Here is a 262,507-nt window from a genome sequence, read left to right as displayed (position 1 = left end):
TAGTATTTGAGAAATCTGAAAAACTGATGAAAATAATGGCCCTCTTTTCATACAGCTTTTACATCTTCACATGAAGCCAGCATATAAGATGAGTTAAAACTGGAATCAGAAGATCAGATCAGAAGGAGGAATATTATCATGTAAGAACCTCAATATAAAGTGCATCCCTTACCTAGAGGCAAACTGTGAAGCAGGTGCATGGAAGCCCAGATGGAGAGCATGGCTCATGAAGCAACGGTGCTGAACAAAAGTTGCAAGAGAGAGCTAGAAATGCAAGCAAGTTACTTATACACATAAAAGGATTCCTTTTGCCTGGGTTCTGTCCTCGCTCTCCCGTCTTCAATTTTTCCAGGCATATATCCCATTAATAGCTTTATTCCTGTGCTACAGCTGACATTTGCCATCTTCTCTTTGTCTGTCAGTCATTAAATATAAGCTTGTTTTATTGTTATCTCAAGGGAAAGAACTGGCAGGATATTCATTGTGTTGGAGGAAAGAAAATGGAAAAACCCACTTGCGTTTTGATTTTGGAGCTGAGTGACAGCCATGTTGTCCCTTAATGAATGTGTTCTCTTCCCAAAGTTTCTTCCCAAGGTTCACCAGTGGCACCGTGTGTGGGTGCTGGAGACTTGCTGGAGGTTGAAATGAGTTATTTTCTAAGTAGGTAACTCTGGAGATCTTGCAGCTTTAATGTCAGCGCTACCAAACCTCCCTAGCTGGGTGCTTATGTCAGAGGAGTTGCATAGGATCAGCAGTTCTGGATTGCATCAAATATTTGTCTAGCCCAGTGTTTTGTCTCTGGCAATGGCCAGGAGCAATATGTGAACTTGTGTAAGGAAAAGGCAAGTGTGTAGCAACCATTCCCCATGTTCTCCTAGCTCCCAGCAGTGTGCAGCTCTGGATCCATGACAGTACCTAGGAAGGATGGAAAGTCAGTGTAGGTTTGGTGTGTGGAAGAGATCCTACACCAAGGTGCCTGCTCTCTGCTTTGATCAATGAGACACTCTCCTGCACAGGATCAAATGGAAATTGGAAATTTCCCATAAAGCTGTTTCAAGTTAGGTGCTTTGCAGTTAACTTGCATGGGATGGGCTCTTGAAAAAGGGAAGGAAGGAAAAAAGGGGAAAGGGGAAAGTCTTTTATGTGCTGTTGCTTGGACAGTGCTGTCCTCCAGGTAGGTAGGAACTTGCACAGAACCTGTTTGCTAATGCTAAATCTTGAATCTCTACGTTCCAATTTGTTTTGTAAACAGTTGCCAGAAATGTAATGAGAGGAACTGTAAGTTACTAAAAATACTACTGCCCCCATATTCTATTATTATTCATTCTTCTAGATTCTGCTTTCTACTGAAGCAAAATAAAGCTCCTGTAATGGGAAGCAGTGTTATTCCAAGTGGGCACCAGTACAAGAGAATGGGGTTTCTCTTCTCTGCACTACTAGCTGTCAGTATTGCACAACATATCAAAAAGCTCCTAGATAGCCAAAAATATTTCTTGTTGCTTGTTTTGAGCAGCAAGCATATTTCTGAGATCCTGGAGACTGCCTCTGCAAAGCTGTGTCTTGCTTAATGCAGATTAGGTACTTGATGTATGTCATTTTAATGCCTATTGTGTTAGTCTCATGGCTTCCTAAGTTACCATTCCACCTACTTTTTATCATGGAGTTCTTATCACAATTATCCTCAAAGGTCATGGTGTTGCCACTGAGTATGAGGACTGTGATGCAGTTATTTTGCTGGTGATGATGCAGGTTTGCCAGAGCCATTGCCTTAGCTGATAACAAGACTCACTCATGGCAGTTGAGGCCAAATGACAGATTTAGGTAATGAGGAGGGACAGGGTGGCTGGGAGCAGGTGCACGGGCTGACAGCCAATGTCAGGGAAAAGTCATCCTGGCAAACTGCTAAGTGACCACACCGTTTTCACTGGGCTTCATTGCCTGTCACTAGGAGTTAGAGGAAGGAAGAGCAAGGACGTTGCCAAAAGTCATCTGAAATGAAGTTTAATGGAAGTAAGTTTTTCACCATTTATCTACAGTCTGCAGCTCTCTGTTACTTCAGTCACACCATATATTGTATGAATCAGGATAATGGTTTGGCATTTCCCCAGTGTAGATGGCTCCTGTGGCCCCTGAGGCCAGTTGTGCTTGTTATCCTAACAAGTTTTTTCTGTTTCAAATTTACTGAGTGTTCAGACCCATAAGCAGGAGGTCAGTGTCACTGCTGAAACTTTCCAAGGGCAAATGTGGCTCAAGGCACTGCCTGGCCTTGGGTCAGCCTTTCATTTTAGTGCCTAGGCTGTCTGGAAAGACAGCAGTGAACTCTACCTTAAAAAGTGAGAAACCCACTCTTCTGGGAGGCTCAAAACTCCCCGAATCCATTTGGTGCTGATCCCAGGGGTTTCACAGTCTTGTGTGTATAGCACATGTGTGTAAGTATCTGGAGTAGCACATTGAACTGCCATTTCTTTATGCCTTTTTTTTTTTTTTTTTTTTTTTTTTTTTTTTTTTTTTTTTTTTTTTCCTTTCTTTTTTTTCTTTTGAGACTGGCTGACCCCCTTGACCTGAATTTCTCTTAGGAGAGAGAACTTAGGAACATGGCTCACAGTATTCTCTGACTGTCCTTAAGCTCTCGCTAGTACCTAGCTGGGCTGTATCAATGGTGGCAAGGTGAGATTCAGAGTAGAAAGGGATTTCATCATCTGGGGACTAGGTGAGGGGACAGGAAAGCCCCATCCCTGCCCATCAGCTTTAGCTGCAGCCACCACTTTATCTCTAAAACCACTTCCAATGTCTGGCACAAAAGGACTGTATGATTCACTCATCTGCATTGTGCATATCAGCCAGTGCTCGTGCTAATGGTAACATAATGACATAAAAACTAATAGCTCATCCAGAAGAATTAAATTGTTCTATTTTTCTTTTTGAATGCATTGCTGCTTTGCTTATGAGCATTAGACCAATTCAATCCTGGCCTGAAATATTTTATCTGGACATATTATCCTACAACTGTAAAGCTTCCTTCTTGACCCCACATGGGCAAAAATTAATTAGCATGTTTGCATAAACAGAAGACAGCAAACTGTAGTGTCAGTTTAGATAGGAATTAGCAAATCCTAATTCTGCATTTCTGGGCTGGTTTCCTGATTATGGGCAAAGATCTGTTAAATTTGTTTAGCAATTGCCAGCTGTGATTTGAGGCATACTTTCTGAACAGAGATGCAAAAAATATCATTGCCCAGTAATGAAGTACAACATCACCTTTGGGATAAAGTCCTTCAAATGTTTAATAGGCCACTTTTGCAGATTAATGCTATTTGCAAGGGATAATAAGCCCTGTTTGAAACTTATTATGCAAAAATGAAAATCCACACTCCATTTAACTCAAATTCCTACTGCATGTTCAGTGAGGAGAAAAATCAATACGAAAGAAGAAAATGACCCTCATTTTGTACCCCTCTTCTGGGGAGCTTGACCAGGCATTGCTGACCCTGCTGAGAGCTGAGAAAACCCCCTGGCTTTCCTGCCCTGTGCAGAGCATGAAGTCAGGCGGGCTGCGCCGGGAAGGTTTGCGAGCAACATCAGCCTCCAGAAGGTGAAGTGGTGCAGGGAGAGCACTTCCATGGGGCACGAGAGGAGACCACAGCTGCCCTGAGGCCAAAGGTAAGCAGCAAAGATGGCCAGTGGAGGGGGGCCATGGTGGGACTTGGAGGGTCAGGGCAGTCAGCCTGCTCCAGCCCAGCCCCTGGGGAGGGGCCAGTGCCCAAGGCAGCGTGAAGAGAGGAGGAGAATAATTTGACAGCAGTATTATTAAAGAGGTGGTGTCACTAGTGCAAAACTTGTCAATCTGTTGCAAGTAGGAGGTGTGGAGGGAGAAGGTGAATTTCTGCCTTTTAAAGGCAGAAAGGACCCTTTTGATGCTCTTCCATGGCCTCTTACAGGAACCAAGACACATCTGCAGTATTAGAGCAGATAGGATTTCCATGTCTGACAGAAACAGTCCTAGATCTCATCCTCTGTCCCTGATGCTAATTACCTTCCCTGTTAAAAAAATTCTGTTTTCTTTGGCTAACTGCACAATTTCTAATTGATTGTTCCAAAACCAGCATTGGTGTAGGACTATGTTGTGTGTTTGTCTGCTAAGTGACACACCACATTATATTAGCTACCAGCTTGCCCTGAAAAGGTGAGCATCTTTCAAATGTCCTCTTTAATAGGTGAAGCAGACTATGCTCCTCTGAGTGCTGTACATGAGCATCCTCTCAAAAGCTCAGCTCATTCCCAGTTGAGTTTTTCAACATGGATTTTTCAGCACAGCACTGAAACCAGGGTGCCACATGCCTGCCAGTACCCAGAGTGCTGGCTCTGCACAGGGGCTGTGCTGTGGCCATGGAGTAAAAAAGGGAGATGGCATTAGCTTTCCCTCCTTTTGGGGACCCCTAGGTTTCCCTTCCTCCTTCTCCTCACCCATGGAACACACCTGATACTTCTCCCTACCTCTACTAACCTGAGGGAGATACATGGGGACAGAGATGTGGCAGCATCTCTGCCCTAGATGGTCCTAAGTGTCTGACACAGAGACACTGATTTTAAACACAGTCTCTGCTGCACCCTACAAGAGCCAGGAGCTTTGTAAACACCTTCTAGTCCATCTGCCCAGCCTGCTGTGCAGAAGCTGTTTGCCTCTTGTGTACACCCTTGGGATGCAAGAGGTTGTCAGAGCTCAGAAGAAACGTGGGTAGACCCACCAGAAGGGTCAATTGCACATTTACCTCAGGCAATCTCAGAGCACTCAGTTTGGGCAACAGGGCTGTCTCATCAATCCTCCTGACTCTGCCTCAGGCATCAACAAGGTGCTGAGAAGAAATATGGATGTATAAATGCACCCTTGGTCAGGAGTGAAGCCCCTTGCAGGGAGGGCATTGCACAGAGAAGGAAGATGTATTTTTATTAACTTCAGGGTGCAGGTCAAAAAAAAAAAAAGTCTTACATGCACTGGAGCTGCTCCAGGGCTGTAGCATCCCCCTGTGATAGACAGTGCCCCTGTGATGCTCCTGGGGACACTCATGCTGCTGTCCCCTTGGTGCCTAGTGTGTCTAGTTGTTATTAAAATGCAACTGAGGCTGCAATTTCCTATTCGAGATGAGGCAAGAGGCTCAATTCCAAGGTACTGATGTGAGTAAGGCAATGTCCTGAATCAGGCAGCGAGGTCCCACCTCTAAACAATCCGGAACCCTGTGAGTATCCACCAAGCTACTGATAATTTTCATGGTGCAAGTATTGCTACCTCATCTTCTCACGAAGGAGGCTAATAAGAGTTGCAGGTTTTGATTTGCAAGTCATGCATTGAAACACAAACCAATCTCAATGTGAAAATTGGTTTTTTAGAAGTTTTAGTCCTGAATGCCCTTAGATGTGAGCTTGATGACTAAACAGAATAATGTAATGATTGGTGTGCAGACAGGAGACTGATGCTAAAAGCTTGAACAAAAACAGATCTCCTGGGAAAATGGTAACCCAGGACTTTCTTTCCCAGCTGCAAAATGGATGCCTGGATGAAACACCCAGAGGTGGTAGCTGGAACAGAGAAGCAGAGATTAATGGAAAGCACACAACCCTGGTTCAGCAAGACCCCCAGTAAGAAAATTTCATTGAATTCCAAGAAACAAGAGGATGTTTATGCACCAAACTGACCTAGGGGACAGCAAAAAAACCCCCTGTGTTCTGCTATTTTTCTACCTTTGTGTCGCTATCACTCTTTGCAGCCATCCTGTAATCCAGAAATATCATCCTTCTTGAGTGCAATACAGGCTTGGTTTTAAATGTTTTCAGAGATGTTACATCAGCAGCACCATGGTGTGCTAATGTTATCATGTTGCCAGCTCCATCAGGCATTCCCTGAGGTCATATGGTCAGTCTGGTATTTTAATTGCATCTCATCATTTAACCTCACATCTTGTTAGAAGTGAGATACAAAATCTGTAGAAAACCTATGTGTCAAGTGTTGCAATGAATTACCACTCCAACCTGTATTTTTGCACCTCTCTCAGAAAGAACCCAGTTTAATGATTTTATAAACCCTTCTGCTTGATAGACTATGGCTCTATCACACTTTAAATATGCAACCAGATTCTGTTTTTTCTTATATTGTATTTCTTGTATTCTTGTATTTCTGCTTCTATTTTAACAGAGATTAAAGCATTGGCACAAACAGTTTATTCAAGAATTAGAAGCCTGTATGAGACCTGGAGCTTCTCCCTCAATCTCAAGAGCCTAAATTCAACTCTCTAATGACAAAATGGTCTCTAAAGGACTATAAGGAAGCAAGACCAGGCAGTGAGATCAGAGGTGATTTTCAGTTCCTGTCTTGCTTATATTCAGTTCATATTCTCACCCTGATGCAGCAGCCACAGTGCACATTCCCATGGAAGTTGAGCAAATTTAACATAAATTTGGCCTATTTTGCATCCAAACTTCAAGGCCATGCACAAATCAGAACATTAATTGCTATTCTTCTGTGTGGTATTGTTTAGCCTCAAACCCAGCTAAGTGGATTACAGGCAGTTATTTGTGACAATTCGAGGGACAAATTCAAAACAGACTTGGGCTTCATACCAGCTGTAGGTATATATGCTGCTATTTAAGCTTCAGCAGAAAATATGTTTTTAACAGGTTTAAGTCTTACTCAGTTATCAGTCCTCTGAGAGATGCTGCTGTCAAATGGTTTAGGCTAAGCACATCCAGCATGTTTAATGGCTTCCCAGACTGGTTCTGAAGGAGATTTTTGCTAAATAATGCTCCTGCTGAAGACAGAAGACTTCATGCCCATTTACATTACAGTTTAGCCACTGGGAAATATTCCTGGGTAAAAAATGTGCACTTTAAATAACAGCTCTGTTGGTTATGTGTAAATGGGCTGTACCTTTTCAGGTATTTATATGCAATGTTTTCTATTTATTGTCACTTAATAGGATTTGTTTCTCCTGGTCTATAAAACAAGAAAACCTGGATGAGTGTTCATCTTGGGAAGGGTACAGATTGGAAGCCGTGCTTTACAAATAGTCATGGTTTCTGTGGGCAAATTTTCCCAAAAATGAGAGGATCTCTCCCAACCCAGATCTACTGATGTGCGGAAATCTTTGCAGGACTGGACTCAGGTCAGATCAGAGGAAAAAGCCCTTCAGTAGCAAGGACATCTCAATTGGAAATGGCAGTACCTTTTTTCCATATTTTACCATATTCTTTTTTGGTTTCATGCCCTGTCAGCTGCCAGACATGAGAGTCCTCCCCCATTTTATTTAATGCCACTTAAAATTTCATGGAAAGAGCAAGCAAAGTTGCTTGCTGGACCACTCTGAGGCCAGGGGGGGACACAAATTGATGCGCTGCCGAAAAGTTGTCCCTGTGCCACTGACGCATCCACACACCTGGACCAACATCCTGGTGCTGGCTGAAAAAGCTGCAGTGCCCTAAAGAAGAGTAAAATTCAAAGAAACCCAAAACAAGCAGCATCAAGCACGGAAGAGAAAATCTGTCCTGGCACCAGGGGATAACCAGGAACCTGGCCTAGCGTGAGATTCAACAGCTAAATCTTGTGTCACAAAGACATGTGACCAAGTTTTTCAACTGGAATTCTAAAAAACACTAAAGCAATTGAAACCCCATATATTACACCATCATTTCCAAACTGAAGAACCATTTCTGTGTTCACACAACCTCTTCTGTAAATTAATCTGATGTTATCTTGTAATAGTCAAGTACCTTCTCCCAGCATCCCTGTTCAAAGGCTGCTCTGGCACTTTATTTCTGAAAGTTAAATATCTTCTTTCCAAGCCAAATTCTTTCAGGGTCAGTGTGCACCTGCTTAATCTTGTAGCAGCTTTTATCTAAATGGAAATAATTCCTCTCTCTTCCTGTATTTATTGCTCTAATGTAATTCAACGTTCTCTCAGTCTGCTGTTAACACAGCTACACAAGACAGGCTATTTGATCTACCCTTCAGAAATGGAGAAACTCAACTCATGTTTCTGAGTGGCCCTTTTCACTTTTGTCTGTTTAAAATCAACTTTTTGAAAGGCAGCTGATGAGAAGTGCACACTGACAGCCCAAAGGGGCTGTTGTGGAGCCTTAGCCAGTGCCAGAACCTTCCATGACACCGTGGAAAACTTCTCACATGACACTTCCTGGATGTGCTATCATGTCTTTCCTGGCTGTGGCACTTAGCCTAAGCAGCAGTGTATGATTTTGCAGTGTAACCAGATCCTCCTCCTCCTCAGCATCCTTGAAAATATTTCAGGGCAACACGCCTTCTTCTTTGACCCCGGGTGAATTATGCCACACTTTTTTTCCCATCACATTCCACAATTTTACTAGCTCCAAGGCTACCTAATTCCTTCTATGACAGAATCCTGTCATCCATCATAAATACAGACCTTTTCTTGCACCCTAGGCATGAAGGGAGATGGGCTAATTTGTGATACCTCACATCACCTAATTTGTGATTTGTGGGCTGGTAACACCCCTACCAACTGATCTTTTTGTACTGTCCTGTTTGTCCAGGTCCTTAGGTTGTTTGTTATTCTTGAAGTACATCCCAATTTTGCAAACAAATTCTTGGGGGTCACTATGCTAAACTCTTCTGTGGAGATGAGGCTGACCAATCTGTGCTCTTTTCACAGCACTTCGCATCTGTATGCAATTGTATGTAACAGTCAGATATTTCTATGATCACATGTTCTTTTCAGTGAGCACAATGGGTTTTGCTATCTTCCAGCTTTACCCCTGCTCACTGATAAAATGTAACAAAGGAGATGAAAAATACTTGCCATGTGTGCTTGAAAGAAAAAAGGAAGTGTCTAGTGTCTTGATGGATACCAAAGGACTGGCTGTACAAGTGAAATACAAGACCTAAAATGGTTTAATCTGTTGGGTGTTTCTGCTTGATGTCCTTGCCTTTCTCCCAGTAAGAGGTGTTCACAGAGAGCCCAGATCTGCCTCTGCTCAAGTGAGCAGTGCCTTTTGTTTGCACAATTTCCAACAGGCCCCCAAGTGCTCAAGAGTTAAATGAGATTTCCTGCATATGAGAGGTGGGGAGAAGCCTGTCTCACCTTTCTTTGGCTGCGAGGAGGAATACTGGCCAGGGCCTGGGCTGGCTGGTCCTTGCCATTGCTTGGCAGGCGGGATCGCAGATGGTCCGGAAATCAAATCTCCTTCCACGCCAGCTCATCTCCCTGCCATGGCCATTAATGAAGGTGCTTATGCTGCTTTTCTCAGAAAGGTCAAACATATGCTGGCTAACAGCTCTCACCAATTCATTTCTCCCCAGTAATGTAGAGTTGCCATTTGTGGGCTTCCCTAAGTCTGCAGGCTCACCACAGAATTTGCTTACCACAGAAGACGGCTGCAGCCGTCTGTCCATGCTCATGCTGCTTTAATAATTTTTCTCCTCAGGGTTTGTTTGTTTGTTTGTCTGTTTGTTTGTTTAATCATCTCCTGCTCTGTTGTGCTGAGCTCTTTCTCAGTGCCTCACACTCCCCCACTCTGTTCCAGTGCCTGCTGTTATTCTTGGCACCCGAATCAATGCTAACTGGTGTATAATCAGCCTGTGTTTTACCGACCAGCATTTGTTCCACTGTCAGCTTCCATTTCAGCTTCTGCTCTGATGCCAGTTACTGTTCTGCTCTTGGGTGTGGAGCTCTGATTGCTCTGTGGGGTGCTGTACACCACTCTTTGGGCTTCTTCTCATCAAGTTCTTGTCTGTACCAGGGAAGCTTGTTGCCAATGTCCCACCCTCACTCCTTCCTAGTCTCTATACTTGGTCCACTTCTACTCTGTACCTTCATGTCCTGTCCTCTTGTATTTGCAGATTCATGTGATTGCAATTCTGCACAGAGTATTTCCTCATTTTAAGCCTAATATGATAAAATATTAAACACGTGGCTCTTGAGAGGCACGTGAAGACTATAAGATGACTCTTTGGGTGTTGTGGTATAGAGCTACCTAATTACATTCTGCCTGTGATAATGAAAATGCTAAAAACCTATTTTACTTGATCCCCACTCTTCTAAATCTGTATTTTATTGATCACTGGATGCATGTGTTGTGCTGAACAAATAGAAATGTAGGCACCTGGGCATTTATCCATATATTCTCCATGCTGTGTAGGACTAGATTGTGTAAATCAGACTTTGATTTTTTCAGTAAGAGGCCACAATTAAAATAAAGGAAAGGGCACAGAGAGCTGGTGAGGAAGGGCACAGTGACCAGCACATCAGCCCTGTGGTTAATGAAGCAAGAGAAATGGAATAATGCAGACAGAACTGCTGGGCTCCTGTGTCACCTGTTCTGGACTCCAGGAGTCTTTCTTCTCCAGCATCCCATAGCTGATAAGTTCCAGGCAAACCAGAAGGAGGACACAGAATATCATCATCCAGAATGTGAGAAAAACCTACTGGAGAGAGATGAGCAGCCAGGAAGGGCACCCCAGAGAGACAGAATATAAAGGGAAGCTGAATATAATTTTTTTAAAACTTTCCTCAATTTAAGAAGCAACGAGGTAAAACATCAATAACCAAACAAAAAGAATCACAATTCTTTGCTTTTTTGAAGAAGGAAGAGATAGAAGAGTGACCAGGGGATAAAATATTCTGATAAGATGCAGCAGTTAATTTAAAAATAATTAAAGATGACAGCCTGGATCCCAAGATAAGGAAAACAATGGTACAAAAAGGAATCATCAGCTCAGTAAGAGTCTGGCAGCTCTTTTGTGTGGCCTGATGTGTTTTCAAAACTAGACAATGCTGTCTGTTGGGCAAATGCCAGCAGGGAGTAAACAAAGCTGTACTTTTTTTCAACAGATAAAGTAGATATTACCTAAAAGGGTGAGTTAATATTCCTCAATAGACCAAATCCTGTCCCCAAATCATACTCAATGCTATCTTTAAGATGTTGTAATTTTCTTTTAGCTAAACATATTTGCTAACTTTACTGGATTAACATAAGTGTACAGGCACAGAGTGATCTGAAGAGCTCCTTACAGGAAAAAAAAAAAAAAAAGTGTCCTCTGGGGTTTGGGTAGCTCCACCTCTAACTGGCCTCAATGAGGCCAAGCAGCTGATGTAGGTGATGGCAATCAGTGGCTGGGTGGGGAAAGGTTGGTTTGAAGGACAAGAGCTTCTCTGTGGAGAGATTAAAACGAATATCATGAAAATGTAAGAAAAAACCCCACCTGGTTAAACAAGTCCTGGCAGCTTTAGCTGTGGAGTGAGGGCTTGCAGCAGAGAGTGATGGTGGTTCTTATCAGTGCTGGCGGGTGCAGGAGGTGTGAGCAGCCTTGCAGGCAGACTATCCAGGTCAGTGCCTCCATGTATGTTCAATGGCTCTGGCCTCGCTCCTGGAAAAAGGTAAGACCCAAGAGGGCATCTCTTGCTTGATGCACTTTTCCCCAGTTTAGGGCCAGAGCTGTGGAACACCCTGGTCTGATCCAGGGGTGCCAGGGCTGGTTGCAGATGGTGCTTGGGGTGGGTGCAGCTGAGGGTGAAGGACTGAGGGTGATGCTGGGGAGTAACTGAGACTAGAAAGGAACCACAAGGTTTTTCTGGAAGCAAGTGTAAGGTAGAAGATCGATTTTCTTTTTAGAGTCTCACAAGTGGTATTTGAAGACCTAGAGAAAAAGGCTAAACTGCCCTGAGACTAAAAGATGAGTTTCCTATCTGAGGGAAATAGCATGGCAAGGATAAAGCCCTTGTTATGAGAATAGCCAAATATATTCCTTTGATCTAGCTGGGTTTAAACCTCATTGATATGTTTATTAGCTTCCTCTTATCTGAGCCATATGCCTTCTTGCAGCTGCATTTCCCTTATCACACAGCAGAGGAAAAGACTCAAAATGCCTAAAAAGCATGTCACTCTTTCAAATGCTTCATAAAATCCCAGCTGTCACCCGTATTAGTGTCATAAATGATCACTCATCCATGTCTGTAACTGCCTTAAGTCCTCCTTGCTTTCCCCTTGATTACCCACTCCTTTCTCCTCCTTCTCCTCACCCCTGTCACCCTTCTCCTCTGACCACCTCCAGCTGAACCATCCCCTTCTGGGGATCCCTCGGGCTCTTCTTTCCTCTGTCCCTGCCCAGTTCACTAAGTGAACAGTAGCTTTAAAACCTATTGGGATGCAAAAGTGCCTTCTTGAAGAGTCTCTGGCACCTTTACAAACACAGCTGCTCCAGACATTTCACAGGAGAAGAATTTTCCCCATTGTGATGCCGAGTGGATACCAAAGAGCTGACTGCCTTTGAGTGTCAGGCATTAGAGTTGAATGCTCATAAAGTTCCAAGAAATGGAGCAACCTTCAGCAAAATGTAGGCTGTCAGAGACTGGAAGTCTGATATGTCCTTACTCTGCTTATTTGGGAGAGATTTTTGCATGGGACATCCCCCTGTGAGAAGGTGGAGGTATATGTTGGCACTTTAAAGCACACCTGTAATACTGTGACCTCTGTCTAATCTCCTCCTAAGGCTGGCACTTGGCTTAGTGTGTTTAGGCTGAGTGCAATTTCACACAGAAAATGTCTTTCCCACATGCAACAACTCAAGTGCATTTCCTGCTCGGGGGTAACCTGCAGAGTAGGACATGAGACACCATGATCCCTGTGCTGAGCCTGTGAGAAGAAGATGGACACCCAGGGCTGAGGCACAGCAGTGTCCAAAGGAGCTGGACAGCCAGGTTGAGTTTGAGCTAGTATGAAAACCTCACCCACACCGTGGCTTGTGGAGCACATGGACAGGTTCTGAGGCTCTGCGTGATCCCACAGCCCAGCAGGAGGTGGGACCTACAGCTGTGGAGGGGACACAGCACCTGAGCACCCCAGTAAACATGAGCCAAGGACAGGACCCGTCCCTTCCTTACTGTGTGAATTGTGTGTGGCTTGGCCCGAGGTGCTTGTCACAGCATTCTGACTGAGGATGTCCTCCAAGGCAAAGCACCAAGCCCAGGCTCTGGTGCTGCTCCTGGAGGACCAACAGAGGGCACAGTCAAAAAGTCCACATGGAGCAGGGGTACCCTGCATGGAAGTAGTGTTTGGGCACCTGCAGTTGCAGTTACAGGCCTCCACCTGCCTGGAGCCCTCCTCCTTGGTTTGTGTTCTTGAGGGAGGTTCATGCTCTGCCTGCATCTCACAGGCTCCAGCTGAGGGAGCTGTGGCTTGCAGGAAGCCATGGTGTTGGCAGGGCTCTTCCCTGCCCGCAAGGCTAGGATGTCCCAGGTGGCACTCACATCAAGCAATATGGCAGAGGAGTCAGGGGGGTTAGTTTAGTTTTGCTCTGTTCGGCTTTTTTTATTGTTGCACCAAACAGCTTTTGTGTGTTTGATTTGTCAAACCCACCTTCATATGAATAGATTGGGAAAAATCAAACTGCATGGCTGCAGCCTGTCAGAGCTCTTGCTTTTCAGTTTATCCTTAGCTGGCTGTCAGCTACAGACACATCTATTTTATTGGGGTTTTTTCCCACTAAAGGATTTTTTCTCTCCCTAACTTTCTTCATGGAGTAATCAGCCAAGTGATCCACTGGCTCAAGAAGAGACTGCAACCCCAGGATTTTTCTGTATTGCTAAAGTTTCATTTCTGCTCTGCTAACCAATACTTGACAGGGAATAAAGGAGGAAGAGGACAAGACACATACCAGACAGACTGATACAAGCTCTTGTTTACTTCTTTACTGAGGCAGATCCAGAAGCTGTCCAGCTTTGCCAAATCCCTCAACCTTCCCTGAGCAGTGTATTAATGAAGGAAAACAAGTGGGACAGGATACAGTCAGAACACCTGGTGTGGCTGGAGCAGAGACATCATCCTCATGGCTGTGCTCAGCCAAGGGCTGCTACAGAGGACAACATGGCAGGAGAGTGTAAATAGGCTTAGATCAGAGTTCTGCATCAACAGAGCTACTTCTAAACACTTTTCCTTGTGCTCTGTCTTCATTGAAACAAAAATAAATAACAAAGTTTGGTTAGTATTAGGAACATGGTTTAGGACCCTTGATGTTAAGGTGGTGTTTGGACCATCCTCCAACCCCATCCAGGCTGACATTTGAGTTCACCCACTTGTCCCCTCTGACAAGGGAAGGAAGCCAGATGCACACAGTGTGGTTACAACAGCAGGTTTATGGTCCTGCGCCAGGCTGTGTTGAGATAGTGCTGCATGGATGTTTGACAACTAATCACATGAGTTGTTTCACCTTGCAATCCCTTTTAACACCTTCCCTTTCACAAACAACCAACCTGCCTCTATTTAATTTTCACCCACAGGGCTCAGTTTTGTTGATTTGACCTCAATGACAGCCAATAAATCAGCACCTATCTCCTGGGGTTTCACCTAAAGGGAGTTTCCAATGCTCTCGTTTCATTTGCTGAAATGCCTGGTATTTTTTTCCAGTTCCTGTTGGATTACTACAGTCCTAGGTGTGGCTGGCCATCTGCTTTCCCTCTTCACTCCTGTGCAATGTTTGGTGCTTTTCCACACTTTTCTCCTGTTTGTTCAGCCTAAGGACTGGTCACCTGTGCACAAACCTTAACAGCTGATACTTCCTTCTAAAGACTGTGAAGTATAAACCCTTTATGGCTGTATTTAAGTTTGTTGCTTTCAAAAAATGGTGGTTTCAATTCTCTATTCTACCAAAATACTAAGGCTGAATGAAAGGAAAAAAGGCAAAATACTGAATCCTGTGAACTCTGCGTGCAGAACACCAGTCTCTTCCAAGCTGTTCAGCTGGCATGAACTGTACAGCCAGCTTCAAGGTTTCACACATTTGCAACATTCTTGGCTAAAAAATACTGCCTTCAAACCCAGACCAGACTTCATAATAAATATCTGGTGTTCACTGGAAGAAGTAATGCTTTTTCAGACACTGTCAGCTCTAAGCTTTCATCAGCTCAGCAGCTGGGCAATTTGCTTTTTATACTCTCTGTGGCCTCACTTGCTCTCTGTGCCCTGTGTTTGCTGTGGGACCAATTGTACATCACTTGACAGAGAGATCACCAGGGCTCTTGGGCAGTGGAATCCATTGCTTTGATTGTTGGTCTTGAAGTCAGCAAAAGAGAAATCACTCTCTTTGGACTTTCTGCCCATGTCTGTAGCAACCTGGAATGCTGATTTACTTCCTAATGAGTTTGGGCACAAGCACTGCACAAAGAGTTGGCAGAGCTGGGTGAGGTCCTATTGAAGCAGATGGTGGAGCAGGAGTCTTTGAAAGCTGAGCTTACAAGCTGAAGGAAGCAGGAGAGGAGAGGAAAGACACAGGATGGTACACCAAGGGAAGAAAGACTGGAAATAAGGACCATGCCAAAAGGGGCCACAAGGAAGTAAGACACAGAGAAAAGGGGCAATGATTTGAACTTTTGTGGATTATGTGGATAGAAAAGCTTTAATTCTCTATAATCTACTGTTGCCAGTGACAGCTTCTGGAAGAAAACTGCATGAATCTTGTTGCTTTTCTTCATAGGAAGATGCAATTTTGAGGGTCAAACCTTGCAAAACCCATGTTCTAAGCCTCTGTGAGAGGGAGGCGTCTGGCAATTAAGTGCTGACATCAGGCAAGAAACTGCCTTCAGGCACTGAGCTCCCACCTGAATCACCTTTGACACTGTGACAGCTCTTGGGAACAAAGAGTGGCCTCATCTTAGAATTACTGTGTCTAACCACCTAGTAAGTGTGATGTATTTGCTTCTGCAAGCCACAAACGGAACCATAAATAGAAAGTTTTGCCTGAGTACATGGGTCCTTCCCTCTGTGACACAGCCTGCTTGAGTCTCCTTCTCCCACAGCATGAGCTGCACTCAAATGTTTGTGCACAAGCCAAAGCACCTAATTTTGCTGTGTGGACAAATCCTGTGATTTATTCCCCTTATTTTCTGATATAAGACTTACAAAGGCACTCCACACTCAAACACACCACCACTAAATAGCCAGGAACTGGACTTCAAAGCTAGAGGTGGTGCCTAGGTGGGGTGGCAGGTGCTCCCTTGCACGATGCAAATACTGCAGTCCTTTGTGACTCTCACTGATAGTTTGCCTACAATACCTGAATTAGTCTGAGTATCACCATGCCCACAGCACATCTGCTGTTATAGAACTCTTATCATTATCATGTGTTACATGTTTGTGTAAAGTGACTGTTCTATAAGGAGAAATCTCACCTGTCTGAAGCTGGCCATGCCATGAATGGATGATCTGACATTTCAATTTTTCTTTGTCCTCCACCTAGAAAGGGAGAGAAAACAGAAGTCCCTCAACACCAGATTTCTGTGCCAGTAAATGTACACCTATTTTTTATGAACTCAGACATTACAGTGTGAGTGTGCAGAAAAACATAAAAGGAGCAACAGTTTTCCTTTCATGAAAAAAAAAAAACCCAGAAATAGTGTGGTCAGATGTGACAGTGAAGGTGAGATAAAACACTGAATAGCTGTGTTAAGCAAGCTCCTACTTTGTTCAGTGTACAAATGGGTCCCACAGGAGAAAGCAAAACAAAAAGCAAGTGGAAACCTGTAATTCAATACACCATTTGAAAAAATGACCTCAGCTGTAATGTTTCCTAGCATCCAGATAGTTCCACCAATATTACAGGACCATTAATGTCATAGGCTGTGTTTTATTTTACTCATAATCCAAGAAAAGGGAAGGAGAAAAGAGATTTGTGGCAGGTGTGTTCAGTAGCAGCTGTCTACAAAGGTAAATGGCTGATATGCCAGGAGATGGTCAGGGTTAAATTTATAACACTCCCCCTAGAGCTGTAGGACTGGATAATGCCTGCACTGCCAATGCCATGCAGAATGCTACACATTTGGCACGATGGGCAAAAGAAAGATTGTGTGTAAAAGTGATGCAGCTGAAGCAACAGCAAAACAGCATTTTGGAAACTGCTTTCAGTGTGGGAAATCATAGAATTTGAGTGACAGGAGTGGATCAACAGAAGGGTTAGGGGAAGAGGCATGGAGAAGCTCCTTGTAGGTCTGGTTTGTCTGTTCATCCTTTGCCTCCTCTCTACAGTCAGCATCAAACAAGGCAATCTCTCATACAACAGATTATTCTCTGCTGCCTGCAGTCTGGGGTTTGCTAATAGAATGGGGTTCTTCCTCCTGGTTTGATGACTGAGCAGAAAAGAAGAAGAAATACTTTAATCTGAAAGGAAAAGTTCAGCTTTGTGATTCTTGACAAGACTGTTTGGTATGAAAAGTAATCCTGTTGTGAGGGAAAACTTTTAATCACCCCTTTCTTTATCAAGTGTTAACAACAGATTAGTACAATTATAAATTTGATCCTTAAAGTTAGTTAAAGAATTTAAAATATATATTCAGAGTAACCATTTCTGATTAAAAAAAGGTTATTAATATAATTTTTTTTCAGTGTGTTCAAAACTAGCCACCTAATTTGACCAGAGCTCATTGATGAAGTTCTCCTGAGGCATCTTTAAACACTGGAAGGGCTATGTGAGGTATCAAACAGCAGTGGCCATCTTCATTCCTGTTGTATTGGCCCACCTGACTCAAAAAATTACTATGAGTGCTTCTTCTCTGGATGCAAATACTTCTTTTTCCTCTTTTGCAGAAAGAGCAAGGAAGCACATTAACTGAGCACGGCCACAGTCTTGAGGGGAGGTGCTATCACCAGTCTCATATCTTCTTCCAGCTTTTCATTGCACCAGTGTTAGCAGGTATCACCCAAGCCTTACCTGATCACTTTGAACACTTTGCTGTTCCTTGCCCTGCAGAGGGCAGAGGTTTGGTTCTGCATCTTTCCTGAGTGCTTTCATCCTCCACCAGGTCCTCTGTACCAGTTTGGGACCAGAGCCTTTACACCTTGACTCCCCTCAATTAGTTGAGCATACATGACATCACAACTTGCTTTCTAGGTAGATGGTTTTACTTACTCATGGAAAAAATAGTTCTGCTGTCCTCATCACTTTGGAGGGAAGGTGTGTATCCACCTTCACTTAGCCCAAGTGTTGTGCATGTTTTCTTATATAGATGGGTTTTTCTCTTCAAGTAATTGATAGGCTGAAATTTTCAGCTGCTTTTATCCTATTGATCTTCACCAGACACAAGTTACCTTTTAGTTTAAATATCAGAAGGATGATTCTTGTCAAAATGTTGCCAGGCTGCTCACTGACTGCCCAGGCCAGCACTGTCCTGGTTTCACTTCCAAAGGCCCTCTGTCCTTCTGATGCTTGGGTCAGGAACCTCAGTGCTCTTTTTCAATTTTAACATGGATTTTGCATTCTGTTTGACCTGCCAGCAGGTATTTCCATCCTTCAGTAGCAGCTAAGACACAAGCCACAATCCCCACACCTGTTTCTCATAGGTAGGCTGATCAGCCACCTTAATTTTCTTTTTCCAAGAAGAGCATGGCTCAAAGTCTATGGATATGGAAGTAACTTGGAGATCAGTGGAAGTCATATATTATCTCTGCTTGTTTTCAGTGTTACTTAATATTCATAGATGATTTGCATCTACCTAATAAGCACAAAGAAGTTCTCCTACTGGGAAAAAAAAAGATATCAAAACATGCAGGTGATGTAAAAGCCTGGAAATAAATAGCCAGAAACTGAGCTTATGGGTATATAGTGTATAAAAGTGGCATGTGAAAATAGGATTTATAAATCCCATTAGCTCTTGAGAAGTAGATCTTCTGGGGTTGCACTTTCCATAGCAAATTTCATTTTTATGTATATATATCACAAAAAGATATTTTCAAGTGCCTCCAGTGAGAAAGCAGCCTTAGGTTCAGAAGCCGCAGACCACTTTTGGTTTTTAGAAGTCTAAACTATCTCTTGAATGTCTAATGAAGATTTGGAATAAGAAACTCTGACAAACAATTTGATCTATGTAATATGTGGAAACTCATAAACCCCACTCCCACTGATACAAAAAGAAAAAAGTCATAACATGCTGGGGTATCATTTTCAATTTGCCATAAATCTGGATCTATAAATGTGTTGGGATTCCATTTTCTTTCTTTAATTGACACTCTCGAAATTGAAAGGAAAAAGGTGGGCCTTGACTGAACCACCAGCTGGAGAAAGGCAGGAGAGGTCAGCACTTTGCACAAGTGTGATGTATCTGCTGTAATTACTGACAAATAGAAGAGGAAGGGATCGAGTGATCCTGGTTCAGTGATGGGACTTCCTGCCAGGGTGTCTGCAACCATGCCCAAATCAGGGGAAGGACAGAGATGAGAAGCTCCTTTATGTGCAGAAAGGATCTGCATTGGATCCTGAAAGGGGAATTTCAGGTCACATACCATAAGGCTGTCCCTGCCAATGGCAAAATACCTGTCAAATCTCTAAATATTGCTTTTACAAATGTGGTGTTGCTACTGGCTCAGGATGACTCTGTGTCTGCTTGACAGAATTATCTCTTAAAACGTGTTTCTACTTTAAAAACTAATTTCTACAGCTGCCTATGAGCAAAGCATGATCACACTACAGTTTAGTGGAGGAGAAGAATGTGGTTCTGGAAAAAACAAGAGCTCAAGGGTAACACTCAAAAAGCAAAAGTGCTACAGGAAATTGAGTGAGGGAGTGTTATGTCACGACTCCCCGGCATGTTAATAAATATTCTTAAAATAATTATTTTGATATTTAAATATTGTAATTGTTTTAGAATGGTTATGCCTACAAGAACTTATTTAACATATTGATATCCTTATTAACACACATATATTAAATATATGTATAAATATATATGTCATTGTTATCTGTTACTTTTTATTTTTACTATATTGTACTTATTTAGAATCTAAAGCCATTTGCATAAAAGAAGCATGAACAGAGTATTTAGTCAAATACTAAGTTGACCAGTACCATTACGGACCTGTTTCATATTCTGTTAATAATATTTAATTTTTAAAAAATAACAACAACAGTCCATGATCAATATTAAAGACAAAGAGAGGGACTGAAATCTGATTAATTCATGGATTTGTATTTTGTCTCCTGAGAGAAGGGGAATCACACAGTACACTGCTCTGATGTGCACTGTAGCACTCTTCAAATACCTGTTTGCGACAATGAAGAAACTACCTGGTCCTGGACCAAAGGATGTATAAGCAGAAAAATACCACATGAGCAGAAAGAATATGCTCTTTCTGTACAGGTTAATAATATCACCACTGCAGGAGTAAAACAACTTGCTCTAGAGCTAATATTCTTTTGTACTATGCTTTGTTCAAAAGAGTTTGAGAAAAAAAATTGAAAATGGCAGGAAAAAGATATAAAATTTAGTCTGTTTGCTTGTTTCAGTTAAAGGTTAAGAGGTAATTTGATCATGGTCCACAGGTATGTGAATAAGAAAGGGATAATAATACTTAGGGAGAAAAGCTCACGCAAAAAAAGAAATCTTTGGTAGTTTAGTGATAAACTATGACATCTCTATTTCCTGAAAAACTGGGTGTCAGAGAGCTTCTGCAATTTAGCCTGTAATCTACTAATATAGATGTGAAGCAATTCTGAAATCCTCTTCTTATCTCATGATTGTTCAAAGAAATATTAAGTTGTTAAACTAATGACATCAGGAATAATGTCAACAGGAGCATCCAAGTATAAAAGTCATTTATCTCTCCAGCTTAAAGCAGAGTCTCTAAAGATTGTCCATTAATTCTTGGTCTTGTTCAAACATAAATCAGATTCATTTCTGGACTAAGCCATTCTTCTGGCTGAAGTGTTTCCCTGTACCTTCAAAACCTGCATTTCAGGGATTCATGAGAATTATTGTAGGCTAGGAGAAAGGCACAAGAAAATCTGTAAGCTTCATCAAGTGGCATTTTCAGAAATCTGTTTGGGTCATTAGGATCTCTTGTTTACCATCTCTTTTGGAGTTGTGTCCTCAAATAAACAACACACAGATGAAAATCTGGGTTTGTTTATTCTCCTGCAGGCTGGTGGCTGAAGAGAAGTCCCCAGAGACACAAGAGGCACAAGAATTCAAGCAACTGTAAAACCTATGGCTGTTAATAGAGTTCTACAAAATTGTTCCCGAAATGTACTAGTACAGATCCTAAACATGACAAGCACTTCATCTTAGTCAGATGGATGGAAAATAAATCCAAGCAACTCAAAAACTTACTGTAGGTTGTTTTCATTAAATGTAAATTGCACATCTCTGATGGGCAAGGTCTGACAGAAAGGTTTTATCTGTCATACAAACTACAGCCTCATTGAAGTATACTTTAAGATGTTTTATGCCCAAAGTTATCCTTTATACAGGTCTGCAGCAGTCAGTTTGTGACTATTTGTGGCCAGGATGATTTCTCCACCTATTTTCTGAAAGTACAGGTTATCAGACTAGTCTCTTGTGAAAGTGCTACCCGTGCATGACGCATTTGCAGTCAGATGTGTATGATCTGAGGCTAATTAAACACCTGCTCACTGTACTTCTGTTAAAAGTGACTCCCTGATGTTTCTTGCTGTCTTTCCCTTGCAATCATGTGAACTCAAAAGGAATTGGCTTTTTCTCTCTCTTTGATATCATACAATTTATATTCGTATCTTGCAGAATGATTATGTGCAGAATTGACATGCTGGCTCTGAAAATTGCACCTAACTCATGAAAGCTGCTATTGATTTTAAAATGGTGACTATTCTCACTCACTGTGATCTCTGATCAGGCTTGAATATACTCAACCTTGTCTAAATTTTCTGGGCATCTCTGCACAAGTGTTTCACTAATGGGAAGCTACAGTTATAATTTTCAAATTTTGATGAATCTGTGACCTCCCATGATATCACAGTCATTGCCTGCTGTGTTTCAGTTCTTCAGCCTCCTTTGTCCTACTCTTGCCTCTAGCATCAGCAGCTATATACACCTGTGAGAGAGCAAAATGTATTCATTTAAGCCCACCTGAATCTTGAGTCCTGAAGAGTTTTGCAGAAGAGCTCAAGTGAACACAAACTAGTTCAACATAACTGTGTGATGTCTTGTAGAGAAACCTAACCAGCAGAGTGAAGTCTGCCTGCCAGGAACCCCTGTCAAATCTTATTTTGTATCTTGTCCTTCATGACCCTGAACTGGGGTGAGGGATCAATTAAAAACCTAGTGACTTGACCAAAACCTCCTGGTAAGCCTAGCTTCCCTATCAGTTCATGGTAAAAAGACACCTCAGTACTTTAGCTTCACCTCAGGCCTATTATTTCTCTGGCAAATGTTATGCTGGAGTTGTTTCTTGAGCTGAAAATACAGTTAGTGTTGTTCTGCTGTGGCTGGCATTTCTACTCCTATGAGTTGCACTGCTGTTTCAGAGTGCAAACGTGCAGTGTTATGTTGGTTGTTGCCTTCTTGCTGGTTGAATGTTTTCTGGGGTGTTTTGGTTTTCTTTGGCCAGAAGCTTCACAGAAGTCAAAACAGCTTTTCTCACACTCCTTTCAGAGCTTGCCATGGCTTTGTTGCAGTAGCCAGCCATGTGCATACTCTCTTTGCAGTGACTGTGATCCTTTGCTTGCCAGCCCTACAAACAGCTACAAACTGTTAGCTATGGGCATTCTGTGTTTGGTACAATCAAATCCCAGGTGTGCTTGTAAAGGAATGGATGTATCCGGAAAATTCTCTCTCGTTTAGTGATAATTGGAGTTGCAGTGTCCAGTCTTGGGCATAAATTTGCTGCAGTAGGGCCCAAACATTATAATGTTACTTTCTCTTGTAATGTAGGTAACATGGGAGGTCACCCTCCAGAAATGTGGGGTAGTCCAGACAGGCTGGTGATACCTGGATGTTCAGAGAAGCAAAACTATTTCTGCAGTGAGAACTTTGGTCATACTGCAGGTCTTTTCTCTTAAGATTATCAAACATACAGCAAATAGACAACCTAGGTACTGCATGAACTTGAAATTAAAAAAAAAACAACTTATAATACATTAATTACCAGAAACACTAATTGTTAGCAACACAAAAGATATGGATACCTGATGAACTTGTACCTTCCAAAACAAAAAATATTGACAGTCAAATGTCTGTAAAGATTTCTGTAATATTATACATAAAACATTCTTCAAGAATCACATAGCTATAGGAGAAACATTTTTTTAGTGATTATTGAATTAAAGAGCATTTGAAACTGACTTTAAAATTGTAATATAATTTCTAGCTTTTGTGAACAGACTGAAGTAAAACCAATGCTGTAGCTGAAATTTCTGCTCTTCCCATGAATGAATATTGCTGATAAGTATTTCACAGGTGGTAGATTGCAGTGTGTATGGGTTTTACAGCTCTGTCCCTTTCCTAGAGCACTCTTCAGCATTGTAGACTTTGGATGGTTAGCTTAGTTTCATCAGCAGTAAACTAGTTAAGTTAGTCTTGCCTGAAACTCTTCAATGATTTGAAACAGACTGTTGTGCTACAACAAAAATATTCCATAAATCTATTGTGATTATTACAAAATAATCTCAGTATCATAATCTTGGACTCATTTTTTTTTGTATTTACAGTTCATGTTTTTGTTTAAATGAACATTGTTTTCTGAATTAAAGCAGAATGAAAATGCTCACATTAGATACTTAGATTCTTCCTCTCCATCTCTTCCTCTCTTCGCTTGTCTTTAAAATAAGATCATTGTCTCCCACTGTCTTAAAAGACCTGTTGGTCTTGGAAAGATGAAGGATTGCATTCAGGATAGCTGGAGAATGCACAGTCTCAAACAGACTTAGGGGAGAGCAGCACTAGAAAAACTTACATATGGAGGCATATTCTTTCTATGCTATTCAGGTTAAGGCTGGCCAAAAAGCTTCAAATGCAGTTTATTTTTATCCAGATGCCAGTTTGACTTACAGTTCATACAAACACACCTTCCCCACAGTGGAGACAGTGGAGACTGGCAAAGAGCTTTGTATGGAACAGGGCATCATGGAATAAAAGGCAGTATCTGATATGAGTTTTCCAGGTGAGCACGAAAGATCTAGCCTGAAAATCTATATGCAATTTGCTGTTGCACAGTCTTTCCACCCAAAGTACCATTGAAATGTAGGCTATGTTAAGGCATCTATAGGCAACACAATATTGCAATTTCACCGTCTGTCACAATGTCAAGGCTTCCTATAAGATGGTGTTTGGTTTGCAAAAGTAATACCATCTGAGTGCATGGGGTTTTTTAGCAGTACAGAGGCTACTGATGCTGCAAAAACATCTTCAGGGTGTTTTTCATTCTACTGCTGGTTCCAGGCTAGATTAGAGTTTGGAGTATTTTGGGGCAAAGCCAAATAGTTAGCAACTATAGCAGCTCCTCACAGTCATCTGAGGCTGAGGCAGTGACAGGAAAACTGTATCCTCTGCAGCATTAATCTGCTTGAGCCATGAGCTCATCCTTTCTGACTCATCTGCTGAGTACTTTCCAGTTCCTACAACAGGCACAGGAGTTGGTTTAGCAACTTGCACAACCTTGGTTCACTCTGCAAGCAGGTTGATCCCATGATCTGAAGGAGGAAGGTCCCATGCAAAGCTCTGCCTAGAAACACATGCTACCACCCACAAGAGAGTGTGCAGTAAGCACACCATGGTAAAGCTGCAAGAGGAATAGGAACTCTCTCCCTTCTTGATTTCCAAACATTTTTCTTTCCAATCCCCTGTTATACTCTGGTGTATAATAATTTTAAGTGCAACATCTCCCCTCACCATACTGAACAGCCTCTTCTACACAAGTAACTCAAAAGTTAATTAAATTGTGCTTAGTCAAAAAGTAAAATCTCACTGTCCAGGATATGCCAGTCACCTGCTTCATCTATTCTACTTCTTGTTTGGAAGACTGCAGTGTCTCCAAATTCTTGCTCCTGCTTCAGAGTACCATGAAGAAAGCAAATATAATTCATCCAGGTATAATATTCTGTGCTATAGGCAGATGATTACCATTATAGTTTTAAATATCTTTCTGTCTTTATACAGAACACATTAAACTCAAAATTATGCATTATTTTTATATGATGAAAATCAATGAAAACATGGTTCAAGTATGGGCTTATACTGGCATGAAATAACTGAATGAGTCACACAAGACTCCTTTTGATAATACAACTTTTTAAATGTTTTGCTTCACTCCATCACAGATCTTTAACTTCATCCTCCCTCAGATAATGCTATTTGAGTAAAGGGCTGTTTTCATGAAAGATCTTGTGACAAGGAAAAGTTATATTGAAATGACACCACTAACAGAAAGGCAGCATAGTCTTTTCTTTTGCATGTGATGTTTGCGATTCAAAACCCTTGAGGTGGTTATATACTTTGGAACTAGTTTGTTTCATGGCTTAAAAATCCCAGTGTTTTGCTTTCTAATACCTTAAAATAGACAGAATAATTTAACTTACTGATCCCTCAGAGGCTGATGAGTATTCAGTTAGACACAAAGCTATATCCCAACAAATTTCAAGGGAAAGTGGGCTGGGATGTCCACTATTCAGAGAGAAGCTGGGATAGCCTTCCAAGGAGTTTGTGTGACCCAACACTCAACTGGGATAGTCTTGGGAAAAAAACCCCATAACTTTTCGCAAAGTTGCAAATGGACCTGTAGAAGACAAGTGCGAGAAAGCAGGACTGTCCTGACAGAAGTAATTCAGTCTAGGCAGAAGGGAGAACACTGCATAAAAAGATGCTTGCTGCACACATCAATTCTGATTCATTCCACAGAAATGTGGAGAGACATTTTAACAGGTATTTTTAGGATTTGTCTTGGTTTGCAGACCTAACCACAGTCCAACCACTGGGAGTGTACTGGTTTTATTTCAGGCAGTAAGGAGAACTTGATGGGTAAGATAAAGATCATGTATATTGAAAAATAAATACTCTTATGAATCCTAGTAAGAGCAAGTAAGAGTATTCAAATGAAACTAAACTATTTTCTCAGCAATAAATATGATCTCTGTTTATTTCCCAGGATTTCTATCCATATCAGTGTGAACACCATATTATGAATGATCATTGAGAACCTGTCCCTCCATTTTATTACTGTAAGTGAACTTCAGGTATAGTGATGTTTCTTACATACAGAAAAATAAAAATACACACCTTCTACAATACCCTTTTTTTAGGAGGTGTGTAGTTTTCACTTGTATTACAGTTCAGCAAAAATGCTGAGACAAAATATAATTCTTTAGCTTATTTTATGGAGTCCAACAAAAAAGATGCTGAAGCTGGAAAATCTAAAGTCTTAGGACATGAAGAAACAAATGGACACTGTAGGCTTTAGCCTTCCTACCAGACTTCAACTGGTTTCAGCTTTCATGGGTTTTAATTGTTATGTACCTGGGTTCAAATACCAAAAAGGTGCATTAGAATAGACTAAAATTTTGCACATTGCCAGTTTAGAAACAAGTAGCACGCAGGGGATTTGGCATATTTGGAAGCAATAAGCAGAATCATGGCAGAAATAATATCTGTGGAGGTGATGTAAATGTGATTGTCAGCTTCTGAGCATTATCTTGAAAACTCTGTGGAGAAAAATGCCTAAAGCAAGGACAAATAGTTACAAGTTCTCTTAAAGTTATTCCCAAGACTGTAAGGCTGCAAAATCATCTCTGCAGAGCTATTTGGCTCCATGTGTAGGTGCCATGACACAGACATCTGTCATATCCACAGGTGTTCCTCCCATGAATAGAACTACTCTTTTTTTCTACTTCCCAGGTTACTTGTCTCTAAACACTGATTATGGCAATTTTTGCTTGCCCAGATTAATTCTACTGTCAGAGCACAAGTGAAAGTATTTACAGAATGCAAACTTCAGAAAGTCATGGAGTATATTGTACTTGTAGCTGCTCCTTTGCCACAGTTCACGTTCTCTCTGTGTTCAAGGATTATAAGTTTAAAACAACAGATTAGCAGTACTGAAAAGGCTAACATTCCATTACTAATGCTTATTCCCAGGTTTTATGCAACATTTTTCAAGTTGGTAAAAATGTTTGTCTATATATGTATCTGTTCAGATAAGTCAATCAACATCTTGTGATACTGAAAACTGGAGCCTAAGAGCATCTCAGTTGTGTTTGAGGAGGATATAGGATATCAGAGGATTCTGCAGCTCACTGGCAGATCTCTTAAACCCTCCTGATAAGCCACATCAGCCTTTGCTCTGTTTCAGACCCCTGTTGGAGCAGAAAGAGGCACAACAGCCCTGGAGCCACCTGGAGTGCAGCCATGAGGTCCCACAGCAGCACTCAGCACTGCCAGAGCTCTGCTGCTTTCTTTGCAGCCTGCTGCGTGTTTGTTACCTCCACCCAGGTAATGAGGAGAACTGTGTTTTCCCTGTTGACTTCTGCACATCCTGTGTAATATCTCTGTGTGTCTCTCCTTGCCTCCCACTGTCTGACAAGCTTCTGTCCCCTGTGGCCAGCACTGCACAAAATGAGCGTGTAAAAAGGACTCTTGGCCTGGTCTTACAGCTTTGAGATGCGTGGGAATACTTCTGCAGAAAGTTGCAGGCAAGACAAAACACAACCCCCTCCAATCACAGAATGATTGAGGTTGGAAGGCACCTCTGGGGATGATCCAGTCACTCTGGGGATGATCTTGTCTAGTTGAGTCTCCTGCTCAACAAGGCTTTCGCTAGAACAGGTTGCCAAGGACCATGTCCAGATTTGGAACAGTTTTTAAAACAAAGAAAGAAAGGCCAGAATAGTAGCTTCCAAGATCTTTCAGAATAGAAGGGACAGTCTACAGAACCACAGAAGTGTACCAGATCATGCTCTGCAATGACACAGAGTGTCACATAACTCAAACTCCTATATTCTGGGTAGGTAATCTGTGCTGACCCATAAACTCACCTGAAAATGGCATGGTTTAGTATGCATTCTGCCATAAAGATCTGTTTAGACAGGGAGAAAAGGCATGGAGTTCATATTTAGAAAAAATAATAGAAGAATTAAAGACTCTGTTCTCCACAAACTAATTTCAGCACAATGCAAAAACTGACTGAAATACATTGATCCTTCTGAAAGTGTAAAGGACCCCTTGCATAGAGCCAGCATGAAGGTACTACATTGTGTCATTTTTCTGTTGTCAGGAAAATGTAAAAGAACGTCCAAATGTTGCTGGAAATTCAAGCAGTTTTTCTATCACATTGGCATAAAAATACATGCTCCTAAGCATTTGTACAGAGGCACCTGCAAACAAGAAAAGCATTTCTCAAAACCTGCATCCTATAAAAAAGATACTACGTGGTATTGTGGAGCATATAGAACAGTTTAATTATGAACTGAAATGATTGTGGTTAAGAAGAAACACCTTTGCCCTCTTTCTTGTCGTGAGACGTTGCTCTCCTCTACCAAAAGGAAAGACTATTTCATCCATTCTTTTCAGCATATTTCACAGATATTCCTCCTATGCTTAGTTATTTTGGGATGGGGAGGGGCTGGTTTGGGGTGTTTGTTGGCATTATAAAATGGTAAAAATATCTTATTTTAGTAATATTAAATGTCAGTTGGTATGTACTTTAATTTTGGTTGTTCTTTATAATCTGCTTTCTGTGAAGAAAGATGTTTTAAATTCCAAACAGTGTAAGGCTCCAAAGAATTAATCCAAGGGATAAACCAACAAATTCCTCTGAAGACATTATTGTTTCTATAGAAACATTCCTCCATCCAGAACTTTACTGTGAGGTAAGAAGGGAGAATTTGCTTCATTAATCATTTTTACACTCCTGGCACAACTTGGTCGATGGGGATGATGGTAACCACAGGGCAGAGAAGCACAGAGGTAAAAGCATCTCCTGCCCTCTTCAGTAAAAACAGTCTGAGCAAGATGCAAGCTGCTGTTCACAGCTGGTGCTGAGGGGGCTTTTCCTTCAGCCACCAAGTTGTGTGTTACAGAACCTAACGCCAAAACTGTCTTACTCATCTCCTGCTAAAAGACATCTGCAATTGTGTTGTCGTAGCTTCAAGATGAAAACTGTCAGCCTGTAGCCCTTGTGAACCTGCAGTGTGGTCATGCCCCTGCCTTCTTGCATCCTCATTCCAAAAAATATTTTTTTAAAATTGATATTTCTTTAGGCAGACTTTTATTACCTGGTGGGTTGTGCTGCTGTAGGAAGTCACTGGGGCAAGTACTGTGACATGACTTTCTGAATTGAATGGACAATATTATGATGAAAGTTTTATCTAATATAGGAACACAGACAAAGACGTCACAAAATCCCAGGCTTTAAGAGAGTATGGATGCTCACCACTGCTCTCTTTTAGGTTTTAATAACATTGCACATATGCTTCCACCTTCCTTGCTATGATTTTCTCTGGAGCCATTGAAGGCCATCCTCTACATAGGCAAAATGTCCCCCAGAGCCAGAGCTGGGCTGTTATTTCCCTTTGATACCGTTTCAGTGATTTAGTTTCAAAACAACAGGTTATGAGCCAGGCTGTTGGCCAAACAGACCACAGAAAGGCAGGACGTGCCTGGGGTGGTATGGAGACTGCCAGTGGTTTAACTTCTGTCTCTCCATGGCAGTTTTCAGAAGCACACCATGCCAAGATGAACACTGATGCAGTTGGTACCCACGGCATTCCTTGCTGGGAGCAAAAGTTGCCTTGCTGAGATGACAGCCATGCTATCTGGCCACTACATTCACTTGCTTGTAGTTTGTTGGACTTAAAGTTAGGGAGGAGCTAAGACACCCAAAAACTTGCTCATTGAACTTTCCATTAAATTTCTCATGCTCCCTGCAAAGTACCAGAGAAAAGCTCACATGAAGACAGGGAAGGACCTTTATGTACAGATGCTTCCAGCTACGTTAGAAAGGAGAGGGCACTTGCAATGACCATTTCTGACCCAGGGATCTCCCAGACTTTCCAAGCAGTCGGGCCATATCCATATACTCATGACTTCATTTCAAAGACAGGCACACAGCCGCAGGTGTTGTGGGAGAGACCTGCACTGCCCTGCATGCAGTGTGCCCCCAGCCTGGCGCTGCAGGAGGCCAGGGCTCCCCACAGCCCTGCCCAGCCCAGGCACATCGCCACCCCAGTGTCACCTGTACCACGAAGGGCAGCACACTGCTCCAGGGAGGCAAGCTGAGCTGCTGGCTTCTCTCCACACTCCATGAAGAAGGTAAAATTATGTAAAGTTATGCAAAAGCTGACACAATTACAACCGCAGTTAAACTTTCTTGGAAGGCTCTTTGCAGGGTTTAATAAAGATTAAAGCAGTAGACTGCTTGAAAAACTATTGTCACAACTACAGAAGTTAATAAAGAATACCTTCTCTTCTGAGATATTTCACGAACATCAATTTAAAATGCAATTGGAAGGATGATTTAAGTTCCCTATGGATATTCAGAGAACTTTCTAAGGAGATCTGCCAGGGAGAAAACCCATTAACTTTTATATCAGACTCTCTAGGAATCTCTCCTAAATTCATTAGCATCCAAACCAGAAAGTACATGACTTTGTCTCTACTTCCTCTGAGAAGGGGTTTATTTCTAGCCCTCCACTGACTCTTAGTCCTAAAATGCCTTTAGAAACTTATGATCCTTTCTAAAAGAAGATACTGAATGTTGGGTTTCTGCCAAAGTCATAATTAATAGTCAAGCAACCAGACTGACATACTTGCCTCGTTTTTTCTGTGTTTCATAAATATATATTCTAATATGGATAATAATTTTTATTGATGACAGAAGTATAATGATTTTTAAATTAAAGAAAAAAAAAGAAAGTACTACCAAGTTATAACCGCTGAAATAATGAATATTAAAAAAACAAAAAGAGGAATACATTAATTTGCTTCATGAGTGTTTTCCTGAAAGTTCAATTTCATGCAAAGCTAAAACATGAGCTTTCTCATTTGAAATTTTTTATAGTTCTGGATTACATAGACAATTGCTACAGGGGTTTGTTTTCTTTTTCCATGCAGACAGTTATGTACTATAGTCAATATTCTTAGGCTCAGTGTTGACAAAATAAATGAACTACATTTTAAAATCTTTCCCTGTGAGGAATTTGCATCAGCCCTTTAATCACTTCACAACAATTCTTTGCACTCATTTGATTTTGCAACATTCTTAAAAAAATTAGAGTAGGTAATCACAATTCTCTATTGCAATATCAGCTCACCAGCCCACAAGGAGTTCCCCTGCCTTCTGCCCTGTATTCCTAGACACCAGATCAGCCCAGTCCCCAGTACAATTACTTTAACACCTCATAACCTGTGTGGAGGTACAACCACCCTTTCCTTTCCAGTGTAGCAGCCTGGAAAGAGTTAAAAGGAGCATGCTTCCCCCTCTTGCCCAAATTGCCTATTAGGCAGGGCTGCTCTAGAAGGAAGCTCCTCAAGACAGTCCTGGAAAGGGTGACAAATGAGAAAGGTTCATAAGAGATCTGTATTTGCGAAATGAAGAAGAGAATCCTTTGCAGGCTCATATAGGAAGGGTAAGGGATCTTATTTTGAACTAAAATTCCCCATGTCACTCATACCAACAGAAAGGAAGTCCAGAGTCCCTCTGCTGGTACAAAATTCCCACCAACCCTTGCTCTAGTATCAATCATTTGCAGTCTCTTATTTGAGGTGTGGCAGGTACCTGTGCCCCAGGCACCTGAGCAAGAGGGAGCCCTAAAAAGCCCTTACCTGGGGCTGCTGCAGGTGGCTGTGGGAAGAGGGAGATGCCTGTGCTTTGCTGGGTAGCACAGCAGGTGAAGGCTGTTGGAAGAGGTGCAGTGTGACCTCAGCTGGGAGATATCAGCTCTGAGTCCCTCTTCAGAAGCAGAGTGTCTTTGGCAGAACTGTTCTTCAGGAAGATGCCACTTGCTGACAGCTGGTGAGCACAGAATGAATAATTACTGGTGTGGGTCCTTCAGCCTGCCCCTGCATGCAATCTCTTCCTCTAATTTGGTCTAGTAGTCCAGAACAACTCCCTGCTTCCTCTCCTCCCAGAACTTGGTACTTGGTAGTACTGTAGTTCAGTGCATGGGGAACTGTGGTTGGCTTTCCCTGTTTTGCCTGTATATAATGTACAAGATAAACTTTGCCTCTTGGGATTTTAAATATCAGGAACACACTGGTGAGAGGCTGGGTGGGAAAAGAAATTACTACAGCAATTACTAGTTGAAACTAATACTTTGTTATGAATCCCTGTTTCCTACTCAATCGTATTATTGTAAGGTTCCTACACTAATTAGAATCACCATTTGAAAGTATCAAAATTTAAAATAAACAAAATAAACAATTTTTCAAGCTGCCTTTTAAATAAATATTACATTACTTGTTTTATATATATATATATATATATAATGAGGTTTGGGTTTTTTTAAAATATCATTAAGTGCAATCTTGCTTTTACCAGGGAGACTGTGTTTTGTCAGAAAGACAATTGTTCTTCTGGGAGTGTTAGGCTGTGAAATTTGTAGAAGATGCTTGCATGGATCCCTGAGACCTAAACTCACCTGCAGTGTCACAGCTTATGCTGCATAAAGCATTGTGGTTTGCTTTTTCATTTTGTCCTTCATGAAGCTCGAATAATGGTCTGGGTTACAAATAATGGCACAGATCTAGGAAAAAAGACATAATTGATTTTTGTGATGAAGAAGTAAATTGTATTATGATCACTGACATCTTTATTACTTCTCTACATTTTCCACCTAATATTTTTTTGGCATTGTGTGAATACATTTATGCAAAGTATGTTCCCATGAGCTTGCTTGAAGACTACCAAACACTCATTCTAAGCTTGTCTGGACTCTATCATTTTATATCAGTTATATCAGAAATAAAAAGGAGACGTGTTTGCCACTGAACACACCTATAAATTCACAGAGAACAAGAGTAGGCCAATGGCCAAAAACTGTGAGGGAACTGGAAAGGGAAGAGCTAAGCTTTACTTGACTGGACTGTGTAAGACACAGAGGTTCAGGACCCTCTTTTAGTCGTTAAACCTCCACTGCACAGCAGGAAGCAATGAAGTGGGATTTTGAGATAGTGTGCATAAAAGAATTGGTCTCACGAGGTTTGAGGGAGGCAACTGCCTATACTTGGGCATCAATGAATAAATATTCTTGCCTGAGTATATCTTTGGCTTCTGTTAAACTGTTTTGCTAATTTGTTTTCTTTGGCAGCCTGTCATACCACAGGCAACACGTTTGTCTTTAGAAATTTGTTCTAGAGGTGGCTAGGCTTTCTTATGTTGCACAGTCCATAGACCCAGAATGCCTGCAGATGAAGGTTTGGGTGCACAGAGTTTGTGGGTCACTGTCTGCTCTTCTGGGCAAAATGAAGATAAAGCCATCCTTGGAACTACAGCCAACTGATTCCAAGGAGAAGGGGCTTTTTTCTGCCTCCCCAGCCACCCACTCCACCTGCTACACATTTAATGAGGTGCATGCAAAACATTATTTATCAGAGATGCTCAACTCTGCTAGAAGCTGTTGTCAACATAGGTAAATTGGTATGTGCTCTCTCTTTTCTACCCAAAGAGGCGATATGGAACTGCAGAACAGGGTACATAGTAGAAATTTATATTATAATTTGCTTTTGATGTTTGTGTCAAATATTTCAGCATTGGTTTTAAGCTTGATTTAATTCCCCAAATGTGTTAACAACTAACAACCATCAAGTTTTTTTTCTAATGCAACTTATTAAGTGCACAGTATAATATACAGTAAGGATTGAATTATATGTGTATGTGATTATGTTGGCAAAAATGTATTGCAACGAACTTTTCAATTTATAGGCAGGAAATGAAGTTCTGTAATTATGTGACAACATAAAATCAGGGCAGTGAAATTGGAATCTGGTTCTTTCTTTTTCTTGGTCTACTGTCAGCAGGCATGACCTTGGCCCATTCTCCTTTCCATGTAGCTCAAAAGAGAGAATCCAGTGGTGAGAATCCAGCGTGAAACTGGTAATTTAGAGACTTCAGAAGAGTGTGTCATTGCCTAAAGCATGCAGGGTATCTTGCTCCAGAGCTGGTGAGCAACAGGGCAATGTCCCACAGTTCCTCAGGTCCCTCACTCAAACATAAGGTCTTTTAGAATATAACGCATATTTTAATCCCATTAAAGCACCCCTCAACACAGAACAGTTAAAGCTGGTTTTGGAATATGCCCTGTTTGGAAGCTCAATCATGCCATAAGATACACTTGTGAGAGGGAAAAGGACAAGCTCCACAACCTGTCCCATGCAGAGCAAGACTTCAAATTGTAAGTCACAGAGGATGAACATGTTAAACTCTGATGCTGCTAAATTGTGAAAGCATGGTTTACAAAATACAGTACTGATACCAAGATGACATGATAACGCCAGTTTAATATAATGCTTTTTATAAAACATTTGGCAGAAAGGCTACAGGAAAACCAAACTGATATTTTTTGAATAAGGGATTCATTCTTATTTTGGAAAAAAACACATTGAATAAGTATTGCACCTACAGTATAATGAGCTCTTCATAACAGTGATACTCTCTGAAGTAAACTTTAAATTAAAGGATTACAATTAGCTCTATGTTTCCACAAATACATTGTGGACCTACTGCATCTGTATGAATGCTTACTACTGAAGTGTATAACCCTCAAAACAGGAAGAGCTGTGTCTGAACACTCTCAGTAGGAATTCTGCATCAGTTTAAGTAATCTGTGGTTACTTTAGAGTTCATCTAACTGCAGAGACTGGAAGACAGAAGGAAACAAATGGAATAAAGTCTTTCCTGGTAAGGGTTGAGACAGGCTGGAGCTTCAGCTTGAAAAGGACTGCTGAAGGACAGGTTGAGCTGCCAGAGGAGCTATTCGTTGAAAAACTTGCTTCTGGGCTATGGATGGGGATTTTATGCCAAAGATCAGTTAGGCATATGCTGAGAAATACTGATAATGAATCTAGGACTTGGATTTCTCATGGAAAGTAGAGAAATCCCTGTTAATTGCTAGGAAAACCACAGCACTCAGGTCTTCATTTCAAAGTAGCCCTTTCTAAGATACTTCTAGTGACCTTTCCCCTCAGAAGCTAATGCACTTCAGACACACTTCCAACTCTACAAAAGATGTTTTATATGATCACTGAATATTAATTGACTTTTGTACAGAACTGCAGAACTTAAACATAATGGGGATCAATGCTTATTCCTACTTTTAGTTACATAATTCTTATATGAAATTTCTTTGTACTTGCATAATTGTTTTCAGTACTGTGAGAATTGAGAGTATTTGCGATCCAAGCAGTTAATCTTGATTAAGGTGGAAGGGGAAGCCACTTATCACATACATAATGCATTAACTGAGTTATAAAAGCTTTTGAATCAGTGATCTCTAGCAGGTACATTCTGTGTTAGGCTGCTGTTATGGTATGCTGCTGTGTTACGGTTTACTTGACTTAATAGGAGGAATATACTATAATAGTTTTTTAACTATCTTAACAATAAATATAAATACTCTATTTTTTATCTTCATGATCATAGGACCTATCACAAGTTGCTAGTGGAATACAAATATTCATTATGTTAACAAGAAGTAGGATATGTAGGATTTGTAATACAGAATACTAAACATTGAAGCATAGATTTTTAATGTGGGAAAATGCACACTGCATAATCTGTGCTAGTAAAAACAAACCTTCCAGGTGTTTCAAACCGTATTGCATAGGAGGGTACAGGTCTCTTGCTTACTCTAAAGTCCTTGTTTCCTCTTTGCCTGAGAGGATTGATATTCATAGAGGAAAAGCGGGACTGAGGAAATGATGTATATCTCACAAACATTGTCAGGTCATTGTTTGAGTTTTTACTTCTATCCAGAGTAAAAAGGAGACTAACATAAAGCTGGTAATAATGCTTGCTCTGGCATGTGCTCCAGGTGCTCAAGAGGTTTCTATTGTCACTGTTATGGGATCCGTTTGAGCCCATCCTCATTCTGTTTCAAAGTGTCTGGTTAAGCTGTGTTTGGTTTGGTTGGAAAATAAGCATTATTGCTGCACCTTACAGATTGCAGTATAAATGAGATCTCTTCAGTAGTTAACACTTATATGATGGAACGGCAAAATTAAGAGATTTGTGGAGCTATGAAAGCCATAAAAAAAGCTCAGTAAAGGGAATCTCTATAAATGTCTTTGAGTATTTTCCTGTGCACACTGGTTTCTCAGATTGCACTCCCTTCCATGCTTCAAGAAAAGCAAGAGGTGAAATTTCCCATTTCCTTGATATTGATTAAATAATTGGTTTTTTTCTTGCTCCTGAAGACAGATAATCTTTAGAAAAGTATTCTGAAAACCCTGTGAATCCTGTTGAATGAGTCAGAGATGAGTTATCTTCTCAATGATCTCAGAGAAATGCCTGACTTCAACTCCCAGTAATGCTATCTGTCTGGCACTGGAAATGCTTACAGGAGATGGCAACACCCTCAGCCAGGGACTTGGTTGAGGGTGTTGGGACTCCAGATAACATTAAAAGTGTGATGATGAGGTACTGAGTTCTTCCCTACATTCCTTTCCAAATGAAGGTAAATGGCTACTGCTGAATACGAAGTTCATCTTCTAAAGTAGTCCTAAATAAGCAGTAGTAGATGTACACACAAAAAGGAACTGACTTCATACTTTTGGAATATCCTGTCTTGGGAAAAGGTGAATTAGATATCTTTTATATATATATATATATAAAAATACATTATTTCTAAAAGATTCAGGTGAACACCCCATGTTCTAACTGATTAAACTTTTCCAAAAACTAAAGACCTAAACAAACAAAACTATTAATTTTTGCATAACCACAGCACAAACAATAAACACAGCACCTGCCCAAATTCTTCTCCATATTTTCAGATCTTCTATTTCATATGAAGAGTAGACAAACACTTTAATACTAGAATACAGTTTGGTTCTACTGTACTCTAACAGGGTGTTTTGATTAAAATTAACAATTAAGGTGCTAAGAATAGGTAAAACAAAGTTCTGGGTTTGTTGGTTTGAGGTTTTCTAATCAAAAAAATCATTTAGATTGGAAAATACCTCTAAGATCATTGAGTCCAATCTATGACCAAACACCACTTGCAAACCAGACCATGGCACTGTCAGTCCAGTCTTTCCATGAACACCTCCAGGGGCGGTGACTCCACCACCACCCTGGGCAGCCCATTCCAATATTTAATCACCCTTTCTATGACAAAGATTTTTTCTCATGTCCAACCTAAACCTCCCCTGGCACACCTTAAGACTAAGTCCTCATATCCTGACACTGGTTGCCCCCACCTGGGTACAGCCTCCTTTCAGGCAGTTCTGCCCCCTGAGCTCATTTTCTCCAGGCTAAACCCCTCGATCTCTCTCAGCCAGTCCTCACAGGACTTGTGCTCCAGACCCTTCACCAGCTCCAGTGCTCTTCTCTAGCAGCTCAATGTCCTTCCTGAACTGAGAAGCCCAGAACTGAATGCAGTTAACTTGTTAAGCTAATGTGCTTTGAAAATCAAAACTTGGATGCAATCTTTCTACTTGCAGATTAATGATATTTAAGTTTCCAGTTCAGGCCAGGAGTGAAAAGTTATGTGGTCCTGTTAGGAAAAAGAATTCTCTACAGGTTATGTTTTGAAAATTAGAACAATTTTTCTACTTAATGTCTCTGACATTTACTGATATTAATAAATGCCAACTATAAAAAAGCTTACATGGAGAAAGATGATATTCTGGACTGCTTGAATGGTCAAGCAAATGTTTTCAGAGGTGTTAATTGCACCATTCATCTCAATGGGATTCTGGTGCTAAGGCCAGATAGTGACAGCCTTTTTAATTTCCTCACAGCTGATCAAAGCAGGCAAGACAAGAAAAATGCTGTTAAAATTGTTTTTATAGGATCTTGATAAAAGCTCATCTAGTTGAGGCAAATGGATGGTATTTTGGAAAGTATTGCAAAGTCTGATCTGCTTTCCCTTCTGTTCAAATGCATTTTCTCCCTGTAAATGAAGAATATGCATGAGTCAGTGTCAGCCTTGACATTCTAGCCAGCAAAACAATTCTTAGAATTCAAGTAGCTCAATATTTTTCAACACCAAAATTCTTTTGTGTTGATGGCTAAGTGGAGAAATGGGGTGGGTTGGTACTGGCAGCACACCAGGTGCCTCTCACAGCTGCTCTATCACTCCCCTCCTTAGCTGGGAAGGGGGAGAAAAAAACATAATTAAAGGCTCATGGGTTGCAGTCAGGACAGGGAGGGATCACTCAATGATTACTGCAAGAGACAAAGCAGACTTCACGTGGGGAAAACAGTTTTAATTTACTACAAATCACATCAGAGTAGGATCCTGAGAAAAAACCCTGCAATCTTAAGACATGTTCCCCTCACTGCTCCCTTCTTCCCAGGCTTAATTTTATTCCTAATTTTCTCTACCTCCTTCCTCATGAGCAGCATTGAGGGACAGGGAATGGGGGCTATGGAAGACTTCATCATGTTTTCTCTGCTGCACCTTCCTCAGGGGAAGGAGTCCTCTCATTCTTCCCGATCCAGCATGGAGTCCCTCTAATGGAGGAAAGTTCTTGATGAATTTCTTCAGTGGGAGTCTTTCCAGTGGGCTGCAGTTTTTTACAAACTTCTGCAGCATGAGTTCCTCCTGGGAACTGCCAACAAACCTGCTCAATGAGAAGCACCTCCTTCCCTTCCTTCTCTGACCTTGGTGTCTGCAGGGCTGTTACTTCCACATATTCTCACTCCTCTCTCCAGCTGTAATTGCTCTTGCACAGTAACTTTCCTCTTTTTAAGTATGTTATCCCAGAGGTGTTACCATGACAGTGTTTTCATATGTCTGCCCATAGCAATCCTGAAGGGAAACTGGTGCAACTTCACTGGCCACAGAAAATAGATTATCTCTCACATTGCCTTTAGCTCTATAATCTGATCAAGGGTTGGTTCTGAAGCTCTTATTGAATTTCTGTGATGGATAAAGATGATGATTAAAGTCTTGAATATGCAAGAGAAAGAGACACTGAACTGCAGGATTCTAGAAGCTGTCGTTATTAAGCTTGTGAATATTCCTTTGATCAGAAATCTCAGCTGTACATCTCTGACTCAGAACCTCCTTGGAATCCAGGATATTCCAACAAGGCCAGTAGTTACATTTTAAGAATCTGGGCAGCAGACTCTAGTTGCTCTAGAAAATGCAAATCTAGCCACTGACTTAAAAATGTCAGAATGGAGACGATGATGCTATAAAAGCAGTGCAATTGGGAGACCTATTTTCACATCCAATGTGTGCTGGAGGATGTTCAATCTCACTTTTTTCCTAAGGTCAGGTGCCATAGCCATGTCTGAGATGTTTAGGAAGAGCAAAGCTCATTCAATCAAGCTTATTACGTTCTTTTATTCAGGTATGGTCAGAGAGCCATTAAGGGAGAGAAGTGAAAGGAGAAGAACACATCATCCTGAAGTTCTAGACTGTCTCATTAGTGATTAGGCTAATCACTAATAAATTATTAGGATTTCTTCAGGAAACAGGACAGGTGAACACAGACCTGTGTCTTGTTCCTCTTAAGTGAAAAATGTTGAAAAAGTGCTGGTGAAAGCTGCAGACAGGGTCATCAGAAAAGTGGCTGGATATAACTGACTGAAATAATAAATAAATGTGAAGTGTTGGTGAAAGGCATATGCATTCATGTTTTAAAAGCATTGTCTTAATATCAGAATGAAGGCATGAGATATTCTGCTGTTTTATGGGGTTTCATTGTTCTCAGTGTGGAGTGCTAACATAAAACTTCAGTACTTCCACAAACACTCAAGAACTCTAGAAGCCAATCTATTGTTTTACACCATCATGTCAATAAAAAAGCTCTAGTGGACTTTTACCTAGCAGTTCTGGAGGTAGTAGGTGAACAGGAGCACCAGCATGGCAAAAGACACATGACAGTCCCGGCCAGCCTGGGAATCCTAGGATTTTATTCATCTTCTGCAGTCTTTGTCTTCCTTTCTTAGAGCTTTCATCCATAATTTTTGGTTTGGTTCTTTGGTTTTCTGTTTAGAATTTACCTTTGCTTGTCCTCTTTGAACTGTTTTGTTCTCAGATGATGCTGCCTATAAAGAACTCTGTAATTAATAATCAATATGCACTGCATTCAACTTTCATGTTCACTAAGTCAAAGGCCAGCATGCACCATTATTTCCTCTCAAAAGTTTCCAAATTATGTGTTAGACTCCAATTTAAAAAAACCCCAATGAAAGCAGATGATGTCCATGTGATTAAAGTTAAAAACAGCTGTCATATTTAGGGGCAGTGGTACTTATGCTACTGCACTTTGTAGGCCATTGGGACAAACCATTTGCTTTTGGGAGATTATTCTGATCAAGCTGGGTACTGAGATGCACAAGTACACTGTTTTTTTATTCTACTCCAAAGGTCTTGCTCTTTGATTCCTGCAAGTTTTTTGTAATACTAGAGGTAAAAATTGCTCAGTTAGTAAGCTCAGAGTTTGCTTTGGCATAAGCATGGAATGGTGGCTTTTAGAATTACTGGAGATATTTGATCTGCATCTTTGTAAACTCTGTCATGTTTCTAATTTACTCTAAAAAGAGGGCTCAGTTTCTTTTGGCTTGAAGTAGAGATCAGTGCCCACAAGCAGCCCTCTTGACACACCAGCTAGGATATTAGTATGCAGGGCTTTTTCATGGCAGGGCTGTATTGTAGTTTTGTATGTATAGACATGAGAAAATCAATACACTCATTGTAATCTTCAAAGCCGTGGAAAACTACAAATGCATGAACAATGGAAAATAAAGCTACTGTTATTACAACAAGCATGCACCTGGTGGAATGAAGAGGTTTGTGTCAGTGTGGTATCGTTGATTTTCATGCTAATGCTGAATCTTGTAAATATATTTTATTAAGCTAATATTACCACATCTTAAATGAATATCTTTCATTACATGGACAAGAAGTGCTAATAAGTGAGTGTGGCAAAAAATAAATTACTTTCAAATTCTGAACCAAGCTCATTACAGCTGCATCCCCATAGAGTTACTGTTTACCATAGCGTTGGGGTGGCAGAGGGAAGAGAGGAAGGAAGACAATCATTTACAGAAGCTTCTCTAGCTTGACAATTAGAGCAGAAACTGCAGACTAGCCAGAACTAGGAGCTGCACAATTAATTACCAAGGCCTGCAAAATTTCATCTCTTCCCAGGAGACAAGTAGAGCTGAAAGTTTCCAGTTCTGTCAAGAACAGAGTCCTCACCTCTTGTTTGGTCATTCTCCATGTTCCTGGTTCACTGCTGGAGAGAACAGCCTCCAAACAAAAGCTGTGTCACCTGCCCACCACTCTGCAGCACCTGTCAGTCTCATTTTAAATGATGGTGTAGCTCAGCATCCCTACTTAATGTTGTTATGGTGACCATGGGAACCTGATGCCAAGCACTGCATCTGTCTGCTTCTCTTACTGCTAATGATCCTGCTGTGTACAACTTCAAAAGGAGCAGAACCAATGGGGTGGTCTTCAAAGCCTGGATGATCAAAGAGGCCAGCAACTACAAAACTGTCCTTCTATTAAAAAATTTATGCTTGAGTTGGATCCCAGGTAGAGGAAGGGAAGGTAGATAAATCTCTTGGTACACCTCTACAGCTAGATCTTCGCTTATTTAGCGCCTGACCGTGTTCCTGCAGAAGATGGCAAAAATGCCCCATGTGAGCAGCCTCCAGTGGGGCCCACAACTGGTACAGCAGCTTGGAAAATGAGATGAGCAATGCCATGGTCTGGAGCCAAGTGCGTGTGTGTGCAGACACACATACTTTATTGGGAAGGCACTAACTGAGGGTAAGAATATGTATATATGCACTTGCCTGGGCAGTTCCATATTACAGAATTGCACAGTTCTCAGGGGATATTTTCCTATCATCCCTTCAGCTCTTCATGCCTTTTGCTTAACACTGGCAATTGAATCTATGTAGGTAATTAACTTAAAACCAAGTAAAATCAACAGGTGCTTAGGAAAGGTCTATACCTTTCCTAATGAAATGACGTGTGGGTTTAAAAAAGAAGTTTTTAAATTCAATAAAAAATATAATTGATCAGTGAACAACATAATGGTTACTTTTTTATCCTCAGCCACAGATACATGAGAGGTCTTACCTCCTTTATATCCCAGGATCTTTCTGTAAATCAGATTAGTTGGCCTCTCCCTGACCTTTCCACTGTATATTTGCTCGTCTTGCTGGTCTGTGTCAAGCAAATACCACAACACAGATGGCACGAGGTGCAAATCGCTGCAGTAAGATGGACCTCAGGTGATAAGTGGGTGCTCATCCTGCTCATTCTAGAACAAGGTAAGAGAGGGAAGGCTGAACTTCAGAAAAAAAGGGTATGCTGACAAACGTGATCACTGGTGGGCAACTATGGGCCCTCTTGTATGATGCTCAGCTATTTTGATTCCGTATTAGTGAGTTCTCAAGGATGTGCACAATTTTTTCATCCCAAAATTTCCTTTTTCTGCTTCTGAGGAGGGTCTGGTTTTTCCTTGTTGTTGTTTACTTTTCCTTGTGATTTGGCTGCTTCTGTTTTGTCATTTTGATGACTGCCTCACTCACGTGCCTGCTTGCATTCAAGAAGTTTTGGGACAACCCTCTCAGGCACATGGTGTCATTCCTGAGCATGGTGTTGTGCAGGGCTAGGAGTGGGACTTTGATGGTCCTTGTGGGTCCTTTCCAACTCAATATATTCTTCAACTCCATGTGGTGAAATTGGAGCCATGGAAGCAGACAAGCAGTGCTCCTCCTACCAACCTCCTGCATTGCAGGCTGCATGGAAATCTCTTTTGTGTTTAATTTCTATCTTTAAAAAATATCACCAAAGAACCTTTCTGAAAGTTAGTGCTACAAGCTGCATTTCTGAAAAGTATGACACAGATAACACTGCAGCTGTGAGCTGGCTCAGAGGCCATAGAGCTGATGAGCATCCATGAGTAAAGCATAAGAATCAAGAGTAATTAAATTTTATCAGATGATAACTCTGGCAGGGGTGAAAAAAGCATTCATACTTAACCAGACAATGGGCATTCAGAAAAGGGAAAACAAGTCATTACACAAACCCTAGGATTTATTTCCTTTCAATCTTGTTTGACAACTAAAATGTAATAAAATGGAAAAAGCAAGGAGGCTGCAAATAAAGAGATAGCTATTGACTAACGCAATACAAAACATTAAATGGTATAATAGCAGCAACACTTCCCTCAAAATCTAATATTGAGCCTGTGTTTTTACTGGCGTGATTTTGACCTGGCACATGAAATAGCTGCTGCTAGTGAGCAATGGGGATTGATGTCTCTGCTGTGGAGAAGAGATGGACAAGACTGAATTCATGCTTTGACGTGTGTGTCCTCCTGCTACTTCCATAATGCTGATGGAGGCTGCAGCAAACATGCCTAAGAAAAGCACTTCATTATTTTAGGATGGAAAACTGCTGTTGGTAAATTGCATGTTTGTTGTATATCTCTTCAAAGTCATGAGCAGAGCTGAATATTTCTGCTGAGGTTTTTTTTTTTTTAATTTGGCAGTTAAAATTAGGCTTAAAAATGGCTTCTATATACTTCAGTATCTCTGCTTGCATATAATATTGTGGAATACTACACCAGGTAAAGCAGAGAACATCCACAACTACTGGAGGAGGGAGGGAAGGGAGCTGACTTGACTCTGCATTTCAGGGTGGTTTGTTGTGAACTAATGCAGCCAAAGTGAACTTGAGGCACGGAACAGCACAGTCACCTCAATAATTGCATTGTGTGGGTGGGCTTTTGTCTTGAATGGTATCATAGTAACTCACGATTCAGCAGGTGGGAGGAGAAGCCACAAATAAAGGCCCTTTTATACATGACAACAAAAGGAACAAACACAAATTTTCTCCCCAAGTGATGTCAAAAGCCAGGCTAAAATATGTTGTGATGAGAATTTGTTTTGTTTTAGTAGATAAATATATTTAAGGTTACAAGACAATAATTTTAGTAGTAGCTGAGGGTTAAAACCCTTGTTACAAATGTGTATGAGTACTGGAGGATTGCAAAATACTATCTATAGCTCAGTGTTCAGGAAGTAACAATGCCTGTGTTTTATCTGAGCTACTTTGTTTCTTTTTTAATGCTTACAAAAGTGCATTCAAGGCAATATAAAAATTCCATGTGAGATACAAAAGGTGCAAATTACATCTTCATTGCACTGTAAAGCATAAAAAGTTGCTGGTTTTCAACTTTTTAATATGTAAAACCTCAACTGCAGAAGAACAATAAAAATAATTTATTCTATTTATTTCTCTTTTTTTAGCTATTTGATACAACTAAATTTTTTACTGCTGGCAGGCATTAAAAAAATCCAGTTAGGGAGGTTTGCAATATCCTTGTTTTCTCTATTTATGACAGATTCTAAATGTCAAGGCTAACGTTTTTACTTATTTCTAAAGCCAAATACTCAGTTAAAAAATTCACAGTGACCTGAAGAAGACTGTGGGAGAGAAAGATTCTTGCAGATCCTCTGTTTAAGACAGCACTGCCATTTCCTGAAGTGCCATAGAATTCTCAAACTTTAGAAAACTTGTAATTTTTGTCTTTGGATTACTCTTTCAAGGACAGTATTTGTATTGCAAGACAGATAAGGTGAGTGTCCCTTTTCTAATGGAGATTTGTAAGCATAATGTGATCTCTTCCTTACCAACATGTATGGGTTTAGTTTGTCTTTCTCATATTTGTCACCTTGTTAATACGGCTCAATTTTTCTTAAAATTTTTCCACATTCCTCACTTTTACTTTAATAGGAATTTTGCATGGGGCAGCAAAGGAAAACCTTTATACAAGGAAAACCTTTAGGTCAAAACAGATAAAGGTAGCCTAGAAAAAGGAATATAAAAATGCACTTTAGAAGAAACATTACCAAGAGAGGAAGACAAGGTTCTATGAACTTTTAAGGGTTTTATGGGCTTAGCTTAAGCAAAAATAGAAGAAATTAATATATTTGCAATAAAATTTTCTTGCAGTCACATTTCTTTTGAAAATACAATAAAGTGATTGATCAAAAAAATCATGTCACCCTTCACATGAGAGCCTACCTGTAAGTTCGGAGGCTAGACATTGGAAGCAACTCAACTAAGCTGGTGAAGTTTCACCAGTGTGAAGTAGATTAATTGAGCTTAGAGGATAACTTTGCCATCAATTTTAATGACTTGAAACTAGCGTGCTTCTGTTGAGAAACGCAGTTGCTTGTGTCTACATAGAAAAAACTATTTCCATCTAGGTGACCAAAAGTAAAGAATATTTTAACTACCTGGGACATTCACTTTGCATATTTAAGTAAATAATCTAAGTAGTGTTCCCAAAACAGAAGGTTGAGATCTGTTTTATAGGCTGTTGTGTATCAGAATTATAATGCAATTTACTTGAAAATAAATTTTCTATAGTTATTGTGATGAATGATTTTAAACAACAGTGTTATTAATCTTGAGCTTTGTGGTGTTTTGAGAGGCATGATTAGGTACACATGCTTTTCATCCATTTGGTCTTTCTGTATTTGTTTATACAGACTGTGAGGCAATAGTTGAAGTGGTGTGGTGCATCTGTATCAATTCCTGTAAATGAAAATTTACTTTTAGACCATCCAGTGATGCTAGCATCCTTCCAGCGACCAAATAAGAGAAAAAGAACAACTAAAACACAAAACCCCTGCTAGAGGACATTGGCATTATGTGGCTTTTTCAGAACCAAGCTTTTGCATCTAGCTTTCCAGTCAGCATGCCCAGCAAAATAAAGCCTGATGCATTGAATTGCTTATGGAGAAACCATACTATTTAACATATTGTTCTGTGCAGTAAGCAGCTCTAGTATGAATGGGCAGAAGGGAAGTCTGGACAGTTCAGGACTACAGCTTTTGCAAGGTCATCTTCTCCTGACTCAACCTTTAAGAATATGATTTAAAAGCTTTCTGACTTTCTTCAGCAAATGGCCTTTGGCAGGATTAAGCTGCGCCGCTGCCAATCCGGCTCAATACCAAGCATGTTAATGAGGTGTCTTGGCCTTTTTATTAATTCTACAAGCAGGGTAGTCCATTCAGCAGTGACCGAGAAAGTTTAATCAAATAATCTCGTTGTTCCAAATTTATCACCACAATAAAAGAATCTACTAAGGAAATGCAAGATGAAAGAACTCATTTTTAATGCTATATCATTTTCCACTAAGAAGCAGTGCAGCCTTGAGGCTCACAGCAGTGTTAATGTCTGCCTCTCTGTGGGTATGCAGTGTGTAGGGGTGTTGCAATCTGCAGGAGCGACCTGCATAGAAACTGTTTGCCCCTGGTTCTTACTGTTGCTCTCACTAACACAGATTTACTTTTTCTAATGAAGCCTTTCGATTTCAAAAAACATCTGGAAAAAAAGTGTAGTGAGATATGGAGTTTATCCATGACATGATGAAATCTGTCCATTGCAGGTGACAAAAGGTGAAGAAAGGACACACTTTTGCATATTGTGGGGAGCAGTGAGGTCTGAGTTGGTGTAACAGAATAGTTACAGTAGCTTCCAAAGATTTATTCCAGGTCTGGAAAAATAAGTATGGTTAACTTACAAATAGGACTTAAAATGCACACGTGGAACTAAGTGGCTTTGCCCCACAATTTGGGATCATATGGCAAAAGCATAATCCTTTTTTCATTTTCTATGCTTCCAGATCAAAAATTCAAATGTTTCAGACACATGTGCAGCTTCAAACAGCTGTCATTAATTTTATACAGTAAAAAATGCCTGTCAAATCAGTTTCCAAGTGTTCCTTTCCCTTAAGAAATCTCTCATGCCGAGAAACCTGTGCAGTCCAAGGCGAGTGACACATTTTTTTGCATCAAAAAAATTCAACTTTAAAACACCTTCAAAACTAGAAAACAACCCATAAGTTTGTCTAAAGGGTGAGAATTATCAGGTTTTGCTTGGGGCTAGCACAACTTCCAGATACGCAACTTTATACACAACATGAATATTGTGCTCTAGTTTGCTAAAGCAACTTCCTTCCCTGACCACAAATCCAATAAAAGTTTTCTTTCAGGTTCTGTCTGGAGTCCTTAATTCTCTTCCCTATATCTTTCCCCCTCTCCCTGGTTGTTTGGCTCACTTCTCAGCAAACCTGTGGGACAGGGGTGAACTAGGAGTCCTGCATTGCTAAATGCACATAACTCGCAGTACCTCGGTTTTGTAGCCCATTATTTTCTAGCACAAATAACGTGAAATGGCAGACCATGAAGGGATATCAAGGCTTTACAGCATACCAATGGACTTTGAGATTGAAACGTCTGGCATTTCTCAGGATATGGTAAATTGGAGACGTCTGTTCTGTATTCTTTCATTCACAACTCCTACAGTCCTTTTGGGGCTCTTGCTGGAGGAAGGAAATGTTACTATTTTTCTGCTCTTTGCATTTTGGTTTTTGATTTGACCTGGGAAGAGAGGCACTGGCAGGGCTTGTATGCCACTAAGATATGATGAGTTGTCCTAATTTTTTTCTGCACTTCTCATCTAACAATGGATATCAAAACAAAAAGTAGGTCTATTTTCCATTCCAAATATAAAGGACTTCTATTTTCCACTGTGTCTGTCAAAGAAAGAAATTGAACAGCTTATATTCAACAACTTCAAAGTAGCAGATTAAAATCAGCTTTCTACAAAGCAGCATACCTCCTAGGAACTGGGACACTAACTCTGTATGGCCCTTCCTAACCATAACAGGCAGCTGCATTGTGATTTCCAGAGCTTTCCAGTTGCTTTCAGCAAGGTGTCATGACAAAAATTCTGATGCTTGTTTGGTTTTTCCATGCATTGCAGGGGGATCTGAGCAATGTGAGGGCTCATGTGAAAAATTTGCTCCCACTTGTCTTAAATTCATCTGATGGCTCTCTCAAGCACAGTGTTGGTTTCTCTACTTGAGAAAGCAAGGATGATTCTGTTTGAGGTGGCCAAGCTGAGTTTTGCTTCTCATTCAGTCTTTACTTGGCCATTCTCTGCCTCCTTTGCCAGTTTTTCTTGGTTCTATGGGTTTATTTCAACCATTTCAAGATGGTGTTAAATATTTAAAAACATGAATGCAATTAAATACCTAGGATGAACTAGAAAGTTTCTGCTTTTTTTTTTTTTTTTTTTTTTTTTTTTTTTTTTTGTTGTTGTTGTTGTTGTTGCTGATTCAAAATATTTTGAATGTGCAATGAATTATGCACAAAGTTGCATTCCCATTCAATCTGAATATGCTACAATTAGTCCCATGGATAGAACTGGAGTCATTTGGGTTACACAGCAGCATTATATTCATGTGGCTGTCAAATTTGACCCCAGCTGGAGAAAATGAATAGCTTTGCCATACAGCATTTCCATATACTATACAGGACTTTTATCATGTATATTGCATTTCTGTCTAACACCCAAAAACCCTTGGGGCAGGAACATCAGATTAATGGCTTGGGCTTATACCTCCAGTGCTAAACATAAAAATACTAAGAAGCAGGACTATGCATCAAATGCAGGACATGTGGTGAGAAGGGCATTTACTTAAGCTCTCCTTAAGGAGGGAGCTAAGTTGTCTTCTAGAGACTCAAGTCCTAAGGCTGATTTTTATGAAATGGGAAAGAAGGAACACATCAACTTCATGCTGTTGTTTATGCAGTAGTGATTGTTTTGTTGCCCAATGAAACACTGTTGCTGTCTTAGTCTAGTATGTCACAGAATATTTTAAATGTAAAACTCTTAGCTTGGGGTGGGGGTTAGTTACCTTTCTCATGAAATGAGTAGTATTTTGACGAATGTAAACTTCCATCCCAGAGAATCTTCTGGCAAGCTAGTATTGATGAGAGGTGAAAAGAAATACAGTTTAAATTATATTTTCCTTTGATATGGCATCACACTGTAGACAACACAATGCTAATATATCTTAATGGCTGTGCCTTTTAAGAGCTGAATATCAGTCAAGCATATAATTTCATGTTGTCTGGAAAAACATAGAAAAGAGTATCTAACAAGACAGAATAAGGCACCACAGTCTAGAATAATTACTTATTGTTCCCTTGCTATAGAACTCTGCCTTTTAAAAAAATACAGTTTCCTAACCCTTCTGTGTTTGAATGATTGCAGGTATTTTACTAAAGTAATAAACTTGCACTAGTAAGAGGTCTAGAAAAAGCTGTTTATAGTGGTTCCAGCTTGGTGTTGCATACCATTTTGCCCATATTTCTAAAGTAGGTATATTCTGCTTAGCAATTTTTTTCTTACAATTTGTAGAATTGCTAGAATACTACAATATTTTCTTCTCCTTTTATTCAAAATCTTAAACAGCTCTGTATATCTACAAAGTCCAAGTCATGTGGAATCCCACAGTTTATGCTTTCATGTCCAATGCCATATTGTAACATTTCAGTTTTAGTTACAGTGCTTGAACATAATTAAAATAATATACATGAGAATTTTTACTTTCATGTTTCCAGCAACTGCTATTTTTAAAGAAGAAACATCACTTCCAGCAAGGTTTGGTAGAGGTATCCTAAGAGGTAGCTCTTGGTAGATATTGTTGTTGTGTCTTACTACAATTTTGAAATGTCACCGTTATTAAATGTTTCAGTGAACTTTAAGATGTTCACTCCCATGCATTTTTTTTCTCTCTCACAGGATGCACGCTCACTTCAAGTTTGTCAGTGCTGCCACCCAAGCTGTCCAAAGTCCCTTGCATGTGTGAGAGGAGAAACACCCATCTGTCATTTCATTTACACCTTGGAATGACAGCAGCTGGGGAGGAATAAAACAGCTGAAAAAAATTTATTGAATAGAAGAATAAGATTGTTCTGGTGTATTAAAGTGGGTATGTGTGTAATAGGGTCTCTGACTTCCACAGCTACTCTCTGGTGCTATGGAAGATGGGCAGGTAAACACATCAGTGATGGAGGCACAATTTCTAGCAGGGCTGAGCCAGCCTCTGCTAGTTCACACCAGCCCATGCCAAGAGGCAGGTGAGTGCTCAGCAGGTGTCAGTCACTATTGGCTGCACAACAACATTTGGTTTGCTTCATTATTGGAACCTTTGCTGGCTCTGAGACTGTGTTTTATTTCTGGACTTATAATCATGGAGGATCTTTACAAGACATACATACCGTATTACAGGAAATTCTCAGAATAAATCCTATCCTTGTCCACCACTTACAGCCACAGAGAGCATGGACTGTGTATACCAAAAGAGGCTGGTCCAGTGATGGCCTTTGGAGGTGACTGAAACGGTTAATCCCATACATGCCTATAATCACCATTCCTGCCCTAAATGCTCTAAAGAGACTTAAATCAAGATCAGTATCCTAAGATTTAGTGAACATTGTGTTTCTATCCCCTCATCTTAACCAAAATCATCCTTGTGCCTTGATTTGTGTACCCTGCAAGGAGTTCTGTCCTTGGTGGGCAGCATCAAACATCTGCACAATTACTCTGTTTGCACTGCTAGACCTCTGCTGTTCACCTGTAGTGGATTTTGGAACTGGCTTTCTCAGCAGCAAACACTTTTCCTCTTTACAGGCTCAAAGTAAGCGTTGGAAAGGAAATAAAATTAGTGCTTTATTCAATACATGTGTATTTAAGATGATAATTAGTTTGATTTTTGCCTGCTGGATTTTTTTTTTAACACTTTCCCTTTCTGATAATGGTGCAGTGATGCTGTGGTGTTCCCTTCAATGACAGTGAAAGGTTGCATTTAACTGACCCAGCTCAATTACACATTTGATACCTCGGTGGTTTAATGTTCCAGGTAAACTGAGCTAGTGCGGTGCTGAAAGGTAACAACCTTTTCTCCTTGGACTTGACTTTCCTCCCCCCTAAATGAATATGGACACCTATATACAAAACACTCTTTGACTTCAACTATCTACGTGATCAAATTTTGCCCAATAATCTATTATCAGATTTTAATCTTATTTGTTTGTGAATGAATTCTTTGTCTAAAGTAACAGCTATGCTTACATGTTCATTTCAGCTTAACTGCATGCTTGCCACTTAAATTAGGTGGTGTGTTAAAAAAAAATTAATAAAAGTAAGGGTGAGTTGATGGAAGGCTGTGTGGCTCTGGTGCTGGTTCGGCGGCCTCACGGGAGTAACCAGGTGGGTGCCCTCGTCAGAGAGGGTCCACGGTCACTTCATAGCCGGCCCTGCTCGGGCTGTCCGGGCCGCCCCGCGCCCTTCCGAGCTCGCCGTCACCGAACAGAGGAGGGAAATGCTTCAAAGGCTTCGCTGCTCGTCCGGCCGGGCGCACCCAGGGGCTGAGGGTGCACCCAGGGGCTGAGGCGGCCCCTCAGGGTGAGGCGGCCCCGCCCGGCCCCGCCCGAGGGCCGCTGTGGGCCCGGGGGCTCCCCCTGCCGGCGGCCGGCGGGAGCGCGCGGGGTGGGGGGCGCGGAGCGCGCCCTGCCCTGCCCGGCCCCCGCCGCCGGCGCTCCGCGCTCCGCAGGCGGCGGCGGCTCGCAGGCGGCAGCGCTGGCCCGCCCGTCTCCGTCCCTCCATCCCTGCCCGCCTCTCTCCCTGCCTGCCTCTCCCGCCGGGGCCAGCGCCAGCCCGGGGACCCTCTGCCACGGGGGCGCCGCCTCCCCCGCTCGCTCCTCTCCTTCCTTTCCGCCTCTTACCTGGCCGGTGAGAGCCGCCGGCTCGCCCCGCCGGGAAGCCTGGGCGCCCCCCAGCCATCGCTGCTGCTCCCCATGGGGATCCGGGAGTTCCCCAACGGCTCCGCGCGGGGCAAAGCCGGCACGCTGTGAGTACCCGCGGGGCCGGGCGGGCGGGCGGGGGGACGGAGACACCCCACACCGCCCCACCTCACCTCACCCTGCCCGGCGGCGCCGCCCGCTCCCGGGGGTCGCTCCGGTGCAGGGCGGCGAGGAAAGTTGTGGGCGCCCTGGGCTCGGGCCGGCTCCCCTGCCGGCGGGGCTCCCGCCGCCAACTTCGCCCGGGGCCGGCGGAGGGCGGCGGCGCTGGCAGCGCGGCCCCGGGCTGACGCCCCTCTCCCGACCCGCAGCGGCATGCGGCGCTCCCCCGATGTCAGCCCCCGGCGGCTATCCGACATCAGCCCGCAGCTGCGGCAGCTCAAGTACCTGGTGGTGGACGAGGCCATTAAAGAGGACTTGAAGTGGTCCCGCTCCGTGGAAGACCTCACCAGCGCGTCCGTGGGGCTCACCTCCATCGAGGAGCGCATCCTGCGCATCACCGGCTACTACGGCTACCAGCCCTGGGCCGCCAGCTACAAACGTGAGTCCCGGGCACGGACGGGCGGGGGGTGCCAGGACGTGGGCGAGCGGAGGCAGCCCGGAACCGGCTGAGGTTCGCGGGGCCGATCGCTTGGTCGCTGGAACAAACCTCGCTCCGTGAAAGGAAGTGCTCTCACTCTCGGCGAAGAATTCTATGCCTTAGTTCTTTGGCAGTGGCTGGTTCACGAGAGCGTGGTGCTAAGAATGATGACAGCTAAATTCTGCGAAGAAAATAGGTCAAATATTTGTCTTCATGTTGCAGGCATACTTAGCAACGGTGATTACCGTGGGTTAAGAGCTGTGTAAAAGCTCCTGCACGCTCATGCACATGCCATTTGCACAAGTCATGCATTATCGGTGTGTGTTTCCATTGTTTTGGGAGTCTGTCAAATTTTCACAGCACTTGAGCTGAATGATCTGGCTTTTCCTATGTCCATTGGAACTGTTTCTTCCATATGCATACACTTGAGAAAGAAACTTCAAATGATAACGGTATGAAGAGAGGTGTAGCTGTATTCCTTCACATACACGATTTACAAAGGAAGCATTACCTGGAGTCGTTGTAATATATCAGCTAGGGTTTTTTTGTGTGTTATGTCCTATTTCTCGTCCATCTTTCATCATGTGTATGTCAATTGTATGCATTAAAAAGTTTTAGAATAGTTTACCAGTTGATTGAAGTCATAACATTATTTTGGTTGTTTTAAGGTTTTTTGTAACATCGCAAGGATTTTTGTTGATAAAAGAATTCTGCTGTAACAGAAATTGCTGCTTTGCTGGAATCACTGGCTCTGATAAAGTGTTTGTTTTCATATTGTACTTCCCTAAATATTAAGTGCAAATGTTTTGAAATATTTACTACTGGATTATCTATGTGGCAGTGTGGTTAATAATGGAGTAGAAGGATACAAGAATGCATGGCACACAGTACTAGTTTAGTTTTTCTCTGAGGGAGAGCTGCTCCTGATTGCCTGAAAATAGGACTTTACTAATAAATATTCTAATACTCTTCTGTGAGAGACTTTTTAAAATTTTTTTCTTTGATTGCAGTTATGACAGAAATATCAGATATTTTTTACTTTACTCACTAGGACTATGGTATTTCTACAAGATCGTTTCCAGTTCCTGGACTGAGGCTGTTCTGGAGAATAAAGCTTATTCAGGCCAGTTTTAAGGATCAGATCATATGTGAATGCCAGACTGAGATGGATGTTAATGATTCTATCTGACAGAGTGACTAATAGTCTAGCTGAAGTCACACTGAGCTGCTGTGGCTGAACCTTCTGAAATAATAAAGGTCATGCTGGCTCCTCAATTATAACCTATTTGTTGAAATTTATAACTCTGTCTGAAAAAGTTAATAGCGAACCTAAGCCTGCTATTCTAGTTACTTTTTTTTTCTCCTAATTTGATCTGAATAACAAAATTACATACTTGAGTTATAATGGTGGGGAATAAATATTCAAAGTGTCTGAGTTTCATAAATGTATGTCTAAAAATAATAGGTTATGTGAATTTTTTGCCAATTTAAAATCTGAGTTACTAGGATCATAGAAGGACACATAAAAGAAAAGATTCATTTCTACAGCATGGTTTAAGGAGAGCCATGCTGATCTGCATCAGCTGAAAAGCTGACTGAATAGGGTATATCATCTAAAGTGGGAAGACATCTTTGTCACAGACACTTTGAAACATCTTTGAATACTCCTTTAAGTTGGGCTGATGCCTAATTTTGGGGTATGGACTTTCCTTGTGACTTTGGAGTTAGAAAATTTATTTGGCTCAAGTACCGTGAACAAATGATTTTTGTTAAGCTGAAATTGCAACCTGGGTACTTTTTGTCATCGTGTTTTGCATCCTTGTAGACATTTGGGTGCACTATGATTATAATTATGGACTGCTCTAATAATGGACCTGCTTTGCAGAAAATAAGTCCATAATATAATCTAGATTTATTTAATCTATCTCTCTTGATGACATACTTTTTATTGTAACTAAATTGCCTGTAGGACCAGATCTACCTCTTTTGCAATGGAATGTATTCCTTTCGTACTTTATTTAGAGTGTGTATATATATGTATATATATATTTATATACATATATAGGTATATGTATGTATATATAAAATTGTTTGAGAGATTCAGAAAGCTTTTGGTTATTTGGTTGTTTTTGTTTTAGAGAAACTCCATTAGGGAAGCTACCACTGACAATCTGAGACAGTGTTACTTGACCCCAAAACTTGCTTGGAGAGCAACTTGAAACATACAGGATGCCTCAAAGTTATGTAGCAACTCCAGTATTTAATATTCTTGTAAATTAGTTGGAAAAAGAGGAGGGAGAAGTGAAAGTGTGCAAAAGACACAAACTGGTCTGGATTGGATAGAATGAGAAAGGACTTGTAACATTACCCTAGGGACACCTGTCCCAGCCTGGTGACTCGCTGAAATGTCAATAAATGTCATTCAGTTATCACGAACAGAAGCCTCACATTTCCTGAAAATGCTAAAATTACCTGCCAACTTTGACATTACATTGGCTGGTGATTTTTGGACTGTACACAGCTCAGGGAAGACCTCTGCTGTTTGACTGCACTTGCAAACCAGATTTTAGGAACTGGAATAATGTAATGTAGTTTCTGTGTGTTAGGATGCTTTCAGCAAATTTAGTGAAATACTGTAATTATGGTTATCTGCTCTCAAAAAATATTACAGGAGGCTTGGAGATGAGCAAGGAGAAAGAGTACAAGCAATCTGTAAAGAGCCTCAAGTGTTTTTGCTGTTTACCTTAAAGACGTTGAAACAAAAGTATTGGAAAGTACTGGCACATGTTGCTTAGGCAGATAGAGAGTTTTTCTTCTTAATGTGTCATAAGAGAAAAAAGGCAGACAGGGAAAGAAGCTGAAAAGCCATCAGTGAAAGACTGATAGAGAAAGAAATAATGTTAAAGAAAACATGTAATTTATTCTTGAGATTAACATTTCAAGGGATTGTAATAGCAGAGACAAGATCTAGAATTGTGAGAAAATGGGAAACATATTGGAGAGAATATTAAATTTAATTATCCAGAATTTGAATTACCCCCCCTTTTAGGTTGTGAGGAAACTTTTCATGAGGGTTTCTAGTGCTTCCCTCCATAGAATCTGCCAGCCTTTAGAAAGAGAATAGGAGTGTTCCCGAATCTAATCTGGTAGTTCTTATTTTTCTGAATTCTTTGATTTCCAGGGTAGCTAATTATGTGGTTAACTGCTCTCCAGTAGAAATCAAATATTCATATGTGTCCTGTGGGGAATATTTTGTAGAATGTGATTTGATTTTTCAAATATAAAGGCAGAGGGGAAGAAACAGATAAGATGCAGTCAGATTGTAGAATCATACTCTTTCGCAGCTACAAATGTAACAGAGCTGAACATTGTGAAATTCTCATTATCAGTAAGAGGTATGTTGACTTTGATTTTTTTTTTCTTTTATTTAGAACATAGGAATCAAAGACTTTAATAAAAAAGCCCCCAGAGTAATGCCATGAGATTTGCAAACCCCATCAACAGTCTTCCTCCTGTATGGAGATGAAGCTGTTGTTAGAGCTGTATTAGCACTGCCATTCTCTTCCATGAGGGTTATGTGAATTCTCATGATTTGTGCCTCTGGAGGAAGCCTGGGACTTCAGTTGAAGAGCAGAGGCAAGTTTGGAGGTAAACAGCCATATTTTAAGTTTCCATTTCACAGCACTGTCGGTTGGAATTAGTTTTCTAAATATTTTCCAAGTATAGTTCCCTAGGAGCTTTTCTGCACTTGAAAAATACAGGTGTCACAAAACTCTTGGACTGCCCTCCTGGTCAGTATGGAAGATTTGTCTATTTTAATGATTGTAGCAATTGGCAGGGTCCTTGTTTCCACAGGAAATGTTCACAGCTCTCACCTTTACCAAACATCCATTTTTCTGTAACTAGGTCTATTTTCTGGTGATTCAATATCACAGTGTGTCATTATGTGATTAGTATTTTAAATACATTCACGTGGGCTTGAGCCAGCTATCCCTATTTTGCAATCTTCTTCCTACAGATCACCTGCTTCTACTCCTTCTTTAAGATTAAGGTCTTTCTTTTAAAGCAGGGACTTTTGTATATCCTTAGCATGTGTTCATAAATACAGATTGTTATGGACAAATTAAGATTATATGGGCCTTGGCCTCCATCTTTTATTCACTTATATTCTTTGTGTGCTTACAGACGTTTCCCTACCTACAGAAAGAAAATTAAGAGAATGGTATGTACTTTTAACTCCACTTAGTTCTGTTTATTAGGAATTGACTGCCGTCTGTAGATCACAGCTTGTGAACATACATTTCTCAGAGACTTTGACCTTGTGAATGATTCCCGGTTGTCCCAGTGATAACTTTTAAGAGACATTATGTTCAGGTGAAAGGGAAATATAGTGTCCACTAAATGAAGTTCTCTGGCTTTGCTTCTCCCTGCTACTTTAAATCTTAATTTTCATATTTTTAATGTTTCTTCATAGGTATTTCAGCAATAACAAAACAAGCAATATAATTTTAATGCACAAAATTTCAATATAGTACTCATCCAGTGTGTAGCACATTAAGTCTTGACCTGAATGTGGAATTTAGGTGCTGACACCAATATCAGTAACATACTGGTACACTTTGGTTGAATAGCCTGAAGACTGCTCAGAAAACATAATTGTCTGAGTACGCCAATCACAGAATTATACCATAGAATGATTTGGGTAAGAAGGGACCTTAAAAGTCATCTAGTTTCAACCCCCCCTCCCATAGGCAGGGACACATTCATTGTCACACTGACATTCACTAAGGATGCAATCCTCATCCAGGTTGGCCTTGAAGACTTCCAGAGATGGGGAGCTCCTAAGTCCTCTGGGCAGGATGCTCCCAGTTATAGACTTTGATAGCCTTTAAGGGTAAGAATTTAGTGTTGGTTTTAGCTAATTAAGTGTATGAGTACTGTACCCTTATAAATATTAGCGTATCAGTTATACAGCTAAAGACCAGTGTTTCCAACTGATCCCCAGTGTTCCTCCTTGTGATTTTCTTTTCATGTGCCACTGAATGCTGAAGTTTCACAGTTGCTAAAAGAAAATCCAGTGAGGCTATGAATCAAGAGAAATTTGTGCAAATACCATTTTCATGTATTTGCATCTGAGGGAGAATTTAACTTACTTTTTGAGGTGATGTACTCCAGAAGTTCAAAGACGTAAGTTGAAGACTCTGGGGAAAGCCATTTTCAGGCCAGCTGTAAGCAATTAATTTAAACTGATTGCTTGCTTTCTAATGCATAAATACTGAATGTAATAAGTTTATAACTAATGCAAGCCTTGATGGTATAATTCATGTTGCTGTTTCTGAGGTCAAATGATTATGTGAGAATCTTACTTTTCAGGTGAAAACATGGAGTAACCTCCAGGTGTCTTGCTTGGTGCACCTATTCAAGTTTCTCTTCCCAGGGTCAATCCATAGGTCAGCACGCTATAACACCCAATCTGTAGGTCAGCACTGAAGCATAGAAGATGAATAAAAATGTGTGTTTTATATATATGTATTATTTTTTTTAATAGGCTTATGGTGTCTGAGGCCTGATTCGTTTTTTAATCAATGATCTTCAACTCTTCATTGTCAGTACGAACATCAGTAATTTATATGTTGCTAAGAAAACCTAAGAAAGCATGGGAACACCTACAGGTGACAGAAAGCAATGGTGATGAATTTCATTGCAGATTTAAAAGTACTGTAGCGTTGTTGTTTCAAATGTCAGTTGCAGTTGTCTGCTGCAAGATAAACCTACATGTGGTGATATGTGAACCAGGGATATTCCTGACTTATGTCCACATGATAGCTCACACAAAAACTTCTTAGGCAATTTCTTCATTAGGGAGTAGTCACTGTGACTGAGAAGACCTGTCCCCAGAAACAATCTCTTTAAGTATTTCAGAGACCTAATCACGAGTCTGTTTGTATCCCACATACTGCAGGATATGCTTCTCTTTTGATAGGGAACCCATTTGCTCTCGTGGGTTTCAGCTCTCTGGGTGGTCTTGCAACTGAGAATGAGCACAATCTGGCCACCTGAGGCAGGCCAGAGCCGTACAGGTACTGAATACTGAGCAGCTGCAAAGATGGCAGCTGAATATTGAAAGAAAAAGCCTTTCAGAATCTTCTTTTTCAAGACGATTCCAATAGAGAAGAAATGTGGTGGTTCTTAGGCTTTTCAAAATTGATAAGACTTTTTTGGCCAGTACTAAGATGAAAACTGGTTCCTGTTACACTATAGAGTTTAATTAATCACAAAGTTTAAGTTTTAAATTTCTTGCTGGCAAGCCAAGCAAATTCTCATTTAAACTGGTTTGCTAAACATTTTTGATTGTTTAATAAATATTTAGTAAATGGTAAATGCTTAGTAAATGTTTACTAACTTGTTTACTCAACAGTTTTAATTGTGTTGTGTTAAGTAACCATCACTTTTAACTAGGCAGATGAATAAATATTTTGTGTTTTGTATCTAGTTTTCATAGTGAAGAAACTAAAATTTACTGCCTGCAAAATGGGCCATCTTTTTTGTTTGGTTTTTTTTTGCTGTTTAAACAAAATAATTCATTGCTTTCAGTATTTTTCAGTGCAGATTTAATTACATGTCATGTTCAGCCATTTATGCAAAACAGTTCATGGGACAGCAATTAAGAGTCTGTTGATTTCCAGCATTCATTTTATACCCTTAATGAATGTTACCATTGAATGCTGCTGTGTTAGAATATAGCAGTGAAGTCTCCACCATGAAAACCTACTGCTAAACCTATCTGTACATCTTTGCAATGTCAGGACCCATGTTAACAGTTTTGAAAAGGGTTACCTGGCATTTGGGAATCCTTCCATTGAAAAACTGCATTTATTTCCTTTTTTTTTTAAAACAGAAATGTGAATATGTTCACTAATCAAGAATAATGAATTGTTGCTAAAAACACATACTACTCTGAATTGATATGGAATAATGAGGGACCAAGTTAATTTTGAAAAAATAGTTTGGAAACTATCAAGAATTATGAAAGAATACTTATTTATTTTTGGAACTATTTTTATTGCAGAACCTTCCTCAGGGTAAATTTCTGTAATAGTTCTGGAGTGCACTGTGTGATGGATATTTGCAAATTTAAATAATGGTTTCTTTAATAAAAACAATTAAACAAGGTAATATTATTGAAATCAGACTACAAAGCCCGTGTTGTCCTACTGGGATATCAGATACTGTTGTGTTACTGAAACACAAAGCCACAAAAGGACAACGACCAGCAATGCTCATTAGCTTAATTGCTAATTTTACTAGATCTAGCTCATGTCAGGGCTGTCTTCAAGGTGAGTTTTCATGCCATAATCTCTCTTCCCTGTAATGAGGTGTTTGTGTTTCATATTCCTCTTGTAAATTGCTGATAATTTCTGCCATTTACTTGAGATAAAATAAACCTCAAGAGAAAGAGATAGATTGCAACCAGGTATAGTGGCAGCTATTCCCTGCCAATGGCAGGAGCTGGCATCAGGTGATCCTTAAGGTCCCTTCCTACCCACATTGTTCTGTGATTCTATAGAAAACTTACGTCAAGGCCAGTTTTTGGCAAGCACCATCCTTTGGAACATAGGGGTATAGTTCTGTCCCTCTTGCTGTTTTGGAAGCTAAAGACATAAGACTTTCTGCTGTTGCTTGTGTATGGTGGCTGCTCTGAGAACAGTAATAAAATGAGCACTTATGTTTGTAGAAATTCATCTGCACATCATGGTTCCTGCCTAGGCAATAGCTTGCCTTCATGTGGTACATCTTATTGTAGAAACCCCTTCCCTGAGTATTTATGACTCCCTGTTTGTCTTCACTAGGCACATGTTCTTTCATCTCTCAGCATATTCTTGGGGAAAAAAAATGCTGTGATTGTGTGGAAGACCATAGAGAAATACTTTCTTTTTGAACCACTACATGAACTATTCCTAGACAGAAGGGATACAGCAGAGATATAGCTGAATTCATTTTCTTCATAATTTGAGACGTTTATTCTTCACTCAGTTCCTCTTACAAAAAAGTGCATCTGAATGGTTTCAGATACCTCTATTTCTCTCTGGATCTTGAGGCTCCATTAAGGTTATTTTTTTTCCAAATGTGCCTTATTTTCTTTCCATGAGTGTATCTGGCCAAGATAGGAGTTGGGTTGTTTCCTGAGACAAGCTCTTCCAGCAGTGTTGGAATTTAGGTGGCCTCACATTAAGAAAAATAGCAGTGACATCACATAGCTGATAGGATATCTTCATGGCTTTATGATTCTGTTGTCTCTCCTGCTCACTTTATGTAATGTTTTTTGGAAACTTTATGACTGATTTAATTAACATGCAGCCATTTATTTTGAACAAGTGAAGATGATAATCATGTTTACTTTTTCAGCTTAGATGCTAGTTACTGCTTGTGGTTTTGGTTAGCGCTTTTCATGGAATAGAAATTAATGACAGGAGCCACTGTTCCTTGTACTTCTGCTGAAAAGATTTTTTGCTGCATAGTATTTAGTGTTCTGCTGGCTTGGTAACTTCTCACTTGGGGGTCTTTCTTTGCTTCAGAAGCAAGGCATTTACAATGTAACTAAATATGTTTAGGTTTGATTACTAGAGGCTAGTTAAAGAGAAAGAATTACAAAATAATGTAAAGGTAGAAAAAGGTAGTCAAGAAACAAACCTCCTAAAGTCAGTGGAGCCATGGAAAATGTCTTTAATTAAGTTAGGAGATTTGATTACTTTCAAGTTGAGCAAGAGGAGTGAGAAAAGAGCAGAAAAGGCTTTTTACAGATTTGGCTTCCTGACACTTCTACATCATATGTTGTGACTAGAGGCCTCTGCTTTTCAGGACCTATTTTTCAGCCATTTCTTACATACATTGCAAGTGTATTCCATGGGCCTGAATTTGGGAGCTTGGGTTTCATGCACGCAAGATTATGCCCAGACAAGGTGAATTCTGGTGCATGCAGGAGTTCAAAAGTGATTTAAGTTTTTTCAATAGACATGGGAATGACAGATAGGCCTTGACTTGGAAATGAACATAAGCCCACATTCCGTTATTATTGTAGGTATATCGTGGGACTCCTACATACAGCCATGTGAATTTTCTTCAAATATAAGGGAAGTAAAGTCCTCTTTATCAGTCTGGGAAATTGCATGAGTAGGAAAGAAAACTAGGTTAACGTGAAGGAATAGAACTACTGTATGCATGGCTTCAGGGATTTCAGGAGGATATCTGACTCCTGCCTGATTTCTCCAGCTTTCCAGGTTATCTTGGGAGAATATATGAAGAATGCACAAAGACACCTTAAATGACTGCCTTCCTATGGTTGTTGGTTTGTAAGACTCATGAAGATTCTCTTAGAGGGTGCAGTGTGGAATTGAATCTCTGGTTCCAGTTCATAAAATTACTTCACAGTGTTGGGGAAGTATTAGTTGATAAACAATTTCTTTAATAAAAACCTTCTGTATTTGCTTTTCTTGTTTCAAAGACAACTTGCTTTCAAACTTTACAGCTTAGTAATGTGTAGTTTAATATCTGTAGGAAATTCCTTGTCTTTTGCAAATAGTGATTTCAAGAGGTAGAGGGCTGTATATATGTGTTCTGACTTTGCCCAGGGTGAGAAATGATTTTGTATTTTATAATATTTCTCCAAATGGAAGCAAAAATGGGAGTAAATCATAGAAGCATGGATGAGTAATTTCTTTGTAGAGAAATTCATGGACAAGAAACACGTCTTGTACTGGGAACAATACTTTGTGCCTTCTGTGGCTGTTATGTGCATAGTAAAAATTACATCTCACTGGAAATCATTCTTGCAAACAGTATTAGGCATTCTGTATTTATCCCTACCAAATGAAAAGATTTTTGCATATCATCTTTATAGGAATCTTTGCAATTAATATTACTTTAAAATGATACTCATATACCAGGGTGTTTTATCTCTGCACGTCAAATTCTTTTACAAGAATTTGTAAAAGATATCTCATGTCTATATAATGAAAATACACTGGCAGTGGTACTGAAACTACAATCTTTAGAGTAGTTTTTGTTTCGTGATGAGCTTACTGAACACGGGAAACAGAGAAATGCATCTCAGCATCAGCACAGCACTTTTTAGTGTATTATTGAGTTCTACACTGATAATAATGAGAGAATTAGAAAAGCTTTTCGGATGAATCCCTGACTCCAACCAAGCCCATGGTACTTTTCTCAGTAACTTTAGTCAAGCCAGGTTTCAGCTACCAGGCTTAAGTCTCTGAGTTTGCCTTTTAAACAGGCTTTCTGCTTTGTATGCTGAACATTTGTTCCTAAGGCAACTGCATCCAATTACACCTACCCATACATGGTCTTTATTATATGTTCCTGAGCACTACTGAGGAGCTCAATTTAAATTATAGAATAATTATTTCTTTTAATAGATGTGCAATTTTAAATTTCTTTAAACTTGGTGTTTAGTTAATATTTAATAGCTTGTCCCAACATGAGTAGAAAGCATCTACAGGAATTGAGAAGAGGCCACTCTTTCTTCCCATTGCCTAGAAAACTGACTACTAGAGCCCAGGTGCTGAAAGGAGAGTGAGCACATATACAATTGTTTACAGATTTAGGTTAGGAGTAAAGGATTGAGCCTTTTAACAGAGCATGCTATAGAAGCACCAGTGTAGGAAAAACCTCCTCAGACAGGTCTGTTACTAACAGAAAATTTTGAATTGCCCTAGGCTCAAACTCACATTTTTACTAAATAATAAAACGTTGTTCATGTCTTTCCACTTCAGATGTAGACAAACAATCTGCCTGTACTAGAGTGGGTGGCACTGAATGGGTCTGAGGCAGAAGCATTTTAAAACAGTAGAAGAGAAGTTCTAGTTCATCATTTGTATAAGCAGCAGTTTGGAAGCCAATTAGTTTTTGACAGCCCTGGCTCAGTCAGGTAAGAAATAAGAACATATAAACCCAGAACTCCTTGCAAATGGAAACAAAGGACAGTGTGCATTGGGATGGAATTAGTGGTCTTGGAGAAATTTGAAATGCTACAGGTAACAGAATGTTGTACATCCAGCTTAGGTTTTTAGTTTTGCTGCTGTTTTTTGTTAAACTGTCCCACCACAAAGCCATATGTGTGATGGAGAAACTCACTGGTAAAGTTTAAAATCTATCTAATGAAGCTGTTTGAGTTAGTGCATTAACCTCTTATCTCTTTATTTTCAAAGGCCAGAATTGTTCCATCTTCATGTTGGTAAAACTGACAGAAGCTAAGAGGAATTTTGCCTAAGTAAAACCGGTGACTAATGACATGAAGGAATACTGCAATCCTGAAGGGAATTGAGGTCTGACTCTGTAATAGGTTTGTGAAAGCTGTGCATTTTGGCAAGCTTGGACACTCTTAAACCTCCAGAGAGTCCCAGAGCATGCTCACCAAAGTATTTTTACAAACCAAATGTACTATATCACAAGGCTAGGGTTTCTTTTGCTATTAGAACTTGTTCTCCACTTTTCAAATGGAAGTGCAGAGTGACTGGATCTGGTCCCAGCTTCCAAGTGAGAGCATTTGTGTTGCAGCTATCTATTGATGTAAACATGTATAGAAAATTCCTTTGCAGCCAAGAGCATTCCCTTAGTGAACATCTAGTGAATTCTTGTTTCCTTTACTTTTCCATGCAGAAGGCAATTAGACAGTTGTTATTTTTGATCCTCCAATTATCTATAAGAAAATGATTTTTCTTTATGCTAGGTGAGAACAGCACAGGAGCAATGAAACTGCCTTTCTCTCTGAAGCAGTTCAAAGCAGGAAGGGGTAAAACAATCTCAAATGTTGAGGTAATTAGGACCTTGAAACACTTTTTTGGAGGGAGGTTTGTAGAACCTATGCAAAGCTGTGTGCCCAGTTGTAGGAATTGTACCAGAGAAATGAGAGATCAAGAGACATAAAATACCCTGCATATTTACTGTTCTAGCTGAATTACTTGCATTGTAGAACAATTGGAAGGTACAGCAAAATCAGCACCTTGCAGAAAGGTTTCTTCTGCTTGAGATGTATAGCTCTCAGTTAGTTCAGGGTTAAAATAGTTGCACTGTAATCTGCTTTGTGTAACAGCAGCTGATTTTACTAAAAGATAAGTGGTTATATAAATTTCAATTCAGTGTTGAAGCTGATGAATTTCACTGAAGGATTTCAATAACCAGCCTTGCAAGTCTTGGGTTTTTTGTTGCTGTTGATTTATTTCCCAATAGGCTGAATTATTGTTGTCTCATAAAGATGATTTCATTCGATTTTTTTTCAGTGTTCAAACTAGAGCAATTCTGAACAATTACATAATACAAATAATAATGCTCAAATAATTTTGCATTCATAAGCTTTTGGGACCAATTAATTAATGAAGTTTAAACATTATAGTAGTTATGATAAGGTAACATTTCAGGCATGTTACCTTTGAAGAAGCATTTGGACAAAACCCATATAATAATATGCATTAACTTTTGGTCAGTCCTGAAGCTGGCAGCTGGATGAGATGATCATAGTAGCTCCTGTCCAGCTGAATTTGTTCCATTTTTTCCTATTCTTCATCTTTCATAATTTTTTTATGTTAATGTTACACCATTAAAATATTAAGGACCTTATCCAGTAACCAAAATAATAGCTGAAAACACCCATGGGTGTAATTACAGCATCATGCATCTGCTTTGCAATTGAAAAATAGGTCTTAAGTGGTTTTATTCATTTAAATAATGAGGAAGCTGTATTTCATCAGGGTTACTTAGTTGCAAGGACATGTCACTGCAGCTACTTGATACATAAGGCTTATATGAGTAACTTAAACTATGCAGAAGTATGTGGCTAAAATTAGTTGTTTGTACATATTAGTTTTGAGAATGTTAATTATTTGTATTGCCCCAGGCAGTTGGTTTTAGCCAACACTGAATGTAAATTTTTTTTTTGAAAATACTAATTTAATATTCTTCACATCATAAAATATAATTTTTATTTCTCTGTGCTAAATATAGCTCTCTGGAAGATTGCATCTTTGCTCTCATATATAAATTCCAAGTCAATTTGTTTGTGAATAGACCAAATTCTTTTTGGTGCAAACATAAATAATTCCATGCACTGTCAAAATACTTGAGTTCTCTTAGTAATTTTGTCCTTTTCAACGTAATCACAGATCTATGCTTTAATTTTTTTCAACAGTGTGATCTTGTCATTTTTTCAGAATGTAATATAATCCAAAGTAATTTGCAGGAGCTGAGCAATTTAGCTTGACACAAAGGTCTGTCTACATGGAAAAATTCTTGTGACAGGGTTTCTTTGTGGTTATTTAATACAAATTAAAACCTGTATAAATTAGTGTTTTGATGGATGTTTGACTTATTTCAGAAAAATGTATTTCTCCAGGTAATAAATCTGAGTGAGCAATTAGGCATTGTTGCAACATGTTGAGAACTTCAGTCTTTGATACCTTGTTTGCAAGAAGCACCCTTTCCTTAAGCATAATCCTCTTCAAACAAAATACATCATTCATTTTATTTAAATTGGTTCTCTGTTGACTTTAATGAAGTAACGTACTAATTAAGCAGTACAAGCTTGTAGAATACAGCTTAAAATAAGCAGCTTGGAAAAGACAAGTAAAGGCAATTATCAGTTGTAAGGTTTGGGAGGAAAGAGCATTAGATTTTCACATTTCTCTCTGAAATGGAGCTATAGCAGCTCAAATGCCCTGGATCCCAAATGCAGCATGTGACAAGAAACTGTAGCTACCTTTTCCTGGTGTTTTTGTTTTGTTTGTTTGCTTGCTTTTTGTTTGTTTTGTTTTGAGGTGTTTTGTTTGTTTGGGCTTTTCTTATGTGTTCAGATTTAACACTGGGTCAGGGTTTTGGAAAGGGATTTTGTTACTCATAAGTCTTATAGACTTGTAGACTGTACAAGATTTAAGGTCTCTTCTGTAGAACACAACTCTTCTTGCTCTATATAAACACCACTTAAGGGACAGTCATCTTTAAGTAGCCACTATTAACCACACTTTATTTGCAAATGATTAGCTGCAATTTGAACAAAGAGAGGGAGAGAAATTAATCTTACCTGCTGGGAGGTATCCTGTGGGAAGATGTACTGTTGCTTTCTGTTCTCCAACCAGGTCACTCTCTTACTCAGAGTCCTCAACTTCTTTCTTTCTGCACTCTCTACCTCATTTACCACTTCAGTTATCGTTTCTCTCAACTATTTATGATTTTTTTTCCTCTGCTGTTTAGGTTTCTTATGTGTCATGGTGAGATCTCTTTCATTTCTAACAGCTGGCTGCACTTCCACTGCAGTACTGGTCGTGTATGGATAAAGATCAGACCTAAAAGAAAAGAAAATTCAGAAACTCTAACAACATTCTGGACACTGATGTGCTAAAGAAACAAAACAAAACAAAAAACTGCTAATATGTTCTGAATTTTCTGTGGGAAACCCAAAGAGATAAGGTGGCCAGTGCTAGAAAGGCAACTCAGAGCAGTTGGGGAAAAATGGCAAAGGGGGAGGCTGGTAAATAATGAGTTATACCAGTTAATTTTAACATTTAAAATGGGTGAACGTAGGTTTCTAAATAGAGATGGTGTTTCAAGTTGCTTTATGATAGGATCTGTACAACTCCTGGGTTCCAGTACAAATATTATGAATGTAAAGTAGTATCTGTGCTGCAGAGGAATATATTTCCCAATCTGTTTGTGTGTAGCCAGTCATCTCTAAAAATGAAATGTTAGTAAACTGTATTGAATCTCTCTGCCTCCTTTAAACCAGTGTTTTCTGAAGAGCTGGACAAACTGTCTGACCTTCCCTCACAGCTCCTGCAGGCGAAATGAGAAATGTCAGTTCACACAGCAAATGTCACATAAGTCACCTGAGTTCTGGTTTTGATAGTCATGATGTGCTGGGCTATCCATATGCATATATATGGCAGCTAACAAAAACGATTTTGGCTGTAACAGAGCAACAGGGATAAAATATGGAAATCCAAGGAAAACACACTGAATCAATTCACTAAGTTAAAGATTAGAAGCAAAATAAAACAAAAAGTGAAAGAGATTTTCATGGAAGTGTAAGAGTACGTGGGTGAGATGCCATATGGAGCACTGGGTTGCGGGCAGCCAAATTTGCATCTGATGTGAGGTCTGTGAAATCTTGTAAGGAAATAAATAGGATAAGAAAAACACTGGAGAATAGCAAAGGCATAGGAGAGGTCATGAAAGTTTCAAACAGGTCTGAAGAGCTAGAACTGGGAAGAAAATTAGGCTTCTCTTCTGTTGAAAGTCTCAGAAGTGTCAAGGTTTCTGGTATCTTTATACATTTGTTATATTCTTATTTAAATATATCATGAGCTCAAACATTAACACATGAACTGATTGCACCCCAAACAAGATTTGTTAAAAGGTGAGTACTAGCAGGGCTATTTTGCAATTGTACTGTTGTTTTGTGTGTAAGCAGAAAGAAAAAAGCGACTTAATCTGAAATAACAAAATGGAAAAACCCCACACTCTAATATCAGTAAAAAATTACCTTTGCATGTAGCTGTATAAATATTAAAGAGAATGTTAAGATTCCTTCAGTTTAGACATTTCCTTCTCTCTGTATTATATCCTAAGCATCCATAATGAACAAAAATAGTGGTCAGATCTTGGTTATGCTTTTTCTCCCCTAGTATTGTTTCCTGCCTTAAAAATTTGCTGTCCAGCAAACTTAACTGTTCCTGATAAGGGACAGAGAAGAGAGACAGTTTCCATGGAAAGTAGATTCCGGGGGCAATGAGGTACAATCAGGTGATCTTAGAACAAGCAGCAGGGTCTACCTGTTATTTTCTACAGACATTGTTCAGACTTGTATCAGTCCAGGATAACAGGAATAAAGGGAATGGAGTAACATTGATGTGATCTGTGCTCTACAAGTGGTTTGTACTGGGAAGTTGTCTGACAAAGGTACTCTTCCTTCCCAGATAAATTGTTCTTGGGACAGTAACACTGCAAAACACAGTTCTCTCTCCCTCTTTTGCTTGTTGGCTGAGCTTGTCCATATGCAATATTCCAGATATCCAAATCAAGATTTTAATCCTGATGTTACTGTGCTCTGTGCTTTCCACTGATTTAAATATAAATATGGTTCACACACATGCAAACCAAGTGCATGTGTGTGCAGTGTTAGTAGCCAGTGCTGTTGGGCTTTTAGTGTTACCTTGGTGAAATATGTGCCCCTGAACAGAAACAGCTAATTTTCACCAGAACAAGTGCCACAAGAGAACATTATGTAGTGATCCCCACTGACATGCTTGGACGGTTTCTTTATGTTGACTGGTTGTTCTTGCAATTCATTTCCCCCCTCCCTTTCTAATAATTTAATTTGTTCGCTTGTATAAAGCCCATTAGTTTTGCACTGAATTTATTGTCTCTATCCCAGCTATAGATTTGTTCATCTAAGGCATTTTGCAAAAGTCTTAATTAAGCCTTTTCTACAGTCGGAGCAATGAATACTGTAGTTTGACAACCAGTTATTTCAACCTGCATAGAGCACTCCTTGAGTGGTGTTCATAGAGAAATGGAAAAATTAGTAAGGGAGTTTGAAAGAAAGCCTATGTACTATGCTTTTTTCCTGGCTAGAAGAAACAAGCCAAACCTCTTAAGGGAAAAACAGAGGGAAGACATTAGGAAAAAAATTTGTGCCATTTTCCTATGACTAAGCTGTTCTGCTGAGAAGTCTGTAAGCACCCACAGTGTACTAAGATCCCTGTTTTGGGTGCTCAGTGGAATTCAGAGGCAGATTTTTTTTTTTTTTTTAAATTTAGAAATTGGAATGTGCATTGAAAATTTATTTCAAGATAATGGAAATTCTTCTGTTGTCCATGATGCATAACCTTGAGTGGGTGATGGATAAAAGTGTAATTTGAAGTAATATGAGAACACAGTTATTATGGGAAAGTTTGAATTTTTAAAATGGCTTCTTATTCAGTAAGGTTTAGGATCCACAGACAGGGTACTCTAACCAGAAAACACCACAATTACATTGCCAAGCCCCAAATCAGATGTGTTTATTCTGGGCTGGTACAGTCTTTTTAATTTAGACTTTAAAACACCTGGATATAGACCATGAGCTCTTAGAACATTTCTTTCCAGTAACTCCTGTTACTTGAGGATAGAAATACAGGAATTGCCATGGGTGCTCTAAGTTCCATCTAATTGTTACTTAGCTTTCAAGAGAAAGCAGGGTTAGGCAGGTCTGAGAAAGTATTATGAGAGAACCTGTGCAGAAAGTTGCTGTTAGTTTTTTGTGGTGGTTGTGGTTTTTTAGTTTTTGTGGATTTTGTTTTTTTTTCCCCTGACCCCTTAGAGTTAGCTGGTAAAAATAGGAGTTCACATATTTAAATTCAGGTTTTGAATGTTTTGGCAGGTGGCGTCTTCAGGTTCAGATAGCATCTTAAAATAATCTAACAGCTTGCCTAGGTACATTTAAACTGCAAAATAGAATATGTTGTGCCAGTTATGATAAATTATATGGAATAATTATCTTTGGCCATGCAAATAGCAGTGGACTTTACTGTCACTGATTTACTTCTCAAATACCTGACAAGGTAGAAGAGGACTGAAAGATAATAGCAAGCCAACATGAAATCATGTTTTGCTAAGCAGTAAAAAAACCCTAGCTACCAAAGTAACAGTGAAAAAATATCAGAACATGATGTCATCCCCCCTTATGCCATGTGTCTTAGCAAAGAAACTTGTCTGAAATGGGAACACAAACAGGTGAATGAGATAAAGGAGTATAACCTAAAATATTTCTGGGTCTTAAAAGTACAAAAAATAGCTGCACTGATGCCTAGACATTCAACACAGTTTTGGTGAGGGACAGGAAGATGAAAAAAGTAATTTTTAATTTTCAAAAGTATCATCAGAAGATAGATATATTTTCTTCTTGGTCTGTCTCTCCAATTAAATTATGTGTATTTTTTTCTGAAACCAGGAGGCCTTTACAAAAGTGTAAGTACAGTTCTGTTACAGGGGCATTCATCCCCATTAAGTAAAAAGCAAGCTGTTCACATACTTAAACTGCTGAAAAATGCAAAAGGTCTTTGAATGCAAAGCCTAAGTAAAAAATTCACTTATTCTGTTTCACAATATCATTCTTGTGAAAGTTTGACTTTGTATTTAATGGAGTTCAGATTTTCAGTTATTGTTCTGCTTTCCAATGTATTTAGCATGGTGCACCTAAACCCTGTCTCTCATCCTAGTTTTTTTTCATGTACTGGAACCCACCTCTTGAAAGTTTTTCCTACATGGTATCAAAAAAGACCTGTAAGCTGATAACAGGTATTAGTTTTGAATATTGCTCCCAGCTTGTCCAGGCATTAGGTATATTTTGTGATTTTTGCCACTGTGTTTCCTCCCCAGACCAGTTCTGTTTGTCCCTTTTATACCCTCATTTGATCCTTTTTATTTTGTACTACTGGGAGAAAAATGCTCTAAGTAATAATTCTGTTGATACTGATACTGATGGTCCCAGTTTAGCTGGATTCTGAATGTTACCATAATATAAATATTAATAAGCTATGCCCAGTGATTGTAATGCCAAGGCTTGGTGTGTTTCTTGGTGTGTGTCTGACATGGGGAAGCTGCAGCCCTGCAAACCTGTCAAATGACATACATTGTGACATGGCTGGGAAGGAGGAACTGTGTGTGGTATTCAATAAATTTAATAGGAACTAGCTCACGGAGTCAGACAAAGCATTTGGGCTCTCCTGGTTTTGCTTGAAAAAAGACATCTGTATTAGTTGCATAAATGTTTTTCTTTTCTTTAACAGAAAAAGGTAATTGAGAGGACTTTCCTGTTTATAACATCTATAAATATGAGATGAGGTGTTTGGATTTGCTGTAGAAGTTTGTTAGAAAATGACTCGAAGAGGAATGCTATTCTCTTTTCACATGTGTCCTGCAGGGTAGTTTTGGACCTTTCCATGTCTTCTTAAGTGACCTGTAATAATTGCACTGGGAGGTGGGTGACCTTAGGCTGGGGGCAGCCTGGATCTTTCAGATACATGCTGCTCCACAACTTGGATCATTTACAGGTTTTTAAAAATTTCTTTTTCACCAGTTCTGAGGTGACTAATGCATTCAGAAAGATTGCATCATGTTAATTATCAAGAAGTATTTGACAAGTTGTGTTCTTTCCCAGGGTGGAAGTGTGAAGTGCAGGAACATAAATCAAACCTTGTGCAGAACAGGCTGAGATAGGAAGTGACTAGAGACGGGATAGACAATAGTCTTATTTTGTTATAAGCAAACTAAAGTCATCTCTGAAAGTAAGTTCAGGAGGAATGGAGTGACATTCAGCACTATTCTTGGCAGTGACTTTTCTTAACACCTGGTGAGCTGACCTGTCAACAGATATGGGCAGGAAACAGTGACAACCCAGCAAGGGAAGTGAACATCTTGAATGATGGCCTCTTCCCTCTCTGGTTATTATGGCTGATAGCTCCCTCCTGCATGGTTTTTCCCATTATTTAGGATTCTTTTATGCACAGGAAAGGGAGCATACTGCACCAGGAACGAACCTCTGAGAAAATTTCTGGTTTTGATGTTGATGCTTCTGCAATATGATGACATCTGCAAGGAAGGTGTTCTCGCTTGTTCTGTCAGGCTTAACTAGTCTTTGTATGACACAGTTGAAAAGGATATTTTTCACTGAATAGTGTTCTTTTGGGGGAGGGATATGTCTGATGAAGCAATTTATAAAGTGATGAAATTATGTTTCAATTGAGAATTATTCTGATGTGGCAACAGAGGGTAGGGGATTCCAGTGGTCTGGACAAAGTGAGCAGACCTGTTTGATTAGTAACATTGTATGGTATTTTTCTCCTTTTACAACAAGGATGAGATTTGCAAAAGCCTGAATGCTGAAGGCTAGCATTTCCCATAGTTTTTTGGAGGCTGTGTATTATGCATCTCACTTGCACCTTTGGAAGTTTACTGAATAGCCTCACATTCTTAAATGAAATTAAACCATTCCTCAACTCCAGCAGAGTGGGCTTTTGTTTCAATCTTAGATTTGTTAGTGATGGACATGGTAAACTGCAGTATATATACAGATATACCAATATATAACATTATTTAAAGGGCTAGGAAAAAATCTCATAAGTAAAGCCTAATTTTGAAAATTTAGACGACTTTATACCTAAGTAAATACATTATAATCTATTCAGATAATTCCAAGTGAGTTTCTAAAAGTGATCAGTGTAACAGCTTTGTTTGCTGCTGAAGTGTTAAGAAATGCCAAAAGTGAAAGAGGTAGCAGTCCCTGGTTGTTTCACCTTTTTAATCACTGAAACAAAAATAAAATAAGTTGTCATTTAGACTTGCACCTGGAAATTCCTATCTATTGCTTTTTCTTACTTTTGTTGTTATCTGGTTGTTTAACCAGGACTGCATTTTTTGAATGGTTGAGCCCACTTTTGGTATTTGTAATCTATTCTGGAGGAGTGGAAAGAACTTTCTTTTGGTTGAATAGATCAAATGAGTAAGCTTGGAAGCTGAAGATCATATTACACATTATGATCAGAAGCTTCTTTTCTGCTTGGTGAAGATGCAATATGTGATTTTGATTTTTTTATTATTATTATTTTTAAAGGATATACTAGCTCTCTAGATTCCTCTTGAGCCTCCCTTTCTTCAGTCTAAAGAAACCCAATTCCTTCATCCTCTTCTCAAAAGGCTTGTTCTCTAGATCCTTACCCAGCTCAGGATCCTCTGAAGTAGTACAAGAATTTGTTCACAGTGTGAGCTTATTCCATCCCTTCTCATGAGTTTATATTAAACAGATTTAAGCAGAAATGAAAAATAAGCAAAGTATTGTAAGCAACCTGACTTAACATCCTTTCTCTTTAATGAGAATACCCCAACTCAGAAGTCACTGTGCTTTATTCTGTCATGATTCCACATTTTCATTATTTTTCAGTTATCCATCAAAACCTGAGCAATCTATAGTTATTTAACATGAAGAGAAACACTCTTCATATCTTTTATTTAACACCTCCTTCTAAGCATCCTTCATTCTTTGTACAGAAAGAAAGCAGACATCAGCTTTTTTAAAATTTGTTTGCTCTTTGCTGTGTTAGTAATTTTTGTAGGTTCTTGTCAGTTTCTGAAAATGTTTTCCTTTCATTCCAACTTGAGCAGGTGATTTCTTTTTTATTAGTATTGTTATTATTTTTCTTTCCTTTTGTAAGAGTAGTTCTGTAGCTTAATGTGGATAGAATTCAGTGCTGTTTTTCAGTTCAAACACCTTATTTCATTCTGGCTTTTTCTGGATCTTTGAGACCCTACTAATTTTCTTTGTTGGCTAAAGCAGCAGACTCAGAGATTGCCCTTATTTGGACACATCACTGCAATTCTTTGTGAACAGGGACAAAAGTTTGGTTTTTGTTGAAAGGAATGTTACACTTTGGATGAAATTATCTATATTTCTGGTGATTGATTAAGTATATTTAACCATGTGGCTTGTCTTCAGTTTTTCTATACTGCTTAGGTATAAATTATTACATTACTGTATTTCTTGGAAAAGAAAAAGTGCCACAGAGCAGTTGTATCTAGTAAACTTCTATAGTTTCTCATTGAATTATTTGTCATTTGTTCCCTTGGGTTGCTACGATAAATTAGCTGTAAGTAGGTTTGTATGAAATTGGTTTATTTCCTTTTAAATATTTCTGCTCTGTTGAGATATTTGGGTTTTTTTCTAACACCTCCTGTTTGACTGTCTCTGCATGTTTCCATCTTACATAAAGTATCTGTAATTTCATTTTCATTAGACTAGGTTACAAAGTCTCTTTTTAATTAACAGGGGAAGACATAATCATCTCTAATTCTGGCAGAATTTTTAAGTGACCTTTTTAATCACTGAAACAAAAATAAAATAAGCTTTCATTTAGACTTTCACCTGGAAGTTCCTATCTATTGCTTTTTCTTACTTTTCTCTTAGAATAACCTCAGTTCTTCCGTACATTTTTCCTTTAATGTCTTAAATCTTACAGCTTACTAGGTAGTTGCGTTGATGTTGTTGTTGTTGTTTTGGGGGGGGTTTATTCTGAAGTCAATGTGATATGCATAAAGCAATTTTCTTGTGGAAGCTGTCAGGTATTTGCCTAAATTAGTGCTCTTGATCCTAGTGGATCTTATGCATTATGTCCACTGTCCTTTTGCAGTCTTCTTGCTTGTCTTTCCCTCAGAACCTGCTTGGGGGTGTTGTAACCTGTAATCTCAATACATCTCTGCTGTTAGTGCTGCCAGGTGGTCTGACCTGCATGTCCAGTGCTGGATTCTAAATGACACATTTGCTGCATAGGAGTGCTGTGCACTACCACTATGCTTTCCCAGCACTGCTGTTCCTCACAAGTAATTTCAGGTTTTAATAACATTGCTTAATTGAATATTTATCAGATGCCCACGCAAACTATTGTGTAGAACTTCTGTAATTAAGTTTTAGAGCTGATGAAATCATCTGCTTCAAATAGTGTAAAGGAATTGTTTATTTTTCATAACTTAACATGCTTTTAATTGATATAAGCCAAGAGGATGTGGAGAATATTGTTCTGTGGCACAGCCAGGTTACATTATTGACAAATTGGGTTTTGCTGGAATTTTTATGATTTTTTTTGTTTATTTAGCTTTTTACTGTTTGTTTGTTTGTGGTTTGTGATTTATTTTCCTTTTTAGTCTTATTACACAGTCATTGGTACCTGTGAAGGTGATATCCTAATTAGTTAACAGAATACGATTAATGCTGTAACAGCCACAATTTTAAAAGAGCAAAAGTGTTAGCTGTTCTCTGGTTGGCATGTTACTAAAAGATTGGAAATTCTGTCTTAAAATGAATGGTATCTTTTCATTAATCTGAAGTTTATCTCAGAATCTCTCCTTAAATGAGGAGAAGAATTATTGGAGAAAGTAATATACTGCTAATACAGCTATGCATTTAACTCTACATCTCCAGAATACTGGTAGGGACAGTAAGTAATGTAAAAATACCAAAACGGTTTAGAAATATGGACAGATACAAAAGCTGAATTTGAAAAATTGCTAAGTCACAACCACACGTGTGAGAGTTTTACTTTATACAGTTCCAAAAAAATAATTTTCAACATAAATATTTGATAGAAAGAGAAAATGCCTGTGACACAGCAGTACTGAGGGGTGTCTGACAGTAGGAAAAATACCATAGACATTCATTTATAATGAGATATATATGGAAGAAAAGTGTGGCTTTTCATGCATCATCATCCCATCCTGGCAAAAAAGCAATTGAAGCAATGAGGGAATTGAACTGCATATATATTTAATTTGATTTGTGGCACCATCTCCTTGGTATATTGTCAAACTTGAGTGAACTCAGAGGGAATAATGTATTTTGTATTAGGTGGCTGGAGGGGGCCATGTTGTAAGAGAAGAACTGCAGAAATTAATACAGTATTTAGCTTGCTTAAGAAATAAAAGGGACTAAAACACAGCACATGCTTAATTTAGCATTCATGTCTCTGGAAATAGTAAGGGGACTGTTCTACTGTTTTTCCACATAGATTATCAGAATCTGCATTGCCTGAAACACACATTCAGAAGTGGATTTGATGTGCTTTCTGGCTGTGAAGCATCAGACCTTCTGAAAGAAAATGCTTGGGGAGGTGTCAGTGGAGCTGTACACCTTTGGTTTGTTAGCAGTCACCACATTTGTAATGCATCTACCAAACCTTCATTGTGCAGGAAACTGCCTTAAGGAGTTCATGTGTTCTACCAATGGCATGTTTAAAAAATAGGTCCTGCACTGTTTGCAGGCTCATAATTAAGTTGTACCTTTCTGCAGGATCTTGTAAGTTATTAAAAGGCAGTGTAAGGAGTAGAAGCTAGAAGAAATTCATATCCAGGTGTCATGGGCTGAGACAAAGCAAATGGATCAAGGACATTGAAAGCCACAGCAACTCAAATGAGTGAGTCTCCCTACACATTTGCTGCAAATTGCTAAGCTTACTTTGTTTTCCAAGTAATTTAGGTTAATTAATAATTAATTTTTACCCATAATCATGACTGATGGCATACCTCTTTGTCCTCAGGTTGACACCAGGTATTATTCTCACTGCAACATTACAGAGACTCCCAATCACTTTAGCTCACTTCCTAACAGAATATTGCTGTTTTTACTAGGCAGTCCAATTACTCTTAAATATTCAAGTATTCTGTCAAAGGTGTAATACTCTCTAATCTTGTGAGTTGCATCAGAAATCATTGCTTAGAAAAATTAAGGACATAGACAAAAACATTTATGGGGTTTTTTTGAGGTCATCTCTGTGTCTAGCAGACTGTCTCCTTTCTGAAGAAAAATTTTTTTTAATAAAATGCTTAATTTTTAGCTAAAATACATTTCTTATCAATGGCTGTAGGTTTTAATGCAATATCAGAGCTGAACTTGCAGTTATGTTTTCAAATGTCAGCTTTGCTTTAAGAGGGAATCTCTTGAGCATGATTGTAATTAGAATGAAATACAATAGTGCAGAATTCTAAGTTAAATCAAATTAAATAACGTAAAACTCACTTTTTCATGCAGTCATTTCATATGCCTATTTTTTATCTTGCTATTGTTTGGGGAAATTAGATTTTCTATTTTAAAAATTATTTGGAAATAATTTTAAGCGATATTTTACTTGAATCTTACTTCATTTGTTTCCATTTCTCCTAAAGTCAACATATCTTCCTCTGGTTAGATTTTGGTGTACTGATGTTTCATGTAGGTCAATGAGGTCACATCCTGGAATCTCTTTTCTCTTATTCCCTATATGAGATGTTTTGAAACATTTGCTTTGTCATTATCTTTTGTGGATTGTCTGAATATGACTTATTTTGCACTACAGTGGGCTTATAGGTAGAAGACCTGTCATATACTACACAACTTACCAGGGAAAATGTCAAGAAGCTTGGGTGTCCTGCATCATCTTGGAAAACTTAACAGGGAAGACGATGGTTCTTACAGTTTTGTGCTTTGATCTACTTTTTTCCCATGAACATCGGGGGTAGAATTCTCCTGGTTTTAGAGCAGCCAACACCAAGAACTATAGATGTGCAGAAAGGGGCTTTCAAAAGCACAAAATAAACACAATTTGATTAGCTGAGTGCCCAGTAGCTCTGAATGAAGCAGCCAAATGAAATCTGTACTTCTGTACCTTCCACTCACTTCTTCAAACCCGTGACTGTTGTAACTTTGCTGAGCAGTTGTGAGAGGCGTATCTCAGGCATACTATGTGCACAAGTTTTAGGTGCTGTCACCCATAGCCTCGAACCCTGTGTCAGAAATTCCACAAGACTTGGCAAGAGCTGCCAGTATGAAAACCCCTCAGCACAGTCTCATTTGCAGTGCACGTTCTTTGCTCAAACCCAGTGTCACCTCAGCTTTCAGCTGTTTCAGCTTTTGTAAAACCAAAGCTTTGCATGGGAACGGGTGAGCCATAGGTGCCTATTCTCTTCTGCTGCTGTGTGATAGGGCAGGAAGTACAGATGGAAAAAAGAGCTGGAAATAGTGAAATCGTGCACTCCCACAGCAAAATTGCCACGAAACATCTGTTAGTACTTTGACAAGTTGTGGAGGAGCTGGATCATTTACTGCATTGTTGGTGATGTTATTGATAGTGTCTGACACTGCGACTGATAATTGGTGCCATGTAGTGGTAGATGTATTCATCCACGTGGTTATTAACTGGGCTGGTTTTTTTTTCAAGAGAGACTGGGAGATACTAAACATGATGGAAATTATGCATGCCCTACAGTACCAGTAATTTTAATAAGATCTTACATCAGTAAGATATCCTTTATGTTTATTAATCTCTTGTACATGTTTTCCCAATAGAAACAGAATAAGTTAAGCATGGAGAAGAATTCAATTTATTTATCTAAGAATTCCCATTCTGCGAAGTGCCATGGTGATACAGGCTTGGTCCACATAAGGATGAAGAATAAACAGCATCTCAGTTCCCTTTCAAATGATGCCCAACCTGTGTTTTTTTCCTACTGTTGTTTCGTCTACTGTAATTTCAACCTACTACCAACTCCAGGGACATACACTACAGTGCAAAGCTTAATTATAGCCATCTGAAGAAAAGTGATGATGAATCAGCTCTTCACCAGGCTGAATATTAAAATGAGTCAAAATAAGATATTTGCAGCATTTACAGATCTAAAAGATTCTGCGGTTGCTGAGCAACCAGGAAAGAAAAATCAAACAGAGAACACTTTTCTTCAGTAGTGATGGGGAGCACTGATGCTTTTTTGTCACTGGCTGTAGTCTGAAATGGAAGACCACCTCCTTCTAATGTAGGTTTCTGCTCAGATGAACACATTCACCTCCTTCTGGACTTCTTGACCTTCACAGAAGGTCCTTAGCTAGAAGATCAATGGGCCGTAAAAGCACTTGCACAAATTGCTGGTTGTGTAGCCAGCCTTGCTAAGGAGAATGTGTGGAAGGGGAGTCATTTCTGTTCATTCAAAGGCAACTTCATTGGCCTTTGAGTCAATGCCTCTAAGCATTTAACTCGGCTATGCCTGTGCTTGCTATTTTGTCATTAGACACCTGTCAGGGTGATGAATAGTTCATCACAAACATCAAGCCTGGATTCATCTGGCTGTGACTGAAGCTCACTTTTTATTCTTCCCTCCATGGACTGCAGACCATTATTCCCTTCCCCCTTGCAGTACCTTTTCATGTCGTGTTACGGTGTTAAATCCTTGTCTCCTCTGTGTATTTTGCATCCCTTTGACCTCTGTTTGTAGGTCACTGTTGCCTGACTTCTGACAGTCTGATTCTGTCCAGGTGTCTGCTTTGTGGCTGGAAGCTCCTCCAGCTGTGGCCTTACCTGTGCTGAATGTTTGGATCTCCTTTCCCCAGTGCTGCTCAGGCTGCAGGGCTGCAGGCCTGTGTGGTATTTTAAGCAGCAGTGAAGTGTGTGCTGGTTGCTGTGCTTAGCCCACACCTCAGGTGGAGGTCCAGTTGCTGGAGGAGGCTGCAGGTGGGTCCCTCCCTGTGCCTGGAGCACCCTCCTGGCCATAGCATCGCCATAAGGGAAAGCACTTGGAGCACATCCGTACTAGATGTACCCAGTGAGTCTCCAGGCTTCTCCTCTTCAGGCATCTCAGATGCAGTATCAATGCCATGTATGGTGTCAGTAACTTCTGTTCAACTTATGATCCACAACAGCCTGCACTTCTGCTGAAATGCTGCTTATTCCATATTGGTGTTACTGGGTTTTCCCACCAGCACTCAGGACCTTGCAGTTAAGCTTGTTTAACAGCAACCTGCCTTCCCATTGAGGAGTTGGCAAGACAGCACAAACTCAGGTGGTGTTTGGACAGCTGTTTCTGCTTTCCCTAGTGTAGAAAATCATGTATTGGTTGCCAAGTGAACCAGGAAAAAGAAGTACATAATCATATAGGAAAATTATGGCAATGCATAGAAATGGCTCGAAAGTTAACTTTAGCAGATGCCTAGTAGTTCACAGGAGTAATGCCATATTCCTCTGCTCTGGATTTAATCCCAAGGAGAAGTTTCAGTGATGAGATGGTGAAAAAGTAATGGAAATTCATGAAATTATTCTCTTGCAAAGGAAATGGAAATGATAGTTTCATAATGTAGGAAAATTCAATATTGAAAATACATTTTGCTGTAGTTCTGTAGTGTGTGTAGAACAGCTTTGGTATACTTCTTGTTTGATGCTACCATCAACCCCTCCTTCTCCCCTTTTGAAAATATAATAAGATTAGTTTTATTTTTCTTTGTGGCAGAGTAAGACAAAAATCATGGTTTTTTTCCCTTGTGAGAGTTCTGCTGGTAAGAAGAAGAAATATACAGGGCAGTGTAACTTTACCTAATATTCTGGCTGGTGCTCAACAACCATCTTCTCAAATGGGTCCTCATCCCTGGCCCCACAATACAGTCATTTTCATAAGCCTGTGCTTTGTAACTGGCCTTTGTATTTTCCCAGTGAATTCCTTCCACATGCTTTTGCAGCCCAGATAAAACTGATTTAAAAAATGAGAATCTTGCAGATTCATTAATTTCTATGTTTTGTAAACTGAAATATATGATGTCTATAGATTAAACTTTGCTAACTGTGAAAGCCTCCGACTGTACAGGCCTTTCTAAAGTTTCACATTTTCAGAATACTTTTCTTCTAATGTTTGGTTTTAAATGCTTGTCTAAGCCATAAAATGCAGTTCCAGAGCTTCACAAGTATCAGTATCCCAGACACATTTTAGGCAAAGCTGGGAAGTAAATATTGTGGGGGATATTTTTAACTACTATTGCTGTGTAGTATCCTTCTATGCTTCTGCATGTCTGGGTGAGAGCTCTGGGGCTTGTGCTTCCATGTCACTTATGATTCCGTGTCACTTAAATGCTTTTGGAAATTTTTCTTGATGTGTTTGAGCACGAATTCAGAAGTCACTCAAAGGTTCTTAAGTCTGTCTGTATTTCAGAAGTTCACCATAACTGTGCTGAAAGCCTGAAAATCAAAATTGCTTTCCTTTCTTAAGGCTGTGCTGTTTTGTTGTAATGGAACTAAGTCTTGTGAAATTAAAAAATAAAAAGTTTAGCTCCCGATTCTGCAGTAATTATACACATGCTTAATTTCAAGTACAAAAACAGTTTGTGAAAGATTCTAGGAATAATAATGTAAGTTACATTTCAGCAGTGTGTGTTTTGCCCACAGAGTTTGGTGGGGGGGGGAGTTGTAAATTGGAGAACCATTTTCAATTTCCTTTATTTCAATTGGAGGAGCCTTTTCAATCTCCTTTATTGTAGAAGTTTATCTAGAATTGGAGCAGTACCATTGTTCATATAATTTAAGGCTATGAAAAAAAATTGATAAATTATTTTTTTAAAACCAAAGTAATTTCAAAAGGCAGGTGCAATCACTGCTTTCAGGGGGTTTTTTCAGTCATTTCCCTCCTCTCCCGCCTGTGTTTTCTTTGCTGCTCAGCTACCTCCAGGCCATCTTTTGCCTCATCCACCCATTCCTCTATTGCTGTGTTCCTTCTTATCTTTGTTTTACTGTTCTGCTGCTGTCTGATGCAGCTTTTCCAGCCTCCTTTGATTCGCTTAAACAAACTACACTGCAAAAAACAGTACCTGTGTGCTGCAGGTTTGATTTGAAGTCTGAGACCTCTCTGAGACCCCTTTGTCCTTCAGCATTGAGAACAGCAAATATTTTAAGGACATGCTGCTCAGCAGCTGTAGCATTTTCTCTCTTATGACTGGTCAGCAGGATTTTCCCTCTAGACTTGAATCTGCAGGCTCATAAACTCTTTTATAAGGTATCTGGCATCTGCTCACAAGAAGGTGATTCAGGGATAAGCAAAACTGGTGTTGGTAAATGAGTTTACTCATAGATGGGCTTAATAAATGATCTTGTATGTCGAATAGCGGATGTAATTAATTTTGCATTTCCTAATGGTGGAAATATGTCAGCAGCAGAAATAATCCGTTCACATCCACATGAGTGCAGACATACTTGGGGTGCTGCTGCTAATTTTCAATCAGAGCAGTTTCCCTGGTAATTTTAATAACATTGCCAGAAAGCTCATAGGGAATTCAAGGTGAAGAGGCAGATCTGCACATGGCAGGAGCTGCAGCATGTCCCAGCAGGGCCCCTTTGCCTTGGCTCTGAAAGCAGGCAGGTGGCATAGGCCAGAGTAATCCATTACCTGTCAGGGACCAGATGTTGCCCAGGACCTGCTGCTGCCAGCCAGGCCAAAGTGTGTTTGTGAGGAAGAGGAAGGCTGAGCAAAGCAGTGGAATGGGGACCTCAGGTCCAAGAGCCCCAGGATCTGTGTGAGGTGCTCTTCTGTGGTGTGAGACGAGGTGTGATGTCTTTCTGCCAAGAGGTTGAAGGGCCTCTCCCCAGGAGATGAGCCGTCTGTGAGATGAAGTGAAAACATTTTTCTAGCATCCTGTAGATACTTATTCATGTTACCTCCCTCCTGCCGTGCCTTTGCTTTCAGATTTAGTATTAACAATGGCAGTAATATTGAAGTGATCTGGAAATGGGGGATGCACACACTCCCAGTGTCTTAAAATATTTTGATCCAACAAAATCGGGCAGGCAGTGCCATTGGCAAGCTGACTCGAGTGGGACTGACTTCCAGTTTGTCTGCAGCCAGTGTGGCTTGATGGTTCCTGCAGACCTGACCTTTGCTGCAGGAAATACTGAACAAGGGCTGTTTGTCCAGAGGCGATCAGGATGCTTTGCAGAGGTAGCCACCTTGCAAAACCTAATACAAAGAAGTTTTAGCAATTCTTTGGATGTCACAGAGAAGCAGTACTGGTTTATATATTTGCATATGAAGATAATTTTGGACTAATCTGTGTATAAAAGCAGCAGTCATACAAAATGCAGAATGCAGCTTGAATTAGACTTAAAAGCCACCAAATCCATCAAGCAAGAAGAAAAAATGGTGGGGATTTTGTGGTCAAAAAGCCAATTAAAGCTTTACAGAGCTTATAGAAGAGATTTAAGCTTAAAGTCTCCATGAAAGCTTGCAGAACATATGTCAAAGCAGAAAATTAACAAGTTTGCAATAGCTAATTCTTTCATTTAGACTGAACCCTGTCACCTTAAATTGTTGGTGTTTATAATCTGCATTGACTATACTTGTTTGAAAGGAAAAGCTGAGGTGGGGTAGGTAATCGGGAAATACAAAAATAACTGCATGTAACCAAACAGCAAAAATAAGTATTCCAGATCTTCAGTTAGTGGTGTAATACCACGTTCAAGGATGATAATGAATAATTTTGAAACAAATCATAAACAAATTCTTGTGCTATAATTCACCCACTGTGCTTACAAATGTTTATAAATCTGTCTTGTTAAAGAATTTTTTAGAAACACTTTCCATACCATTGTGTGTGGGGGGGCGGATTTATGGGCTGAAGATTTTCTATCCCAACACTTTGAAGGATCCTTTTTTTATTTCTCCTTCAAGGAGAAAACATTGGCAACCACAAAATATTTTGTAGCTTTTAAAAAATAATTATTTTGTACGCAGGCTGTACCTCTGTAGGATGCATTGTGTTGCTTCTGAATATATTGAACTGGAAAAGGGATGCAGTCAGATGCTTTAGTGGGATTAGTTCTCAATAGGTGATACTAATTATGTTCACTAGGTAACGGGAACTGTTGCTAATGCAAGCAACCAAAGGTGTTTTCATCAGGAGTGAGTACTGGAGGCATCACCTGTGGGCAAAGACACTGCTTCTATTCACTGGGTACAAAGTGCTTAATAAAGTGTTTTATTCCTCTTTATGCACAGCAAAAGTATGGTTAATATGAATACCAATAATAGCATCTGGCAAATAGAAGCATGTAGTAACCAAGTCTACTGGAAAAGAAAGTGTCTCAGGAACCTTGCACTGTATCTGTGATACACTGTAAATTTTTCTAAGGTTTGTATTCTAAATATTCTTAGTTATGCAGCTGGAACAACACAAGGGCAACTGTTCATGTGGATCCTGACATCTATCAGGTTTTTATGTATCTGGGTCAAATTGATCTGCTGCTGGATTTGTTAGGATGGATCAGTAATAGAAACTCTGTTGAAACTGGCATTGATCTACATGAGTTTGGGGAAAGATTTTCTGAAATACTTTCCATTTGCTCTTACTACTTTTTCTTATCAACAATCATTACAAAACCTCAGATGATAGTGCCAGAATTATTATCTCAGTACTGTCTTATTCCATTTTTTCTAATTCTGCATTCACCTTTATCTTTTTATTACTAAAATTCTTGCCTATTCTCAGGAGTTAAATGTTTAAAATTGGATGTACTTTTAAATATTTGTTTCTATTTGCCAGCTGAATTTATCTTTCAAGTAATCCATCAAGAAAAAAGAAATCCCTCGATTCATACTAATTCTATTGATTTTGGTGGGAGATAGACGTACAAACTTATTTTCTAATTATTTCAGTTAATGCTATTAGAAGAAAAAGGAAAGACTAGGATTCAGAAAATGAGTTAACAGAATTGTAACTGAGCTAACATAGCCAAGACTGAATCTGGTATCTAGAGAGAGTTATGAACAGTGCAGACTATGGAAGGTCAGACATCAAGGCACTTCTTGGGAAAAAAAAAACCACTCAAACAACAAAACAGCAGGAAAGTCTGGTTCTGCTAAAATATTCTCCCTTTTACAGCTGGAAATATGGTCCACGATTTACGAATCTCGGTATTCCCTAAAGTTAACAAAAACCTATGAAAACCTTTGCTTCATGCTTATTAGCCTATGCTAATCACATGTCTGGTGTCAATTCTTCCCCTTCTTCAAGTAACAGAAAGATAGTACATCCAGAAGTATTTCACCTTGCTTGAGTATAGTTTCAGTAGGATACCGTGAGATTATTTTTTTCTCTTTGGTTTCACTTTAGAAGTAGCAAAATACAGAGAAATTCTCATTTAAAATAAAATTACAAAGGAAATGGAGTAATTTGCAAATGCTAGAATTTAAGTTGCCTGTAGAACCTGGATGTGACCCAGTTTGTGTAGGTGGAGCCATCACAGTTTCTGAATCCAGGCCACTGCAACCTCTGTAGCCAGTCAGTAGCTGGTTAGGTCAATCTTCTCCATGTGCTTTTACTCACCACAGGCCGTAAAAAACTTTTGATCCTGTATTGACCCACTGAAAAAATTAGACTGATTGAAAAGGATGCTGCTCATATTTTAGGTTCTGCAGTTGCTAAAAATCTGTTAGCTACATTTTCCCTAAACCATATCACAAAGGAGGGACAAAACTGTGTTGTTATTCTGGACACAGAGTGTGGCATGTCAGAAGACACATCACTGGGCCACATGAGAGATTCAAGGTTTGCTGGGGGTGCCCATGCTCCACCCAGGTATATCGAAGGTATGGTCTATACCCATTCTCAAAGAAAATGGGAGAGAACCCTGTTAGACTTGCCAAGAGGAAAACATTCGGCTAAACTAGGAGAGACTCAGAGCAGGGCTCTGCCACTCTGCCAGCACCCACCATTGCTCTTTGTTACATCTGCCTTTGTTACATCGCTCCAGGACAGGAATAAACTGCAGCCACCATTGCAAACGCTCCAGGAAGGAGGTTTGACAGTGTCATTATACCTGCTGAAGAGGGGCCAGACATTCTCACCACCCACCTGGCCACCTGCAGGATGGCAAGCCGAGCTTCTGTGGGGCCTGCAGGCCTGTATTCAGAAGAAGGTGACTCATGGCACTTAGACAGCAATGGTTATAAATCCGTGTCCCTATGCCAAGGTGCAGCTACAGCTGTGAGCTCTGGGAGGAGCTGACACTGCAGCAGGCTTCCAGAACCATCCTTGTGTCTTCTGCTTTTTATTCCTCTGTCGTTTATCTGGTGCAGATAGAGCTGTTGCTGCAGGGTCACTGTAACAAAATGGAGCTTCTCTTATGTGGCACTACTTGAAGCTTGCTTACATTTCTGTACTGACTATTGCATTGTTTTATTCTTTTTATCCACAATTACATGATTGTTTTACAAATAGACAGAAGAACATGCTTTCTTATTTATGTATCTTTGTGTGTAAAGCCAGTCTGCAGCCTTACGATTATTCTTCAGCCTAATGTGTTCATAGTAATACTCTTATCTTGCATGTGAACCAAATGTTGGTCATGCAGATTTTTAATTCCCCTTTGGCAGGCAATTTTAGAACTTTCCTTGTTACTTTGTTGTCTTTTCCAAAGTCAAGCTAGAGGTTTTCTAAGTCTAACTGGGATTGATACAAGTTGTAGGAAGTAGTTTTGTGGTTAGAGATGATTTTAAATGCAACTTGTTTGTTTAAGACCACAACTGGAATTCAAAAATCCTTCTGATACTCCATATGATCCTGTTAGGAAAAGGAATGTATTGTGTAAACGTCAAGCAGTGTATGTAAACAGTTATAAAGGCAGACTTGAAGGTGAAATTCCTCAGAAGGTTTTTTAAACTGAGGTACCTTCCTGCCATTGTCAAAGTAGTAATTATTCTGTAAGTGTAATAGTTGAGTAATATTTGGAGCAATTTTCCATTTCTGAAGTCTGAGGTTGTCACTGAAGAAGTAACTGAATACACAATGGTGTGTTTTTGTATTTAAAGAAAAGAATTGATTAACTTCTTACCATATGCTATTTATAATTCCTTTTTTGTATGTGTATATGGATATAAAGGAGAACAAAAAAAACCTCTGAAAAACATACCCTTCTTGCAATTTCTTAATTTCACTTTGCAATTTCTTAGATTTTCTTGTCACAGAAGACATGTCAAAGATAATAAGAAATTGAAGGCTTTTTAAAGAGGTAAAACTTTATTATCTTGCTGAATAAGAGGAGTGTGAGTACTGTGTCTGTGAAACTTATAGGTGATGTAGAGTTATGAGTTATTATGAGGAGAGAGAAATGGATAGGAGTGAGAAAACAAAATCCTCTTTTTAAAATGCAGGGTAATACAATGAGGAATTTCAAGATAAAAGAGGTAAAAACTGTAATTTATCAGAGGAGATTAAGGTGTTTACTCATGAGCACATCTGTGAATATGTTGCATTAGTCAGAACATGCCTGAAGCTTTTATGGCCTCTTAAGACAAGGGAAGTATTAAGAATATTTTTCTAGATTACAGGTATTTTGATGTCTTATAAGGAAATTATTACCCCCATATTTTCTTAAATGCATGTGAACAATAATATGAGTGCAGACACATTGGTAAATAGCAGGGTTTATGCTGGAGATTCTCTCAATTTTTTCTTGCCTGGGATTTAGTCTGGAATAAATCACAACGGGAGAGAGTTTGTGGCTCTCATATTAGCATTCCCTAAACCTGCATGTGGTGCAAAAGCAATACAGACTGCAATATATTTATGCTACATTTGCAGCCATCATCTGGAAAGCTCCAAGAGCAAAAGCAGACTTTAGAGTGACTGTTTGGCCATTCCAGACAGTGTTGTGAAGAAGCTGGGGGTAATGGTTCCAGTGTGAATCCTCTGTTTATGCAGCACCCCACCCACACTGGGTCTGACTCTTCTCTTGTACTAGTGTTCATAAACATCCCTGCTTACAAGATTCTCCAACAAAGTATTTTAAAGAGTAGCAGACGTATATTGTGCATCTCATCTCAACCTCCAGTGAAACTTCCATTTAGTGTAAATATCAGGCAAGTATGACAGCCTTGTTCCTGTGAAGATGATGATGAATTCTGACTTCAGTGGCAAATACAGCTCAGTTACAGTCAATGGCAAAACTCCAACTGACTTGAGCGGAACTACTATTTGGCCCTTGGTGTTCATCACATCTCTAGCTAGCTAAGGACAGAGTAAAGCCTGGAAATCCATGTGTTTATACTTTGCAGTTGTTCCTCACAGAATTTTCTGTCAGCTACTTAAAGCTCTGTGTGGTTTTTTTCAGCTCAGGAACTTGAATTGCTGCCACATTCAAGCTTGGAAAATCTCAAGACTTTCGGTGTAGTCCTACCTACATTGAAAAAAGAGTATGTGGCTCAGACTGGTACACCCATGGGTGTTTGTTTTAGAAATTAAAGCATGTTCTTAATTTTTCTTGCTCCTACTTGCCTTGAAGAGTGTATTCACAACAGAGCAGGTATGCATCCTTCCCACTGTTGCTGTCATCAACACCTTTCCTTTTCGTCTTCTGTGAAGCCCTCCGCAGAACTTCAGCTGATGGATCACAAACACCTTTAAACTGCATGAAGTAATGACAAGGACATTGTACTGTGTCAGCGTGTCTCGAATTTGCCAGCAGAACCTTGGAAGGGAGACAGAGGCATGGGATGCTCCCTGCCACCACTCTCTTTGCCTCAGGACTGCTAAAGTGAGTCTGTCTGAGCTAGGACTCGAGGAGGCCATGTGGGCACTTTGGAACTCTTGTTTCTCACACTCTGTGTCCGCACATGGCTCAGAGCAAACCATGCTGTGCATGTAATCAGGTGGTAGAAACAGGCTTTTAAAGGAGAACTGGAGACTTCAGTTTTACCTCAGGAGTTCAGAAACCAGGGCATTAAGCATATCATATGAAATTAGAGACACAATTCCTTTGGTCCAGGTTGAGTTTTGGATGCTGGCAGCTGGAAATGGTTTTTCATTAGAAAGCCAGGAATCCTTCATTCTATCTGTACAGAACACAGCTTGTTATCTTTCACTTTCAAAAATTACCTTAAACGTCTTTGCTAAATGATTTTCATAAAAAGATTTGAATAGCAACTTATACAGGAATGTGACTGACAACACTGTCATCTTTAAATGCCATTAGAGATGCTTGCAAAGAATCCATTTTATTCTGACTACTTGGATATAGGAAGAAGAAATTAAGATTTTTTTTTTCCTTCAGAGAGTGTATTTTTTGGAAGACCATAAATATATTAAGAAATTCCCATTTAATCCTGGTTGGCTTCAGTGATGTAGATCTTTTGACTTGCAACCTGAGAAAACCATGGATTATGTGTTGTTTATCAATGTTTTTCTCAAATTACCATCCCAAATTTGGACGCACAACTTGATAAAAAAGCACATTAACAAAACCTGTCCATGCAACAAGCAAACCCCAAACATAAACAAAACCCACACAAAACAATCAAAGAAAATCCCAACTCTTTATCCCATCTTGGTGTGATCCATTTGCCTCTGACTTGTATTTATAACTTGATTTTTCCAACAATTGGAGCATATAAGGAAGGACCATTTAAATACTGGATTTCATTGTGACCTCTGCTAGAAAGTCTGAAGAGACCAAATATCAACTAAGGGAGGAAGAATATGGTAGCAAATGATTGCTTAGAATAGTGAAATATTGCAAATAGAAGAAAGAATCCCATTTTTTTAAACTGACTCTGGGGAAAAAAGATGCATATGGGAAACTTGAGAGAATGAGACCTAAAGATGCCTTTTGCCATAACTTTCCCCTTACTTGAAACACTTTTCTGCCTTGGGTACCTTATTTCCAAATCTCCCCATCTTCTTCTCTTTCAAATCAGTCCACTAAACTACCAGCCATGCTGAGTCTTACTGTCAAATTTCTGAAAAATGTACACAGTGAATTTCCATATATGTTTGCTGTGCTTGTTACAGGATGAACCTGGGGGATAGTAAAAAAAATTAAATGAATGCGTAAGCAGGGCATTTTAGTGAGAGTTTGAATAGGTGAAAGTATTTATGAGTGGAAATTTGTGGTTGGAAGTGAGCACTAAGGGGAAGTGAGAGGGTAAGAACTATATAGATGCATAGCACTACAACATGAAAACTATTGAGGTGAAAATGCAGTAAAGGGGTCTTGAATACTTAAATTCTTGTGGGATTGCAGTGAGGCTGAGAGTGAAAAAAAAATCTTCCAACTTATTGAAGAAAATATTCTGGTTTCTATCCCCATATTGTCTCCTTCTGCTCTCACTCTCTGTGATACCATTACACTGTGATCATACATCACCCTGTATGACACTGTGGAAATGTGGCAGGAATTGAGCCCAGAAAATATATTGGAAATGCAGCTCCCACCATGACCATCTAGGTATAATTTCCAGAGAGCTTTGAGATTAAGAAAACTAAAAGTGTTCAGTTCAGTGGAAGCTGTAGAATCAGTGGAGGAATTAATTGGAAATTAAGAGAGAAGTAGACAGAAAAGTTGTTTGTATGCAAGTCATGCATTAATCTAGCCATGCTTCAGTTTTGGATGATAGCTTGAAATCTGTGAGGAAACAGCAGAAAGAGGATCTTTAAAGTAAGAGCCTGACTTATCACCAGAAATGAGAAAGCTTTGTAAATTGTTAGCCCAAAGATGGGGCATTTATAGATTAAGATCTGAATTACAGTTCTTGGGGAAGTTCACAGAAAAGGCAGACCATCAAAGGTTATTCATGATCAGATCAGTGATTTTAAGCATTACAGTTCAATCAGCTGTCATTGGCAGACATCAGGTTGGTTTATTACTCTTCCTTTTGATGGGTGCTCCAGTGGTGAGCACCACTAGGGCAGCTTTACTATCTCTCTTTTTCCTTGTGTTCCCATACAGGGGAGCTATCCAGACTGCATAAGCATCATTTCTTGTATGATAGTTCATTTTAAAATTTTGCTAAAATCATGAGGTGCTAGAATGAAAAATACTATTTGTTAGAATAACTGAAGATTTCTAACAAAGCATTATGGATTACTTCAGTCTTTTTGCTAAATACTGTTTATATTTGTTCAGTTTCTGGACAATTCTTACTAAATGAGTTATTTTCAAGACCTGACAGTGATAGATATATTGTAAATGTGAACATAGACATATTATAAATTTATTAAGAACAAACTATTTTTCAATAGAGATCCCTCTTCTTCCTGAGAGTATTTCTCATGTACCTACCTATCCATGGTTTTCAGTCCTTCTTAACCTTTTAAAAATCATCTTGTATATATGATGTCCTTGGACTGCTTTATTTTTTTTTCTTGTTTTTTCTTTGTTTTTGAAAATTGATGTCTTTGCTTTGGCAGTCTTTGTTCATCTGTTTGCCTGTTTGCCATAACTCTAAAATTATGTTGCTGTAGCAATACAGAGGGAGATGATGTACTTTGTACCAACCTGTCAATTTTTTTCTGACTCAATGTAAGACCATTGTAGAAAATCATAGGTCGGTCTAACTTTAACTTGTGTCATTTCTTGGAGTGGCTATTATCAGATATTTTGAGAACAGGGTAAGAACAAGACACACATAAAATAGGCATTTCCTGGTGGGGAATTCATTCCCTGTTCTTGGAATTCATTTGCTTAGGGTCTTAGGATTTCACAGTGAAGGTACGCCAGTACCTCAGTTCACCTGAACGGGAGGAGAGAAGCAGCCTAACGGTCTGGAAAGGGAGAAAAGGCTGTGGACTGCAGCTGCTGGATAACACCCCGTGAGAACAGAACCCCTGTGTGTGAGCCAGCCCCAAGGACTGCAGAGTGCCGTGGCTCTTCCCTGCTCAGAGACCTCCTGGGCCTGAGGTGGTTCACAGATGAGGCTCAGCAGCTGTGCCAGCACAGGTAGCACCAGGACAAAGACAGCTTGAGCACAAGCTGACATTGCTGCCCATGCAAGACACTGCAAGGGTCCTAATATATTTTAGTCACAGTTTTCATTTTCTCCATGCACCTATGCACACATAAAGCACATATTCCTTTGTAACCCATATAGGCACCCCACCTACATGATATAGTCTGTATTTTTATTATCTAACTCATTGGGGGATTTTTGTTCATTTTGTCAGGCTTTCTTCTCTACTTGTAATGACTCCTTAGAGACTTGCAAGTGGCATTCTTCTCTTTGTCACATTTCTCTTGCCGTTGATTTGTCCCTGTGCTTCCAGTAGAGGCAAAATTTCGACCAATTTTGTAGTTCTTTCCTTCCATGTGATAACTGATTCAGCAAACAATGTCCCCACAGCCCTGAGAGTATGGTTTAAGTTGCATGACTGCAAAGACTATCAGAAATGGAAGTTCATATATTGTAGCTATAACTTACAGGCTGTTTTCTTCAGATTTTATTTTACTGTTTCCTGGCAACAGACTGGTTTTGTTTTTTTTTTTTCTACATCTCTCTTTAGTAGATACTAAGTTTTAGGAATGCATTTCCAATCATTAAATAGGTGAAAGTTAGAGCAAAAAATGCCCATGTGCCTATGCATTCTTTTTAGAACATTACAGTCTTAAATTAATTTTTTCTCTTCCTTGTGTAACTCCTCATCTAGAGTACTTCTTATGTGCTGTAGCTTCCATATCTTTAGCCAAAGGCAAAAGCCTAACTGATGTCTTGAAAATAAATAATTGCTGCTCTCTGGATTAACTACATCTCATCAGGAGGTAGTCTCTGAAATACTGGTAGATATTAAATGTAAATGCTCCTGGATAGTAAATGTATATAAATGAATGCAAAATACCTCAAAATTTATCTTTAGGGAAAAACATAAAAACATTCACTATTTTATTGTTTAAGATATGTCTGAATGTACAGTGTTTGATGTCTTGCTTCTTTAAATGCTGAGTTGTGCTTTCTCTTTTTTTTTTTATGTTCAGTAGTTCTATGTTAGCCCAGATGTGAGGAAGTGAAAGCATGTGCTTGCAATGCATAGTACAGTGCTCCTTGAGGAAGTGTGTTGTGTACAAGAAGAGCTATACCAGGTCATATCAAAGGCCCAGGTACTTCGGTATCTTCACTCTGTCAGTGACTGTGAACTATTTCTAAAGAGGAGTAAGATCAGGACAAGCCCATACTGACACCTGTTTCTAATACTGCTTCCAATATCTGCATCTCAGTGACTTCCTGGGCAAGATGTTGTTGCTCCACTCAGACAGTGTAATGAAGGCTTAAAAAACCACAGGTGTAATTTGAAGTCCATTTTTTTACCATTATTGTTTAAAATGCTTTTGATATAAGGGATAACCAGCAGCCTTATTTTAAACAGATTTTTTTTTTAATCTGTGGCTGAAAAACAAAAAGCTATAATTGTGTTATTAAGCACAATCTGAGGCCATTTCAAAATGAAGTTTGCATTAAACAAGAAACAGGTGAGTATTAATATTAGTGTATCCTCAGAGACTCTGTTGACACAAAGAAAGTTCACAGAGCAGGAAAGGAAATGATCTTAGACAGTATCTTATACAATAGAAATGAAAAGAGAAAAGAAAGATCAAGGTTAAAGAAGTACTGCTATTCCTTTGTCTACAAGGAATATTCTTTTGTTGGATGTGTCATTAGAATTTGGGCAAACTGAGCATAAAAATCGTCTTCCCCTTAGAATATATTTCAGCACAGACTGTTTCACATTCCCTGTCTTTGTTCTGCTGTATCTGTACAAGTGTCCATTACTGTGAAGTACCCGACTACATCTGTAAGCAGTTTTCAAACTTTTGAACTCTCCCAGATCTTTACATGTATTAGTTGCATTCAGATTTGCCATACTGTTTTTATTTTTGTTTACTGATGCATGAGACCTTTAAAAAACCCCAAACAAACCCTTGATGTTTTTTGATGAACTGCTGAGTTGTCTTTTATTACGAAGTTTGCCTTGAAAAGAAAGGATGAAAAACCTTTCCTCATGAAAAGCAACAGAGACCATAGAGTATTTCCCCTCTTATGCCCAAGTATCTAAGCACATAAATATGTCCTTACATCCTCCTTTCTTCCACAGGACTAAACATCAAAGTAAAGTTACTCACATCTCCTTCCAGGACTGCTTGTTTTTTAGTATTAAACACTCCAGTTTTGGTTGGAATATTTTGTATGTTTGGGAAGAAGAAAAAGTGAATTTCAATAGTCTCTGGAATCCTGGTATTTGCTCTTCTATATGGGTGCACTGGCTTCTCTAGCCATTTTTCTTCTGTGTTTCAAGGATATACAGCTCTGTTTGCTACAACATGCTACCTTTTACAAGCAGGAATGGCAAATCCACACCTCGATTCCAGATCTGTCTGTAAGTCAAGGTCAGGGCACTCCACTGGGCTGTATCCTGGGAAGCCATCTCACCCTGGCAGTGCTAAGTGCAGTAACAGGAGCCACAGGGAGCCAATGCCAGCTCCTGTTGTGTCCTCTACTCCCTTGCAGTGGCTGAATTGCCTAATTTTAGGGCCTGTGCTAACCTGTGTGCCCCATTCTGTCACTCCCCTCTCTCTCTATGGACAGGGGCTGGATTCTGCTCTGAAAGCACAGCATCAGCTTATCTAGCATCTTTTTGTGAAGCAAACCCTTACTATGTTTTCAGCTCTTAAAGCAGAGAAATGCCAGTTAAAGTAGTTTTAAAGCCTCTGCAATATCAAATGTGTTGCTGTGATTAAGGAAAGTATTTGTGCCAACGTATGGTATCTCATGAATCATTCAAATAGCTAATAATGGACAATCTGTATTCTGTAGTTTGATCACAGATTTATGTTTTTTGCAGTTCTTAGGGTTGAAATGTGAACTCTGCTGGTACAGACTGTGTCTCATCCTTGTTGATAATAAAGGAGCTAAAAAAGCTTCAGACATCTCATTAATTTAAATTTCCCAGAATCAAAAATAAGGTGAAGCCTTTTCATTATGCATGAAGAAAACTTAGTAAGTGTCCATTTCTCATCAAGTTCACTTGTCTTTTCTGCTGAACTGATTTTGTGATGGGTTGACCTTGGCTGCACACCAGGAATCCACCAAAGCTGCTCTGTTGCTACCCATCCTGCGCTGGAGAAGGGAGATTGTTACTAAGTTGTACACATCCTACGCTGCAAAATTAAAAAAAAAAAAAAAAAAAAAAAAAAAAAAAAAAAAAAAAAAAAAGGCAGACAACATCTGGACAGTATTTTTTATTCTTGGTCAGAGAGTTTAGTCAAAACAGGAGGAACTATGTGCAGTAACAGACCCTTTTCTAGTGCCCAACCCAGGCACAGAATTCCCTCCCAAGAAGTGAAGGCCCTGGGAGATGCTGCTTCGATTTCTATACAAAATCCTTTTTGTTGTCATTCCCACACAAAATGCACAATTACTTCAGAATAAAACAGCAAGAAGCTTTTCCACATATAACTTTATGTATTGAGTAACTGTGCTCCTTCCCAGCCAATTCAGTCAAGTTCCTGTTAAACTCAGGTGTATTGTTTCCTCCTTTTATGTCCACAGAGCAGTCTGGCTTGCACCTCCCTGGGCAGTTGTGCTCAGGGAAAGAGGGCAGAGAATCATGATTCACTCTGACAGTGCCATAAAACTGAAACAATTGTTCTGTACACACAGAGGATACCTGATTTACTTCATGTTTTTAGTTTAGGAACTCAGGAATCTCTACAATTTGCTTCTGAATCTCATACATAGATCAATTTGTTGATCAATTTGTATTTTGTGAAAGTAAAGCCAAGACTGTATTGTCTTGCTGGTGTGCAGGTATATATTTAAATATATTGTGTGCAAGTATATATTGCAAATATACCTGCAGAATCCTTTTAATTCTCAATGCCACTATGAATTCAGAGGTTTCATATTCAGTAGCATCATTTTAGCCAAACTCAAAGCTATGTAATCATATATTATTGGAAATTTCAATGCCATTTTACTATAGAAAGCTATTTCTACAGATAGTTGAATTTTAATGAATAAAAATAGTAATGAAAATATATCTTTCATTAGACTTGTCTGAATAATTATGATTTATACCAAAGACATAAATCACAATTATGGGGTATCTCTCATTAAGCACAGAAGTTAAATCACGGTGTACATTTTGCTCCAGTGGGCTCATTCCCATTTTTAAAGCAAGTCACCCATGACAGCATAATTCAGAAGATCCTACTATGCTGTTTATAAAACTATTCCTAAGCATGTTGCTAATTGTTCAGATCATTTCTACAGAGAAACTTCTGTTCTGGATTATCCTATGTTTTCCTTGCAATACTGTAGAGAAGCACAAAAACCATCTCATGGGCTTCCTCTTGAGTATGATCTTCTTTCAAATTGCAGCAGTTGCAACAACTATGTAAGAGTTGGTGTAAGCTCTGTATATTCTCTCAATATTGAGCTTCATGCAATTGCTGGAATCTTTAGTAAATTTTAAAAATAATATGGGTATAAAAAACTTGACAAACCCCAAGCTAGAACTTGCTGGAGTCTACCTCTCAGTGACGTCCATCTTGAGTTATCATACGTCCTTTACTAGGGATAAGGAATGTGTCTTCATGTTTCTGCTGCTGTTTTGCCAGTGATAGCATAATCCATTGACCTTCCTCTTTTTTCTCAGCCCTTTGGATCAGAGTGAAACATGACTGGAAAACATAAGAGTTATTAAAAAACCTTGATCTTTCTTTTCTCTTTGCATTTCTATTGTATAAGATATTGTCTAAGATAATTTCCTTTCCTGCTCTGTGAACTTTCTTTGTATCAATAGAGTCTCTGAGGATACACTAATATTAATACTCACCTGTTTCTTAGCAGAGCAAGAAAGCCCAAGTTTGTAATTATTTGCTGATCTAAGTGCCAGTTTCATTTTATAACCTTTTATTGTTGTGAATGCATTAGGGTAAAATTTTTTGTCTTTATCCTATATTGGCATTTTAAATGTTGATGTAAAGGTACTGAGAAGGGAAACATCTGGCACTTTGTGAACTAACTCTTCACAGCAAGATTTTTACAAAAAGAAAGTCTGCACACTCCTTTCTTCCCCTTGGAAGACATCAGTAGGTTTTATCTGTGCAGGAGAAGTGGCCAAGTGTCCTCAGCACAAGAGTTAAGCAACCTTTAATCTTCTACTCAGGATTGCATTCTTGAGGTCAAAAGAAGTTTGCTGCAGCTGTTGCTGACTAAATTTCATCTTTGAGGTCACAGAAAGGGAAATCTTTACTGGAATGGTTGGGATGATGAGATTTATTCTATATCCATTGTGTACCTGAAAAATGACATGGGAAGTTTCTTACCAAAGTTAATTTGGTCCAAGAATTTAATTTTCAGCCAGATGGCCAAAGTAATTCCAACTGTTAGTGAGATGATAACCATGAAGTAACACTTTTCTACCCATTCTACATCATGGCTCTTTTATCACCAATTGCCTGAAACTTGTATTACTTGTTCTTTAAATGTGTGGCTGTATGTATAAGCTTACTTAAAATGCTGAGGCATGGTTTAGCTGCGAGTGCCACCCATGTCAGGAGAATCCTTAGGAGCTGCACTGTTGGATAACCCCAACAATGTTAACAGCTGGAGATTGTAGTGCAGAAATGAAGCTCAGAGCAGAAGCGTGGAGAAATAACCTGTCCCCCTTTCACTTTTTTCCTCGATACATCTGTGACAATTAAGGGTCTACTTAATTAACTTCTGTGTCAAATAGCCTCCAAACCCTTATTTCATAACACACTGAAGTAGCAAAGAGCTGTCTCTTGAGTTATATTGTTATTCAACACATATTCACTTCCAGATTACATTAAATTGAATTTTTTATCGTTCTGAAATGTGAGTCCAGGAGGTACAACCTTCAAATGAGTTGGCTTCATATCCATCAGAGTAATTTCTGTAAGCTGTATAAATAGTTGTCAGCATCCAAACCAACATACACAGTTATCCACTTCGAGCCTGTGGGAACAGTGTGGGTGCATAAAGCATCTCTCTTAGAAAAAGCAGTTGTATAACTGGATTTTTAATTTTTACTGGAAAATGAAAACATCAGTACTTGTTGGAAATGCCCTTCATTTTGATAATTTGGATTTTTCTTGGGCCATCAGAAAAGTTATTCTGTCACAATGTGGTATCAGAGCCTTCAGGCGCTCAAAGCTGTAAGAAAATGCTCAGTACTTCACAGTATTTTAAACCTTTTCTTAAAATAATTTCATTTCACATATACACTTCATTGCCTCAATACAAAATATTTGAAAAGTAGCTTAAAAATAATGAATTGTTTTGCTGGAGATCATTGAACTGTTGATAACAGTTGCTAATATATTGATTGGTAATTTTACTTGGGGGGTAATATTATTCCAACTTGCTTTGCAAGACAACTTTGTAATGGTGAAAATTAATTTTTGATCCTGGTTTATCTTAGACTCTACTGCCTGATATTTAGAAAATAATCCATTGAAATGTCTGAAGGTCTTCTACTTAGCTACATAATATAAGTTTATTTCTTTCAAGTGATTGAATTAAAGAAAAGAGTAATTCAAGTTACTTTTTAGGATATCTGTGTACTTTTAAGCTCTTCTATAAATTTGACTTATCCTAGATGAAATAAAAAAAACTGAAGTAAAAAAACTTCTCTTGATAATTTTACTTTCATCTGGCTCTACTTTGGAGAAATTATATTAGCTTAAAAACTGTATTTCTTTGCAAAATATTTTCCTACAAGTAGTGATTTCCTAAAGAGTTTTAGTCTTAGAAACAGATGATATGCAACTTTGCAGTCTGTCATGTTTTTCTCAATTTGCTAATGTTATAAGTTCAACTAATGTAATAAATGCCAATCACTCACTTTGTGATTTTTGGAAATTTAATAAAAATAAGAATGGTTATATAAAAAATTAGTAATACACATACAATAATAAAAGTTAAACAGTTTAGAGTAGGACAATTTATGAGACAATAACAGCAAAGAAGGTAGCCGGGGACTACCGTCCCCCTCCCTTCCAGACAAAGGCTAGGAAGGAGAAGGGCCCAGAACAAAGAGAAGTCTTCCTTTTTAAGCCTTCGGTTTATGACTATTCATATCTTACGTAAAACGAGTAATTTTCAGCTGTTTCTTGTCGCAAAACTTTCTGTTAATTAAAAAAAACGCATGAGAGTATACGTCCTTGAGAAAGTTAGGTTCTGTGGATAAGAGGCCATAAATTCTTCTTCACTAGAAGGTTTAGGGGCCCCTGTGAATGTTATCTCTGTGCTGAGGAATTTTTCTTCTTGAGCAAAAAAATATCACACACATACACAGCTTCTATTGTACTATAACTTATTGTTAATTACAAAACTACATTCACTATATTATTCAAATGTTAATACAGCATAACTTTTCTACCTAGCATATTACATATAGTAAATATTTGCGTAGAGCCACACAATATGACTTTTTCACAACTAACAATGAAGGTCACTTGTAATCAAAGGTAATGAAGGAGAAAATTAACTTAGCTTTTATTCAGAATATGCCTCCTTTACGTATATGGTTTATAAGAAGATTACTGTGTGCATTCAATCATTTTCCATTTTGATTTATGGTATATTTTTACAAAAGAATTGGGAAGAGGGAGAAAATGAGAAAATAAATAGTACAACTGCAGATACTACTCAGAGGAATTAGACTTATATTGTAGCTAGAGGGGAGGTTTTGTGTTTGTTTTTCTTTCTAGAAATATCAGTAAGACTTCAAATTCCCCTTTCCTTTAAAACTAGTCTATATTCCAACATTTTTATCTGATTTTCCAAAAGAGTTTTCTTCTTGTATATTTTTTAATTCAAAAGTTTGCCAGAATGTGCTCATGTATTTTGTAATGGTTGTACATTCTGCAGTATGAGGATATTGAGAATCTGATGAACCGAGATACACATTTCAGTGGATGTCCCAGCCTTTCTCCAGTTGTTAATAATGAATCTGAGGAAGGTGTCTTTCTAATGCATAGCATGACTACACGTTGCTTAACTGTGCAGGTTTGGGTAGTTTTCCAAGCAGAGCTTTGTTGAGGAGGAGCTGGCTACATCCTCACCTGAAAGGTACTGAGGGGTTATTTCTAGGCCATACAAAAAGCAGTAGAAATTGTGCTGTACCTTTTCAGTGAAAAACTGAAGTAGTACTTTTTTCTCAGGCTGATGACTTAGTTGGTTTCTAATCTCTGTGAGCTCATAAATATGATTTCTCTAGATGCCATGTGGCACAGAAGCATCTGGCCTTTGCAGTGTTCGTGGTGTATGAGTCTGTGGCTGTTGTTTAAACTTCAGCTCTGGAGTTTGCCTTGGAGGTGGGGTTGTGTGTGTGCATACAGGTTCTGGTTTGAAGTTAGGGCAGGGAAGGGGAGAGCTCAGTTACTCTTTTTGAACTCTGCTGCTATGGATGGAATGTTACTGACACCTCGGTGGTTCACCTCTCCTAGGCAGTAGCCCTATAAGCTCCTAGGGAATCCAAGGAACTGTCTGAAAGGACTAAAGTTCTAAAACCCCATTTCTGCTTTTTTCCACCTGTTTGTGGTTTTTAACTGGCTATCCACTGCCTCAAACTGGTCTATTGGTTAGCAGATGGAAATAAAATTTTAAAGTATGCTACCTTTTCCAACATTTGCATTGCTAAAACAAAACAAAGCTGAAGAGGAATATTTCCCTGGCTTAAAATGTCTTTTTTAAAATGACTGCTTTGAAGTTTGAAGTGTTAGAACAAGTCCTTGTCACAATGGATTAGTGAGCATGGAACATATCAAGCTGTCACCAGGGCTTTAGGACTTGAGAATGGCTATTACAGTCCAGACCAGAGATTTGTCCAGCATGGTGTCTTATCTCAAACAATGCCAGCAGCACACTTTGAGGGCAGAGTCACAGACAGGGCAGGAATGCAGCTGTAGCTCCCCAGAGTATTCTCCCCAGCTCCCATGGTTTGTGGCTCAGGGACTTCTTGAGTATCACTGTCATTGGTTGCCTTTGGCAGGCACTGTAAATGTGTCACCAAGTGCTGCCTGGGCATCTGCCCTGCCAGGAAGCTTGCATGTGTATCAGGACATAGCTGGTTACTCAGCCTGGTGTGCCCTGAGGGGAACATGCATATGTACATGGGCTGGGAGGCAGCAGATCACTGAGCCTGCTCAGTCACCTTGGGGTCTGCATGCCCTGGCACTGCTGTGTTTGTGGACACTGCTGTGAAGATTCCTGCTCATTGCTGAATTTTTAAGATTTTCTTAAGAAAAACTAGAAGTTAAAAAAAAAGAGAAAATCATATGCTTAGATGTCACAGCTTTGTTTTCAGGATTTGAATCCTGGACTTTATATACTTTATTAGATATTTTGTTAGAGTTGCTTGAACTCTGAGTGCCTCCAGAATGGTTCACTGTCTTTAGTTCACAGTATTGGACCCAGCAGTGGGACAAAGCACTGTGGGACACTTGGCCCCATAACTTGCTGCAAACTTAGTGAAAAGGAAAGCCCCGTGGAAGCTGAGCCATAGCAGGGTGAGCGCCAGCTGGCTGACTGGAAATGCCTGTGATGTATTGGTGAATTCACATTAGCTACTGCATGTGCACTGCTTGCAAAGACAACCCACGTGGGTAGACAAGCTCACAGCTGGCTTTCTCCTTCCCTAGCAGGGAGGCTGTGCAAGGGAGAGGATTTGCTTCAGGCTTTTCAATGTAAACAACAACAAGTACTACAACAACAACATTTTATGGGTATTTATTATTTTTTTCTCTGATGTACTTGGGAGCTACTGATCTTGTTTTCCTTTTTGTCAACTGCATGTGTGAAGTCCATTTTGTGCTCCCTGAATTGGTGTGAAACATTTTGAATCTAGTAGGCAATGTGAAAAGGAAGATTCTGCCCTGGTTTTCTTCTTGTTGTACCTTCTCTCTTAAACATGAAGGATTTTACCATCTTTATATGCTATGTGCACACAGGAAGAAACTTGACCTTAGATATTCTACATATCTGTGCAAAAAGAGTGCTCAGAATATGACAAAAATGTTACATTCACTTTCAGGATGTGTGTAAACTGTTTACAGTGATATAAGCACAAAGGTATCAAAAATCAGAACTTAAAAAAATGAAAACTAAAGCAGAAACAATTAGCCAAATCTGCGTGTAGGTACAGGTGATTCCACATTGATTCCACATTACCTCTCACAGAGGTAATGATGGAGTCAGAAATATCTTTAATAACCAGAAAATCTTCTTTAAATGTAGTCATGCTGCATTCACTTAACTATATGTGACATTGCTTTCTTTTCAGGACTTACTTGAATCCTAACCCTTACATTGTGCATTCATTTCTTGTTAATCAGGGTTTTTACCATTTCACATTCTTTTGATCAAAGGGTCTTGCATGCTGTGACTTATCACTCAACCAAATCATGCTCACAATGTCTCACCTATACAGTACATTATTTTATTGATTTCCACCCCCCCCTTGCATTTTTTTTTGTGCTTATCTCTGCAGTATTTTGAGCATAATAGCTTAATAGATTGACAGGAAACCTTCAAGGCGGTGTTTCATACAGGGTCGTTCCAGCAGTAATTTTAAAAGAAAATAAAGTGGCTTTTCTGTCGTGATAAAGATCATTCGGGAGGAGGAACAGAAAGAAGAGGGAAAGAAACAGCAAAGCAGTTGTTGTTTACATGAGGAAACAAAAAGATCAGATGATAGGAGAGCTAGCACAAGTAGTAATTATTCACAGAGCTATGGGATTTTTCATGCAGACCTGACTATTTCAGGTCTAAGATGTGAAATGGGAGTGGTGAGTGAATTTTAAAGAACAGTGTCCAAAGTCATACATTTGAAAATACTAGGTTTGGATGGTTGTTTGGTTTGGTTTTAAAGAAAAGGCACAATGATAGTTTGTTTCCTTCCTGACATTACCCTGATTTGTGGGTTTATTTTCTCTCCTTTTGTGGCTATATGTCATTTATTTATTTCTTTTCAACTGTCTGTACATGACTGTCTAAAATAATGAGGATAAATGTTGCATAATGTGCAGTATGTTTTATCACAAACACACACATACACAGACACACACATATATATATAAAATTATGGATGTGAGCAAGAAGCAAACTCTTTGGCATTACAAAGCCCTGGGCTTTGAGCAGTTGCATGGCTAAAGCAGAACTGAAGGTTGCATATGAACAGATCACACAACAGAGATGTGACCACAAACGCAAGGACATTGGCAGTGACACCTTCATGAAAGTGTTTTGTATGAGCTCTGCTGGGTTTTTAAAACATGTAGCTTGCTAAAACTGTTTGCTTGATAAAAAGATCCTCCTGGCCATTTCTGTCACATAATGCCAAAACCATTTTTCAGTTACCATATATGTTTTCAACGGTATATTGTATATTTTCAACTGTATATTGTATATTTTCAACCTTTGGGGAAAGTCTGGCTGTATTTGAAAAGGTGCTGAAACACATTTAGGGCCACAGAGGCATCACTGGGATTTGAAAACAGTTAAGGAAAGAAAGGACCACCTCTGTTTGAAGCCAAGTCTTTTCGTAAATTACCCTCTGTTGATCTTTGCTTTTTTCATGTGCAGTTCCTTCTGCAGATCTCATCTTACATTTCCCTCAAAAGATCATCAATCAGTAAATCACAGTCCTTTAAAAGGTCTTCTGTGCTCTCTGAGAGTTTGAGTCTACTGCGGGAGTAGTAAAACCAGCAGGTTGCCTTGCTTGCAGTGCCCTATTTGAAAAACGGCATTGTTATACAGTGGGCAGGACTATCAATCTTCGTCTGGAACTTTCAATCTGAGTGACTTACAAAACAGAAAAATTGGTTTTGTTATTTAAGCCTCAGAGTGCTCAAACAGTGAAAAATTATTATGTAAAATTTGGCAATATACTACTAAAGTGACTGCATTGAATGAATATCCTGATGTATGCAGTTCATGCATACTTAATTGAAGAGCCTGTGTGTGCTTTTACACTTGGGTACGCATACCTTTGGCATATTCCATCACATGTACCAAATTTGCCAGAATAAAGGAATTAAAAAGTACAGAGTATGGTCAGTTAAAGCTAAAAACTCTACACACTTCAGATTCATGAAACCACTGTGTGTGAGACAGAGTCATAGAGCACCCCAGACTGGAAAGGACCTCAAAAGATCATCTGGGATTAGCTAGCACCCTGTTCCATTGCATCTTGAACACCTCCAGTGGTGGGGAGTCCTCTCACCACATCCCTGGAGAGGTTTTTTTGGATACGTGAATGACATTGAAGTACCAGGATATGAATAGCCTGGAGAGGAAGCGTTCAAGAAGAAATGCTAAAAATTGCCTTTAGGGGGGAAGTAAGAGTGATTTTTCCTTGTTCATTTTATGTGCTGGAAGCACATAAGTGGACTAGATATGAGTTGTGTTGTTACCTTTTGAGTACAGAAAGAATATTTATAAATCATATGCTAGACTTCACATCAGGCAGTCAATGGGGTAAGAAAAGCTGATAAAGTGCCATCACAGCAGAGCAACAGAAGACGAGTCAAATGGCTGCAGGTAACATCAAGGAGGTTATGAACTTCAAGGCTGCACTATACATGTTTATTTTTTAATGCATTAACTTAAAGTGAAAAGAGGAAACTAATTGTACATGGTCTTGATTTTAGCAGGATTCCACTGAGAAAACATCCTCCTGTAGACATAAAATTAGGCTGGTCTGACTTGCTAGAATCTGTCTTTTCAGATTATATGGAATTGCTTCTGAGACACAAGAAGTGTTGCTAAGGCAAAATGCATTAAGGATTACATTCAGTGCTTCAGGGCACTGAATAGGCATTTTTTACCCTTAGAATTTACTTGCTTGTCTGCACTTTTCACAAATTGCACTCAAGTCCTAGGTAGAGCTGGTGGTGGAGAAATTAGCCAGGTTTATATAAAGTCTTGATCTCCAGGTAAAGAGTTTATCTTTCTGAAACTTTGAGATTAGTTTTTCATCATTAGAAAGGAAAACCTGTACTGAATCTGGTATGAAAAGTCTATTGTGAAAAGAAATTTGTATCTGCTGTTCATGGTCTTATTTGGTCACAATAGCTACCAGTTTATCAGCCAGATTTCAGAACAGCTCCCCTGGAGATGAAATCATGGACAGTTTTTTCTAGAAACCACATTTCAGATTATGTCAGTGAAGAAAAACCTGCAGTAGGGCTTAGGAACCTTCTTGATGACTGTGATGTTGAAGCTCACCCAAGAGGAGAAGGCTTAAAAAGATTTATTATCTCTCAAGCTTAGCAGATTTCAAGGGTCTCAAGGAGGTGAAGGGCCTTTCTAGACAGAGAACTTCTCTGTTTGGAATATATCTCTTCTTACGCCTGAAGGGCTCAATTGTGACATTTGAGATCTAATTTTGCACTGAAACTCAGCTGCTTCTTGTGTTGGATTGGGCTTTTTTTAAGAAAATGAATTGCCTTAGGCTGTCTTCCTTAAAATATGACTCTTCCAGATGCCAGTTTTTCTTAAAGGAAAAAGAGCCTGGTACTGGCTATGTTTAGCAAATGTCTCTCCCAAGAATTTCTGCGAAACCACTAACTGCTGATCTGACCAGTTTAAGCCTCAGGCTTTGGGGAGATTTGCCTAGCACTTGTCTGAAGATCTGAGCTATTTATTAGTTCATCATTGCTTTTTATAAAAGTATGAACCCCACAGTGAAATGAAGGCAAGTAAAAATAGAGATGTATTTAGTGTAATATCCAGGGTCAAAACGTGGATAACACAGCTCTTTTGATAATGAAGCATCTCTATAAGGTTCTGTATTAGGTAAGAAGAGTAATAGTGGTGAAACAGAATCCCAAGTGGTTCTTGGTATTGAGTGGTTATTTCTATCCCAAGTCAGCTGCAGACACCAGCCACACACCCACTGCTTACATTGCTCAGACAAGCACACTTTTCTTCCCATGCTCTAGAGATGCAGATTGTGCTGAACAAGTGGAGATTCTGGTCAGCTTTTGGATTCTGTGAACTCTTTTTGGGCTGACTTCAGGAGAGATTCCCAGTTAATGTTGTTTGTGGTTGTTCTCATGAGGAGCAGAGGGTACATTCACTTTCCTATTATGATTCATCAATTTTCTGCGTTTCTTTAAACAGTTCTAACAAAAATTGTCTTTCTGCTTATGTTGCAGAGGGATTGTGTATGAATAAGCCTTGCAGCCACTATCAGCCTTGAGACAAATAGGTTGTGTCCAATGCATGGATCAGCAAGCTTTGAAAAAAAAATAAATGCCTGACATGAAACATCCTGCGATTCTTTTTCCCTTGAGCATTTCAGCTACTTTGGCGTCTCTTAAGACTATCTTGAGTCTCCATCCTTTGAGAAAAGCTATAAATTGTTCCATTGAGAACAGTATTTATGTGGTTTCAATGTTTTCTGGTCTTCAAGCCCTGTCTGTAGATTAAGTGGTGTAGAGCTGTGTTCTGTAGCAGTGACAGCTCACAAGCAGAACCGTCAGCTTCTTCAAGAAAAGCAGTAACACCGTTAGAAAATATGTAAATTTTTGCAAGTGACATCTTCTTCCTGTGATGGTGATACATACTGCGAGTACACTGTTATCAAGAAGATGTTCTTCACTGTTTAGAAATTCGACAAGTTTTTTCTTATCTATGCTTTACTGAAAAACCAGTGAAAGTTCCCCAAGCTCCTTTGGGTGATTTCTTAGGGGCTTTTATATTGGTAACATGAACAGGTAGAAATAAGTTTCTCTGTCTTTGGAAGTCTCACATACATTCAGTGGATAAAAATGCCTTTGCTGGGACCTTTTAATATCTAGTCAGAATGAGCAGGTGGAAAACCTTTTCCTGACAGAGCAAAGCCTTAGGGATTTTCTTTGCTTGTATTGGGCAGGAAGAAGCTTTTTGTAGTGGTCTATACCCTGAGTTCTCTGGTTTTGCTTAAGCCATTGGGAGCCCTCTCAAATACTTTCTTAAGGATCATCCCCTAACACACTGAAAAAAAATACTCATTTAACTTGTGACTTTAGACAAACATACGAGTGTTGACCATCAAGGTCTTCCATATCCAACTTCTTTGCATTTCTAAAGAATACCTACCATGGAGGAAATTCAGTGTTTTCTGCTATATAAACATTCAACTATGGAAAGATTTTTATACAAGGTTCCGCTTATTTCAGGGATCCCTTGGGAGCCCAACTCAGAGAAGCTCATCAAGGAGTTCTGGATGGTTTCAACTTGCCTCAGATGTCATCATTGCTAGAGGCTTCTTCTGGCAAGCCTGAGTTATTGCCTCTATCAATTGCAAGTAATAGGGGATTTTTCATCTTATCAACCAATTTTGCTAACAAGTGTGGCTTGACAGCTCCATTCAGGATGCTGATAGCTTTCATTCCAGGCTTCAGAATACAGTGCCCAAGGGAACACTCAGTGAGCTACAGCAATTACAACTTTTAGCTGTGCCTTCTTCACTGCTTATTTTCAAGCACAGGGATTATCTGATGTAAGTTTAACCCTGTCATTAGCTGACATATTTGTTTCCCAGGGTCTCAGGTCACTGCTGTTGGCACACTGGTGCACACATCAGATTTCCTGGTATTCATCAGTCAGATTGTATCTTTGTGTCTTAAACCAAATTGAGTATAAGCACTACAGTTTAGTGCAGGCTGTCACAGACCTACAGCGATGTTTACAGCGTGCTCCATCTAGGCTGGTTTACCCTGCCTCCCAGACAGGCTGTTAGGCTTAGGTGCCATAAGAAATGCCATTAAATGCCAACGCCATGCCCAGGACCCAATTTAGCTATTTAAGAATTAGTTTGTGTGTCTCCACTAAACTCCACCATGCAGGGTAGAAATTAACTTGGCTCCTATATAGGTTTTGTGAGACAGAATTGTTTATTTGGTATTTCTTATTAAAATAATTATAGGAATGCTCTTTTTTTGAATGTTTGATATAGGCATGCATCTGCAGGTCAATGGGTACTTCTTAATTAAAAGCTTTTTCATCATGAATTGTTATGAGTTGCTAAGTAATGAGTTTTGTTCGTATTTTTCCTTTCGCTCAAGAGTACTGGATAGTTGTGACTTTTCTGTTCCTTCCTAGCAGTGAATGGATTTAGTAATGGCACTTGCAAGAGAAGGAAGTTGTTCAGATTTGTTAGAAACTGCTGCTTTCTGAGGCCAGTGGGTTACATATTAAATTTAACCACCACTGCCCCTGCCTGGCTGGAGATTTTAATTACAGATACATAGCAGGGTCAGTGATTGTGAAGTATTTGCCCGCTGTGGAGTCCTGCATTCACATTGTAAGCAAAAGTTTGTAACACATGGGAGGTAATACGCATGGGTTGGGTCTGAAAGCAAATAATGTTTTCTCACAAGGAGGCACTTTTAGCTGAAGATGAATATTCTGCACTTCCAGATTCCGCCTGAGAAACATTGCCACTATCCAAATTAATAGTAGAGACTTTCCTAGTAAATGTAAATGTTTTGCAGGTGAAGAGCATTACTTTCTCTCCTAGCAATTCTATTAATGATAGTGCTCTGGCGTTCCCACATTGTATTAAATCTCTCAAATCTGCCTTTTGATGTCAGCCAAATAGTAACCATTTTTCAACTGTAACCCAATTCTGAATTTCTTTCCCTGCTGCCTTCACAGAAGTCTCTGACACTGGGAGTTTTCCTAGAAGTCTGGCTTTAATTTTCTTCCCTTTTTCTTTTGCCATTGGATGCTGACCAAGGTGACTTGGCCTGGTTGTAAGTTTAGGAATACTATATTCAATCTGAAAATAAATCAGCTTTAATGTTGATTTAATCTTGATCTTGATAACATACAGTTGATCAGCAAAAGAGCAAATGGTTAAAAGTTTGTGAAGGTGTGCTCCATAGCTTGGAGCACACAGAGAAAGTCATACAGGGCAATCCAGTTCTATGTGGAAGAACACATTGCCCTGAATGAGCCTGCTCCAGAGTCAGGAGCTCTGAAATCCCTTCAGCAGTGCTAGACTCAGCCTGTGTGACACCATCAGGGAATGGATCTGATAATCAGCCTAATGACACAGCAACCTTTGGTCTCACCAGACATCAATCTGTGCAGAAGTCCCTCTCATTTGTGTAGTTAGCAGCCCACACGGACATTCCCAAAGCAGTGTTCACCAGGCTGTTGAGATATGCCCACAGAGAGCTTTGCAGGGAAGTAGTATGCACAGTCTGCTAGCAGATAACTCATAAAGTGAGTAGGGGACAGGTGTGAAAAGTACAGGGTTGCATTACTTTAAAGACTATGCTGAAATTCATAGGATTTGTCTCATATCTCTTTGATCTTTAATTTCCTTTTCACTGTGTAATTTCACAGTACTGTGCTCAAAATGAGTGGTGATAGGGGCAAGAAAAATCAGAATTAAGAACTAAGCATATTGTGTCCTACCAAAAGGCATAACGTACTTTAGACAGCCTGAGTGTTGTTCTCATTTGCATTGAAACCTCTTTCTGTAATTCTAGTGATGTGAAGAAACATTAGAAGATATATTTACATGTAGTTTATACCCAGAGAAGTATAAAGGGGTGAAGGCAGCTGTCATGAATATAATTAAGACTTTCAGTGGAGGAGTCTTTTAAGCTCTAATTTGCAGAAGGCTTTGTAGACCAATGCAGAGCACTGGTACCAACTTACTAAATTCTCCCACCGTAAGGATGAGTTGGGAGCTCAATCTGTCTGCTCCAGAGGGGTGACAGCATCAGTGTTAAAAAAAATCTTTCTTCTGTTTTCAAGCCTTCTACTTGCATGTTTCCTGCTAGGATTTTGGAAGCAGATAAGGCAGGTGAAGGCCACTGCTGCAGGCCAGTGTGTCAGACTGCTCGGGCAAAGCTGTGAGAGGTGATGGCAGGAAGGATGGAGAAGGAGCAGCAGTAAGGAGGGGATAAGTGGGAGAAGCCAACAAGAAGAGGCTTGAAGACTGGTTAAGAGGGGTTAACAATAAATTTTATGTATATGCTGTCGTTCAATATTGAGTTTGTTGCTTTAGTATTGAAAGGTGGATAAATACAAGATTCAGCAATTCCAGGAAAAGTAGTTTGATATAGCCCATTGAGATTTATACTGAGATGACTTTATAGTATCCTTAGAGTTTCAGGAGCTCCTTAAAATTGATGGAAACATTGCTCTTGTTAATCATTATAATTTTTCACCGTACCAGAGCACTGGGAAATGAACTCAGTGTGACTCAGGAGCAAATATGTTTCTGCATACCCCGAGCTGGCAGCCAAATGGGTCATGTGTAAGCTGGCACTGACTGTGCAGGTTCCTGTTTCTATTCCTGGGCACCAGCTGGGGAAGAAGCAGACTTTTCTCTCTTCTGAGGACAGCAGCACTGAATATTGGCAAACATTACTGTGGCAATTCAGGAGCAAAACATTATGCTCTTTCAAAACCCAAATCTTTAATTCTGAAAAAAACTGGCTTTGAGTGCCGTTTCATGACAAGATGCTCACTATGCCCCCAACAGTCCTTGCAATGGGATTGTTGCATGGTTTCTGTAAATCACCTTCCCAGACAAAGTAAGTGAAGAAAGGGGCTAGTGCATATATTATAAGATTTACACACCTGGTGATGCATAATTTGCAATTATTTTTCAACCAGCTCATAGCTGTACACCTGAGTGAGCTAAGAGATGAAAAATTTATGGGGTACTGAGAAGAAGTGGGATTTGTTAGTGTTGCCAAGAAGCCTGAGACCTGGTGAGAACCTTGCAATTATCCTGCTGTTGGCATTTCTTGGGACTTACTAGCTTGGATGCTGGGAATGCCACTAATGAGGGAGTCTGTGCACTGCCTGGAGGGTCCATGTTTCATTTCATTTTCTGAGTAACTAGTTCTCTGAGGAACTTGAAGCTCTCAGACCTTTTGATTTGTGATGAAACAGGAGATGTAAAATTTTGGGTTTCTTACTCATTCTTTCTGTTCAAAAGCAGAAGCCCTTCTAGTCACCTGTTGGTTCAGGCCCATATTTTTGGGATTGTATACCCAGGCCTCCTTTTCATTTTAGGCTGCACTAGTAAATTCAGTAGCTGCATCTGCTGGGGTTTTTTTTTGATGTTCAGTATTTTAATCACTAAGCTTTCCAAAACTGCCAGTCAGAAATAACAAGGGAAGGCTTGAAAAGCAGCAGATGTAATAATAATAATAACAATAATAATGATGATGTAACATTTTATTACTCTTACCCGTTCATTTTGTCATCTTGTGACTGAATCCCAGAGTGCATGTGCATCAAGTTTTTGACCACGTTTCCCTAGCCAAGAGCACTAGGAATATTTTTTAAGTTATTTCAGATTCTCACAGGGACATATCCACAAATGTGGTAGAAGCAGAACAGCAAGTGTCTTGAGAAACTGCATGAAATTGGGAGAATTGCCAATGCTATAGATTTCCCTCAAAGTCTGGCCTTAATGAAACTGATGCGATTCTTTGCACCAGGATTTCATTGTGTTTATTGCTGCACTGAGACTTTTTGCAGCCAAAAGCATATGCTTTTGGTAGTGTCACAATACCCATAGAAACATCAATACTTCCCTCTCCTGTGTAAACTAGCTAATGGGCAATTGTTTCCTCTTTGTCTTTAAAATCTGCAGTTTCCAAAGGTACACCTCACAGACCCCCACATACTGCAAGCAAGAGCATTCCCACAGGATGCTTGCTTGCTGTGCTATACCCTGCATGCCTCCTTTCTTACCAGACACGACAATTTAACGCCTTCTCATCGCTGACACAAAGTGGTTTTGAGCCTATGACAACAGAGTGGGAGTCAAGCCTTCCAGATTATAGCAGCCCAGAGAAATTCAAACAGCCATGCAGCTGCTCTGCCTGGGGTCACAGCACAGCAAATGGGAGATGGCTTAGTCTGGAAATGGAACCACATTCAGCTCAGCTGAGCCCTTCAGCAGAGGCACGAGGGTCAGCACCCAGCCATGAGCTTAAAGCCCCAAGTTTGTCCTGACAGCCCTGTCCCTGGTGCTGTCTGCCCAAGATCCCTGCTGTGTCTTTGGTTTTTGTTTGTCCCCACCTGCTCAAGGGAGATTTCCTTCCTTCTTTGTAACGGGCTAGAAATGTTCGCTCTAATTTTAGATGTGGTAAAACACACATATGCATGCATGCACACATATAGATGCAATACATGTGCATACATACATGTACACATAAACTCTCTAGTCGCCCACAATTTGTTTTGGTCAAGGATTGAAAGTCATAACTTCAGGTCTGGGGAATTTTTTTTTTTTTGTATTTCTGAAGTAACCATAAATCCTTCCTGATTTTGAACTCCTATTTCTCAGGCTTTAAATCACCATCCATTTATCTTGAGATTTCATGCATTGTGTGATGAGGAGTGTTCTGAATTTCCAAACAGCTTCCATAAATTATTTAGAACTGAAAATGCCATGTTAAAAAAAAAAGTAAAAGTAAATAAACTGAGCATCGTTGCTGGTGATGGAACCCTGAGGATAAAAGCAGAGGGGCTTGTGCTCCCTCTTCTGACCATGGCCTGGTCAGAGCATCCTGAAGCTCAGGACAGCAAGATCTTTGGCGTGACAGAACGTGGAGAGGATACATATGTCAAGAGGCTTTTCATACTCCAGGAATGAAGCTGATTTTGCAGCCGCAGCCTGAAGTGAGGCAGAGAAAAGAAGGCAGCTATCTTGTGAAGAGTTTGTGAGCCTTTGGACTGCTCTGCCTAAGGAGTAGCTGCTGTATATGAATGTTTAGTTCAACAAATCCAGATAGGCACATATTAATGGAATTCTACCAGTTGCAGTGGGAGTCTGCAAAAACACAAGCTCAAATTAGCTGAAACGTCAGAGTCTTTTGTCTTACATCTGCTCTCCTTCCCATCTTGCTTTTTGAACTGTGTTTTATTGAATCTCACAGTTTTTTAAAGCTGTGGCATTTGGTGAAAGAAAGGCTCACACATTCACACTTCAGATATTTAAAGTCCTCTTAAAACTCAGAAAAGTAAGTTGCACTCTAGAGTGGAGGGGAGCTAGGACTGCCAAGTGCTGTATTATATCAGCTGCTTGATCTCCTCAAGGGAATGCTCCCTCCACTCTGGCAGAGCTGGTGAAGGTCCTGTAGAACCATACTGGGGCTTTATCATGAACACTGACACAAGTTGTCCAGAGAGGTTGTGAGCCTCCATCCCTGGAGGATATTCAAGATATATGGATATGGTCCTAGGAAACTGGCTTGGCTGACCTTGCTTGAACAGGAGTTGGACTAGATGATTTCCAGAGCTCCCCTCCTATCTCAGCCCTTTTGTCAGTCTTTGATGAAAGTGGCTTTTGGTATCTTGAGATTAGTGACTTAATTCAAGTCTTCCTGGCTTAAAATGACACTTGACAGACTTGTCACTGCAGTGATGACAGTGTGTGGGCCCAGAAGTGCTGACACACAGCAGCAGGTCAGCACTTAGCAGTGTCCAGCAACACTGTTCATGCACCTGGTTACGGCCAAGGTGTGTCTGGTGGTGGTACTGCTCACAACCCTGTGTCATGCTGCCATCTCCTGGGATAGCCACTCCATAACTCCTGCCTCAAGCTACCTGGAACTTCCTGATCGCTCTCCTGTCCTTCCTCATCCTCACTAAATCACAACCTCAGTGAGATCAGCAGTGTCACAGAGAATGGTACCACGTCATGGGAGGTATTTCAGGATTTACTGTTTTGGAAGGTCAGTGGCAGGGAACGTGCTTGTGAGTAGGGTAATATGTGAGGTTTAGAAATACCTGCATCATGTTTCATAACTCATTCCCTAGGACAATGCCTATATGTCTTTGGCACCCTGGAAGGGATTGCTCTTGTTGGGTCCCTTCTCTGGAGCAGCCTCACAAAGCTGTGCAGGACCAGCACTCTGTAGGAAGAGTGCAGCAGTGCAGTCAACTGAACCAGTTGAGCTTTTCTGATCCTAGGCTAGCATCAAGTGGTGCTGCATGTTTGATATTCATACCACAAGGGGTGAAACAGAGCCCCATACCCAGATAAACTCCTGTATACACCCAAAATTCCTCAAGGCTAAAAGTAGATGTAGATGTATCTCCTATCCATAAATTCTGGTTATATGCACCATTGGTGTCTCTGCTGTATTATATAACCAGGAAACCCTTGAACTGTGGTCATTAAACTTCTTCAAAAATGTCTAGATGTAAATAACACACATTTATATACAAATAAATCTGCTGCTTTGGGTGTTTGAGAGCAACATCTAGTTTATTGTGCTGTTATTGAAATTACCATAATATGCTGAACCTCAGAAGAATTCCTTCACCTGTGCTACTAGTTTTGGGAGAAATTTCAGGGGGTTTTGATAATGATTACCTATACTTTGCTGACTTTGCTACCCTGGAATTCTGTAAGTTTTCTCTTATGGAATAGAAGTGACCTATTTTAGTGTTAAACTGAATATAGAATGACTGCTTGTGTTTTCTCACCAGAGATTTTTGCAGTCAGAAGTGAGTTGCTGGTAAATTAAAAAAAAATCTCTGTGTGGAGAGAGATTATATCTTGGCCTATACTTGTATATAGATCTTTGTGGTCTGTTGTAGTCAGGTTAATGTAATTTACTTGAATGTTTTTTGCAAAAGCTTTTCCTTGAAAGTTCCAAAATGCAGCAAGTTCATTCACTCTCCAGGGAATTTGCCTATTTCCCAGTTTCTCAGGGAAAGACCTAACTGCCAGGTACTGCTGGGGCTTAAGGAATATCCCTCCTCTAGAGAATCTGGCTTTTGAACTGAGGTCTCTGGAACTCCTTCCTTATAAAAGTCATAAAACTTCCAGAGTTAAATGATGGAAGAAGCAGCTTCTCCAAAGTCCAAGGAGATGTTAAACTAGTCTTGGGGTAAATCAGTTTCCAGGGCTGGAAGGCTTCATCGGCACAAACAACCGGTTGAGGGTTTGGAAGGATTAGAAAATGCATCTGAACACAAGGTGGCACTGTAGGAATTAACTTTACAATGTTTAATTCATTTCTGAGTTAATGGAGTTTTTTTGTGGTGCTCTTAATAGGCCCATGGAGAGTATTCTTGCTTCACATCTATGTTTTCAGGAATTTGTAAGGGCATATTTACTGTAATATTAATAGGCATCAACCACAGCAGTGTGGCTTAGCTGATCACAGGCTCTGCAATTTTCGCTCTGAAAAAACTGAACAAACACAATGCAAATACTAACCCCTTCCCCACCCTGTTTACAAAAATGTGAAATTATAGAGACTGGGGAGCATCTGTGGTGTTGACTGACTTACTGACTTGCTAAGATGGGCTTGATCTGTGTCATCCATCTCCTGTTCCTCTCTTCGCTGCTTTGCCCTATGTGTACAATGTATGATCACTGGGCCAGTGGCATTACTTTCATTCTACTTTGCATGCTGCCTCGGGGGGCTATCTACTATGTGATCAGATTTCTAGCATCTATTAAAATATACATCAGTTTCAAGTTAAAAGCCACTCTTCTAGCTACAGCCAATCTCAGTAAATTTATCTCAAGAGCTCCTTATCTCAATATCTTCAAGTTGGGATAGCCACTTAAAAAATCTGTAAGTTGAAGTCAAACTTACTTTATTGCGGACTTGGGTCTGGTGATTTCACATCTCATTGGTTTAGAAATGCAGTGGAACAAGATGTTCTTTTGAATTTACAGAAGAATTTCTGAAGTGTTTCTCATTCTTTCATTGCTCTTTCATTTTCATAGGCGTGAAAACGTTTATAAAAACACATCTGGTCACTGTTTGCCTTGTTGGATGTCATAAAATATACCACACACATACAGCATTTGTCTGAGGAGCTGTACAGAATTTTTTTTTCAATGTATTCACAGATGCTGCTTTAATTATTAGAACTTGGAATCCTGTCATCAGCCACAAGCACTCAAAAGCTGTGAACTGCTCTTCACAGTCAAGGCATTATCTCACAAAACACAGTATGCTTATTTCTACTTATGGCCCCAAACATAAATGTTGTCACTGTGTTTTTTGAGCCTGGTTTCTTAGGACACAAATGATACTTAGATGGTTGGTTCAGACCTTCTTTTCACAGTGTTATGATATATAAGCATTTTTATTGAAAAACCTTAAAATACTCGTGTGATCAATTATCCAAAGGCTGGAACTTTAGCAGAAGAATATATATGATAAAACAATAACTGCTGAAAACATGTTCAAAATTTTTTCACACAACTGCCATGGCACTGAAGTGTGAAGCTGTGAGTTTCTCTGAATCTTTTCAACAAAATTATTTAGGTGTGAATGGTTGCCTTCATACAATTAGAGGGTACTTTATTTGTCTGTAGTTTTTTGGTCCCAGAACTTCCTGCACTGCCTGCCAATCACACAGTGTTGATAATCACAATGGCTAAAAGCAACGTCCCTTGTCATGTGGTGCCAATGCCTGCCAGGGAAAGTTACTACTGGGAAAGATCAGGATCCAGCTGCTAACCTAAACTAAAAATTTTGTTCTTACTTTTGGTTTGTGGTTGCATCATATGTCAATGAGTCCATGTCAGACAATTGTATCAGCCAAGTTTTATATGATTTTCAAAGAAAAGCTTGCATATAAATGATGTATGGTACCTGCCACGGAAGTTTGAAGGCCGACCACTGATCCAGAAGGATTTGGTGTCATCTGGTCTTCACTGCTCTTCCTTTAAAATATCTCTAGTTTGCACAATATTTCATAATCTGGAAAGAGAGAAATTGTATAAGGAGCTGCTGAAACTTCCCAACTCAGTGCTCGTGCATTGCATAACCAATTCTCTGTCAGAGCCACCGTATAGGCAATCTCCAAGACACTCAAAACCATTTCTCAGCTACGGTATTCCCAAAGTCAAAACTTGTAGGTGTCTCCATGTCTTTCCATCTCCATCTGTAAATCCACCAGCATGCTGAGAATGTCTCACAGCTGGAAAGAAATGGAGAGACTTATGTCAGGAAATAATCTTGGTCCTGGGAAGCTGTAAATTTGAGCCCACGTTGGATCTCTGAGCAGGTATTTTGCTCTCAGGTGACGCCAGTCCTGAGGATGCTTTGTGCTCTGCTCAAGGTCATGTGACAGTGAAGCAGCAGTTTTGAAGGTGGTAGTGGTACCAAAGGGGTGTGTAAGCACCTTCTGTGTTCCTTTTAGTTTTATGATCTGGGCCTCTGTTCCTAGGAAATCATTTGTCCTGCAGATGTCAGCTCAGTGACACATGCTGGGAAGGCTTAGTTCAGCTCTACTTTGTAAGGAGGATATGGATTTGGCAGTGATTCGTAACTGAATAGTTGCAATAGTTGCAAGATTTTATTCTCAAACTGCTTTGAAATATGACAGCAGCAGAACTAAAAATAAATAGAAAACCTCTGTATCTTTGTTTTTCAATTTTTTTAAAAAAATTATTTTACTATTTTGAAATATGTGAAAATGAAGCCTGGATGAACATATGTGTGTTTATTAAAACACTTAACTAGGAAATTCCTAGTGAAATGAAGCATCTTGTCTCTGGCCAGGGGGGATTGTATAAGTAGGTAAACTTGAATGTTCCTTTCAACTGAAACCATTCTATGATTCTATAGTATCAATAGCTGAAAGTGTACTGAGAGTATCATGTTGAGTATAGAACAAAAATACATATTCACAAGTCATTTTTCTTATTTACCTAACAAATCAGGGAGGTGTTACAGTTATTTACACTTCATGCTGTTAATACCTGTCTAATTTTACTGTTTGTTGTAGTACCCACCCAGTTAAATTAATATGTTGTATATGCTAATCACAGCCATGATCAGTGTAAGACAGTTTTAGCCATATCATGTTTACTTTTTGATCCTACCTAAAGCAGGTACAAATTTCATGTGCATTTATTTCAATCTGCAACTTCTACTCTACAAGAAGACTCCTGGTTATTAAATAATAAAACTCAAAATGTAATAAAGGTTGGCTTAATTTTCAGAATTTTTTAAAATCCTAGATAAAATGTCAGCAATCAGAACTTCTCAAAAAATGAGAGTGCCAGAGTGGAAAGCAAAAGAAAATATTGTCAGTACAAAGGGCTGAATTCCCACTTTTCCGTGGTTTGGGCTAGCAGGTATGGTAGGGGTGGGCAAAAAGAGAAGCATATTTTTGTGCCTTAATGACTCAGTGCCAATCAGCCGAGCTGCAAGAAGTACCACATGCCCAGCTCCTAATAAAGCAGTTGGACAGAGGTCCAAGCTGAAGCATTTTGTCACCCCTTTGGAGTGGTGGTGAGCACTCGGAAGGCGCAGTGCTGTGACTGCGTGGTGGGGAGGCACAGCACCTCCGTGGGCACAGCTGGTGAGCAGTGGGAGCAAATATCCCTCACACTTGGGAGGTGCCCAGGCCTTGTGACTGCACTGGAGGGACTCTGGCCTGGAGCATTCCTAGTTATCAGTAACAGAAAAAGGTAATGAAAATGAGAAGTTTGCTGATGATAATTCAGTGGCTCTCAGCTTTTTCTAAATACAAGTACAGAACAGTAGTGTAAATGGCATGGATTCATTTCACAGGAACAAAGGCTTTTAAAAATAAATATTTGCAGTTACTTCTTGAAAGCTTGTATTACGTAGCTGAGGAAGAAGGATCAGCCTGATTATTTTTTCTTTTATAGACAGAATAAAGTCTACTGATGTCTCGGTTGACATACACAAGTAGATACTGTCAGCTCTTATCTGAAATGCTCAGTGATATAAAGATTTCTTTGTGTTAGTCTACAATGTGAAAAGAAAATGATCAAATATAAGCCCAAGTCTCATTCCTCAGTGATAGATTTCCTCTGCTTTGTTCATAGCAAATTAAAAAGGCATTTGAAAGTAGGAAGGTTTGAGATTTGATTTGGAAGAAGTAGAACTCTAGCCTATAAATAATAATTTCAGTTGATCTATGGTAATTATCTGCTCATGGTACATTGCTTCAAAAGATGAAAACTGAAGGAAGTGTGGATTAGAAAAAGCCCCATGTTGCAATAAATAAGCCAGTCACTTTTTGATGAGACAAAATTTCTCTTTTAGTCAGGAACTTCTGCAGATGTCCCAAATGACCTTGCTGGGGCACCTCTCTGTAACCTGTTGCACTGCTACTATGCAGCACCTGGGCTTCTTTCTGGGGGGCAGGTGCTGGCTCAGATGTGGAGTGCTCCTGACCAAGGACTTGGAGTTGAACCTGTGGGGATGCTAACTTCCCCCAAGTCCTCCCTTAGGCCTGAACATATGTTTCTATACTGTGTTTAAGTAAATCAGGTGATGCTTTTCAAGATCTTGACATCAATATTTAAATTGAAGTAGAGCAGTCCCACGCCTGGAGTCTGAGCAGTCAAGGAGATCATTTCTTGCTCTCTTTGTTTTAGGCATTTCTGCCCTGGCCCCTCTGCCAGAGGTTTCTGTATCCTAGAAGAATGAAGCAAGGTTTGCTTCTCATTTGGGCACACTGCAGCTTAAAACAAAAAACAAACCAAAGGGAAATCAGGGAAAGAAATGAAATTTAGCTGTTTCTTAAAACAATAGGAAGCTTTGTCCAGAAAGACTGAAAAGTTCACATTCAAGTTAACATGGTCACAGTTGACTCCAAACTTTTCCCTTAGAAATCACATATTGAAGTGAGTATAGATGTCAAAACACCTATCTTGTATTGCATATTTATATAATTTCCAAAAAGCTCTAATGTCTTACAATGCTGTTGTTCATATTTTTTTTAGCTTTAAGTAGTCCTGCAAGGAGCAGGGAGTTGGAATCAATGATCCTTGTGGATCACTTCCAACTTGAGATGTTCCATGATTCTGGATGTAACAGGAACATTAATCAATTTACAGCTGGCAAAGAACTGCTAAACAGAGAGATAAAGATAGTTTCTCTGTCACAAAGCTCTCTGGCTGCGAATTGCTGGAAGCCAGAAGGATACAACCACAGACACTACTGTGCATTCCATGTCTCCCTTACTCCTCCAAGCTCCTGTGCACAGTGTGCCCAAACACACCCACAGGTGGGGACACTCATAGACGCTACACATACTGAACAGTTTCCTTAGGGCCCTTGTTTCTGTTTTTAATGTGTGTAACACAGCCACAGACACCCATTTCCCTACAAGCTCCCTTGCCTGACAGCAATGTCAATGTTTTAATTGTACAAATAGTAATAATATGTGTGAGGTTTTGCAAGGTGGCTTCCTAAACTCATGGCACGTTCATATTCTAAGTTTGAGGTGGAAAGCCTTAAAATGGTATCTGAAGTGAAAATTAATGAGATTCCTACTTTAAACAGTTAAATTATTGCAAAATTTCCTGAAGAGATTTCATTTCAGTTATGATCAAAAAATCCCAATTGTTTCTCAGTAAAAGCACTGCATTTGTGATTTCTCATTAACACTTTGCATGTGGGGAGTGGTACAGAGTGATGCTGTTTCTCTCTTCTAATGTGAGACAGAAAGTCTTAATACTTTGTATTTCTCAGTAAAGAAAATACTGTGGGTTGGTATTCCTATTGAAAGAATTTGTATTCACTGGAATGACACAAAGGATCACAACCTGTTAATGTATTCCCACCATTTATTGAATATCTTATTAGTTGAAGTCTCTGGGCATTTGAAGTCTTACTTTACCGTAAGAAAAGAGATGGAGCAGTCAAGATATTTCTAAGAAGTCTCATAGGAGATCATCTTCCAGGAAGTTAATTGAGCGCCATTTTCTGAGCAATTTGCCATTGGCACAACTTGCAACCCTGAAAAACTGATTCACGGTAGTAGAAGCTCTTTTTTATTATCTTCACTGGCACTGTTTGCTTACTTCAGGGTTTGTGTAACACTCACCCCCTGCAAACCAAAGAGAAAGCAAATAGGAATTTACAAAGATGAGAGTTTAGACATTCCAAACCTTTTGCTCAGCATCATCTGAGCATCATATGTATGCATTGGGACACAGGAGATGGAGGAGAAGGTCATTCTAAGGGCCTGAGCTTACCCTTTTTCAGGTAAATTGCTGCCAGAGACTTTGAAAGTTTTGGATTCATAAGGTCTACAAGTAATTTTTAACAGCACCAGTTCCAAGCAATGAGGCCAGCTCCAAGGCAATACCATTTGCAGCCACATCACCCTTTCCTTGTGTTGAAACAAAATGTTTCAAACTTTGTTCACTGTAGCTGGCATCTTAGAGCTATGTTATAGAAGCACAGAATCACAGAACAGCTAGGACACAGGATACAAATGGTAATAGAGTTAAGAAGCAAGCTTCAGTAGCAACTCACATTATTCATATCTGATGATCAAAACCAAAACCGTGATTTTAAACAAGTTCTGTTTGCAAAGAGAAAATGCTTCCCTTATTAGTAAAGTGGCAGCTAAAAAAAGGGGGGGCCTACACGTATCTGTTATGTCTATCTAGCAAATAGATTTGTCTGCAAAAGGCAACATCTTATCATCGGATCACAAATGGGTGTGGTGGGTGATCAAGGGAACCAGAGCAAGGCAAAATTCTATTATAAACATCTTTTTTTGTTTAATAACTGGGGTAAAGGTCCCTTTTTCTGACAGCTATTTGCTGATGCTGTCAGTGTCTTCTTTTTCTAATTGAAAGAAAGCCCTCTGGATGCAGTTAGAAACCTTTTCATTTTCTTGATATTTGTAGTCCCAATGTAGAAGTTTAACAAGCAAAATCTTTCATTATTAAGGAGTTAAATTTTGCAAATTTAGAACATTCAGGCATGCCTGTGTTGCAAGATTACATTGTAATCATCAAACTCTCTTTTGTTCCTAAGACATTGACATCCTACTTTATTTTCAGTTTCAAATGTAAATATTCTGCACCACTCACACAGGCATAAGCACAAAGATTGATGTATTTGTATACTAGTTGTCTAGGCCCGATGGAATTGTAATGAAAGAAGAGCATTTCCATGGATCTGAATATATCCATCTCAGATAGCAGGGAAGAGGAGTAGTTCTTAAAATCTGATGGTCATGTGAGTCCATTCGGGTTTTCCACAGTACATACAGAGCAATATCTTTTCTGTTAGTGACATGGAGATAAAGATCTGAATTGAGAAATTGGCCCATAACAGGCAACTGAGAAGGAAAAATAGCAAAGAAAAGTGAGAAAGGAAAAAATTAGCGAGTGGCCCAAAACCCTACAGCTTCAGGAGCTGGTGTGCAATGTTTACTTTTGGTTGATCATTTTGAAGAGCAGGATCCTGTTGGCACTTGTTCCATTGTATTTGCTTTAATCTTCAAAGTACTGAGTTGAGAAGGAGGTGTGGCAGGATAAAAGAACTTGAATTAGAAACTCCTTGGAAGCCCGTTAAAGAGGTTTACAAGATATATTTGAATTTCCCTACCCTAGGACTCTTTCTTTGAGTGTCTTGCTTTCTTTTCTTTCACAATCTGTCTTAGAAGCTATTCTATTAATTAGGTAAAATGTTAACCTTTTTAATGCTGTACTGCTCTTGTTCTTATAGGTCATTATTCTTTCCATATCACTTAATTTACACTAATTTTTTTTTAATATTGATTCTTGCAAATATGTAATAATCCTTTCCCCACAGAACATCAAATTTAGAAGGCTTGTCTGAGGTAAAACTGTTCTCACTGTTCTTTTACATATGACTCCAGTGGAGTTTTCTCTCACTTTTAAGGAGCTCATTCTTCAGGGATCGTGGTCTCTGAGGGACAACTACCTGGGTGTATTCACAAAACAAACTCAGCTGGTAAACACTGTAGTAGCCAAATATTTCCTGCCTGAGAGCTGGTGTCTTGCTGTGAACCTGCACTTTTCTGCCCACAGCCAAGAGTGTTCATGTGTTTGCAGGTTTTATGTCCTGTTGCAACCTTTGTGATTTTTGTGATGTTGGCAGCCAAAAAGTCAAAAGGAGATTCAGAAGTGGAGGGCCTCTGAAGCATCTCAAAAAACAAAAAAAATCTGTGCTCTTTGGTGCACTCTTCAGGCACGTGAAGGGCTGGCAGATGTGCATGAATTGTTAGGCAGCTGTAGAAGCTTCCAGATCAAGTGCTGTCCTTGAAAAGTACAGTTAGGGTGGAGGGTTTCAAACTCCAGGATGATTGATTTAAAAATAAAATTACATACAAATGTAGAGTAACTCTGTGAAATTTAGATTGTGATTACTTACTTCCACAAAACTAATTGCTTTATAGAAAGCCCTTCCCTTGTAGTTTGTTTTAAAAGTTTACCAACAATAGGAGATTATTTTGGTGACACAATTTATGCTATATTTAAATATTTCATCTGTTTTTATTGAATACTGTACCTTGGAAAAGTTGCTGTCAAAATTAGTAAGTCTAATTATATGCATTTCAGAAAGGACAGCAGGAATTAATTTATTTTCCAGAATGCACATTAATTTCTGGTGAGTAATGCTTCACACGGAGTGATTAGTCCTATTTTTACATCCCCCACAATTTGTCATGATTAAAATCACTGCCACGTGCCAGATGTATTCATAGCATTGCAGCTTTTGTTTGACAAAGCTGTCCACAAAGCACTGTACACCTTTGATTAATCTATTAATGAGATTTTCAGGTAATTCTTTCCATTGCTTTGGAAGATGTTTCAGCATTCCATTTCTTCACTTTATTTGAAATCTTAAGGACTTTTTAACAATGTAAGACACAGATAACAATGCTACCATTTAGTAGTTCTTCTAAAGATGTATAGACCTTCTTTGTGTGACCCCATAAGAATGAATTCAGAGCAAGTGTTTAGCATAACACCTACAAGAAATGGGAATGTGTGGGAAGTGCAGCCTTCTGTGATTTGTGGGGTGTGTTAGAACGATGCTGTGAGGAGCCTTTGCAGAACAAGGAGTAGCTGGGATGCAGAAGGGTTCTGGACAGCAGGCTGGACATCTGCTACCATCTTAATAGCAGCTGGTCAGCTGAGAACATCTGATAGAATCATTTCGTGTCACAAAACCAGAACTTTTTGTGGAATGTGTATAGAACTGAATGTATGTACTTCCAGAATATACAAACTTCTATCTCGAATAAAAATATTGTTTTATTAATATGGAAGTGTTGCCTTCGATATTGATTTTGCTCTTTAATTCAGTGTCTTTTTTACTACAGCTACTGTCTTGGGTGATGAGTCTATTTCATCCAAATTTGTATCATTTAATTACTTTCCAGCTTGAGTTCAAAATTCTCAGTTTGGAATTGTTTCATTCTCTTTCTCTGAACTTCAGAGTGATCATTCGTTTGGGCATTCATACTGCTTGACCTCTTTTCACTGTCTGTAGTTGCAGGATGAAATTGCCTCATTACTTGGCTTGTGCTTGACCCAAATACAGTCTGAGCTACAGACTCCAAAACTTTTCATATCAGGCTGTTTTTCAGGTTGACAGCAATACACAGTAATTTTCCTTACCTACTTAAATTTTTAATATTTAATAAATCATATTGAAATGCTAAAAATAGTTCAGAATCTTAATGGCCATTTGAAGGCAGAAAGACCACTGGGAGAGACATTTCACTTAAGACCATCTGACTTTCATAAAATGTTAATCAAATGGGGTAAGACCCAGCTTGCATCTACATATTGCAACTCTGCATTTGACTGTCTAGCTTGGATCTGAATTTTAGATGTCTCGTGGAAAAAGCCTCCTAAAATAAGCACCTGCCTTCCATGTCAAATGAATGGAAATCTCTAAAGTGCTCCAGAGGGAGAACCTGTCTGCTTGAATTCAAGCATCTAAGTAGGTATTTATCTCTCAGCTCAGTGGTGAAATTGAAAAGGTAAATTTTGCTTTAGTAACTCAAAAGGTAATCTCTCACCAGGTGTAAAAATGAAACTAGCAAGTAAAGATCTGCTTATGCAACAGTGGCACTAGCATGTGTAGAAGAGAAGGTATAATTTAATCTGTTCACAATTCCACCTAAAAACACTACTAAGGGCATTTGATCTGATGCCTTTTTTGGTACAGTTCAAAAATGTGAACACTTGCTTTAGCTGGAAACTAGATAAACCAGAAAACATACTTGCCTCACTAACACACCCTTATTTTTTAAAATATTATTTATAACAGTTGAACTATGGGCTAGTTCAGGAGCAATACCTGTGCACATTACCTTCACCTTAAAGACGTGGAAGGTTTTTGTAGTAGTCCAAATGCAACACTGTCAGCAATCAGAGTTTCTGATTGACAGAAAAGATTCTTATTTGTGTTACAAGCTTGTAATTTAAAAGTAAGCTTTCAACACTATTTTCCAATAAGAGATATGAGAGTCCATCCTCAACAAGTAACAAGGAAAAATGTAGATAAACTTCTAAAATAGAAATATGAATCTTAGTAGAATTTTACATTGTGGTGGTATGGGGCAAAACTTTTTTTCCAAAGGGTGTGGACAACATGGCTTCCTAAGACAGTTTTTTGAATAGGTTTTAGTTTGACATGGGCTAGCACTATTGACTTTTAATGTGTGATCTGGAAAAGCTTGAGTCCAAAGAACAAACCTGAGTTTTAAAATAAGTTGTAGAAGAATATGCACAATCAGAATTTGACTGATGTGTTCCTGTTACTTTGAACAGGTTTTGATAGACAAGTTTGCTACAGTAGTTCCTAATTTTAAAAAAGGCTGTCATTACATAGAAGTCCACGAACAAGACAGAAGATGAAAGGCAGTGTTGTGACCAGTGTGATGGACAGACACCCTCCCTGGCCGTGGCTGCTTGGCACTGTAGACTGTCTGAACTACTCTGGTAATTTCCTGGGAAGAGGGCAAGGATTGATTGGTTCAGGACTGGGAGCTTGTTTGTGTTTCTTCCTTACTGCCTTCAGTTTGAAAGGAGAAAATATTTGACTGAGTAGCATGTATCAGCGGGGGTGATACGGGCCAGAAATGTGCTGCTGTCGAGTGTGTGTCCAGAAGGCTCAGAGTTCGGAAAGGAGGGGGCAGGAACATCCCCTCCCAGCCCTATGCATCCCTTTCCCTATTGCCTCTTCCCCATGCTGGCAGGGGTACCTGTGTTGGTCAGCAGTGCTGAGGCTGGAAAGTGCAGCATATGGACCACAGTATTCTAAAAGATATTCTAAAGAATTTATGTTGTTTTTACTATTCATGCTTTGCTCAAGAATGTTCATATTGCAATTTTATTTTGCTTTTATGTAAAAAGTAACAAACTTTTAATTTATTTACAAGATGAAATGAGCATTTCTACTTTAGTTTTCCTATATTTCTTTTAAAATTTCTGTGTTTGGAATCTTTTTCATGAGTAAAATAGGACTTTGCAGTAAGCCTATTAGGTCTGTGGAAACATGCATCAGATCTATAGTCAGTTAAGGTGACACATGTGAAGCTTAAAAGTAAAACTATTGATTTGAAATGTTTATTGGGAAAGAAGCTATGTGGATGTTTATGAATTATGAATGTTTCCCATTGCTAAACATTGCCAGTAAGCTTAATGGTTCCTCTTTTCTATTTATTTCCATTTTTGTTTGTGTTACAACACATCCTAGGATTTAAATAACTGGAGTAATTTCCAAACAGTGTGTCATTGGTGTATTCAGTTCTGAGCTAAAAGTCAATTCAAGTGCAGAAAGCAGCAGCTGTTAAAGGGGATTACAAAAGTCAATATTTAGACTATTACCAGTGTCTAATAAAGCTGATTCTTGAACACATTTACTGGGTATATCAAGTGTACAGAAGGAAGGGCCTATCTGTCTACAAAACACTTGAAAGAATAATATTGCTGGCAAACATTGTTAGAATAAATAGCCCTATGGCAGTACCTTCTGCTTGAGGAGTGTGGGTGTTTATATGAAATTAATCAAATCATGTTGATCTTTCCCATTTTAATGGTTTTAAAACCAATTCTAATAATTCTTCAAAAAGCACCTGTCAATTCCTTATGTATCCTTGAAAACCTTGCCCTTCAGTTATTGTAACTTTAAAACAATCTGTTGCTCCTGAATTGGTCAAGGAACATTTCGCAATGTGTTTCTTTGTGAGTTTTGAATGATTTTTGTAAGAATATTTTTAAAAGCTTTTGTATGCCTGATCCGTCTTACACATGGTACTGACAGCTGAAAGATGGATTTTTGGCCTGGCATTTAAAGTTAGTGAAGCACCTGTAGCTGTAGAGAGACACCTATTGTTATAGATGGAGTTTTGGGGACCTGAGCCTCTTCGATTTCCATTAATTTCAGTGGAAATTGGGCATATTACCAGCTTCTGAAGTTCCTCATCTATACATACCAGCACCTTCAGGCTTCTGACTTTCAATATGTGACCCTCAAGGTACATTGTCTTTAGAAACTCAGCCTTGTAATTTGCTCCTTGAACTTAGGCACTCGAAATTCTTTTTGGGAAGACCGGCATTACGGCTGCAATCACTTGATCTCACAACATTTCCCAACGGGGAGATAGAACACTAACTAAGGCAACAACACTAAGATTTTCTTCCACGTGTCCTTCTTGGTTCCACGTGTACAGTGCTGACTTTTGTCCCACGGGACGCTGGGCCCTGCCCAAGGCGCTCAGGGCTTTGCAGGAGCAGAGGTTCACCAAGCACCGCGAGCAGCTCCTGCCCTTGGGAAGCAGCCGGCGCCTCTCAGGGAGGGTGGGTGGTTGGGGATCACAGGTTACAGCCCCAGAAGTGAGAGGAAAAGAAGACAGCCTAAGTGGGGTAGAAATTAATAAGAAAGGGTGAAATACACTTTCTGTCCAAAGGGCATTTCCATTCTACACAGAGCATGTACTGGCCTCAGCCCAGTGCCTACCACGCAGTGGCAATTTCAAGAGCCTTCCATCTCTGCTTCACTGCAGCTGCAGAGCATCCCTGCTTGTACTGTGGCACACTCGTATGCTGAGAAGTAAAGTGTATTTTTTATGTTTTCTACTGTAAAACAGAATTTCACTCAGTGACTTGTTTCAGTGGAATTCTCCCCAGAATTGTCCCTGCTTTGAAAGGGACTTTGGAAGCCAAATCTAGTGATGCCTTGGTTTGACCTTCCATCTGTAGGCTGGGGATTTGGCTGTTTCCTACTACACTTTCATCAGTTCATAGAGCAGAACCAAAGTCATATATGGTCTCCCTCAGCTCAAAAAAAAAAAAAAAAAAAAAAAAAAAGGGGAAAGAAAAGAGAAGAAAAGAAAAAAGGTTTTGATTTATTCATTTCACACAAGTCTGTGAAATCAGAAAAAGTAACTTGGTGCAGGAAACATTTTTAAATAATAGATTTCAAGGCTCAAAATAGTCTTCTCATAGCACCTAGGAAGTGCTGCTCCAGCTCAGTTCTTGAGTGTCTGTAAAATTCCAGTGAATTTAAAATCAGTAAGGGGAGGGAGAATTGTTCCTTCAGCATTCCTATGGGTTAAAGGGACGACCCCATTAAAAAATCAGGATACTTTGGCAGTTGCCTTTTAAGATTAAAACCAAAACTAGTTGAGTGAATAGGATTCTGTCAACTCAGAAGTTACAATAAATAGTAATAGCTAAATTATTTGTGGCAATAAGACGATTCTAAATCAACATATTTTAAATCTCATGGAGAGCACTGAAATTCGCTGTATATACTTCAAGATCTCTGCAGATACATTGCACCTCAGATGTTAATCATGGACCAGAATTTTGTCTAAAAGTGACCTGACACAACATCAGACACAAAGAGTCTGTGTGTGTCACCACCAGTAGATCACAGTCGTAATGCTGAGTTTGAAGTATCTGCTTATGGATTCTGTCAGGAACTTCAGAAAGAAACGTAACCAGTGGGTTCAGGTTGTGCACATTCTCAGCACATTTGCCAAGAGGAAGGAGCACACTGTTGTGGTTTAAGTGCAGGTCTGGGAGCCAGGAGGTCTGGATCTATTCGTGGCCCTGTGCTGCGACCTTGGGTAAGTCAGGTTATCCTTTCTGGGCTCCTGCACATCCGGTATTATATCTATGCTTAGATAAACACATTACAAAGTGTTTCTGTTGTGGTCACTACACTTCTCTTCTGAGGGCATCTTTACCTTCAAGGCAATGGGAATGGTAGGAGAGGAGCAGAAGAAAGTTTGGGGTTTTTTCCAGGTTGAGCCAGTAACTTCTCCAAGTTCACATGTGATTTTACTTCAGTGTTACATGTGTCTGTCCTCCAAGAACTTAAGTGTCACCCTGCATGCCCCAGTCAGCTTTGGTGGGACTTGGCTGTTCTCCCCATGCAGTGAAACAGATGGGAACAAGTAGTGCATGTCTGATATTTAATAATCTGAACTCCTTGCGTGCTCTTCGGCAGCATGTAAGGCTGTAAACTTCCCTGCCGAAAGGAACGCTGAGACGAAGCAGTAGCAAGAATCTCTCTTATTTGTGGACACTAGAGGGCATTAGAGGAATATTTTACTAATACATATATGTTAAAAAAAAACTAGAGGGCAAAAGAATTCCCTAAATCTCACTAGTATCACTAGTAACACTTGCTGCTGGAGGGTTGTACCAGGGATTGACATTTTTAGGTGCTTACCTGAATTGTTAGCAATCCATCCATGTTACTATTTGTACAAGATTGCTACGTACAAACATATTTCAGGTGCTAGCAACAAAGGACACTCTGGGTTCTAAGATACATGACAAAGGAACATACTTATGGCTGAACAAGGTTAAAAAAGGGGATTATGGATTTGGTTGTTCATATTGTGGCTGATCATACTCCCGACCCCTTCTGCACTGTCCTTCCAGATCAGGTGGTGGAGGAGAATTTGCACAGAAGTGACTGCATCTTTCCCTTCTGGACACAGAGGAGGTAGAAGTTGGTATCTTGCTTTGTGTCTAGCTATGGACTGGATACTAATAGTGATGTAGAAAACAAACAAACAACCAAAAACCCAAACCAGAAAAACAATAAAAAAATCAAATGAAAGAAGAAGTCAGGAAAGCTGGATCACTAAAGCCACTGGAAGATGACAGTGTTCTGTGTGCAGCTCTAGGGGGTGGCTTTTGTACAGAAGGTGGTGGGTGGTTCTGATATTCTGCTACCCTGTGACAATGGGAAAATAATAGTTGGAATATGAAAAATAAGAGCTGTTTTCTTTACTGCCTGAGACAGGGAGCTATGCAATTCTGTCAGTATTAATATCACAAAAAGCAGAACAATGTTTTCATTAGTCTATTCTGCTACAATTTTTCTTTCCTGCAGCAGCTCTGACAGATAGAACAGCAGCAGGAGAGAGTAAAATAAAAGGAATTAGTCTGAATTTTTACTGCAGGCTTTTCATCACAGAACACGAGTGGGAGGCAAAAATAATAGGAGCATACTGCCATCAGGTAGAAAATTAATAATGTAGAAAACTGCATAAGAACACACGTTTGATGTCAGATGCTGTGTAATGGGGTTTGGCTCTCACTGGCACTCACGATTTTCAAAGAACAGCTTTGAAGAAGAGGCTCTAATGCCTGAGCTCATTGCAAACACTGATTATTGAACCTGAAGCAAGTTCTGGAATTGCTGTATGAGTCACAAATTTTGATTACCTTTAGTTTGTGATTGCATGAAACACCTGTACTGAGACACAGAAAACACTTCATCTCAGAAAGCTTTTGTCTGGTTGTCTTGGCAGCACCGTCAATATATTTGTCCCCATGTCACTACCAGGATAGACTGATCTGAGCTGGAGTTCTCAGCTGTTGCTATAATCCAAAGAGTAAATCCTGCCTCTCGGCAACCATGCCTGCTACTGTCTCTGTTTTAGGAGATTTAAAACTTTGGCAGTTCACATGTCTGTGACCAGTGAGCTGAATGGTCTTATTTTACTTGGAATTTAAAGGCAAGTCTCAATCATCCTTTGTTGTGCAAGTGTTGACAAACTCATCTTTTGCCTCTACTAAAGAAGGTTTGACAGATGTGGCTGCACTACCAGAATACAACTCTCCAAAATTTACTTCTTACCAGGAGTAATTTTTTTTTTGTACAGCTTAATCCAGAAATGTAATCAGGTAGTCAGCAGGACTGTTTCCTGCCAGTAAGACAGCCGTGTTGTGCCATTTTCTGGGAAAATTGCATATTTTTCAGATACTGTTTCACAGTCCAGACTGGTACAATCATTCTGGTGAAGCCTCTGGTGTGTAGGTGAGGTCTCGTTGATGCCAGGGGCTGTACTGAGCAGTAGCAGATTTCCTCACTTAACTGGGCCAAAAGGAGAGGCAGGTGGTTCCTGCCATTCCTTTTGGTAGTCAGGGGAAGAAACAGGTTCCAAATTTTCCTCGTTCTAGAGCCCATGCTGAATAAACAGGGGACACGTCCATGCATAAAACAAAAGTATGATAGTAGGTTTTCACCAGCTTGCTCCAACTAGCTCTGAGGACAGGATTTTAGCAAAGAAGCTGCCTACCAGGATCCCCAGAGGCTCCTGCTCCCATCTTTAGCTTGTGCGGAAGCACTCACTGCTGCCATCCCTCCCCTGTCATGGTTCCCCAGCTAGCATGGCTGACCTGGCCCTGGCACTGACCAAGCCTGCCCTTGCTCTGAGGTGCCAGCAAGCCCTCAGTATCCTGCACAGAGGGAAAACAGCCTTTTGCACTGTGCAGTGCTGTGATTTTTAACTTCTGGGTCTGTGTGTTTTAAAGTTTTGAGAACTCACACTGTGCCCCTGGATAGCTGATCTGTTCCTTATGTTAACTTGCATTTCATTGTAGCCTGGCAGTGTTGTTTAAGTTCTCTTTCTTTCTCATACAGAAGGCCAAATGGTGATAAGCTCCTTCTCCCCTGCCTTGCCATCAAAGTCTGCTAGATATTTACCTACTCCTCAAATTATAGCTTAAGTGGGTTTTTTTCATCCTTAGGTTGTTAATAAGTTCTAAGCTGAAGCCTCTTCTCAGATGGCATTGCAAATGTTATTTCAATTACACAGTATTGCATTCAGGGCACTTTCAGTGGGACGAGATTGCCTGCCACAGAAATAAAGTGTTATTTACAGTCAAGACACTTAATGGATGCTGGCATATGTGTCTTTGTAATGTCATATCTGCATGACTGACAGTGAATGCCAAAGAGAGCAGCAAAGGTTTCTTTCCTACCTTTGATTCTCCCACTATTTGGCAGAGGATAGCAGACAGCCTAGCTCTCAGAAATACTATTTTAGTATTGCACAGAAACAAGGGAATGAGACTTTCAGCTGGCATGTGCACTTGATGCCCATTTTTTATCTATTTGAACATGTGCAGGAAGAAAAACCATGGTAACAGAAGCTAGTTTTGGATGAAATGTCCTGGTGAGTATTTTTTGAAAACAGTATTCTGAACTGTCTGAATAATTTCAGTTCCTTCTCTCTGTGGTGCTTTCATCAGATCATGTTCTGCAATGTGGTTTTGCTACTGTGCATTATGCATTACTGATTTAACTCCTACCACAAAAGAGGTGCCAAGTCATTTCTAAAGATGCACAGATACTGGCACGAATTTAGACAGGAGAACTGAGGTGACAAACCCAAACTAAGCAATACAGTCACCAATAGATTTAAAAATCAACTGTGATATGGCAAATCTTGTTTTTTGAGATCTTCAATTGCATGAAGTTTATTCTGGTCAAATTAATTTTCTCTATTATTTCAAATTAATTCTCCTCTAAACAATTAGACTGGGAATAAGATGTACCTACAGTAATACTGAGGGAGTGTTTCACTCAATGGATCACTGTTAAAGACCAAAAGTTGGAATTCCTATTGAAAGCAATTGGAATTGAAAGTAATTGGAAGTAAAACACTAGAGCAGTAGGCCATATGGAAGCAGTTGTGAGTGTTATGAACAACTGATAGGATACAAATGTCTATTTTTGTCTCTTCCTCCAGTAAACACTTACAGAAGGAATCCAGCTTCAAATTGTACACTTGCTTTGTGTTAGCAATAAACAGCCATTTGTTAGCAATGATCTGTTTTGATAACTTTGTTCTTTGACATTTCAGGGTTTCTATCTTTGAAAATGTTCGTCTGTGCTACCCAAACTGTAATTAACTCTTCTCAAGTCACAGAAGAGCTAGAAGCTCATGTCCTCAATTTCACTCATGCTGCTTCATAACCAGAATGTTTAATAATCTCAATTTTAACATCTGCTACTCCAGGGTGCTTCCCAGCACGCTCAGCAGGGCCTCTATATGGCTCAGGTATAAGGAAATGGTGCTTTTCAGCCCTTTACAACCTCAGAATGATTGGAGGAAGAGAGGGTCAAGCTGCAAAGCATTGACTTGAAATCAAGGGACAGAGATGTGGTTGAATAGTGGGACAGGAATGAAGGGGAATCATGTTTGTTTGTTTGGCTGAGGCAGAAGGGTCACCCAGCAAACACATAACACAGACCATGACTTGCCAGGGAACAAAAGAAACTTTCCGAGGAAAGGCAAGCAAGAGCCTGCTTGACTTGTTGACTGGGTCAAAAATCAGGGATGAAGGCCAGAGAGGGCAGGCAAAAGGCAGGACATGGGGAACTGTAATGCATAAATCCACCAGTGTGATGCAGTTAGCAGTTATGGGCAGTCAGGCAGATGCTTCCTTGTCTCTCTCAGGCTCATTCTGGTTACTGGAAGGTAAAGCCTGCTAGGCTGACTGTAACTGAAGGCAGCAGCTAATGCTAGAAGATTGTTCAAGATTTACATCCTCCTCGTATAGCAATATTACAGAGAAAATACAGATGCATTAGAGAACTTTTTGGCACCTTCCCCATACCTGCAAAGTGACCAGAGAGGGCAGGGTCACCCCAAGCACTCAGTGTTTTCATGCTGAAAGTTACTCCACTGTTGTAACTTTTAATAATGCTTTGCACTTTCATGAACACTCACCTGATTCAAAGTTCCACAAAATAGTTAAGAAATAAGGGATTGATATTTATTTCTGGTTGAAGGGTGAAATCATGAACAGAACAACAGTTACTTCCTCTGTTTAAATTTTGGTTGCTTTGTTTGAAACTGAAGCTCAAGGCAGAAGGCTTTGAAGCTTACCTTTGGTTATTTTAAGCATCTTGTGGGCTGCAGCAGTGTAGGAGGGTATCACTGGCAAATAAGCTTTGTATTTTTGACAGGGAGACTTGTGGCATTTCAGTAAGTGGGATCCTTTTGCAGCATATAGACTGATATGTGTGGCAGCATTTCTGATGTGTGAGGTTTTTCATCTGGAAAAGAAACCCCTTCCTTTTGTAGTAAGGCATCTTTTGCATCATTCTTGCAGGATGAGAGAGGGAAACTCATGGTTCAGCTCCTGTGCAGGCTAACATCAGATAGCATGCCCAAGAGACATACCATAGGTTCTGCCTGATGATTTGTTGGCAATGTTTAAATATCTAGGTTGATGTTAGTTGATCAAGGAGACTTTAAAATAAAAACAGGCTTGACACTGCTGGGCAAAGCTCTAACATAACGTAACTGGGTTTTAGGGTTTTGATGAACTTCAACATGTCAGGACAAATTATTCACTTGCACAGTGGAAGTTTCCTCTTCCTCCTCCTCTCCAAAATACAGAAAGCCTAAAAGGGAGTCAGCTTGCATAGTTCTGTCCACGTGTCTTCCCCACAAGTTCTGCAGAGGTTTCAGCTCAAAACACATGTGGAGAGTGTATGAATACTCAGTAAATTTGCAGGAAAACCATGTTGTTGTTTTCTTCCTGAAATATAAGGTCACTTGTGATCTTAGGCAGGAAAGATTTTAACACAATTGCATGTAATACAACTATTCATACTAAAGATTTTAAAGTGGAAATTGCCTGGAAAAGATTGTTGATGATGTGCAAGGCAGAAGATAATCTTGAATGACTGCCCTTAAAACTGTGCCAGCTCTGTAGAGCTAGATACTAAAATAAAATTTTAGATTGTGGTTTTCACCTGAAATGGATGAATGAATAATAGGGAAAAAAAATGTATTTTAATAATAACTTTGCTATGACTCAGTAGCACTGGATAAGGAAAGTTAGAGGTGCACTTGAATTCTGAACTTGGCTGTGTACCATGGCCTGGAGAAGTGGAACAAGATGAAGGACACTTATTAAACATTGAGGGTTTGACATAGTTGCACTCAAGTGCCACAGAAATTAAGAGTCAAGGGCACTCATTCCAAAAAGCAGAGCTTGGTTTAGGAACACATGCATTTTGGGGGGTGTAGAATTAAGAAAATGATGATGGAAAAGGATACCATACTGTATTTAAAATATCACAAATGTAACCCAGGGCAGTATTTGGTAGCTTTTATACTACAGACTTCATACCCAGTTGAAACATTTTCTTCTTGAAATCATTCTTATTTGCTTAGGCATTGAATAATATGAGGCAAAATATATTAATAGCTGGTCATTAGGCAGTTTGGGGGGGATTGCTCCTATCCCACATATTTTTTTCATGTTACATATTCTTCCTACCTTATCAAAGCTGATAAACTTATGAATGAGGCTACTAAAATTACTTTTACTTCATACTGTTTCTGAAAATGCCTTATTTTTAACTATACGAAGATGGCTGAGTAGTCCTTATTTTAAGGATTGGAAGGGGAGGCTGCACATTTCAGACTGTTTTCTCACTTACTTAGCGTGACCATACTGCAGGTGTGCACATCCTGTCACTCCTAAGAAAACTCCTCGTTTACAGGATGTTCAGGGGGAGTTCCTGATGATGTCTGAGAAGAATCAAAGAGGAATGCATAGGGGAGAGAAAGAAGATGGGTTATTCTTTCTGAAGTGCTCACTGGGTGTAACCCTTTCACAGGATGGGCATTGGATGAAATCCTTTCCCTCACAACTGCAACATTTAATCTTCACTTCAGTGCAGACACAAATTTTACCCAGGAGCTTTTTTCACTGATGCTAATTACCTTTGGATCATTCTCTCTGCATGAAAAGATTGTCTGGGGAGTCAGTTGTGAGGTAATTTCCACTGCTAACAGCTCTTCAGAACAACTAAAACTCAAATCCCAGTTTACAGTGTTTGTCTTTTGATCTGTTTTTAATACTGTCAGCAATAGAAGTGCTTCTACACTTTGCTGCCACGTACCCTACTTTCAAACTAATTGATGTACCCTGCACAGCTCAGAATAGCTAAACTCTGCTTCTCTTTCCTCTTGTAAGGAGAGATTACTCATTTATCTTCCAGCCTTCTAAGTTTCTCCCCCTTTCCTGCTTTTTGGAATACATGTATCTTTCCATGCAAAGATATTTTTGTTAACCTGAGGGTCACCCAAGATGGTAAATGAACCATTCCTTACACACCTTTGCCTGTGAGGCAGGGCTGATTTCTCCCTAACACTTGGTCATAAGCACCTCCAGGGCCTTTGGGTCTCTTCATAGATACCAAGCTGCAGACACAGTGGGTTTCTGCACACCCCTTTCAGTCTGGATTCTTGCCTACCCAGGAAGTAAGAAAGCCCAGGGGCATTAGGTTGTCTCAAATCTGTTTCAAATATTAACCCTCCAAGTTTATTCTAGTGAAGAGTGGTGATCCAATAATGTAAACCAAAATGAGAAGTGGGAAATAGCAGCCTGTACTGTCAGAGTACCCCATCTGCAGGGCAGCCAGGGCTCTGAATGTGAACTTGGCAGTGGTGCCAAGTGTCCTTTTGGCAGCAATCCTCTGCCCATGGAGTGAGTCACCAAAACTACCTAGCTCAACAGGCAACTTAGTTTGCCGCTTTGATTTGCTTTGGGAGCTCTCCTACTCTTTTGAATCTACCCTGTTCCTCTTTTAGGAAGGATTCCCATCTTCTGTTATCTCAGTCTTGCCACAATTAAATTTTGTGCTTATAAACAAATGGCTGTGATGAAGCCTTTTAGCTTCCTATGTGGCACCAAGCTCTGAAATAAAATGATGCTACTATAGCAAGTGGGGCGTTTCTTTCTCCCCACTGTGTTGCTTAATTAGCACATTCTTTCAAGTTTGAATGGTGCCTGCATTCTGTGAAATAATAACTGTGCTAGTTATTCACGGTGACTACATTTCCAGGACTGTATCATATTTATAAATCATGTATCTGAAATATTCAATATGCTTGTACTAACAGACTCTCAGCTTTCTGTTTGCTTTGAGTTACGCAAAGACAGCACACGCAACATGCAGCAACACAGATGATGCTCCTACAGCTCTCTCTCCTTGCACCATCCTGCCCCCACTTTCCATGGGGAGTTTGTTCCCATCACAGTGTTGTTGCTGCTTGTGTGGCTCCACACTAACAACAGCCACACACAACTGCAGCCAATGCCAAATACACCTAGTAATACTGCAAGCAGAAGGTCTTGTCTCACCTCCAAAACACACAATAGAACCAAATCAGAGCAATCTCAAGGTGATTGTAACAACCAGCCAAAATGGCTGAGTGAGGAGGAAAAGCCTTATCACGCTTTGTGCGAAAAGTATAAAGCATCTTCGTGACTTAGGGTCCAACTGTAGTGCTCTGACAAAGATGTTTTATAAAAAGCAGAGCAGCAGTTTCTGCTGCCTTTACAGGGAGGCTCAAACTGAAGAGAAGTATTTGAGATAGGCCGTATCTTAATTGCAAAATAAGTCACTATACAGTATATCATGGGTTCTAATAATAATCTTCTCTTACTTGTTTGTTATCATGCACCAGTTATGTATGAATGCATAGACATTTTGAGGAAGCAAATAAAATTAGATGTTCTATCAGTAGAATTACTTTAATAAATTTTTCAAGTTTTTTTCTCTCTTGCCTTCTAGTTCAAAATGACAGTGAGTTTTCTATAAATAGTGTGTCTACATGAAGATTAAAATGCATTTTAAGATGTCATATGTACAGGTTATAAATATGATGTTCTGAATACCTACACAATTTTTCTATACTTCTCATAATGTTCTTTTATCTGGAAACTCGATGTCTGGTAGCTGTTCACAGATGAAGCATGCCTGGTGTAAATGCTTTTCTCTGTTTTTTTCAATCTCCACTGAAAACCTTCTGCACTTTCCAGCACTCCCAATGATCTGGTTCACTGCTGAAAAGGTAGTGATTCACTGAATGCTTCCTTCTCTGGGACTTCTTTTCTTCTACCATTCCATGGACTTCAGCAGGATAGACCAACTGTGCACTTGGTGAGTCACCCAGAGTTGCCCAAGCCAGGAGTAAGTTTTCCAGAGATAGCAGCAGTAGCTCCTCTGTTGACTCCTGTGGACTTTGGATCTTATCTTCAATACCAGGCTGCAGATACCTTTCTCCTGGAGGGTCAATACGCATCATTCACACAGTCAGCTTGTAGGCTGGCACAGATATGCTCAGGAAAGTCAGGACATCTCCTCATTCAAGTAGCAAATTGACCTTCCAAAAGGGAAAACAGAACCTTTCAGGTTCACGGAAATTCTTTGAACACATCTTTATCCTTATATGATCTGGAGAGAAACCAGAGTATACATCCACAGAAGTGGCAGAGAGGGAAGTACTTGGTCACAAATTTTGCCTAAAAGCACTGTCAAATGCTACAGGAGTCTTGAAGTCTTCACCCAGGGTGGCTGAGCAAGACCTTGTACTTGCAGAGCTCCTGGGTGTGTGGGTGCACACATCTCCTCTCCCCAAATGCCTTGCCAGAGGCTTGTGCCTGTGTGTGTTCTACAGGCCACTCGTGCTTGGCCTGGGGGCACCTGTGCTGTGTCACAGATGGATTTCCACATGCAGCACTTCACCCACAGCAGTGCACACTTCCCTCAGCTGCTGCTGCTTGGTAATCCAAGCTGTGACACAGTCTGCTGGCATCCCCAGCCTCACTGTAGTTCTGCTATACTTCATCCTTTTGCTTCTGAGAAAGTAATTTATCTGTCTCAGGGGAGTTAAATGATGGGCAGGCGTAAAGTGAATGAAAACAAGTGTTGTCTAGCAAAGCAATAGGCTACATTTTTGATCCTAAATATGAAAACACAGTTATAAATAAGAATGTTAAATAAGGAAGATGAGATAAAATAATATATGTATGTATGTGAACTATTCTGTCTTCTAAGCTTTTTCTGAGACATCTCTTAGCTGTTACAGCTGAGGGCTAATCAAGAGAACAGCATGCTGCATTGTAGAGTGTAATAAATTTTAGTCCCTCCTTGCACAGTCTCAGTCTTGGATTTTCTCTAATACTTAACAGTTGTCAGGATTACAATGTGTATAAATGATATGTCAGAGCAATTCCAGGACCTCTGCTTTCCTATTAATCCATTTAGGGAAATGTATTGTATTTGCAGCCTGGGTTGGCTGCAAATGTGCTTGAGACATTATAATGGATATAATGAATGTTCTTGTGATATTGTTCGAGCCTGTCTAGGTTGCACTGTGCAAAGTCTCTCTTCACAGGGGAGGTGACCTTTTACAACAGACATATCCTCCTGCTAATTACATTGCAGTCTCTTCCTGTCCCAGACAGAATGACTGTAATGTGAACATTCCTCTTTTCTGTAGGTAAATGTGATTCACGTGTTATGAAAGGCAATACCTGTACAGCATTTTGGTCTCATGAATTCACTTACAAGAAGGACAGACACACAGCCAGTTCTCTGTCTCCCTTAACATTCAAAACATTAAAATGTGACTTAGTATCTTAAGTTCCTTCTTTTCTTCCTCTGCCTTCTGTCAAAGGTGTTGGCAGGGTTAATCACATCAAATCAGACCACTAAATTTAAACACTACCCCTTCCAGTCTTTCTGTGTTCCACACTGAAGTAGCATAATTCCCTATAAGTAAGAATTACTGATTTATTACATTAAATTTATCTTTTTGTCCTCAGTTTTGACCAACCGTTCATGGACCAACTTCAGCAGGAATAAAGAAAACATGAGATGGGGAAAAGAATAACAGAGAGGGTCCAGAATGAAGAGAGGATGGAAAGAGAGAGCTATTTCATTTAGAGAAGGGTTAAATAGGAGAGAGCAAAGTGAGTGCAGGGGAAAAAATGGTTGAGGCATCATGTTTCAGTCTTCTTCTGTTTGAATTTTCTCATAAAACAAGAAAAAAAGGGAATTGTTTTGGATTTCTTAGCCAGTAAAACAGATAGGCAGCAGCTGTGAAACTGAGAGTAGTGTTTTTCACATGGGGCAAAACTAACCTGTAGGAGTCCTGAAATGAAAAATGTACTGGGACTGTAAGTTCAGCAGGACTCAGGAGAGTTTGGGACTTTTTGGTAGAGTTCAGTGTAGTCCCAGCAAGAGCATATGAAAGGGAAAAGTGTGTGTCAAGGGTTAAATATATGACTTGGAGAGGAGGAGGCGAATCAGCATCAGTAAAACACTGATGAACATTTTTAGCTTTAAATATCTACTTAAAGCCACTCAGCAAATCACTTTGTAAGCAGCTACAGAGCTCTGGAGATGTGCTCAAGTTGGTTAAGTTGAAGCTTCATTATTTAGCGTTTTGATTATATGCCTGGGCACTTTTCCATAGTATGGAGCCTGAAATTGAAACATGGTGAGGGGTAATGTCAGCAGCAAGCATACTAAGCATGAAATTATGAACCATGCAGTACAGCAGAAAAACACAGAATGCATATGTATCAAAAGGTGTAATATCTGAAAGCAATCCTCCTATTGCCATTGCTCTGGCTTCAGCTGATGAGACATAGAGCCTGCTTAATATACATGACTTTTGTCAGGAATCATGGCATGTTACTGACGTGACAGATAAAAGTGTATGACTTACAATATGTTATTTTATATGACTATAATAGAAATTATTTTGTTCTGTGCTCACTTTCCTTTGTTCTTGTAAGTCTGAGACTCAAATCAAGTCATTCTTGGGATCCGTGGTAAATTCCTAAGGCTCCTTCACATTAAAATATGTACTGAGGAAGGAACATCTGAAAAGTGAGAACAAATTAAAAAAGGCCCTTGGTTGAGATTTATATTAAACCATTCTTACATACTCTTGTCTCTTATGTATTATCCACAGTTGCTTTGCCTTTCTCATCCAGACATTATTCAGCTTCTCCCTTACTTAGGCTTTGGATTCTCATAATCTTCCTTAGTGCTGAACAGCAGAAAAATTTCCTGCAAGCCTGGAGGACCTTCACTGTTCCCTTTCATCCATCTGTATTATCTGCAACAGAAGTAGCAGTGGTTCTAATTATGGAATTTCTGTAATAATTAACATTTTATAAATGATCTTTTTCTTCTTTGAGATGGTCCTATTCCAGCAGCAGATATTCTGCTCATATTCTCCTCTGTTACTGGCAAATTTTTGAGGATTTGGCATTCTTCAACCTGCAAAGAAGCTCCCTTCCCCCATTTGCTGCATTCATGGGTACCATTTTCTGTTAATCTCTTTTTAAAATGAGGTTTGTTAATGCTCATGTGCAGCATATAAGCAGGCAGGAGAATATCAGAATGTTAGTAGATAAGTGAAAAGGGAAGCATTGATGATTTCTGTTTGCTCTTCAATACCTTTCACCTCAAAGTTGTGCAACTATTAAAAAACCCCAAACAAACCAAAACCAAAATGAAAACCAAACCAAAACAAACAACACCCCCCTGCCAAAAAAACCCCAACCCAACCAAAACAAAACACCCCCCCCCCCCCAAACAATACCAGAATACCAGAAGCCCAACACTCTCAGCACTGATCAAGCAATCATTGGCAATCCCTTTGGGGAGCAATTTCATCAAACCAAATCCATTGTGCTTGTTTTGAGTTAGAAAGAAAAAGGAAAACATAATTCTCCAGGGGAAACACAGAAAAAAATACAGCAGATTAAAGAACTTTCCCAAAGCTCCTGCTGATGGGGTTAAAGAAGTGAAAGGTAGGTATGAAAGGCAGAACATAATGGCTCTGGTTGTTGCCAGTATATGGTGACATCACACTACCACTTATAGCAAGGTTTTCAGTGAATTTCAGTGACTTCCCTTGAAGCAGAGAAAGCAATATTGAAACTACAAACTATCTGGAAATGAGACAAATCTGGCTGAACTTGTTATACGTCTCTGCATACTGAAATGCTGTCGGTTTACTGGTAATGCAATAGGATGTGGTGTCTCTTCAGTTAAAGACCTTTTCTGTTTAAAAAAAATCAACAAACCCAAAAAACCCCAATTAACAGTAGGGAAGGTAAAAATCACTGTGAAATAAAATGTACAAGGGTTTCTTTTTCTCCACTGCAGTGACACAGGAAGGGAATGATAGGAAGAAACAGGATATCCACACCAGAGATAAAAGACTTTTCCAATGAAAGTAAGATTCTTATCACTACTTCTGGTGGTATTCAATGATTACAGCACATGATAAACAGATGATTCTACCATTAAAGGTGAATTGTTTAGGATTAGCAATTACATAGTTATGTTTGATAAGATAGAGGGGAGATAGGGATGTAATGAGATAAAAACAAATATCTTGGCTCAATGCTGAAGCACTTTAAATGATCAGATAGAGTGTCAATACCTAGGTGTTGGCTTCACTGAAAAATAACATCTGTTGGAACAGCTGTATGGTTATATACATTATAAAGAAGACTTCCTTTTAAGTAAAAGTACTTAAACCAGGCCTGCTTCTTAGGTGTTTAGACAGTTTGTAGTCAGACATCAACTGGCAGTTAAATTGGGTGAAGCTTGATGTGGGTGGTACAGATTGACTAAAATGTAAACAGCTTATTTTCTTACCTTCATGCACATTATATACTGACAAAGGAGGAAGACCAGGGTCAAAACTCTTCTAAGTATATGGCATTAACTTAGAGGAAACATTATTATTATTGTTACTACTACTACTACTACTACTACTACTATATGACATGAATTGAAGCACAGAAATTAAGGGCCATTTTTCATCGAGTGTATTCACCTAAAAGCCTCCTGTAGTTTGGAGGATTTCTCTGAAGTGCCTCTGCAGTTAAGGGAAGGAGATTTGCCTTGGGGATCTGCATCTAGATCCTGTCCAGATAACTAAAGCATTCATAATTTGCAAGTAATTCTTTACACTCCCAAAATAATTAAATGGATGCAAGCTGTGAATATCTGTTTGGATGCTGTTTTGGACTGATCTCTAATGCATTTTTCTCAGCAAAGTGAACTTGCACTCCCAGTATTTGCCTTGTTAGTATTTCATGTCCTTCCTTTCTATTGCCTTAATTGCCCTTTTAAGATTTGTATGGCTCTGCCTTTTTTTTGCCTTTAGATTGTTTTCTTCAGCTGATGCTGTTTGTTTTGTCAGACACAAAAGTATAATTCAAGAAAATGTCTCCCAGAAATAAGCCTTCTATGACCTTATTTTGCACTATAATTAAAAAAGTAGCTCTTAAATACAAGAAGGAAAAAACTGTTCTGAGATCCTGGTCAACAAGCCCAAGAATCTTTTTTCCTGTTTGATGGGCAAAAACTTATCTCAAGGTTAGTCATGCAGTGGTCTTAACTCCTTGTAGATTTAAAGCTGTGTTTTTATTCTTTCATCTATCTCACACAAGCCCTCCAGGCATAGTTCTGCAACCTCCCTTGTTCATCCAAACAATCAGGAAAAGAGCACAAGATCAGCTTTTCTGATGGGCAAAAAGAAACCAAGAAAAGGCTCATCAATTCCCATATAATAATCTTGTGCCAGGGGAGTACATATGCTTTTTTGATTAGGGTTTCTGAAGTTCCTTTAAATGCACTAGCTATGCCCTATACAGTGATTAAGACCTTCAGCAAATAGGGCCTGAGAGGCTTTATGACCTTCCAGTCTCCTATAAATGCATTTGTTTACTGATTTTCCCTTCTTTTCTCTATGTGTCTGTTGTTGCTGTCATTTTAATCCGCTCCAGAGTCAGTTCTAGAGAAATTAGTGGAGGAAAGACTGAGCTAACAGCAAGTCTTATGCTTACTTCTTGTGAAGTGCTGCTTATTCCTAGTGATGTCTGAAAGAGCCACAGAGCCTGGACTGAGCCTAAAGTTTATTTTTTTATATCTCAATAAGCAGTGCTCAGTTTATAATTACGTTTTGCATTAGAAATGCCAATATCCAAGCCAGGTATAAATTGACATTGAAGAGTTATTTCTTTTCAGTGAGTTAGTACATGAAACAAGGTGAGTTATTTGCAAGGTGTTTTATACTTAGTTAATCAGGAATAAATTGCTTGGCTTTTGTGCTATTTATTTCCATCAGGTGGCGTGGGATCTAGGTTTATGTTTTGAAGCATTAAGGGACTGTGTATTGCACTGGTGAAGGCTTTAGACTTATGTGAAAGAACAGCAGTTGAAAAAATACTTGCTGCTGCCTGAATTATTGCACACATCTAAATAATAAAGTCCCAGTCGTGTTTGCCTCCTGCCTGTAACTGCAACAAAAAGTACTTGTGATTTTAATTACTTAGAGCAAAATTCAAGTGGTTTATTAATATCAACATAACCCTAGGACAGAATTATAGTAATGTTTTATATACACTGTTGGAAATAACATGCAAGGTATAAATCTGTTCTCCTGCTGCTTCTCAGTGGAAATTTAACCTGAGATCCAGTCCTTCATCTGCTCGGAGTGAGAGAGGGAAGAAAAGCATGAACAGTCAACTCACAGGGAGTTTCCTTGTTCCAGACCTCAGGAGAAAGTTTCTGCCATGGGTGCAGAGGCTGGAACCTGTCTGCTGGAGGTTCAGTACAATTGAGAGGGAGATGGATAGGCTGTCTCCAGCCCTCAGGTCCCTTGTCCTACCATCATCCAGCCATCTGTCCAGTTCCTAGCAAAGATCAGAGCATGCCTCATCCTACTGTAAATGGCACCAGAAGCTGATGCTGCCCCAGGGTTGTGCTAAGACCATTGGGTACCACCCAAGGGAGTCTCTGTTGGAGAGCAATTGTCTCCCCATTACTCCTACTTCATGTCTGTGTGTCGTACAGTGAATGCTCCTATGGAAATACCTGCCAAGGCTGCTTTGTGTGACAGGAGGGATACAAATCAGCTGGATTCTCCAAAGATTTATCCAGGTAACCATAGTGAAGGGCTCAAACCGCAGCTAAAGAATGTATCTGAACTCTCTTTGCACAAGGACACGTTAACCCCTAACAACACATTATGGGGCAAGGAGCCTCCTTTTAATAGAAAACTGTCTTTTTACTAGTGTGTTTTTCGCTCAAAAGTAATGGGATCTGATGAATTCTCCTGCTCTGTCCAAAGCACACATGGACATTCCCCACAATAGGCAGTTGCTTCAGTTTTTCTGAGTTAACCTAACATTCTTATTATTTCTTATTCCAATTATGTTTTGTATTTGCATTTTCTGATGCTTGCCTGAACTATAGTCCAGCTGTCTTTGGTTTATCCTACCTGGCAGTCCCTACTTTCCTTCTTTATCTTGGATTTTTCTGCCTAATGCTTTGCCCTCTTTTAGTTTTCCTGTGGATTCCTAGCTTATTATGACCCTCCCTCCAGCTACTCTATAAGCTAATATTTTTTTGTTTGTCTACATTTTAAATTTGGTTTCCTTTTAGCTGTTTTATTACTACAGTTTTATCAGCAGTGACAGCTCCAACACGTGAGTGCATTGAATGCAATAACAAAGTTCTCATTAGTTCAAAAGAAAATCACCTAAGTCATGGGAATGTAAAACCATGTGCATAATCTTATTACGGATATCCCTGGTACTGTTAATTAATCATCCAGATTCATTCCCCAAAAGCATTAACCAAATCCAGTCTAGAAGTTGGAGGATTAATGATAAGCAGCAAGAAGGCTTTATAAAGTGTTGTCCTGTTATTACGTGAAAGTCAGGGCTTATGGCATAGAATGACACTTCTTTGGTGCTTACAGCCATTGTCACATAAGCATGGAATTTGGAAATTCTACTCCAGCATTTTTAAAAATCGCCATGACTATTTTAACAAGATCTGTAAAGATTTAGCAGTTCCTGCTCACAAGAGACAGCATGAACCCAGTATAACTTCTTTTGTCTTGTACTGCAAGAAAAAAAAGACCAGATCCAGCAATGGATTTTTACAAGGAAGGTTGTAGAAACCGTTGCTTTTTGAAACACTATGTAAATTGCATACTCCTAAATATTGGCAGGGATCAAGCTAATAAAGGATAAAATCTGTGTATCATACAGAACCTCCACAAACAGCACATATATCTTGTGCCCAGATGGGTGGGGAAAAAATAAGGTAGTGAATTTAGTTAATTACTGTAGTAAATACCTGTCCCAGCTGAAAATAGGGAGAAGCATGTGAGTGCCTAAGAGAAACCATCATTTTCTTCCTGTTTCTTTCCTTACCTCCTTCAGAGATCCTAAGGATATGGTTTCTCCACATCAGCTGAAACCTAAGGCAATGTGTAAAACCTTCTCACCAAGATCTGACCAATATATACAAAATATTTTAGGGCTAAACTGGATTTCCTATCTGAAGAATTAAACATGCAAAGGTTTTTTTGCTTATTTTAGATTAAATTCAACAAATAGAAAATACAATGTTACAATCCTGCCTTGTTTATCCAAAGTAAACTATTGGAACAAAGCTTCCCAATTTCCTCAGTCTCAGCCCTCTCTTGAAGGCTTCTGCAAACACAATGTTATTAGTCTAAGTAAAAGACTGAATTTAATGGAAGATATTTGGGGTAGATGATACTCTTTGCTGCCCATGCATTTGTCTGATATGGCTGCACTTTAGTCTGTGGAATTATTCTAGTTCTGCATTTTTATGAATCTCCTGACTATATCCATGGTCCTTCATATAAAGTCCCTTCTTTCCAAAGGGACAGAGCAGCCCTCCTGACTCTCCAGCCACAACCTCAAGCTAGTTTCCTGTCTTTGAGCCTGCTCTTTTAATCAAAACTCCCATGGCCTTGAACCAGCACAAAGGACTTGTTCTTTCTCTGTGGTGTTGCCCATGAATAACAGTCACTATACCTTTGCTGTAGGCATTCATCTGACATTGCATTGAGCAGCAATGCACTTGTGAGGTTAAAATAAATCACTTTGGAAAGATGTATAAGGTTATGAATCAATTTATGGATATCTAGAGTATCAAGAGAGATACTTCTTGGTCTACAAAGCATTATTTCCCTGTCATTTCAAAAATTCATATTTAACATGTGACCCAAAGATTTTGATTATTCTTACACTAGTGATAAACAGCAGTAATAATATATTCACACTTCGCATTAATAATAAAAGGCATCCTCTTCGTTAAGAAAGGGTAATAGATTATAAATATTAAGCCTGTTAGATATACTCTGAGTGTTGAATAACAATAATGCTTTTATGTTCTCAGGGCTTTTCAGCATAGGATCCCAAAAGCATGTGAAGAAATCAGCCAAGTTTTGTCCCAAGTTACTGGTGAGTAACTGGTGGCAGGAGCTTAACTCAGGCCTGGTGCCACGATGATGGCAGAGCCTCAAGTGGAGTGGGAGGATTTCACTGCCACTGCTCACTGCACACACCAGTAGGTACTTTTAGATTTTACAATAGGCATTTCCACCCCAGCACTTTTCTCCCTTTTCCTTTTTCCAGTGTCTGAAGGCAGATACTCATCTAGAAAATAGGCTGTCTCATAATAAGGTAGCTGGGACCCAACTATATTAATATGTGCCCTAATGGCAGCTGAAAGAAGTAAAAGGAAAAGCTCCCCCCAAAAAGGAGAAATAGCCAGTGGGCTCAAGAAAAACAATTTGCCTCAGTGAGAGTGGGAGACTGGAGTGATTAGGATAGCAGGATGGGGAGGATATAATTACAAAGCACGTGGTGCTAAAAGGCTTATCCTATATAATTTCTTTTAAATAATATCTGTGGTTGAAGGGGGAACTCAGTGTGCCAAACTGATTGGTCTCTCTGAGGGCAATCAGCACAGCTACTTGCTTTAGGCATTTCAGTGAGAGTTCCCAGGAAAATTAACCTGTTTGCTTCAAGAGCTCTGACTTGCTGCTTTCCGAGAATAAACCCAGAAGCCCACTCTGCTGAACCTCACTTGGAGCTCCTGTGAGGAAGCAGGGCAGAATTGGAAAATCTGGGGAGAGGCTGTGCCTAGGACATTATTTTTAATCTTTATCTTGAATTCTTCTGGATGTAGCACCGTTATTGTGCACAGTCAGAAACTTAAATCATAGAGCAAAGGGTCTGAGAACTTGAGAGATGCACAGTTTCTGGACAGCTACAGCAAATCTGCTTTGAAACTGTAAATTGTGAGGTCAAAGACACTTCCAAAAATCCCAGTACTAACTCTTAAGGGTTGTGATGGACATGAATAGTTAAAAAAGAAGGCACAATTGAATGGGTTTTTTTCTGTTTGTCTGTGTAACTTTGTAAGTGGATGTGGCAGTCAGTTCATAATGCAACTCTTCAGTATCGGCACTGGGAGGAATTTGACAAAGGAAATACATGAAAGAGAAAAGACAATGAAAAGGAAAAAAAGAACCAAAGAAATACTGACAATAAAAAAATAAGAAGAAAGACAAAGTGCAGAGTATACACAGGAGAACAGGAAAGAATGTAGTTATTTAAAGTGTTTAAAATCAGTCTTCCTGGTAAAAGGGCAACACAGGAATCAGTCTGGATCTGCTGGCTCTTACACATCCTTGTATTTTAGATAGGCAGCAATTTTCTTCCTGGCAAATATCTGGCAAGTTATTTATGTAGGTTGAAACCCTCTCCATTTCACAGGCTATTGGGAGTGCTTAAATCCTACCTAATCTTTGGTTCAAGCAGCTGGCAATAAAACTTAAATTGGACAGATTTTGTGATTTTCATCCTAGAGCACTGTCTGTAAAAATAGTGACTTGAAATATGGAATATATCTCCTCAGAAATACCTTTACTGTTATTTTCTGAAAGATCTTTGGATTTCCCTTTTTCATTTCATCTCTTATTCCTGTTCTGCCTGATACAAATTGGGAGGGCAGTGCAGAGTTCTGTAAGTATTCAGGTGAGAAGATGAAAAAAAAAGTGATTATGTCTTCAGTTCTTATAGTCTGGTTTTGGATGTTTGAGGCCAGGAGCATGCACTTATTTTCTCAGTTCTGAAAGAAACTTTTTTTGAGGACAAAAGGTCGCCTCACAGACTGAATTTGTTTCTTTTCATTTTGAGTCAGAACAATAGGGGTTTTTTTATTCGCGTTTTTAAGTTTGAGATATTTTAATTCTGTTTTCATATATTCCAACTTTGAGTGTTTTTCACCTATTCTTCCTTCAGTGCTCAAAGTGTGAGGTATTGTCAAATATGGTCTCCTGGCCTTTGTGTCTTTGCTAAAAGTCAAGTCCTCCTAAACTGGGGTGTTTCAGGAATAGTTTTAACTCAGCTTCCACACTGTTTACAAACATATACAACTACATTGAAATGCATTTCACATTCAGTGCTTTACAAAAACAGCTAGCCAGGAGTGGGCTGGTGGTGAAGAATGTAAGAGGTGATGCCCAGTTATTTTTAATTCTATACATATCCTAGGTAATTAAAGGTTTAAGATATAATTGTTGCTGCATTGTTGATGTTGATGGTGTAACAATGCCTTTTTTATGATTTGAGGTGATTTGGGTCTTGTAGCCAGTGTCCCATATACAAATACAAAAGGAAAAGCAATTGCCAGATAAGCCCAGGAGGGTGTTAAAACTCTGAGATAAAATCTAGCTTTTTTCCTTACATTTTGTGGAATTCACCAGTATTATTTGAAATGCAGCTGTTCTTTATGCACAAAACCAGGAGAGCTTCTCATAAAATACTGGAAATAGTTAATATTTTATGAGACTTGGAAATAAAATCCAGCAGTGCTGTCTCCCCCAGTAATGCTTACAGCAGTTATAAACAGAAGGATTAAAAAAAATGAGAGGAAGATGTTCTCACCAGGACTTTGCCTCTATGTCTAGGAACTGTTGGATATATTGTCTTGTAGACAATCTGCAGCCTTTACAGACACCACACGTGTCACTGTTATCTGTAGCACTGTCTTCTGATCAGATTTGCAGAGAAGGAATTCAGGTATAGCAGTGACTCTACAGCAGTGTCTGTGTGGTGCAGTCTCCTGAGCTCCTTCGGCCAGGGAGCTTTGAATCCCTCCTCTTCCTTTCTCCGTCCCTTCACTGCCTTGTTCTGTGAATTCAAGACATGAATAGTAACTGAGCTATTTTGGAAGAGAGAAAATTGGAAAGACATTGTCCTTACAGCTAGGTTAATATTCCAGAGAAAACCTGTATGTAAATTTGACAAAAATGTGAATTTGTTTTGAGTGGAGATTGTAAATGCAGGAGGCTGCAAACAGAATAGTGGTGGATGGTCACCAGACAGAGCATCTCAATGCAGATTTCAGAATGATTGCAGGATAGCAACCATTACTTCCAAAATAGCTAATAATTGTGTTGGAAATCTGCTTTTGACATATGTGGGTCAAAACTGGGAAATAGAAACCGATTAGAAAGTTATTAGTTATTGTAGCCAATCAAAGGTAACAGAACATTCAAGTAGAAAAAGCTCCTTACAAAGAGACTGATAATTATTCGTGGAGAATATTCACCAAATTACTTCAAATCTGCTCGAGGAAAGGATAATTTTTTCCTGGCAGTTGTGGCCAGTGTTGGTATAGTGTGTGTGTTTGACTCCAAGCACATGAATTCATTCTGGTGTGAGATGGAGCCTATTAGGAAATTGGCTACAGAAGTAAAAGTCCACACTCCATTTCCTTTAAGGTTGCTAAGCACAACAATTATTGCCCTCAGTGGTAAGGTAAGCACATAAATTAATAAATGTCCTATTAATGAGTACACTAAACATGAAAATGTCTGAACTGGGGAAATACCAACTGTGCCTGTTAGCAACATTGTGTTTCATGTTGGTTAAACAAACTAGCTAACAGGATAAAAATCAAAGGCTGTAGCACACAACTGAGAATTTAGTTTTGTCTTGAAGCTACCTTCCTGTCTGAATAAAGAATCTTTCAGGAAAGTGGTTATGATCCATAAGTTTAAAAGCAGTGTAATGCTGAGTGTTAGCACACTTAAATAAAGGTTTATGTGAACAAAACCAGCTCAATTACTGTAATTTTTTAATCAAAAATAAACAAGGGTAATCAATTCTAACAAAACTAGTTCCATCAAACTACAAAGTCTACAAATTCTTCTAACTGGGCAAATCCTGAATTTTTAATCCTTTTTCATATCCTTGCTCTTGATTGGTAATAAAAACCCGCCGTCTCCAATTTCCAAGGTTTGAGAGTTTCTCTCCACATTTGTAAGCTGTCCACAACCAGACATTCACCAATTTCTCCATCATCTCCTGAATACAGGAGTGGTGCTTTAAAGGTTAAAATACATAAATTTGACTTAAAATTTTACCCCATGTGAATCAATTTTACGTTGCTTATACTGTAAGATGCTTATGGTAAATGAAAGTAAATGTAATCCAGCAGTAAATGTGTTAAAGCTTGGGGAGGTGGGGATGCTGCAGCTACAGAAAATAACAAGCCTGCTGCCAAATGCAGCTTTCACAGAAGAGTCCCTGGAACACAGTCCTCAGGCACCCTAGTCTTCATTAAATAAACACAACTTTTTTGTTATTGTGGTATGTGGCTGGTATTTTTATGCACAGTGTAAGACAGGGGCCTAGCGTGGATCTCTGGTCCAAGTGTGTGTGCCTGTGAGGGCAGCAAGAGAAGCCAGAGGCCATTAAAACGCTCTGGGGTTGGAGCTGGGCAGAGCTGTGTGTGAGTCAGCTGTGCTTCCCACACACATCGGGCAAAAGGTTTCCAAGAGCCCACACGCTGTTGGATGTCCTCTCCCCAGTTTGAAGCCCGTCTGAGTGGGATAGAGAATGTCCTCAGTGGCTTTGGAAGCTTCTCTGGGTGACTGAACTGAACACTGAGGAGCGGGAGCTTGAGTGCTGAGGCCGTGCAAGCATCATCAGAGGAGGGAGGAGGAAAGATGCCTCAGCTCTCCCGCAGCACCAGCTGCAGAGGGGGCCAGCCGGCCACGGGAGAGACTCTCTGCCATACACGTCTTTGACATTTGGAGTTCCAGGCTTAAATAAAACACTGCGAGCCTGAAACAGAGCCTGTGTTAACACCTCTGTAAAGCCTGAAATATTACTCGTGTGCAGGGTTAAAGCAACGTGTCATCCAAGACCCATTTTTTCAATGGGATTGTCTACGTGAGCAGCACCATCCTCCAAGTAAAATAATGTATTTACTGTGTATTTCCTTTAACAAATAAGAGACCATAAGCCTTTTAGAAGGAAAGAATATAAGTGCTCAACAACAAAGACTTTTTAATAAATACCCTTTTAATTCTTATGACCATCCCATTGATTACAAGTATAACCAGAGGAGAAGTCTGATTATCCTTGAACAACCATTTACCTCTGGGAAAAATTGATGACATTTGGATGTAAAATGCTGATTTAGTGTTTTCCTCCTTATGTAGCAGAGGCTGGGATTATTCTGGAAGATCTGCTCAGAGCAGAAGCCAGACAGAGTTCTCCAGGTTCTGGTGTTACTTGTCATCTGAATCTAAGGGAGTCTCTCAAATTATGTGGCTGTATTTTAACTACAGTGAGCCTGAAGTTTCTTCCCAAAGGCAGTGTAAAATGAGTCAATATTTTATAATTTGCTTTGAAATCCTCAGATAACAGGCACTGCAACATCACAAAATATTTCATGGACAGAACCATCTGAGGTAAAATCTGCCTCTCTTTATGTAACTTCTTTCAATAACCAGAAACCAATTGGACTCTGAGGCTAAATAGTGCAATGAGACAAGATGGACCCATGGTTCTCAAATGCCTACCATCTGTAACATCCCAGGAAGCTGAATTGGTCATGCAATTCTACTAAAATGAGAAATAACCATGAAAACCAGGATTGTCTTTATTTCATTTGACCAAGCTGATATTTGATGGTCTTAGCACTGAGTACATAATTATTTTTTTTCAGAAGAATCACTTTGAAAGTAGCCTAATGATTTTTGTATAAGATTCATCCCAAAGGTTGCACAGAAGAGGCATTGGAGGTGCAAAACACCCTGGAGCTTCATCAGACTGCAGATCAACTGATAAGACCCATGCAAACTAAGAGTGTGGGTCTGACCCCTTGAGAAAGCTCACCTCTTAAATATAAAGAACTTTCTAGCTGGCAGAAGTAAGGTGGTGTTTTCCCACGGTTTCCTGAAAAGTCTGTCAGGACTGATTTTCAACAGCTACTATTTATATAATTAAAGAATACTTTGGAATGTTTGTGGAGTATTGGTGGCTGCCCAGTCTTGTTTGCAAAGTACACTCATTTTAATTTGACCAGATCTTAAGAAACATTGAGTATTTGCGCCTTGTCTGCTGACGCATCTCAGTTTGGAACCTGGTAAATCTGCAGAGTATTTTCATATCCACAGAAACAATCGCAAGGAGCAAAGGGTGCTGAGGTCACTGTGCTCAGCATCTTGTGAATTCTGGTGCTTTGCTTACAATGATACAAATCTACTTTACATCTTTCAAACTCATTCATTATGGTGTGTTCTCTCCTGAATCCATTTGCATTAAGTCTTGTTGATGAATGCCAGTTAGATTTTTGTGTTCTGGCAGAGGGATAGCTCTATCACACGTTGTTGGTATGTCATGACTGGGGATCTTAAAATTATTGCTGAAAAAACCAAAAACACCATAAAAGGTTGCTACATACAAGCAGCATCCAGTTGTGACATATGACATTTTATTTAACCTGTGCAGATATGGACATACTTCGTTTCGTGCCTCAAAAATAAGTTGTTAAACTGTGTTAAGAGAGCTGTAGACTATGTGACTGCAGGTGTTGGAGTATTATTGGTAAATCCATGCAGTGTTTCATCTTATGTGACTGCAGGTATTGGAGTATTATTGGTAAATCCATGGAGTAACTCATCTTGGCTTCTGGGTCGAGTTTTGGTCTCCCTCCAAAAGGATACAGCAGAAACAGAAAGGCTGTGGCGAGGATGGCAGAAATTACTAATGGCAGGGATGAAAATTGACCCAGAATAGTAGCTGGGCTTGAAGGAAAACAAAGGAGGGATAATACTGAGTAAATAATGGATTGGTTCGGAGAGTGTAAATTCTCCATTCCCCTCAGACAGTGAGAAGAGAACTAAGCAGAGCGTGATGAGCCAGGAGCCCTCTCCGTGCGGTGCAGCAGCCCAGCGCCAGCAGCCCCGGCGGGGCCGGAGCCCGGCTCGCTCGGGGAGCCCTGGCGCACCGGCAGCGGTGTCCGCAGCCGCATTACGGTGCCGGCTGCCCGCGACCTCCGCCGAGCGGGACCGCGGGGCCGGCGCCGTCCGGGGGCTCCGCAGCGCCTCTGGCCGCGGCGTCCGGCGCCTCCCCCGCCCCGACCCGGGGGGCGGCCCCGGGAGCCCTGGGGGCGGGCGGGGGGGGCCGTGCCGGTGACGTCGGGTTTGCAGCAGCCCCGAGCGGCAGCGGGCGGGCGGGCGAGCCCCAGCCCCCGCCGCCCGGTGCTGCGGCAGAGGGCGGCGGGCCGGGAGCCGAAGCGGGGAGCGCCGCCGAGGAGGGCTCCGGCGGCGCCAGGATGTAGGCGCGGGGCGGCGGGAGCTGCCGCCGGCGACGGGCTCGCCATGAAGAAGCATTCCGCCAGGGTGGCCCCGCTCAGCGCCTGCAACAGCCCCGTCCTCACCCTCACCAAAGTGGAAGGTAAACGACGTCGCTGGGAGCGGGACGAGGGTTTCCCGGGAGGACCGGGTACCGCGACCCGGGATGCTCCGCGGGGACCGGGTAGCGCGACGGGGGATGCTCCGGGGCGACCGAGCGCGGTGCTGGGGCGATGCCCGGCGGCGGGGACTGCGCGACTCGTGGGCGGGCGGGGGAACCCACGGGGCGCGCAGCTTCCCTCCGCCGGGCAGCGCCGGCGCTTACCCCCGTCCGCCGCCCTGCTCAGCCCCGGGTCTTTCCTCGCCCATGCTGCAGAGGCAGAGCACCTCTCCGGACCTCCCCTCGGGGCTCGGGAGCGGGCCCCAAACCCGTGGGCAAGTAGCTGTCATGCAGGACCCTTGGCAGGAGGGAAGGAAGATCCTCGGCAGATTTGTTCTCCCGATGTGAGGAACGCAGCCCCGTGTTCCAGCCATCTGCCCTCACCTCTGTTTGCCAATCCAGCTGCATGGTAGCCGGGGAGTTGGAGTCTTATGGTCAGGAGGGACATAGGAGCCAAAGGGCAATGGGGGCTGGCAGACCTTTAGGGACCATAGGCACCGTTGAAGACTTTCAGGGATCATGGCTGGGGACTTTGAAAAGGACACTGATGTGCTCAGGAGGGTCCCCTGGAGAAATCTGCAGGTGTGGAGCTGTTATCTTGGGTAAAAACCTGTAAGCTGTGTCCTAGGGATGGAGGGGTGATGCGAAGGCAGGGTGCAGGCCAAGAAGAGGAGCCTGTCTGAAGGATGGATACAGACATCAGTTCCCGAAGGAAGAGCAAAGGGAAAACTGCTGGTTTGAGGGATACCACTGGGGTATGTCGTAGGTTGAGAGAATGGAGCTGGTGAAAGAAAAAGGTTGGCCGGGGGAAATGGAAGGAGGAGAGGCAGAAAACAGGTGAGCAGAGTGAGGCAAAGAGGAAGAACAGCTAAAAGAAGGGAATGATTTAATGGCAAGATGTAAAATGTGAATGTGAGACTCCAGAGACAGCTCATGAAAAAGAAAAAACTGATAATGAAATACTGAGAAATTAATAAAGGAAAAGAAAAAATGGTAGCAAAAGCTTTGTGGAGCAGAAAGTGAGAAAATCAGAAATGTGGAAGAGCAGAAAAAGAACTAAAAGCAGCGAGTAAGAGTGGAAAGTAAGGGGTACCTGAAGGTTCTTATTTCAGTTCACAGAATATTCAGCTGTTGCATTCCCATAACATAAAAACCACCTACTGCAGAGAAAGGGAAAGGGATCCCAGTTTTCTAATGGAAAGAGCAGGCCTGATCTTCATTACACTATAATTAGAATTTTAAAAATCACTCAGAGTTGACCCCGTGCACAGTAGAGTGTTTCTCTCAAGGTTTGCATTGGAAGCTCCTCTGGGCAAGGAGCTCGCCTCCCTTTCTTTTGGTGCACTGCACAAGCTTTATGAATCATAAATAATAATAACCTACCAGGTTCCAGCTTTGAAATGTGGGTCATCTCATTCCTCTTTTACCAGTTCAAATACAGTTTATTACCTACCTTATATAGAAACAGAAGCAGAGCAATCTTTCACTGTGCCATAAAATTGAATCCTTTCAAGCGTTTCCATGTCTGTTCTGCATACCAGCTCTCAGATACCCTATTGCTGCCCACCAGGGACTTTGTTGACCTAGTTGGACTTTCCCTTCTTTACTTCGGATTCCCTTTTCCATTATCATCAGTGGCCAAATCTAAATTGCCTTGATGGTGTATGATAGGCCTTGGAGTTTCTTTCCTTCTCTTTAATGAAACAGACTGGCTCTGTTTGAGATCTTCCTTTTCCAAACCAATTGACAACATTTCCTTCCACACTAACATTGACTAATTTTGCCAGCTGATGTTAAAGCCATGTATTAAAAAAAAAAAAAAAAAAAAAAAAGTAGTTATAGGCAAAAATAAAGTCAGCTGGCACACTGTAGACTGCCGACTTCCCTTGGTCTGGCTGCCATACCTCTGGCAAAGATTTATCTTCTTCTGGTAGTCCAAGTCCATTGCAAAGGCATAGATAACGCTACAAGGACAAAACAGCAAAAAATTTCATCTGCTTCAAAGTTATGATTATTTTCTCCCTATCAACCACCATCAAAGTGTCTCAAGGATCTTTGGCAGAACCACTAGGAATATGTTTCATTCTAGGATGGTTAGTCAAGAGGAGCCTTTCATTGATATGCATTGCTGTAAAGCCCTCCAGCATTCCTTCTATTTTCCTGCTGGTGCAGAGACTTTGCTTTAAAAGGAAGATCAGGACTTTGTGCGTTCAGAAGCGTGACTGCCATTTGGAATTATTTCGGAGATTGAATCATCAGTATGCTCAGCGCCTGCTGTACCAGCACTTTTCAAGACAACTGTGTCTACACGCACTGCTCAGGCAGGCAGTAACCATACCATGTGTTTTCTGTGCCTGGTACCATTGTACACCCTTCATATTTTGAGAAATGTAGGCTTGGTGCCTGATTTGTGCTTGTTCTTCCTTCTGTCATTGTTTTTCTCACCAATTTCTGTCCACACTGCAGTGGCCATTCCTCTCAGTCCAGCCAATTGACTGGTGTCACCCTATCTGTACATGAAAGCACAGTGTGCTTTAAGGACTGACTTGTCTTCCTCTGCAAGGAAGGAATGCAATCTTCATTCTTGCCCTGCATCTCGGGGTCTTCCAGAGACAGGTAACATCAGCTTTGACAAAGAACTGCAGAACAATCACCACATCAGAGAAAACACATCCTCCACTTAATTGGCCCCTACTAGGAGCTGCTTATTCCCAGGCTTTCAGCACCAAGGAAATGCTATTGCAGGCTCCCTTACAGCACATTTCCTCTGCACTGTTCTGTCAGGAATGAGTGACTGATGATATTCCAAGGTTCTTATAAGGCAAATGACACCTCTCTGCTATCAATTATTGCACATAAACATCTAAACTGAGTTGCCATGGAACCAGATGCTGCCACATGTTCAGCTGGAGTAACCTTGTCTGCGTTGCTGGAGTTGCAGTGAATTTGTATACGTACGAATGAGAAATTAATTTGGCCTTTAGTATATTTGCATGCCTGCAGGGAATTCTTCACAAGCATATCAACACTGTAATTGTTTTAATAATAAATCTTTTTCGCTTCTTTAGCAAGCACAAACGAGAGATCCCAAGCACAGCAAAAACTTCCATGAGTAGCAGTCGGTGTCTTTAAGAGAGGAGGTTCTTATTATCCTCATTTTGCAGATGGAGCAGCTGAGAAACTGCAGAATGAAGCAACTTGCCTAAAAACAAGCAGCGCATCTTTTCACAGAGCAGGCAAGAAAAGACCTACAGCAGATAGGAATGGATCCCTAAACTTCCCACACATATTTTGTGACTATGGGAGGACCATGAATGGATGCAACAGGGGTCAGAGAAGCCTTCATTTATTGGAATCAGTGACTAAAGCTTCCTTTTTGGGAAATAAGCTGAAGTGATGCATAAATATATTTCTGAATAAATACTGTGTAACTATTAGCAGTGTTCTGCTGGTGACATCCAAAGGCTTTGGTAGTCAGGCAATGCTTGTATGACTGAGCACTAGGGCAGACCTTGTGAACATCTCACTCAGGACTTCACAGCTGTAGATGCGAGATTTGGTGGCCACTGGTCTTTTTCCCATGAAAGGCGTACATGACAGACCTATGCAGTGCTCATGCATCCTAGAAAACAGAAGCAGCTGGTGAGCAGGAGAGGCTAGTGTTTTGGTGGCTCAGCCAGGGCTGTGGGTTTGGGTGTGCTTCCCCACTGAAGCAGCTTTGGCAAGAAATTTGTGTTGGCTTCTGCATGGAGAACTTTCAAAGTGTTTGCTTTTGTTCAGGCTGCCTCTCTGCACAGGGGACAGTGTTCAGTGTGAGCAGTCAGGGCACTTAAACCCTCCTGGTTCTTGCTCCTTAGGCATGGTAGCAGTTTTCTCCCTCTCCAAACTGGAACTGGTGAAGGTGAAGTTTGTATGAATGGGGCTTTAGGTTTGCTGTGTGTCTGCTTCTCCTGTGGACCTACCAGCATGCACCCCATTACCACAGGATAATGTCACTTACTCAGGTGACAGAAAAGCACCCTTCTGTGGGTACTGAGTGTTAAGTACACATGGACAGTAATTACACTCTGGCTTTGGCCCAAGGCAGCTTTTGCCCAATTTTTGTATTCCTTGCAGTATTTTCAGTTAGCACAACAGCATATTTGAACAGATAGCCAAGATCTTGTTCCAAAGGCATGAGGAGTTTCTTGTTGCATAACACCTGGCTCACTTCCCAAATGGTACCATGCTTTCATAGGCTTTAAACAGCCTCAAAATGAGCTGCTCTTAGCTGTGCTAGCTTACTCACTGGGGAGTCCCTCTAGTTTATCTTTGATCATGTCACCCTGGTTGTTTTGACTAACATCTTGCCTGTGCAAACTCATGAGTTATAGGTTTGGAGGTGACTCATTACTTCTGCACTGCGTCCCCTCCTCAAATGATACAAAAATAAAATAAGACCATTTTGATGTCACTAAACTAATGGCAGAGCAGGAGTTTTAATGCATCACAAAGTAGAAAAAGAAGTTATTAAAGATTTATCTAAGCTTCCTTACTTTAGTGGCTGAAATGAGACAGTGTGTACACACAATGGACAAACAGTAGTTTCATTTACAATGATGGAACTTAAGAATGACAGCATCCACTGGATCATCTTCTCAGTCCTTCCGTAAATCATAGACCATTACATTTCACCCACTTATCCCTACGTGAAGTAAGGTGCATTTTTTAGTCATCTTGAATCAATTTAGGCATTTGCTTTCAAAAAATAAGCAGATTACTAATCCACCTATTTAATTATAGACTTCTCCCATGAGAAGTTGGAACAAGAACCAGTAAAAAATAAATATGAAGTCACCAGAATGCATTATTCACTGTCTCCTGTATTTTAATTTTATAAATCTTGTAAAAGAAATTTTGTCCTTCTTTCCTGATGGCTGATTATCGGAAACAGTAGGATTTGTAGTTCAGTGTAAGAGCCAGAGTTCCAAAAAGACTCCCAGTTCAACATAAAAGTCTAAATTAGCTCAACACGTATTCCCCAGCAATTTGCCAGCAACAAGGCTCATATGTAGGATTATTTATGTTGTTGCTTTCCTAGCACATTCACTTATGTAGTAAGCAGCTCTCTCCGCTTGGCTGGAGCACCACTGCCAACCTTTAGTCCACAGCCCAGTTAATCTTTGTTAATTATAAACTGTGAGATGCCACTGCAGACCTGGATAGCATCCTGCAGAAGCAGGAATTTGGCCAATGAAAGAGTAGGTTTACTTTGTAGTCTTTGCTGAGCTTTGCTGACAGCCACTGCGGCATAAGATCAAAGGCAACAGGAAACAAGGTGTTTTTAGCAGTGCAGAGCTGGCTTGCTTCTAGACAGAGCTGCCTACCATCTATTGGAGGAATCAGGTACCCCATTTCCCATGTTAGATGCCTGGTTCCAAATACATGGATCCTCTCTATCTGGACATAATGCAGGTGTACCCAGCTTGGAAATTTGTGAGCCCTACTCAAGGCGTGAATTTTGACATGAGATCAAGCACCCTTTGGTTATACAAAAGTTGTACATTGACTCTTCTGGAAGTGTTGGGTATATATTTTGTTCAGTATCACTATTTCTGACCCCAAGCCTCCTCAACTGAAAAAACCCAAATAAATGTGAGCCCCGTAATCTTTCTCAATCAGTCATGGAGAGTAAAGAAGTGAGGAGGTAGGAGCTCAAAATGCTTCTTCCACAATCACCTCAGATTCCCTAGCACCACTCTCAGTAAGGGTAATATTTTATTTGTGACTGAAAAAGGCATGAGTCTGTCTTCTGTAGCTGACTGAAACAAGTGAGGAATAGTGGGTTGCAAAAGCCTTTCTCACTGCAAAGAGGATGAGGCAAGTATCAGAGAGAAAATAGAAACTAGAATTTTGCATGTAATGTATTTTTGCATGGAGTTACACTGAGTACCTCAGTGCCCACATTGGCCTAGCCAAACCTGTATTTTTTTAAAGAAGACTCAGCTTTTGATGAGTTTGCTGCTGAGAGGTGAGGAGGCATCTCTTCTTCCTTCCAGGAGATCACTGAGTAAATGATGTGGGGATTTCTGTGGCTATATGTGCATTACTCTAACCACTGTGAGCACGCTCAAGTCTATGTCGAGTCCACACTAGCATCTAGTTATTGGTTGACAGAGAACAGATGCTCCAACTAACTTGATCTGAACTTAAGACCTAAGAAAAGCATTGTGTTTGAGGTTCAATAGCAGACTAAACCTTTAGCTGCTGGGAGAAAAATCAGGTGGGATTGGAATTCACTATGGAAGAAACTAATGGGCTACAGCAGAGTCTTCTGTCTAAAACTGTACTTTCTTGAAGGCCAGGCAGCTCCAAGTTTTTGAAAGCTCCTTAAGAATGAAAGAACATAGTCTTGTTTTTGATAAAGTGCAGTCAGCTGAGCCTCCACAGCATGAATTCACTTATCTCCCCGTATATATGCACTGATATAAATGTGCTCTTTATATCAGTATATAAGTAATTGAATTCCCTTGGAGATAAAACTGTTACTCAAGGAAGACATGTAGCACTCAAAAACCTAGATAATTATTACAGTAGTTTCCTGCTGAGAATCCAGCCTGTCTTTTTACCATCTCTCAACCCTTTGTTCAATCTGAAATTTGAACAGACTGATCAAAATTTGCCTAGAATACAGTTTTGCTCATAACTGATTTTTGTTCTAAGAGAAGTTCTGCTTCCATAACTCCTCAAAATAAGTGGTGAAACTCCCAGTGACCTTGCCAGGTAACTCACTGTAAGATTCAGTCCAATTTTTATTCCAGAATGGAATGCAAAATAATACCAAGATCATGTAACTTATGATCAGGGTTATTTCTTGCATGTGGTTACTTTCCAGTCCCACAGTGCTGCTACTGTAAAAAGCACCCAGTATCTTCCATTTTCACTGTGGTCATGAATTCTGATTAAAAATAAGAAGGACACTATTTAAGGGAATTTCTCACCTCATAAAATTCAAAGCAGAGTATCTTAATGAGGTCCATTCAAATGCAGCACTTTTAATGGAATTTCAAGGCAGTTGCCTCTGAAGATGAGTTAAATGGATTAAAGTCCAAATTGCTGCAGTATGAAGTTGATAACTTTTCAGTTCTCTTTATATATCACTAACAGAAATTAGAATATGTATTTTGCAGAAAGCCTTGCTGGCACATTTGACAGAGGCAGAAAGGCATATGTATGCTAGGGAGGAGAATTTGGCATACCTTCAAAAATATGTGGAGATTATTTTAATTCCAGCTCTTAGTAAGTTTAGATATAATATTTAGCACAGGATAAAATAGGAATTAATGTGTATTAACCATCAGTGATAAAACCCACTATATCTGTGAATAATACTTTAGGCTATGAGAGTATCTGCTACAAGAAACTTGGGCCTATTTGATACAAATCAAGCCATATGGATAGTCTGGTGATAATCAGTAATATGGGACAGATTTCCACAGATGAGAGAGAGTCACCTTGATTGTCACTGAACCAAAAGTCCTCTTTTCTACCCTGCTGTAATTAAGGTGAGAGGATCAGACAAGTTTGAATAGCCTGCATAGATTATTGTAACACTTCAATAATTAGTTAATTTATACTATGAATTTCAGTAGTAGAAAAGGGTCTGAACTCAGAATGCTTTTTTCTTGGTTTGAGTTTTTGTTCATGGAATTTTCTCTGTTTTCATATACCTACATCCCTTATTCTGTAGCCTCAAGCAAATTCAGACTTTCTGACCTAATAGGTTAATACCCTGGGTTTGTTTTTTAAAAGAATTCTATTGTAGGCTTTAAAACTATTTTCCATCTTAATTTATTTTAATTTAATAATGCTATTTCATGATCAAACTAAGTAAAATTATTTTTATCTCATACTGTAAGAGCAAAGTATTTAAAGAAAGCACTTTAAACTTTTCTCAAATAGCATCTAAAAGTCCATCTGTACAATGCTGTGTTGATCAAATATTCTAATTTAAAAACTGATTTTATAAGGTTTTATGGAGTTTTGTCATTTTTCCAGTGTGATGCATTAATTGATATTCAATAAAAAATAGAGTGCTAATCTTTTAGATCTTCAGCCCTGACCATGGTTGGAAAACTGGGGAACAGTGAGCAAACCCAAAGCCATTCCAACGCTGTGTTACAGTCCCACCCACCAGCCACCCACAGGGACTCTCAGCTTTCCTGTAGGAACCCAGGAAGAGCTTCCTCTAAACTCACAGGCAGCTGCCATATGGGCCTGACCAAAAGTCCATCGGGTCCTGCCTCCAGCTTGGTGGAATTGAACAGGAACATGTATTTTCTGGCCCTCACAGTGTGTGTGTGCTGGCAGCTGCAGCTTCCCCAGATGTAGGAAAAGATTTTTTTTCTGCTTTGTTCCTAGTAGTTTTTGTCAGTTATTTTGCTTTTTTCGCTGCTCTTGAACACTGAGTTGCCCTTTTCAATGGAGCATCCTGTGAAGAGCTGATAATCCCTGGTGGCCAGAGCCCATCACTGAGCGTGCAGTATGTGGGTTTGTTTACTCCCACCTGCACCCCTTTATCAGCACACTTCTCCATCTGCCAGTGTATGACCCAGTCACAGAGTGTGTCATCCTCTGCGGCTGGCCACTGTCCTTGCTGACCTGCCTAACTTCACATCATCAGGAAACTCTGTCACCTTGTGGCTCACTCCCTTGGTGAGGCAACTGTGCTTAATGGTGAAGAGTGCAGTTCCCACAGCAAAGCTCTGCAGAGCTTTGGCCGCTTCCCCCATTGCTGTGTATACTCCTCATTGGTCTCCTATCCTGTATTGAGCCTTTTATCCATTCCAGCACTTTCCCTGTCTGCCTATTTTCTGTAAGGCTCCTTGGAGTGGGATTTTATTAGGAGCCTCTTCAAAACCTGGGAAAGGTAGCTGTATCTCCTTCATTGATGTTGACCACTGTCAGAGAACACTGGTGAGGCTGCAGGATGAATCCTCCAGTTTGCCCAGTACATAATGCTGTCCTTTATGCCGTCTAAGATGTCCTTCCTAACTATTGCTCACTCTCTTTTGCACTTACCACTCTGTTTCAAAGCTGAGTTGGCAGATAAGTGGCTGAAACCTTTCCTTCAAAAGCTGGAGGTGGAGTGTGTGCCCCTCTTCAGTAGCTCAGTGCATGGAGCAGCCTTCCATCCCTCTGCCAGGAGCAGGAAATCCGTCTGCCAAAGAGAGTGTGCACAGGCCCTCCAAAGCCAGGGGTATCCAGACAGCAGCAAAACTCGTTGGCTCAGAATAGAAAACATCCTTACTTATTAGGAAAGCATAAATCCAGGTCATTTGCCCAGAGGAGAAAAAGTGACACCCTAGCCTTGTTCCAGTGACTACTTCAAATACAGAATGGAAGTATTTCTCGGAGATGAAGAACGATTTTCTCTCGTAAAATAAGAGATAGGAACTCACAATTGTGTCTTTGAAACTTGAGAGAATCTGGATGTAAGAGAGGCACATGGGTACTAAGAGTCATGGTCCTTTGGCATGCCCAGGGACAGATTCTTTGGCATCTGATGAGCTGTAGTGGGATTGTGAGGAGGTTACAGCTGCTACAAGCAGCTTTGGCAACGCTAGAGCTGATTTGAAAAATGAGGGAATGTCCCTTGATGCAGAAGTTGGTCTGTGTGTGCTCTCATTGCAACTGAGCAGGAAGGTTGATACATGGAGATTACTGGCTTCCAAAATGAAATATTAACAGTTTCTTAAAACCACATACCAGGAAGATGATCCACCTGTAAAAGGAGAGGCCATCACTGACAATGGCACAAGAAAGCTGCACTAGGAACTGGGTGGTCTGCCAGGCAACAAGTGAGTCCCTGAGGCCTCACTCTTAAACCTGACTGACGGGAAGGAAAATGCCTGGGCAACAGAACTGAACAAATATCAACATTTCAGGTTTAGACAGCTACGGTGGTAATTAGAGATGTGAATCACTTCATGAATTTGGTATTTAATCTTCTCTTTACAGGATGATGCCACATCTGGTTTTTAACAGCTTAGTTCAAAAATCTTGAACACCTAAATAATGCATGGTTAGTGTGGTAGGAATGGGGTAGAAACCATGGTAGGCAGGAATGGGATAAAAACAAAATTTGAGGAGTTTGTGAGTCTGCTACTGAGGCAAATTATATTGGGTAACCAATATCGTAGACCACCATCAGAAGCCATCATGTGTGTTCTCTGGTGTGTTGGAAATAATTGTCTCCCACTGATGTCTCCATGTAGTAGATGCTGGGTGAAGAAGTCCCACAACATTCAAAGCTGTGAGAATATGCCTTGGGTAGTATCTGGCCCTCATCCCCCTGCATGTCACAGGTTTCTAGAGCTCTAACCACGCTGAGGACCAGGCACTGTCTTCCAGGACTTTCCTCAGCTTCTTCCCTCGCTCTTTATGATAAGCATGTATTTTTGCAAGCTTTACAAACTTGTTCTGCGCAATGCTCAAGCAGTTACAAAACATTTGACAGGCTGGCAAAATGGAAATACCTTCAGGATGTCTCATTTATAGCTGTCAGAGAGACCTGTGAGGGTTGTTCTTTTTATCAGAACTTTTTTCCAGAAGCCTGATTTAAATAACTGTTTAGGAATATGCTTACTTTGAAACACATTCCTAGTCTGGGGAACCTGGAAGAGTTGTGCATTATCATTAGTTACATATTTTGGTCCCTAATAGGCAGGACCTTAGTCTGTAAGGGTCACTTTCTCTCTCTGAAGGGCTGGAAAGGGCACCCAGCACTTGTGTAATACTTCCTTTCCTGAGTTGCTGACTAGCTGACAGCAGCTAAAGCAGGTCATTGATGACAGCTAAATATGTTCATGTGGCACTGCACAGCTCTGAGTCCAGCAGCGCTGTCTGTGGTGGCTTTACCCTCTGTTCCTGACAGCAGTGGTGGAGAGGTGGGACTCATCTCACCCAGCTTCAGACGCCCACACCAGAGACACCTACTTCCAGCTTGTCGCCCCAGACTGTTTAGAGCTGGTGGAGAGAAACAAGCACTCAGAGGGAGTGATTCATCTGGCTCGTTTTAATCATCTACTTTAGGAGGAGATAAATCGTGCTATGGAAATGTCTTTTTTCTGTCTACTAACTATGCAGAAAGTGTAAATCACTGTCTCAGATACACAAGTCAGCACAGCAGATGTCTCAGACTAAGAAGATGAATGCCACCCTTGGTTTTTATCAGTATTGAATTTTTAATACACACATTTAGGTACAGTGTGGTCCTACAGTAAAAGCTATAGCTGTGTAGCTGTGCACAGGAGTCTTAAGACTCTTGTATAGACTTTAGAAGAGGCATGGACAGCCTATTTAAAGGTGTTACCTTTAATGGTTTAAAGGTGTAGTGCTTTCCCATGCCTCTTTTGCTTCATGGCCTTCAGCTGGGTCTGTGGACTAAATAGCTTGGGTATAGATGGCCTCTGCTGCAGGTATCCAAAGTCATCTGAGAGGGGTCTTAGCCATAATAGCAGAAACAGAAGGACAGCTGTTTTCTGGGCTAATGGCATTGGCAGTAGCTTTGGAGATTATTTCCTTGCTTTGTTTCTGAATGCCATGAGAGAGAGGCTGGACTGAAAGGGAGGAGGAATGGTTCCATTTGGGACTTAGGAAAAAGGAAAATGCACAAACAAAAGGGATAATGAAAAACCAAAATTAGTAAAAGCAAAATAGGCATTTTTCCTCTACCTCAGTATCTTAATTTGTTCTTTTGGGGAATATCATAGCATACAGAGCAGTTAGCTGCAGAAAGCAATGGAAGAAATACATTAAAAGTTTGCAGAACTAAAATTCTTCAATATCCTGGCTCATCAATTCTAAAAAGACATTTTGCCATCTTTAAATTCATGTGCATTCTGTTGCCAGCTGACTCTTGTGCAGTGTTAGAGAGAGAGAAGCTTTTCAGCCACGTGTGGGTTTTAGTCTCACCCCATCTGTGCACCTGTGGTTTGGGTGAGGAAAATGTCCCCAGTGGACACAGGGACTAGACACACCAAACTACAGCTCTGGATATTGTGTTTGCCAGCTGGCAGGCAAGTGCCCTCCACAGTAAATGAAAAAATGAGAGCACATGGGTGTATGTCATCTGTAGGGTCCACCCTTTCCAAAGAAAGTCTGTTTTTGGGGGGCAGATTATGTCACAGGCATCTTCCGGGTCAGTGGTGCATCCACTGGAAAAGTCTGTGCCCATTTGGCATCTAAGTCTCCAAATCTTGCAGCACAAACAATCACGAGGACACAATAAAGTTTCACTGACAGGTACTACAGATACTGATAGATATTACAAGTCTCAGCTTGTAACTGTTAATCATCAGACAGTGATTTTTACCCCTATCGTCATGAAATCCATCATGCCTGGGATAAGTTTTTAGTCACTCCAGTCTGTAAATTCATCAAAAGAATGAACATCCCTAGAAAGTTAACCTTTCAGGTGCAAGTTCATTTTAGAAGTTATACATGCAGTAGTGTCTGAAAGCAAATGTTTCTGTTGGTGTGTTTAACACAAAATATACCTTGACAAGTAATTTTGCCTATGTAGCAGAGAAAATCTCAGTAAATCCAGCTTTAGGGAGCAATTGCCATGGAACAGAGTAGAAGACAGTGATACTCCTGCAATCTGCTGACTCTTGTGTATGTGCACAGTACAATGGGGACCTGGGCAGGTGGCTTCAGCCCTTCATGGGGGGAAGATCTCCACCACAGGGTCTATAGTGGGCTGTCTGTCAGCACTGCATTACCAGATGTTGAGTGTCTGGTGCATCAGACGGCTGTGATTGATTCTCATTGTACAAAAAATAACACAGCTTCAGTGTTGTGATTCAGAGCCCCGACTCATCTTAAAATCTCAACCCTAGTGGCTTTAGGCACGTTCCCTAATGTTAAATATCTTCAGTGGGAGTGGTTTAAATCCTGGTTTCCTGTTTCCCTGCAGAGTGACTGCAGAAAGATGCAAATGGCAGATACCCCACACTGGCTGTCTCAGGAAGGAGGATCATTCTTGCCTACCTCTCCAAGCAGTTTCAAAAACTCAAGAGTCTATTTGAGTGAAGTTGCATTGACACAGAGGCACAAACTCCTCTTAAGCTCTTGTTTGGCACACTGGCTTCTTGAATTAATTTTTTCTGTGCCCAGAAACCCAGTGGTCCAAGGGAAGAAGGATGCTGGAGTTTCTTAGGGTATGTGAAGTGTTTGGTGTTGCAGTGGTAATGCCCAGAAGAAAATCCTGAGTGGAAAGGAAAAAATGGGTAATCATTCTAGGACTTGTGTAATGGACAGCAAAGAAGATGCTGGCAACTGCCCATTACATGGTGAAGTTAAAAGAAATGAGTGTACCCTTGTTTGGTATAAACTGAACCCTGACACTGGTCTGTGCAGCAAGTGAGGCAAGGAGCATTAGTTACAAGCAATTTATTACTGAGAAAATGCTCTAGAATTATTTTGAATGAGCTGAGCATTTGCAGGCAGTCCATTTTTCAATTGAAACATTTGTCAGGTGGCTTATAACCTTTCCATTATGTGTTTAATACAAGGTCACATTAACTTTGGACAATTCATTGTCTTGCTGGTGCATCTCTTGTTATGTGGGAGGCTGCCCACACAATCTTCTATTGAAAACTGAAATAAGTGGAGAGATCAGAAACATCTTTATCTCTCTGAAGGCCACACAAAAAGGCTAGGCGTTTATATCTTTGCTGCTGTAGATTCTTTTTAGATATCAGGCATTCAAACAGAGGCCACCATCCTTCTTGCTATAAAATACAGCTTTACTAGGCAAGCTAATGGTACTCTTAGCTTAGATCATTTATTTCTTATCTGTGGGAAATAACTGAATAGTTCTTTCCATAGAAATAAACATTTTCTTTCATAATGTATTAGGTCATATAAATACAAATTTAGGTTAGCTTGAAATAAGAGATTTTCTGTTTCACATACTAGTTCACACCAGGATGAAGAAGGAGAGATATATATATATATATATATATTAATGTTTGGCAATAATGCCAAAATCTTTCATTGTCCTGGCTTTACTTACATGTTTTCACCTTTCAATGCATGCAGTAAATTCTGGACAGTTTTGAAGTTGCAGATTCCTGGATTTCCACATGAAGTACTGTTACTTCCTGCTTTAGGTGAATGGACCAACTAAACTGCAGTCAGCCTCAGAGAAATCACTGCTGAGGGTTGTGTGTGGGTGACTGACAACTTCAGCGGATGTTGAATGGGGTGAATTTAAGAAAGGCAGGTAGAGAGCCCTAAAGGCAGTGGCCTGCTGCTGAGGTCTGCCAGCACGTTTTGATCTCTGTGAGAACTCAACCGGTTAACCTCTCTTTGCTCATTCATTCGCAGGCTGGATACATTATTAACTGACAGCTGTAGAAAAGTGGGGCTATAACCATTCATGTTTGAGGGTTTAAGGGGCAAAGTTTTAGGTGAAAAATTTCCAGCAGCATGCTAGGCTTAGCTATAATGGGGCAAAGCTCAGTTTGTGCAGGTCTCGAACTAAAAAAAGTTAGGATTGCCTGGTCAGAGATGGACTTCAGGGCAGCCTGTGTGTTGGTCTTGTTTTTCCCATCTGTCTACAGCCACAGGAGACCTGTTTTCCCAGGGATTACTGAAATGCTTGGTGATCCAACTCAGTATTAATCACGCTATTTATGCTGCAGTCATTTTGCTTAATTTCAAGATTAAATATGTTGCCCTCCCTCTATTTTAAGAAACGTCATATTCCATAAACTGGCCATTCCTGCATTTTCCAAGACAATAATAATTTCAAGTGCTGTTATAATCCCCTTTGCTGCTTTATCAAACTCAATACCACATTTTTCATTCATTTACACATCCTAACAGCACAAGTTTAAGTGGTGTGTTAAGCCTTTCTATGTACATCAAAGCAACATGTAATTTACACTTCCATTTTACCCAACAGCTTCTAAATCTAGAGGTGATAATTGTTATTTCCATTCTAATTGTGCCTCGGTTCAACCAGAGGCTTTGCAATGATCTAAAAACAAAGGACATTTTGTGGCAAGATCTGGTGGGTTCCTTTGCTGGTAAAGCTCCACGTGCCTCCGGAAGGGCCTGAGATTTGAAAACTAAAATGCAGGATGGATTTCCTCAGTAAGCCGCGTGTTTTGTTCTCCGCAGGGGATGAGCGCTCGCGGGAGTCTCCAGCCCCAGCCGAAGCACAGATGCAAGCTGGGGCGGAAGGCAGCGGAAGGGTGAACCGCTGCTGCTGGAAGTGCTCCGTGACGCAACTCAAGAAGATTTTCTGGGGTGTGGCCGTGGTCCTGGGTGTCTGCTCCTCTTGGTCGGGTTCAACCCAGCTAGCAAAACTGACCTTTAAGAAATTCGACGCACCCTTCACTCTAACGTGGTTTGCAACAAACTGGAACTTTTTATTCTTTCCTTTGTATTATCTTGGACATGTTTTTAAGTCAGCTGAAAAGCAGTCTCCAAAGCAAAGATACAGGTATGGGAGCTTTTGTTTTTAATCCCGTGGCTCTTGCATGCTGCTTTACATTTCACACACATTTTGCTCAAATCGGTCAGTTACATCAAACTTGTGTTTGCTTTCCTCTCCAGGTTTGTTAAAGGATGGTCTGAGCTCACTGTGTGTCCTATGTTAGGTGCTTTTGTTATTCCTAATATAATTTTACTCCAGCAGTAAGAAATCCAGATTTATTTCCAGTACATGCAAGTCATGTAATGAAAGTCTGCATTTTCTGCAATTACTTATCCAGAGTTTTCTGCAAACACAATTTTTTTAATAATATCTCTTTCCCCTATGAGGGAAAGTCACCCATGGCTGACTTCTGTGTCAGTCTCTGAGTAAGCTAAGTAAGCTTTTCTTTTCCAAGCTCAGGACTAGAGCAGAGCCTTGAATAGCTGAGTAAAAAGTACTGCAGTATTTTCCTGGCACTATGCCTGGACATCAAAGGCCAAGCTCTGATCCCAGTTAAACTTGAGCTGTTATGTTTATTTCCGGGAGGAAGCGCAGTCATAACCAAAGGCAGCACTTTGTCTTCAGCACACCTTGTCTTTATAGCCAGCCAAACCCGCAACGCCCGAGTCGCTCACGGACAGCCCTGAGTGCCTGTCCTCCTGAGAGGCTGAGGATGCTCTGTCTGCTTGAAGGACTGCCTCTCACTGAGCACTCCCTCAGCTCTGCTCTGCTCATTTTGGCCTGAGAGGTGTCTGGGACAGATGGGATGACTCAGCCATCAAGATGTCCCATGTCAGAGAGCTTCCCTGATACGTGGAAGGATGTGAACAACCTTTTCCCCTTCTGTTACACAGTGGGGCTCACAGACTTTTAATGAAGTAGCTCAGAAAAGTAAACAGTAAGAAGTACACATTTCTCAGCTCCCAGCTGCGCAGCAGCAAGGTGGAAACTTACTACAACAAAAATCTAAGAAACCAAGTTACTCAGGAAATGCTCTACCTCAGATGATTCGGGTTAAGAATTCTTACTGCTTAGCCATCATTACAGTTTCTTCATCTTTTAAATAACGTGGATATGACCATTCACTGCAGGTTCTAGAGCAGGATCCAGAAGTTCTAAAGGCATTTTCATAAGTGCAATGTTTCCTGCGCTTCAATCTTCAGGCTGTATTTGTTCATGGCAAATGTGGTTGCTTCAGAGATGAGAGGAGTATGGAGGTTACAAAAAGCAACAGTTTAATCTAAAAACAGCAACAAATGCTAGCCTAAAAGCAAATACCTTTTTGTTTCTTTGGTTTTAAGTATTTTTGTTCCCAGCTGCTCTCCGATAATGTTTTAAATACTGCTGAATGCCGGGGTGAGCTGTTGTGGTTTGCCAGATCCCTGGGGTTAAAACCCCAGGGCATTGTACTCATTGCTGCAGTAAATTGATACATCTGGTAGTTGTCTTTCATTAATTAAATGAGGGCTGAATTGAAGAGCAGGTGCAAGCCCTGCAGCCTGTTTGGGATGCAGAGGGACATCATTAGCAGTGGGCTTGCCCAGGCTTCATAGAGAGTGTGGATTTTGTGTCTGACAACAGACTAAGCAGGGTTAACTTAGAGAGGTTTTTCTGTGTGTCAGGGAAGATGTGTGCATTTGGAGATGCAGCTGTGACTCCCAGCTTTGCTGCAGATTTGTTCTGTAGTTTGGAGCAAATCACACTGCAGACCTCTGATTTCCTTGTACTCTGTGTTCTTTTGAGGAGCCAGTCCTTTAGGGAGGAGGGAGGACTCCTCCTTACCATGTGTTTACTCAGTGTCTGCCTCAGCATGTCCCCTGTCTACACTGAGGCCTGATGGTGGTGCTGCACCAAGAGTTACTGGGAAATTGTTTACTGTTCATCTGCTTGTTCCATTACAGCTGAGAGGTCACATGCAAATACGTCAGTAACCTTAAGCATTGCAGTCCAGCCTCCCCTCCTAATTATTCCTCCTTTTCCCATGTTATATATGTGTGCAGATATATAGAGAAAGAGATATACAGGGACTTGCAGCTCCATATGAGGCATCACCATCTTCAGGAAAGCTTGCAGTCCAGGTGTGGTTGGACATATTAGGGAGATATTTCACAGATTTCTGGGTAGTTAAAAGAAGACAATTCTGACCTAGAACTGTAAAGAAACTGGCAAAATCACTTTTTACTTCTTTTATCTTTCACTTTAATCTATATTTTACATCTTACCTGAGCTATCTGGCAGGAATTTGGAACAAGATAAATTAAAAAGCAATAGTGGGAGAAGGTGGAAATAGGATGTCTAAGTCACCTTAGCATGAAATAGAAAAGGAAGGGCATCTCAGATCTTGCCTACAGAGGCTGCTAAAATCCACAGGTACCTAATGTTTTTTGGCAGCAAAGCTCCCCCAGGACACCTGCCCACCCACCTGAGCAGGACTGGGCTGCTCAGCCTCCCCTCCACCTGGTACAGGCAGTGCTTTCACTCCAGCCCTTCCTGAGGGCACTAGGGCCAGCATGAGTGCTTGGGGTACCTCCCTGTACAGTTAGAGGGCACGGAACAAACAGCAACCACCAGGAAAAATACACAAAAGGAGGATCATAAAATGTAGCAACAGTGAGTAGATGTGTAGTCCCTTCTGCACAGGTTATATGGTTTATTACAGTTTTTGAATTGCTGTTGTGTTGTACCAGTATGTATGCTATGCTGTAAATACAGGAATTTTTATGTTTTGTAGTCTAACAAGAAGAACATACTTGTCACAGACATAAACCAGTTTTTAGCTGGTTTATGACAGAAAACTAGATTTTTTTCCCCTTTTTATAGCTTGTATAATAGTCGTAAATTTGCCAACAAAATTTTGTAGTGACACATTGAATGTAAGAGCAGGTTTTTTTCAGTTTCTTTATCTTGATTTAGTTTCCTTATTTTAGATTTTGAGTACTAGTCCACAATGTGAAGTATTAAGGACTTATGATTGAACCATATTGCTTGGTAAGAAACTTGCTGTTTTAGCTGAAGCAGACTATCAGCATGTCCACACCACTATGAAGAGGGACAGAGTCACTCTTCATAGCAAACCAGAACTCATGCATTCACTTCCAGCTGCTGCTCCCCTGTGCAGCTCCATCCAATGCTGCCAGGGCTGTGCCCAAGTGTAGACTGCTCAGGGAGAACTTCTCCCATGGTTGCTGCCAAGGATGCAGGACTGCATGCATGGAAATGATACAGAGAGCTCTGGAAGGCCAGGAAAGAGCATGCCAGGGTCAGCATCACTCTCCTACTTCTTCTGCAAGTGCTCACTAGCTTAAAATAAAATTACTGTAACTAAATTATTACTCATTTCAACCATTGTCCAGTCCAGAAATAACACATGTAATGATTTGTGTACCTAATGCATCATTTAAGAGTACTTCATACTTTTTGCTTCCAAACTACTTTATAAAATGACACATTTAATCTGATGAGCTATCCTCCATCATACATACATTATTAATTTATGAGGTAACATAAATTAAAAGCACTAGGGCTTAAAGCTCCCTGGCTACATGAAAGATTAAATTAAAATCTCTGCAAGATATTGCTTAGCTTTGTGTATCTCTAGGCAGAAAACACGCCTTCTATAAAGATTCGCCCTCTGTGATCCAGCTGGGAGGAATAATAGAGGGGTTTGTTCACATTTTAGAAAAATACCTCAGAAAACTTGTTTATTTTGATGGTATAATCTTATTTAATGGCTTTTTTGAGAAGGAAAGGACTTTCAAGAATGGCTTGCAGGATTATTTATTTTTTTATAATTAGATCTTGATTTTTATTTCATAAAGCTTTAGGACTAAAGAAAACACCAGAAGCTAGAACTGAATCTCTTCTGAAACCTTGAATGCACTTGATGTGTTGGGTGAATGAAAGAATCATCAGTGCAGTCCCTGCACTGATCTGCAACCACATTTGAATGTGTTTTAGAATGTTCTTTTTCACTGATTCAGAGTTTTGTCTCTATATTTCCCCCCAAATTACCTGCCACTCATCTTCCAGAATTTGAAGATTTTTCTTTGAAAATAAAGAAAAAGTTACAGGTAACACTGAAGTAGTGTTATGTCTTTGAATCAAAATATTGGTGCAACAATGACAGAGGACTATACAGTAGATCCCACTTACTCTGATAGAACAATATATTGACTTCCCAAAAGTCACTTTTGATTTATATGCCCACTTTTGAGTTATATGCTCAGAATAGAGATTTGGTTCTTCAGGGGCCATGAAGTTTCAGTGCCATAGGTTCATTTGAGGTCCAGGAGAATGTGGGCCAGTTTCTAAATGTGATTCACAGGTGTTTCTGCTGTGATGGAAAAGATGAGACACTGGCCATCAGCCCCAGTAATACAAGGAGTTGAGTCCATTAGTTTGATCCTGACTCATATGAAGTGCAGTTCCCTGCACCATGGGTACTGCCCTCCTTTTCTGCAGCAGGCAGAGAACCCCACTGGTTACCAAACCCCTGGCCATGATGAAGCTCTAAGGGGAAAGAAGGTCAGAGCCATTTGGCATGACTGGATGCTGTTTTACTATCGATTTTTCAGTGGTTTGTAGTCATGAGTCTCTCTTACTCAACAGCATTAAAATGTTGCAGTGTGGTTAACTTTTGGCATCCTGCTGATTTATATTACTACTTAGATGGGAGCTTCGCCACCAGAGCAGACAGCATTAAGAGAGTCATAAATAAGATGTGGAGGCATCAAGACATGACAAATGCAAGTGTTTTTAGCAAATGTCACCCAATGCATGCTTTCTTTCAAAAAATTGCAGTTTATAAACTCTATTTGTCTAATTCAGAACATTATCCTTAAAATAATATTTATTTACTTTGTGTTCCTCAAAATAAAATCACTTTACATTTCAAGTTCACATTAGCTTCTTGGGGAAAATAAAAATAATAATAAAAAACAATCAAGGAACAAAATAAACCATTGACATTAAAAGATAAAGCATCTGATTCTAACCCGAGTTTGACAGAGATCAGTTAGGAGTAACTCCAGATTAAATCAGTTTGATGTCTACAGTAAGAGATCAGTTTGAATTCTACAGTCATCTCTCAGGACTCACCTTTGTGCTTGGTATCAAAGCAATTAATTAAAAGAAGATGTGGATATTGTACAAGAGATTTACGGTACTTGTAGTCATCTTTATCTCTCCTGCAGATATCTGAGCTGCTGGCGGAGTTGTGTTATTGATAGACTGCCGTATCACTTCTCTGACTGTGTGCAGTGAATATGCACTTTCCTGCCAGAGGTTCTAGCTGAAGACAAGGCCAAATTGTGCAACCAGCAAGTAGCAGTGGTAGTGAAGCCTTCTGCTGGAACAGCATGAAGTTTGTGACAGTGGCAGTGCTCGTGGGCATGTGTCCAGTGTCCAACCTGCTGCCTGCATGGCATCAGGCTTGGCCATGGAATATACATTTGGGCTTAGCTCAGCTGAAGCCCAAGACATAGAGCTCAGGGTGATGCTGTTGTTAACTTCTGTTTCTCAAGTCGAGTAGTTACCACTTCCTGATGAAACCTGCAGTAGCTGCTGTTTCTTGCCTTTTGAAGAGGAAAGTGTGTCCCCATGGGAGGTGGGATGGGTGTGCTGTCACCCCACAGGAGTTCTGGAGGTGGCTTCTTGCTGTCTTGACAGCTACAGCTATGCTGTACTATGGCCACATGATTGCATGAGCCATGGTTTCAGCTGCTGCTTTGGAGAGACTTGTTTTCTTAGGTGATTAAAGATTAATGTTGTGGTCTCTTGGTCTTTATACCTCCTAAAGCAAAATTTTCTCAGCCAGCTCTAAAAAAATATGCTCTACAGGCTGCCTGTTCCTGAGAAAATAACAGCTGCAGAGTTTTTCTGGAGTAGCCTCCTGTTCACATCAGTCTCCTCTGAAGACAGTACCAGCAGTTGGATTAGGGAGGAAATGTGCCACAGCTGGCTTCTCAGTGTCACCTGCATGTTCCAGCACTGCCAGCTTGGAGCTGTCTGGTTTCCTCACAGAATTCACAGGGAGAGCAAAACCTACAGCAGAAACACAAATGTGAGGCGTGTAAGGCGAACAGCAGGAAAGGGTGAGGAGAAAGAGAAAAGGCTGTGGGCAAACAGGCTGCTGGTGGGAGCCCTCCACCATCCCAGATTTAGGCACCTAACTGGAATTGAGATACTGCTGCTCTCAATGACTTCCATTGAAAAGCTTAGAAAACTGCTCCTGGACCATGGTGAAGGTGATAGTTTTCCTCTCCCTCAAATGCATGGTATGGAGCCTGGTACCTGCATCAGACTCTTGATGTGAGTGGCTGACAGAAAGCCACAAAATAAATGGCCCAGTCCTGGCTTCTCTGGAGGTAGCTTTCACAATGGTAAGCCTGCATGGTGGGCTCAGGAACATAAGGTGGCATTTACATGCTTATCTCCCTTTCTAAACCTCCTGGAAATACCTTTGAGAGATTTCTTTTAAAACTCTGACTGATTTGCTAATTCTTTCTATTCAGGTAGCTAATACTGTCTCCGAGAATTCGTTTCTTAGCTTTTGTGAGAAAATGGTCATGGGTCATTCTTTAGGACACCAGTCCTTTCTATTTTAACTTCACAGATTATACTTGGAGTTTGCATTTGTTTTTCAGACTGTGATGTTCTGAAAAGAGCTTAACATTCGTGTCCTGTGAAAAGCTTTCCCTTAATGTGAAGAGTCTTCATCTGTTGAGAATCACCTCTTCTGGGCTTTTGGACTTCTGTGAAGTGCTAATTGTGAATAAAAATTAGCTACTGCCTGATCAGGAGAAACCCACATTCTTTTATCTTGAGCCTGGTTTGCAAAATCATTCCAAGGTTGATTGAATTAAGTAATGTCCTGTAATTTTGTCTTGTTGTTCCATTACTTTTGTCTCCTCTGCTGTGGCTTGAACAGATGCTTCAAAATAATTACATTACCTGCCTCCTATGAGGTAACAGTGCTTGAGGCAAGGACTAGAAAGAGAAGTAATTGTTCTTGTTACCTGCAGACAGGGCATGTGCTATGAAACAATGTATTTATGTAATGGCTTTTGCTTTGAAAAAACGTTGTGTCTTGCAGCACCGAATGATCTCTCCCTGGTCAGTAGTTAAACTGCATTTCATTAACACTGCCTCTGGTTCCTTAAGCAAGCTGCCAAGCTGCCACACTGCTAGGGCTCTTCTCAGGAGACCTCAAGAGCAAATCTGCCTCTGCTGGTCCCACCCAAGATGATCTGACCACTCTGCACTCACTGAGACCATGAGACAAAAGCAAGCCAGGCTGAAGGGACCTTGGGTCACCTCCTCCCTTTCCTGCCTCCAGGCATGACCTGCACACACAAACAGAAAAGCAATTGTATTTTTTGGCTGGAAAAGGAAAAAAAAAAGGACTGGGAAAAGAGTGTGTGGTCATGTTCACTGCATAGAGGAAGAAGCAGAAAGCTGAGGTGAGCATGGATTTGCTGGTTTTCCAACCATCATAACATGGAAGAAGGTTTCACAGGTGGCCTTTTTGCAGAATGTTGTTTACCTCGGTCACCACACCAAGTACCTTGACCCCAAGTTAGACTTATTAAATGGGGACTGTCCTAGATAAATTCTCCATGATGTTTACAGCAGCAACAAAAATAACAACAAAACCCAGAAAGGAGTGATAAGGAATCCTGCTTTTGTTTTTTCCAGCCCAGATCTGTGTCAAAATACCTTGAAGGCATCTACCTTTAAAGCTGCTTTAAAAAAGGAAAGTGCCTGTATGGCAACAGACTTTGTAGCTATAATTAACAGCTCTCAATAAAGACAGATGATACAGTGAGAAGTGTTGGAGGCTGGCAGTACTACAGAAGTGGAAAAAACCTATTTGTCCAGCTGCCTAGTGGTTATGGACTGTGTCCAGATTTCCCAGGATTGTTTGTGTTTGTATGAAAAGACAGCCTCCTATAAATGCACACGTACCTAGCTGAGGATCCTGTTCAGTCCAGGTCTCCAGGAGCTGGCCACCCTTGCTTGCCAGACAAAGCTATAAGAGGTAAAAAGGGACAAATAGCCAAAGGTGGAGGTTGGAAACAACAGAGGTATATGAACAAGGCAACATAAACCCTGTTGAGCAGCTACATAATGTCGTACATAAGGGCTTTTGGAGGGAAATAATGTTAAGGTTAAGCTGATGGGCAGACAGGTTCACGTATGTGTTCACACACTCATGTGCAACCATTTTGTGTTTTCAAATGCTAAAATACCTTTCCAAATAGTAGCTTTTTGCCAGAGAATCCAATCCAAATATGGGGATGGCAAACAACATATGGTTTTGTTACCTTATTCACCTGCTTTGGGATGACTGTGAAGACTGCTTCTCTCCATCCTGGCTGCAGAAAAGGAAACAACCCTCCTGTTGGTTTGTTTGCCAGTCCTTGGGGCAGGGCCACAACTCACTGAGTCTATAGGAAAGAGTCTCATTTTCTTTATGGCTTAGTGGTCATTGCCATATCATTGGGGTCTCTTGGCTAAGCGAGCCTACACTAAGTCTCCTGTGGCTGCCTCATCTGTTCCCTGTTACTTATACCTCTGACTGAGCTCTTCCCCACCCTGAGCTGGTGTTGGTTGCTTGTGGTTTGTTAATTTATAAATTGTGTCCCTTCTCTTTGGAGCTGTGAGCTGTTCACTCATTTACTGAAGCTGTTCATTTCACAAGCAGTTAGAGACTGCTGCAATGACTCCTTCATATCCTCAAAAACCTTCTACTGCCTGAGTGAAACATTCAGATTCCCACTGGGGGAGTGGGCCTCTGGAAGCCTTATGTGAAGGATGGCATCCTCCATCTCTTTCAGCATCCTCAACTGCTAAGCCTCAGGGATCTCAAGTCCCTTCAAGCACCCATGGGTGCCCCTTCAGCGACAGAGTACTATTAACCTTCATGTAGTACATTGCTAAGATGAGGCACCTTGGATGGTATGAATCCAGGTCCATTTGATAGAGGAGGACTCTAGGTCTTTTTCCTCTACATCATCTGGCATTTTGCCCTTGCATTGCATCTGAAAAAAACATTTTGCTTTACCAAAATACTGCATTTTTAAAACTTAATTTTCTTCACTGTGTGTTATAGAGGCCAGCAAGGACAACTGAAAATTGTATCTTGCCTTTTCTGCACTGAAGCTGCAACTTTCTTGACTAGTCTGGCTTATTATACCTTCAGCTGAAGTACATATAGATTTCCAAGTACAGAAAGATAATTCTGCCAACATTAAAAACACTTATTCAATAGAATGCTAGAAAATAGCAAGAATTTCACCTCTACTTTCAGTACATCTTAAAACTGACTGGAAGAAAAATGAAACCACGGCCCTGTAATATTGTCTGATATTTTTTCCGTCTAACAAGAGGTGGTCTTGTTAGACCATCTCACCACAATACCCTGAACATCAGGTCACAGAATCATGGTGTAATTCTAGCTGCTGGGGACCTGGGGTGGCAGCTCTAGTCCAACCTGTTCAATGCAGAGCCATATCACATCTACCTTTTAATTCTGTTAATGATTAGGGGTCTGCAGACACTGAATGAGGCATAACTGTTATTCAATTTAGTGTACTCCATTGCATCTTTTATTGTGCTGTCTCCAGGATATCCCAAAATTACACATACCAGAACATATTGCCATGAATTTACCCGTTCTGCTTCTGTTTGCCACTTTTTGCCAGAGCCATCTTAAATGTTTTTCTGTCCTCAGGCAAAGATGTTGATTCAAACAGGGAGCATTTGATTTATTTTTATTAACCTTGAAATTTAAAAAGAAATTGTATTAAGCCACTAAAATGAGAGCTTAGCTTATTTTTAATAATCAAATAAATTTTCACCTAGCTTTTTCAGTATTTCATGAACTTCTCTATATTAAATGTGATGGGTACGGGCAGCACTTGACCCTATCTAGAATTATTCTGCTGAGCCCAGGGACAGAATGCTGATTTCATCACAGAATGGCAGAGATCTTAAAGATCATCTAGTTCCAACTCCCCCGCCATGGGCAGGGACACCTCCCACTAGACCAGATTGCTCAAAGACCCATCCAACCTAACCTTAAACACTTGCAGGGATGCGGCATCACAGCTTCTCCGGGCAACCTGTTCTAGTGCCTCACCACCCTCACAGCAACTGATTTCTTCCTAATTTCTATCAGAGAGTGTCTGGCTGAGTGAATATTAAAAATATCAAATTAATAACTGTTTAGATGTGTTTCATCTTGCAGAGGGGAACTCAGGTTTTGACCAGACTGGAATTCATCCTGATCCTCCACATTACTTTTTGAAAAGTGTCTTTTGATTCTGGAGAAGTGAAACAGAAAAATTTAGTGTTGAAAAATAGTGTGCCAGAAGAGATATAGTGACATACAGACACATGATCAGCTGCTTTCTGTTAATATGCATGCAAATCTGCCCATGCTCATAAAATTTTCAACAATCAAGGCCAACTGTCTGAAAGTCTTATAGCATTTAATAAAGAGCTCTATTGATTTCACAGGTTTTTCAGACGATTTACAAAACCATGCTCTTCTGTGGTTCCAGATAGATCCTATGCCATAATGTTCCTATGCCTTACCAAGTTCCACATGGATTTTTTAGCAGAGTAGTACTCTTGATCATGTAAGACAGATAACTGTACAGGAGTATGGTAAAGATCAGCTAAACCATGGATTGAGAAAGGTGAGAAAAAAGCTAAGTGACATCAAGCAGAATAAGGGAGGTATTTGAAACAAGGAAGGTGGCTTCTCTCAGTGTGCTAGTGAGCTGTCAGGCATCTGAAAACAAGAAGAACCTCAAAGAGTGGTTAGAGCATGCCTTGGGAAGCAGAGCTGGTGGGCCAAATGTTGTGTGTTGTGGAAGCAGAGTGCACGAGCTCTGCTGAAACGTAACATTTGCATGAGTGATGGCACTTACCGCTCCTGCATGAGCTAAGCTGCTCAATAAATCCTGTGTGATTTCAGTGGACAGTGCTTCTTGTAGCAGTGCTCATGTGTAGAGTCCTGTCACTGGCTGCCAGCTTTTAGCATGGGATGTACCAGGGCTTGGTTTGGCTCAGCAGCCATCCAAGTGACAGAGGTCTAGATAAGTCCCTCAGAACCACCTAGGGAAGATACAATCATACCACCAAGAGTTTTTTCCTGTGTTAACGGATTTGTTCCTTAACAAGCATGAACGTGCAACTAAAACTTACCAAACTGCTAAAGATATCTTCTTGAGGTCTTTTCAAAAGTAAGCAGAGAATTGGCTTTATTTTCAGGTGAACAGGAGTAATAGTGAGGAAATTGCTCTTAAAAATTGTGCCAGTTATATGTTAATAGTTAATTGTGGACTTTACTTGTGGCTGGCAAGTTGCAAACTAACTTGTCTGCTGCTTTGTATTTCTTGAGCTTTGCTTTGTTTTAAAGATTAAAACAAAACAAAACAAAAAACAGCTGGCTTCCCGGATGTGTTTGCTGCAAGAAACCAGACACAAGCGGTTTCGAGAAACTGGAGACAAGTGTGTTTCCTCCATAGCAATTGTGCTAAAAACAAACTGTTCTCTTTGTCAATGTGGCTTCAGACACTTTCCACTATTACACTGCTGGTATCTGGAGTCTCGAAAGACTTTGTCTAGCACAGATTAACCACAGGTTTTGGGGACACATAGAAACATCTCGTTAGGGATATTTGAGAGAGAGATGACAAATAAAGTCTCGGTATCAATCTCATGTTGTGATCTGAGTGTGCAACAACAAATTATCCTTCCTCAAGTAACTCAGCTACCGAAGGCTACAGATGTGTTTGTCTTCAGCAAAAAGCTCAGTGTTTGCGAGCCTTTGGGCTAACAGCCATGACCACGCAGTTCTTGCACATGAAGCACGCTGATGGCATCTACAAGATGTTGTGCAGCTGACAGGAAAAAGATGCAATAGTTCATTAGTTTTTTCATTCTGTTTAATTCAGACATTTTCAAAAGGAATGGCACTGAAAGCTTTGTCATACTGAAGGTGCATAATAATTGCATCAAAATTGCCCATCTGCGGCTAAAGCAAGATAATTGCCTAGGCGTGTTCACATTTGCAGAAGAGATTTTGAATAATAAATGTTTATAAAGCCCTTCTGTCATCATGTTATTCAATCCTCACCCATGAGCCAAACTCTCAGTTCATTTACACTCTTTCCAAACCCAAAATATCTCACGTTGGCACAGCTCTGGGGTGGGTGAAGATGAGAATCTGGACTAGTGTAAGTTACCTGAAATTGGCTTCCAACTCCCCAGCAACATTTAGGAACCAAATGGAAAGAGAGTAATCAGCAAACCATGCTGATTCCTTGCTAGTTTTATTTTTTTGCATCTTTAATAATTGATTTGACTAATTACTAAGACTTAGGAGTGCCAGTGCTGATTTTCAGTGATGCTGAATGGCACTCCTTCCTGAGGAGCAAGTCTTGTCAAAGAGTCAGAGCCACAAAAAGGCCAAGACACGTGCCCCGTCCTGCAAACAGCCCTAAACATCTATGTGTGGCTTCCAGCAGACATCTCTTCCTCATCAGGAGCCTCTCTTCTCTGCCAGAGGTAAGACATAAGCAGATCCATCCCCACAAGCACAAACAGGCTGTGGCACTGGCAGCAGCAGATGAGATGCAAGCCATCTTAATTTGGCTTCTCGTGGCTGATCTATCCTTCTCCAGCAGATAAGCTCCTTAGCATACACGCAGCTCACCCAAGCCTTTGCACACAGCCCCTCCATGCTCCACAGCTGAAGACATGTCCTGGTTTAAGTGCCTGCTTACCTGGTCAATCCCTCCTCCACAGGGACTCGGTTTATAGCCGCCTGTGTTCTGATGCTCTCCCCTTTTCTGGCAATTGAAGATGTAAATAGCACTGGCCGGACAAGATTTGTTAATGCAGCTTTGTTTCTTCTTCGAGAATGAATTGATTTTTCCATTAGACTTGGTACAAATCATGCTGATGTCCCCATAGTCCTCAGTGTGCCTGAGTGTTCCCGATAGCTGTGTTACAGTCATCACAACACATCTCGTGCCTCTCCCCTGCTCTCACAGAGCTGTTCATTCCAGCCCATCACTACACAATGAACAAGAGCAGGTGATTTACACTGAGGTGGAAAATGTCTCCAGCTGAATGCCAGGTTCACTTGTTTTCTGCCTCTGCATGCCACTGGTCTTTCTGCTGGAACAGGAATTGTCATTCCTGCCATGGGATCCCTTCAATAAAACAGCCACCAGCCTCCCCCATGACCAGCTAGCTATGCAGCTCTTCAGCTCATCCTTGGTGGTGTAGTGAGATTTCAGCAGGCTGTACCTCCTGGGTAACCCCAACATGGCCATGGCAAAGCTGACCACTCTCCAGCACAGGAAGGTAGCCAGCAACACCAGAAGATACCCGAGCTGGTGTCCCCAGCTACCTGGAGCCCTGTGCATCTCACAGTGCTTTGCCCACCTGCCTTAGTGAGGTGCTTTAGATCCCTTCCCTGCAGTAGCAGGGGCCTGCCAGAGGAGCAGCACCCTCACTGCTAGGATCCAGCAGAGAGTAGGTTAGCAAAACAGGCATTGCCTCTGCCAGGTTTCTGAGCAGATAGCTGAAACCACATTGCTTTTGTCACTCTTCCCAGGAAACAACCTGTAAAGAAAATCAGACTAAAATTAGTAACAATATGAACTACTGTTCAGTACATTTTTCTGTCTCTCAAGGGCTTAAGCTTATTGAGTAACCTCCCTTTCTCTCAGTTTCATCACAGTGCATTAAGTTTTGAGAAAGGGCTGAGTTCAAACACTGAAGCTCTTTATTCTAGTTGTGTAGGTGCAGTATTGATAGAGCCAAATTTAGCAGATTCCCTAGTGCACATTTACAGTAAAATGAGCCAGATTTTGTGTTAGGTACCTTGGGGGGAGAGGGGGAAGGGAATGACAGATAAGGATATCACAGGGCACTGTGACTCTGAATGATTCCGATGCTGAGATTTAGTGAGGCGTCAGGATATTTTGGGTAGCATTTTTGAGGTTCTGCTGCTGGATTTTCCATTCTTGCTGAAGGCTGCGGTGGAACTGCAAAATTCAGTTGGAAGGAATGGTGAAAGTAGTAAAACCTGTTGGAAATGTCTCCTTGTGGTGGTGTACATATGTGTGTGTGTATGTATGTGTGTATATAGCTGACATTTGATGTCAACTACATCCCTTTATCCTGCAAGAACAGGGATTTCCCAGGGAGATAACAGGCTGTTTTACTTTTGACAGTATTCATAGAAAATCCTGCAGACCAGGAACTCTCCTGTAAACTGCAAACTGTTGACAGGAAAGTGAAGCCAGAGATTTTGTGTTTTCTAGCTCTAGGATCAATGTGGGATCATGCTCTTGAACGGGGTGGGAAAATTCCCTTGTGCAGCAAGTATCTTACCCTGGGGGTCTGGATAGAAAAGCCCAGTCTCCAGGATCAGGCCTGAGTTTGTTTGCTGAGGGGCTGGCCCTGCCTTCTCTCAGCAAGAAGAAGGCTGCTCATTCTCAAGCACCTGTCTGCAAAGCGCTGCCTGGTGCTGCTCCCAAAGTCCCTCCCTCCCTGCCTGCAGACAGAGCCGAAGCCCCAGGGAGAGGACAAGGCACCCCCAGCACTCACCTGCCTACAGACCTTCCAAAAGGAAAACTCTCCTTCAGAAAAGTGTCTTGACTCTCTCCTGGACTGAAATCCCACCATGCCTGATGACTTGTGTGAGAGACACTGTACTTAACCTTCCTGTATCTATTTTAAGATCCGAATTGATCACCCATAATTCCTTTGAAGCCTGTGGGCAATGATAATCTTCAGCCCACTGGAAAAGTCAGTGCATTAGCACCTGAATATGAATTGATGTTTTTAATTTGGTATGATCCTCCTAGGATTTCAGTGTGAAGGTGGAGTAATCCAGTCATTTCTTGCAGTTTGCCCATTTGTTCTGTCTGTGGATTATTTGTCAAATTCTTTTTGTATTATCTTGATGAGAAATTTAATCAATCTCACCAACACCAAATCATTTATGTCTGTTGGTTTAATTTTTAGGATGATTTATGCATACATTAAATGTGATTGTGAGCCATTTCCTAACACATGTAAACCTCAGTTGTCAAAGATCTCCAGGGATGCTATAAGTTTCAATATCATCCTCACATATAACAAAATTATGCCATTCTGGCAGTGAACATGAGCAAAAATAGATATGGGGAGTTACTAAAATAATAGTTTATCATTATTTCACATATTATAATTAGTGAAAACTCCCTTCTAAGAATGCATTGACCACATAGCCTAAACTTGGTATATTCATCCTTGTTACGTATGGTATTGATAATGAAGAGAAAAGGCCAAATATACTTTTACTGAACAAGCATAGCAATAAAATAAAACTCATATCAAAGAGCAACTATTATTAGGTAGATTAGTCTTTTACTATGTATTTCGAAGATATTATTCCACATTTTCTTTTGGGACAGTTGACATTGTTTGCTTCCATCTCCTATGTAATCTTGAAGCTGCCTGCTCATCCTCTCTCACATGCTGGGATTATTTTAGTTTGTGGCTCAGCCCACCTACCAACTATTTCAGCTCCTGAGATGCAGTGAGCTAATTAACGCATCCATCATCTTACATGTTCTTCAGATGCCATGAGCAATAAGGAGTCTTAGCCTTAATCTTTGATGTCTTACTTTTTCTACCAGGCTCAGGGCTCTATGGCTTAACTCAAGCCATGCACATTTTCGTTGCTGAACAGTTCATTCATGTGTTTTTGTTCTCTGCTTATTGACTTCTAATTGCCTTCCTCTCCTAGAGACATGCTGTATTAAATCTCCATTATCTAAGCCCATGTCTGCTTTTTCTAGCTCACACAGTCATGCAAGTATCCCTATTGCTTAATATTTGTATGAAATTAGCATCCAGCAAATCCTGATGTGGGCCAGCTTGTGCTAGGTGCTTTTTTGGCAGGGAAACAAACACAGTAGCTGTGCCACAAGAGCTTGCCATCAAGGTTGAGGCACATATCTGCTGAAACCTGCCATTTTTCCTTTGTCTGGTGAGGGCTGCCTTCTTCAGCTGCAGCTCAGCAGCCTGTGGAGGGGCTTTAGTCCCACAGCACTAGCCAAGGGAAGGCCATGTCCAGGGAAGGGCAACAAAGCCAGGGAAGAGTCTGGAGCACAGGTCTCATAAAGAGCAGCCAAGCGTGCTGGGTTCATTCAACCTGGAGAAAAGGAGGTTTGGGGGGGACCTTATCACTCTTTACAAGTACCTGAAACGTTGTAGTGAGGTGATGTCAGTCTCTTCTCCCAGGTAACAAGTGAAGGAAGGAAATTAAATGGCCTCAAGTTGTGCCAGAGGAGGTTTAGATCAGGTATTAGGAGAAATTTCTTCATGGAAAGTGTTGTCAAACATTGGACCAGGCTGCCCAGAGAAGTAGTGGAGTCACCATTCCTGGAAATATTCAAAAAATATGTGGCTGTGGCACTTGAGGACATGGTTTAGTTGTGAACATGGCAGTGGTGCTAAGTTGATGGTTGGCCTTGGTAATCTTAGAGGCCTTTTTTTGACTTTCATGATTCTATGATTCTTTAAGGCTGGACAGAAGGATGCGGACCTCAGGGAGATGCTTTTCTCATCTCTTCATGGACCTCATCATGAACCTAAGTAACACAACATGTGATGTAGTAGCAGGTGAACAGGAAGGGAAATAATTAAATTACAAACATCCTTGTGGATGCAAATAACTCCAGGATTTTCAAAAGGCCCAGTTCCTCTTCTGCCTGAGATCTGCTTTCTGCCAACGTAACACCTCAACCTCCCCCAGTTCATGTCAGAATATGACATAAGGTGTCCAGATCTTACTGATGACAGTGACAGAGGAAGCCCTGTGTGAGAAGCAGGCAAATGACGAGTCTCACTGCAAAGCTCCCCCAGAAAGCTTGCAACTGAGCTCAGCCTGGCTGGGCTGGCTTAACCAAAAGCAGTTTATGAAATCAAAGGTGGAAAGAAATCTGAGAGTCTTAGAAAGATGTAAACATGCTTTTCCAGATAAATCCAACAAGTTATTTGGTTAAATTAATCTATGTCTGAACTTAAACTGAGGTAAGTGCTTACAGAGTATGTAGGCTGTGATAAATCCCCAGCAGCAATTCTGTTAAATTTTTCAACACCCCCTGCTATGCATGTGTAAGGATTCACAGGCACACTGAAACAGGCCAGCTAACTACGCTTGTCTCCTCTGCTTTTTACCACTCTCAGAACAGCACTCTGCCTCCTCCTCTCATGCTTTCTGCTATAAACCCAACCATTTTCATTTCCCAGGCAATCCACTGCACATGGCTGCAATTGCACTAACCAGAACTGCAACCAAAGGGTATCTGATCCAAATTCTGTAGCACGTTCTGATGTTGGCCTCTGGAGCCACAGATCTGGGAGAGGGCCAGAAAAGCCATTTTACAATTATAGTCTGTCACAGGCCTTAAAAATTTGTTATTGAAATGAAGACAGAGCAGGCACACCCACAGGGCAGGCATTAATCATGGCTAGGTAAGGTCCCCTTCTCTCCTGGGTGGCAAGCTGCAAGGTTTCAGCAGGAGCTGGCTCCTGCCGCAAGGACACCCTGTGCTTCCTTCCCTCGTAGTGCTTTTACCCTGTAATAGCAGGGAGCAGATTTTTCACTGCTCTTGGTGCAGCTGCTGTGGAAATAGTGTGATGCTGGAAGGAAAGATCACAAGGTCATTTTCCAAAATGAAGGAAGGAATAAGCATGTCACAGGAGCAGAAGGCGGAAGACAAATGAGCCCGGTAATTTCGTGTCTGGCAAACACTTGGCTCTCCTCACTGCAGCTCGGCTTTCAGAACCAACAAGCACAAGGGAGGCTCCTTGCACAGCCCTTCCAGTCTCTCTCAAAAAATCACTGTCCCTGTTCTCCCTCTACCCATGAAATCCAAGAAGGTGCCACAAACTGCAGCTGTGTGTCACAAAGCTATTTCATTTTAGCTGAAAGTGAGTGCTGTAAGAATGGATATGCTGCATGCTTCACTGATGTAGATTAGAAGGAGCTTTACTCCTCTAGTCATAAATAGTAAGAACAGAAATCACTTTTGTGGCTTTATATCAGGTTGTAGTACAGGAGGGTCTTCCCTAATATTCTTACATTTTATTTTAGAAATCGTCTGTAATAAAAGGATGTTCATCTGTGCTACAGTCAATCCTGTGGTATCTGAGCATCTAAATCTAAGAAAACTCTTTAACAGGCTCTATTCCAGACATTTCATTAGAGCCATTACCAGAGGCACATCAAAATGTAATAGCACAGAAACAGATAGCAGCCAGCACATTTCCAGCATGAAATGCGTGATCTATTCCAGTTAAGGGAAATCCACTTTAAAAGTTGTCATTTCCATTTGACACTTTCAAATGTCACAGTCATATTTCTGAGAAAAATCCAGATACCATGTTTCTGAGTCACCTCAAGTTTATTGTCAGCAGCCAGTCTCTGCCACTTGAAAGCAAGGGCTCTGTTTGCAAGTCTTCCAGGAGCTCTCGCTAGACAGACCTTCACCCTGAATAATCTGTATTCTTCCTCTACTTGCTCTGCTAATTCCCAACAGGTAATGATGCTGTTTTCTCTCCAGAGATGTAGTCTTAGTGAATCCTAATCACCCTGCACCATCACAACATGCAGTATGGATGGTTTCTTGTCACAGGAAGAAGTCCCAAATTTGTCAGACCAAGCACATGCAGTGCAGTCCTAGAGGGTAGTGAAGTCCAAGCTGAGCTGTGCAGATAATCAGGAGCTTATGACAGAGATTCATAAAGGCAATAGAGAAGTACTTTGGCTCTGTACTTACATCTGAGTGGTTGAGAGTGCTTTAACTAATGAAGTTTTAATTAAAATTTTCACTGCTCCTGAACTGCTGGGAGCTACACTTGGGTTACAGGCTCAGTGCAGGTGTATGGCTAATGTATCCAAGGTGGGTTAAGCAGGAGACCAGGAAGAGGAAGACAAGAAAGTGGCAGCTTGTCCCAGGGACAGGTTTCTTCACGTGTGCCATATCCCTGGTGCCTGCGCCATCAGCAGCTGCCAGAGACAGGACAGGCTTGGCTGGACCCAGGCTGGTGATTCCTGTGGGGTCCAGGTCCATGTCTTCAGAGGCCTCTCTGAGTGAGTGCCTCACTGACACAGATTGGGCAGAGAAGAAAGGGGTGGTTAATGCTGTATTTGTCTTTCAGTAATTTTGTTCCCAGAAAGACAAGTATGACATTTGGACCAGCAGATGGGTTTTCCAATTCATTAACTCAGGAGTTCTGCATCTTGTGCTGAGAAGTTCCCATGTTATTACCATTACAAATAAGGGCTTTCTGTTTATCAGCCTTTCACAAAGTAAATGGGTATGTTCAGCAATGACTGGGTTGAAATCCTCGTTTTTGGGTTCACAGCCAAGATCAGGATGGTGCTAGTGATTATAGCTAGTGAGGCACCAGCTCGCTCCTCCTCAGGGCAGTTTGCAAAGTGCTTCTCTGAACAGAACTGTTTTCTTTGCACTGAGGTTCACACAAAGCAGAGCCAGAAGAAACCATTTAGCAGGCAATAAAAATATAAAATAAAAAGAACAAGTACATAAAAAATGTCACTAGGAAGAAGAGCAGTGTGCGCTGTAACAGCCTTATCCAAACCACACTGACATTCCCCCCACACATGCACAGCAGTGACAAGATGCAACTGCTTTGTATTTTCCTATTTCTGTGGCATCAGATTTTGGCCAAAGACTTTTGGTGCTTCATCACCTCTTATCATGTAAGAGGAAAACCTTAAAAATATAAAATATTTCATATAAATAAAATAACATTTTAAAACATGCAGATGAGCACTCTGAAGCATCGTATCTGTGGAAGGCTTCAGATTCAAAACAAATTTCCGCCTGGCCTCTGAAGAACAGCTGTGTATTCCATCCAAACACATAAATAATAATGGTTAGCATCCTGTTCAGAGGGACTCTGATGGCTTCCAGCAATTTTTAGTCAAAAGCACCATTTTAACTCCACCATCTCAAATTCAAGTCTGTTTTTTAAATATGGCAAATCTGAAACTACGTTAAGTATCCCCCACCACGGTTCTCATTTCTGGTCTTTCCAAGGACTTTAAATAGATCACATTTTTTTATAACCTCTAGGCAGTGTAATCACCTCAGTGCAATAATGTTTTTGCTTACTTGTAGAATTAATTAATTCCTATCTGATCTCTCTCTTTTCTTATATTTCTGCTCTGTTCTTTTGAATATCACAGTTGCTTTACTCCATTCTGAATGAAGCAACTGAAGGCTAATAACCCCATTAGGTATTTAGGCTACTGTTTTCTGTCTAAGGAGGATGTTGGCTGAAAAGTCCAGAGTGGGACATTGACAGCTGCTGGAAGTAAAGTCAGCACCAAAGGTGGCTGCTCTAATAGCCAGCAGTGGAGGCACAAGGGTGACCCACACATGTGCCACTCCACACTTCCAGCAGGAACCAGAGAGGTAAATAAAGCTACACCATTCAGGAATTCAGATGAGACTTACTAGCCATGGCAGCTGACATCTGCTTAAAGACCTGATCCAACCAGTGCAACAATAATGCTTAACGGGGCGTTGCAGCTCTTTGCATCTGTGGTATGTGTTTACTGTTTCTCCTGTTTCTGGACCCCAAGTTCACACCAGCATCATCAGGCAAGGCTCTGATGGAGTTTGTCATTCCTAACACTGCTGGAGGACATCTGCATCTGTCACTGTCAGTGGAGTGCTTGGTAGTTCTCCTGCGTCAGTGGCCACATGCTGGGGAAGATGCCGATGGGCCTGTGGCTGCCAATGGCAGACCTCGGCAGGTACCTTTTCTACCCTGTCCTTTCCCAGCCCACAGGTAGCCCTTTCTCCCATGCAAATGACACATATCTCAAGGAGTAGATTCCAAATTAGATTCCAAAGTAGTTTCCTTGGAATTGGAGGCTGCTGGCTTGAGCAGAGGGGGAAAGGCAAGGGTTACCTACTTCCGCAATTCTGAAGTGTTAAGGGCTTTTCACCTCAACTGGGGAGTTGCAAGGAGCTGATGGAAGGAGCTGGAAATTTTCTGAGTTGCAAAAGTAGGCACAAATCCCGTTCCTAGAACTGCTCTGCAGTAGCTCAGCTTCCCCTCTGGAGGGAGGATCTATCACAAAACTCAGTATCCTGCTCACTTCTATGGAGTGTTTAAAGGAGAAGGCTCACAGCCTGCAGATTTATGGATCATGAAACTGAGGTTTAGCTTCTGAACCGTGTAAGAATGAGTGGCCCGCCAATCCATGAGCATAAAAAGAGCTTGAAAGAACTATGAAGTTGTCAACCCCTCAGAGTGCAAGAAGATTGAAAGACAACTGTGTCTTGTATTTATTCTTGTCTTGTATTTATTATATATAAATACATATTTATTATGTAGACCTGCCTCTTGTGCTCAGAAAGAAAATTAAGTTGATGCTCTGTACACTTGTGTCTTGAGAACAGTCTTCAGAGAAGATTTTGCTTTTATACAGGATCCTCATACAATACTACATGTAATTTTACAGGTTCCTTTATAACTCTGAAAAGTAGGGAGGAGAAAATTCCTTGGAGACAAAGCTTCTGAACTGGCATGTACACAATCAGGTTTACTATTTCTTTTTAATATTTTCTCCTCAGGTCTTATTTATAAAGATAACTATAAGCTATACTGTAAGGCTATGGAGGGCAAAATTCCTCCCCCTCTCTTCAAGAAAGTACTTTCTTGGCTGTGAAGCTTGAGTCAGCAGTGCCTTTTATGCAGTCACATAGAAGAGTAGTTAAGGGATAATAGAAAGGGTCATAATTAGACTTTGTTTTCTAGGATGCATTCTGAAGTTTTAAAAGAAATCTTGTTCTAAATGGATTACAGGCAAAATCCAAGAGCATACAGAGGTGAGAAATGAAAATAAAACCACCTTTCAAGTACAATACAATCTGGCTTATTTTTTGTTATTATTTTTGTTTACTTTCATTATTTTCCATTATAGTTGATATTCATTAGGAATTCAAAAGACAAATTTCACTTAAATTGTTCAAATCAAAAAAAATTAAAACTTATTTCAGAATTATTGTAATTTTTTTTTGTTAACCTGTACCCTTCTTTAGAAGCTTCTGATTCAGTGAAAGGGCATTTTGTTTCACTGCAAACTGAATGAAAATAAACGTCTACAACTTTTCAACCAACTTTTGTAGAACAATATTGTAGAGGAGATGTTACCCTCAAAAATCCAAACCACACCAGTTCCTGTAAAGCTCTTCACTGGAGTTAAGGCTGCCTAACTTTCATGGGTACGTTCTCCTGGCGTTCCAGCTACTATGGCTTCATTTCTGTGCTCTCCAGTGCTTTAAAAATGCAGTAGGTGTCAGTACTTTTTAATTTGCCTGTTTACTGTTCAAACAACAATTTGCTTATATGGGGAGCGGAAAATTTCATGCTTCCCTTGGACAGCGGGAAATTGATTTCAAGCCTTTCTCAGTTATTGTATGCCACTTGAGAGACCGTAATATTCCAGTAGCAGAGATGAAAGCCATTGAATTTCTGTTACATATTGCTCTGGTTTTGCCACTTCTATTAAGGTGTTACACAAATTTAATCCAACTAGCAACAACAATGTTTTTGAAGCCTATTGGGAAAAAGGTCAAAACAAGTAAAGCACATAGAAATCTCAATCTCAGAAGCAATGGACATGTAATTTTCTAACATCTCTCCCTGTTGGCACCCAACTCATCAGCTGTACTCGTTCACCTCATGTGACTGCCGAATTTCTCAATCTTTCAGAGGCTGCTTTTCAACGATTGCTGTGCTCTGAAAGGTGCTGTTCAGTCAGGCTCTGGGATGAGGGTAGATGCCATCACAGAGTCTTGAGACCTCCATTTCCATGGATCCCTCCTTGCTCTGCTGCTGTGTGCAGGATTGGGATGACTTTGTTGAAGAACAGAAAGTAAGAGAGTACAGGGTAGAGAGTGGTCTGGTTTTGTGTTAAATGGACATCAGCAGTACAACTAAAAAGGCAAACAAACTTCAAACAGAAAAGATTCACCTGTTCTTGAGAGGAGGTACTCTAAAAATTACCACAAATACAAGTATTTAGAAAAGATTATTTCCTTTCTATATCCCGTTTACTTAATGCATCTAGGGGCAATTTGTGCATAGTAAATGTCAGCTTCTCTGTTATGTCAGCAAACTCTCAGCTTTCTTTTTTGTATAACTTTCTTCCTTTTCATAGACTAGCTGCCAAGTTAATGGTGTGTCTTTTGGTATCTCCTGACTCACCAGGAGATACCAGAAGACACTGATTGTGCCTTCCTCTTCCCAGCTGTCCCCAGTACCCCATCATGGTGCTGAACAATTAGTACTTAGGCTATGAGGTTGATTAGGTTATGCCCTTGGCCCAGGGCTGGCACTGCCAGCAGCAAGGGTTAACAGGAGATTTGCCCAGCTGGAGCCGTATCTCCACACACTCCCTCTGACAACCCACAGGCATAAAGGTGCAAATTAAATACGTGTGTGAGGGTATATGTATATGTTTCTGTAACAGCTGTCTCAGGGTGTTTGCACAGCCAATTTTATCACTAAGATATTTCTCTCCTCCTTGTTTTGCCTCTTGTCTGGTTCCTTCTCCCAAGACACAGCAGCACTGCTGCCCCTCCTATCAGCACCGTACTTCAGCAGAGCCCAGAAGCCAAGACAGCAACTACCAGTAAAGCATTTTATTCTTGCATACTTTTTTAGTCTGCCTATGCCAACCACTACAAAAATCCTATTTACAGGAGGCCAGCTGGCCAATTTCTCCTAAAAGTTTCATTCTGACTATTCCAAAAAGAACTAAGTGGTTCAGGTCACAGCTGAAGAGGACAAGCTGGATATAAATCACATCAGGGCATGCTTAAGATATCCACAAGCAATTGCTGCACAGTTTCAGAGTCTGCAGGCCTTTCACACCCAGAACATCCACTGACGTCAATGGAAATTTTGGATGATGATGGAGAGCAGTGATGATGTTGACTCCGGCAGTCAAAGCCTTGAGAGTCTAATGTTTAGGTTTTCTCTGCCTCAGTTTGTGTATGCTGTCCCTCACCGCACGCCGCACAAATGCTTGACTGCACTTACCTCAGCACAGCCCTGGGAAATAACAGTGAGCCAGTACCCTCATTCCCCACTGCCAAGGGGGGCAGGCTGGCTGGGGGACTTGTCCAAGCTCACACTGAAAATCTGTGATAAACGGTCACTATGGACCTGAAATTCAGCCTCCTGGTACCCTTTCCAAGTGCTTTCCCTGGAAGGCTTTCCATGCTTTTCATCTTTTCAGTAAATGAAGTACTGAAGTGTTTCATAAAGTGCCTCTCCAAACTCCTGGGACCTGCAGGGAATTGCCTAATCCACTTGGGTTACGTTAAAAATAATGTGGGTTTGTGGTTCAGGTTTTCTTCCAAAACCAGTTTGATTAACTAACCTTTTGAAGGCCAGCATTAGCAAACCCATTTATACCGGGCCAAGCAGGACACAGTTTAGTTGTGACTCTGGTGCCAGTGCATCTCCCAAGCCCCCCAAAACACAGCCCCTGCTCCTTCGTGCAACACTCACCTGCAGTGGGCGAGGAAAAAGGCCCTGAAGCAGATCTGACAGCTGGAATGCCCTTCCCCAGAGCTGGGGTGTGTCCCCCCAGCTGGGCCCGGGTGGCTGAGGAGGCTGGTGATGCTGAGGAGCTGTGGTGCTGTGCTGCTCCCTGTCTGGGAGAAGCTGCACCTGCAGAGGTGAGAGCCTTCAGGCAGGCAGAGCCCCGAGCGATTTTCTAATTGCAGCTGCAGAAGATAAAAGCGAGGAGCAAGAGCCTTCAGGGGAATGGTCCCTCTGGAGAGCCAGCAGCCTCAGGCCACTTCCATGTGACTGGTGCAGTGGGAGATCCTCAGGAAGGTCTGAATTCATCAGCACTAAGTTGCTGCAAGCAGTCAGCATCCTGGTTTGGAGGATGGCAGCAGTGATTAGGTGCATTAGGTAGAAGCAGGAGTATTCTTCCTGGGCTTAGTCCTTAAGGGATACCTGCTCAGCAGCCAATTTCCTGGGATGAAAATACTGCCGGCAACACCTGGCTGTACCAGCATGCTCCTTGAACTGGGCATTCCCTGTCCTTGTTTCTCCTTGAAGAGCTCAGGAGGAGGAAGAGGTTCAGTCTTTAACTAGCAATGGTCATCTTCAAATTTTACGGCCAGCCATAGTCACTGCACAATGTGACATTTGCTTTGGGCAAGAAGGCTGTTTTAAGGGAATTACACAGCCGTATTAGGAATTCTCTATTTCATTCTTGGGCTTTTTTGAACTCTTGAGTAAATGTCTGATGATGTGGTGCTGCTCATTTTCTCAGCTTGCTCCGTAGCTCCTTAGGGACTGTCATTAGCTTCCATACAGATCATTAACTGCTCCTCACACCCTGCCGTGCCTGCCTGTGCCTGGCTGTACCTGGTGCTCTTGGAGCTGACAGTCCTTTCCCTGTACTCCCGTTGGGTGTGGTGGTGGGTCTGGCATGCTCCTCATCACACCCCACTGTGCAATGGGTCAGCGCCCTCCAGTTCATCTTCCAGCCCTGTCTCAAACACCCGCAGGAACTTTCCCTCTGCTTGCCCTGTGGGAATGCCAGTAACCCCCAGGAACCTTTGAAGCTTTCATTCCCCTCCTGCCCCTTTCAGCTTCAGGCACGGCTGCAGTGGAGGGGAATGTCCAACGTGAGGACCTCCTGGCCACTGCTCTGGTGGGCTCTAACAAAGATTTGAGGCCAATCCTGAGTGCTAGACCAGATCAAGTCGAGGGTTGCCTTTCTCGTGGGCTCAGAAAAAAGGTGCTCCACAAAGCAACCTTTGAGTGTAACTAAAAAGCTTATGTCTGTGTTCAAATGTGATGCCTGCCTGGTCTGTGGGTGTTTGGAGCTTGCACATAGCAACAGTCTTACATTTTATTTGTATAATGCCGGTTGTCTAGAAGAGCATAAAGTACTTCGGGCTTTGGGTACCTCTGGGGTGTAAAGGCAGAAAATGTTGGATAATTCGTGATAATTTCAGCTGCCTGGCTGCTGAAGGTATCTTGTCACATTAAAAGCTTCCTCTTGCCAGGAATACTTGCTGCATTTTCTGAAACGTGGTTCCGTCTTGTTCTTTTAAACTTCTTTTATTTAAATGTTAGTTTAAACAGTCTCTCATTAAGGTTTCTGAGTCTGTTCTAAGACTTGTCTTGAAAATGTGTATTCAGGTGGTTTGTAAGATTTGTATTATTTGCTTCTTTTGGAGCCTTTCTGGTGTATTATGTAAATCCATAGCTAAGCATTTCCTGGGACCATTTATTGTGCAAATGTCTAGTATGGCACGTGTGCAGTGCTGAGCAAAACCAATTGCTTCTGTCTCTCTAGTTCAGAGAAGACCAGGCTGTGGGGTTTTTATTTCATTTATTTTTTGTTTAATTTAAGAGAAGACAATTTTCTCATTCCATTGCCTATCAGAATGTATTTTCTGCAAATGAGCTAGAAACTCCCAGAACAGATAAAAGCTTAAAGGCAGAACACCAGCCCCAAACTAAGTGTAGAAACAAGTGATCAAGTCAGTTGTGGGCACACACATTTAAAAGTGGCAGCTGGATGCTTGTTTGGCTTCTGTGGTAATTTCTTGCATTTAATAATGTGCTTACAGAAAAATATGCATGTGACGATGGACATTAAAAAGTCATCAGAGTGTGTTAGACAATCCACCCTTTGCATCCATCTCCAGAAATCAGTGGTGTCCCTGGGGCTGGTGTTACCTCCGGGGCTGCACTGCTGCCATTCCCCTTAGGAAGGGTATAACGAGAGACTGAAGGGCCAGGGTTTGCAGCCCTAGTTCAGTCCCCAGCAGGGACAGACTGGACTGGATAAGTACAGGCTTCTCTGAGGAGTGACAGGTCCTGTGCCATGGGCTGCAGCGTTCCTCAGTAGGCACTTCAGGCAGCAGGGCAGGCAAGGCACACCAGCACACCCAGGACAAGTCTCAGACCTCTGCCCCATGGAAGCTGAGGAGAAGCTTGTGCCCTCCAGCACCTGGAAGCAGTTTTCCTGAGGAAAGCAGCAGGTGGGGGTATACTGGTTTTGTTGTAGGAGCCGCAGACCAGCGGAGCAATAAAAGCCATGGCAGGAGTCCTGGGCATCTCTCTGCAAAGTGCTGAGGCTAGCAGGTTTATTCACAGCTTTTTATGATCTGGGACACACCACAGGAGCCTCCGTGCAACTGTTCTGTTGGCATGTGAACCTGTGGTGACTCAGGAAAAAGGAGCTCAGGGACTGTCTTGGTAAGTAACAGGAGCTGGCTGTAAAGTAAACATGCAGGAAAAGCAAATCCCCATCTCTCTGAAGGTGCAATCAACAGGCATCCCTCATCCTGCCACTTTAAAGCACCTAGGGATTGCTTCTCTGTGCCCCAGCTTGCACATCTGTAAAATGGGTTTCATGAGCTTACTTTTTTCTTGCACTGCTTTGAAATCCACCACCTGAGAGGCTGATTTTGTCATGGCTACCCTTTGGGTCAGTGGGGCTCAAAGGGGAAGGAGGCAAAGCTGGAGGCATGATTCTTTCTTCTGCAAAACATATCTTTACTTTCCTCAAGACTATTCTTGAGGAATATATTAAGTTAACTTGCATTTTTTATCTCTACAGCAGTCATACTTACCTCCATTTGTGAGCTTAATGCATGAGAGATGCTGTGGTCCTAACAGGATGAATGACAAAAAACGTCCTTGTCGGTTTTTTTCACTGGAAGAAATTAAACTTGAGTCTAATTTCCTTCTCTCCTGTTACTGTCAATGCATCTTGTCTGTCTGCTTTGCTTTTGCTTACTACAACTGGCTTGTGAGTCCTCCCAGAAGGCATGGCATGACATTTAATCCATGTCTTTTTTTTCTACATTGAGCAGAAAATGTAAGACTGTTGCACATCTGCAGATTATTTATCCATGCAGGCCTAATTGGTGCAGGGATTAGCAAAACATGTTTTGCCTGCCAATCTCTAATCAAGAAGACAGAGTCACTGGCACAGTGGTGGCCTTGCTGTGCTCCAGGGAGGTGATGCTCACTCTGCTGAAAATCAGAAGCAATTTAGCCAAATTCAATTTGCAGGTACAGACCTTGCAAGGTCAAAGTAAGAAGCACAGTCTACAAAGAAATAATATTACCCTCTAAGAGCAGCAGCAGATCCAAATCTAGTTTGGAGGAAGAGGCTCCAGTATGAGGACTGAGACCATGAAAAAATTCTAGCAAAAGTTAATAGTCTGGAAAGGAGAAATAACTGGCTTTTGCAAAGTATTCCCTTAGGATGTGTATTACTTCCAGAAATTTTCTACTTTACTGCAAATTTCCCAAAGATGTAATGGCAGTTTCAATGGCTTACAAAACTTTTTGGCACAGGTTTTTTCTGCAAGGAGTATCAAGAGACCAAACCCCTGGCCTGGAGCAACATATTGTGTGTACTTTTTCTGGTTCTTGTCTACCTTTCCTTTTCATAGGTGGGACTTTCTCTTTTCAAAACAGGGAAAAAAACCTTTGTTCCAGTGTTGGCAAGATTTTATAAATTCATTTGCATGAGCTTCAGAGAAGTGGGGAAACGTCAAAACATCACCACTACCTAGCAATGGTTAAAGACAAAACAGGCAGTGGAAGGTGAATACAGTTAAATCTCTAATTGTGAACTCAGTGGGGGAAAAGTGGAGCTTTACTGTCATATTTCATTTGCAAGATTTATTTGATTGCAACACCTGCTTTCAATATAATTAACTCTTACTTAGCATAGAATTTTGGCACTGATGACTTCTGATTTACTTCACGGGGGATGCTTGGTTCCAGTGACAGAGTTATTTTGCTGGTATTGTGCTGGAGACTTGCCTAATGGAGTAGAGCTAATTTGCCATTTGCTGGGTTAATGAAGATACACACTTAAAAGAGTTATGAGGAAGAACAAGATCTAGTACATGAAAGCTAAAGAAATGAGCAGTTTAGACTTAAAACACCAACAAAAGATCACTGTTCCTTGGAGTTTTCTGTAGTACCTTTTATCCCAGTTCCTGTAGTGCTGTAGCAGTTTTCAGGTTGTCTGAACATGGACATGGCACTTCTAGGTGGAAGCAAACTTCTCTGTATTGCTGCTGCGGCAGTTGAGCCAGTACGTTTCCCTTCCAGTTTCCTTCCTTTGACATTCCCATTCCAGTCTTACACAGACCTTGGCTGTTGCCTTTGTTAATGCCTTGCATTTATATTTTAAACCAATTGCTGTGATTACAATGGAGTGCCAGCTCAGATGGCAGAATCGAGGAAACCAATGCAGGAAGATCATTTATCTCAAAAATACAGCATTGCACCCTGCAATGCCACAGCTCCTCACTGGCTGCTGCCAGCTTATCTGCACACAGCTCGACACTTGCAGGAATTTACTCCTCACATAGAGGATTACAGACCTTAAGGGCAAGATCATCTCAGCAGAGGGGCTCTGCAGGGCAGCTTCTGTGCCAAAGAGGAGCCATGCTCAGCACAACCTGGGGATTCACAGGCCCAGGGCACACCTGAGCTTTCCATCAACTTTCCCCTGTAGCTTTCTGGCTGTTGTCCACACCTGAAATCCCACTGTTCTGTGGGCAAAGCAGGGGGTTCCCAGCAAGAAAAAAAGTGTTGTCAAGAGAGTACCAAGGCAGCTTTCAGGTTGAGGAGGCAGGTGAGAGCAGCGGGTGCGGGATTTCTGGTAATGTGACCAGGAATAGGTTTGGTCAGTCTAAGACGACAATTTCTCTTTTAACACAGTGTGGATGTGCCCATGTCTGTGCTGGCCTCAGAAATTAGCAGACAGCAGGAACAGCTGCTTTCAAATGTTCTGTCAAAATATTTAATCTGAAGATTGTTTTTTCTGGAGTCATCCCTGACTGTTTAGAGCTTACAGCATAGGTAATACCACAGTCCTGCCTTGCTTCCCATAACTATGTATCTACTGTCACTCACTGAAAACTCTCTTCATCAAATGCTTCCTGGTGTGGTTTCACAAGCTGTGCTATGGCACCAGGGAAAAATCAGTTCTCCCAATAAGCAGTGGTAAACCTGGGGAGACAGTTAATTGCGAGAGGTTTGTTGTATGGCACGTGGTCATTCTGGTGCACAAAATATGCCACATTCTCCCAGATGCTCCTCATACTTCACTGAAGATGCCAAGTCCAAGGCAGCCATCTAACCCATCTGCAGGAGTGCCCTGTTTGGAACAACAGGGCTCGCTGTGGATGTGGGTACGTGGCTGGCAGCACCTTCCACAGCCCTAGGAATCCTCAGGGAGAAGCTTCCTTACAGCTCTGTGCTGGGTAAGGAAATCTCTGCCATAAGGAGACCTCCTTTGAAAGCTGGAGCCAGCCTACAAAAAGTAATTCAGGCTTAGTGAAGCCAGCCAAAACAGCAAAAAGGCAGGTTTATTGTATAGGGCAGAGAGAGACTCCCAAAGTGGGCACTGCAGCTCAGAGTCATGGTCCATATCAGGGCAAGGCTGTCCTTTGGGGCAGCACAGCACTACATTGGATGCTTCAGGGATCCAGGCTGTGATATCATAGGAACCCAGTGGTATTTACTAAACAAGAATCAGGCCCACAAGACAGTAAAAGCACATGTTTCTACTGTGCATGAAACAGTGATAGCCAGTTCTATATGTGGGGAACAGATTTTTGGCAGGAGGAACATTTTTTCCCCAGGATGAATCCCAGCATAAATTCCATTTTTGTCCTTTCATTTGAGTCCAGCCTTCCTGTTCCTCTCTACTAATCTTGCTTCACGTCAGTTTATTTAAACTGTGCCTGTGCTTTTTGTTTTCAGAGCATGAGCCTGGCTGCCTGTGACACCCTGGCAGTGAAACCCTCCATGGTGTCCTAGGAAGCAGGTTTAAGCCTCTAATGAAGTTTGGGACTGGCTTTTTCAGTGTGTCTCTGCCTCCTTTTGCACTCCCTGTGTCCCCTGTGGCCGGTGGCTGGTACAGTCAGTGCTGTGCAGGACGGAAGGCCAGACCTGAAGTGGGTGTAGTGTTTGTGGAAGGGGAAAATGGATCAGGGCCACATGCTGAGCACAGGCAGCATCTGTCAGGGTCATGAGCATCCCTGAACAGCTCCAGCAGGTGGGAAGTCAGGCTGTGGTTTGTAGTGCAGATGGGCAGCTCTTCTGCTGATTCAGAGAGGCAGTTAGCCGGTTTGGCAGGGAATAGGCTGCAGCCAGCAGGCAATTTTGCAGAGGACAAGGGACACTGAGCAACACAACGCAGAACCAGCAGCTCAAATGAAAGTGTCCATGTACAGCAGCCAAAGTACAGGGTCATCACATCCAGAGATGGGCAGGTTCTGCATAGCTATGATTTGATACAAGGGACTGGCAGGCAACAAAACCCAATAAACACAAAAATGTGTTTCCTCTACATTGCGGTCTTGTCCCTGCTGTAGCAGAGGGGCTGTAGGCTGATGTAGAGTTGTGGATGCAGAGATCTGACGAGGCTCAAAGAATGGATGGGGGCATTTTAGGTATTCATCTGGTACAGCCTTGTCTTCTGGGAAAGTGGATCAAACCAATGCTTTTATCAGTGTCCAAATAATGATCTTTACATGCCCAGTCTCAGGAAAAAAAACAGCTTGAAATTCATGACAGCAGTGAAAACCTATTCGTCCATCATTGTCAGCAGGAAATTTAATTCTGCTCAGGTTTTGTCAAAACACCCCAATAAAGTATTTCAGGGCCCTGGGGAGTTTGCAGGTTTGTAAGTGAGCAATGGCAGTGCAGGCCAGGGCACTGTGCTGGCTGCCCCATACACACCTTGCAGGCTGCTGGCCACAGCCCCAGCTGGTTCATTCCTTCTTTGTGTTACTGAATTTCCATGCAGCTGGCAGCTTGCAGCTCTGCTGCCAGGCAGGAACAGGCACAGACAGGTTTCCCCCCCACCCCTGCAGCCCCATGCCAGCCCTGCCAGCAAGGCCAAGCTGCACCCCATCACCTCCTGTGTCCTGTTGCCCAGTGCTACACTGGGGACACAAACAAACTGCTGCTGCCTCTGCTCTTTGTGCCAGGGCTGAACCTGCTCAGGTGCCTGCTGCTCAGGATTCACAGCATCCCCAGCCTGGACTGTGCCCAGGAGCTCCTGACTCCCCACTGCTGCTCCAGCATGTCCCCAGGTGCTACCATGCCATGTTCTCACCTCAGGGGGAGCAGGCAGATGCCTGCCACCCCCTCCTGCTCCTGCCCTGATGCTGCTGGAGATTTGAGCCAGGTCCCACCACTGGCGTGGAAAAAATCCCAGACTGGGCTCCGGCCCTTCCAAGCCCGACATAGGAGATCAATGGGCACTAGCTTCCCATGGCTTCAGCAGGAGCGGGGAGCTAGGGGCTTTGCTGCCAACCCTGGGCCCTCAGCATCTTGGTGCCCACAGGGTTGAAGGGAGAAAGATAGCCCCACACTGCTCCAAGACTTTCACTGTGAAGAGACTGGTGGAAAGAGTGAGATTTCACCTCCTGTCAGCACTTCTCCCTTTGCTCTTTCTTTGCAGCCCCCTTCCATGTTTGCAGCCCCTGCCTGTTTGTACCCTGTGCAAGTGCTGGCTGTTGCAGCAGAAGCTGAAACTTGTTTTTTCCTCCTCTTTAAGGTGTGTGCCTCTCTTTCCCCAAAGGAAAGAAGAGGAGAAAAAAAAAAGCCATATATTTGCTGCAGACTGTGACTGGCTTATGTAATAACACTGCCTTTCTCTCCTTGTTTTAGGGAGTGCTGCCGATTTTTTGGAGACAATGGCTTGACTTTGAAGGTGTTTTTTACCAAGGCAGCACCCTTTGGTGTTCTTTGGACACTCACAAACTACCTTTACTTACATGCAATAAAGAAAATAAACACTACGGATGTCTCCGTGTTGTTCTGCTGCAACAAAGCTTTTGTGTTCTTGCTTTCATGGATCGTTCTGAGGGACAGGTTCATGGGAGTGAGGGTAAGTGACTCCTTATCTCTGTCTCCCCTCTTCCCCCTCACCCCTGTGTCTTTACCCTTTGCCTCCTGCCAGCGGAGTCGAGCAGCACCCATGCAGACAGCTGCACGGGCACAGGAGTCCTTGCAGGGCGGGATGCATCCCTCCCTGCAGCCTTCCAGGTGCTGTCAGCTCCCGGAGCCCCTGGAGCCCCCAGCCCAATGCCTTTGTGCAGATTCCCTCAGGAGAGGGGCAGCTCGCTCCAGAGTGTCACAAAGGACATGTGCTCTCTCCGTGCTGCTGTGGACGTGTGTCAGCCCTTGCAATGCCTTCCAGGTGACTATTCCCAGGCTGCCAGCAGACCTGGCTGTTTGGAACTGCGCATTCTCGCAAGCCCTGGCTGCACACAATGCGCTTCTGGTCCCCTCCTGGGAATTCAACAGCGCCCTCCCCTTTCTCCGTGTGACAGCAGCCTTGCAGGGTGGCACAGTTCCTTTGGCACCCGTGTCGGGCGGCAGCGGCTGCGGGCAGGCGCGGAGAGCCGGGCTGCCCTCGCCCACCCGTGGCCGGACTGTGTGTCTGCATGTCACCGATGGAAGTCGGGGTCCGCAGGGACCTTCGTAAACCAGCAGCTGTGGGCTGCTCTGCACCCCGAATGTTTGTTACACCTTCAGCTCTGCACCCCACGCGAATGCCTCTGCCTCTACAGAGCCAAGCACAGAGGATTTGTCAGAACCCCCTCAGCGCCCTGCTGGCCCTGCTCCCGCAGCACATCGCGTCCTTTGGCAGCAGAGTGAGTGGGCAGGTAACCCACCACGCCGGGGCCAAGGAGCCCCTGCCAGGGCCAGGAACAACTGCAAGGAAAAGGCACCAGTGGGTCCCTCCTTCCTGGCTTCACCAGTTAATATTAATTAATAATCAAGATCAACAGCAATAACTGTAATTATTCCTGTCTCCTGCCCACTATTTGAGGAGCTCCCTGCTCACCCGCCCAGGCTGGTAGTGCTAAGAAGAGGTTGTTGCATGGAGCAGATGAGAGTTAACTTTTCAGGAAGTATTCCTCTCTGGCAGGAGAATTTGGCAGGAGAGCTTGGCCAGCCTTTCAGTGGTGGCAGCCAAGAGGCTGCTCAGGGGATGGTTGCAAAATGTACCTGCCAAAAGCTCAGCAGGGCCAGCTGGTGTCTGCCCACCCCTCTGCCCAAGTAGCCCTGCCCTGAAAAAAAATTAACTGTGATTTTTGAGTGCAGCAGCAAGGGTATCCTGAAATGATCCTGGAGCTCGGGAAGTCTCATTGTTATCTAAGCTAGATGTGCTGGCCATTTTTTTAAAGTAAATTTAAAAAAGGATTTTTTTTGTGTCTCCACCTCTCTTGTGGCACTGTCAGCTGTAGCACTGGTGGCACACAGCAGAGATGGCGTGTGGAGGGGCGACCACTGCAGTCTGCACCTGCAGCCTGCTCCTCAGTCTGAGGGTGCCATCTCTCACCATGGGATTCGGCCGTGGTGTGGAGGGAAAGGAGCCAGCCTGAGTGTGCAGGGATACCCACATGGGCACATACATTGTGGAGCAGAGGTGCTTCTTGGGCTCTCCTGAGTGCACGGCCATGATGGAAGAGCAAGGATGGCCAAGGAACTTTCCAGCAGCTTCTTGGGCAGGTTGTCTTGTGCCATGGCAAGGGGCATGCACTGGGGGATGACCCCTGCTCTGTGTGCCTCCCTTCTCAAAGGGGCAGAGGGAGGGGAAGGAGCAGAGAAGCAGACCCACATGGCGGTCCTGGCCATGTCCAGCTGTCTCTTGTTTCCTATCTGCACTGCTTTGGGAAAGCAGCAATGAAGCAGAGAAGCAGAACAGGGGCCAGGGCAGTGGTGGCTGTGTGATACTCCTGCCATGTGTTCCAGCCCCTCCCTGTGGAACCTGGCATTGGTGAGATTGTAGCAGGGGGCCTTCCTGAGAAGGAACAAGCTGTCTCCTGAATTCAAGAAGGAACACAGCTCTCTCCTTCCCAGGTGACAGGCCAATAAGGGACCTGGGTGCAGGGAGAAGGGGTTTGCAGACAGACTGGGCTATTTGCTCTTAAGTAGTCATCCTGAACTGTGGCAATATGAGAGTGAGGAGGCACTTGTAGGGATTGGAAGGGCACATGGCTGCACAGCAGTTCCACCACCCAGCTTTGTGTGGCACAGTGGGAGTGCCAGGGCACTCCTGTCTGCAGAGGGACATTGCATGGAGTCTTTGGAGAGAATAATTTTCTCCCCTCTTCCCTCTCTTTTCTGTACAGCCCATGTGAAAAGCAACAGGCAGAAACAGTGTCACTGCTGGAGGATAGCCTCAGGATGACCCCAACACACTGCCTTCTCCCTGGAACCAGGAGGAAAGACAGCTGCTAGGGCTTCCCTGGGAGTGACCATGGGGCTGCAGCCACAGCACAGCCTGGGCCCAAAGCACGTGGTCCCTTGGGACCACCCTGTGTCAGAGCTGCTGACCCTCCTAAAAGCACCCTTTGAGAGGGTATGTGGCAGACAAGGCTGCAAGGGGAGAGCGCCTTCCCACACTCCTGCTCCATCCCCACACCAGTGCAGCGGGATGGATAGTGCCACAGCAAAGCTCTGGCTGCACATTTTGGTGTCCCTGTTCATGCCCACTGACACAGGCAAGGTGAGAAAGGCAGTGGGGTTAAAGCAAGTATAAATATCCTATTTGGCCTCCAGAAGTGCAACTACTAGCTCTACAAGCACATAAATCATAATTCGGCTGGAATTCAAATGCAAGGACAAGCTACAAGTTCCCATCCTTGCCATTCAGGTACTCCTAACTGCCCTCATCTCCCATAATGAAGTTGAGTTCTTCCCCCTTGCCCTTCATTGTGCCCAGAGAACAACTGACTGGGCTGTGAGCTGTCAAAGACACACACATAATGAAGCTGTGAGTGCCTGAAGCACTGCCTCTGCAAACCCTGCAGTGCTGTGACATCTGTAGGCACTGTGGTGTGTGAGCTGCCTGTCACCGCCACTAACATTGTGCATGCTAAAAAGGCTGAAAGGCTTTGGGAGAAGGTGTATGTGACACTCCTGGCAGGTCAACAGGAGACTGCAAAGTGAGGCCAAGATTCATCTGACACTTATGATATGCTTGATGAAATAAGCGAGGACTTCTGCCCCAGCAGAACTGTTTGCAGACTGAATTTATTTGCTTTGATCTTTGACTTTGGTGTTTCCCACCATGCCACAGTAAATGAAACAGCTCAGGATCCAAGAGAGCCATCACCTGCAAGTGCCTCCTGTGTACATAACATGTAGACAAGCACTTCTGCCTGTTGGACTTGGAAACACATTTCCTATAAAATCTCAGACTGTGGAGACAGGGTGTCTTGGAAGGTGCTCTGAAGCTGATCAGCTCCTGATGTTAAAGGCAAAGCTGGAGACTTTCCGTTCTGCAGTCCATGCATGCACCCCCCGAGTTTCCAGTGCAGAGGCATTACAGCTGCCTCTGGGGATGGAGGCAGGCTTCCTCTGCTGAGGCTCCTGGAGGTGCCAGCTGGATGCCACAGCCTGCAACGTGGTTGTGTTCTCCTCAGCCCTTCAGTGAAGGCCAGACAAGCCCCATGCAGCTCGCAGGAGGACAGCCACACCTGGAGCAGATGCTACAGGAAATGCTGCATCTTCCACTCTTTGTCAACTCATCTGTAGCACAGGTGATGTTGAAGGAAGGTACAGAGTTGCCACCTTTCAGCCAAGCCTGAGCCAGGTACCTTGCAGCTCTCACAGAGCCATGGTGAGTCAGAGCAAGGGTGTCTCTGCCCCAGAAGCCTGCCTGCAGCAGCTGCCTGTAGTGGACACCTAGAAAAATCTGAGTAGGAAAAGCCTGTAATGATATTTCCTCATGAGACTTTCCAGCCTCCAACAATTTGAGGCTCAAGGACTTCCTGAGATGGAAGCAGTGTTTCTATAGCTAATAGTCATTGATGGAATTTTTTTCTTCCTTGAGTTTATCATTGTAAACTTTCTACATCCACAGGGTGCAACAGCAAAGCTTTTCTTCACTTATTTATGTGTTGGGTGAAGGCAAATCTCTTTTTCCTAGTTCTATACCTGCCTCATGCTAGTCTCATTCAAGACCTTTTTTTTTTGTGCCTCTGAAACCACACAGAGTGTCTGAATTTTTATTTGACAAGCATCAGCTTGTCACTCACTTGTTCTCTCACACTGGTGAGAGAACTACCCCACGCTGCTGTAGAGCCGTGCAGGGGGGATTCTCTCCTTTCCTTAAAAAGAAGCCTGTCCTGGACCATAGGGCCAAATTACACCACCACAAAACTTCACTTTAGAAATTCTGTCCCACAGCAGTGCATGGAGAGACCAGATGCCAACAGGGCTGCAAGCCAAGGTGCTGTATCTGAGCATCTCCAAATCTGCAGCGTGTAAACCCAGCCTTTACAGTTTGTACTGGGCTCCACCCCGACCAAGTCATAAATCAGCACTCTGCCTCATGCCACCCTGTCATGATACAGCAACACCTGTGGAGAAATTGATAAGGTTTTGTTTGCAAAAATGGGCCATTTTTTTGTTAGGGGAAATTGAAGGTGTTGGTGTCAGTATGCGGGAAGGATCTGCTGGATGATTGTCTGGTTTATAGGTGTCCCCTGGCACCAGTCCCAGCTCAGCCCAGGGAAGAGTCTGCTGGTGCTGCTGGGGTTGGGACCTGCAGCTGGTGAAGAGACTTCCTCACCACATCTCACTGATCAGGCAGCAACAGAGCTTGGCACACAGACTTTCTCCCTGCATCTTCACAGGAGCCCTGGCATCTCTGGTGGGAAGCAGGAAAGATGAGAGGATGCTCATGGAGGTGTAGGCAACTGCAGTCTCTGGATGGGGCTTTAAACCCCAGTCTGGTCCTGGGAGAGAGGACAGCTGGCTGGCACTTATCCATCTGTGGATCAAAATAAACTAATATCCCAGTCATTTTGGAGGCATCACCATGACTGTGCAGCCAAAAGGCCTGTGGTGTAAGCAGGGTGTGCACAGCCCTGCAGAGCCAGGAAGCATGAGCATACAGAAAACCCTATTCACCCCAGAATTAACACCCCGAGAGGCTGAAGATATCAGGCAGGACAATCCCAGAGAAGCCAGGGGTTTCTTGCTGACCCTGGTAAATCCAGGCAGCATGTCCCCTCCCTTTGTGAATGATCCCTCTCTTTGGGAGACACCCCTCAATCATTGCGGTGTGCATAGCTGGCTGAAAAATAACCTCCTCCTACTCTCTGAAATTACTTGTCTAGACTGGAAAGTAGTTGCATGAATTTCATTCCCCTGTTTATTTCTATAACCTTTTTCCTCCGAAACTTTAACAGGACTCAAAGCTTTTTCTGCAAGCTCCAGGGAATCATTACTTGTGTATTATTGTCATGCACAGGCTGCAGGGACCCACAGATGGGGACGCTCAGTGACAGATTAAATCCCCACTTTAGCTCAGTCGGAGGCACTGAGCCCTGCAGCCTGGCCTGTTGCACACGCCCGAAGCAGCCACTCCTTTGCAGCTCTGCCTGCAGCTTCCCTGCAGCCAGGGAAACCACGAGGGCAGGCAGCATCTGCTCCCTGCGTATTGGCCCGGGCTTGCTACTATTTTCTACATAGGCAGATGATGCAGAAGTACTGCACTGGCATGCAAATCTGCCTGCCTGCTTCTCCATCGTGGGGGTGGTCTAGTAACACTTTCTTGCTTTCTGTCTTTGTCTCCAACCAGATCGTGGCTGCTATATTTGCTATTGCAGGGATAGTTATGATGACGTATGCCGATGGGTTTCACAGCCACTCCGTTATTGGGATAGCCCTGGTGGTGGGCTCTGCCTCAATGTCTGCTCTCTACAAGGTAAGCACACCTGGCTCTTTCCCCCCAGAATGATGCCTGTCACCCTTGTCACTCACTTGGGCTGTTCCTGTCTTATTTGCAAACCTCTGTGCAGTTCAGTGCCACGTGCCCCTCTTTGAGAGCTCTGCCATAAACACACTGGCTCCCAGCACTGCATTCAGGTGTTCACTTGCTTTGATGTCTGCTCTCACTGAGGATAAAAACTCCTATTTCCTGGGAATAGTCTTCTCCAGTGCTCCTCCACCAGGGGGAGGATTTACACCTTCATGAAAAATGAGGCCACTTTTCCAAAGATTCTGGATTTAAGCACTCATTCTGGAAGCACCCTGCAGTGATTTCGGTTCTTCAGGTCACTTTGTTACCTCCCCTTGCCAGTCCTCTTTCAGGAACATGTGTAGTTTGTGTTGGGCTTAAAGCATTGCTCATCATGGAAGCAGTCAGATCCTTAAAATGCAAAGCACACGCCTATGAATCAAGACCTCATCCTGAGCAGCTGGATAAGCTGCATTACATTTCAAGATGCAGCCTGCTCTGCTGAGCAGAGCCATTTCCCTCAGCCTGAGACACTCCTGGGCACTTGCCTCTGTGCTGCTCGCAGTGCTCAGACTCACAGCCCGCGGTGAGGAATGGGCATTTGCAGAGCGTGGTTTGCCCACCCTGGCTGGGATGTGTAGATCAGGAGGAGGTGTAGACAGCTTCATCTGGTCTAATGAATTGCACTGTGCCAGTCATCCAACAGGAACTGGCCAGGAGAGCCCTCCTGCCCTAACACCAGCAGTCCAGGGAAACTTGCCAAACTGAGAAGCTTCTGCCTGTGCCCCTCAGCACAGTGCTGCGATGCTTTCTGCTCACTTGTTCAGATCCAACAGTGAAGTACATTAGGAAGGTCATGAAGTTTCATACAGCGCATTCCTCTCACAGAGCATTTCCTTGCAGGACCAGAGACATGAACCCTGATTTGGCCCACCAAACCAGGGAAAATGAAAGGCTAGAGCCTAGCTGTGTTCCCTTTCCCATGACACTGCTGCTCTTTCTGGGAATGGGAGTCTCAGGGCTGCTCCACCAGAGCCCGTGCACAGGCGGGTGGTGGTGGCAGTGCCAGCAGGGTGTCACTCTGCATGCCAGGACAGATGAAGCTCTGCAGCTTGTTGTGCAACACGTCACTGCCACTGCCGCTGCCACGCCGCTCTTGCTTTCCACAGTCTGGCTTGGATTCCATGAGCGGTGTGTGCCAAAGGGGCAGGCAGATCTGCAGGCAGGCAGATCTCACCACGAGCGGCAGAGCCGCTGCCTGTCTGCGGTAGGACAGGTCGAGGTGGCTCTGCTGGGCAACAACACGCTGTCCTCAGGTGGCAAATGAGGAGTACATGGCTTTGGGGACATTTTGCTCCACATTGCAGAGCACGGGCAGAGCAACTCAGCTGCATGGGCCAGTGATGGCTGTGGGATGGTGGGAGGGGGCAGAGCCCTGCTAGCACGGCAGCCCTGCAGAGAAGGGCTTGTCTGCTCTGTGCAGGCAAAAGAGAGAAGTGACACTGGTGAGGGGGACTGCCAGTGCAGCACAAACCACTCAGTCAGAGTCCATTGGCTGTCCTGGTCTGCAGCCAGCAGCAGAGGAAAACTGCTTCCAGACTGTGGTATCCAACAGAATCTCTGCAGCTCCGAGATGAAAACTGATGCAGACTCCAGACAAGACCTATCCACAGTCAGTCCCCAGCCACAGACGGGCTGCTCATATCCTTCATTTCTACTGTCTTTTTTTCTTCTCCCACTAACAAACCAAAGCTTTTAAATCCCTCCCTGCAGTCTCAGTGCCCAGGCTGCGTCTGCGCTCTGGGCTGTGCAGCTGCTGCTCTGCCTCCTGGAGATGAGTTCCCAGGGAAAAGGTGGAAGGACAGCCAGTCAGCATGCACTGTGCTTGCCCACCACCACAGCACTGCTCAGGTGGCAGCCAAAAGCCTGCACCAGTGGTGTCTCATACAGGGAGAGTCTTCAGATTGCTCCATCTCCTGCCCCCGCCCTGCTCCACAGTCTTCTCAATGCCAGGTTTTCTGGAGGTGCAGAAAAAAGACTGAAGGGTCTAAGCTAGCATTGAAAGGTCTGTGTTAAGGTTAGTGACCTTCCCTTTCAGCACATGCACAGACAAAGGTGCTGAATCCCCCTTCTGCGTGGGCTCAGTTGGCAGCTGCCCCTGCCTGTGTTCCAGGGGGTGCAGGAGGTGAAAGCTGGGCCACACAAACTGCTCATGACAGTTTCACAAGCATGAAACTGTCCCAAGCGTCTGGCAAGCATCACTGCACGGGTGCCAGAACAGAACACCCGCCTTCCAGGAATGTGGTGCAAGAGAGTAAAACCCATGTGCTTTTCCTCTTTTAGGTTTTATTCAAACTTCTTTTGGGCAGTGCTAAATTTGGAGAAGCTGCCTTATTCCTGTCTGTGTTAGCTGTCTTCAACGTCCTCTTTGTTACCTGTATTCCTGTCATCCTTTATTTTACCAAAGTGGAGTACTGGAGCTCTTTTGACATCATTCCTTGGGGGAACCTCTGCGGATTTTCAATTCTCTTATTGAGTGAGTAGATGGCGGGGGGGATCTCTCACTGCTCGGGGTGGAGGAGGGTGCCAGAAACTGGCCACTGGTGGAAGCTGCAGGCCTCTCCCATACTGGAGCTGTTTTCCCTTCTTCCCAATGGATTATTAGCTTGAGATATTATGAGAGGCCCCATTCCTAGAGCAATGTAGACCTCACTCCTGCTGTTACTACCACACCACAATACTATGGCTCTCTCTAGAAGATGCTGTGGGACTAAACTGCAAAGCTTGTCCTAACTCCTACTCACAAACTCTGTGTCTGTAGTAGTAGGAGGACAGAGACAGGTGACACTTGCCTTGGCTGTGATGGAAGCAGCCCTGCTGGGAGGACATTACCTGGGGCTCATCAGCATCCCCACAGCAGGGAGGTTAGGCCAGGCCAGTCAAGGCCAGGCTCCAATGCCTCTGCTGCCTGTAGTAATAGCTAATTTCTGCTCCTAAAGAGGAGAACAACTCCAGAGGTACCTCCAGGTTACTTATCAGTGGACTCAGTAGCAGGTGTCTGTAAGAAAGTGGTGCAGAACTTGGCAAGCAATCCCTGGCGTGTGCAATACATGGGTACTACTGGGGGACAGTCAGAGCCCCAGCTCCCAACAAGCTCAGTATTGGCAAGGCTCTCCTAACTATGCTAAAGCTGATCACCTTAAAAGGGTGAATTTGATCCAAAGCAATTATTAATTTGTCATGAAACACGCCACAAACTGTGTATGGTATTACAATGGAGTGATATGTTAATCATTCTGTAGTAATGATACTATAATTTCATGGTATGAAATTATATTTAGCAAGTTCCTGCCTGGAAGAGGGTTAGATTTACAGCATTTTCCACCTGCAACTGGAGGCAGCTTTTCTACTAAAAGCACCCAGACAGAAGTGCTGTTTCCTGTTCAGCTGAAATCTCTCAGATGAAGAGTGTTAAATCTTTCAGCAGGGCCAAGGAGATCCCTGGATCAGTATAAAGAGTGGGAATTACTGCACATGGCACTGAGAGACAGGCTGTACCCAAAACCCACCCTGATCCTGCCACTCCACTCCAGAGGGGTACAGAGTTCCCAGAAACAGCAATGTCTCAGGCAGGTGGACATGCAGCAGACAGAGCTTTGTCCTGTGCTGTCTTCAGGAAAAACAACAGAAGCTGATGTACCCTTTATTTGAACAACAATTGTAACAAAGAGTAATAAAGCACAAATGTTTCGAGTGACATTCCTCCTGCCTGATTTCACTGTACTAAAAGATACCTTTCTTTCCTTCATCAGCATTCAATATTCTACTAAATTTTGGGATTGCTATTACCTACCCCACCTTGATTTCTCTTGGAATTGTACTGAGTGTCCCAGTGAATGCAGGTAAGATTTTCTGTCTTTTGCATCTTAATGAATACATTAAATCTGTGACCTTTCAAATACATAGCAGGGATAAAAGAGAATAGGTTTATTAAATATGTTTTGCACTTTCTCTCAAAGACTTACAGAGATAACACTGATTAAAAATTTATTCTATATGCGTTAAATATGTATTGTATAATATTACATGAATATTCATAATCCCTAAAATTGGTTTTTAAATTACTGTCCAAAGAAGCCAGCATACTGAAAAACAAAGTAGATTTGAAGACATCCATCTCTGGGCTGGAATAAAAACCAATGGATAAAGCAGAAATCAGTTCTTAACGATTTCTTCAAGGCAGACTTAACACTAAATCCAAACAAATAAAATTGCTTACATTTTAGAGCAGATATATACTAGTAACTCTGCTTGTCTTGGTAAATAACGTTGTGGGTGTTTATCAAAAACACTGGACAATTCAGTTTTGGACATGGCCTGGTACATTTCTCTGACAGTTTTTCTGAAATTTAGTGAAAGCCAAGAGACTGCAGAGTCTGAGAGGCCTGGCCAGGGGAGTGCAGACACAACCCCAGCCTAAAGCAGCTCCTGAAACCCAGCATGCTCAGCTGGTGCCACAGTGCAGGCGGCAGCTCCCAGCTTCATGCTAAGTGCACACAGAGCTGGGCACTGCTCTGGCAGATTTGGCTCCCAAAAGGGGTGATCCCTCCAGAGTGTGTGGATGGCTCACCCCAGACAGGGTTTCTTACTTCACAGGGCACTCAAGGTGACAAGAAAAATTTGCAATCAGGAGCTGCTGTGCAGGGAAGGGAAATGCCCCTTTCACTGTGTCCCTGCAACCCAGCAGGAGTTCCTGTGCTGTTGGTGGACAAACCCTGCTGTGTGCTCAGGGAGCAGGAAATAGAGCCCCTGCCATCATTGCCTCCATGGCCATGTTCTCCTGCCACAGCCAGCCCTCAGAGCTGGGGAGGTGAGGGAGAGGGAAGGGGATTCTGTCCTAATGCCTTTTCCCTTGTAATAACACCCGTGTTCAATGTCCCACGCAGTTGTTGATCACTACACGAGTGAAATTGTCTTCAATAGTGTCCGAGTAATCGCCATCATCATTATTGGCCTGGGCTTCCTCCTGTTGCTCTTGCCAGAGGAATGGGATGTCTGGGTAATAAAGCTCCTCACACGGCTCAAAGTCCGGAAGAAGGAAGAAGTTCCCGAAGGGAATGGAGACATTGCTTCAGGACTACCTAATAAAAGCCGGAGAACTCGCCCTTCCATGTCATCCTTTGCTCATTAAATGCTCTTTTTACCAAAACTTTGTGGTTAACGTTACATATGATGATGCAAAGGTCTTTTCTTGGGAAGAAGCACACCTGTCCAACACGGTGTACATACATGTACAGTTTTGATATGATCACCATCTAAAGCATCGAGTCTTGGCATGTCCAGTTTGCTTGTACTTTTTTCACATCTGATCTTTCACCTAAGTAGTACACTGAAAAAAACTGCAAACCAAGAACCTCTCTCCTCTTTTTAAATGAATGTAATATATAGTCAAAATATATTTGCATAGGTTATTTTAAAGAATGACTTTCATGAAAAGCAGGGCAGACATTTTGTACATTAGGTACTGAATGATGCATTGCACACTGTGATTTAAAAGAAACAAATGCTATGCTACATCACATGTTTATTTTTGACCAGAGCTGTACTTTGAAAGTTTTCAAGGAGCAAAAAAAAAAGGAAATCTTTTTTGGGATGGGAAGATGGGGGGAAGAGTGGAAGGAAGGTTTAGAAATCACTCTATGTAGATAAGCGCACGTTGCGCTGCGGACAGGGAAAATTCAAGCGCAAAAAAATGCTTGCACTAAAGCATAGAGAGAAAGCAGTCTAGAGCCCAAATCTCCTTATTCTGCATACGACTGTAGTCCACGTTTAAAATCATGCAAGAGAAATCCAGTGCCTTCTACAGAACTCTTGTCTTTATCCACGCAGAACCAGGTCCTGCTGCGAGGCACTTGCGAAGGCAGGGCTCAGGTTTGCGGCCCCGAAGGACCCCAGGCTCCCACCGACATCAGGACGTGCCCCCCAACACGCCGTGACTTCTGTGGGAGCGTGGGGCCCAGGGCACTGCAAGTTCGAGCGCAGGAGACCTGGTTCTCTTCTCACTTCACAGGTTTTACCCCTGTGTGGAGCTGCGCTTGACTAACGCCAATGTGAGGAGGGGGAAATCTTGGCCATGTGTGGGACAATCCGACCAGAAATGATCAAAGGGGCTGGCAAGAGCGTGGTTGCTGAGGTACAGTCTGAGAGCATGGACTAAGGGGGTGAATCGCCAATTGCTTTTACTCCATAATTGTGAGTGTTAAGAGTTAAAAATGTAAGATATTTACATCAAATGTAACACTTTTTATGAAACTTGTAAGCACCAGGATGTTTACTTACGCGATTTTGGTTCGCCATTAAATTTCTATCTGTGATAGATCACATGCTATGTAAAAAGGGGGGGGAAAGGTTATAGTTTACTATTTTTGAAGTTTACATTGTTGCATACAAAATTAAAAGTGTTCTTTTGAACTGCTGCCATAGCCTAAAGTCCCTGCTACCACTGAGGTCCTCTTTGTCTCAGGCAGGGGTGGCATCCACTTCAAAACATTTTAGCAAATCAACTTCAGATTCCATTATCTGTTTGGCAAAGCTAAATAATAAAAGATTTTAAACTCAGCCTCAGTCAACGCTATCCTTTTCCTTCTCTTGACTGAACCTTTATTGCAGTTCTGCTGTGGGTAGTATTTGTGTGATCAGAAGGGAGGCACACAAAAAAAAAAGGCAACCAAGGCTGCATCTCAAGGCACTGCTAACGCATCTGTGTGAGACAGCAAAGTCTGCTCTACACTACCTGGACAAATCCATCTGAAGGGATGGTGTTAGGCATCAGGCAGGAAACAGACATCCAGCAGATGTAAACCAAAGGAAAAATCGATCTTTGAAGGCATCAGTGAGCAGCCATATGTGCATATGCTAACAAGTATTGAGGGCCATGCATGGGACTTGAATTTGTAACATTAATTGTGAATTAATAACCAGGCCCTAGTCCAGGCTGTATGCTTGTCCCCACCATATTGTTTGATGACCAGACACTGAAGACTTGCTAACAGAGACTACACACCTAAATTTTTGTATCTATTAGTTTGGGAAGAGGAGGATAAAGGCACAAGACAGGAGCACAGATACAACTCCAATAACTGCATTGAAGGGCACACATAGAACTTGACCTCAAAACTCCCAGATTCAAGTTTATTCCATCTTAGGACAAATCATTTTGTCATCCTTGAGGATGTCGTCCTCCCCAAGCCTCCTCTCTGAGCAAGGCCAGAGAATAATATATAAGCAGTCCTTCCACTTTCCACAGTCTCGCAAAGTGGAATCTTCTGTGATCTCCACACTTCATTTTGTTGTGTGTTTGATGGAGCCTTCAAAAGTATACAAAATTATTAAAAAAAGTTTCAAAGGTATTCAGAATGCAGTATTCAAAAGGCTCCAAATGCCATTTTAAAATGCAACCAATGTGTGTTTTTAAACAAAAGGGAAGCAGGCTTTTTAGCATTCAGTATGGAATGTGGGGGAATTTATGCACCAGAATGGACAGCAGCATTAGTAAAATTGTGATTTACCAAATGCAACTAAGTCATTGCTTCTGTTGGCTCATCCTTCCTGAGAACAGGCTAAACACATGTGAGGGGCTGGGATTTCAAGTAGCACTTCATAAACCATCTCTCCTCTGAGTGGGAACTGTGCAGACTAGATTTATCCACGTGAAGCAATTCTGAGCTAGCCATATTAACCAGATGAAACTACCTGCATTTTTTCAGGCAACACCTTACCCTAAGCTTAAACACCTGACTTGATAGTAAGCCACTGGGTAGAAAAACCTTCCAGGCAGTGAAGTCCAGGATGTGATTAGGAGAACCAGAATGCAGCATGTCCATCTGGTATGTGCGCACATCTCTAAGTGCCAAAGCATCACAGGTCTGAAGCTGAGGAATGAAAACACTGGAGTTGTTGGCTTTCACCAGAAGGATAAGCCAGAGCAAATGCCTTTGAGAAGGCATTAGATATAACCAGGCCACCTTTCAGGTCTGAAGGCAAGATTGAACTCTGATGTCAGACTGTGAAAGGATGCCCAGGACAAATTCAGTGCCTTGGAGAGGAGGGTTGAGCTGTGGCAGGCTCTCCTGCTTGCCCTCGGGGCAGAAGCACTGTGTGCAATCTCTGCAGCCATCTGTCAGTCAGACCCACTGCTGCCCTGGATGGACCCCACACAGCCCTGCAGGGCCACACCTGCCCTGCAGCACAGAGCCACACAAGCCTGGAATCTGCACTTTTAGCTCACTGTTAGCAACCTGGATCCTCCTCCTTAGGCAGAACTGCAGGTCCCTCCAGCGTGAGGCTTTTTCAGGTGTCTCTGGAGCTGCCTCCTGCACCATCATTGTGCATCTCCTGCCCTCACAGAGCACTGCCAGCCACAAGTGTGCACCCTTGTTCGAGGACTGGCAACTTTCTGCCTCAGCTTAGCCCTTAAAGTGTCCAGTAACCATCCAGTGGGCTTGTTATAACAGCAAGTTGAGAAAAAAAAGTCTCAGAAAAGCAAATAGCCAGATCACCAGACCTCACTGCAGCTGCTGGCTTTCACTGCTGCACAATACAGCAGTGAGAGGGCACAGCAGTCCTCCTCCTGCCTTGTGTGCCTTTCTCCTTGTCCTGCTGTCTTCTGCTGCTACCTTTGTAATAATTTTTTATTGCAACTCTCCACAGTGACTACATGAGCTTTTTATCAGCACATGGGTCAGAGATGGGCTTATTTTAAAAAGCTTTTCCTGATCTGTCTGGAACGGCTGTATTCATATCAGTAGTCTTCAAAAAGCAGCCATGAAGGGCAGGATCCCAACCACAATAGTCAACAGATGAACAAGACACTGAAACCATAGGTAGCTTAACTGTTTTGGGAGCTGAGGGTAGACTAGCAGGACTTGTAGATCACCAAGTTCTGGGGCAGAATTGATGTTTCCTGTGAGCTCGGAAACAAATCTCCCATCCCCAGCTCTCCAGAGTGGTCTAAAACAAAACCAGTGCAACATTAACCTGGCCAGAGTTACTAAAGATACTGTATCTTCAGCTTCCAGAGAAGGCAGCAGGACCAGGATGGCACCATTTCTGGTCAAAAATGTGTCTGCTATGGTGTCTGCAGGCCCAAAAACAAACAGAGAAGTGGAGGTTTCCCTGTGCAGTGAGTGAACATGAAAGCCTAGATGGATTTCCATTGGTCTGGATCGTATTCCAAATAAACTCTCAAATGTGCACAACTGAAACTCATGGAAACACCCTCCTCTTCACTGAAAAGGATGTGGATTCTCCAGCCCTCTGGAGGCCCTAGGAATAGCAGCAGCCACCTTGCCTTGGCTGTGTGGGCTCAGACAGCAGCTGGGACTGGGCACTCCTTCAAGGAAGGGGGAAAGAAAAGCAGCCAGAAACAATGCAGCTCATGTGAAGCAGAAGCACAGGAGAGCTGAAGATAGTATCAGAAATAAATGACTTCTGTGAATCACCTTCCAGGGCAAGACGCCCACCTGTCCATTGCAATGACTCCGGTTTGAAGAAATGGAGCCTGTGCACGTGCTGTAAATCCATAAACTACAGCGAGGTCAGCTCCATGTCCCCTGCTTGTACTGCAGAAAGGATGGAGTTTCAAGGCCTCCCAACCTGAGCTATTCCTTGGTAAAGGCCAAGGCTGAGAAGCTTCTTTCACAGTCCAGTCCTCATGCAAGCTCCCTGTGCAGAAACTGCCTGCAGAAATGGATTTTGACGGATGAGCTTAATTACCTCATAATAATTAAAGAAGAAGCAATCAGATTCTCTTCTTTAGCTGGCATGTTCTAGGGCATTTCCATAATAATCTGCACCTTATGCAGAAGTTCTGAACATTTAAAAGGAAGTAAGGAAAAAAAGAGCCCAAAGATCTTATGACCTGTAGCCTCAAAATCTTCTAAGGGAAATCAAACTCTTAAGGATAGGACCAGTAGCTCAGACTAATGTTTCTGAAAATAATAAACCTTATACTATTCTTTTCTACCTGAAACTCTGTCAGAGGGATCTTCATATATGCACAAGATCATTTTAAAGAAGATGGCAATTAGTATTTATCCGAGTACTTTACTCAGATGCAAACATCCTTGCAAACAACCTCTCACAGTTGAAGAGTGGAACTTCTAAGCAAGAGTTACAGTTCTGGAAAAGGCTTAAACAAGGGAACTTGTGGAGCTTACATTAGCAATGTACTTAGGAACCTGCTATGTGCAATTTTTCTGCAATGACGTAGAGATAGTTCTTTAATCCTACTGCTGAAGCAGATGATCCTTTCAGAAGAAAAATCAAATTTTCCAGCTCTTTATCCACAGGTTTCCCTCCTCTTCCAGACTCAGTCCCCCTAACATCTCAACATAGCCATCAGTGCATTGATTGGGAACAACAGCAATCAAAGAGCTATTCTGCTGTTTGGCTACATGACAGTGACAGATCGCCTCTCAGTGTTAGTCTCTTGAATCAGTAAAAAAGTGTTATCAGTAAAGGGTTATTTTGACCAATCATTTGATCAGTGACCAAGAAGACTGGCCTCAGCACAGATCCTTTAGTAATCTTTCTCCTTTTGAACAGCAATAATTTTGTCCTGCTATTTCCTGCCTCGCTACTCCGTTATTAAGCTACAAGAAAATGTCCTTTTATCCACAGTACCTTCATCTCTTTGGTAAAAAGCATCAGTAAAAATACTTCAAAAACCTAAGTGTGGTGTTTGGGATTCTCTCAAAAAAAGAGCCGAGACAAGTCTGCAGAAAGTCATCCATCCTTCAGACTCCTTTTAACATGAAAGGACAAGTCAACTGAGAGACTGAGACTTTAGCAACATTTTGCCTTTCCTTTAGGGAGGGCTTTCTTGCCTACCTTCCACAGAATATTTACACCAAAACTACAGATTCTACATATACCCACAACTGACCCAGACACTTAGAAGATTCTTGAATTAAGACATGGATTCCTGTGAGTTCCAAGCAGCAGGATTTGGAAATACTTTAAAAATGTGAACTTGTCTTTCCTGGCTATAAGCATATATTATGGGTCAGTGAATGTAGCTTCCCAGTCTCCCAACAACAGGTCTCACTGCCCCTTTGGCTTCTGAAGCTGCCAAGTTTTTAATGACTGCAGCCTAGAAAGCAGAGTAAGCTGCATAAAGGTCTCCTGGTGATTTTTGGCCAATTATATATTTTAAATGCCTTCCTGACTTGTACACAAAGCATCGCTCCTTCATTATGTGATTTCGGATTTGGTTAAAGGCATGTCACTTGCTAACTTGGCTGCTAAGAAAATTGATATTGCTCTTGGAAACAAATACCATGTTTGAGAAGGATGCTGCCTTAGTGCATGTGTAAGCAATCCCATCTGGTACAGTACACCTACATTTCAGGCAACATTTATAGTGCACATAAGGTAATTGGTGCAGCTGATGAGTTATTAAATACTATATCTGAGTGCAAGAATGCAAATGGGTATTTTATAAAAATATTTTAGGATATATCTTCAGTCTTAGAGAGAACTAGGAACCACTTTTCTTTAGTACATAACATGTCACAGAGATTTGAAGCCATCCAGTTAAACTCAAAAGATGAGTTTTCCTCTTCTAGTTACACAGCTTTGAAAACTGAAGTCTGCTTGTAGAGCAGGCAGATTTCCAGTTTCCCATCTAGCTTTCTTGCAAAAAGCTGAGCATCAGCATTGCTGCAAAGCAAACTTGTCTCATCCTTGGTCAGCTTGGAGAATTGCTAAGCAGAAGTCAATAGTCACTCTTGTGAGAATTATTCAGCCTTCCCACCATCGCCTGCTTTTCCCAAAATACTCCTTTTTCTGTTTCCCTCCTTTCTAACAACTGAACAAAAGGAATTCTGGCATTAAAAACAAGTACCTGCAAATAATGTAAATTACTCCATCACCCTAAAAGAATCCAAAGCCTCCAGTTTTTGGGCCTTTTCTCCACCATAATCACTGCTCCTCAAGGTACCTAGTGATTTTCAGACCACACTCCTCAGAGTACTCCACTGATGCCCATGAGAGGTCATGAAGATAAGACAAGCCTTTGCTCCGCAGGCTCCAAACCACCAAACACAGGCCTGGAGGAGGTGAAGGATCACCATTCTGTCAATTCTTTCTCCTCTGTCCCCATGTCAGCCTCACAGATGGCTCCTGGTGAAGGCACACTGCCAGCCCTCTGGTACACACGGAGCTGCACAGAAAGCTGGGGCAGTGTCTGTGGCTCTGTCCCTCCCCCAGTGTCCCAAGCCCCGGTGTGCTGCACCCTCTGTGTTCCCTTCACACTCCCTAGTGCAGGGATACGCATCACAACACCCAGCAAAGAGAGTCTCACAAACAAACAAACCCACATGATAATCCACATTGCAGGGATCTGGAGAACTCATCTGCTAAGACCACCCTACAAAAGCTAGTTTTCTTTCTCCTCACACACTCCTCCTTCTTTATCCATACATAGATCTTTGCTTAAATTCTCATAAACCTAAATTTGTGCTAACTCATTGGAAGATTAGGCATGCTATTGTTAAAAAGAAATTCACAAAAGTAAAACACAGAGTGAAGCCTTTATGAAGTAATGAAAATGAGTGCTCTGCATAAGGCCATAGAGAGGACAGTATACACTTCTTATGTTTCCAATCTAAAATTTCTGTATGCAGTTCATGAGGCTTCTTTGTTTAATTTACTCATTTTTAATAATAAAGCCAGATACAATTAATCATTGTAATGATTTTGCCTTTTTATAATTATTTTCTTTCACTGAGCATAACAAGGAACACTGCATGGCCATGAAATCAGAGAACCAAGTCTAACAACTGCTCTGGAAAGGAGATATGATCCAGAACAGTGCAAGTGAAAAAAACCAAGAAAATTTGGAAATGGAGTGATTTCCACCAAATGGACTGAGATCAAATGAGGGGCAGTGAAATGCACCAAAACTAGCCAAAACTTCTCCAATTCAAATCCTGAACTCAGGGAAGAAACATAAATAAAGAGACAGGTGAAGAATTTGAAGAAATGAAATGTCAGAAAAAAAGAGAGGAAAAATTCCAAAAACACATGATTTGTATCAGAAGAAATGCAGGGATAAGGAGTCAGAAGTACACCCTTAATGGACATTTCAAAACAAAGTTATGAAGGAGGAAAAGAATTTTTTTTATGGTTCTCTTGATGTACGTAGTTTTTAATTTTATATTAAATCTCTTGTTATTCCACAACAGAAGAAAATGCCCCAGCCTACCTTGAGTAAGTTTTCTTTATTATTTCCAAGAAAATAAATAGTTAGACAAAGGGCTATATTGCTTAAAGAACTCATTTTTAAATTCAGTCCCCTGAAAATTTGTCTTGGATAAGGATCACACATCAGAATATTTCAATGAAAGAAAAACAAATTAACTGAACTCTTGGTATAGGCACACAGCTAGAGTACATCAAGGATTGCTTCTATTATTTGTCATGGGGACACCTATAATATACTAGTTGCTTCCAAAGTAAAAGGAGAAATCATTATAGTTACAAATGAGGAATCTGCTGGCCAAATTTCAATTAAATACGGGGTTAGTAAGGCTGTTGGTGAGGAGTGAGCTGTTAGGCATTAGCTGGAAAAAAGCACACACAGTGCCCTATCCCAATTAGCAAGAAGAGGCACAAAAGAGCTTGAGAGATGAACCACTGTATAAACATCACATGATTCACTTCAGCACACTGCTGGGAAGGGTTTCAGTGGGAAACTGGCATCTATTTCTTGAACATCTATCTCACTAGCTGCTAAACGGAAATGTAATTCAAAGGCTTCAGCTGTGGCAACCAGCACACCTAACAAATCCGGATTTTTTTCTCCCATCTTTCTAGACCATTAGCCTATTACTATAAATATCCCATTCTCTACTCCCTGGGCACATTTCCCAAAATAAAAAGACTAAAGATAAATACTTAGAATTGGCTAACTAGCAACAAAAAACCTCCACCTCCTTATAGACAGCAGTTTAACCAAATGGAAATATTGCCATTAAAAATTTATTATCTGAATCTGTGGGGTTTTTTATTCATGTACTTTCTAAAACCATATCACTAAATTTCCCTAATATCTATTATGCAGAGTTATTTCCAATTGTCTCTGGTGAATACTTTTCGGGCTACAGGTCATTAAAGAATAAACTATTTATCACAAATGTCCCAGATGTGCTATTTGGGCTTTGTGATTAATTATATATAATCACATTATCCCCTCTGTTTCATAAATGCAATAACTAAACATCTTTACACACATCATAAATTCTGAAATTCAAAACACAACCGGCATTTCCTATTATTACATTCCATGATCACATGTTCCAGTCTCGAGACTTAACATTCATTTTCTTTTCAATATTCATACATGGAAAACCTGGCTTGGCAAAAGCCTGAGTGCAAAAGGGTCCTCAGTAAGCTACAATACAAATTTTATCTTTGCAACATAGAAACAACTGAAATTCTATTTTTGCTAACTTTAACTCACCTTAAACCCCTTGTTCTATTATTAGAAACCACATGGCTGCATTTCTGTCTCTTACCTACCATAGTGAAGCAAACAGAAGCAGTTAAACAAATGGGCAGGGCAGAGAACACGGACAAGTGTTACACACCACACAGTGAACAGCAGCAGTCACATTCACATTGCTCCAAAAGAGATTGCTCCCTTGACATTGCTCCAACCCCCAGCCAAAGGGAGGGTTGGGCATTTCAACAAACAAGATCCCCTCCAGATCTGCCTGCTTTACGAGGGGGCTCTGCTGAAGAAGTGCAAATCTTCGGCCCTCTCCTAAAATAGCTTCCATGTACCAAGACGAGTGAGCCACCTGCAAGGAGAGGCAGGAAGGATGCCCAGCACCCACCATCACCACGCGCCGAGGAAGAAAAGCCAGCTCAAGGTAGGTTGAGCTACCCCTGAACCGCTGCTGGGCGGCCTCACACACCAGAGCGAGCACCAGCTACCAGCACACTCCCAGGAAAGCTGCCGGCCATTCTGGGAGCTGCCAGGAAAACCAGCCTGTAAGGCTGCCCGGCCAGCGGGGAGCTGCCAAGGGCTCAGCAGCTGGCAGAGTTAGGCTCTTCCCAGATGCCAAAACGTCACCTTTCCCAAAACTGCCGTGTGTTACTATGGGTACATGTGCCATAGCTTGCAAAAACTGCAAAACTGGTCCACATTTCCAGGTGAGACTGCCAATTCTTCTGCATACAGGCAATGCCACCAAGTCCCAAAGCAAGCAATGAAACAGTGTGCTTCTGGATGCTCTCTACCAGAGCTGCAGGCTTCGGTCACCCCTTGGCTGTCCCCAGCCTTCTCTTGCCCTTTCACCACCTTGTCCCTGGGTACATTTTGCTTTCACTGGGGCAGTCAGCTGGACTCGGTGACAGAGTCTGTTCCAAGAAACCTTTCTAGAGCGGTTTGTGCATGCTGAAGGTAATCAATAGGCCAGCTCTCAGGAGGAACCATGCTGCAAGGAAAACTGTCAAAAATGCATTATATGTCTATGCTATCTTTACCAGCCTTCCATCCAGTCACTACCTTACTGTTCTGCTGTTTAAAGTGTGGCAAATTTACAACACTGTAAGTGCTCTCGGATTTCCCCCTCCCCTAATTCATTAAATTAGCTCAGACCATGTGCCATTGCTCAGCATTGCTGGAACCTGAGCTCCAGCTCCCAGGGCTTTAAAAATTCCACATGGAACAGGTGATTCCATCCAGCTGTCACGGGTCGAAAAGGAAAGCAGAGACACTTGGGTTTCTCTGAACAGACAATGCACTGAGGCACGGTGTGAAAAAGGCATATTGTGTGTGTGGCTCTACGCAGATATTTACTATATGTAATATGCTAGGTAGAAAAGTTATGCAATATTAACATTTTAAATAATATAGTAAATGTAATTTTTAGCATTAAGTTTTAGTAATAAAAGAATTGTGTGTAAGATATTTTCTTTAGCTCAAGAAGAAAAAAAAAAAAAAGGGAGAGGCCCAGAGGTGTTTCTCAACAGAGATAACAGTTACAACAAGAAGAAGAGAACCCCCCCCTTAGGACTTTCAGAAGACAAGAGGCATATCTCCCTGCATCCACAGAAGCCACCTAGTCAAACCAGACTGAATCCACAAGGGCCACCTGATCGAGCCAGACACCTGGACGCCAAAGATTAGAAGAGGGACTCTGGGCAAACGGGTCTGTCTTAAGATAAAGATTGCACAATCGTGAAATTTTAGTCTTCAAAAAGGGGACATTCCTCCCAAAGAGTGCCCTTCTCCTTCTCAGCCTTTGTCTGGGAGGGAGGGGGGACGGTAGACCCGGGCTACCTACTTTGCTCTTATTGCCTCATTATTTGTCCTGTCTCTGAAAACTTTTTAAACTTTTATTATTGTATTAATTTTTTTTGTAACCAATTTTTATTCTTTATTAAATTTTCATAAATTTCAAAAAGTGAGTTATTGGCATTTATCACACACGGCACGGAACCCACGGGAGGAACAGCTGCTCAGCGCCTGCTACACAACAGAGGGTGATACCGGGAAAAAACATGAGCACAGAAACAAGCACATCAGGCAGCCGATGTTTTTATATTTGATGTTCCAAATATCTTTTGCCACCGAGAGGCTCCAGCAGCCCTGACCAGGGGACGGGATGTGGGGAGCGCTGCGGACGGGAGGGCCCGGCAAGGCAGCGCCGGCACCGGTGGCGGGACGGGCGAAGGGAGGGAGGCAGGGAGGGAGCGAGGGAGGGATCGAGGGGGGGAGGGAGGGATCGAGGGGGGGAGGGAGGGATCGAGGGGGGGAGGGAAGGACCGGCCGGGCCCGCCCCCGCCCAGGAAAGCGCCGGGATCGCTTCCGGAGCGCGACCTTGGCGGGCGGCGGCTGAGGGAGGCAGAGCGGCGCTGGGGCGGCGGCCGTGCGCTGTGCCCAGGGCGGGATGGCGGCGCCCACCATGGAGGAGAGGAAGGCGTGCTGGGGGGCCCGGGACGAGTTCTGGCAGTGCCTGGACAGCCACGGGGATGACGCCGCCAAGTGCGAGAAGCTGCGCCGGGCCTTCGAGTCGCGCTGCCCGCAGCAGTGGGTGAGCTCCGTGCGCGCTTCCCGGGCAGCGGCGGCGGGATGGAGGCAGCTGCCGCTCCCTGCGGAGCCCAGCCGGGGCAGCCCGGAGCTTTCCGCACACAGCCCCGCACCCTGGCAGGCTTGGCTCGGTTTGCACACTGCTGGCTGGCTGGGAAAGCACAGCTCCCCAGAGCACCCCTGCCTGGCCCCGCGACCAGAAGAAAAGCGGTGTTAAGGGTATTGGACAAAGAGAAAGGAAAACACGGTCGCAAACTTCCAGATAAACACACAGGGTTATCGTTTTAATAATAATAATAATAAAAGTTTTAGGAGACACTTGAAATCTTGTAGAAGTACCCGGAAATTCCTGTTTGAAGGCCAGTGCAGAAGGGAGCTGCCACACAGGCCGTGCAGGGCATGGCATTTTTAAGAGTGGCACCTGATACACTGTGCGTAAAAATACTTTTCATGCAGTTTAATTTCACAGCAAGGCACCTACCATTCATGTGTTTTTTAGTTTCCTGAGCTCAAGGTGTGATTCTGTTTCCATAGGCCCTGCCCTTTAGGTGTTGGAGGGTCAGAACAGGTCCTGTTGCAGGTGGCAGCCTGAAGCCAGATAAAAAGCCCGAGCACCTTCACAGCTGCTGCACTGACTTACACTTGGAACAGTGCAGTGCTGCTGCTTGTTATCTCTAGGGATGATGCTCTCCTCTGCAGTGCTTTGCACTGGGCACAGCAGTGGTTCTAAACACTGAACTCACAGGTTACGTAGGCTGTGATAGCATAGAAAAGCTGCTGGACTTGACTTGGCATCACAATTTTTATTTTGAGCTGGGAAGAGAGAAAAGCATCTAAGATCTTCATGAAGTAACAGGGTGGTGAACTTTAAAAAACTAAAGTTCACTTTCAAAATGGTAAAGAGCCCCCAAAAACTAAACATGCCACTCTTTAATCTTCAACAAAAGAACCCCCTAACTGGTGCATTAAAATCCTCAAGTTCAGTGACCAAAGACTCTTTACACAAAGCCCCTTCCTCTTGCTAGTTTCTTCTAATGAACATCATTTCTCCTTTTAAACAGGTTAAACACTTTGACAAAAGAAGAGACTTTTTAAAATATAAAAAGAAGCTTGAAACAGAAGGGTTTCATCCTCCAGAAGCTGCTGCAAAGTCTTAGGAACTCAGCTCTCAAATCAAGTGAGAGTAACTGCAGAAGGAAGAAGCCGGAGAAAGCAACAGAATCTGCTTGAGTGCAAGAACTGGAAATGCAGCGGTCTCCCTGAAATGCAAGCTGCTCTTCCTGTTGCCAGGTCTCATGTGTCTGCTAAAAAAAAAAGGGGTCATGGACAGCTTTTTGATGAGTTTAAGTCAAAAAAATATGGTGCAGGGCTGTTCAGAAATTTAAGAGTTTAAATGTGTAATTAGTAAAATTGTTTCAGACAAATAAATGATTATTTAATACTGCAATGTACATATTCTAAAGAGAAAATGAAATTGTTTTTCAGAAAGTGAAACAGCTTTCTCCTAAAATAAAGTCCATTCCAATTTGCCTTTCTGGTCAAAAGCAGTGATTGTCTAATAAAATTTGTATTTCAAAGTATTTTAAAACCCAGCTTAAGTCAGATATTAATTTATACAACAGTGGTCATTAGAAGACCTAAAGCATCCTTTGCATATGATTCGTAATTTGCTGGTTTGAGTGTGCTGATTTTTTATAAGCAATATGAGTTCTTACAGTGGTGACAGGTTTTCAGTCAGTATTTCTGCTAGAACTATGTCCAGTTATTTATCACAATTCTCACATTATGGCCTTTTGTAGAATTGGATTACCTTAGTGATGCAGCTTTATTTAAAGGTACACACTGCTTACAGCAGGAATGTGACTGTAGAAGGCATTTAAACAAGGAGCAGCATTGAATGTAATTATGTAAGTGAAGTTGCCTTCCAAAAATCCTATAATCTAGTACACACCTAGGTGCTTCAATCATTTAATACTATGGCTAAAGGCACAACTTCAAGCTCAAGCTAAGTCAACACAACTGAAGCGACTGCGGTAAAAATCCCATTTGGAGTTTGAGATTGTTCACAGTACTGTGCTGAACAAACACACACGCCACGTGCAATATAAATAGTATTTATTTCCAATGCAACAATTTAAGGAGGTAAAGTATTAAGGCATTTAAAAGTCACTCTGAACACTACAGAGAACGGAACATGCAAAGTTAAGAATTCTCGTTCACCCTGAGTTTGTATCTCCTCTATTCCGAATTTCACATCATAGCACCGTAGGAAGCCATCTAGCTGCACAGTAAGGCACAAGTCTCTGGGCAGTTACTGCTGCTGTTTTTGCTTGATCACTTGTTGTCTTGTGTACTCCCAGATCAGCAGAGCTCCACTCACATGGACATTGAGTGACCGGATAATGCCCTGCTGAGGAATTTCCACACAGACATCCAGATGGTGAATCAGGTTGGCTGGGATTCCTTCATGTTCATTTCTAGTGAAGAAGAAACAGTAACTTGCATGTGAGAGAGGGCACTTGTGTTCCAGAAAGCAAAAAATACAAAGGTCAAAACAGCATCCAACCACCTTTTGACAAATGGTGCATCTGCCCACGGGGTAACTGGTGACGAGTTTTTTAAAAACAGTAATACATTACAAAGAGAACATGGAGAGAGCTGACTTAAGTTTTGATGTAAAAAACCTGGTGGAAGACTCAATTTTCAGTTCACTGTTCCAGCAGCAGCTGAGCACCCAGCATAAAGACTCTGCTTTTGTTTTTAAACTCCATATATAGTGAAATGAGCATGGTATGAAGCTGCTGGCACAGCAGGAAAGCTCAACTGCCCATTTTACATTCAGGTCTCAGCATGAAGGAATGTCAAAACTGAGCACACCAGAAGTTTACTGGTAATTAAAACTGAAGTTTACTGGTAATTAAAACTGAAGTTTACTGGTAATTAAAACTACTGTTTATAATTAAAAGAGAACAAAGTGGTTATGACCATTTCATTCTGAAGACAAGCTACATATAAAAAAAGTTGAACAAAAGCTTTGTCCTGAGAGGACAGCCAGGCCCTTCATCCTAGTCTCACTCAGTAGCCCTGCAATGCCAGGAGCTTTCTCTCTTGTATGTGCTCTACTGCAGAATTTTTAGCTGCTATATATATAATCTATATAGATATAAAATACCTATTGTATATATTGCAGATATATAGATAGAGATCTAGATGTGATACAGTGTATCAGTCTTAAGCTCACCACAGCCCACACACCCAGGGCCCCACATGACTAAAGTGAGCAGATGGTACCTTTAGCACTCCCAGAAAAATACAACCCATGCTGTTGCTACCTTCACCTGTTATTGCAGGGTGTTACAGTGTAGGATAAGTTATTAAATATAAGAAGGGTCTTTCAGTAGATATCAATACCTCGTGGTCCTTGGCACACAAACCCAACGACTGCTCTTTCCGTAATGATTTCCCATTCCAGAATCATCTTTACCAGTGTCATTTGGTTTTCATATGACCAAACTCTGACTAGAGAAAGGGATGGACTGCAAGAGGTAGATGTACAAAGCTCTAGAAGTGTGTGCTCTTACCCCAGCAATAATAGTGATTTCTCTGGGAAACAATATTCTGTAAGATCAAAACTTTTCGCTGTCTGCTCCACACCAATAATAGTGTAGCCTTCTGTTTTTTTCTGCTGTAAATAATCAACAAGCTGAGATGGTTTCACCTGTGCATTAAAAGTAGAGAAAAATATAAAAACACCTAAGTATCACCTTTTGTAAACTTCTGAAGTTACTATTAAAATACCAATTTACTTGGACACTTTTTAACATGAATGACTTTTATCCCCCAAAGACTCTGTCTGTATACATAGCGTAACATTTTAAAAGCTCTTCAGCAGTAGCACAAAAAGTTAGGTAATGCCACAAAATACCCCCACCAATACAACAAAGAAAGATGTAACAAATGACAGCTCACATAATCAGTTTGTCACAGCAGTAAGAAATTGCAACTATTTTCTGAATTCTTTTTTATAAGGTTGACCCAAAACATACAAGATTAAGTGTCAGAGATAACAGAAAGAGCTTCCATTAAGCAAAAAGATCTTTTTTTCTAAGAAAAACTGTAAGACTCTGAACTATGCATCTGACAAACTGAGGATGCTGAGTACACTTTTTAGCTATTAAAATGTTTCCATTCACCTCGACAAGGGGGAGCCACTGCTCTGCAGAAACACTCAGATGCTGAAACTGCTTATCCTGTATATAATGAAGACTGCCAACAACTAGTGCAGATGCCCCAAATATTTCACTTGTACGACATAAACCTACAAAAACAAGAAATAAATTATTTTTGTGCAGAAAATCAACACCAAGCCAGAACACCAAATGAAAATGACAAAGAACGCCAAAGAGGAATGGCTGCTTTAGTTATCTATTTTTAATTAAGTTTCAGGTCTTCCAAGCCACATCTTGTCCCACATAAATTGCAGGAAATATTTTGTAACTTAAAAAATATAAAAATATTTTGTAACTTAGCAGAAAGACAAAAATTAGAAAAGCACTGTCTGACAACACACTTTTACAATACTAATTACACAAAGTAAGGGGTTAAGTGTCTAAGCCTTAGTAAGGATGGATGGTTTGACACATCCACACACAAGCTTAAGCTCTAAACCCAGAAGCTGTGAAATGAAAGAGGATGACACATAACACATAATGCAGACAGCACCAGCTTGTGGGCTTTTCATTATTCACTGTAGTTATTGAAATTGCTAACATCAAACACAATGGTAATAAAGTGTTTGCAGGATTTATTATTCACAGCTGACACATTGCGAAGGCAGTCAATCAGGAAATGGAACTCCGCTGTCCAACAGACACGAGAGTTTCCTAGGTTTACGAGATTTGGTTTAATTGTTACAGAAAATAAATGAAAAAGCAAATAATTTCCTTTAACTGCATACACAGTTGAAAAACTCAACTGCAGCAAATACAAAATCAGCAAGAAACTGAGCATGATTTACAGCAAAATCCTATTTAATGCATGCTATCTGTAAGTACTTCTTTTTTTTCCTTAACATGTAACTGTAGAAGACTCCTTTCTCTGGAAGTGGGTAGGATTTTCTTTGGCTACCAGTTTCTTTCAGGATAATGATCTATTGTTCTGAGCAGTACTTGACTGAAATGATTTTCTAATTATCAAAATAAAATGAAATTAGCTTCTATTATCAAGTGTGCTCCAAGGTTTAAAATAAAAGTTGGAAATGTGCAATCAACCTTACCTCCTAAATTGGTAGGTTTATCAATAAGTGAAGCCACCACAATCAATCTGCTGTTTGATTTGCCAAGTTTAGCAGCACGATCCTGAAATGCCATTTCCAAGTCTAAACTAGGAGTGCTGTTCTTCCAGGGTATAATCTTTTTCTGCACATCAGTCCACTCTGTCTGGCTGTCTGCTTCAGCTGAATGTGAACCTGTAACAACAAACTGTATGTTCATATGGATGTGCAAGTGGGAGTGAAACTAGTGCTTCAGTGAGGAAGATAATCCAAATGGTAATACTGGAGATACCAGTCATCCTCTACTATTATTTTATGGGACATGTTCTGCTTACATAGATGCAAGCTTACTTCAGCTGAAAGCCAGAGATCAGATTGAACACAGATGCACACAGCTACTGCCTACAAATCATTGACATTAATACAGACTGGGTCTATCTTACCCATGTCTTGCTGAGACCAGTCACTTGGTTTCAGCTCACGAAGTTCTGCTCGGGAATGGCACCACTGAAATGCTGCTGGCAGAGGAATGTCAGTGAATCTGTCAAATTTAGAGAGGGAGATCCATTCATCTTCAGCCAGGTCCGAAAGGCGGGGAAGGGTGTAAAATATCGTCTGCAATGCAATACAGTGTTAGCAGCACAGAGTCACTAAAGCAAGCAGAAACAGATAATTAAGCCCTGGTAGTTTAATAATGTCTATTATCTAGCCTCCTATGCTTTTCATACTTGTTTTTTCTTGGACCTTAATACAGCTTACCAGTATGTCTCTCATATTTATAACTGTAACTATTCATAACTTTACTTATAGTGCTATCCAAAACTTCCATAAAGCTAGACTTATTCTCTCTCTAATTAAACTTTTCATGAGGATCTGCACTGATTACTGTTCTGAAATACCACAATACCAAAGAATTAACACTATGCTTCTCTGCACAAGGGTCTAGAGAAAATCTTGTATGTGTAACACTAAATACTCCTACAACTTTCTAGTAAAGGATGCAGATTTTTTTAATGTCAAAAGAAAAATAGTTGAAAGCATTAAAATCTAGTGGTAAAATCCAGCTCAGCACAACCAATACATTTAGCTAAACATGATTTATCAAGGAGGAGAACACCACACATCCCAAGTGAAAGGCAGAGTCAGTCACAGAGTTTAAAACCCAGACTTGTTTATCCCAATGCACCCCTCAAGACAAAGGTGAAGATGCACCCTGAATACATTTAAATGCTTCACAAATACTAGTCTTGCTTTGTTGGGTTTTTCCCCTCCTGTTCAGGACTTTTACTTTCCACTATTTAGCATGTTTGTGTTCACAACAGTATTTCACAGAACATCAGTAAAAAGAAGAAACTATTTCTTCTGTCAGAGATGGCACTGTTTCTGCAAAAACATATAGCCCATTCATATCCATGCTTATCTTCTATTTTGAGCTTAGTTCTTTTGTCTCTTGTATTTATCTACACCCTTATTTGTCCTCCTTCCATTTTCAATGACGAAAATCTTTATTCAGCTGTCAGTTATTTGAGCTGTATCAAAAAAGGTGGCTGAAAAAGGTGCTCTGGAAATGATATATCTCTATCCCATTCACATCAAACAATTCACTTAAAGCAACTTCAAGTTACTTCTGGGAACAGATGCCTTAACAATCCTAACAAACTACCTCAACTGAGTAGATGCTCTTCAGTTACTAAAATGAACCTTTCCAGTCACAAATATAAAACCTGATTAATTCTCACAGACAGGCACATTCATCACACATGCCTCTTCCTAACTGGCCTGGGTTTTTAACACAGTATCAAGTAGAAAAACTAAGATGCAATCTTAGTCTAAAGCCCATCACAACCTAGGTAAAATAATTTGGGGGTGGAGTTAAATAAAGAATAGTTGATCATTTCATCCCACATTAGAAGATACCAGAAAAGATAAAAATACACATGTAAAACTAGACATATAGTGTGGTCTTGGACTTGCCTCTAGACTATAATCCTCAACTGGATGAAATGTTGCAAAGAAGAAGTGATCTTGGATTCGCTGCCAGTTTCTTTTGGCATTCCTGCAAGTGCACAAAGTAATGTAAGATACATTAAAAAAGCAATGTGCTGGCTATTTTTAAAAATTCAATCATCAGATTGACATAAGGCAACCTAATTTATTTACTATATGCTATACAGAAAGGAAAATACTTCAACAATTAAGGACGGACCCACTTTTTAAAAATGAACAGCATTCAGAAAATAAGCTTTCTTTATGTTTCAAGAAAGGCCCATAACACATCTCCAAATTCTATTATCAAAAGCAGTTTGGCAAGAAGTATCCCATGGAAACTGGATACTAGCCTATGGTTCAGTATCAGCTTTTAACTGTTGAAAAAAACAAAGTCAAGACTCTTCCCCTTTGTTGCTTTTTTCTGTATCATGTCTCATTATACCAACTTCTTTTTAAATAGAGATTAAAAAAACCCATAAAACCCCATAAAAATTATCAAGTGCCATTTTAGAAAATTTAACTTTCTGCAAATGGCTCAGAAGAACAATGTTAAGCTGTAAAGAATGCTACTAACCCTGTGCCATGCATGTTTTCCACTTGTTGGAGGCTAGATTCAATAACTGGTGTCAGAGCTTCAAATTCTTCCACATGCAGCATTCTGCACATACCCCAGATTTTTTTAAGGGCGATTAATGCATAAAGTCGAACGCTGAAATTATGGCTGAAACACCACTGCAGAACAACTATGAGGCCTTTCTTCAGGGCTGGCTTCTGAAGAAACAAAGACAAAGAAGCTTCTTTTATGTTAAGTTCTAATGTACCGCTCAGAAGGTATGAGTGGCCCAAGAAAAAGTGCCTCAAAAGGCACCCTTTTGGAAATCACCAAGCTTTAGAATTATATTGACTTCCTTCTTTCCATCTCACAAAACCTACAGCCCCACTTGTTTTTTGAAAATGTATTCATTTGCTTTAAAAATCATTATTCTGCCTGCAAGGAAACCTCTACTTCTGCTTAAAAGAGCAGCAAGAAAAACAAAGCCAGGTGCATCCACATGTTTACTTAAAACCAGAGTAGCTACTCTAGAAAATTTCACAGGTAATCAGGCTCTATGTATCCAGAACACCTGCTAAGTTAGCTAATTTTCCCAAGTCCAATATTTTACAGAGGTGACAGGAAGACTCAGTGTTTTGCATAACAAAGGATACCTTAGTAGGAAGTAGGTATTAAAGAAGTATTTAAACGATTTCAGCAGTCTATTTGCAATTCAGAACTCTGCACATGCACTGGAAATGAATAAAGAACAAACACTCTTAAGAGAAATGTACCTTCTCTGAGGTATTTTGAAGAATGATATCAAAGTGGGCCAACACTGATAAAAATGTGCAGATGCTTTTTTTAAGCTTTTCTTCATCCTGAAAGTAGAAAAAAATATACATTTTCAGGCCGCGTTCTGCACGTGCAGTAATATTAACACTATTAAAAACCTACATGTTTCCACAGCCAAATTTATGAAAATACCAAGTCAACACGATTAGGATTTCATTTCTCCTAGCATGTTATTTGCTTTTTACTAACACATCAATCAGAATGAAGTTTATAATGGCATAAATGAGCTAAAATTCAACCCAAGTTCACTGTATTCCCCCAGGAATGCAAAAAGGTCAGCACCATTCCACAGCCTCTTGCCTGGGGCTCCTGCTACTCAGAGCTCAATCTGCAGCTCACACTGCAGCTGAACACTGAGCCACCTGCACTAAACATATTCCTCAACACCAGGAGAGCCTCTGAAAATGCGATCTGTATTCCTGTTTCATAAATCTACGTGTATTCTGCTTGCTCTGATGGTTTGAGTGGTGATTTAGTACATTTGTTACCAGCATGAAATCACTTTGATCCAACAGGTTACCATCTACTAAAATGACAGCAATTCCGACAGCCTGAGCTTTAGGAAGGAACTCTGAAATAGTCAGCTCTCCTCAGTCAACCCTTTCGTGACTTGTGGGTATCATCACTCAAACCCTACTTCAGTTTTAAAATCTCATTACAGAATTCCACCGTGAGAGAAATCCATATTAAAAGCTACAAATCGAATACGTACTATGCAAGTCATGTTCTCACTGACAAAGAGGATGTGACTAAAAAGACAAAGGTGGCCTGTGGAAACCACCACCAACTCAGACCTTCAGACTCAGGATCTAGGATGTCCCTGTGGTCCTGATGGCTCTTACATTGGATTACTCTGACTCACTATGCCAGCTCCACCCTGCCTAGAATAAAACATCATAAAAGGAAATCTCTCAACTGGAGGAATCGACTTTTCTTTGGCCCTTTTTAGGTTGCAAATTTTTAGGTGTCTCAGATTATTGCTCAGACTCAAGTTGAACTACTCAACAGCCCACTGTCCCAGATTTTAAAGGAAAAGTGGAATACTCAGAAAATAAGGTATGGGATGACAAACTGTATCCTCTTTGTTCAAATTACTCTTCAAGTGAATGCCAAAGGTCCTACTTACATAGCAAAAGCAATCCCAGAATTTATCAAGGAATTGGGGATATTTATGTAGACTCAAGATAACAATCCATTCTATGAAGTATTTCACAGATGCTTGATTATTACTGAATCCAGCCTGAAAAACTCTGTCAAGAGTTCCACACAAAAAATTCTGAGAAAACAAAATCAGGCAATCCTTTAGTATATTTTTAGTTATTTCCATGAACAAAAAATATGAAAGCATAATCTCACCTTTATCTTAATATCAGATATATATTTTAATGCAAATTAAAACATTTTAAAGCCATCTAATTTCTTAATTATACTTTTCAAACATTTTTAAATATGAAGCAGCATTTGATGAAAGTAACACTTGTCAATCTCTTGACTGTTCAAAAAGTGGCAATGTTTTTACTAAATGAGAAGCTTTCCATCACATAGTCAGTACAAAATTTTAGATAGCTGTAACAGGAACAATCTGTCCTCCAAAAATTCACAAATCTAAGAACCAGTTTCCAATGTCCTCTGGAAATGCCTCATAAATCCACGACTTCAGACTGAAAGAATGAAACTACAAAAACTTCTACAACACAAAACTTCCACATCAGCTACAGGTTACATGCCTTTTATATCCTGCTGTAATTTAATATACACAGCTTCCATGACACCAAATTAGGTCTTGAAAATAGGTACTTATTTATTTATTTAAAAATTAAGAATAAAGAGCATTACCCAATTAAGCTTTGGGAGAAGAACTAAGAGTGTTTGCCACACCCGGTTTTTAATTCTATGCTGCAAAGAGTTTGCATAATAGCGTGTTCTGGATCTGGAAGCCAGTTCATCCTAAAAGAAAATTAAAAGGTTTATTGCCTATTCTGCCTTTAAATTTGAATACATGTAAATACACTTTTTCTGTACTAAAAAAGCAGCATCTACCACACAGCTAGGATCGGCACTGAACATCAGCTTAGGAAAACTTATTTACTTAATTTACTGAGAATTAAATTCTGAAGCTTATAATTAAATAATAAAGTAAGCAAGTATCTTCTAAAGCTCGCTTTTCCCTGCTTGGTCAATCTCACAACACAAATATTAATCACTTTTCTGCAGTATTTAATGAAAGGAATGAGGGGAGGAATGAATTAAGGAGAGAAACCCACCCATTCCAACTTCTTCAGACAAAAGCAGGATTCAACAGTGCCAGAACGTTTGGGTGATATTCTAATAGCAGCTGCAGTGATTTACCACTGACTTTTGACTCCTGCCAATGCATAAGCTGCTATGATATAAGTGAAAATTGGACCCCAACCTTCTCCATTACTTCCATCTCTAAAGGTATTCTAAGGAGACAATAGCTCTCCCAGTTTAAGAGGTAGTCTGCAATTGTTGAAGTGAAATGCAGCGCTTCAGAATGCAGCCTCAAGGAAGATTCCTAATGGAAAAATGGTTACAATTTGGATAATGTTCCAGGAAGCCGAAATATCCACTAAAAAGAGAGAACTGCCAAAAGGCAATTTTTACTATTTTGGTTGAATTAACTCCTGTCTCATGATCGAAGAAAAGCTTATCAGTCGGCAAATCTAGAGAGGCTACACAAACAACCTTAAATGCATCCTGTCAACTGTAAATATTTTGTATTTTACTAATTGTACTAACACTACATTTATATACAAAGAGAAATTAATTTTACCTTATCGAGTAGTTTGATGAAAATGTCTTCCATAAATGTTTTATGTAAGATATTTGATCCATCCAACAAGCACAGAAATTTAACAGCGCAAATGCGAACATAGTGATCATCTCGATTTGTACTGTAAAATATTAATAAAAATAAAAAGCAAACGCTATTTGTTTAGATAGAAAGATAATTCCTAAATTATTAAAAAAGCATCAAACATCACCTTGAACATACAGTGAGACAACATGCAAACACCCAGAACTGGAATTTTAAAATCTGTTCATTGTTGGCAATGAAAAAAATCAGTGAGTTCACAACCTGACCCTGAGTCTATCTAGAGTTCTTTAGTAACATCTAAGGGTTTAGAACTTTTTTCTGTAGAAAAAGTTGTACCACAAAGTTTTTGAAATTTTGTGCCTGTAAACTGCAATCTTTTAGTAACTAATTTATCCTTACAGTTTAGTCAAATATCTAGTCCCAAACAACATTTTATTCCTATTAGTTAGCTACAGACATCTACAACAATTAATGCCAAGAGTAAAACTAATGACATTATAGGTTGTAGCAGCTGCAGACCATCACAAGAAGATATATGATTACGAGAAAGCCCTTAGGAAAAAACAAGGGAGTAGTGAACTTTTGCAGTAGAATGTTTTAAAAGCTCATTTCTGAAAACAAGGTGACAGAACTTTCTTCCACTGAGTAAAAATGGGAGTGAAACTATAAAAAAATTCAACAGTCCAGTAGCTAACATCCCCATTTCAAAGGCTGGAGGCAGAGCCTTTGGGCAGTACACACACAAAAAGGGCTTGCAACCAAATGTTAAAAAGCCAAGCTGAAAACCTGGCTGCATTAAAACCCGAGTTTCTTAACTGTCTTACTTACAATGACAAGGTATATGTTAGCTCACCATCCTAAAAGGAATTACTTTACTGAGGTGAGACAATGACAAAGTAGTTATTTCAGCCACAGTCAGATTAACAAGCAAGATATATTTTCCTGAAGATCCATTTTTCTACAGTTTGTATTTGAATTATGAACATAAGGTGATGTACTGTCGCGGTGCCAAAACTGAAGCCCCTCGGCTTCGCCCCGAGCCAGCCCAGGCACCGGAGCAAGCGTAGTCAGAGCCGCCCCTCAGCGGGATGGAGGGGTCGGCCTCGTGGGTTCTTAGCCCTGGGAGAGGCCCGAACGGCAGCAGAGTATTTCGTGCGACAACGCCGAGAGTAAGAAAGAAGGATCCAGCCAGCCAGACAGTGGAACTACAACTTTAATTCCAACGAACACTGTCAGGGCCAGACGGGACTGGACTGGACCCAGAACAAAGAAATGCACCGGCTTATAAACTCTCGGGGAAGGGGAGGAGAAATGGGAGTTCCTCTTTGTGGCCTCCAATCAGAACTTATCACCAGGGAGATAAGAGGAGGGGTTGCAACCCTTGGACCAATTGGGGTGTAGGGGAGGGAGAACACTATGGCGGGGAAAAGGGGGAAAGGTAACATGTAACAGAGATGAGCTAAGAATAGGAGCTTGTAGGGAGGATGTATCAACTTATGAATTTCAATTGGGGGGGGTACACAGAACATACAGCAGTATACAGAACATACAGTACTGGACTCACCAGCCTTTTAACTTTTTCCAATCATTACAAACTCAAATCCACTCTACTTGGTAAACCACCCACATGTCCTTCAGCTCAGCCCAATCTCAAAAACCCTTTCTTTATTATCCTTCTTTCAGCTCCCTCTCCCTCTTCCCTAATCTCTCTTTAAATCTTCTCCCTCATCTGTCCTTCTTTTCCTTGACACAGTCCTTCAAAGCACTTACTTTCTCCTGCTTACACTATCCAGCTTTCTCTGGAGGGTCCAACCAGGATTTAACATACAAAATGGGGAAAGTTCAACCATCCACACCACCACAATGTACAACCCTTTAACCACTATTTTAAAAGGTTATGAATAGATTCTTGGTGGGTCCCTTCCAACTCATGCTATTCTGTGACTGAGCAAACTTCAAAATCAACATCTTTCCTATCAGAACATCAACCAAGAAAAAGACACAATGCACACCAAATACTGTAAGATGTATCCTCAAAAACATTACCTTTCTGTAACAACATTTGCTGCACATTTTTCTCCAAGATTTTCTATGAAGGCATGCACATCTTGAATGTGTCTTCAGAGAAAAGAAGACAAAGCAACAAAATTAGCAGAATAACATACAAAACCTGTTTTCAGTTTTTCAATAGTTATCTCAAAATTTAAAAGAAAAAAACCCCACACGGAATTGTAAAATAGAAATCATAAAGATTTTTTTTATACCTTTGATCTTTCCTAAATACAGTTCCAAAGACACAAGCCTCAGTGATAAGTTCACTATAATTTCCAGCATTTAAGAAAGCATTTGTCAAGGCACTTCTCTCATCAACAGTGGGAAATATCCAAGACTGACAACAATGACTAAGGACTACATTGAAGACTCCAGTCTTTGTAGTGGACAGATCTATGAGCTTGAAAATTATCTGAAAATAAGAAATAAAAGATTCAAAACCTAGTTTTCAGAAGTGCCAGATCTATTAGAATAAAACTGCAGTGATATCTATTTTGATAGGTCTCACGGTCCTTTGCATCCTATCTCTGCTCAGGTTAATGCTGTCTTCAACCTATTTGTAATTCCCTGATTATAAGAGCAGGTGAATGGGAAACAATTGGCCCAGTACGTGCTTATATGTTAACAAAACCCAGAACTCATCTTAGCTAAAACAGATATAACACAGGTGCCTGAAACAAATCTCCTGGGAAGTGGAACAAGTGAGCCAGGGCTTACTTCATGAGCAGAAACCCAGTGTTTTAATCAAACTCTTATCAATTTAGAAAAAAAATTAAACATTAAGCAAAATTTTTTACATAAGTAGCCATATCACTAGTTCTGTTCTTTAGGGAGGATTACATTCAGGCCAAAGTTCATATTTAAGTTAAAGTGCAAAAATGTCTCTGTACCATTTATTTTTTGTTTTTAAGGAGAACATATTTACAATACTGGAAACTGCTACCTAAAACTTCTCCAAAATGAAGAAAAATAAAACAAAACGACCCCAAAATATTTCTTTCCCTTCCTTAGGGTAAGTGCAAGAGTAAATTTCACCTAAAAAGGTTTTTTTTTTTCCTAAGAAGTTGCAAGCATTTGGGAGAGGGCAGGGAGATGCAGAATGAACAGGTAAGGCTTTCTAAGAACTCCTTTTTAGACATCAGTTAGAGCTGTCCATGAAAATGGTTTTTCATGGAAGTCTGAAGAAACACTTGCTGGAAAGAAAGCTCTACACTAGAAGTATGTAGGGTTTTTCCAAGAATTAAAACCTATTTTCTAGTGCAAAGACAGGCATTGTAACTTTCTTAGTAATTCCAAAATTGAGCTATTGCTTCACCTGCAGGGAACCAGCACAGCATTTACTATGCATTTCTCAATCCTGATTTTTTTTTCAACTGTTTCACTAATACAGTAAAAGTCCAGCACACATGAAAGAAATTAGAGATATTTAAGTTCTAGCACAATTAACACATGAATAATCACAAAGAAAAAAGAAGAATGCAGCAGAAGAAATTAGGCTAAAGAACACAGTGCTCTGGAAGCCCTTCTCAATATCACCATAGCAATATTCCCTTTTTTGACTCAAAAATACCCCTTCGTTCCACCCCTCCCAACCATTAAAAAGACAGAGTGCACTGTGGTAGACAAAATTAAATAAAATTGTGCTTCTGTGTCAAATCAACATCAGGCAGTTCCATTTTTTCTTCTCTTTAGCTACAACAACACAGCCATTGCACAGTGAGCCAATGGCAGCAGGGACTGCCGAGGACTGGAATTAGAATATATGTAAGTAGGCACTTGCTTGGGAACTTTATCTTCATTTTCTTATGAAGGGACAGAAGGTGGCTGGACCAGATGCCCTTTGCTGAGTATAGGAGACCTTCATTAGCTCCTTGGTGCCTGCTGTCGTGGTATGTCCCACTGCAGACAATGGGACAGCTGTCACACGCACTCAACACTCTCAACATTCCAAAATACACCTCACAGAACGCTTCAAATACTAAGGCTGAACTTAAGGCAGTAATTCTAAGAATTTAAACAAGTCTCAAGATCAAGAAAAATCAAATACTAACTATGGCTCATTAGTTATTACAACACTGAGCATACAATTAGTTGTTACAGATATTCATTAAAAGTAAAAGCCAACCAACTTCTGCAACAGAAGAGATCATTTACCATCTTTGCATACATATCTTATTTTGGCTTGGGTTCAAAGGGAGACTACAAACACGAAGTGTTTAAAGTAGAGAAAGGTAACACTCATTTGAAGCAAGTTTTTTTAAAAAAACAAAGAGCAAATAAATGGGACTACCTTTCTAGGTAATTAAGGCTAATATGGATATATCACAGCAGTTTTAAACAGCTAGGAAGTGTCCACTTTTCTGTATTTTATTAAAGATAATTTTGGTGTGTCTGGGCTGAAATTCAATTTGAGACATTTGCTATTACAGTTATGAATGTGAGACTAGCACAGGGCTACTTATGATGACTTCAAAGCAAAACTGCAAGCCCTCAGTGTGATTTTTGTGGTAAGCACAAAGCAGCACATGTGGTAGTAACTCTCAGCAGACAAATACACTGCTGGATAATTCACAATGTATTACTGCCCTAATTAAAGTCTTGCACTCACTGTGGACTCTTCTGCACAAATATTTAATAATGCTTAGAGGGGGGGAAAAAAGGAAAAAGAAAAAATCCCCAAAAAGATTATGTAGAAAGAAACAGCTAACAGCTTTGCAGTGTATAAAGCCAATAGGAACCAAGATCCCAGTATTGAATATGGTTTTCTGGACTTAACCAAAAAAAAGAACACTACAACATAGGCAAGAACTCTTGGAGTCCTGGCAGCTGCATAAATCTTACAAAAGACATTAAAGATGGTACAAAAGAGAGTAAAGATGGTATTTTTCTTCTTCTTAACTCTGGAAGCAGGTCTACCACACAGTATTAAACTGAACTCTAAGGTGACTGTGTGGTTTTTGTTTTCTACATCTGGATGATCAGATGAAAAGAAGCCTTTAAAGAAGCAGTAAAAATGTTTTAGTCAATAGCTTCTACAAAATTTTGAACTCTTCTAACTTCTCATCTAAGACAGCATTTTCATAAAGAGTAAACTACTAGAAAAAGGCATAATTTTCCCAGAATAATAATAGTTTGTGACAGTTCAGGTTTCAAATCCTAAACAAAATAGTCAAGAAGAGTTTTGTTTTTGTGTAAAAATAAAATAAATGAAAAAACCTAATTTTAGTTCAGAAGATACTGAACAGTCTAAAAATCAAAGACAGTACTTTTAATTTTCTGTGCCACAAGAACAAACAATATATTTATCTTCAGTCTTATTCTCAGGTCTTTGATCTTAACACCCTCAAACCTCGGCCTTTTCAGAAACTTAAAATTCACAACAATAGCTGAAGGGAAAATAAAGCACAACATACATTTTTACATCCAGACAAAATTTATGTTCCCTTCTCAAAAAAACAGATGAATTCTCGAAACTGACCTCTTTTATTTTGGTATATGCTTGACCTTTTGCACTTGCAGCAACAGCTAGAACCTCAGTATCAAAGATGAATTGAACAAAAGCTTTTAGATTAGTCCAAAATATTAGCTGTGTGTTGCTCAAAGAGGATATAATTTTCCAAGCCAAATCAAATGCTTCTATGCAGAGAGCCTCTGATGAGCCCAGAAGCTGTAAATAAAGAGATTAAAAAGTGTTACATTTAACACACACACAAAAACAAAAAACAAAACAAAACAAAAAAAACCTATTAATACTGTGCAGGTTTATCTTGTACCTTGGGAACAAGGACTTTCATGCAGTCAAACACAGGCAAAACTTGGTCTGAAGGAAGAATAGATAGGGCTTCTAATGCAGATTGTAGAATTTCTTTTGACCTTTCAACTGTAGACAGTGACATTACTGAAGTTTCTTCATAGCCCTGAGCCAGTGTTGCAAATGAATTTAAAACAAAACGGAGGCAAATCCATTGGTCACGAACATAGCGTGCAACAATTTTCCCCCATCCTTGAGATGTCGTTTCTTCACATAAGCTGTGAAAAAAACCCACTTTTCTTAAATAAATAATTGTGTTACATTTATCCTGCACATTCCTACTCCACCAAGAAGTGCTCAACTGTACAAACCCACTGTACTACTTCAAGGTGCTAAGATTTATACAGTTCAAGGCAAGAGTGGACAATTACATGGAAAAGAAGTCTAAAAATGAAGTGGTTTTTGAAAGAGAAAAACCAATTACGGGCTTAGTCTAACACCTTAGTCTCATTAGTCTAACACCTCTGAGAGTATTCAGTGTAAACATAACTGTGTGCTAGTTGTGGTTTTTTGTTACCCAAGTATTTGGGGTTTGGATCTCTGGCTTCCTCTGGGTTTCCCTTCCAAACAGTAAATAATTTACATTTAAATTTGCTTGTGTAGATGCCATGGCTTTCTGCAGCATTATATGTGTTTAACCTGGCTTCAGGGTAGGCAGCGTTCATAGCTAGCTCTGGCTTCACAGAACTAGAGGGCTTAACAAAAGAACCTCTGGTCTGATCAACTACGACTGCCTTAATGTTCTAAAATCTGGATGTTAAGACAAAAGAGCAACTGAGTGAGCAGTCTGTGTACAGGATGGCTCCTTTTTATCTTGGCAAGAAGTTGTCAAAGAACAGGAACAGCCAACATCTCAACCACTGCTTCCCATTAATCAAGCTTATTCTAGAGAATTATTGAAGCTTTAGCAGACGTACCTATTTTTTTCTTCAGTATAAGATGGCTTCTTTAACACTTCATTGAATCCAGAAAAGGAAATGAATTTCTTCAGAGCATCCACAGAAGGCAGGGATTCCAGGTGCGCTTCCAGCTTCCCATCCACGATCTCACACACAGCTGCCAGTGAAGCCATGCTAGCCACTCTTCTAATTTGTTCCTTAACCTTCGGCTCCTACGTAAAACCAAACCATACATGAATGAACACACACCAACTGCTTGGATACAAATAACCTACAAATACTTCAAATAATCCTCCCCTTCGCATCACCATCGTAAGGCAGCAACTCTGCATCCTTCCACTTCTGTATTCTCTTCCCCTGTGCCAACGCAGCTTGGCTTGGGCTGGGCCAGCGCAATCGCTCACCAGTTATGAGCACTGACAGAAACATAAATCTTCCAATTTACAGTGACTCAGGCATTAAGTGCAGGCAGCACTTAATGGTGATGGTACACTCCTATCGTGCCATAGTTCATATATCCTTCTGGAGAGCAATTAGAAAAACAGATGTGGGTCCAGGTAATCAGGAACCCAACAGCAGAAATTCGGAATGTGACACAGCAGCTCCTCCAAGCACCCAAAAGATGACAACCATGCCATGGTTATTTTGTGTGATAAAGAGGTATGAAATTAAAAGTCTCATTGAAATAAAAGCCAATGAGCATGTAATGCCTGTACAGTAAGAAAACTCTGATGTTATTAAATATCTCCAAGTTAACATTTGGCTGTCTAGAGCACAGAAAAGACTTTTCTTGTCCGTAATTACTCAGCACTTTCCTCTTCTCAAACTGAGAGGTACTATATGTGTAGCTGAAGAAATCATCATGAAAATATAATTCCCCTGAATTCAAAGTAAGTTGGTAAAGGCCCCCAGTTAGCACTTAGTTTGAACCAGAAAATGTTTACTTTGAAACTACTGGAAAAAATATATAATTCACATTAATGAAGGAAAAAAAATAAAATTAAGTATTGTTCTTTGCTCCCTTAAAATGCAAACCTAGTTAATCAAATACTTACAACCTTTTAAGGTGTTACAAACTGTTCTTGAACAAAACAATAATACCCAATAATAAGACCAAAGTCTATACTGCCAAAAAAATTTTAATTTAAATCTCCTTTTTTTCATGGAAGTTATTAATGTTTCTTTACCTTTTGGAAATACATCTATTTCACATATAGTAGCCTAACGCAGAACTATGGGACAATCAACATAACTATATGAAAACACCAAAGCAATGCTGGGTTCTGCAGTTTCTTTTTCTCTGTATGTTCCAGGTTTGAAGCCAACAAACACAAAAGATACTTTCATTTAATAGTTACTTGATCAGTAGGATTAGTTCACATTTGAGGAAAAAATCTTTGAGTACATAGTTCATGATTACAGCAAGAAAATTACTTTAGCTATACAGACTTCTAAATAATGCAATATAAAAAAAAAGTACTAAAAATCTTAGCTACCAATATTATACATTTGTATTACACTGCCAAATACACGTGCTAGGGAATATATATGCACATACACATTCATACAAACTATTACTTAATTTCACATTATACATAATATTATTATGCATTATAAATATCACAATAGAAATAAATAATTGTGTATTAACGTACATTTATAGCATGTCTATATTATTATTAATGCAGAATCTAAATATTACATTAGCATATATTTTAATTACTACTTACTGGCTTGTTCTATTTAATATGTATTGTTGTAAATAATGTTAAATTACCTTTTCAGAATTTCTCTCCTGAAGATTACGAATGGATGCATTGATCAGGGATGAAAGGAAATTCTTGACAGATGTCATTTTCTTCCAGTTGACTTTCAAGCACAAGTTCACTATCTCTGGAATTAAAGCCAAGTACAGATCACAACGCTCCAGGTCACCAACCTAAAAGTGAGGAAACAATGACAATCCAAATCAGTCAGAGGAGCAAAATCAAACTGGAAATCAGAAAGAAAACTACTGGTAACAATGACAGCAGCAGGAAAACTACACCTGTCATTGCAATTGAACAACTTTCAATTTGGGGGTTTGGGGCTTTTAGTTTGGGGGAGGTTATTACCTTCTAAATCTTGAAATCTGACTTTCAGATGCCATTCTCCTGATTCAGCTCTAACTTTTGCTTTGCTTAAGAAGTCTCAAGTTTCTTTGGGATAGAAACTTAAACACTGGGCACAGCACTAAGCAAACAGTGTAAGATAGTCAAATAAGATGACAACCAGCCCAAGTACCAGAAGTCTCCAGACACCTAACAACTCATGTCCACAGCTATACTAGTAGATTATTATTTGAGACTCAGGATATCTTACTACACGATTTCTTTAGATTTAAAAAGAAACAAGTGCAGACTACAGACACTGAACACTACTTGTGAAGACCCTTCCTTCTTACTGTGCTCATTCAAAAAAGTTAACAGAAGTCTTTCTATGCAAATCGACTTTCTAGGTGTTCGAAGATTTTATACGAACTTCAGGAACGCTAAAAACCACTAGGTAAACATTAGGTAAATCAAACTAACAAGCAAAACCACACCAAACTATGTCTCATAATCATTACTCACAGTGCATAACTCATTGGTAGTAAGTCGTCGGAGAACGAATTCAAGAATACTCTCCACAGGGATCACAAGAGATTTCCAGATAAAGAACAGTACTTCATCTGTGTGGAGGAAAAAAAGAGTATATATACGGAAATACAATTGCCCTAAGAATTTTACTGTATCATAGAGATTTACTTATACTACAAAGTTATACAGTAATAGTACTCAAATACCTAAAAATAACTTAAAACAGCTCTGTACTCTTTCACAGTGTAGGCCATAAGGCTGAAAGAATCAAACCAGCTTATATTATCTCCTGAGATTCACAATGTATTAGTGAACCAAAACCTACACAAGACCAGAAGACCACAGTCCAGTTTTCCAACTTTTAAGGCACACTTTTGTCCTACTCCTAACCCTCTGCACAAACAGCTTATTAATGAACTTAGTCTTTTAATAAAAAACAAAAGCTTTTATGTCCAGCAAATAACTTTGTGAGAAAAATACACTTTTCCATTCCTAATACTTATAAGACTTCAAAGCTGGGTTTAGGGACTTGCTGGTTGTTAGTTTCATTTTTTGATGTTTAGAAATAATTCACCTTTGGAAACAGTGTAATCTTACTAGATGTTTGCCCAGTAGCTTCCAGGCTTAACATTGTAAATGAAAATACAAGATTATGACACAAAATGTGGTATTGTACAAGAAAAGGCTAGGTATACCAAGTACACCGCATGTACCTTGCATTTCACAAAGACACAAGTTTATATACAAGGGAGGTAGGTCACTCTGGTAAAATACATTTAACCACAAACACACTTTAGTCTGTGTTTCAAGGGTAAGGCTAGCTGAAAGCCAAGGAAATAACAACTCAGTATGAAAATGGAGTAAAATAATCTGCATAGCCACCTTGTATTAAAAATACCAGTCAATTTCAGTATTCAGGAGAATTACCCAGAGGCTCTTTTTTTCTGGAGTTGACCCTGAGTAAGACTTCATGTAGCAAAACTATTATGGAATGGAACACCTCCAAAAAGTAAAAATATAAAGGGAGATATTTCCAGATACATAACTGTATTTACTTTCATTATTCCCTACTAAAATGGCTCATTGGACTACATTTCTAATGCTTAAATTGTTAGAAACAACCATTTAATTATGTCAGATTATCACCATTTTTCATCATAAATCTCAAATCACTAAAACATCTTCTGCAATTTATATACATAAAATCTTCAGATAAGCATGCTGGACATAAAACTCAACTCATTACCAGTGGCTCTGTAACATCAGCAAAAGATAATAATCACAAAATCTTACTGTTTAAAATAATGAAATCTAACAACAGTTTAGAAAGCAAGAAGTGTAGAGGACTGCTGGTGATTTCAGCAACCATTTCAGGCATGTCTATCCCCACTAAAATATTCTTAAATAAAACACTTTCCACTTGTGATTGTTTTTGTTTCACAAGGTTAAATTCCTTTATTACTCCTAACCATGTTATTGTCCATTTGACAAACAGGACTTTTCACCTCCCATTTTAATCAACACAGAAACATAACTTCGGTATTACACAGCAGTAACCGTCCCATCCCTCACCTCAGTCAATTCACAGCTGCAGAAAAAAAAAGATTTATTACTCAATTCTGCGCAGAAGGAAGAAGCACAGAAACACTGAAGAAAATAATTCTAAGAAAAGTAATCCTTGCTTAATGTAGAACTCCAATGCAATTCAGAAAGCCTCCCAAAAGATGGATGATGGGCTGCACTGGAGCACCTCTAGGGACCTTCAAAAGGATGGGGACACTGCAGTGCTCAGCCCTGCCACACCTTTGGAACTCTGTTAGCAGAGCTCAACAAGCCATGTCAGGTGTCAAAATTCCCAGAGCAGGAGCCATCCATTGCAGGTACATTAGCAAGCACATGAAAAAACAGCACACAAGGAAACTATTTACTACTGATACTAAAAAACTAATTTGCGCTTGCATGTGTTTTGTAGGGTTCTGATTCAGACTTGCTTGTGCTGTAGGCTGAATGCACAGTGATAGCTTAGTGGACATTTCTTCCAGTTTAGTTCATTTCAAGGAACCCAATTCAACAGTCAGAGACCATACCCCAATGTGAACTTGAACAGCCTGCATCATTAGTGCTCAGTACTTCACACAAACAGATAAAATTACAGAGGCAGGGGGGTTGAATGTATACAGCACCTGTTAAATTGAGGGTGGGCATTTATTTTGGGGCTGCATTTAGACACGTATGTGAAACCTGGACATATAACCTGAAACTATTTTTGTTACAAAAAAGAGCCTAGATATGGAGGCTCCCCATTTCAAATCTACTCTTCTATTCCATGTCATAAATACCCTGAAAAAAATCCCAAAATAATCTGGGGGAGCAGAAACCAAACACCAAGATCCCTCCTATTCCCATTCAGCATCCCAAATGAATGAAATTAATACTGCATTTTCTCATTTGCTGTCAGGAAAACATTTAGGCCTGTTCTGGTTACAAACTGACCACGTTCGCTCAAAAGGAGTAGCAAGGACTCCACAATTTTTGTTCAAACTCTCCTGAAAGGTCTACAAGTTCAAGTGCTCCACCTGTGGGGGGCCAACACTCCCAGACAGACAGATCACCAGGCTTGCCTTTCAGTGAGCACCTCCTAGCCTACCAGTACACTCAGGAAACAGGATGTCCAGCAGGAGCACTTTTTATGCATTCAGGGAAGACTCTGGCTGAACCTGTGCCAACTAAGCAGGCCTGTGTTTCTGTAGTAACTTCCTTCTGAAGTGTCTGAATGATTTATGGAATCCATTCATCTGCAAAGAACAGGCCTATAAATATTTGCAATACAGTCACGCTCCTCAAATTTCAACTGATAATCTAATCCCAATGGATAACAATTGCTTTCTCAGAAGGCTTCCACATTCTCAATCCCAGTCCTTAGGACACCTGTAAGGTTGGACCCACAGCTCAGATTTCACAACAGACACGCCAGACCGCCAACTTTGACATTTCCCGCTTCTAGGCCAGCATTAGTTTGACACCATAGCCATCAAACAGTCAGGTAGCTCAGCTGCAGTTCAGACTGTAAGGAACAGAAGACACAGTAGACTGAAGATGTCACTAACCATCTCGTGTACTGGGACATTTTAACCAACGGGTCTGCAATAACTTCAAGAGAAGCTGAAGGCTTTTATCTGTTTTCAGTGTTGGTATGTAAGCATTACTGCCAAGTTTCATCAAGACATCCAGAAGAGGGTTCAAGAAAGCCTCTAGTTCAATCCACTCTATGTTGCTTTTTCCACTACACAAAAACAAAAATTAAAAAGAAAGTCTTCTTCTGAGTATGTGCCTTAAGTGCTGAAGTTATTATGGAAATAAATAGGACACGTTTCCAAGACACTCAAGGATCTTTAGAATGTTACCCAGTATGCCTGCAGCAACAGCGGGACAAGGCCTAAGGAATGACCAGGCTGATCGAAAGTGTACAGAGAAAAGAGGACAGCTTCCCAACTTCATCAGGCTTCCCAACTTCAACTGGATCCTTCAGGAGTGAGGGGATTGAAAAAGACAGAAATGTGAAATAAGGTATTTCATACTTACCTGTACTTATTCTTCATCTGCTCCACGTCAGCAGCCAACAGAATCATTGTTGAGACAAGCTTAGCTTCAAACCAGTCAGGCATAAAGCAATTCTCTCCTGATTAAAGATATTTTAAGGTTTCCACAGTAACTAAAAAATACCTTTGCAATACTTTCTAAAACTTCTGGGTTTGTAACTTATTTTAATAAATTAATAGTACAAAAACAACTAATGCTAATAGAAGTATTACTAATTATTTTTGGCACTCTTTATGTAGATATAAATTAAACTCTAACACTACTGGCCTTTATGCTCAAATAAATTTTAGGCAGTATGTTATGCAGTATTAATATATTATGTAGCAGTCCACAACAGACATTTCCATTGCTTTAAAAAACACATTAGCATATTCAAATTGATTTAATGAAGAATGTAATTCCCCTGTGCTTCATCTGAAACATCAGCTGTGATTCTGACCACAGAACTAACCACATAAAGAACTAAAACTATTCTGTAAAGAGGAAATCAGAAAAAAACTAAGTGAAGTTTCTCTTTTTATTGAACTACATCACCATACTTATAAATATTTCTTAAATAGCAGTATGCAGTTGGTTTTAGGGTTTTTTTAACTGGTATGTTTCTAGATTTGGGAATTTAGGAAACAAAATACTTGGGAGGTTCAATTCAAGCAGCTGGATCTGGTTCTCTTTTTTTTGTTTGTTTGTTTCCTATAAAGAGCTGCTTATTAGTTAAGTTTCATATAAAACCAGAATTATAAACATCACTTTTTACAAGTGAAATGCAGATGTTTGCCCTGGAATTGTAGATCATATAAACCAAGGACTAAACAAACATGTTAGGAAGGAGAGAAGATCTGCAAAATCTTTAGGAAATTTACCCTGGAGCATCAACAGAGAGAATTTGCTTACTACTTCTCTAACAGTAAGACAATCAGGTGAAGTTTTCTGGTTTGCAGGAAGTTTCTAATACTATTTATGATCAGCAAATTCTGACCTACCTTTTTTATCTCCTATACGTATAACACTTAAAAAGTGTTCAGTTTTGACTTTTGACAATATAAAACAATACAAAATTCACTGACTGCGAATGCCATGCAAGAGTTGAAGTATTTTAAAAAATCAATCTGCCATTCCTTTCAATGTGTCTGAAAGAAGACACTAACATTGTAAATAAGTGATATTGTAAATAATTCAAAATGTGGCAGTGAACAAGGAAGGCCCTTTGTAATTATCTGCACATTTATACAGCCTTCCAAGTACCCTCCTTGGCTATAACATGTGGCAGCTCACCTCCTGCAGCCTGTTCAAGATCAGAAGAATGTAACAACTCAGGAAGGCGTGCAATGAGCTGACAAGCTGCCTCACTCTGTGGTCTCTCCCTCTATAAAAACACTTGGTCATTTCACAAAGCTCTGCTGAGAAAGGTGACAGAACCTGTGTGGGTTCATATTCCTTTGTGCTTTGCTCTGCCCCCTGCATTCCAGCATTTTCAGACACCATCAAAGGAGTGACAAAACAAATCTAAGGGACAAGCATCAGGGCAGCATTAAAACTGAACAGTAAGACTTAATGTTCAATTAATACTGCAGGACTTTAATTTATGGAGAAAAGTTGAAATTAAAAAATAAGGTTTGAACTTAAGACTTGTAAATACACAGGTTGGGTAGAACTTGAAGTGGTGCAGTATAAAAAAAACAAACCATTTTCTAAAATCCAAGGGACTGACGTAATTTCTTTTTAAAATTCTCTAAAAACAGTGGGGTTTATTAACACACATTTAACTTACTTTCAGATGCAGGTGTCTTAAGGTACTCTCCCACAAGACTGCGCACATACTGACATAAAGATGATGTCTCCTGATGCTCAGAATCAGAGGTCACAGACTTCCTGAAGCACCTGTCATTCACTTGCAACCAACTGCAAAGCTGAATTAAGACCAGTATGTTACTCCCTGACCACGTCTGGCAGCTGTGCACTGACATCACTGATTTAACAGCAGCACAGCAGAGCACTGCTAAACACAAACCCCCCACATCAGCAAACCCACACACTGCACGAGGTGTCCACCACAGCCACCTCGAGCCTTAGCAGACTATTCCCTTCTAACTACAAATAAAAAAATTATCTTCTAGAGGGTAGCTCAGAGCACCCCAAAAATCAGTGGTACCAACATAAGAAGAAACAACTCCCAAAATCAAGCCAGACTGGTAAAAATTCCCCTATCTCAAAAGGGTTTATTCCAATCAGGTGTTATTTAGTGAGACCAGCTTTTTTTTTTTAACTGGTATGCCAAAAATGAATGGAGCAAAATGAAATGTACAGTACACATGACAAGAAGACACTATGTAAAAAGTCCCTTTAGCATTATATGGCTGTACAAGTAACAAAAAGTTGGCTACACGTTTAGCTGGCTGTAGTATATACTATGCAAAAACTAATTTCATCTCTGAACTTTTATTCACAGCATTTCACATCTTGCTGGGGTATAAAATACTATCCTGTCAAAATTTATGATTTACAATCTCACTCTACATGGTATGCACATTCTTCCCTTTGAGATTATCCTGCCAGTGATAGTATTAGTTCTACCAGGGATGGGTTTGATGAACATCAAAGCGGGTTCATTTCTCACCTCTGTCCATAACAAAGTATCTCTCCTTAGGGACTCCTCTGGTCTAAGGGACAGAAGAAAGCTTGAAACTTCTGGGAAGGACACTTTCTCCTGAGAAATTAATCAAGAAAGAATAGCTGCCAACATAATATACACCAAATAATACCTATATGACAACTCAAGAAGTTAGCCTTTATCTGGCAAGTCTCAGTAAAAGAAATTTACTTTTTCCTTTTTATGATTCAGACTCATTTCTGCCTCTTTGGGACCAAACTTAATTTTCCCAAGTATTAAAGTCTATCTGAAAATAAATGAATGACTGTAAGAATAGTGCTATTCACTAATGACACCTTTTAAATTAATATAGGTAAATGATTAAGAGTCACTCATAAGTACTATTTCTGCATTTCTAAAGACAAATTCTAAAGAAATTCAGACAGGTTTATAGCCATAACACACAACATGGAAGAATTATTTAGAAAGCTAGCTATAAAACAAACAAAACATGAATACTTCAATTACTGAAAAACTACAGTCCTGCTATTTCAACACCAATGGTAGTTTTATCATTCTGGTATCGCAAACATTTTTATTATTAGAAACTACAGGAAGGTCTATTTAGTGTCTATCTGTTAAAACCTGAGTTTATATAGTAGCTGTGGGATAATATCCTGTTATGATAACTACAGCATGAAAACCCTACAATAAAACTTCAACTAATAAAAGGTGATGAAAAAATATTTCTTATGGAAAACCAAAGGTAGCATACCATACTTACATAGCACAATTTAACAGTAACTAATAAAATTGCAAATCCAGCAAAACCAGCATAAATGCTGTATTTAGCAAGTTTTTGAATATTGTTGACCCTGTAAAAGTGTTACGGTATTTCAATTACATCAGGGAAAAACAAAACAAAACAAACAAACAAACAAACAAACAAAAAAACCACACAACACCACAACAACCCACACCAGAACACAAAACCCCAAACTAACCACATCTGTCAAATGCATAGTTGTTTGAAGAAGATAGCACTGAGCAGCACCACGCAACAGAATCTGATGTGTAATCATAGTACACTGGAGGACATCCCTGCAAAAAGGAAAAATACACACTGTATAAATCACACACTTCAAAATATAAACATTTTCATACCTTTTCTAATTATTAACCCTTTTAAATACATTAGATTGCATGTAACAGACACATTCTATTTGCTATGGCATAAATACTGCCTCATCAGACCACAAACAATCCAGAACCAAGACTACTGTGACATGTACTTTCAAAAACTAATAAAGCTTGGATGAGAATAAACCTGACAAAACAAAAAGGGGGAGAAGAAAGAACATAACAAAAACTAAAGGAACAATCTCCATGAGTACATCAGTTCAGATTGTTAATTTAATATTAGCATTTCTATCTGTAACAAGTATACAGATGTTTGCCATCAAAATCCCATTCAAGCATAGAACTGAAAGAAACTTTCAGTGATCTTTTATCAGAAAAGGCATGTCCAATATACTTTTATCTTTTTGTAAACTGCTTCTATCCAATATTCCTTTAATCACCAGTAAGATTTTATTTAGATGCTGAAATTTGATTAAACTGGAATGACAACTGATTTTTAGTGGCTCTAGGAAGTGAAAGCAGACACTTAGGAAATATCAGTGTGATTAAGGTCCATAATGAGGCAAAGAACTTGTATCTAGACTTTTCTTTAGAAATCTTTCAGTTTCCAGCATTGTGGGCTGTCCCCTGATACAGCTTCAACTGCTATTAAACCAGCTTGCAATGTAGCTAGAAGAAAAGGAAGAAGTGTGACACGGATCAACCAGGAAGTGTAGAAGACCAAAGAAAATTTATTCTAAAAAAGTAGGAGCTATGAAGATCTAAAATAAAAAAACTTTTGTTTTTTTACTTCATACAGAGATATAAATACATTGGCTCTTGAATTGCTTTCCTCTGCAAATCAGACATAAAGGAGACAGAACCTGATATTCCCAAGCACAATCATCCCTTCAGAAGTAACAAAACAAATTCTGGCTCTCCAGACTGCCAGCACATTTCTTTGGAAGAAGGCTGTAAGAACACAATGCAGAATATATTTTACCTTAAAGCATGAAGTCCTTCAGCACCAAGTACTTTACATGCAGGGATCGATGCCAAAGCCATAGAAAGAAACAAAATAGGAACAGCACACCAATGCCTACTTGTCATCTTCTGAATAAATTTTAAGAGGAAGCTACCTTAAAATAAAAGCAAACAAAACAACCCTGAGTGATTTTGTGTTCTCCAGTGCTTTTAAATAACACGAACTCCAGCAAAAGAGTGCTATTATAATTTCTGACAATTAAATGAAAGACAACAGAATAATTTCCTAATTATCTCAATAAAAAAATTACATTCCAAGTAAGTCTGTCAGTAAGGTGATACAATTCAGAGACAAACAGAAATACACCTAATTTTCACTTTGGTCATCTGCACTAATCACCATGTTCAGGAATGGAATTTTGATTTTTTTGAGTATTAAACAATGCCTTTTTGAAGTTGCTACTGGGTTTGTGATATGGCTGACCATAATGATTCAACGAGCTAAATGGATGCTGGAATGGGCAGATCCATCCCAAAAAGCCACCACATCTACAGTTTGTGGAAGCAAGCTACCCATCTCAGGATTCCTAGTCACAGACCCCCTGTTTAGTGACAGAATAAATGCCTTGGGACAGGGCACAGAAATAGGGCATCTATGGCATTACAAATATATAAGGTGTTTCCTACCAGAATATACCTGTACATACAGGGAGCTGAAGAGAGCTGATTCTACCTTTACTTGATCCAATTAGACCAGGTATTAACTTCTGGCCACCTTCATTTTAGTCTACAGTAGCATCAAAATTTGGAATAGTCTCAGAAATCCTCCTCCACCCACCCTCAGAATAAAAAGAATCCTTATTCTGTTTCACCCCTTGGACTGGGCTCTTCTGGATGTGTCACTGAATAAAAAAGTCGGGAGATTAAGAAAAAGAATCTCCAAGTACTGTTCACTTCAGATCTTAAGAGCTTGTTTGGGCTTTTTATTTTTCCATTAATAAAAAGCAAATCTGCTTCATTTTGCCCCTAGAACAATTCTGTAGCTTAGTACTGCAGGATACCTTAAAGTCCCAGAAGACCTTTTCTCTGGAAACTCCACTGTCAGGAAAACTACTCCTTTTTTCTCTCAAGTAAATACTTACATGACACACTGAAAACAGCTCCATTGGTTTTATTCAGTTTCCTTATTTGTAAAAAGATAAAGGTGAAACTGAAACATACCTTTTTCTTCTTCTGGAAGAAGAGCGAGATAAGTAGCCAAAAACTTCTGTAACCTCATTCCCAAAGGAGGACAGGCTCCTATTGATTGACCTGCTGTCCTGTTGGGTTTTAAAACATTAGATATGCAATGGGCATGTTAACAGCTTCAGGATTAGATGTAACAGATTTAACCTAAAATCTAACAGATTCGGAATGTTTAGAACTGTCCCTAAACAAAAACAAAGTGTCATTCAGTGACACTCCATGAGACCAACAGAGACAAGCTATGTCTCATGAGAAGTCTCAGGATCCTGGCTATTACGGATTAGCATCAGTCAAGAGATTCTGTAGCTTTCTCTCAGCTTGATATTAACTGTAACAACTTTGTATATTCTTGGTATACTCAAACCCTCCTCTACATATGCCAACATGTATCACCAGAAATACAGAAGCTAAAAGAGAAGATTAAGAAGGATTGATTCAACACAGCTCTAACACACTGAAACACTTGGCCTTTGCTTCACCTTCTGAATTCCCATCTGTGTATGTCCATGGAAAGATACTGCAGACTGAGACAGAAATGCATAACTGCTGCAAGAGCCTGCAGAGGTCACATTTGTCCTGCCATATTTAGATGAAACAACCTATTGTGACTACACTTTATCCATAATCACCAACTCCAAACTATCACCACTGACAGTCAGTTTTAGCCCCCAAAAATGAACATACTGATCCACTGAACTCTTTGCTTCATGGACTTTCCCCACCAGATCAAGACTGTAATCATCAGTTAGATCAAGGGGCATTGAAAATTGCAACAACCAAATCTTGTCCCTGGATCCATACCTCATAGCCATCCATCTTTCCTGAAAATCTCTCTCCCTATCAGTAAGTCCAGCAGCATCATTTTTTATTAATAGGTTTCCTTTAGCTTTTACCCACACACTCAAACCAGCATTAGGATACATTTGCACAGACCGGAAATTAAATAACTGATTAATTAAATCAGTGGTTTACCTGCTGTAGAGGGAACTTTCTGAGAGGGCATCCATTAGTGGTCCAATAACAAACTGAAAAAAGAAACAAGAACAATGGTGAAATGTACATTTACAAGGCACTATTACAGAGAAGCTAACTTGACTTATTTCACCAGACTTTAAAGGACAGAGCCAGAAATAAGAGTATACTCTTGTTGGTGGTAAATAGTAGAAGCAAAAAGAGGAAGAAATTAAAGAGAAGGGGGACCAGGAGAGTAAACAAGAAAAGAGATTTTTCCACTAGATTAATTTCACAGAGTTTTGCAAAAGATGCAGGCAAATAAGAAATCCTGTTGGGAAACAGATAAAGAAAATAGATTTAAACATGAAATAGAAGAATTTCAAGAATAGACAAAAAGGCAACACCGCTAAAAAGATTCAGGGTGCATTTTAAGGTTGACTTTATTTCAAGTTACTCATCAAGAGGCTGACTTAATTTGTATAAATCAGGAATGTTAACCTCTGAGGGGAATGCTCCTTTGAAGTTTAAACAGTATAATGTAGATCGTTCCTTACTAAAGCGTAGGCTGGTTGGACAGTCAATACACGTGTGACAGTAATAAAAAAAAGCTTTAAGCTTTAATATTTCTTCGCACATAGAGACTATTTTAAAGTGTGGGGCTTTTATGTTTTATGGATACAGTAACACACTGATTACACTACAGAGACAGAATTTGTTCAGTTCCAACTACTGAAGCAATTAGTGTTAATATCTATTACAAATTAGAACATTTGTTTGCTGTGGCAAATAACAGTAACACCTTTACCTCTGAGAAACCGAGCGAATTTGGAAGATGTTTTGTTTCATAAAGCTCAAAAAAATGAAGAATTCCTTCCTTTATCAATGTTTTATTCTCACTTTCAAACATTCTTCTATAAATGCACACATGCCACGATGGGTGAAACAGCCAACAATCTGTTTACAAAAAAGAAATTCTTCTAAAATGACACAGAAATGACAGTGACACACTAACACATAACATACTGACATTCTGGACAATGCTACAGCCTACTCACAGGACATTTAAAAAAGGTGACTATAGCTATTAGTTTTCTAAAAACACTCTGCTAATTCTAATTAAAAATTATCACAGCTTTCCAAAGTTACATTCTACTTCATTAGTTACAAATTAAAATGACTAAAAAGGGCCACATCCTTCTTGCTGCAACTGTGTTTATACCAGTGTATTTACCTGCAAAGTAAATTCACATTAATAGCCATTCCACTTTACAAGTCTCTAACAATTTGCACTTACCTAATTACATGTGCTCATGTGCCCTAGACACACTGTCTCAGCACTCATTTTATTTAACCTCACCCCACTTCTAACAAATTGAGTTGGGTTTTTTTTCCTCTTTTACAAAGTTATGCAGGTGAATTGTCTTCTACAACCCCAAAAATCTCTGGCTTTATTTTGACATTATCTTAAGTCAAGGAAAATACAGTGGGAAATGACCATTCATTTGGATTTGCTGACATAAAAATAGTATTCCAAGACAATATAATAAGCAATAAACATACGCTAGGATTTCTTCTCAGAGCACAGTGGCCACTGCCTATGCATGTTTGCCAAACAACTTATGCATAGAGCAAACCCACAAAAACTGGAACAACCGCTGAGAAAACCCCTAATTTGAGAAACAAAATGTTACAAAAAGCTGCTACTAAAACAGAAGAAGAAAACAGAGAAGTGTAACTTAATATTTAAGGGATTAGGTAGAAAAAGTTCCATCTTACCTTTATCCCCTGATAAGGCAAGCTCGTATAAACTGTTCAGTTTTGGTAATACTGGCTTTATGACGTGGATCTGAAATGCAAAGCAGGTATAAATAGTTTATATCTCAAACCCAGGAGCTGTCAGTTACTCAGACTAGAATTTACCATCAATAGCATTAATGCAGCAATTGACAATAGAGTACATTTAAATAAACCTCCAAAGTCTGTGGTATGCAACACCCAGTTGAAAAAAACCTGACACTTCAATGCTACCATATTTTAAGAACAATAATCACTAATAGCCATTCCATTCCTCAAAACAAAACCAGCACAAATACCTAAAATTAAGCATTTAAATTAGCAGTATCTCAGTTACAGGACAATCATGTACAAATAACATAGAATAACTACAGGGAGGTGGGCACACTACCACCACAATCCCACACAATTACGGAAGCCTCAAGTCAACAGGAATCTTTCTGCCAAGTATGCTGGACTCACAAAAAAACCATTTTAATCCAAGGCCACAGGTACTTTACACAGACAAAGTCCTCTCCATCAAAAAGAGGTTATTAAGTGCTATCACCAGATTTTTCACTAAGCTGGTTACCCTGCTCTGGCAATCACGTGCGCTCCAGGTTTCTGTCATTGCATTTACCAGAAGTGTTCCAATGATGGAGAGGACATCTGAGTTTATTCCCAATGAATGACACATGTCGTGTTTTAAGTATTTAAGCGTTGAAACAAAAGTATTTCAGTCCATGCTGACTTAGGTAACCTCAATCACCAAAACTGGGAATACTCTGCCCTACAAAAGCATTCACATGTGCCACAAGTGAGGCAGGACGTCTGTCCGGGATGGGGACAGATTTTATAGCGCTCCTACCTGGTTTCCTTCCAAAGTTTCCATTATTAAAATATAAGTTTCCCAAAACTGTAGGAGTTGCTCGTTCTTCTCAGCGGACCACCAAAACAGGCTCGATTCTAAGGGCAGAAGGTAAGGACACGCGTTCCTGGCGGCCCCGCACGCCGGCCCGCGCTGCCCGTCCCGTCCCGGCCCGGCCGCCCGTACCGTGTTCGCCGTCCGGGGGGCAGCGCAGCTCGGCGCGCTGGCCGCCGCTCAGGTCCAGCGCTCGCTTCAGCAGGTAGCGGGCCCGCTTGCGGCACAGCCCGTCCCGCTCCGTCAGGCCCTCCTGCACCAGCCGCCAGAACCGCGGGCACAGCCGCGCGTCCAGCCCGGGCCCCGCGGGGCCCCGCGGCAGCAGCGCGTCCGCCAGGGCGCTCAGCGCCAGCAGCGCCCGCCCGGCCCGCGGCGCCCCGCCCGCGCCCAGCAGCCCCTCCCAGACGCGCGGCAGCGCCGCGCCGTTCGCGCCCAGCGCCGGCAGCAGCCGCCCGGCCACCAGCGCCGCCGCCGCCTCGCCCTCGCCCTCCTCCCGCACCAGCGCCAGCGCCGCCGACGCGCACCGCGCCAGCAGCTCCGGCTCCTCCAGCCGCGGCGCCGCCGCCACCAGCGCCTCCACGGCCGCCTCCTCCGCGCCCGGCCCGCCGCCCGCCGCCAGCTCGGCCAGCGCGTCGCGGGCGAGGCGCGCCGCCAGCGGCGCCCCGCAGAGCTGCACGCAGTGCCGCAGCGCGCCCCGCGCCGCCCGCGCCGCCCGCAGCCGCTCCCCGCCGCCCGCCGCGCCCTCCCCGCCCCGCAGCAGCGGCCGGCACCGCTCCAGCGCCACCTCCCAGGCCGCCCGCCGCAGCGCCTCCGCCTCGCCCGCCGCCGCCGGCCCGCCCGCCGCCAGGCGCTGCAGCAGCAGGCGCAGCGCCTCCGCCCGCTCGGCGGAGAGCGGCGCGCTGAGCGCCCGCAGCAGCGCGGCGCGGTCCCCGCAGCGGGCCAGCAGCGCGTCCGCCAGCACCACCTCCATGGCGAGGGGGCCGGGGAGGAGCGGCGGCTGCGCAGGCCGGGCGGGCGGGGCCCGCGGGGCGCGGCGGGAGGCGAAACGCCGTGTGATTGACTGGTGTGGCTCTGTAAAATATTCTACATCCTTAGGTCGTGACCCGCCTGCGTGAGGTTCCCAGCCGTGGTGGCTGCTGAACACAACCTGGCCAACCCCGGGAGGCCTAAGGGAGATATCCCAGGTGCGAGACTCTCGCTTGAGGGAGTAAAGTTCCATCCTTGTGTGCCACAAAAACTCTCTCTACCCTTCATGCGCATTACAAAGCAAGATCGGGCAGCAGTAAAACACAAAATGCCCAGTTTTCCCACCTGTCACATTTGTTCTAAGAATTTATGCCGAAAGAAAGTGCTGAAACCAGTCGCTGTTCTCATAGCAGTGTACCAGAGGTTTGCCTGGACGCCCTCTGTCTGCCCCAGGTCAGAGGCATTCCTGCATGCTGGCTCCGTGCTGTTGGCTTGTTAGAAGGGCCCAGACCACCAGCACTGAGGCCAGAGAACGACTCCTGTCTGGTGGATGTACCGGTGCAGCCAAAGCCCAGCTCAGAAAATCAAGTGATTTCTAGTAAGTGTAAATTCACCATGTGAGATTACAATTCCCATGAAAAAAAAAACCAAAACTTAGAGATCTACACATCAAAAGTGGTGGCGAACCTCTCTTCTAGAACATGTGGTGATAAGAAAAGGCAAACGTGGAATCTTCTGTTCCTGCGAATGCAATGGATAGCAAATCCCAGCACAGCACAACGTGGCTTCTAATGGGTGTGGGCATTTCTTTGGCCAAGTTGTAGTTGCTTAGAGTTTAATGAACAAGAAAGGCTTACTGCAAGTTTCCCAAGTGAGGTTCCACCTAATCACTCCTCTCCAAATCACATGAGCAGTCTCTTCTCTTCCTGGCTATTCATTTTCTCCAAATGTTTCAGATTTTTTTTTTTATCTTTGAGAGCCTACTGATTGCAAAGTCACTGAATCTTCCTATTAGAACTGTGCCTGTACTGTGACTGTATATGCAATATAGTCTGGAAAAAGAAGGTGGAAAGGAATTCTTTAAACTCTCCAGCTAACATGATTTCCATGTGCCTTACTGTTCTGGGTGCGTTCTGTTACACATAAATTAAAGAATCTAGTAAAAGCTCAAGAAAACACTTCAAATTATACATTTTACTCAAATGTAAAGTAAAACTTAGTACTTTGTATCACACACATGGAAACATATTTCATAGGAGGAATTATTACAATGTACTTTTGTAAATAGAATGCTTATAGTTGAAATTTCTTACATGCAATAATAGATTTTGTTTTTCTATTTGCCCTCTAGTAATTTTTTCATTTCCACTTACAGCACGCAGTGTGATGAATTGTGGGAGTTTCTTTTATCAGGCTTGAAACAATGCCAATTAGGGGAATCCTTCTTATTATAGTTTTACTCTTCCCTTCCTGGCATCTGCAACAAAATGAAGAGTTAATGGTCTGCACAACAACTAGTAATCAAAACAGAATCAAATATACTAATGTGTCGTGCTGTTTCTTCATTATTGTCTGAATTCTGCTCTGCCTTTAGTTTTATCACAGTGGGGTGCCAAATCTAAAATCTTATTACACCAATTTAAACAACAGCATTTAAATTTGAACTGTTCCACTGGAGCTTGTCTTAGACAAAAAGGGAAGTCAGGCTTGGGGAGCTTCTGAGTGGAACATGATGACAACAGAACAAAACAAACAAAAACAAGCCAGAAAGATGGATATGGAGTTCAGAGAGTGAAAATGAGCAAGAATTTTGTAATTTTCAGCAGCATTTCGTAATTTTCAGGTGTCAAGAACCACATCATTCACAACTTTATACCATGGTTGTTAAGTGTCTTCATGCTAGCACCCTAAATTTCCAACTCTGCAATTCCAACACATAGCCCTGCATCACCCAAGACCATGTCCTGTGCTGTTTTCTCCAACTTATCCCAGCCACTTCCTGCCTTCTTCCCAAGCCCTGCTCACAGGCCCCCAGCCTGCCAGCTGCAGGCACCTCTAGGGTCCCAAAGCCCTTTCAGCCTAGGTTTGCTGCACCAGCCTCAGCACTCAGAACATCCCACACATGCCAAGCTCTCATGTACTCTGCACTCCT

At 41.0% G+C, this 262,507-nt stretch overlaps 3 protein-coding genes and 1 long non-coding RNA gene across 5 annotated transcripts; 2 read left to right on the top strand and 2 right to left on the bottom strand.

Annotated features, from left to right (window-relative positions):
* Positions 1–32,384: 32,384 nt before the first annotated feature.
* LOC134547008 (uncharacterized) lies at positions 32,385–52,098 on the bottom strand. The gene is made up of 3 exons (XR_010079336.1): positions 51,991–52,098; positions 48,654–48,719; positions 32,385–32,485 (listed from the first exon to the last, which is right to left on the bottom strand). It is a non-coding gene; the product is annotated as an uncharacterized LOC134547008 (long non-coding RNA).
* On the top strand, positions 51,261–214,850 carry SLC35F3 (solute carrier family 35 member F3). 2 transcript variants are annotated; one of them, XM_063390472.1, is made up of 8 exons: positions 51,261–51,653; positions 51,915–52,144; positions 169,026–169,350; positions 202,144–202,363; positions 208,079–208,204; positions 210,581–210,773; positions 212,050–212,139; positions 213,184–214,850. In XM_063390472.1, the coding sequence occupies exons 1-8, from the start codon at positions 51,601–51,603 to the stop codon at positions 213,426–213,428; spliced, it is 1,482 nt and encodes a 493-aa protein (XP_063246542.1). In that variant the 5' UTR covers positions 51,261–51,600; the 3' UTR covers positions 213,429–214,850. The 2 variants fall into 2 exon arrangements, with proteins under 2 accessions (XP_063246542.1, XP_063246543.1); XM_063390473.1 differs by lacking the exons at positions 51,261–51,653; positions 51,915–52,144 and adding an exon at positions 153,529–153,797.
* A 10,263-nt stretch (positions 214,851–225,113) lies between these two features.
* LOC134547005 (cytochrome c oxidase assembly factor 6 homolog) lies at positions 225,114–226,868 on the top strand. Its single transcript, XM_063390471.1, has 2 exons — positions 225,114–225,342; positions 226,400–226,868. The coding sequence occupies exons 1-2, from the start codon at positions 225,199–225,201 to the stop codon at positions 226,493–226,495; spliced, it is 240 nt and encodes a 79-aa protein (XP_063246541.1). The 5' UTR covers positions 225,114–225,198; the 3' UTR covers positions 226,496–226,868.
* A 568-nt stretch (positions 226,869–227,436) lies between these two features.
* Positions 227,437–261,655, bottom strand: TARBP1 (TAR (HIV-1) RNA binding protein 1). The gene is made up of 30 exons (XM_063390470.1): positions 259,522–261,655; positions 259,336–259,433; positions 258,471–258,540; positions 257,500–257,648; positions 256,713–256,765; positions 255,717–255,814; positions 254,515–254,650; positions 253,397–253,493; positions 252,420–252,509; positions 251,574–251,712; positions 249,788–249,884; positions 249,313–249,488; positions 246,200–246,297; positions 245,365–245,526; positions 243,606–243,799; positions 242,651–242,906; positions 242,356–242,544; positions 239,090–239,289; positions 238,872–238,943; positions 236,781–236,901; positions 235,823–235,933; positions 235,113–235,262; positions 233,926–234,012; positions 233,174–233,370; positions 232,585–232,666; positions 231,054–231,225; positions 230,614–230,805; positions 229,532–229,656; positions 228,920–229,056; positions 227,437–227,815 (listed from the first exon to the last, which is right to left on the bottom strand). The coding sequence occupies exons 1-30, from the start codon at positions 260,606–260,608 to the stop codon at positions 227,650–227,652; spliced, it is 5,001 nt and encodes a 1,666-aa protein (XP_063246540.1). The 5' UTR covers positions 260,609–261,655; the 3' UTR covers positions 227,437–227,649.
* Positions 261,656–262,507: the final 852 nt, after the last annotated feature.

This window comes from Prinia subflava, chromosome 2, assembly GCF_021018805.1.
Source record: "Prinia subflava isolate CZ2003 ecotype Zambia chromosome 2, Cam_Psub_1.2, whole genome shotgun sequence".
Classification (NCBI taxonomy): domain Eukaryota; kingdom Metazoa; phylum Chordata; class Aves; order Passeriformes; family Cisticolidae; genus Prinia; species Prinia subflava.
This window is presented reverse-complemented; position numbering and strand designations above follow the sequence as displayed.

Bases quoted from the DNA above. Each gene is read 5' to 3' on its own strand.
- SLC35F3 (XM_063390472.1), top strand. From the start codon at position 51,601: ATGGGGATCCGGGAGTTCCCCAACGGCTCCGCGCGGGGCAAAGCCGGC. The intron at 52,145-169,025 runs GTGAGTCCCGGG...TGTTCTCCGCAG, and splicing joins CTGGGCCGCCAGCTACAAAC to GGGATGAGCGCTCGCGGGAG. The intron at 212,140-213,183 runs GTAAGATTTTCT...TGTCCCACGCAG, and splicing joins GAGTGTCCCAGTGAATGCAG to TTGTTGATCACTACACGAGT.
- LOC134547005 (XM_063390471.1), top strand. From the start codon at position 225,199: ATGGCGGCGCCCACCATGGAGGAGAGGAAGGCGTGCTGGGGGGCCCGG. The intron at 225,343-226,399 runs GTGAGCTCCGTG...CCTTTTAAACAG, and splicing joins CGCGCTGCCCGCAGCAGTGG to GTTAAACACTTTGACAAAAG.
- TARBP1 (XM_063390470.1), bottom strand. From the start codon at position 260,608: ATGGAACTTTACTCCCTCAAGCGAGAGTCTCGCACCTGGGATATCTCC. The intron at 256,766-257,499 runs GTAAAGGTGTTA...TTCTTTTTTCAG, and splicing joins ATTCGCTCGGTTTCTCAGAG to TTTGTTATTGGACCACTAAT. The intron at 229,057-229,531 runs GTGAATGGAAAC...TTTAATGCACAG, and splicing joins AGTGGCTCCCCCTTGTCGAG to GTGAAACCATCTCAGCTTGT.